General features: G+C 48.3%; 14 protein-coding genes across 44 annotated transcripts; 6 read left to right on the forward strand and 8 right to left on the reverse strand.

Annotated features, from left to right (window-relative positions):
* Nucleotides 1-17445: 17445 nt before the first annotated feature.
* Nucleotides 17446-31932, reverse strand: GNL1 (G protein nucleolar 1 (putative)). The gene is made up of 12 exons (XM_033219598.1): nt 30451-31932; nt 29870-30035; nt 29374-29510; nt 29083-29234; nt 28894-28965; nt 27677-27884; nt 27411-27506; nt 26471-26665; nt 20429-20607; nt 20189-20351; nt 19773-19913; nt 17446-19387 (listed from the first exon to the last, which is right to left on the reverse strand). Exons 1-12 carry the CDS (start codon nt 30521-30523, stop codon nt 19146-19148), a joined length of 1824 nt encoding a protein of 607 aa, XP_033075489.1. The 5' UTR covers nt 30524-31932; the 3' UTR covers nt 17446-19145.
* PRR3 (proline rich 3) lies at nt 31031-38067 on the forward strand. 4 transcript variants are annotated; one of them, XR_004439199.1, is made up of 5 exons: nt 31635-31788; nt 32517-32579; nt 35662-35842; nt 36185-36475; nt 36736-38067. XR_004439199.1 is itself a non-coding variant. In XM_033219677.1 (4 exons), exons 1-4 carry the CDS (start codon nt 31683-31685, stop codon nt 36840-36842), a joined length of 567 nt encoding a protein of 188 aa, XP_033075568.1. In that variant the 5' UTR covers nt 31323-31682; the 3' UTR covers nt 36843-38067. The 4 variants fall into 4 exon arrangements, 2 of the variants coding, with proteins under 2 accessions (XP_033075569.1, XP_033075568.1); XR_004439200.1 differs by having other exon boundaries at nt 31685-31788; nt 32517-33315; XM_033219677.1 differs by lacking the exon at nt 35662-35842 and having other exon boundaries at nt 31323-31788.
* A 7277-nt stretch (nt 38068-45344) lies between these two features.
* LOC117088358 (ATP-binding cassette sub-family F member 1) lies at nt 45345-65478 on the forward strand. Of its 3 annotated transcripts, none has more exons than XM_033219568.1 (25): nt 45345-45528; nt 52166-52212; nt 52574-52687; nt 52802-52934; nt 53080-53117; nt 53202-53309; nt 54366-54440; nt 54520-54633; nt 56497-56607; nt 57153-57275; nt 57694-57794; nt 58205-58290; nt 58905-59044; nt 59131-59279; nt 59970-60053; nt 60266-60390; nt 60587-60699; nt 60842-61013; nt 61182-61256; nt 61349-61419; nt 63741-63773; nt 63859-64027; nt 64203-64267; nt 64359-64431; nt 64588-65478. In XM_033219568.1, the coding sequence occupies exons 1-25, from the start codon at nt 45456-45458 to the stop codon at nt 64752-64754; spliced, it is 2559 nt and encodes an 852-aa protein (XP_033075459.1). In that variant the 5' UTR covers nt 45345-45455; the 3' UTR covers nt 64755-65478. The 3 variants fall into 3 exon arrangements, with proteins under 3 accessions (XP_033075459.1, XP_033075460.1, XP_033075461.1); XM_033219569.1 differs by having other exon boundaries at nt 45346-45528; nt 52574-52672; nt 52805-52934; XM_033219570.1 differs by having other exon boundaries at nt 45346-45528; nt 52574-52672; nt 52808-52934.
* Nucleotides 65479-75430: 9952 nt separating this feature from the next.
* PPP1R10 (protein phosphatase 1 regulatory subunit 10) lies at nt 75431-94452 on the reverse strand. Of its 3 annotated transcripts, none has more exons than XM_033219571.1 (20): nt 94361-94452; nt 92283-92802; nt 85697-85814; nt 84935-85021; nt 84638-84773; nt 83707-83758; nt 81795-81872; nt 81488-81661; nt 81174-81279; nt 80959-81071; nt 80025-80125; nt 79621-79768; nt 79386-79544; nt 79041-79287; nt 78809-78872; nt 78502-78696; nt 78241-78316; nt 77877-77990; nt 76965-77720; nt 75431-76691 (listed from the first exon to the last, which is right to left on the reverse strand). In XM_033219571.1, the coding sequence occupies exons 3-20, from the start codon at nt 85801-85803 to the stop codon at nt 76582-76584; spliced, it is 2823 nt and encodes a 940-aa protein (XP_033075462.1). In that variant the 5' UTR covers nt 85804-85814; nt 92283-92802; nt 94361-94452; the 3' UTR covers nt 75431-76581. The 3 variants fall into 3 exon arrangements, with proteins under 3 accessions (XP_033075462.1, XP_033075463.1, XP_033075464.1); XM_033219572.1 differs by lacking the exon at nt 94361-94452 and adding an exon at nt 93026-93164 and having other exon boundaries at nt 75436-76691; XM_033219573.1 differs by lacking the exon at nt 94361-94452 and adding an exon at nt 92896-92917 and having other exon boundaries at nt 75436-76691.
* On the forward strand, nt 93531-102292 carry MRPS18B (mitochondrial ribosomal protein S18B). The gene is made up of 7 exons (XM_033219664.1): nt 93531-93745; nt 95281-95389; nt 95497-95594; nt 95710-95778; nt 98432-98498; nt 100520-100579; nt 101474-102292. Exons 1-7 carry the CDS (start codon nt 93668-93670, stop codon nt 101767-101769), a joined length of 777 nt encoding a protein of 258 aa, XP_033075555.1. The 5' UTR covers nt 93531-93667; the 3' UTR covers nt 101770-102292.
* A 71-nt stretch (nt 102293-102363) lies between these two features.
* On the forward strand, nt 102364-125738 carry ATAT1 (alpha tubulin acetyltransferase 1). Of its 10 annotated transcripts, none has more exons than XM_033219624.1 (13): nt 102364-102908; nt 103372-103432; nt 103548-103639; nt 103763-103823; nt 103944-104057; nt 104241-104342; nt 119313-119358; nt 119473-119541; nt 121106-121177; nt 121690-121933; nt 124807-124886; nt 124979-125021; nt 125382-125736. In XM_033219624.1, the coding sequence occupies exons 1-13, from the start codon at nt 102802-102804 to the stop codon at nt 125560-125562; spliced, it is 1272 nt and encodes a 423-aa protein (XP_033075515.1). In that variant the 5' UTR covers nt 102364-102801; the 3' UTR covers nt 125563-125736. The 10 variants fall into 10 exon arrangements, 8 of the variants coding, with proteins under 8 accessions (XP_033075515.1, XP_033075511.1, XP_033075514.1 ...); XM_033219625.1 differs by having other exon boundaries at nt 102790-103185; XR_004439181.1 differs by lacking the exon at nt 121690-121933.
* Nucleotides 125739-125986: 248 nt separating this feature from the next.
* CUNH6orf136 (chromosome unknown C6orf136 homolog) lies at nt 125987-131452 on the forward strand. Its single transcript, XM_033219606.1, is given in 8 exon segments — nt 125987-126217; nt 126220-126403; nt 126406-126758; nt 128062-128463; nt 129370-129458; nt 129646-129846; nt 131001-131070; nt 131155-131452. Coding segments are annotated over 8 exon segments (1488 nt in total). The 5' UTR covers nt 125987-126142; the 3' UTR covers nt 131269-131452.
* A 24-nt stretch (nt 131453-131476) lies between these two features.
* On the reverse strand, nt 131477-152218 carry DHX16 (DEAH-box helicase 16). Of its 2 annotated transcripts, XM_033219567.1 has the most exons (21): nt 151764-151905; nt 151589-151644; nt 150120-150367; nt 149874-150036; nt 149478-149534; nt 143926-144180; nt 143519-143722; nt 143249-143440; nt 141353-141463; nt 141068-141183; nt 138746-138956; nt 138450-138548; nt 138186-138338; nt 135357-135497; nt 135001-135163; nt 134795-134913; nt 134602-134669; nt 133839-134001; nt 133579-133740; nt 133110-133283; nt 131477-131722 (listed from the first exon to the last, which is right to left on the reverse strand). In XM_033219567.1, the coding sequence occupies exons 5-21, from the start codon at nt 149502-149504 to the stop codon at nt 131594-131596; spliced, it is 2487 nt and encodes an 828-aa protein (XP_033075458.1). In that variant the 5' UTR covers nt 149505-149534; nt 149874-150036; nt 150120-150367; nt 151589-151644; nt 151764-151905; the 3' UTR covers nt 131477-131593. The 2 variants fall into 2 exon arrangements, with proteins under 2 accessions (XP_033075458.1, XP_033075457.1); XM_033219566.1 differs by lacking the exon at nt 151589-151644 and having other exon boundaries at nt 151764-152218.
* A 3617-nt stretch (nt 152219-155835) lies between these two features.
* Nucleotides 155836-166611, reverse strand: PPP1R18 (protein phosphatase 1 regulatory subunit 18). Its single transcript, XM_033219597.1, has 4 exons — nt 166473-166611; nt 163798-165418; nt 158640-158850; nt 155836-156731 (listed from the first exon to the last, which is right to left on the reverse strand). Exons 2-4 carry the CDS (start codon nt 165388-165390, stop codon nt 156712-156714), a joined length of 1824 nt encoding a protein of 607 aa, XP_033075488.1. The 5' UTR covers nt 165391-165418; nt 166473-166611; the 3' UTR covers nt 155836-156711.
* Nucleotides 166612-167407: 796 nt separating this feature from the next.
* NRM (nurim) lies at nt 167408-171153 on the reverse strand. Of its 5 annotated transcripts, none has more exons than XR_004439191.1 (4): nt 170172-170347; nt 169361-169579; nt 168627-168803; nt 167408-168305 (listed from the first exon to the last, which is right to left on the reverse strand). XR_004439191.1 is itself a non-coding variant. In XM_033219659.1 (4 exons), the coding sequence occupies exons 1-4, from the start codon at nt 170302-170304 to the stop codon at nt 168024-168026; spliced, it is 789 nt and encodes a 262-aa protein (XP_033075550.1). In that variant the 5' UTR covers nt 170305-171153; the 3' UTR covers nt 167408-168023. The 5 variants fall into 5 exon arrangements, 4 of the variants coding, with proteins under 4 accessions (XP_033075550.1, XP_033075552.1, XP_033075551.1 ...); XM_033219659.1 differs by having other exon boundaries at nt 169383-169579; nt 170172-171153; XM_033219661.1 differs by lacking the exon at nt 168627-168803.
* Nucleotides 171154-178858: 7705 nt separating this feature from the next.
* On the reverse strand, nt 178859-198343 carry MDC1 (mediator of DNA damage checkpoint 1). Of its 9 annotated transcripts, none has more exons than XM_033219552.1 (16): nt 197692-197719; nt 197487-197530; nt 194136-194274; nt 192576-192956; nt 192414-192489; nt 190645-192122; nt 190115-190174; nt 189860-189949; nt 185819-186610; nt 185637-185707; nt 182180-184657; nt 181977-182096; nt 181663-181845; nt 181311-181436; nt 181112-181222; nt 178859-179665 (listed from the first exon to the last, which is right to left on the reverse strand). In XM_033219552.1, exons 2-16 carry the CDS (start codon nt 197526-197528, stop codon nt 179504-179506), a joined length of 6309 nt encoding a protein of 2102 aa, XP_033075443.1. In that variant the 5' UTR covers nt 197529-197530; nt 197692-197719; the 3' UTR covers nt 178859-179503. The 9 variants fall into 9 exon arrangements, with proteins under 9 accessions (XP_033075443.1, XP_033075448.1, XP_033075442.1 ...); XM_033219557.1 differs by having other exon boundaries at nt 186395-186610; nt 189860-189952; XM_033219551.1 differs by having other exon boundaries at nt 189860-189952.
* A 2583-nt stretch (nt 198344-200926) lies between these two features.
* On the forward strand, nt 200927-206136 carry TUBB (tubulin beta class I). The gene is made up of 4 exons (XM_033219633.1): nt 200927-201285; nt 203246-203354; nt 203627-203737; nt 204056-206136. The coding sequence occupies exons 1-4, from the start codon at nt 201229-201231 to the stop codon at nt 205111-205113; spliced, it is 1335 nt and encodes a 444-aa protein (XP_033075524.1). The 5' UTR covers nt 200927-201228; the 3' UTR covers nt 205114-206136.
* Nucleotides 206137-209111: 2975 nt separating this feature from the next.
* Nucleotides 209112-221129, reverse strand: FLOT1 (flotillin 1). Of its 2 annotated transcripts, XM_033219635.1 has the most exons (13): nt 220767-221129; nt 220380-220436; nt 220025-220100; nt 219846-219936; nt 219423-219566; nt 218921-219040; nt 218738-218833; nt 218401-218553; nt 212696-212877; nt 212480-212525; nt 212227-212364; nt 211821-211985; nt 209115-209435 (listed from the first exon to the last, which is right to left on the reverse strand). In XM_033219635.1, the coding sequence occupies exons 2-13, from the start codon at nt 220420-220422 to the stop codon at nt 209406-209408; spliced, it is 1284 nt and encodes a 427-aa protein (XP_033075526.1). In that variant the 5' UTR covers nt 220423-220436; nt 220767-221129; the 3' UTR covers nt 209115-209405. The 2 variants fall into 2 exon arrangements, with proteins under 2 accessions (XP_033075527.1, XP_033075526.1); XM_033219636.1 differs by lacking the exon at nt 219846-219936 and having other exon boundaries at nt 209112-209435; nt 220767-220987.
* A 297-nt stretch (nt 221130-221426) lies between these two features.
* IER3 (immediate early response 3) lies at nt 221427-222786 on the reverse strand. The gene is made up of 2 exons (XM_033219680.1): nt 222525-222786; nt 221427-222412 (listed from the first exon to the last, which is right to left on the reverse strand). The coding sequence occupies exons 1-2, from the start codon at nt 222732-222734 to the stop codon at nt 222152-222154; spliced, it is 471 nt and encodes a 156-aa protein (XP_033075571.1). The 5' UTR covers nt 222735-222786; the 3' UTR covers nt 221427-222151.
* Between the last annotated feature and the right edge of the window lie 55204 nt (nt 222787-277990).

The following is a 277990-nucleotide window of genomic DNA, read 5'->3' on the forward strand; positions in this document are numbered from 1 at the left end:
AATACAAAAAATTAGCCTGCCGTGGTGGTGGGCGCCTGTAGTCTCAGCTACTTGGGAGGCTGAGGCAGAAGTATGGCGTGAACCCAGGAGGCGGAGCTTGCAGTGAGCCGAGATTGTGTCACTGCACTCCAGCTTGCACGACAGAGCAAGACTCCATCTCAAAAAATAAATAAATAAAATAAAAATAAAAAAGAATTAAGATAAGCCAGGCATGGTTGGTGGTTCACACCTGTAATCCCAGAACTTTGGGAGACAGGCAGGATCACTTCAGCCCAGAAGTGTGAGACCAGTCTGGGCAACATAGTGAGACCCTATCTCTTAAAACAAAGAAAAGAATCAAAATAAAACAAGAAAACAAAAACACAGAACAACCACATCACCATAGTGGTGACAATTTTTAGGAAACTTTTTGTGTTTTTTCTGTGTGAACCTAACTGATCTAATAAGGGAGCTTAAAAGAGTAGTGTGTTAACATTTCCATGTTGGTACATTTTTTATGTGCCTAAATGGACAAAGTCACCCAGGACCTGGCTGCTGGACTCATCCTTGGGAAGAATAAAGAAAAAGAAAGTTTATCTCTAGCATCGTTCTCTTGCCCTTGTTTTCTTCCTGGTCACAGTCATGCCCTGGATTCCAGGGTCTCTGAACATCTAGCAGCCTCTCACCCAGCATAACCCCTGTTGAGGTCCAGGGCACTATGGTGGGAGTGGGTACAGAAGAGACAGACGGACCTCTGGTTTGAGTGTTTAGAGTTTGGGTCCTCAGGAAGAACTTCTTGGCCCAGCGCGGTGGCTCACGCCTGTAATCCAAACACTTGGGAGGCCGAGGCAGGTAGATCACCTGAAGTCAGGAGTTTGAGACCAGCCTGGCCAACATGGTGAAAAACGTCTCTACTAAAAGTACAAAAAATTAGCCAGGCATGGTGGTGGGCACCTGTAATCCCAGTTACTCAGGAGCCTGAGGCAGGAGAATTACTTGAACCCGTGCTGCAGAGGTTGCAGTGAGCCAAGATCACACCAGTGCACTCCAGCCTGGGCAACAAGAGTGAAACTCCATCTCAAAAAAAGAAGAAGAACTTCTTGACTTGACCCAGCAGGGCTTTTTCCATGGGTCTAGAGCCAGGCGTGAAGAGAGCGAGTTCATGGTGAGAGGAACTTGTTCATCAAGAGGAGTCCATGCCCAGTGGCAGAAGTGGAGAGGTGGGTATGGGACACGCAGGGAAGCTGCTCTCTTCTGTTGTCTGTGCCTTCTGTTGGAGGATGTGCTGTGGGAATGCAAGGAGGAGACGGAAAGAATGTGTCAAAATAGCTTTAACAAAGGAAAAAAAAATGAAAATACCGAAACCACCTTTGCAAAAACTGTAACAGTGAGAAAATTATGACATTGAAAGATATCCAATCTAACCAGCTCCTTCTTGTCTTTAACCTCCAAATTGCACTTGGTCATTCCTGGGCAAAGGTCAAGCTAACTTTGGGAGAAATTTCATTTACAGTTTAAATGATAATAGCCCTTCCCAAAACTAAAGTGTCTTTGTAAAAATGATGAAAAGCCACCAGGTTTGGGTGGATGAGAGGGGTCTGAATGCAGGGTTAGTTAAATGATTATCAGCCATTGTTTCAGAGGTCACAAGATTTGTAACTTCACCAATTATTCCTGTAAAATGATATCACTATGGCCTTTTGAGATGTCTTTTCAGTTGTTTTTTGTTTGCTTTGAGACATGGTCTTGCTCTGTCACCCAGGCTGGAGTGCAGTGATCATAGCTCACTGCAGCCTCTATCTCCTGGGCTCAAGTGAACCTTCCTCTTCGGCCTTCCAAGTAGCTGGGACCGCAGGTGCATGCCAACCATGCCTGGCCAGTTTTGTTGTTTCTTGGTTCTGAGGTGCTTTTTGTTATTGTTTGTTTTGTTTTTGTATTTTTGGTAGACATGACGTCTAGCTCTGTTGTTCAGGCTGGTCTCAAATTCCTGGACTCAAGCGATCCTCCTGCCTCAGCCTCCCAAACTGCTGGGGTTACAGGCACAAGCCACTGTGCCCAGCAAAGGCTTTTCCATTTTGGAAAACCAGATGACTCCACCCAGATCCAAGACTCAAGATTCAACCGGTCCTGTGGCCCCACCCAGAAGAACTCAGTGCACGAGGACCATTTTCCACATCCGTATGATTGCATCCCCAGTCAATCAGCAGCACCCATTCCCTAGCCACCTGCCCACCAAACTATCTTTTTTTGTCTTTTTTTTTTTTTTGAGACAGTATTTCACTCTGTCACTCAGGCTGTAGTGCAGTGGTGCAATCATGGCTCACTGCAGCTTCAACCTCCCTGGCCCAGTCTCCCAAGTCACGGGGACTACAGGTGTGCACCACCACACCTGGCTAAGTTTTAAATTTTTTGTAGAGATAGTGTCTTGCTATGTTGTCCAGGCTGATCTCAAACTCAAGGACTCAAGCAATCCTCCCACCTCAGACTCGAAAAGTATTGGGATTACAGGTGTAAGCTGCCATGCCCAACCCAAACTATTTTGAAAAAGCCGTAGCCTTCAAATTTGAGAGGAGGCTGATATAAGTAATAATAAGACTTCAGTCTCCTGTTTAACCAGCTCTATGTATAGAAAACTCTTTCTCTATTGCAATTCCCCTGTCTTCATAAATTGGCTCTGTCTGAGCAGCAGGTAAAATGAACCCATTGGGTGGTTACAACAGCATCAGCATATACAGCAGAGTTGTAATATCCATCATATAGCAACTGCAAATTAATTTTATTTTATTTTATTTTATTTTATTTTATTTTTTTTTTTTTTTTGAGACGGAGTCTTGCTCTGTCGCCCGGGCTGGACTGCAGTGGCCGGATCTCAGCTCACTGCAAGCTCCGCCTCCCGGGTTCACGCCATTCTCCTGCCTCAGCCTCCCGAGTAGCTGGGACTACAGGCGCCCCCCACCTCGCCCGGCTCGTTTTTTGTATTTTTTTAGTAGAGACGGGGTTTCACCATGTTAGCCAGGATGGTCTTGATCTCCTGACCTCGTGATCCGCCCGTCTCAGCCTCCCAAAGTGCTGGGATTACAGGCTTGAGCCACCGCGCCCGGCCTGCAAATTAATTTTAAAAGATATATTGTTAAAAGCATATAAATGATATAAGTAATTTACAGAAGAATAAATTCAATTGGACAATAAATATGAAATTATTTTCAACCCCTCCAGTCATATAGTAAAAGTAAATTAAAATAATTTTTATTTTAAATGAAGTCTCACTCTGTTGCCCAGGCTGGAGTGCAGTGGTGCAATCTCAGCCCACCACAACCTCTGCCTCCCAGGTTCAAGTGATTGTCATTCTCCTGCCTCAGCCTCCTAAGTAGCTGGGATTATAGATGCCCGCCACCACACCCAGCTAATTTTTGTATTTTTAGTAGAGATGAGGTTCCACCATGTTGGCCAGGCTGGTCTCAAACTCCTGACCTCAGGTGATCCATCAACCTTGGCCTCCCATAGTGCTGGGATTACAGGAATGAGCCACTGCACCCAGCCTAAAACAGTGTTTTAACCTCTTGTTGATAAAAGTATAAACTAATCACCTTTGGGGGAAGTAATTTAGTACCTATTAATATTAAACATTTTCATAACCTTTGATTCAGCATTTCCTCTTAAATTAGTGCCTTAGTTTGGGCTGCTGTAACAACACCACAGACTGGATGGCTTATAGACAACAGAGGTTTATTTCCCACAGTTCATGGGGCTGGGAAGTTCAGGTATCAAGACACTGGCAGTTAAGGTGTTTGGTGAAGGTCCTTTTCCTGTTCCTAGTTCACAGATGTCCCACCTTCATTTTCTTTATTTTCTTTCTCTTCCTTCCTTCCTTCTTTCCTTCCTTCCTTCCTTTTCTTTCTTTCTTTCTTTCTTTCTTTCTTTCTTTCTTCTTTCTTTCTTTCTTTCTTTCTTTCTTTCTTTCTTTCTTTCTTTCCTTCCTTCCTTCCTCCTTCCTTCTTTCTTTTTCTCTTTCTCTTTCTTCTTTTCTTTCTTTCTTCTTCTTCTTCTTTTTTTTTTTTTTTAACAGATGAGGGTCTTTCTCTGTCACCTAGGTGGCTGGAGTACAGTGGTGCAAGCTTGGCTCACTGCAGCCTCAACCTCCTGGGCTCAAGCGATCTTCCCACCTCAGGCTCCCAAGTAGCTGGGACTACAGGTTCATACCAACAGGCCCAGCTAGATTTTTGTAATTTTGTAGAGACGAGCTCTCGTTACGTTGCCCAGGCTGGTCTTAAACTCCTGGGCTGAAGCAGTCCTTCCACCTCGGCCTTCCAGATGCTGGGGTTATAGACATGAGCTACAACACCCAGTCCATCCTACCGTCTTGCTGTGGCCAGGAGACCAATAGTTTCCCTTCATCTCTTTTTAAGGGCACCAATCCCATTGTGCCCCCATGACTTTATCCAAACCTCAGTACGGCCAAAGGCCCCACATCCAAAGACTGTCATATTAGGAATTAGAGAGCTTCAACATACAGTTTGAGGGGAATACAAACATTCCATTTGTAGCAACTAGGAAATTATAGAAACACTCCCTCTAGTGTGCAAAAAAGTAAGTACAAGAATTTTTGGCGCTTTTTTGTTTTCTGTTTCGTTTTGTTTTGTTTTCTGAGACAGGGTCTCGCTGTCACCCAGGCTGGAGTACGGTAGCATGATCACAGCTCATGCAATCCTCCCACCTCAGCTTCCCAAATAGCTAGAACTATAAGCACACACCACCACACCCGGCTAATTTTTTTTTTTTTCTTTGAGACGGAGTCCCGCTCTGTCGCCCCGGCTGGAGTGCAGTGGCACCATCTCAACTCATGGCAACCTCCACCTCCCAGATTCAAGCAATTCTCCTGCCTCAGCCTCCTGAGTAGCTGGGACTACAGGCGCACGCCACCACACCCAGCTAATTTTCACACTTTTTTAGAAGAGACGGGGTTTCACCATGTTGGCCAGGTTGGTCTCAAACTCCTGACCTCGTGATCCACCTGCCTCGGCCTCCCAAAGTGCTGGTATTATAGGCATGAGCCACCGCACCAGGCCTAATTTTTGTATTTTTTTGTAGAGATAGGGTTTCGCCATGTTGCCCAGGCTGGTTTCCAATATCTGGGCTCAAGCAATCTGCCCACCTCACCCTCCCAAAGTGCTGGGATTACAGGTGTGAGCCATGGCACCCATCCAAGAATGTTTTTTGAGACATTATGTCTACTAGTGAATAATGGGAGGGGCCATGGGGGGAGTACTAGAATAGTTAAAGTAGGCTGTGTATATACAAAGAAATATCAACATTATCATTTTGTAAAGATCTATATGTATTGACATGGGAAAATAAGCACATCATAAATAAATAATAAAAGTTGTAGAACAATATAAACTGGAAGAAACATTTTTTTTCAATCTTCTCCTCCATCCCTCTTTGCTGATATATAAACAGGAAAAAGTGGGGGGAGAGAATACAGGAATACGGAACAAACAGTTAACAATGGTTATCTCATGGATGTGATTGGGTGCACTTTTGGTTTTGGTTTTCTTTTTGAGACAGAGTTTCGCTCTTTCACCCAGGCTGGAGTGAAGTGTCATGTTTTTGGCTCCCTGCAACCTCCGCCCCCCAGGTTCAAACGATTCTCCTGCCTCAGCCTCCTGAGTAGCTGAGATTATAGGCACCTGCCACCACACCAGGCTAATTTTTTTTTTTTTTTTTTTTAGTAGAGATGGGGTTTCACTATGTTGGCCAGGCTGGTCTTGAACTCCTGACCTCAGGTGATCCGCCCGCCTCATCCTCCCAAAATGCTAGGATTACAGGCATGAGCCACTGCACCCTGCCATAGAGGGCATTTTTGCTGTCTGAGTTAGTCAGGGTTCTCCAGAGAAATAGAATGTACATACATACATACATACATACTTGCAGAGCGCGAAAGAGAGAGTATGATTTATCTTAAGGAATTGGCTCACAAAATTGTGGAGGCTTGATGAATCCAAAGTCTGATAGGAGAGCCCAGTAGGCTGGAGACAGGAAACAGTTGCAGTTCAAGTCCAAAGGTACTGTTCCAGAAAATTCTGATCAGAACAAAAGAGAGAGGACAGCCTTTTGTTCTAATCAGGCCTTCAACTGATTGGATGAAGCTCACCCTCATTACATTTAAAGTTCACCAATTTAAATGTAAATCTCATCCAAAAACACCCTCATAGAAACATCCAGAATAATGTTTGACTAAATATCTGGACACCATGGCCCAGACAACTTAACACATAAAATTAAACATCATAATGAGATCTGCTGCTATCTATGAATTCATGTTTCTAGTGTCTTTGTAAGGTACATGGATTGTTCATTTATTTCTCTCTACATGTATATATATACTTTTTTTTTTTTGAGACAGAGTCTTGCTCTGTCGCCCAGGCTGGGGTGCAGTGGCGAGATCTGGGCTCACTGCAAGCTCCGCCTCCTCGGTTCACGCCATTCTCCTGCCTCAGCCTCCCGAGTAGCTGGGACTACAGGCGCCTGCCAACACGCCCGCTAATTTTTTGTATTTTTAGTAGAGACGGGGTTTCACTGTGTTAACCAGGATGGTCTCAATCTCCTGACCTCGTGATCCACCCGCTTCAGCCTCCATATATACTTTTTTATAATCATGAAAATGTGTATGCATGCATATGTATATATAAGAAAATATATATACATATAGATATAAAATTATGCATTTGTGCTAGGTACTTGTGATGGTTAATTTTATGTGTCAACTTGGCTAAGCCATGGTATTCAGATATTTGGTCAAAAGTTATGGATGGTTTTGTGAGGATGTTTTGAATGATTCAAATTGGTGCATTTGGAGTGAAGCAGACTGCCCTCCACATTGTGGGTGGGCCTCATCCATTCATTCAAAGGCCTGAGACAAAAAGACTGAGGTCCCTGAAGAAGAGGGAATTCTGCCTCCACACCGCCTTTGGACCTGAGCTGCAACATCAACTCTTTGCTGCTGGCCTACCTGCTCTGCAGATTGTGGATTTGCCAGCCCCAGTGATAGCATGAAACAGTTCTTTCATCCTATCGGTTCTAACTCTCTGGAGCACCCTGACTAATACAACGCTGTTATAGGCACTGAGAATAGAGTGATCAACAGGGAAGAAAACATGCTGTCTCGGGGCCTTGCTGCTGGGTGGATGGTAGACACTCAATTGTATGAGGCTCATTGGCCATAGAGGAACTCATGCAGGAGAAACTTACCTTGTCTGGGTTGAAAAGAGGGGAATCAGGCACATATTCCCCTCTGAGGAATATGTCAGCAGAGACTGGATGTTGCAAGACTACAGGTGGCTGGTAGGTGGGATAGAGTATTCCAGACCAGGGAACAAAAAGGGATAAAAGTCTTTGGGTGGAAAGGACATGTTTGAGAAGCAGAAACAAGACCAGGTGCTGGGACCAGGAGTCCTACATTCATCACACTCAGTTACTCATGGGGTGACTTCAGAAGTCCTAGAATTTTTTGTTTCCCAATTTTTTTATTTTTATTTTCTGGTAGACAAGATCTCACTCTGCTGCCCAGGCTAGAGTGCAGTGGCACGATCATAGCTCACAGCAACCTCAATCTCTCGGGCTCAAGTGATGCACCCACCTCAGCCTCCCGAGTAGCTGGGACTATAGGTGCGTGCACCATGCCCGGATGATTTTTTGTTTGTTTATTTGTTTGAGACGGAGTCTCGCTCTGTTGCCCAGGCTGGAGTACAGTGGTGTAACCTTGGCTCACTGCAACCTCCACCTCCCAAGTTGAAGCTATTCTCCTGCCTCAACCTCCCTAGTAGCTGGAAATACAGATGCCCACCACCACACCCAGCTAATTTTTGTATTTTGAGTAGAGAAGGGGTTTCACCATGTTGGTCAGGCTGGTCTGGAACTACTGACCTCAAGTGATATGCCCGCCTCAGCCTCCCAAAGTGCTGGGATTACAGGCGTGAGCCACCGTGCCCGGCCCAATACAATTTTAAAATGATTTTATGTATATTGTAGGACAGACAAATAGGTAAATATATTAAGAGTATTAAGAGCCAAGGCTTTCGGTTGCCCTGATAAAAGATATACAAATACAAAATCAAAGAAGAGGGAAAAACCTATAATGTACAATTTGAATTGGAAATATCAATATGAATTCATGATTTTTTTAAACCCTAAATGTGACTTAAAGCAATGATACCTCTGTAGCAACGAGCTCTCCCAGCACTAAAAAGTAGTTACTGAAGACCATTCCTCACTAACACAAATCAATGTTCCTTAGAAAGATGGCTGATTTTGGCTGGGTGCGGTGGCTCACACCTGTAATCAGAGCACTTTGGGAGGCCGAGGCAGGCGATCACGAGGTCAGGAGATAGAGACCATCCTGGCAAATATGGTGAAACCTCATGTCTACTAAAAATACAAAAAAATTAGTGGGGCGTGTGGGCAGACACCTGTAGTCCCAGCTACTTGGGAGGCTGAGGCAGGAGAATGGCATGAACCCCGTGGGGCGGAGCTTGCAGTGAGCTGAGATCGTGCCACTGCACTCCAGCCTGGGTGACAGAGCGAGACTCCGCCTCCAGAAAAAAGAAAGAAAGAAAGGAAAGAAAGAGAGAGAGAGAAAGGAAGGAAGGAAGGAAGGAAGGAAGGAAGGAAGGAAGGAAGGAAGGAAGGAAAGAAAGAAAGAAAGAGGCCGGGCGCAGTGGCTCAAGCCTGTAATCCCAGCACTTTGGGAGGCCGAGACGGGCGGATCACGAGGTCAGGAGATCGAGACCATCCTGGCTAACACGGTGAAACCCCGTCTCTACTAAAAAATACAAAAAACTAGCCGGGCGAGGTGGCGGGCGCCTGTAGTCCCAGCTACTCGGGAGGCTGAGGCAGGAGAATGGCGTAAACCCGGGAGGCGGAGCTTGCAGTGAGCTGAGATCCGGCCACTGTACTCCAGCCTGGGCGACAAAGCGGGACTCCGTCTCAAAAAAAAAACAAAAAAAAAAAAAAAAAGAAAGAAAGAAAGAAAGAGAAAGTTGGCTGATTTTGGCCAGAAAGAAAGAGAGAGAGAGAGAAAGGAAGGAAGGAAGGAAGGAAGGAAGGAGGAAGGAAGGAAGGAAGGAAGGAAGGAAGAAAGAAAGAGAGAGAAAGTTGGCTGATTTTGGCCAGGAAAGAAAGAGAGAGAGAGAGGAAGGAAGGAAGGAGGAAGGAAGGAAGGAAGGAAGGAAGGAAGAAAGAAAGAGAAAGAAAGAAAGAAAGAAAGAAAGAAAGAAAGAAAGAAAGAAAGAAAAAGAAAAATGGCTGATTTTGGCTGGGTGCGGTGGCTCACACCTGTAATCAGAGCACTTTGGGAGGCCGAGACGGGCGGATCACGAGGTCAGGAGATAGAGACCATCCTGGCAAATATGGTGAAACCTCATGTCTACTAAAAATACAAAAAAATTAGTGGGGCGTGTGGGCAGACACCTGTAGTCCCAGCTACTCGGGAGGCTGAGGCAGGAGAATGGCATGAACCCCGTGGGGCGGAGCTTGCAGTGAGCTGAGATCGTGCCACTGCACTCCAGCCTGGGTGACAGAGTGAGACTCTGTCTCAAAAAAAAAAAAAGAAAGAAAGAAAAAGAAAAGAAAAAAGAAAGAAAAAGAAAAATGGCTGATTCCACATCTGAAGCTGGGAAAGTAAAAATTGTGCCTGGGACATCTGGTTGTGTCAAAAGCAAGCAAGTGCTCACAGAACTTTTGGGGTACATCAGAAAGGATGTAGGAGTTAGCTTAAAAGGGCTCCCACTGGGGCCCTCTCCCAATCCAGACCAACAAGGTGAAACCCCGTCTCTACTACAAATACAAAATTAGCTGGGCATGGTGGCGCACACCTGTAGTTCCAGCTACTCAGGAGGCTGAGACAGGAGAATCACTTGAACCCAGGAGGTGGAGGTTGCAATGAGCCGAGATCGCGCCACTGCACTCCAGCCTGGTGACAGAGCGAGACTCCATCTGAAAAAAAAAGGCTCCCACTGGACACATAAGGTACAGTTTGAGCACAAAAAGAATAATGACTGTAATAAATTGTGAAATATTAAATGGATACCTGGCACGGTGTAGTCCCAGCACTTTGGGAGGCCAAGGCAGGTGGATCGCTTGAGTTCAGGCAACATGGCAAAACCTCATCTCTACAAAAAATACAAAAATTATCTGGGTGTGATGGCATGCACCTGTGGTCCCAGCTACGCAGGAGATAGGAAGATCACTTGAGCCTGGCAGGTTGAGGTTGCAGTGAGTGGTAACTGCGCCACTGCACTCCAGCCTGGGCAACAGACCGTGATGTTGTCTCAAAAAATAAAAGAAATACTAAATTGATTTTAAAAACCCTAAATCTATAGTTTAAAAAAAAGAAAAAAATAAATTTGCTACCTTTGGAGATTAGTATCACACCAACACCTTATTCTGAAAACTGGTAAAGGGAAATAAGCATGTACCTTGCCTTTTAGAAGGACCCTACTTTGGCCGGGCATTGTGGCTCATGCCTGTAATCCAAGCACTTTGGGAGGCTGTGGTGGGCGGATCTCTTGAGGTCAGAAGTTTGAGAAGGACCCACTTTTTCCAGTTGGAGAGATAATCTCCTTCCTAGGTAATTATGCTCTTATAAATGTGGGAGTGGGAAAATTCGAAAAGCACCTTTTGTAATTTCTGATGAAATAACCAACTCAAGCAAGAATCACTGTAGATGGCAATAAGAGAAAGGTTTTTAGCATATACACACAGTGTCAAAGAACCATGCAGATGACTTGCTAATTACTAAGAGGGAAACATAACCTTTATAGAAAAGATCTGACCATGTCCACCTTAACCAAGCAATCACTTACCATCACTGCTTGTGGGATGACTTCATATTACATGCCTTCCGATGTGAGGCAATGTGACATAGACAGCATGTTTGAAGAATTAGTCCCAAGATTGGGTAACCTGAAACTGACCAAGAAATTGGGGGGAAAACCCCACAAAACTCAGGGAGACAGATGAACACATTAAGTGACATCAAAGAAACAGTAAGACATCTAGAATGTTGAACAGTCTAAAAGACAACTGCTCTAGTCTCCTCAAAGATCCAATTCCAAAAAGAAAAAAACTGGATGATTGTAGATTTAAAAGAAAGGGGCGGGAAAAGGACATTAAAAAAATGCAGTGTTGAAACTTTTTTTTTTTTTTTTTTTTGAGGCGGAGTCTCACTCTGTCGCCCGGACTGGAGTGCAGTGGCCGGATCTCAGCTCACTGCAAGCTCCGCCTCCCGGGTTTACGCCATTCTCCTGCCTCAGCCTCCCGAGTAGCTGGGACTACAGGCGCCCGCCACCTCACCCGGCTAGTTTTTTTTTGTATTTTTAGTAGAGACGGGGTTTCACCGTGTTAGCCAGGATGGTCTCGATCTCCTGACCTCGTGATCCGCCCGTCTCAGCCTCCCAAAGTGCTGGGATTACAGGCTTGAGCCACCGCGCCCGGCCAGTGTTGAAACTTGATTGGTTCCTGTTCTGGGAGTTTTTTAAAAGCTATATATTAAAACATCATGCTATACACCATAAATATATACAATTTTATTTGGTAATTATACTTAAATAAAGCTAGGAAAAATTAAATGCTTTAAAAGGCATTCAAATTGGAGAAGTTTAATGCTAGATGACATTAAAAATTATTAACTCATTAAACATAATTCCATTGTGACTGTGTAAGAGATGTATATGAAGTAGTTAGGGGTGAATGGTCATGATGTCTGCAACTTTCTTTTCTTTTCTTTTTTTTAAGACAGAGTATTGCTGTGTCACCTAGGCTACAGTGCAGTGGTGCTATCTTGGCTCACTGCAACCTCCGCCTCCCAGGTTCAAGCAATTCTCCCACCTCAGCCTCCTGAGTAGCTGGGATCATAGGCATGTACCACCATGCCCGACTAATTTTTTGTTATTTTTAGTAGAGACAGAGTTTCGCCATGTTGGCCAGGCTGGTCTCCAACTCCTGGCCTCAGGTGATCTGCCTACCTCGACCTACCAGAGTACTGGGATTGCAGGGATAAGCCACTGTGCCCGGCTGATGTCTCCAACTTTCAAATGGTTCAGGGCTGGGTGCAGTGGCTCACAACTGTAATGCCAGCACTTTGGGAGGCCGAGGCAGGCGGATCACCTGAGGTCAGGAGTTTGAGGCCACCTTGGCCAACATGGTGTAATCTTGTCTCTACTAAAAATACAAAAATTAGCCAGGCATGGTGGTGCACACCTGTAGTTCCAGCTACTGGGGAGGCTGAGGCAAGAGAATCACTTGAACTTAGGAGGCAGAGGTTGCAGTGAACCAAGATTGCACCACTGCACTCCAACCTGGGTGACAGAGCAAGACTCCATTTCAAAAAAGAAAGTTCAATAATGGTTGAGAAAAAACAAGCCTAGTATACTGTTGGTAGGAATGTAAATTAGCACAGCTATTATGGAAAATTGTATGGAGGTTCCTCAAAAAACTAAAAATAGAATTACCATATGGGGCTGGGTGCAGTGGCTCACACCTGTAATCCCAGTATTTTGGGAGGCCAAGGCGGGCAGATCACCTGAGGTCGGGAGTTCGAGACCAGCCTGGCGAATATGGTGAAACCCCATCTCTACTAAAAACACAAAAATTAGTTGGGCGTGGTGGTGGGAGGCTGAGGCAGCAGAACCACTTGAACCTGGGAGGCGAAGGTTGCAGTGAACTGAGACTGCGCCATTGCACTCCAGCCTGGGTGACAAGAGTGAAATTCCGTCTCAAAAAAAAATAAATAAAAGAATTACCATATGATCCAGCAATCTTACTTCTGGGTATTTACTAAAGAGATTTGAAATCAGTATGTCGAGGAGATACCTGCACTCCCATATTCACTGCAGCACTATTAACAACAGTTAAGTTACATAGTCAAACCGAGTGTTCATCAGCAGATGAATGAATAAAGAAAATATGGTATATAGGCCGGGCACAGTGGCTCATTCCTGTAATCCCAGCACTTTGGGAGGTTGAGGTGGGTGGATGATGATGTCAGGAGATTGAGACCATCCTGGCTAACATGGTGAAACCCTGTCTCTACTAAAAATACAAAAAAAATTAGCCAGGTATAGTAGTGGACACCTGTAGTCCCAGCTACTCAAGAAGCTGAGGCAGAACAGCATGAACCCGGGAGGCGGAGCTTGCAGTGAGCCGAGATTGCGCCACTGTACTCCAGCCTGGGTGACAGAGCAAGACTCCATCTCAAAAAAAAAAAAAAACAGAAAGAAAGAAAATATGGTATATATACTGTGGAATGCTATTCAGTCTTTAAAAAGAAATTTTGTCATTTGAGACAGCATTAATGGAATTGGAGAACATTATGCTAAGTGAAGTAAGCCAGGCACAGAAAGACAAATCTGTATGTTCTCATTTATAAGTGGAATCTAAAACAATTGAACTCAAAGGAAGCGAGAGTAGAATAGTGGTTACCAGAGACTGGGGGTCTGGGGGAAATGGGGATATGATGGTCAAAGGGTACAAAGCTTCATTGGATTGGAAAAATAAGCTTTTCTTTTTCTTTGAGATATATTGCAGAGCAAAGTTAATACAGTAAATAATTCTTGTACATTTCAAAAGTGTTGAGGGTAAATATCTTCTTTACATTTTTAACTTTTTTCCCTCCTCTATCTGAATGTAGAGAGTAAATTTCAAACATTCTCACCACAAAAAAGTAAGTATTTAAAAGTGATAGATGTTGGGCCAGGCGCAGTGGCTCACACCTGTAATCTTAGCACTTTGGGAGGCAGCGGTGGGTGTACCACCTGAGGTCAGGAGTTCAAGACCAGCCTTGCCAACATGGTGAAACCCCACCTCTACTAAAACACAAAAAATTAGCCAGGCGTGGTGGCGGATGCCTGTAATCCCAGCTACTTGGGAGGCTGAGGCAGAAGAATCACTTGAACCCAGGAGGTGGAAGTTGCAGTGAGCCGAGATTGCACCATTGCACTCCAGCCTGGGCAACAAGAGCTGAACTCTGTCTCAAAAAAAAAGAAAAGAAAAAAGTGATAGATGTTAATGAGATTGATTTAATCATCCCACAGTGTAATTCATGAATCATAACATCACTTTGTACTCCATAAATATATACAACTATAATTTGCCAATTTACAATTAAAGGTTAAAATTTTTAAAAATAAAAGGTAACGACAACAAAAAAATGGGTAAGTAGAAAAATCGATGAATACAGAAGCTGGTAAAAACTAGTAAGGCGAATATGGCAAAATGTAGAATGTGTTGAATCTTTCAGTATTTGGGTGTTTATTGTTCTTTTTCTACGTTAGAAATTTTTCAAAATAAGTTGCAAACAATTTCCATATTATTCTGATTTTTACACAGTAACAGAAAACATTCCAGGCTTCAGCTCATTAATATTTCTTCTTTGTTCTCCTGAGGAATCAAAAGATTCTCACTTATGATATTTCAAAAGGCACATAAAGAAACATATCCAAATTTTGTTATCTCTTCATTCAAGTTTGGCTTTAATATTTTATTAAAAATTTTTGTATTTGTAAATATTAAAACACTGAAATTTGCTACTGACACAAGAACGACAATGCACTAACAATAAAATCAAACTATTCAGAAGCAGTAGCAACTCCACGATTCCAAGGTAATTTAAACAGGCAATTTCAGAGTGCTTCAAGATGAAGGCGCAAAGCAGCCTCTCAGCCTGCAGTTATGCACGACACCGGCAGATAGCGCTGCAAAGCTTCACAAATGCAGCGGCAAGTCCATTTACCAATGGTTGTGGCGATCTCCTAATTAGCTTGAACTGAGTTTGTATTAGCATTTATAATTTTTACTGCTTATTGCAGTTACTCGTATATTACTGACACTGGAACAGACATGTTTTAACAACTGGTTGAGCCGTACCAGTGCGAACCAGCTGAATGTCAGCGCTGTTCCCTCCTGTGACAGAAGCCACGGGCGCCTGCCTGAGGGCACTCCCCTCACTGGGACTCTCAGTACCACGCCCACCTGTTCCCAAGGCTTGTTCCATCACTAAGCCCCACCTTCCCGCATTTTCACCTTTCTCCTCCACTTGATCCTTCTTCCTAACATCATGTTAACACACTCCAAACTAAAAAACTTCAACTGCATATACTCTACTCCCTCCATTTTTTTCTTTCATTGCAGTCACTGCCATTTTGAAAATTCTCTCCTCACCTCCACTGCCTTTACTCTTTTCCTCCAAATTATTCCTTAACCCTCTGACATCTGGGGCCTCTGATTCCACCTCTCCAAAGAAATGCTCCCACCAAGACCATGGAGGCCCCTCTCGTTGCTGGTGGATATTCTTCATTCTCCGTGCCACCACCCATCACACCCATCAGCAGCATTCCACACCACCCTTCCTTCCTTCCTCCTCTAGCTTCATCACACCATGTTACTAGCTTTTTCCTGTCTCACTGGATCTTTTCCCTGCTCTCTTTTTATACGTTTCCTGCTTTCTTCCTCAGCCTTCTCTGCTCCCCACACCTATATGTCGATGATGCCCAAATCTGTTTCCAGCCACCTCTCTTTCCCCAAGCTCCATTTGCATAAACTGTCTCAGATGAGATCCAGGGCGCTCACGGTGGTATGGCTGTAGACAACTGTCTCAGGAAACAGACCCATGACACACCCAGTTGCCAAATCAGAAACAGGATGTATACGCTTGACGTGTCTCTCTCCCCTACATGGCAAAACAATCCCAAGACATGTCATTTCTATCTCCTAAGCAACCCATGAAACCATTTCTCTTCTTTCCATCTTCCATTACCCTAAAGCTAGTGTTCATTCTCTCCCCCTGGGATGGCTGTAAAAGCCTCTGATTTCTCCCCTTTCCAAATCAGTCTCCACACTGCAATTATAGTGCTCTTTCTAAGGCACAATTCTCACCTTTTCAGTCTTAGGCTTGAAGTTCAATGTTTCTCTGGATAAAGTCTGAATTTTTAACATGGCTAAAAAGGCCCAGCAAGAGCTGGACCAAGCCCACCTCTCCAGCTTCACCTTTTCTCATTTCTCCTTTGTACCCTCTGCCTCTGAACAAGTTACAGTCTTCCAAAGTTCTCATGTTCCTTGCCTTTGCTGCCTCCTCTGCCCAGAATGCTATTTCCCTCTGTCTGGCTAACTCCTGCCCAGCATTTGGCCTCAGCACAGACATCTGTTCCTCTAGGAGGCTTCCCCTGATTCACCAACACCAGTTTAAACCCCCTACTGGCTGTTCCTACAGCAATTCTTTACCATGGACTACTGATTTTTAGTGTTTGTTTTGTTTTGGCAGTCTGACATAACTTGATATACTAATGCAGCTTCTAGTCCTGTCCCCCCACTCCTTCATGATCACTATCCCAAGGTCCCTCCTATATGGAGCCACCACTACCCCACTGGATCCTGTACCACCACCCTTCTCCCAGAACTTATCACATTTTTTTTGTAATTGTCCGTTTCCATTCTCCCAATAAATTGTGAGCTCCACAAAGAACCATTTCTATCTCACTTACCACTTGGAATTGACAGGCAGATAGTAATTGCTCAACAAATGTTCTGAGTGAATGAATCCTTGGGGTAATTATGGTACTAACCACCTTATCCAGTTATGACAGTTCAATAGATACATGTTAACATAATGCTTTTATAGTTTACATACTGCTATAGAGCTACTGTATTATTATTATTATTCTATTCCTACTTTCTATTCCTTGAGGGTAGAATACTGCCTTATTCAATTTTGGTTATTGTCCCAGAACTCAGGGACAAATGTTTGGCATATATTGCTTTCAACCAATTTTTGTTGACTGTATCAATGATTATAATAAGTGAACAAAGGCCCATATAATTGAACTATCCTGGACCACACACAGCTACCCTGTTCCAGAACCAGGACTAGAATCCCATCTGGAAAAAGGGAAACTTGGAAGTTGACATCTAAGTGAGATTCCGGCATGGATGAGAGAAGCCCTGCTTTCTCTCCATCAAGAGACTAGCCAGCTATGGAAGCCACCAGAGCCCCAGACCTCCATAGTCAAGTATTCACGTAGTAGATGTGACCCAGACAAGAGGGTGCGAGGACAAGGGTATTTCAGCGTGGAGTGGAGACTGGGCCCTTGGTTTCCTGTGCCTTTGTAGTCAGTTCTAACCTCAGCCTCAGCACTGGTGTTGGGACCCTATTCATCCTGATCTGCAGGTCCCTCAGTTCTTTTCCTGTTGCTATTATCCTACAGAGTCAGCAAGTCACTGATAGAGGCCTGGTAAGATGTTTTACAGTCTAGCCCTGTGGGGGTGTCAGGAGTCGCCTCCTGCCAGGTCTTCAGCATAAAAAAACCCCCTCCCCAGCTCCCAATCAACTCTTCATCCCCACCCCTCGACTCTCCCAAATGCCCCTGATGAAACCCTTGAGGTGGAAAAAGACAAGCGAAGATAAACAGCACAAGCAGCAGAGGTACAAATAGAATTGATTTTTCTCCTTTCTCTCCACATTTTGAGGAAATGAATCCAATGTCCTCACCAGAGGACAGAGCAGAGAAGTCCCCTGAGCATCTCTGAACATCATGAACCCTCAAAGTAAGCTTAGCTTGGGCCCCTTTTCCTTTCCTATCAGTGAGGGTAAAGAGCCCCCGATGGGAGACAGGTGGATTTTTCTCTCAGCTGGGACCTTTTCTCTTGTCTAGCACATTTTGGGAAACCTTCAAGTACGTATCATGCTGGTAGTATTTAAACTTTGCACTGGAGTGAATTCCAGGGGTTATGTCCTCACTGAGACCAATGGAGATGAACAAAGGAATATGTGGCCAAACACCTCAGCCTCTTTAAATATACTTTCCTTTGCTCCTTGGTTAACAGGGTCTGTCTGCTCACATTGGAGAAACTGCCCAGTGACTCAGATCCTGAAAGGATCTGCTTTAGAGCAAAAACGAGTCTAGTACTTTTCACTCCTCCATCTGGTGGTCAACCTGTCAAACTACACTTTTTGCTATCATCCAATATAGACAACACTGGCAGTCAGTAAAACAAAGCTCATTCTTCCATTTCTAAAAGAATTAAATCTAGGAGTCTAGTTGCTGGCTTAACAAAGGGATATACAGCAAGGCCTAAGGTGCCCTGACTCATGAGAGAGTTGATCTCTGCTGCAATGCTGAGGTGAAACCCTGAAATGATTCTGGCCACCTGCTAGGTTCTAGCTCTGACCCTGCACTGGGTCATCTTTGTTCCACCTCCAAACCAGAGTAAATGGAATTCAGGAGGCTGGTTCTGTGCCCACCCCTATGTGCCTCATATACTCGCAGCTGCCAGGCTTTTAAATAATGAAACTTAACACTGTACTTAAAGGGCTATTCTGCTCAAATCATAAATGTGCACGCTAGTTGTTCGCAATTAAAACTCTACTCGTACACATTAAATCGACATTTTCACAAGCGTTTTGCCTTAACTAAAAATTTATATCAACATGAAGACCTAGAATTATACTGCATGAGCCCCCAGGATTTGCAGAATATCATTCACCCTTCTTAATCCAAAAACTTGGGTGCCTGAAGGTGGGGTTTTGATCATGGCCAGGCTTCAGTGGTACATCCTTATATGCTTGGTGCTCAGCACAGGTCAAGACACACAATAGACCCTCAATAAATATTTGCTGAATTTGAACAATTCCTGTAAAAATCTCATTTAGAGACATCAGCTTGGGACACTTCCTCTCTCACTGTTGCTTCTCCCAGAAGCTCCTGGAATGACCAGGTCTGGCAGCAGGGGGCGCACAGGGCTGCTGCTCAAATCGGAGAATGGCACAAACTCCAAAAGGGAGCTGGATTTAGAACTCCCCTCCCCATGATAATGGGATTCCTAAAGTGCAGAGTGGGAGAGTGGGTAGAGGAAGCAGGTTTCAGAGACTGAAAACCTACTAAACAAACTCCTAAGAGAACTTTCCCTTGCAAAGAGAATGCATGAAAAAAGAAGGGAGAAGAGGAGAGAAACCTCCCACAGCTGTTAGCCTGGAACAGCCGCTCTCACCTCAGTTCATCTGGGGAAGGGGCTACAAAGCAAACAATCTTTATTCACAATTGGGGTGGCAGAGGGGAGATACCCCCAGGTCAGTCCAAAAGGAAAGACATTGGGTGGGAAGATGGCACTGGGCGAGGAACTCAGCACTCATCCTCACCCAGCAGGGCATAAGGGTTTCGGCCAGCCAAACTGGACCCTGGAGCTGAGGTTGGGGTGTCCTCATCCCCTTCTCCCTCCTCATCCGCATCCCGGTCCTCCTCTCCCTCCTCCTCACAGGAGCTGCTCAGCTCTTCCTCTTCCTCCTCCTCCTCGTCACCTGCTGGCCCCACCCTGCCCTGCAAAACCACCAGCTCCGTGGTCTCTGGATGGGACTCCCAGGTGCCTGGGGAACCAAAACAAGAAAAAATGGAGGAGAGTTTTGAGCAAGGAACTAAAGCCAGAGAAAGATGGGGAAGAGGCAAAGACTAGGAATAACAATAATCTTTATAGCTGCTGGCATTCATTCATCCATCCATTCATTCAACTTCCTATGTGCAGATTGCTGAACAGAAGCTTTGTGCACATCAACTTCAATAGTTACAATCACCATGCTAAAGGTCAATTATTATCCCCAGTTTGCAGATCAGAAAACATCTCAGATGTTAAGTTACAGAGCTAGCCAACAGGTACAGAATCCAGGTTTGACCCTCTCGCTCTCTGGCCACAAAGCCCACACCCTTTTACCTATACTATAGCAGGGGGCTAGGGAAGAATATTTAGGCTCTGACCTTTCTGTTCACTGTAGCCTGGGGGATGAAAACACAGGCTGAGGCGGCCGTCCACTGCCAGCCGCAAGAGACTGTTGGCTGCTCTGTACACATCATTCCGAGCCGCCTTGGCTGTCTTGTAACCACGTTTCTCTGCCCAGGCTGGAGGGAGAAAAGAATAATGGAAAGAGAAGGCATTAACCAGATACCAGTTATATTCCCACTCCCGTAACACAGTCCTTCCAGTTTTCCCCAAAACATTCCAGGCCAGAGATCTTACTGGCTATGCAACAAAAATCTAGGGGTGAGTGGACAGCAGCTTCATCAATGGCAGAATCTCTGAGGAGAGGAAAGGAGACAGGGAAGGGTAAAAGGCGAGGCAGGTAAGGAAGAGCAGCTGAAACCAGGTGGGGTGAAGCCAGGCACATGGAACTCACCTTCACAGATGTCCCAGGCACACCAGGGGTGTTCCGCTGAGGGGTCCTCAGCCTCTGGGTGGCGCAAGTGGAGCAGGGCCTGCACGGGAATTCGGGAGGCCAGGTAGCCCACAGCGGTGTAGGGCTCCTGGATCTGGGCGATGGGGTAGATCCCTGCCAGAACCTAAGGGAAATGAGCACTCAGTACCTTCCTCAATGTCCCACCTTCTCTCTTTCCCTTACCCACCCTCCCCCTCATACCTGCAACTGCCTAGGCAGAAGAGATGGGAAGATGAGGCCCGGGCAGTCACAGAGCTTCACGGAGGGGGTAAGAAAGTAGGTCTGAAAGTATCGGGTATGGCCCGGAGTTCTGGAGACACTCACGACTTTCCGCCCCACCAGCCCATTGATCAGCGAGGACTTTCCCACATTAGGGAAACCTGAGGAAGGCAAGGAAATTTAATGTTTAACAGGTTTTTACTCTGTGGTGGGACTTGGTGCTATACCTATAGGTAAAAGGGGAACTAAGGCTCAGAAATTAAGGAAATGGTATTGTAGAATATAAATCATGCTCTGGGCTCCCAGGGTTAAATCCTGGCCCTTCCACTTACCAGCTTTGTGATGTCAGGGCAACTAACTTTCTGAGCCTCTGCTTCTTCATTTTAGAGCGCAGACACCTCCCTACCTTAGGGTGGTCAGGATTAAATGAGATAACCAATACAACTTGTGTGGGTCAGTGCCTGCAGTACAGTAAGTACCCAGTACCAGTGATCCACATCTCATAATTACCATGACTTGGCCTGGCACAGTGGCTCACGCTTGTAATCTCAGCACTCTGGGAAGCCAAGGTGGGTGGATCACCTGAGGTCAGGAGTTCAAGACCAGCCTGGCCAACATGGTGAAATCCCATCTCTACTAAAAATACAAAAATTAGCTGAGTGTGCTGGTGGGCACCTGTAATCGCAGCTACTTGGGAGGCTGAGGCAGGAGAACCACTTGAACCCAGGAGGCGGAGGTTGCAGTGAGCCGAGATTGCACCACTGCACTCCAGCCTGGGCGACAAGAGGGAAACTCTTATCTTGAAAAAAATAATAATAATTACGATGACTTGTCCAGGGAGAAAACTGGAAGCCTTGGGACTCACTGCCACTCTGCTCAAAACCACTACCAGTTTTTGTATTTCTGGCTGACTTCAGTGCCTTTATCTCCCTTCTACAGAGCATCTCCTTTACCCCACCTCAGATGCCCATTCCCGTGGTAATACCTGCATCTTGTCACTTCACAGCTCCAAAGCCTCAATTCCAAGCAACCCTCTCTGCCCTGACAACTCATCTTTCCAGCTCACTTACTTTGGTTCCTCCATTCCAGTAAGTCCTTGACCCCCGACCTTAGCACAGTAACACTATGCAATACCCAACTCGTGTCCTCAATTTTCTTCTTACTTGACTCAGATTTCATGATCCAGCTCCTCAGCCAGGCCCATTCAGAAACCTGGAACTCCCTGGTCCCACCTCTCCCCTCTATCTTACTCACCTGGCAAAAATCCCAACCCTATAAAATCCAGTTCTGCCCATTCAGCACTGCTCCTGGGGAGCTGACTGTGGCTAAGAAAAGATGTACCACTGTGCTCAATCTTTACAACACATGGAAGTATCTAGGAGGGAGAGAGGGAAGGAGGGAGAAAAAAGTTCTCCTTTGATGACCACCACCAGACCCATTTCTCTGTCCGCTTTGTAGGAAAACTCCTTAAAAGACTTAGCTACTTTTCACCACTTCTTCCTGCTATCTTCTTTGTAACTGTAAACTGTAACATACACAAAAATGCACAGAAGGCCGGGCGCGGTGGCTGAAGCCTGTAATCCCAGCACTTTGGGAGGCTGAGACGGGTGGATCACAAGGTCAGGAGATCGAGATCATCCTGGCTAACATGGTGAAACCCCTTCTCTACTAAAAAATACAAAAAAAAAACTAGCCGAGCGAGGTGGCAGTTGCCTGTAGTCCCAGCTACTTGGGAGGCTGAGGCAGGAGTATGGTGTAAACTCGGGAGGCGGAGCTTGCAGTGAGCTGAGATCCAGCCACTGCACTCCAGCCTGGGCGACAGAGCGGGACTCCATCTCAAAAAAAAAAAAAAAAAATGCACAGAACATATATGTGCAGCCTGATGAACCTGACACCACCCAGTGTGTGACCACACGTTCCATCTTTCCTTTTTTTGTTTTTACTTTTGTTTTTGAGACAGAGTCTCACTCCTTTGCCCAGGCTGGAGTGCAGTGGTACGATGTTGGCTTACGGTAACCTCATCCTCCCAGGTTCAAGCGATTCTCATGCCTCAACCTCCTGAGTAGCTGAGACCACAGGCGTACGGTTCCACGTCCGGCTAATTTTTTGTATTTTTAGTAGAGGTAGGGTTTTGCCATGTTGGCCAGGCTGGTCTCAAACTCCTGACCTCAAGCAATCCGCCTGCCTCAGCCTCCCAAAGTGCTGGGATTACAGGCATGAGCCACCGCACCTGGCCTCCATTCATCCTTCTTGATCATAATCCTCTCCCTCTACACATGTGAGCTTTATCCTTTTAAGAGAATCCACTCCTTACATTTCTCTCTAGTTTATGACCTGTGTATCTCTCAACAATGCAGCTTAATTTTGCAGCTTTCAAACTTGATACAACTGAAATTGTGCAGTATGGATGCTACTGTGTCAGGCTCCTTTCACATAACTTTAAGTGAAGTTGTTGCACCTTCTCTCATGGTCCTACTCCAATTTGGCTTCTCCGCCCCACTGAAACTATGGATCTTCACATTGCCAAGCCCGCTGAGCAGGTCTCTGTTCTCTCACTTGGCCTGTTAGCAACAGTTGACACAGCTGATCCCTCCTTTCCTCTTCAAACACCTTCTTCATTTGACTTCTGGGACACTCCCTTGGTTTTCCTCCTTCTCACTCTCCTTTGCCCAACTAAATGCTGGCTTGTCCTAAGGCTCAATCCTTGACCTCCTCTTCTCCACCTACTTCCTTTCTCTCCTACATCTCATCCAATTTCATGGCTTTTTTTTTTTCTTTTTTGAGACAAAGTCTCGCTCTGTTGCCCAAGCTGGAGTACAGTGGCATGATCTTGGCTCACTGTAACCTCCGCCTCCAGGATTCAAGCGATTATCCTGTCTCACCCCCCTGAGTAGCTGGGACTACAGGCATGCACCACCACACACGGTTAATTTTTTGTATTTTTTGGTAGAGACAGGGTTTCGCCATGTTGGCCAGGCTGGTCTCAAACGCCTGGCCTCAGGTGATTCACCTGCCTCCGCCTCCCAAAGGGCTGGGATTATAGGCGTGAGCCACTGTGCCCAGCCTAATCCCGTGGTTTTAAATACCACATATATCCATCAATGGCTCCCCAAATTTAAATCTTTCCCAAACTCAAATTTCTGTCCTCTTCTCTCCCCTAAGCTGCTGACTACTTGCCCACTGCCTATTCAACATCTCCACTAGGGACATTTAAAAAGAATCTGAAATTTAATTTCTGATTCCCCTCTCCTCCCCAAAGCCTTCAAATCTGCTTCTCCCCCAGTCTTCCCATCTCAGTATTTCCAGTTACTCAAGACAAAAACCTGGAAGTCCTTCTTTATCCTCACTTTCCTTCATGTGCCAACCGCAAACCATTAGCAATCTCATTTTCTCTGCCTTCAAAATATATCATGCTTCCGGCCCTGTCTCACCACCTCCAGCTCCAGCATCCTACTCTAAGCAACTCATTTCTCTCCTAGATTACTGAAATAGCCTCAACTGCTCTCTCTGCTCCCTTTCTTGCCCACCCCCCATCATTTATTCTCTACTCAGGAGGTATACTTTTAAGAAACAAAATCAGGCCGGGCGCGGTGGCTCAAGCCTGTAATCCCAGCACTTTGGGAGGCCGAGACGGGAGGATCACGAGGTCAAGAGATCGAGACCATCCTGGCTAACACAGTGAAACCCCGTCTCTACTAAAAATACAAAAACTAGCCGGGCGAGGTGGCGGGCGCCTGTAGTCCCAGCTACTTGGGAGGCTGAGGCAGGAGAATGGCGTAAACCCGGAGGCGGAGCTTGCAGTGAGCTGAGATCCGGCCACTACACTCCAGCCCGGGCGACAGAGCGAGACTCCGCCTCAAAAAAAAAAAAAAAAAAAAAGAAACAAAATCAAATCTATCATTTTGCTGTTCAAAAGCTACTCCCAGGCCGGGCGCGGTGGCTCAAGCCTGTAATCCCAGCACTTTGGGAGGCCGAAACGGGCGGATCACGAGGTGAGGAGATCGAGACCATCCTGGCTAGCACGGTGAAACCCCGTCTCCACCAAAAAATACAAAAATCTAGCCTAGCCGGGCGAGGTGGTGGGCGCCTGTAGTCCCAGCTACTCCGGAGGCTGAGGCAGGAGAATGGCGGGAACGCGGGAGGCGGAGCTTGCAGTGAGCTGAGATCTGGTCACTGCACTCCAGCCCCGGCGACAGAGCTAAACTCCGTCTCAAAAAAAAAAAAAAAAAAAATCAAAAGCTACCCCTGGCTTCTCATGAGACTTGGAATAAAATCCAAAATGGCTGTCACAGCCTCAGGGCTCTACATGATGTGGGCCCTGGTGATCTTGCTGACCTCATTCCCAATACTCTATCCTGGCTCCCATACTTCAATCCTCCAGGCACTCTTGCTGGTCCTAGAATCTCCAAGCCCATTCCTTCCTCAAGACCCTTTCCCCACAGTTCTGAATGGCTCACTTCATCTCATCAACCAGTTCTCTCCTCAGGGAGGTTTTCCCTGAGCACCTCTCCTCTCAGTCACTCTCTATCCCCTTTCATTGCTTTATTGCCTTCACTGCCCCTACATGATTTCGGATCACAAAACCTATTTACTCACAAGAAGATAAGCTCCATGAATGTACAGACCTTTCTGCCATTTTCACAGCAGTATGTCCCATCCCTAGAATATCTGGCACCTGGTAAGCGGTCAGTACATATTTGTTGAATGGGTAAACGAATGAGAGCTGGAAGGAAATCCAAACTCAGAGGTGCCTGTGCCACAGCAAACTCCCTCTCACACCACCTGGAATAGAGACCAGCTAGAGCAGAGCCTGCTAAGAGAGGGAACAGAGGCTCCTTGTGACGGGGAGCCTAGGATCAGAAGTCAGGGAAGGGACAGCCAGGTGAAATGACTGGAAAGAGGAGCAATGAGGCAGGTTCTTCCAAAGACAAAAAGGACACTAAGAGACAAGTCAGGGCACTTCCAAGGAGTCCAACTACGTACTCCACATTCCCTAATTTCTTCTGGGTTGGGCCCTTTTTGGTTCCAATATCACCTCAGATACCACAACTTGTCCGAGGTCTCTTCTTACCTCTCCTACCCTAAATGAAGACAGGCCCTGGGTCCTAATGATACATTCCTTTTTCCTCCACTGTGAGCTGAGACAAAGCCCTTAAGAGGAGATTCTCCTTGGCAACAAACTTAAAGGGTTAAAACCTAGACGAAAACTAATACTTGCTGAGCTCCTACTATGATTTGATGATCACTGTACTACAGACTAATTACTACAATTCAAACAGTTTATATAAACCACTTAAAACAGTGTCTGTTACATAGTAAACACCATATAAACACTAAGTTTTAACAATAATAATTGTTATTACTGTTATCACTATTTGTCAGATATTCTTAGGCTCGCTCAACACTATTCCCGTCATTCCTCACATCCATTCTTTTTAAAGACAGGGTCTCACTCTGTCAGCCAGGCTGGAGTGCAGTGGCACAATCACAGCTCACTGCAGCCTTGAACTTCTGGGCTAAGTGATCCTCCTGCCTCAGCCCCTAAAGTAACATGGACTACAGGCACACACCACCACATTTGGCTACTTTTTTTATCTTTTGTAAAGATGGGGTTTCACTATGTTGCCCAGACTGGTCTTGAGCTCCTGGTCTCAAGCAATCCTCCCACCTCAGCCTCCCAAAGCACTGGGACTATAGGCATGAGCTCTCACAAATGGCCCACATCCATTCTTTTAATCAGGTATCAATGGCCTTTTTTAAAAAAAAATCAAAGTAACTAAGACTCGGAGTAGCAAAATCACTTGCTCAAGACTTCACAGCTGAGAAGAGGTTGAATTTAACCCAGGCTGTCAATGATCCTTCCACTGCAGCAGATGCTTCTTCTGCCTTGCCCACCGCCATTGGCAGAGATCACCCCTCAGACACCCTGGGGCCTAATGAAACATGATCACCCTCTCTCTTTTCCAAATATGAAAACTCTGTACCTCCTTGGAGGCCACCACGCACAAGCTGCCACTTCCTTACCCACACAGCCGATGGTCACCACCCCATCCTTGTAGCGCTCTCGGGTTGGGCCAGTTGGCTCCATTGCTGAATCAGTCTGCTGCTCCACCAAGACTGCTGGGCCATCGTCCTCTTCCTCCTCCTCCCCGGAGCCATTACCCCAGGTGGCCCCTGCTACATCCCGAGCAATCTTCTCCCGCCAGCTGCTCAAGTCTACTGCTCAAAGAAGGAGAAGATTAAAGAGGTCCTCCCCAGGGCCGGGCGCGGTGGCTCAAAGGCCGGGCGCGGTGGCTCAAGCCTGTAATCCCAGCACTTTGGGAGGCCGAGGCGGGCGGATCACGAGGTCAGGAGATCAAGACCATCCTGGCTAACACGGTGAAACCCCATCTCTACTAAAAAATACAAAAAACTAGCCGGGCGAGGTGGCGGGCGCCTGTAGTCCCAGCTACTCGGAGGCTGAGGCGGGAGAATGGTGGTAAACCCGGGAGGCGGAGCTTGCAGTGAGCTGAGATCCGGCCACTGCACTCCAGCCTGCACAAAAAAAAAAAAAAAAAAAAGAGGTCCTCCCCAGGGCTGCTGTGTATGATGGCACATACTGTGCCTTGCAGCCTGCACAGATTATGTAACCGGCACCCTCTGAAGTTGTACAGTGCCAACCTGAACAAGAGCAGGTCAGAGAATCTCCCAAAAGTCACTTGACCCCACCCTCCCTGGAATCATGCACATTTCTCTGAGCTTCTGAAAAGTACTGGGAAGGCTAAAGGCAGGAAGCCACTGAGGCTCCTGACTACCTGCTGCCTCTCGTCCCACCAGGTCAGTCTGCTCCTTATTCTGTCCCTTCCCCTGGCCTCTTGCACATCTCCACCATACAGCGGGTGGCTTCAGGAAAGGTGAGCAAAATGATTCTGCGTCTTGGGTCTCCCCCATGTCCTCCTACAGCCCTCCTCTAAGGGCCACATACCTTTCCCCACAGTGATGGCTTCACAGGCTCTCAGCAACTGCTCTGGCCCCAGTGCCCGAGTCCATCCTCTCCCCCGCCTCCGACTCTTCTTCAAGACTGAGATCAGAAGGCACGAAAGGATTGGCACACGGGCTTAGGCCTCTCATCTCTCCCACCACCCTTAGGCCCAAGACCAGGTGCCCCCTTATCAACAAGCCTCTCTGTTCTCCCCTTTGTCCCCTGCCAACTCACCTCTCCCAAGCTGCCCTCTCTCATTGCCCACTCACCACTACTAGGGTCCTGTGGGGTGCGGGGGTCCCGAGGGAAAGAGGTGAAAAGGACGACATGGAGCTGGGGATAGTGTTGATGGAAATAATGCTTCCAGGCAACCACAAGAGCTGGCGGGGCCAGATCCACCTTGTTCAAAACCAGCACCAGGGCCAGCCCAAGTTCTCCAGTCACATACTCATAAAGTGCTGGCGGGAAATTCACAACCTAGGACAGGGTTGATAAGAAGATGGAGCAGTGAAAAGTCAACCCAGAGTTCTCTGCCTCCAGCTCCCCACTTAGCAGGCATAGCTCAGAGACAAGGCCCTGGTGGTAGCAGATTCTGGGCTAAAAACTATAAACCAGCCAAACTGAAAAAGGAAGACAAAACAGGGGTTAGTAATATTTCTGAGTCTCAGGGGGCTTCCTATAGGTCATGATTAGAGATGGAAATGAACCCAAAACAAGACAAGGAAACAGCATCACTTAGCACACTGAGGTAAAGGCTGGGATCGGAAATAGGGATGGGGGTTAGGGTAACAATTAGTCTGCTTTTGTGTGCGCACAACTATATAAGTGTGTACACATGCAAGTACATGCACATGTGTGCGTGTTCGTGTGTTAACAATGTGACTGTGAACATGTGTGCAAACATGCCTGTGTATATTGATGTGCACATGATGTGTCAGTACGTGTGTGTGTACACATTGTTAAGGACCTCCAACCTAAATGGTCCTCACAGACCTCCCTTTCTCCCACTGGAGGACAAGAGTGAAGTTGCAGAGCTAGGATTCATACAGGGCAGTCCAGCAGCAGTCTACAGCCTTAACTACTACTCTACGATTTCAGGTGGGTTCTGAAGCAACTGATGCGGCAGTACTAGAGAAATGAGATAAGGAAGAAAGGGCATCTTTGGGCTGGGCAGGAGGAAGCCCCCAATTGCATTCATAGAATCCCTGGAGCTCCACACTTGGATTTTCTGTTGGTCTAACTGTGATGAGTTAAAGGATAGGACATAGCTGTTTTGAAGAGGAGAGTGAGCTGGCCAAGGGAGGAGTGACAGGCTATAAGAGAGAATAAAAAACTGAGTTCCTAACTGCAGACATCAGCACTAGGTAGAGGTCAGAAAGACAGGAAGATAGATACCTCTCTGTCTCCCAACTCTTGCCTCTGACCTTTGCCCCTGAAAAACCTTTCTCCCTCCTCCTCCTTGCCGGCCCTTATTCCTCGTACTCACTGGATGTCGGATATCAGTGATAAGCAGGACGATGTCAGACATCTCTAACACCCGCCACAGCTGCCTCCATGTCTAAAAAGACAAGATCAGGAAGAGAACCTGAACACAGAGTCCCTCTCAAGCCTGATCCCAAGCCAATTTGACCATTGGTCACTATGCCCCACTCCTGTCCCTAGAGTACACTGTCACCTCCAGATTGTGCTCAAAGTAGCTGAGTTTCTCAGAGGAGTAAGCCCCATGAATCTTCCCAAGATACTCTTGGAAGCTCCGTTCCTCTTGGCTCATTAGTTGCTCCTTGGACATCTCATAGCTCCAAGGAGGACGTCGAGGAAAGTCCAGAACTGGGAAATCAGGAAAAAGTCCAAGTGTGAGGGAATTTTCAGGATTCAAGAGTACATCCCAGACCCCTCCATCCTCACACTCGGCTCTTACCTTTCCAAACTCCTTCCCCAGCCCAATACTTGTCTTGCTCTCACTCACCTGAGCCAGGCTGATAGACCTCCCGGATGTCCAGCTCCAACACCTCAGCACTGACCGGCTGTAGAACTTGCTCCCGGGCTGCTCTCTTTCTCCTCTCTACCTCCTCTCTGCTGTCTCTCTCAAAATGCAGTCGGTATCTAAGGGAACAGGGACCGAGACATCCAGCGCAATCCTGTGGCCACAAACTCCTATTTTCTCCCCTCTTGGACAATCAACTTCGCAAAGCATTCTCTCGTCGTTCAAGTCTCCTCTCTCAAGTCAGCCTTCCCCCAAGTCCTTCTTTCAGGCAATACTCAGCCTCCTCCTTCTAAAAGCCCAACTCTCTCCAGCCCCTCTGGAAAGCAAGATTGTGGCCCGCACTGGGGAGCCGAGTGGCTAGCGGAGAACTGTGGCATCCCAGGCCCACCGTCTTCACCAGTAGCAGCCCGCTTTCCCCCAAAGCTCTGACTTCCGGGTAGGCGGGAAAGCCGGGACCAGCGCCCCCTCCCACCCTCACCGATTTGGGTCGTAGCCTCGTGGACCCAGCCCCTGAGAAGGCTGCTGGTTAAGCCTGCGGATATGATGGGTCACAGACTCCCCGTCCGAGGTGTCGGTCTGTTCCTCTCGCCGCTCCCGGCTCCCGCTGCGGCTGTTGGAACTGGAGCGCAGCCCATCTTGAAGCCCTGAGGGGAGGGGCCGGTGACGCCAGTGCTGGCCAGCTCTCAGGGGCCATAAGACCCTCTCCCCTACCAGTCTGACTCTCCTTCATCCCACTCAACTTCTTCCGACGCTTCGTCCTCCCAGCCACCCTATTCGGGACCCTCCCGGATGTGCGTGGGGAGGAATCACTCCTCCAGGGAGCAGTGGGGACGGCGCCCCGTGCGAGCTGGAGGGATTCCCCTCCCCCAACTCTCCATCCTTCCCCACCCCTTCCAGATGTGAGGGGGTGGGGTGGGAGATCCCCTCCGCGATAGGCCTCCGGGGTTGGCGCGGTCCCACGACCCCCTCCCACGACCCCCAGAGGTGCAGCGGGCACACCCCTCCTTCCAGCTGTGCAGAAGCCCGAGCCCCGCCTCCTCCTCCAGCTCCCGCACTGACCTCTCTTCCGCTCCCGTTTGTCCTGCAACTGCTTCTTCTTCTGCTTCACGCTGAAGGGCTTCTTCCTCGGCATGGCCCGGACCAGTCACCTGGCCCGCCCTCCGCCGAGCTCCTGCCGCCTCAACTGACTGCCCCCCGGGGCAGTCCCCGCCGCAGGGGCCCGGGACCCTAGAGGAGGCGGAGCTAGCAGGTGACGTCAGCGGGCGGGCCCGACCGAATTGCCGCCGCGGCGGCGATGGAAGGCAGACAGGGGAGATACACAGTCACTTCCCTCCAGGAGCGAGGCGAGAGGATGATGCGGGGTGGGCTACTGGCACGTGAGAGCCAGTGGCACCGAGAGAGCACCCAGGCAGCGAGGAAGGAGGCGCGCGTGGGAGGACCAGGCTAACTCCGTCACGGACGCTACCAACTCGCGTTCGGAGGAGGGGGGAGCGCGTGTCATCACTACCTTGCGCTCCCGGGAGAAGCTACCACTCACCTGGAGGGGGCGGCGGAGCGGAGGGCGGGGCCTACTACCTAGGGAGAGGGGGAGGGGACACGCTGAGGCTACACTCCCAACCCCCGGGCTTGACCTTAGTGGAAAGCCGAGACTGTGCGTCCCGGGAATGAAGCCAAGTTGCTGGGCTACACCGGGGGCACGGTCAGAGGTCTTTAGGGGAGGGCGGCGGTCTGAAGAGTCCTGGCTGCCGACCTGCTGGGACCCAAATTCCTTGTGGGAACGATGGTAAGGAGCAGGTTTACAGATCAGAAGTGCAAAAGCTGGCGAGAAGGGAAACCCAGGCGGGACAAGGACTTTTGGAGGGAGGTCAAAGGGCACAAAGTTGTGCCTGCAGCTGTTACCATAGTAACCGAGGACCGGATGTGGCGATCTTACGGTGCGACAGTCTTCTTCTCAGGCCTTCTGGCCCGAGAGCCTGTTGACTCTGTGACACACTCTGAGGAGCTGGTTGTGGTGTTTTCCAGCGAGGGAAGAAGAGAGGAATTTTTTCAAAGCATTTATAGAAACGCAGCAAAGGGAAGGTGTGAGGTTGCTGCCATGCCTGGCAGAGACGGAGGGAGGCAGTTTACTCCAGAATGCGGCCGCCACAGATGTTCTCCGCAACCTTCCGGAAGTGGAATGGTGGGAGCCTCGGCATTGCTGCCCACCGACCCCCCGGAAGCGGAAATAGAATCCCCGCGTGCCCCTTCCTCACTGCCCTCCAAATCCTGCTGCAGCCATTGCAGCAGCCACGATGCCGAAACGAAAGAAGCAGAATCAGCACCAGCCACCGACACAGCAGCAACCCCCACTGCCCGAGCGGGAAGAGACTGGAGATGAGGAGGATGGGAGTCCCATCGGTGAGGGGTCAGGGAGGGATGTGCACATGCCTGTCAAGCCCGTCCGGGCGAAGGGCTAGGGGCTAATAAGGTGCGAAGGAGGGGGCTGTAACGGAAGGAGGAAGGGCGCACGCGCTGGGTAGGGATGGCAGCAGGGCTGTCCCAAATGGAGCCTTGAACCAGGAGTTCTCTTACTGGAACCGTCAACCTCAATACGGCCCCAAACCTTTCTGGAAAAGGCGGGGGTGGAGAGAGTAAAGAGCTCTTTTGCGCAGCCGCAGAACAGTAGGGGAAAGGGGCAGTAGAGATGTTGCAGATTGCGATGACTGGGTTGACAGTTTGTATCCGGATTTTGACTGAAAAGGTACAGGTGCTGCTTTCTCTAAATTAGTCCTCTGGCCGAGTGAAAGGAGAAGAGAACTGACTGGCCAGCAGTTAAGGTGAGGGATTGGTTTATGTCTGGAGACACTTAGGTTGTTTTGGATAGCGACGGTACGGTGAAGAAAAGAAAACGTCAGTATCTTTTCCTGCATTATCCCCTTTGATTGAATATCTACTTTTTGCAAACCCTGAAACAGCTTTGCAGAAAAAAGGGCAGATAGATGGGGTGAGAACTCCTAAGACTGCTGAAAATATACCTGACTTTACTGGTTGAATTAAGAAATGAGTAATACAAGAAAAACGCCTAAGAACAGAATCATCAGTCCTTTAATCCATTCTGATGACCATATTTTCATGTCTGCTCTTAGGACCACCCAGCCTTCTGGGCCCTCCCCCCATGGCCAATGGAAAACCTGGCGACCCTAAGTCAGGTGAGGAGGAAGGGGCCCTGATCCTTATATTAGGTCGCGGATAAGACAGCAAGGGAGGGGATAAAACCCAGGAAGGACTTAAAAATCAAAAGATCGGGGATTCCATCCCTAAATGAATGGAGAGAAGTTGTATATTTGCTGACTGAAAAACTCAATGTTGTAAAAATGTCACTTCTTCCCAAATCGATGTATAGACTTCATGCATTCCAAATCAGAACACCCATAATGTTTTTGTGGAAATACACACTATTATAGGGAAATGCAAAATATCAAGGTGAGAGATTGTCAAAACAATCTTGAAGTGGGAGGGCGTACTATGAATATCAAGATTTGTAAGCTGGGCATGGTAGCATATGGCTGTGGTCCCAGCTACTCAGGAGGCTGAGGTGGGAGGATCCTTTGAGCCCAGGAGTTTTTGAGGCCACCTGGGCAACATAGTGAGATCCTGTCTATAAAAACAACAAGAAGGAAAAAAGACTTACTATAAAGCTACAGTAGTTACAATGATGCGGTTTGGACACAATGATAGACATAAGTCAACAGGACTTATGTCCCGAAGAGTCCAATAACAGGCCGATACATGTGTGGACACTTCATTTATGATGAAGATGGAACTGGAAAGTTGGTCTTTTCAATAAATGATATTGGATCAATTGGATATTCATGTTAAAAAATGGAATTTTACCTTGTAGTCATAATCATATTGTATAATGGACTGTAGATCTAAGTATAAAAGGTAAGAGAATAATTATTCTAGAAAGTAAATGTATTTTCTAAGAGTAGCTAAGAGTTCTTAAACAGACAAGAAATGTAGGTATACACACTAACCATAAAGGAAAGATTGATAAATTGAACTCTGTTAGAAAATATAAATTTGCGGCCAGGTACAGTGGCTGACACCTGTAATCCCAGCACTTTGGGAGGCCGAGGTGGGCGAATCACGAGGTCAGAAGTTCAAGACTAGACTGACCAACATGGTGAAATCCCTATCTCTACTAAAAAATACAAAAATTAGCCGGATGTGGTGGTGTGCGCCTGTAATCCCAGCTACTTAGGAGGCTGAGGCAGGAGAATCGCTTGAACCTGGAGGCGGAGGTTGCAGTTAGCCGAGATCACACCACTGCACTCTAGCCTGAGTGATAGAGTGAGACTGTCTCAAAAAAAAAAAAAAGAAAAGAAAATATAAACTTGCCAAATAACACAATTGAGAAATTAACAGGAAGCCATACAATAGAAGATATTTGCAACAAATATAACCAATAAAGATCCTGTATCTATAATATATAAAGGACTCTTCCAGACAAGCCATTTGAAAAATTGACAAAAAAAAGGGACACCTTATTAAAATGGAGCTCTAAATGAACTAAAGGTCTAAATCAACAAGTACTCAATATCATTAATCGTCAAGTAAATGCAAGATAAAAATATACCACTTTGAAATTAGAACTCTTGTGTACTGCTGCTGGGATTATAAAATGGTGAAACTAATAGAACTACCATATGACAAAAAAATTAAAAATAGAACTACCCCAGAACTCCTGCTTTCAGGTATATAGCAAAAAAAAAAAATGGAAAGCAGGGTCTTGATATATTTGCAGACTCATGTTCATAGCAGCAGTATTCACAATAACAAAGAGGTGGACGCAACCCACATGTCCACTGATGGAAGGATAAACAAAATGTGGCGTGTACATACAATGGAATATTATTCAGCCTTAAAAGGAAGAAAATGCTGTCACATACTACAACATGGATGAACTTTGAGGACTTTATGTTAAGTAAAGACATAGTGTATGATTCTACTTATCTGAGGTGTCTAAAGTCAAATTCAGGGGCCAGGCGTGGTGCCTCACACCTGTAATCCCAGCACATTGGGAGGCCGAGGCAAGTGGATCACTTGAGGTCAGGAGTTCGAGAACAGCCTGGCCAAAATGGCGAAACCCCGTCTCTACTAAAAATAGAAAAACTAGCTGGGCATGGTGGTGCATACCTGTAATCCCAACTACTCAGGTAGCTCAGGCATGAGAATTGCTTAAACCTGGGAGGCAGAGGTTGCAATGAGTCGAGATTGCACCACTGCACTCCAGCCTGAATGACAGAGTGAGATTGTCAAAACAAAAAACAAAAATAAAGTCAAATTCAAAGAAACAGTAGAGTGGTTGTTACTAGATGCTGGGGGAAGGAAGACAGAGGAAGGGGAGTTTTGTTTAATGGGTACAGAGTTTCAGTTTTGCAAGATAAGAAACTTTTGGAGATCGGGCATGGTGGCTTACACCTGTAATCCCAGCACTTTGGGAGGCCAAGGCAGGCGGATCATGAGATCAGGAATTCGAAACCAGCCTGGCCAACATGGTGAAACCCTATCTCTACTAAAAATACAAAAATTAGCCAGGTGTGGTGGTGGGCACCTGTAATCCCAGCTACTCAGGAGGCTGAGACAGGAGAATCGCTTGAACCCAGGAGGCGGAGGTGGCAGTGAGCCGAGATCGCACCACTGCACTCCAGCCTGGGCAACAGAGCGAAACTCCATCTCAAAAAACAAACGAACAAAAACTTGGAGATCTGTTTCACAACAATATGACTATACATAACAGTACTGAACTGTACACTTAAAAATAGTTAAAATGGTAAATTTTATGTGTTTTTTACCACAATAAAAAGCAAACAAAACGAGGCATGATGACTCATGCCTGTAATCCCAGCACTTTAGGAGACCAAGGTGGGAGGATCACTTGAGCCCAAGAGTTCAAGACCAGCCTGGGCACTGTGGCAAGACCCACTCTCTCATTAAATAAATAATAATAACCAAACAAAATAACCACCACTTTTCACACTCACCAGAATGGCAAAATTTAAAAATCTAACAATTCCAAGTGTTGTCAAGGCTATAGGACAACTGCTGGTGAGAGTGCAAATTGGTATAACCACTTTGAAAAAAAAATTTGGCATTATGTGTGAAACTTGAGCATAACATATACTTTATAACCCAGCAATACCTCTACTATGTATATACTCAACAGAAATGCATACATATGTGTAACAACATGTATAAAAATGTTTATAGTGGCATTTCTCGTTATAGCCCCAAACTGGATACCACCCACATGTCCATCATCAGTAGAATGGATAAATAAGTTGTTGTGTATGCATGCAATGGGACTACACTGCAACGAAAATGAATGAACTACTGCTACAGGCAACCTGGATGAATCTCACAAACATGATGTTGAGCGAAAGGAGCCAGACATAAAAGAATGCAGACTGTATGATTCCATTTTTGTGAAGTTCAAAAACAGGCAAAAACTAACCTATGGTGTCAGGATAGTGGTTACCTTTGGGGAGGAGGGTGGGTAATGGGAAAAGGGGCACAAGGGGAGGATCTTTTGAGAGGTGCTAATAAGGCTTTATCTCTTCACCTGGTGGTGGAAACTCAAGTGTGTCTACTTTGTGATAATTGGGTTGTGCACTTAAAACTGGTGTGTCTTTATATATGCTGTCCTTCAATAAAATTTTTTTAAATCAGGGCTTATCAGGATTCAGCTGCCCATTGGTCACCTTTCTGTGTCTTTCTTTCTTTCTCTCTCTCTCTCTCTCTCTCTCTCCAGCTCTTCACAGAGGTCCTCCAGGATCAAGGGGACCACTGATTCCACCACTGCTGAGTCTCCCACCTCCTCCTTGGGGTAGAGGCCCAATTCGGAGAGGCCTTGGCCCCAGGTCTAGCCCATATGGTCGTGGTTGGTGGGGAGTCAATATTGAACCTCCTTTTCCGGGGCCAGGTCATGGGGGTCCCACCAGGGGAAGCTTTCACAAAGAACAGAGAAACCCTCGAAGGCTCAAAAGCTGGTCTCTTATCAAGAATACCTGCCCGCCCAAGGATGACCCCCAGGTTATGGAAGGTGAGGTCCATTTTGTTATGCCCATTACTCCCAGAGTGACCTAATTTTCAGAAGATCATTCATGATCTCTGGGCTTTTCTTTTTTGCTTTTGAGGCAGAAGTAGACTTGAATGTTATTTCTCCCAGGAGAAAGACTGCCATTCCAAAATACCTGGAAATGGTAGGGGGTAGAAAATCAGTTCTCCTTCTGTCTCTGCTTTTCATCATACTTGTTTTCTTTGTTGCTCAAATTTTTAACTTTAATTTTCACTTGTTTACAGACAAATCCGACCGCCCTGTCTGCCGACATTTTGCCAAAAAGGGTCACTGTCGATATGAGGACCTCTGTGCCTTCTACCATCCAGGCGTCAATGGACCTCCTCTGTGAGACTGTGCCTTCCCATCCAGGCTGGAAGGAGCTCTCTGTGACCTAGCAGCCATGTATTTCTCTGTAGCCCTGTAATGGCTACTGTGAGGCTCTTCCAACACCCTCAGTCAGTGACACACGCACCCCATCCACCACCTCCCCGGTTTGGGGTCCAGAGTTGTGTTGCGTCACTGGTGTGCGGTGTACGCGCTTTCTTCTGATCCAGCCTTTAGAGACTTGCCTTCGGGACCCATCTTTGCTCCCTTAAGTTGCCTCCTGGATCTTCTTTCCCATCATCAAATGACTGCTGAACAGGAAACCTCTTTGGTGCTGTTTCTTGTGCATCTGTCCACCTGTTCCCCAGTATTGCCCTCAATTCCTGAGAGCCCTGGAGCGGTTTCCTACCATTCCCTTCTTTTAGCTGCTTGTTTTAAGTCCTTTTTATGTGACATTCCCTACCCCCAATGTTGTCAGCTGCTTGTGAAACTCGGCCAGGTTGTCTAACCTGGGGTCAAGTTTGGGTGACTGGTGCAGAGTTACTTCCTAAAAGGCCACTCTCCCTGCTTTTGGATTTCGTAGTTTCTCTGTCAGTAGCATGATCCCCACCACTGTGGTCTATGATCACCGTGCTTTGTGAAACTGTGCATCCCCTTGTAGCCTCTTTCAGTGTCTGTGGCATTTTTGTGACTTCCCAGCACTAGAATAAGTTTTCCTGCCAAAACGAGTGAGGCGCTTGACGCCCTCTGGACTTTCCCACTTCCCAACATGGAAGAATTGTGAACTTTCCATCAGACTGCCTCCCTGGCCCTCCCCATTCTTCTCCTGTTGGTTACTCTGGGTCTGACACAGGCCCATGAGATGTCTTATAAAGCCTCCAATGGCTTTATCCTACCTAGATCCCTTCCAGCCCATTTTATTTAGACTGTGTCATTGTGAGGCCACCAGTCCTTTCATTTGAATTCTGTGAATCTCCACCTTGCCTATCTTTGGGTGGAACCTGGACAGTACTGTCGCCTTCTTCCAACCCTCTTCCCCTACATCCCTGGCACTGGTTGTTTTCTGTGAAAACAGCAGTGAACAGGTTCAGTTTTGAACTGGCCCTGAGGAAATAGGTCAGGAGTTGTACTGGCAAGAGGGAGAAATGAGAGTTGTTGTAGAACTGAGAATGAGGTGTTTTGTTTTTTTTTTCTTTTTAACATTTTTTTATATTAGTAATAAATACAGTAGAAACCAGCATTTTCTTTAATCCCTGTGTTCTAGTCATCTCTGGAGGTACAGATGAAGCTGTTCTCACCTGGTGGAGTCAGCTCATTCTTTAGTTCATACACACTAGTGATGGAGAATGACAAAGCTTAAGGTTCTTCCAGGCTGAAAAAACCAATGGAGGTTCCATTGGCCTGTAGGCATCAACCAGACCAAGCTGCCTTATGTTCAAGGGCAAAGTCTTGTAAGAAAAAGGAAAGGCCAGGTGTCCGCAGAGTTATTTTTAAATATTTTACTTGGCAGAATTTGTGTTTATGGAGTGGTAATGATAGAGTCTTTCAGCAGCAATTTGCAGAGTGCCTATGGGCCAGGCAATATACTAAGCACTAGAGATAACTGACAGCCAAAGCCAGTGGATTTAAAATGTACAAGGAAGACAGGTTTCTCATAACCACAAATAGCATGTAAAGTTAAACCTGCCAAAAGTGCTGGGAAGAAGACAGGGAAGAAGAAAGGGTGAAAGGGAGTTGTGTAATAAAGGGAGTCGGGGAAGGAGATGCAACTGAGACAAGCTCCGAAGGATAAACAGGAGGTGGGGTGGGAAAGGTGAGTCAAGGCAAAGGTCTTAGCTAAAAGACCTAGGGGAAAAGAAGCTAAGAAACCTAGGGACAGTGGGAGATGATGCAGAAGAAAGAGGAGTTAGACCACTCAGGGCCTTGGAGAACATGAGGATTTGGCTCTTTTCTTAGAACAGAAGCCTTTGAAGAATTTTAGACGGGAGTATCATGGCTTAGGCTGGCTTTTCAAAAAAATCAGCTTGTATGAAGAGGGCCCACCTTGGACCTGGAAGTTAGTTAGAAAGCTACTGGCTACTTCAGTAGTACAAGTGAGCCATGATGATGACATAGACTTGGGTAGTAGAGTTGGAGAAAAGTAGACATTTGAAAATTACAGGTCAAAACAAAAGTATCAGATTTCTCCAGGTAGTTCTGGCTTATGTAACTGCCATTTAAAAAGAAGTCTTAAGATAGAAGTTTATTTCTCTCACAGGTCAAGAGGTAAACAATCAACAATCCAAGATGTGTGACAATGCCACCATTACAAGGTCCCTGAGTATTCAGAACCTCAACCCCCAACTGTTAGATTCACAACCACAAACTTCTATTCACAGTCCAAAGTGAAGCTCTGGCTTCCTCATCCATGTTCAAAGCCTCAGGATGGAGGAAGAGCCAGGAACACCAGTTGTCTGGGAAGAAACTTCCTTTTTTTTTTTGAGACAGAGTCTCCTGTCACCCAGCCTGGAGTGCAGTGACACAATCTCGGCTCACTGCAAGCTCCGCCTCCCAGGTTCACGCTATTCTCCTGCCTCAGCCTCCCGAGTAGCTGGGACTACAGGTGCCCGCCACCACACTCGGCTAATTTTTTGTGATTTTAGTAGATACGGGGTTTCACCATGTTAGCCAGGATGATCTCTATCTCCTGACCTTGTGATCTGCCCACCTCAGCTTCCCAAAGTGCCGGGATTACAGGTGTGAGCCACTGCGCCCGGCCAGAAGAAACTTCTTAAAAGTTAACTTACAGCTCCTCAACTCATGGGCAAGCATTTAAGCTGAGTTTATTAATTCTACAGAGGTTATCTCCCTAAAAGAGGGCTAGGAATGACAAGGTTAGGGTTTGTGTTTGGTGATTTCAAAAGAAGCAGAAAATTGTTCTATAACTACTTCTTAATCTTATCTAGAAGGAGGGAGAAATGAAATACGAGTAAAGCTGTAAGGCAAAAAAAGCCAATACATTTTAGCTGACAGGGAACTGTTTGGTGTTTTTGTGCTTAGACAAGATTTTGAAGTTTGTCTAACTTCATCACAAACACAGAATGACCTTGTGTGACACTGATTTTCTGTGAGATAGTTTATGTTCAACAAGAGTACCAGGGCCTAACTATGGGCAACAGGCCAGCTCCCAGCAACACCAAAGCCTGCTAGTTATTGTCAGGCCAATTCCCAATTCTCAGGGACTGTTTTTCTTAAAAGTAAACAAACATATAATTGCAGGTTGAGATGAATCATATGAAGGAAATAAATGGGATACTGAATAGAAACAGTAGTTGGGGAGCTACTCAAGACATGGTGGCTGGGCATGGTGGCTTATGCCTGTAATCCCAGCACTCTGGGAGGCTGAGGCGGGTAGATCACCTGAGGTCAGGAGTTTGAGACCAGCCTGGCCAACATGGTGAAATCCTGTCTCTACTAAAATACAACAATTAGCTGGGCATGATGATGGTCTCCTATAATCCCAGCTACTTGGGAGGCTGAGGCAGGAGAATGACTTGAACGCAGGAAGCAGAGGTTGCAGTTAGCCGAGATCACACCAATGCACTCCACCCTGGGTGACAGAGGGAGACTCCATCTCCAAAAAAAAAAAAAAGACATGGTGGCTAGGATAGACCTCTCTGAGGAATCTGTAGATGAAGGGCCCAGAACTTAGCCTTGAGGAACTCGGACATTGAATGGCTAAGTGAAGAAGGACAAGGATAAGCCAGACAAGGAGACTAAGGAGGGATGACAGAGAGGCAGGGAGAGATCTTAGAGTATGACATCACCTGGCTGCTTGCTCAGTGCCAGGTACCCTGCTAAGCTCTTTATAGACATTGTCTTACTTAAGCTTCACATACTTTCTTTTTTTTTTGGCGGGGGCGGGTGGTTCAAGCGATTCTCCTGCCTCAGCCTCCCAAATAGCTGGAATTACAGTGCCCACCACCACACCCAGCTAATTTTTTGTATTTTAGTAGAGATGGGGTTTCACCATGTTGGCCAGGCCGGTCTTGAACTCCTGACCTCAGATGATCTACCTGCTTCGGCCTCCCAAAGTGCTGGGATTATAGGCATGAGCCACTGCACCTGGCCAAGCTTTGCATACTTTCAATGAACACTTTAGTGCCTAGTGTAGGGCAAGCACTGTTTTAGGAGCTGGAGATATACATCAATAAAAAGGACAAAATCTTTGCCCATATGGAGCTTACATATTGCTTTGAGGGTGATAGACAATATACATAGGTAATATAATTTTAAGTAATAGTAAGTGCTCCAAATGAAAATAAAGTGAAAAAAGAGGTTAGAGAGAGTGACGGGGAAGAGAACAGGGTGGATACAAAGAGAGAGCTGCTTTGAGGAGGTAACACAGAGAGAGAAAATTAAACGAGGGAACAAACCATATGAACACACGGAGACAGTGCATTCCAGACACAGGGAACAGCAAAGGCAAAGGCCTTGATGCAGGAATGACTTTGGGGTGTTTGAAGTAAAAACAGAAGGCCAGGCCAGGCATGGTGGCTCATGCCTGTAATCCCAGCACTTTGGGAGGCTGAGGCAGGAGCACTACTTGAGCCCAGAAGTTCGAGACCAGTCTGGGCAACATGGTGAGACCCTGTCTCTGCAAAAATGTTTAAAAAGTACCCAGGCCTGGTGGCATGTGCCTGTAGTCCCAGCTAGTTGGAGGCTGAGGTAGGAGGATCCTTTGAGGCTGCAGTGAGCTATGATTATACCACCACACTCCAGCTTGAATGACAGACCAAGATCCCGGCTCAAAAAAAAAAAAAAGCCCAGTATGGCTAGACTGTGGGAGATGGGATCAAGATGTTTAACAGAGGGCATATTGTACAGAGCCCCATAAGCTATGGTAAAGCATTTGGATTTTATTCTAGATTTTATGCTTTTTAAATACTTTTATACTTTTAATAAATGGAATTTTTTTTTTTTTTTTTTTTTTTTTTTTGAGACAGAGTCTCACCGTGTCACCCAGGCTGGAGTGCAGTGGTGTGATCTCAGCTCACTGCAACCTCCACCTCCCAGGTTCCAGTGATTCTTCTGCCTCAGCCTCCCAAGTAGCTGGGACTGCAGGCACCCACCACCATGCCTGGCTAATTTTTGTATTTTTAGTAGAGACAGGTTTCACCATGTTGACCAGCCTGGTCTCAAACTCCTGACCTTTTGATCTGCCCACCTCAGCCTCCCAAAGTGCTGGGATTACAGACGTGAGTCACTGTGATCGGCCCATGGATTTACATATTAAAACTACCTCCGACTGTAGATGTGAAGGATAGACTAAAGAATGAGAATGACAGCAGGCAGACCAGTTAGGAGGCCAGTGCAGTGGTCCAGGGAGAAGAGACAATGGCTTGGTCAGGGTAGAGGTGGAGAGAAGTGGTCAAATTTGGGTTATGTTTTAGTCTCAGTTGATGACAATTACATCTTTCTAGTTAACTCAGGCCAGAAACATTGGAGTTATCCTTAATTTTATTTGTCAAACATGACCTCCAATCCATTAACAAAACTTGTTGGCTCTTTTCCAGAATATATTCAGAAACCAGCCCTTTCACACCTCCACTGCTGTCACTCTAGTCTGAGTCACCATCACCTCCTAATAGATCTCCCTGCTTCTGTCATTTCTGCCCATTCTCTGCTGCTCGCCCCCTCCCGCCCCCCGCCCAGGTTATTCTCAGCACAGCCTCCAGAGTCATCCTTTTTATTTATTTATTTTTTAACAACTTAAAAAATTTTATAGGCCGGGCATGGTGGCTCACGCCTCTAATCCCAACACTTTGGGAGGCCAAGGCAGGCGGATCACGAGGTCAGGAGTCCGAGACCAGCCTGACAAACATGGTGAAACCCCGTCTCTACTAAAAATACAAAAATTAGCCAGGCGTGGTGGTGTACACTTGTAATCCCAGCTACTCAGGAGACTGAGGCAGGAGAATTGCTTGAACCCAGGAGGCAGAGGTTGCAGTGGGCCAAAATCACGCCACTGCACTCCAGCCAGGGCGACAGAGCAAGACTCCGTCTCAAAAAGTAAAATAAATATTTAAAAATTGTATTATATACAGACAAGGGGTCTCACTATGTTGCCTAGGTTGGTCACAAACCCCTGGGCTCAGGCAATTCTCCCGCCTCAGCCTCCCAAAGTACTGGCATTACAGGTGTGAGCCACTGCACCTGGCCAGGTCATCCTTTTATTTATTTTATTTATTTTTATTTTTTTTGAGATGGAGTCTCCCTCTGTCACCCAGGCTGGAGTGTAGTGGCGTGAACTCAGCTCACTGCAAGCTCTGCCTCCCGGGTTCACACCATTCTCCTGCCTCAGCCTCCCCAGTAGCTGGGACTACAGGCACCCGCCACCACGCCCGGCTAAATTTTTTGTATTTTTAGTAGAGACGGGGTTTCACCATGTTAGCCAGGATGGTCTCGATCTCCTGAACTCGTGATCCGCCTGCCTCAGCCTCCCAAAGTGCTGGGAGTACAGGCATGAGCTACCCCGCCCAGCCCAGGTCATCCTTTTAAAATGTAGGTTGGATCACATCACTGTGCTCAGAAGTCTGCAGTGACTTCCATTTAAATCAACAGAAGAAGCCAAAATCTTTAAGATAAGCTAAAAGACCTTTCCCAATCCAGACCCTGCTTCACTTCTCTTTTCACCTTTCCCACAACTCTGGCTCACTCATGCCACTCCAGCCCCACTTGCCTCCTTCCTGTTTGTTTCCCATGTATGTCCCAACACTCCTGCCATAGGGCTTTATTCCAGCTGTTTCTTATGCTAGATAAAGGCCTATCTCCTGGAAATCCATGTGGCCAAAACTAATCTTCTTCAATGATTTGCCTGAATTTCACTTTACTGAGGCCTCATTTAGTACTAAAATCTGTCCTTTTGATACTTTTAAACTTGATCTATATTTTCTTTTATCTATAGTATCATCTCCCTTGTAGAAATGTAATCAGAGATCTTTATTTTATTCAGTAGTATCCCAAGAGCATAGAAGAGTGCCTGGCACATACTATACACTCAATAAATATATTTGTTGAACAGATGAATGAAAAAATGAGGCAGACTTAGCTTGCTGATGGATTGATTGGGGAGGAGGAATGGAGAAAGAGGATGACCTTTCAGTTTTGGCCCAAATAACTGAATGACATGTGGTGCAATTTCTGGATGGGGAAGCCTGGAAGAGACAGGCTTTACGGGTAAGAACAAGAGCGCCATTTTGTACTAGAGAGATTTTTAAAGATTTTTGTATTAGAGAGATTTATTAAAGGTCTCAGAGAAGATGTCCCATAAGCAGTTGAATTCATGAGCCTGGAGCTCGGGGCAGAAGTTAGGGGCCAGCAAGAGAAGTTTGGGAATCTTCATTGGTTATAGATGGTATTTAAAGTCAGGAGGTAATAGGTGATAAGTCTAGATTAAGGAGAGAGTCAAAGATTGAGCCCTGAGGCACTTCAACATTTAAACTTCAGGAGAAGCCTATTAGATACAAAGGAAACCTGTAGAGAGTAGTGTCCCTGAAGAAAACAAAGGAAGGAGGGAGGGAGTGACCAAGTGTACCAGATGTTGTCGGGAGAGTGAGTAGGATGGCCCCAGATTTGTTGACTTTGGCAAGTGTGAATTCAGACAATGGTGGCAACAAAAGCATGATTGTAGTGATTTGAGAGCTGACAGAACTACAGGGGCACCTTACTCAAGCTCCCGTATTAAGTCGTAGAGTTAGAAGTGAACCAAAGTCTTGATTGTGGTGATAGTTTACTGGGTTTATGCATGTCAAAACTTATTTAAGTGTATACTTTGAAGTTTATTTTGGGTACCATTTTATTTTGTGTACAGTTTATTGTATGTCAATTATATCTCAGTAAAGCTGTTACCAGAAAAAAAAGAAAAAAAAAAAATGAACCGAAGCTTCACTGCACCATGACTTCTGCATGTTGGGCTCCAGTTCCCTGTTTACAATTGTACACTTCGGGATTTTGTGACACATTTCAACACTGGACCGATCAGACCTCTCCCTTAGTCATTGGACTGCGCTGTCTTTTCTGCCCGTGACCCAGTCTCACGCCCCATGACCCTCTCCTAAAACACGCGCAGTCTCCTCTCTCTTTCCCTTCCTCTCTTGTCTCTTCCTTGCCTACCAGCCTCACCTGATGGGCTCATGTTCTCTCCGTCCCCGATCCACTCGGGCTCCGGCGGCTGCTGCTTAGGCGCCTTCGGCATCGCGGTGGCAGTCAGAGCTAGAAACGAGAGTTACAGATAGAAACTAGAATATGCTTTTTAAAAAAAAAGTATGCCTCAACTCCTTCATACTAGTAGGAAATTATTATGGTCATTCCTTCAGTCTCGCTGCGTCGGGAGGTCACGGCGTCATGCTTCCCAGACCGTCGTAAACGCCATGTGGACGCGACTGGAGTAGGCGGACGCCGGCCCCGCCCCGTCATTGCAGGCCACGCCTCCACTGTACCAGGGCCACGCCCCCGAGATGACGGTGAAGCTCGCACGTGCGCAGCCCGGGGTGGGGTTGGCCGAGGCGGCTTGGAGAGCCAGCCCCATCTGGGTTCCCCGCCGCCGGAAGCGGAAATAGCACCGGGCGCCGCCACAGTAGCTGTAACTGCCACCGCGATGCCGAAGGCGCCCAAACAGCAGCCGCCGGAGCCCGAGTGGATCGGGGACGGAGAGAGCAAGAGCCCATCAGGTGAGGCTGGTAGGCAAGGAAGAAACAAGAGCAGAGGGGGAAGAGAGAGGAGACTGCGCGTGTTTTAGGAGAGGGTCATGGGGCGCGAGACTGACCGGGCCCCTGCGGGGGTTACTGCGCATGCGTGTCGTGGGCCCTGGAGGAGTTTGCCGGGCAGGAGTGGGTTTGGAATCGGGGTTAAAGGAAAGAGATCCAAATGTCGCACGTGACCTAAGTGAGACTGGACAAGAGAAAAGAAAGAGCATATGGCACCGAGGGAGAGTTGGGGAGAAATGGGAAAACCTTGCTTAAAGAATTTGGACATCCGCCCACCACACACTGTATTCCACCAGGAATATATGAGCTCTGCCTCGACCTCCTCTTCCCCCTGCGCGCGCACACACACACTTTGGGAGCCTGTGATCCCACTTGTTTCTCAAGAGAGGGTGACTCCTTCATGGTTTCTTTCTTAAGACACCTCTCTCACTCAAGTGAACCAAGAGTGTAGATTTTTGATGTTGGAATGAGGGTTAAGGTTTACTTAAAAGCAGCGAAAGTTTGTTAAGCGCCTGTTTTTAATTAAGCACTGTATATACTGTGCTTTGAGAGAGGAAGGAAAAAAACATTAAGATATCCTCCCAGGGTTGAAGTCACTTTTAAGGGGGAGATAAATGGACACAACTAACTACAGTAGGTACACAGTAACTAATTTTAGAAGCACTTATTGGATGCCTACTGTATAGCAGGTACTGTGTTGGAGGAATTGGGAATGTAGAGATAAAAGATAAGAATTTCCTTCAAGGGACAACCCAATATAGTGAAGGGTGAGAGCATTAACCAGACAGACAGTGGTTGTCAGAGTATGATGAACGTGCTTAAGAATGCTATGGGACTGTTGAAGAGAGGTGGAGCATCTACTCAGACAGGTAAGGGAGTGTCAGCAAAGCCTCCCAAGAATACGTAATAGCTGAGTACTTTTTTTTGAGGCACAGTCTAGATCCATCACCCAGGCTGGAGTTCAGTGGCATGAACATGGCTCACTGCAGCCACTACCTCCTGGGTTTAAGGGATCTTCCTGCCTCAGTCTCCCAGGTAGTTGAGACTACTGGCATGCACCCCCACACCTTATTTTTAAATTTTTTGTAAACACAAGGTCTGGCTATGTTGCCCAGGCTGGTCTCAAACTTCTGGGCTCAAGTGATTCTCCTGCCTCAGCCTCCAAAAGTGCTGGGATTACAGGCGTGAGCCACTGCACCTGCTCCCCAGAGTTTATTCATGAAAGATCGTCGTGAATTAGAAAGGGGAAGTGCATTCTTAGCCAAGGAAGTTTGTGGAAAGGTAGAGATGTAGGCAAGCCTGACTGGTCCCACTAGAGCCTGGTAACTAATGTGATGAAGTCATAAAGATGATCAGGAGACAGATAATGAAAGGCTTTAGATGCCATCCCGAGGAGTTTAATCCTAAAGACATTAAGAAGGAAGGCTCGCCGGGTGCGGTGGCTCAAGCCTGTAATCCCAGCACTTTGGGAGGCCGAGATGGGCGGATCACGAGGTCAGGAGATCGAGACCATCCTGGCTAACACGGTGAAACCCCGTCTCTACTAAAAAAAAATATAAAAAAAATTAGCCGGGCGAGGTGGCGGGTGCCTATAGTCCCAGCTACTCGGGAGGCTGAGGCAGGAGAATGGCGTGAACCCAGGAGGCGGAGCTTGCAGTGAGCTGAGATCCGGCCACAGCACTCCAGCCTGGGCGACAGAGCGAGACTCCGTCTCAAAAAAAAAAAAAAGAAGGAAGGCTCATTGAATTGCATAAGGAATGATTATGATCAGTTCACCCTATAGCACTGAGCAATGGAGAATGGCCTTGAATTGGTCAAGATGGAGGCAGGGAGACCATTTAGGGGGCTCTGGCCATGATCTGGGTGAGAAGTGGTAAGGGGATAAGCCAAGCTCTGAAGAGTAAAGAGTTACTAAGGAGGTGGCATTGATTGGAACTGAGAACTGATGAAATTAAGGGAGGAGAATTAAGGATGACACTTAAGTAACCCAGTGACTGGTAGACTATTAACTGAAAGCAATAATGGGCAGGAGAGTAAGAAGTGAAAAGAGATAAGATCAACTTTTGAATGCTGAGTTGGGTATTTCTGAGGAATTTCTAAGAGGAAATGGCAAGAAGAGAGTTTGTTTAGTCACTGTGGAGAGACAGCTAGACTAGGAGTAAAGACACAGGCAAGTATAGTTGAAGTGCTGGATGTGGAAGTCTCCTAGAGAGAGTTTGCAGATTGAACAGAAAAGAAGGTGAAAGGTGGGAACCCTAAAGAACTTCAGCAATTGCAAGAAGCAGGTAAGGAAGGAGGCTGAAGAGATGAGACTGAGAAAGGCAAACAGCCAGCGAAACTGGAGGCAAACCAGGAGTGGGCAAGATCCCAGAAGTTAAATAATGATAGAAGAGAATAAAAAAGGTGTAGAGGTAGGCAGCATGGAACACTGCAGAGAAGTCAGGCAAAATAAGAACCGAAAAATACTTTGCGGTTTGAGGAGCTAAGGGATCAGTGGCAAGTTTGGCAGAAGTAGTGTTCTTTCGGAGATGATACCAGATTGCAGTATGTTTCAAAAGGTATGGGAGGAGAGAAAGTGAAGTTCGTGTGAATTATAATTTTGAGACCCAATGAGGACAAGAATACAAAACAGTAATGGGAGAGAGGGGTATAAGGGTAAGGAAGGCTTTCTTTTTTGCTTTGAAGGAGCAGCTTAAACGATATACGAAAGGAAAGACACAGTATGTCTCTAGCCACACTTAACCTTTTTCAGTTCCTTGGGGATTATACTTTCTCACAGTGAACCTGTTCAGAGGCTTTTCCTGTCCCTATGATCAGTTGGATAAGAGTGATTAAAGTACAAAAGATTTTTTTGAGGCCAGGCGCGGTGGCTCAAGCCTGTAATCCCAGCACTTTGGGAGGCTGAGACGGGTGGATCACGAGGTCAGGAGATCGAGACCATCCTGGCTGACACAGTGAAACCCTGTCTTTACTAAAACATACAAAAAAAAAAAAAAAAAACTAGCCAGGCGAGGTGGCGGGCGCCTGTAGTCCCAGCTACTCGGGAGGCTGAGGCAGGAGAATGACATAAACCCAGGAGGCAGAGCTTGCAGTGAGCTGAGATCCGGCCACTGCAGTCCAGCCTGGGAGACAGAGTGAGACTCCATCTCAAAAAACAAAAAAAAAAAAAAGATTTTTTTGGTTTTGGTGGGTTGTTTTTTTGTGTGTGTGACGGAGCCTCACTCTGTCATCAGGCTGGAGTGCAGTGGTGCAATCTCAGCTCACTGCAGCCTCAATTGCAGGTTCAAACCGTCCTCCTACGTAGCTGAGACTACAGGCACACACTGCCGTGCCTGGCTAATTTTTTGTTTGTTTTTGTTTTTTGTTTTCTGTAGAGATGAGTTCTTGCTATGTTGCCCAGGCTAATCTTGAACCTCTGGCCTCAACCCCTCCTCCCACCTTGGTCCCCAAAATGTTGGGATTACAGGCATGAGCCACTGCACCTGGCCAGATTTAAAGGAAGGAGAGATGGTATGGCTGTGTTAGTCCTTGGGGAGAAATTCATGTCTGGGATGAGTCAGTCCTCTGTGTTGATAAGGTGAGCTGATCATGTTTTTCCTTCTTAGGTACTTCAGTAGATCCTTCCTCCTAATGTCTTTAGGATTAAACTCCTTGGAATAGCATATAAAGCCTTTTATTATTAATCCTGCACAACTTTTCAACTCTCACATTAGTCACCCAATACTGGGCTCAGATGTTTTTTTCTTTGATTTTTTTGTTTGTTTGTTTCTTTTTTGTGGTTTGTTTTTTGGGGAGGAGGAAGGTCCCAAATTTTGCAATGTGTTCTGGATGGAGGATGCAGATTAAGCAGACGGACGTAAGCATGCCTGGGACTTCATAAAGGATCAGAAAGAAGCCAGTATGGTAGGGTGTGGGTAGGGAAACAGAAAAGATAGGGTAGGGCCCTTTTAGTCTGGGAAGCCTTTAACTATTGGGATTGTCTCTCATTACCTCCAGTTTTTTGGAAAAGTAGATGCACCATAAAACTTTCCTGAATAAATGATTACTTTGGAATACATGGAATTCTGGTTTGAGAATATTTTAGTTTAGTAGATGGTGGATACCATTGACCTTTTTTTTTTTTTTTGTACTTTAAGTTCTAGGGTACATGTGCACAATGTGCAGGTTTGTTACATATGTATACATGTGCCATGTTGGTGTGCTGCTCCCATTAACTCGTCATTTATATTAGGTATATCTCATAATACTATCCCTCCCCCCTCCCCACAGACTTTTTTTTTTTTTTTGAGATGGAGTCTCGCTCTGTCACCCAGGCTGGAGTACAGTGATGCAATCTTGGCTCGCTGCAACTTCCACCTCCTGGGTTCAAGCGATTCTCCTGCCTCAGCCTCCCAAGTAGCTGGGACTACAGGTGTGCTCTACCACACCCAACTAATTTTTGTATTTTTAGTAGAGATGGGATTTCACCATGTTGGCCAAGCTGGTCTCAATCTCCTGACCTCATGATCCACCCGCCTTGGCCTCCCAATGTGCTGAGATTACAGGCATGAGCCACCACACCTGGCTGATTTTTTTTTTTTTTTTAATGTTAAGTACTGAAATGCTTATGGGTAGAATTATATGGCAGTGGACGGAAGGGATGTTTTGGAAGGGAAGATAATAAATAGGCCTAAGCCTGAAGGGAAATCATGAGGTTGCTGGCTGCTCCAGTAGGGGAGGGAGTTGGACATGGTCCTCTACCTTCAGGGAAACAAGGATGGACAGAGGGGTAGAGCTAGAATCTGTTGAATCAGTTTTGGCTTTCCTGGCAACACAGGCTAAACAGTCTCTCAGGTAACTCTCTAGAATGAAAGCACACAGGTAAATATGACACAATGTGATTTGTGCTATAATATTCAAGCAGAACAAGTAAGGCATAGACCCAGGTGTTCATTTGCTTACCAGATGACTCTATTTACATGGCCTGTAGGTTTTACAAACAACATGTCCCCCTAGCCAGGCACAGTGGCTCAGACCTGCAATTCCAACAGTTTGGGAGGCTGAGGCAGGAGGATTGCTTGATGCCAGAGGTTCGGGATTAGCCTGGGCAACATAGTGAGACCTCCTCTCTAAAATATATATATATTTTTTAATTAACCAGGCATAGTGATGCTTGCCTGTAGTCCTAGCTACTCAGGAGGCTAAAACGGGAGGATCACCTGAGCCTAGGAATTTAAAGTTACAGTGAGTTATGATCATGCCACTGCATTCCAGCCTGGGTGACAGAGCACGACCCTGTCTCTTAAAAAAAAAAAAAAAAAAAAGGAGGGTGTGGTGTGTGTGTTGTATACATGTGTATGTATACATACATATCTCCCAAATTGAATTTATAATATCTTCTTTCTTCCTATAAGATCTTCTCTTCCACTGCCTCCTTAATTAATAAATGGTACCACTTAGCCCAGCTAATTTTGCTGGCTAAAAACAAAGGAGTCATCTCTGAGTGCTTTTTTTTTTTTTTTGAAACGGAGTCTTGCTCTGTCACCCAGGCTGTAGTGCAATAGTGCCATCTCAGCTCACTGCAACCTCCGCCTCCTGGGTTCAAGCAATTCTGTCCCAGCCTCCCGAGTAGCTGGGATTATAGGCGCCCGCCACTATGCCCAGTTAATTTTTTGTGTTTTTAGTAAAGACTGGGTTTCACCATGTTCACCAGGCTAGTCTTGAACTCCTGACCTCAAGTGATCCGCCTGCCTTGGCCTCACAAAGCGCTGGGATTACAGGCGTGAGCCATCGTGCCCAGCTGGGTGCTCTTTATTCCCCACCTCTAGCCCCATCCTGTGAATCCTTCTTTCCCCTTGTTACCACCACCCAGACTGCTCTGACAGCGTCCCCAACAGATTTCCCACTATGCTTATTCCCTCCCATTCTTGCTCTACTCTGAAGCCAAAATGAAACTTTGAAAGTGTGAAAGCGATCATACCAATAAAGTCCCCAATCCTTAACCTTACTACAGGGCCCTCACTCCAGCCTTACCTTGCACCATTCTCCCCTCAGTCTGTAAGCTTAGCCATACCAAACCTTTTCCTGTCTCTCAGTGTGTGTGCTTTCTCACAGCTGGGCCTATGCACAGCACTGGAATTGCACCATGTCTCTGACTAACTTCTCATACTCCTCATTACTTCAGTTATTAGCTTAAATGTCATCTTTTTAGAGAGGCCGCCACCAGAGATGAAGCCAGCTTCTCCTCAACCACCAAGTAGGCTTTACCTTTTCTTTTGGAACCTTCAGTACACCTGGAATTACCCATTTAAAAATCTCTCTTCCTATAGCCTGTAAGCTCCAGAGGAGACCACGGTTGTCTTGTTCATTGTTATAATCCCCTGCGCTAGCACAGTATCTGACACGTGGTAGCTGTGTAGTAAATAAATACTTATTGGATGAATGAATAGAGATGGGAATGATTATTTCTGCAGGAGTTGTGAGACAGTACAAATATTTAGGGAGTGATAGTTAAGCTAGAAAAATAATAAAATAGGATGGAGGCTACAGAGATCTTGCAGGGGAGATCAGACTGCTTTGGAATTTGTAGATAAGCATTCACGATCTCCGCTTAACTTTCTAGACAAAGTGGTGAAGAAAGGGAAGAAGGACAAGAAGATCAAAAAAACGGTGAGAAAATGAGGGTTGAGGATAAGAAATGACTATGGGTGTTTCCAGGCTAAATAAATAGCCATGTGAAGGAGGTGGGAGGTCCAAGGGAGGAGAGAAGATCTTGTCAAGAGAGGAGATAGGCTGGGCATGGTGGCTTACGCCTATAATCCCAGCACTTAGGGAGGCAGAGGTGGGAGGATAGTTTAAGCCCAGGAGTTTGAGACCGGCACACTCCATTCTCCACTAAAAGAAAAAAAGAGAGAGACAGGAGGTAAGGTGAGGGTGGAGTGGAGGGCCAGTGGGCCTGTGTGTGGCAGAGCACAGCTTGATTGGATTGCTCTTGGAACCATGTTTACCTGTATCTTAACTCCCTTGACAGTTCTTTGAAGAGCTGGCAGTAGAAGATAAACAGGCTGGGGAAGAAGAGAAAGTACTCAAGGAGAAGGAGGAGGAGCAGCAGCAGCAACAGCAACAGCAGGTACAAGTGCCACAGGGCCCACCAATCCCTTTCCAGCCCATGTTGCTCCACTCAGCTGATGGGGAACCTTCTGTGAGGCAGAAATACAACAGGGGCCTGGGCTTCGTTTTCTCATTCTTCTTTTGCTCTCAGCAGCAAAAAAAGAAGCGAGATACCCGAAAAGGCAGGCGGAAGAAGGATGTGGATGATGATGGGGAGGAGAAAGAGCTCATGGAGCGTCTTAAGAAGCTCTCAGTGCCAGCCAGTGATGAGGAGGATGAGGGTAAATGACCTGAGGGGGAATGGGTGCCTGGAATCCATGAGTCATGGAGAGTGATGCCTCATACCTTGATCTTCAAGTTGGATTAAAGTGGGGGCCCAGACATTGTAATTGTTTCCTATCTCATGTTCTCCCCTTGTCATTTCAGTACCCACCCCAAAACCCCGCGGAGGGAAGAAAACCAAGGTAAGCCATCTGTGTGGTAAACAGAGACCCCAAGGATGCAATCTTGACCATCCTACTGACTTCTGTGGCCCTTTCATTCTCTAGGGTGGTAATGTTTTTGCAGCCCTGATTCAGGATCAGAGTGAGGAAGAGGATGAGGAAGAAAAACATCCTCCTAAGCCTGCCAAGCCAGAGAAGAATCGGATCAATAAGGTGACACTGGTGGCTCGATCAGTCATTCTCACTCCATTTAGCACCTTCTGGCCACGGTGGAGTAATTTCCTGCTTTTAAACTAGCTCTCCTCGATCTGTCTTACTTATATTGTTAAAATCATCTTTTTCAAATACACACCCAGGCCAGGCACAGTGGGTCACACCTGTAATCCCAGCACTTTGGGAGGCCGAGGCAGGCAAATCACGAGGTCAAGAGATCAAAACCAGCCTGACCAACATGGTGAAACCTCGTCTCTACTAAAAATACAAAAATTAGCCAGTCATGGTGGTGTGCGCCTGTAATCCTAGCTACTTGGAAGGCTGAGGCAGGAGAATCACTTGAACTTGGGAGGCGGAATTTGCAGTGAGCCGAGATTGAGGCACTGCACTCCAGCCTGGGCAACAGAGCAAGACTCCGTCTCAAAAAAAAAAAAAAAAAAAAATGCCCTTTTTATCACTCAGAAATCTTCAGTGATTCTGTTGCTTCAAGCACAGAACCTGAAACAAAGCCCCAGGTCCTTGCTCTTCTACTTGTGACTCTTCTGCGTGTGCATCTTAGTCCATGTCCATTTGCCCTCTCGAGAAAGCCTCCAGTGCTAGTGCCACCCACTCCGGTTGCGCACTTGCCTGACTTATAATCCTTAACCTTGCTGATGTTCCCTAGTTTTCTCTTCACTCTCTAGTCTCAAGCTGGAGGGTGGGGTTTTTCTGGGTCTCATTTTTCGTAAGCAGCACTCGGTACAGATGGTCTCCAACTTATACTTAGGCATACGGTTTTTCTACTTTATGATAGTGTGAAGGTCATACTCATTTAGGATACTCCTCAACTCATGATGGGGTTATGTCCAGAAAAACCTATAGTAAGTTGGAACTGTCATTTTTGATTTATGATACTTTCAGTTTCTGGTGGATTTATCGGATGGGATGCAACCTGATCATAAATGGAGGAGCATCTGTATGGGTAACACAGTAGACTCTCTAGAAATGCTTATTACACAGCAAAGTAGCACAATAATTTGTACGTATGTGTTTAATGTGTATGTGTGTCTCCTCCAGGCCGTATCTGAGGAACAGCAGCCTGTGCTCAAGGGCAAAAAGGGAAAGGAAGAGAAGTCAAAAGGAAAGGCTAAGGTGAGAGAGTAACTAGCAGGAGGAAGTATTGGGGCCCAGGAATTAAAGCATTTCATCACACCTGTCTTTTCCCTATTAGCCTCAAAATAAATTCGCTGCTCTGGACAATGAAGAGGAGGATGAAGAAGAAGAAATAATAAAGGAAAAGGAGCCTCCCAAACAAGGGAAGGAGAAGGCCAAGAAGGCAGAGCAGGTGTGTATTTGGTGTTGGGGGAAGGTAGAATGAGGGACTAGGGCTCCAGGGTTCTTATGGGAGAGTCACGATCTGGGGATATAGTTACTATCCCAGCAAACCTTTTTTCTTTTCTTTTTTTAGGGGGAATGGTGGGGTTGTTGTTGTTTTGGTTTTGTTTTTATTTACACAGGATCTTACTCTGTCACCCAGTCGGGAGTGCAGGGGTGTGAACACGGCTCACTGAAGCCTCAACCTCCTGGGCTCAACAGATTCTCCTGCCTCAGCCTCCTGAGTAGCTGGAACTAGAAGTGTGCACCACTACCCCTGGCTAATTTTTTAATTTTTAGTGTAGAGACGAGGTCTCATTCTGTTGCCCAGGCTGATCTTGAACTTCTGGGCTCAAGCAGTCCTCCTGCCTCAGCCTCCCAAAATGCTTACAGGTGTGAGCCAATGTGCCCAGTTAGCAAACTTTTTCTATAAAGGGCCATGTAGTAAATGTTTCTGGCTTTGCAGGCCACATACAATCTCTATTACATATTCTTTTTTTTTAACCAACTCTTTGAAAATACAAAACTATTTTTATAAAGTTCAGGAGCTATGTAAAATCAAGTGTCAGGTCAGCCTTGGCCCATGGGCTGTAGTTTGCAACACCTGATCCGGTGAGGAAAGGGCCTGGAATTTATCTCAGATGATCTGGGTCCTGGCTGTGCCTTCACTGGCTATGACCTTGAATACATCTTCCCATCCCTTTGGGTCTCACTTGTCTCCTTTGTGTGATAGAAGGAGGAATCTGGAGATCTCTAGGGTCCCCATGCCTCCGACACTTCCTGGTTCTGTGATTCTGCTTGATTCCTCTGACTGTACACTAGAGATTCCCGATGTTTTCTTTTCTTTTCTTTTCTTTTCTTTTTTTTTGAGATGGAGTCTTACTCCATTGCCCAGGCTGGAGTGCAGTGGTGTAATCTCAGCTCACTGCAACCTCTGCCTCCCGATATCAAGCAATTCTCCTGCCTCAGCCGCCTAAGTAGCTGGGACTACAGGCACGTGCCATCATGACCAGCTAATTTTTTGTGTTTTTAGTAGAGACAGGATTTCACCATGTTAGCCAGGATGGTCTCAGTCTCCCGACCTTGTGATCTGCTCGTGTTGGCCATTACAGACATGAGCCACCGCACCCAGCCGGCTACCTGATCTTTTCTTTGCATGTTAACAGGGAAACCACAGAAACTCATTTTATGCAAATGAAACTCTTGAAATCCATTTACTCCACCTTCAGTTACATTGTATTGGGAGTTACGTTTATAGGGACATATGCATTGTCACATTTCATACATATATATTCATACCATTTGTCTTGTACCATTCCTGGTAGCAGAAATTGGTAAAGGACTACAGGGAGACCAGGGGCTGGGTATGAGAATGAGAGAGGATCCCAAGATATTTTAGGACTCTGAGTAGTGAAGGAAAGAGCTGACTGTGGAACTGGGGCAGGGACAGGGGGCGGATGACATGAAATCTGAGTTCTAGAAGGAGTCCCTGGGTTTTTTTGTTTGTTTGTTTTTGATATGGAGTCTCGCTCTGTCACCCAGCCTGGAGTGCAGTGGTGCGATCTCGACTCACTGCAAGCTCCACCTCCCAGGTTCACACCATTCTCCTGCCTCAGCCTCCCAAGTAGCTGGGACTACAAGTGCCCACCACCACGTCCAGCTAATTTTTTGTAATTTTTAGTACAGATGGGGTTTCACTGTGTTAGCCAGGATGGTCTTGATCTCCTGACCTCAGGATCTGCCCGCCTTGGCCTCCCAAAGTGCTGGGATTACGGGCATGAGCCACCGCACCCAGCCGGGGTCCCTACTTTTGACCATCCCTGGGTTCTCACAGGGTTCAGAGGAAGAAGGAGAAGGGGAAGAAGAGGAGGAAGGAGGAGAGTCTAAGGCAGACGATCCCTATGCTCACCTTAGCAAAAAGGAGAAGAAAAAGCTGAAAAAACAGGTAAGACCTTGGTTCTTAGCGGTCAAAAGTAGGGGATTTTTAAATACTTCAACTAGGGGACATGCGATTGGGAATAGGAAGGACAGCTTTGGGGGCTACTCCAGGTAAAACAGTCGGAGTAGGAAAATAATTGTGTTCTGTGAGCCTTATCTCAATGTCTGATGACATGGGCTGTTTCAGTTTGGAGTTTTTTGTTTGTTTTTTGAGACAGGGTCTCACACTGTTCCTCAGGCTGGAGTGCAGTGATGTGATCTCTGCTCACTGCAGCCTCAACCTCCCAGGCCTAAGTGATCCTCCCACCTCAGCCTCCTGAATAGATGAGACTATGGGTGGCACCACCGTGCCCGGCTAAATTTTGTATTTTTTGTAGAGACGGGATTTTGCCATGTTGCCCAGGCTGGTCTCAGACTCCTGAGCTCAAGAGATCTACCTTCCTCAGCCTCCGAGAGTACTGGGATTACAGGTGTCAGCCAGCATGGGCTGTTTCATGGTGATGGGAAACTGGTAGACCGTGGCTTCAAATGTAGTTTTTCCTTCCTTCTCAGATGGAGTATGAGCGCCAAGTGGCTTCATTAAAAGCAGCCAGTGCAGCTGAAAATGACTTCTCCGTGTCCCAGGCAGAGATGTCCTCCCGCCAAGCCATGTTAGAAAATGCATCTGACATCAAGGCAAGGTCTCAGGGGCCCCCTTCCAGTCCACTTACCTAGGGAAGAGCCAGTTCTCTCATCTTCCCTGAGTGGCCATGGTGTGTGAATGGGTTAGTTCAGTGGGAAGAAAGATTGGAGGCATTTTCCACACCTTGGGTTCTGCAACTTGAGCAAGAAGATAGAAAAACCAGTAGAAGTAGGGTCCACCCTCGGCAGAAAATAGTGTGGGACAGACCAGACTAGCTGAGGACGCATGGGACTCCCATTCCAGGCAGTGGACAGGGCAGGGACCGGCTGTGGGGAGAAGAAGGGGATTATGCTGGAGGTATCGGTTTGTCAGAGGCTTCCCTGCAGGGAGAAAGTGACCACTCCTGTCCCAAAGGGAGAATTTTCATGTGATCATCCCTTCCCTCTGCCACCTCTTTCCTGATGGCTGCAGCTGGAGAAGTTCAGCATCTCCGCTCATGGCAAGGAGCTATTCGTCAATGCAGACCTGTACATTGTAGCCGGCCGCCGCTACGGGCTGGTGGGGCCCAATGGGTGAGAAGAGGATGGAGCTGGAGGCCAAAAAGGGGAGGAGCCTGGAGGGATAAGAAGAGATTTCTCGGCCGGGCACGGTGGCTCAAGCCTGTAATCCCAGCACTTTGGGAGGCCGAGACGGGCGGATCACGAGGTCAGGAGATCGAGACCATCCTGGCTAATATGGTGAAACCCCGACTCTACTAAAAATACAAAAAACTAGCCGGGCGAGGTGGCGGGCACCTGTAGTCCCAGCTACTCGGGAGGCTGAGGCAGGAGAATGGCGTGAACCCGGGAGGCGGAGCTTGCAGTGAGCTGAGATCCGGCCACTGCACTCCAGCCTGGGCGACAGAGCGAGACTCCATCTCAATTAAAAAAAAAAGAAGAGATTTTTCAGTGGTGGCCAGGTCCTAATAGCTTTTATTCCCCAGCAAGGGCAAGACCACACTCCTCAAGCACATTGCCAACCGAGCCCTGAGCATCCCTCCCAACATTGATGTGTTGCTGTGTGAGCAGGGTGAGGCCAGTGGGGAGAAAAGGGGCATGGTGGGGTGGGTAGTTGGGTAGAAAAGCCAGCCAAGAATACAAGAAATTGGCCGGGCGCGGTGGCTCAAGCCTGTAATCCCAGCACTTTGGGAGGCCGAGACGGGCGGATCACGAGGTCAGGAGATCGAGACCATCCTGGCTAACACGGTGAAACCCCGTCTCTACTAAAATATACAAAAAATTAGCCGGGCGAGATGGCGGGCGCCTGTAGTCCCAGCTACTCGGGAGGCTGAGGCGAGAGAATGGCGTAAACCCGGGAGGCGGAGCTTGCAGTGAGCTGAGATCCGGCCACGGCACTCCAGCCTGGGCGACAGAGCGAGACTCCGTCTCAAAAAAAAAAAAAAAAAAAAAAAAAAAGAATACAAGAAATTGTGGCTATGGAGTTGGAAGGGATGTGGAGGGAGACTGGGGACTGGGAAAGGGATGCTAACAAAAGGAGGGGAGAGTCAATGAGGAACTTGTTTTATTTGGAACAAGTACAAAAAGCTGGGCAGGGTCAGGCAAAACAGAAATGCAGTTGAAGAGAAAGAAGGATGAGACACTTGGCTCTTGAGGCTGCCTGACTGTTCTCCCTCTGCCTCCCAGAGGTGGTAGCAGATGAGACACCAGCAGTCCAGGCTGTTCTTCGAGCTGACACCAAGCGATTAAAGCTGCTGGAAGAGGAGCGGCGGCTTCAGGGACAGCTGGAACAAGGAGATGACGCAGCTGCTGAGAGGCTAGAGAAGGTAGAGGAGATGGCGCAGGGGACACGGGCTAAGACTCGGGGGTTCCTGGGACCCTCAGACATGTGTCCTCTTCTCCCTCCTCCCAGGTGTATGAGGAATTGCGGGCCACTGGAGCAGCAGCTGCAGAGGCCAAAGCACGGCGAATCCTGGCTGGCCTCGGCTTTGACCCTGAAATGCAGAATCGACCCACACAGAAGTTCTCAGGGGGCTGGCGCATGCGTGTCTCCCTGGCCAGGTGGGCCATTCACCTCACTGCCCTCCCTTCCAACCTCAGACCACCAGGGCCCTTTCCCTCTATCCCTTCTCATTCTTCCAAGGCAATAGGGAGGCCCAAGGCTTACCTCTCCCTCCTTACTATCTGTGTTGTGAGAGCTTAGGGTCTTTCTCTGTTTCTCTCTACCTGGTGGTGAGTTCTCAACATACCCTGCAGCTGGGCGCAATGGGTCATGCCTGTAATCCCAGCACTTTGGAAGGCAGAGGCAGGAGGATTATCTTGAACCCAAGAGTTTGAGAGCAGCCTGGGCAATATAGTGAGACCCTATCTTCACAGAAAGGGAAAAAAAAATATCCTAGCCTGGGCAACATAGGGAGACACTGTCTCTACAAAAAATTTAAAAATTAGCTGGACTTGGTGGTGCACGCTTGTGGTCACAGCTACTCTGGAGGCTGAAGTAGAAGTATCACTTGGACCTGGGAGATTGAGGCTATAGTGAGCCCTGACTGTGCCATTGCATGACAACCTGGGCAACAGGGCAAGGCCCTGTCTCAGAAAAACTTAAACCATATCCTCCCCAAGAACTTCTCTGAGGAGAGCTTGGGAAGGAGTGTTCATGGTCTCAGACTCTATCTCCCTGAATTTTCTCTGGGGTTGTCTGAGCAAGGATCTTTCTCTCCCTGACCCTGCCCTCTGCTACCCACCCTCTAGGGCACTGTTCATGGAGCCCACACTGCTGATGCTGGATGAGCCCACCAACCACCTGGACCTCAACGCTGTCATCTGGCTCAATAAGTGCGTTACGGCCTTTGCATCATTGGTTCCCATTCTGCAGTTTCTTTCCCTTCCCTCCCTGCCCTGTTTTCCTTTAGCCGTTCTCCACTGTGCCTGTGACAGCTCTATCCAGACCCCCCCTTTTCCTCCCAGCCCCCATTGTCTGCCTGCTTCCCCTGACTTCTCTCTCAATTGACCGCTGTGACACTTACACCCTGTTCTCTGAAACCCAGCTACCTCCAGGGCTGGCGGAAGACCTTGCTGATTGTCTCCCATGACCAGGGTTTCTTGGATGATGTCTGCACTGATATCATCCACCTCGATGCCCAGCGGCTCCACTACTATAGGGGCAATTACAGTGAGTAGGATTGTGTGTGGATGCAGGGAAGAGATAGAACCTTGAAAAGAGACCTGAATGGGAGGGCCTATTTAGATAAACTGAATCCTGTCAGAATTCCAGACAGTGATGCCTACCCCGTCACCACCAACCCCTGGTTGTCCCTTTGCTGGGGAGAGGAGCAACCACTGATGCCCATTCCCCTCTTCTGCCCCAGTGACCTTCAAAAAGATGTACCAGCAGAAGCAGAAAGAACTGCTGAAGCAGTATGAGAAGCAAGAGAAAAAGCTGAAGGAGCTGAAGGCAGGCGGGAAGTCCACCAAGCAGGCGGTGAGCACCTGAGGGATTTCTGGGCTGGGGACCACTGTTCTCTCCTGACAGTGGAGGAAGAAGAAGACTCTGGAACGCTGGCCTACATTTCGAGAACTGCTGTGCAGGACACAGATTTCTCTTTTTTCCTCTTCCTCTCCAGGAAAAACAAACGAAGGAAGCCCTGACTCGGAAGCAGCAGAAATGCCGACGGAAAAACCAGGATGAGGAATCCCAGGAGGCCCCTGAGCTCCTGAAGCGCCCTAAGGAGTACACTGTGCGCTTCACTTTTCCGGACCCCCCACCACTCAGCCCTCCTGTGCTGGGTCTGCATGGTGAGTGCCGCGGGCCTCTGCTGCTCCACAGGAAGCACCAGAAGCATGTATGTGCACCCCAAATTCTCCACCAAGGTTGACATTGCTCCTGTTCTCCAAGGCCAGCACATCAGAGGAACTTTACAGGGACTGAAAATAATATAAATTGCTGCTTTTCCTGGCTTTCAGGTGTGACATTCGGCTACGAGGGCCAGAAACCACTCTTTAAAAACCTGGATTTTGGCATCGACATGGATTCAAGGAGTGAGTTGGCGGGGTTGGCTCAGGGATGTGTAGCAGGAGCCACGGGGAGAGTCTCTGGGGACCTCTTTGACCACCTGTCTTCCATCTTGCAGTTTGCATTGTGGGCCCTAATGGTGTGGGGAAGAGTACGCTACTCCTGCTGCTGACTGGCAAGCTGACACCGGTGAGTCCTGGAGCCAAGAAGGGAGAGCATGAGAAATGTGAAGACACAGCTGCTTGCCAGAAGCTGGAATCAGGGAGCTTCTCGAGAATGTAGAGTTAAATACAGAACTCATCATAGATGATTCATTTCCCTAAGAGGAGCAGTAGAGGAGGAGAAGAGTTTAGATCAGTTCAGGGAGGAGAGCTAAGAGAACTGGGATCGAACTGGGGGCACACCCACGTGTTTTGGTTATACAAGAAATATATGTCTTTTATAGAACAATTAAAAATTGCATAAACGGGCTGGGCACAGTGGCTCACGCCTGTAATCCCAGCAGGGATCACCTGAGGTCAAGAGTTCCCGACCAGCCTGGCCAACATGGTGAACCCCGTCTCTACTAAAAATACAAAAGTTAGGCGGGTGTGATGGCACGCATCTACATCCCAGCTACTCAGGAGGCCGAGGCAGAATTGCTGGAACCTGGGAGGTGGAGGTTGCAGTAAGCTGAGATTGCACCATTGCACTGTAGTCTGGACAACAGAGCGAGACTCCATCTCCAAAAAAAAATGGCCTGGTGTGGTGGCTCACGCCTGTAATCCCAACTCTTTGGGGGAGGCTGAGGCGGCCTGGAGAGTCACGCCCACACCATCCAGATCTGCAAACTCTCTGGTACTTGAGCTCAGGAGTTAAAAACCAGCCCAAGCCTGATGCAGTGGCTCACACCTATAATCCCAACACTTTGGGAATCCGAGGCGGGTGGATCACCTGAGGTGGGGAGTTTGAGACCAACATGAAGAAACCCCATCTCTGCTGAAAATACAAAATTAGCCAGGTGTTGTTGCGCATGCCTGTAATCCCAGTTATTTGGGAGGCTGAGGCAGGAGAATCACTTGAACCCAGGAGGCAGAGGTTGCAGTGCACTGAGATTAGCCAGGATGGTCTCGATATCCTGACCTCATGATCTGCCTGCCTTGGCCTCCCAAAGTGCTGGGATTACAGGCGTGAGCCACCGCGCCTGGCCAAGTCTACCATTTTATTTGAACTTTTGTAATGTATTGCCATCTAGTGTGTTAGAAAGTTTGTAGCCATTTCTGCTCCCTCCAGCAAGGTGTTGAGAGGCCATTTTCTCACATCCAGAGATTAGATCCTTTTTTTTTTTTTTTTTTTTTTGAGACAGAGTCTGGCTCTGTCGCCCAGGCTGGGGTGCAGTGGCACGATCTCTTCTCACTGCAAGCTCCGCCTCCCGGGTTCACACCATTCTCCTGTCTCAGCTTCCTGAGTAGCTGGGACTACAGGCGCCCACCACCACGCCCGGCTAATTTTTTGTATTTTTAGTAGAGACGGGGTTTCACTGTGGTCTCGATCTCCTGACCTTGTGATCCGCCCACCTCGGCCTCCCAAAGTGCTGGGATTAGAGGCGTGAGCCACCGTGCCCAGCCGAGATTAGATCTTTAGAAAGGTATTAGATCTTCCCCAAAACACTAAACTTGTCACCTGAGGCCCTTGGGATGTACCATTCGTGAGTCTCGCTGTATGGAGAGCAGATGTTCTTTGGCTGTGGTTAGTCCCTCCTGCTTGTCCCTGTCGTCCTCCCTCTATTTTGCTTAACTCCCCTTTTGCCCCTTACTCTTTTACTTTGCTCACCATGCCTTTGTCATATTAGGGGAACATCCCTTTTCCTTTTCTTTTTTGAGACAGAGTCTTGTCCTGTCCTCGAGACTGGAGTGCAGTGGTGCAATCTCAGCAACTTCAACCTCCTGGGTTAAAACGATTCTTGTGCCTCAACCTCCTGAGTAGCTGGGATTACAGGCATGTCCCACTATGCCCAGCTAATTATTGTATTTTCAGGAGAGACAGAGTTGGCCAGCCTGGTCTTGAACTCCTGACCTCAAATGCCTCCTGACCTGCCCTCCTCGGTCTCCCAAAGAGCTGGGATTACAGGCATGAGCCACCGCGCCCAGCCCTTATTCCTTTTCTTATGCATACTTGTCCCTGGCCCATTTCTGGTGTTTGTCTCCCCTTCAGAAAAGTTGGTGTATGGATGAGGTCAGGACATTGAGACCATCCTGGCTAACATGATGAAACTCCGTCTCTACTAAAAAAAAAAAAAAAATTAGCCAGGCGTGGTGGCAGGCGCCTGTAGTCCCAGCTACTCGGGAGGCTGAGGCAGGAGAATGGTGTGAACCCAGGAGGCGGAGGTTGCAGTGAGCCGAGATTGTGCCATTGCACTCCAGCCTGGGTGACAGAGCTAGATTCCGTGTCAAAACAAAAAAAGTTGGTATGTGGAGCTGCAGTGCCTTTTCCCCTTACCCTCCTCTTAACTACTTTCTCGTCCCTTGCAGACCCATGGGGAAATGAGAAAGAACCACCGGCTGGTAAGTTGGTATTGGGATTTAGGGAATGGTAATCTGATGGAGGAAGTGTGACTTCAACTGACCACCTCCCTCTCTTCTCGGGCAGAAAATTGGCTTCTTCAACCAGCAGTATGCAGAGCAGCTGCGCATGGAGGAGACACCCACTGAGTACCTGCAGCGGGGCTTCAACCTGCCCTACCAGGATGCCCGCAAGTGCCTGGGCCGCTTCGGCCTGGAGAGTCACGCCCACACCATCCAGATCTGCAAACTCTCTGGTACCACTGCAGGGGCCGGGGAGGGCACCCTTCACCGTATCATTCATGTCTACAAACTACCTAGAGGAACCGGGAATGAGGGAGCCTCAGTTCACAAACTGGCTTATCTTGAGGGTTTGCCTTCAGACCGTGAGGTGCTAGAAGGTGTGACAGCCCTCCCCTTCCTTTGCTACAGGTGGTCAGAAAGCGCGAGTTGTGTTTGCCGAGCTGGCCTGTCGGGAGCCTGATGTCCTCATCTTGGTGAGTGAGCTGGGCTGTAGGAGAAGGGATAAGGGTAACAGTATGGAAGATGGGAGTTGCAGTGCTCAGTCATGGAATTCCTCCTCTGTAGGATGAGCCAACCAATAACCTGGACATAGAGTCTATTGATGCTCTGGGGGAGGCCATCAATGAATACAAGGGTGGTAAGTCAGCTAAGAGTGTGCCCTCCTCCCTGCTCCATGGGGACCAAGCTGTAGTGTCCTTCACTGCAGCAGGGCCTAGGACTCCCTTATTTCATGTTCTGATTCCCCTCTTCCTCCTTTCTTCCTGCCCTCTGTTCTTTCTTTCTTTCTTCAAAGCTGTGATCGTTGTGAGCCATGATGCCCGACTCATCACAGAAACCAACTGCCAGCTGTGGGTGGTGGAGGAGCAGAGTGTCAGCCAAATCGATGGTGACTTCGAAGACTACAAGCGGGAGGTGTTGGAGGCCCTGGGTGAAGTCATGGTCAGCCGGCCCCGAGAGTGAGCTTTCCTTCCCAGAAGTCTCCTGAGAGGCATACTTGTGTGGCCTAGAAGTCCCCTGTGGTCTCCCCTTCTCATCTGAAGACTGCCTCTGGCCTGCAGCTGACCTGGCAACCACTCAGGCACATGAAAGTGGAGTGTGACCTTGATCCCACTCTGACTGCATCTATTTCTCTGAAAGACTTGTTTGTTCTGCTTTTCTTCATATAACTGAGCTGGCCTTATCCTTGGCATCCCCCTAAACAAACAAAAGGTGACCACCTTATTGTGAGGTTCCATCCAGCCAAGTTTATGTGGCCTATTGTCTCAAGACTGTCATCACTCAGAAGCCTGCCTCTGGTTTACCCTACAGCTTCAGGCCCAGCTGCTCCCTGGTCTTTGGGTGGTGCTGTTCTTTTCTGGTGGATTTAATGCTGAGTCACTGGTACAAACAGCTGTTGAAGCTCAGAGCTGGAGGTGAGCTTCTGAGGCCTTTGCCATTATCCAACCCAAGATTTGGTGCCTGCAGCCTCTTGTCTGGTTGAGGACTTGGGGCAGGAAAGGAATGCTGCTGAACTTGAATTTCCCTTTACAAGGGGAAGAAATAAAGGAAAGGAGTTGCTGCCGACCTGTCACTGTTTGGAGATTGATGGGAGTATTGGAACTGTTCTCAGTCTTGATTTGCTTTATTCCGTTTTCTAGCAGCTTTTAATAATCCCCTCATCCCCACTAAATGGATCTTGTTTGCAGTCTTGCTGACGGTGTTTGCTGTTTGAGGATCATGGGATTCCTTTCCCCCAACCCTTCACGTGAGGAAAAAGCAAAGTGATTCATACCTTCCGTCTTGGAACTTGGGTCTCTTTTTTTTGACAGAATCTTGTCCTTTCACTAAGGCTGGAGTGCAGTGGCACGATCTTGGTTCACTGCAGCCTCCACCTCCCAGGTTCAAGCAATTTTCCTGCCTCAGCCTCCCACGTAGCTGGGATTACAGACGCACAGCACCAGGCCCAGCTAATTTTTGTGTTTTATTAAAAACACAAAAGAGACAGGGTTTTACCATGTTGGTCAGGCTGGTCTCAAACTCTTGACCTCAAGTAATTCACCTGTCTTGACCTCTGGAAGTGCTGGGATCATAGGGGTGAGCCACTGCGCCCACTTTTTTTTTTTTTTTTTGAGACAGGATCTTGCTCTGTTACCCAGGCTAGAGTGCACTGTACCCTCAACCTCCTGGGCTCAAGCAATCCTTCCACCTCAGCCTCCTGAGTAGCTGGGACTACAGGCATGTGCCACCACACTCAACTAATTTTTTAAAAAAATTTTGGCCGGGCGCGGTGACTCAAGCCTGTAATCCCAGCACTTTGGGAGGCCGAGACGGGTGGATCACGAGGTCAGGAGTTTGAGACCATCCTGGCTAACACGGTGAAACCCCGTCACTACTGAAAAATACAAAAAAAGCTAGCCGGGCGAGGTGGCGGGCGCCTGTAGTCCCAGCTACTCGGGAGGCTGAGGCAGGAGAATGGCTTAAACCCGGGAGGCGGAGCTTGCAGTGAGCTGAGATCTGGCCACTGCACTCCAGCCCGGGCGACACAGCAAGACTCCGTCTCAAAAAAAAAAAAAAAAAAAAAATTTTTAGTAGAGACTGTCTTGCTATGTTTCTTAAGGCTGGTCCTGAACTCCTGACCTCAAGCAGTCTTCCTGCCTCAACCTCCCAAACTGCTGCGATTATAGGCATGAGCCACCACGCCTAACCAGAATTTGGGTCTCATTGTCCAAGCTAATCTCATGAATGAGGAAGTGCTGTGCCCTGTGGTCAGGGACCAGGGTATTGATCCTCTCAAAAATTGTTAAATCGGGCCGGGCGCGGTGGCTCAAGCCTGTAATCCCAGCACTTTGGGAGGCCGAGACGGGCGGATCACGAGGTCAGGAGTTTGAGACCATCCTGGCTAACACGGTGGAACCCCGTCTCTACTAAAAAATACAAAAAGCTAGCTGGGCGTGGTGGCTGGCGCCTGTAGTCCCAGTCACTCGGGAGGCTGAGGCAGGAGAATGGCGTAAACCCGGGAGGCGGAGCTTGCAGTGAGCTGAGATCCGGCCACTGCACTCCAGCCTGGGCGACAGAGCAAGACTCCGTCTCAAAAAAAAAAAAAAAAAATTATTAAATTGGCTGGGCGCGGTGGCTCACGCCTGTAATCCCAGCACTTTGGGAGGCCAAGGCAGGCGGATCACGAGGTCAGGAGTTCAAGACCAGCCTGGCCAACATAGTGAAACCCCGTCTCTACTAAAAATACAAAAATTAGCTGGGAGTGGTGGCTGGTGCCTGTAGTCCCAGGCGGGAGCCTGAGGCAGAGAATCACTTGAACCCAGGAGATGGAGGTTGCGGTGAGCCGAGATTGCACCACTGCATTCCAGCCTGGGCGACAGAGTGAGACTCCGTCTCAAAAAAAAAAAAAAAAATTAAATCATCCAGCCAACATGTAAAGTACTGTGGGATATATAAGAAGGGAAGGGATAAGATCTGCCTTCATTAATAGTCTGGTTAGAGAAGACTTAAAAGTAAGCATGAATAGGTAATGTAATTTGATCAATTGTCTAACATGTACTCTAGATTCTAAGTTGCCACATACTCAAAAGGAAACATTATCCACGGCTTGATTATTTGACAGGGTCACTTGAGGATAGACCTTGAAAAATAAGGGTTTTTTTTTTTTTTTTTTTTTTTTTTTTTTTTTTGAGACGGAGTCTCGCTCTGCCGCCCAGGCTGGAGTGCAGTGGCCGGATCTCAGCTCACTACAAGCTCCACCTCCCAGGTTTACGCCATTCTCCTGCCTCAGCCTCCCGAGTGACTGGGACTACAGGCGCCCGCCATGTCGCCCGGCTAGTTTTTTGTATTTTTTAGTAGAGACGGGGTTTCATCGTGTTAGCCAGGATGGTCTTGATCTCCTGACCTCGTGATCCGCCCGTCTCGGCCTCCCAAAGTGCTGGGATTACAGGCTTGAGCCACCGCGCCCGGCCGAAAAATAATGATTTGAATAATCAGGAAACAGGGAGCCATTTTTCAGAAGTAGGAAAAGAGCAGAGCTAAGGCTTGGGAGGAAGAACAAGCTAACCTGGGAGTTAATGGATGATAGCTGCTGTGGCCATTTTTCTTAAGAGTTAGACTGGGGAGATGGGTTTGGAAAGTAAAATACAGATGATGGGTAGTGGTATTAGGTGGTGATAGGCAAGGCGTGCTATAGAAACCTGAAGGGTGAAGCCCGTAACTTTTGTTACGGGAATGGGGTAACTGAATCCTGCACTAGCTAGGGGACATAGGGAGGGAAAAGGGCAGATGGAAAGAACAGATGTGGAGGTTGGGGAGAAGGGAGTGACAGGAGATGTATCCAGTTCCAGAGGGAATATGGAGAGCTGTGTGGCTAAGATTTAACTGTTTGGACATTTAATTTGGGGGAATTGTTTTCCAGCCAAGTGAATAAATAATACTGGACCTCAAGTACAAGCTTCATACAACAAGTGAAGGTTTGGTGTGGAGACAGCTGCATAGTCAGGGAACACTCTAAATTAGAAATAAGAAGGCCGGCCGTGGTGGCTGATGCCTGTAATCCCAGCACTTTGGGAGGCCGAGGCAGGCGGATCACGAGGTCAGGAGTTGAAGAACACCTTGACCAACGTGTTGAAACCTCATCTCCACTAAAAATACAAAAAAATTAACCGAGTGTGGTGGTGCACACCTGTAGTCCCAGCTACTCAGGAGGCTGAGGCAGGAGAATCGCTTGAACCCAGGAGGCGGAGGTTGCAGTGAGCCGAGATTGCGCCACTGCACTCCAGCCTGGGCAACAGAGCAAGACTCTGTCTCAAACAAAACAAAAAACAGACATAAAGAAACATGCCTCTTACGGAATTTGAGGGGGAGAAGTCAGGGTCTTGGCAGTGACCTTGGATAAGCCATCAGCCTCTTGATACCTCTTTTCTCATCTGTAAAATGAAGGTGGTAGTACCTACTTCACAGGGTTATTAGGGGATTCAATGTGTAATAATATGTAAAGTGCCTTAAACTCCATTGCTTTTGTTATATATATTTCATATTATAATTTTTTCTCCCTTTTTTTTTGAGATGGAGTCTTACTCTTGTCAGGCTGGAGTGCTGTGGAATGATCTTGGCTCACTGCAACCTCTGCCTCCCAGGTTCAAGTGTTTCTCCCGTGTCAGCCTCCCAAGTAGCTGGGATTACAGGCATGTGCCACCACGCCCGGCCAAGTTTTGTACTTTTAGTAGAGATCGGGTTTTGCCATGTTGGCCAGTCTGGTTTCAAACTCCTCACCTCAGGTGATCTGCCCACTTCAGCCTCCCAAAGTGCTGGGATTACAGGCATGAGCCGCCGCACCTGGCCTACACTTTTGCATTTTGAAGTTTTTAGTTCACTAGTCTAGATGAGATGATACATAAAATATATAGGAATGTTATTTATAAAGTGAATACCAGCTTGCATTTCAAGTATTTGATCACTAATTTCACTACTACAAACATAGTGAAAAAATACTCCAAAATAACTTCCCCTCACAGGCATAAATTTCATCTCTCTTTCTCTCTCTCTTTTTTTTTTTTTGTAAAGATGAGGTCTTGCTATATTGCCCAGGCTGGTCTCAAACTCCTGACCTCAAGCAGTCCTCTCTCCTAGGCCCCCCAAAGTGCTGGGATTACAGGAATGAGCCATAGCACCTGGCCACAAATTTTATCTCCTCCAGTGTATATGTTTTAACTTTTGTGATCCCTCTAGCCAATCCTACATGCTGTTAATGGAATTAATAATTCACCTAAATGTGGGCAGAAGTATGCCCTCCAAAAAGCAGCATAGAAATGGAACACGAAAGGGAAACATTTCCATGGTAGCGCATGGAAATTTCATTAACCACATTAAATTGTTTTATTTATAAACAACTTATTACCTACAAGTGATGCACATACGTGGTACACATAGTAAACCTTGTAGAAATGTGTTTTTTGGTTTGAGACGTGGTCTCCCTCTTTCCCAGGCTGGAGTGCAGAGGCTCCAGTGGCTCACTGCAGCCTCAATCCTCTGGGCTCAAGTGATCCTCCTACCTCACCTTCTCAAATAGCTGGGACTACAAGCGTTCACCAACATGCCCAGCTCATTTTTTAATTTTTTTGTAGCAAAGAGGTCTTGCTTTGTTACCTCGGCTGGGCTCAGACTCCTGGGCTCAAGTTATCCTCCCACCTCAGCCTCCTTAAAGCCAAAGCCTGAAGGTAGGAAAGGAGAGCCTTCAGGGAAGGGACCAAAATGTGCAGAGACCCTGAGGCTGCGAAGAGCTGGACATAGTCAAGGAATGGCTGGAGCTGAGAACTTGAGCATGCGCCAGTGCACACGAGGTCTTACATGCCTTGACCAGTGGGTTGGGATGTGATCAGGAGAGGCTGAGCAATGGGAGGCCACTGGTTCTGTTTAGCCAGGAGTGCAAACTGATCCAGTTTTCATTTTTACAAAATTGCTCTGGCTACTAGGTGCTAAATAGTGGGTGTGGGGAGACAGGGAAAAGAGATGCCAGGAGAACAACTCAATATTACTTTGGAAAGAAGATTCTCTTCATCTAAGAATGGAAGGGAGATAATGTAGACTCAGGTATTTCCATGGGAAGAGAAGGGGAAAAGTTGCTCCCAGTGGATGGGACTCACTCTTTTCCAAGCTTTGGTGCCAGAGAATCAAGAGAGTAGGCCAGGCACGGTGCCTCATGCTTGTCATCCCAGCACTTTGGGAGGCCAAGGCAGGCGGATCACTTGGCAAAACACCGTCTCTACTAAAAATGCAAAAATTAGCCAGGCGTGGTGGCACGCACCTGTAATCCCAGCTACTCAGGAAGCTGAGGCAGGAGAATCACTTGAACCCAGGAGGTGGACGTTGCAGTGAGCAGAGATCGCACCATTGGACTCCAGCCTGGGCAACAAGAGCAAAACTTCGTCTCAAAAAAAAAAAAAAAAAAAACGCCAAGCAGCAGTAAGTGTACCATCAATGCTAATATTAATGTGTACTGGGCTAGCTAGTAGGATTTTGTGATTTTTCAACATGAGGTCTACTGCCCAGGAGTAGGAATGAAAGAAATGAGATAATGATTCTGAATTGAAGATAGACCCGTTGCCCCTGGGAAAGGACTGACAGGAAGAGAACATTGAACGTCACAAGGGTCTTTTAGAGGGAAAAAATGGAAGCAGAAAGGAAAAACAGACTGAAACGGGAGAGAGAAAAGTGCCTACAGGGCTTGGTGAAGAAACATCATTGTAGTGAAATGAATGAAATGTTCAACCTCTCTCCCCCTGCAAAAAAACAAGGAAAATCTTCTCTTTATATAATCTAAAGTTTTTATGTAAGTAAAAAGGAACAGGTAGGCTGGGTGCCGTGGCTCACACCTGTAATCCCAGCACTTTGGGAGGCCAAGGCGGGTGGATCGCCTGAGGTCAGGAGTTCGAGACCAGCCTAGACAACATGGTGAAACCTCTTCTCTACTAAAAATACAAAAATTAGCCAGGCATGGTGACAAGCGCCTACAATCCCACCTACTCAGGAGGCTGAGGCAGGAGAATCACTTGAACCAGGGGGCAGAGGTTGCAGTGAGCCAAGATCGTGCCATTTCACTCTAGCCTAGGCAAAAGAGTGAAATTCTTGTCTAAAAAAAAAAAAAAGAACAGGTTCTTTTGTTTTGTTTTTGAGATGAAGTTTTGCTCTTGTCAGCCAGGCTGGAATGCAATGGCACGATCTTGGCTCACTGCAACCTCCGCCTCCTGGATTCAAGCGATTTTCCTGCCTCAGCCTCCAGAATAGCTGGGATTACAGGCAACAGTCACCACGCCCAGCTAATTTTTTTGCATTTTTAGTAGAGATAGGGTTTCACCATTTGGTCAGGTTGGTCTCAAACTCCTGACCTCAGGTGATCCACCCGCCTCAGCCACCCAAAGTGCTGGGATTACAGGCATGAGCCACCGCGCCTGGCCAAATTTTCATAAATGATTTGAAAGAAAATGAGCTTTCTTTTTTTGAGACGGAGTCTTGCTCTGTCGCCAGGTTGGCGTGCAGTAGCATGATCTCGGCTCACTGCAACCTCCACCTCCTGGTTCAAGCGATTCCCCTGCCTCAGCCTCCCGAGTAGCTGTGACTACAGGTGTGTGCCACCATGCCCAGCTAATTTTTGTTTGTTTGTTTGTTTGTTTGTTTGTTTTTGAGACTGAGTCTCGCTCTGTTGCCCAGGCTGGAGTGCAGTGGCGCAATTTCAGCTCACTGCAACCTCCGCCTCCCAGGTTCACGCCATTCTCCTTCCTCAGTCTCCTGAGTAGCTGGGACTACAGGTGCCTGCCACCTTGCCCGGCTAAGTTTTTGTATTTTTAGTAGAGACAGGGTTTCACTGTGTTAGCCAGGATGGTCTCGATCTCATGACCTCGTGATCCGCCTGTCTCGGCCTCTCAAAGTGCTGGGATTACAGGTGTGAGCCGCTGTGCCTGGCAATTTTTGTATTTTTAATAGAGACGGGGTTTCACCATGTTGGCTAGGATGCTCTCCATCTCCTGACCTCGTGATCTGCCCGCCTCGGCCTCCCAAAGTGCTGGGATTACAGGTGTGAGCCACCGCGTTTGGCCGAGCTCATTCTTAAAATATAGTAAAAACTTTAAACTCTCTTTAAAGGTTCTTGTGGCTTGTTGCAGAAGATAGAAGAGGGTGAGAAGCAGGCAGCAGATGGAACCAGAAAGAAAGAGAGACAAAGTTGTGACCACTAGGCTGTGACATGTTTGGGTTTTTTCACTTGAGCTGTATACTTCTTTGGTATTTCACGTCCTAGCCTGGTCCTTAGATTATGTCTTGTCAGGTCTTCTCCCAGTGCACAGAGCAACCACAGACTGACCTGAACACCCCACACACACACCAAGCCTGGGCAAGGGGAAGGTATAACTACCCACTTTGGGCCTAAATGCAGTGAGGCCTTTGAGAGACATTAATAAAACATCCTTGCCCCCTCATGTGGCCAATGCCGGAAATACAGCTGAGACACGTGTTCCAGGGCAGGGGAGCAGCATCAGCAACTGGGAATTTGTTAGAAATGCAAATCTCAGGATCCATCCTGACCTACTGAATCAGGATTTTGCTGGACCCTACCCCCAATTTGTCTCTCTTTTTTTTTTGAGACGGAGTCTCGCTCTGTCACCCAAGCTGAAGTGCAGTGGTGTGATCTCGGCTCACTACAAACTCCACTTCCCGGATTCAAGTGATTCTCCTGCTTCAGCCTCTCAAGTAACTGAGATTATGCGCGCAAGCCAACATGCTTAATTTTTGTATTTTTAGTAGAGATGGGATTTCAGCATGTTGGCCAGGCTGGTCACAAACTCCTCACCTCAGGTGATCTGCCCACCTTGGCCTCTCAAAGTGCTGGGATTACAGGATAAGCCACTGCATCCACCCCAAATTTGTTTTCTAATAAGCTCTTCAGCTGATTCTGATGAATGCTAACAGACTTGAAAACCGTTCTCAACCCACGTTAAACATGTTAGTTTCTTCAACTGCCCCATATCTGCCACACACACTCTCCCCCGAGTGATAGATCCTTTTTTTTTTTTTCTTTTTTTTTTAGATGGAGCTTCACTCTTGTTGTCCAGGCTGGAGTGCAGTGACACGATATTGGCTCACTGCAAGCTCCGCCTCCCGGGTTCATGCCATTCTCCTGCCTCAGCCTCCCGAGTAGCTGGGATAACAGGTGCCAATCACCACGCCTGGCTAATTTTTGTATTTTTAGTAGAGACGGGGTTTATTCATGTTGGCCAGGCTGGTTTCGAACTTCTGACCTCAGGTGATCCACCCGCCTCAGCCTCCCAAGGTGCTGGGATTACAAGCGTGAGCCACTGTGCCCAGCTTTAATTTCTGATTTTTTTTTTTTTTTTTTTTGAGACGGAGTCTTGCTCTGTCGCCTGGGCTGGAGTGCAGCGGCCAGATCTCAGCTCACTGCAAGCTCCGCCTCCCGGGTTCACGCCATTCTCCTGCCTCAGCCTCCGGAGTAGCTGGGACTACAGGCGCCCGCCACCTCGCCCGGCTAGTTTTTTGTATTTTTAGTAGAGATGGGGTTTCACCGTGTTAGCCAGGATGGTCTCGATCTCCTGACCTCGTGATCCACCCGTCTCAGCCTCCCAAAGTGCTGGGATTACAGGCTTGAGCCACCGCGCCCGGCCTAATTTCTGATTTTAAGAAGAGTGGGGGCCGGGCGTGGAAATGGGGAAATGGAGTTTCCCTATGTTGCTTAGGTTAGTTTTGAACTCCTGGGTTCAAGTGATCCTCCCACGTTGGCCTCCCAAAGTGCTGGGATTACTGGCATGAGCCACTGTGCCTGGCCAGAGCCACTTTGGGAATCGCAGTCTATACTTACCCTTTTTTTTTGTGACAGAATTTTGCTCTGTCACTCAGGCTGGAGTGCAGTGGCACGATCTTGGCTTACTGCAACCTGCACCTCCTGGGTTCAAGCGATTCTCCCGCCTCAGCCTCCCAAGTAGCTGGGTTACAGGCACCCAGCTAATGTTTATATTTTCAGTAGAGACGGGATTTTATCACGTTGGCCAGGCTGGTCTCAAAACTCCTGACCTCAGGTGATCCACCCACCTCACCTTCCTAAAGTGATGGGATTACAGGCATGAGCCACTGTGCCCAGCCTTTTTTTTTTTTTTTTTTTGAGACAGGGTCTTGCTCTGTTGCTCAGGCTGGATTGCAGTGGTACTATCATAGCTGTGGCCTTGAACTCCCAGGCTCAAGTGATCCTCTCACCTCAGCCTCCCAGGTAGCTGGAACTAAAGACATGTGCCACCATGCCTGGCTTTTTTTTTTTTTTTTGCATTTTTTTGTACAGACCCGGTCTCCCTATGTTGCCCAGGCTGGTCTGAAACTCAGGTAGTCTTCCCACCTTGACCTCCCTAAAGTGCTGGGATTACAGACATGATCCACTGAGACCCAACACTAACCTGGCTAAGGTCACCCAGACTGTAGAGAGGTAGAGCTGGGATAATGGCCTTTATCTGACTCCAGCATCCTCAGGTTTTCCTCCCTTATCTGTAGAACGTGGATAAGATGACCAAGAACACATCCTAGAGAGCATGATAGTCAGGATAGGACTCTTCCAGGAACACACACGAGGCATGTTAGGGAAGACTCAGAAAGATGAGAACCAGGAAAGACCCCTGTGGCTGAGATCTAGTCTGTATCCTAGAGTGTTTTATGTACTTTTTGAAGTATTTTTTCACCAGTACTTAATAGCAACTCTTAAATCAAGCATTAGCTCCAGAGGAGTAAAAATCAGATTCCACAGATTTATACTAATGTACCTAACACAGGTGGTAATGGCTTTTTTAAAAAAACAGTCCAGGCCAGGCGCGGTGGTTCACGCCTGTAATCCCAGCGCTTTGGGAGGCCGTGGTGGGTGGATCACGAGGTCAGGAGTTCGAGACCAGCCTGGCCAACATGGTGAAACCCTGTCTCTACTAAAAACACAAAATTAGCCAGGCATGGTGGCAGGTGCCTGTAATCCCAGCTACTCAAAGAAAACTGAGGCAGGAGAATCCCTTGAACCCAGGAGGCAGAGATTGCAGTGAGCTGAAACTGCACCACTGCACTCCAGCCCAGGCAACGGAGCGAGACTCCGTCTCAAAAAAGTCCAAACACACCAGGGGTTAAATAAGCTGCTTCTCTTTCCACTGTTTATTATTAATGTACAAAATATACAAAACCAAAAAAAAAAAAAATACTCATCCTCAAATCCATTTTGGCTCTAACCCAAGACCCTGCACAAAACCCAACCAATCCACTGTTTTCATAGAAAACAACTGATGCCAAGGTGAAGGAGAGAACTGGGAAAGGGCAAAATCATCTTGTCGAATCCACCCAGGAAGACACCTGGTGGGGATTCAGAGGTGGTTGACAGGGTGAAGTAGCTGGAAGCCTCCTTCACACTGGCAAGGTTCCAGGTGGGAGCAGGGAGTGAGCTAACTCCCAAAGGCAGTGCATGTAGTGTGACTTTCAGGCCCAGCACGCCAGGCCCAAGTTGATGAGAAGCTGGTCTCACTGAAGTATTTTATCAAGTCTCCAGACTGGCTGTAGTTGGCAAAGGCACACCAGCATCACTGGCCTCACCTTTGCCAGCTAAAACTTGTACCGGACGCAGATATGAGTTCACCGTCATCGAACCTAGCAGACCCAGGATGCAGACTGGGTGTTCACAGACAGTTCAAGGTCCCACTTGAGAAAGGACTCAGAATGCAGAGCCCACGCTGGGGGAGGAGTTGGGATGATGTGTGTTCCAGAACTCAAATCCAGCTGATTGAGCCCTCTCAGTGCAGTGGGATATACAATACCCCTTCACCATCTCCCCACCCCATGAGGAATAATGAACTGAGCTGGGATGATTTCTTAAGTGCAGCTGATCCTGTGTCAGAGTTCTGTGTGCATGTGGGGACCCGCAATAGAAGGGTAGGGGTGTTCTCCAGGATAACCAGCTTTAGGTTCTCAAGCATTAAGGGTAATACTGGAAAGGGGTTTGGGGTACAGGGCGAATCTTCTCAAAAAGTGAAGCCAACTGGGTCTCCTCTTCAGCAGTCCAGGAACGTTTCCAGTCTCTCTCCTCCCCAGACTGGAGGAAAATATGTACATCAATGCGCACCAGTGATCAGAAAACCCCCAGGAACCCAAGCAAGTGGGAACTGAGGGGGCCGGCTCCTCATCAGCTGGGGAAAAGGGAAAATGGGCCTCACAGAAGCCATAACAGGGTAGAAGGAGCGAGGCTGCAGTCCACAGGGGTTGTGTGAACGGGGCAGGCAAATGGTCCCTAGGGCAGTGGGGGCCCATTGACACCCGGGTGGTAGAAGGCACAGTTGTTCTCATAGCGGCAGTTGCCCTTCATCATGAAATGTCGGCAGACAGGGCGGTTTGACATGTCTGTGGGAATGATGGCAGAACAGTTAGACAGGAAATGGCTGAGGGCAATGCCACCTTCACCACCCCAGTCCATGGCATCCTAAGAACTTTCAGAGACACAGTCTTAGGAATTTGGGGGAAGGGCATAGAGTAGGAACTGCTATGCATACTAGGACATCAAAGAGACGGGAACCTCACGTTCTGCCTAGCTACCAACAGTAGTGACTCTCACCCACTCCCCAAAAGCTTGTATGGGACACCAAAGGGCATACGAGGGACAGGGAGCATCCTCACCTCCTCCATGGCTGTGGCCTCCATCGTGCCCTCGGTGGCCCCCTCCCCCGTGGCCAGGGCCATCATGGCCACGGTGCTCATGAGGTGGTCCTCGATGGTCATGGCCTCGGTGACCAGGGACATCATGAGGCCGGTGGCCATGGGGCCCCCCATGTCCAGGGCCTTCATGGGGACGATGTCCACCACTTCCACCCATGCTTCCGCCAGGGCCTTCGTGGGGGCGATGTCCACCACCAGCACCCATTCCTCCACCAGGGCCTTCGTGGGGACGATGGCCACTGCCACCACTGATGCCACCACCAGGGCCTTCGTGGGGACGATGTCCTCCACCCCCACCCATGCTACCGCCAGGGCCTTCATGGGGGCGATGACCACTGCCCATGCCACTGCCAGGGCCTTCGTGGGGACGATGTCCACTGCTGTTGCCCATGCCTCCACCAGGGCCTTCATGGGGACGATGCCCACCACCTCCAACCATGCCCCCACCAGGGCCCCCTCGTCCATTTGGGGGTCCTCCTCCAGAACGACCTCCTCTGGCGCCTCGGAATGGAGGAGGAGGAGGAGGAGGAGGTTCGTTTCCTCCTCGGCCACCTCGGCCTCTATGGTATGGTCCAGGACCTGGTCCTGGACCCCCCCGCATTGGGCCACCCCGCATAGGGTCGCCCGGGCCATCCCAGAAGGGATCACCCCCCCGGGGAGGGGGTGGAGGACCCAAAAGACGTGGACCCACTGGCCCACCAGGGCCTCCATGGGGACCTGTAAGGGGAGAAAAAAGAGACAACAGTATCAGCTACCAGGAACTGCCATCTCCCAACCTAAACCACCTCACCTCCCACCTTCCAGTCAATCCTATACTATTATCAGACTGAAATTAAGCAGATCGCCCATTCCAACCTTGTACTCACCACCTACCTGGCATAGGTCCCCCAGGTCCAGGGGGAAAGTGCTGCATGCCCTTGGGGCCCCCAGGACCCCCTGGTGGGAAACCATTGGCTATTGGGCCAGGGCCTAGGAGTCCATGTGGCACTGTTAATGAAAACAAGAGTAACACAGAATAAGCACTCTAGAAGACTGGCATGGTTTCCCATTTAGATGCACCCAACTGACCCTCTCAAACCGACCTGGCAGAGCAATGCTCTCTCTATCCAGTCTTTCCCTCCCATTTCTTGCCTACTGTCCACAGCCCTGTACTCTTCTGCATCTGTGAAACCCTGCTTCCCCCAACTCCACTGCAGGCTTCCTCCTCCAGTCCCCTGGGGCTGGCCCTGAGGATTACCCAGCATCTGCTTGATCTTGTCTGAATAGTCTGGTTGTTTCAGTAGTTCCTCTGAAGGATGACTATTTGGGCTACCCTGTGAGGATGTAAGAACGCAAAGTAAACAGACAGGGTAACAACCATGGCGAAAGGGAGAGCCAAAGATTAGGGTAAGTGGGTAGATGTGGAGAACTGGGGTAAGGCGAATGGGAGACAAAGAGTGAGGAGAGAGCACTTAAGGAGGCTCCACAGAAGGTGGAAAAGGGGAAGGAGGGCGCATACCATGATGGAAGTGAGGATCTCCTGGACGTTAATGCCTCCTCCTCCAGGGCCTTGGGGGCCCTTTCCAGCACCCATGCTTCCCATAAGATTGGCCAGAACTGGAGGCAACTTGGAGCCTCCTGCCCCATCAGGTGAGCCACCTGACCCCCCAGGTTCCAGGGTCTCAACATACGGAGTCTCATCCATGGAACACTCCTGAAAGAAGAACAAAAAAATCAGGACTGACAGAACAGAGACATTCTCACATGAAAGATGTACTGAATTCAATGACCATCACAAGTTCCATCATCACATAACATTGACTTACCTCATCTAGGGGGATGAGTTTAGGGGGTATGGGCTCGTAGGGCTCAGGATCAGGCTCATGAGGACTATCAGGAACAGCACATGTGAGGGAAAATAGTAGAATGATAGTCAAGTTATTAATTCAGGCCCTGAAAGTAATTTCTAACCTCCACCCCTTAATTCCGCCAGCTCATGTTCCCCTCAGGAGTGTCCAAGCACTCAACATCCCAGGGCAGGAATCCCACTCTGCTCACCTCTCCTTGTTCAGGAAGAGCTCCTGAAGGATTCCCTTCTCCCGCTCAGCCTGGATATATCGCTCCTGGCTATTGCTTCCAGGGGTGACAAGCGGTGACGGTAGAACCAGAGGCCGGGGGCACACCCAAGGCACCTTCTCCTCCATGTTATCATGGCTCAGACGCCGCGCTGTCTCAAATGCATGTCGGTCTGACAGTATCTCTCGCTTAGCTGCCTCACCAAAGTCCTTGATCTTATTCACATTTACTATCGGCAGAGGAAGAAAAGCAAGAGGGAAAGTAAGCACAACCAAGTTCTTTTAAAATCCCTTAAACACACCTATTACATAGGAAATGACCTCTTACCTCGTTCAGTTTCATCCAATTCAAAATAGAAATATTCTCTCAGTTTGCCTTCCTCAGGCCACGTCACACTTTTCCTCTTCCTGCCTTTCCGGGTCAGTTGGTTAGGATCTCCAGGACTCTCCACTGGCTTGGCATCCAGAGCTCCTGGCTCCAAAGAGGCTGGAAGCAGAAGAGGTTTCAGACCCAGATCCCTCCTTTCAGAAAACCCCCCAAACTGAACCAGTTTCTAGATTACCTGTATCCATGAGCTCTGGGACTTCAACAGGGGGAACCGGGGTGCCTGGACGGTCTATGTCCATTGCCTCAGAAGGTGGTGCTGGTTCTGGGGAAGAAGGTTTGGCTGTGCTTGGTTCTGTGCTCGTTTTCCCTTCAAAGGGGCTCGGCTATGGTGAAAGAAAAGGAAGTGAACTGACTGGAAAGCCAAGGGCAAGGCAATTAGTCCAGGGTCCCAGGCACAATCCCCCAACAGTTCCTATATAAAGGAAGACTCTTATCTCCACACTGGTCTCACCTGCACCAGTCTATATCCAAGGCAAAACGCTTCTTGTTGTCCTCCCGGACAACTCCTAGCTGCTGTGCCCTTTCTTCTACTTTACCTTTTATACTCTGTCACTGAAACCTACTTTTAGGAGCCCATACCTTGGCAGCTGTAGGTGACAGCACTTTTTTCTTCTTCTTAATTTTGATGCCTGGAACAGGGGCTGAATTGAGAGCATCCAGAAAGCCCAGGCCCTCCATAGCTACAAAAAGAAAGAGCATCAAATGGCATCATCAGACCTCCTTCACAATCCTACACCTGCAAACACAGTCCAGGCATAAAATGAGCCAATGAAGAGCCTGCCTCAACTTAGGACACGATAAGCTCAACAGGACCAGGAAGCACATGCAGGAGGATTCACACACGATATTCTTCTTGTTATTGTAGGTTTCTCGTGGCAGGCAAGCCATAGCTTTGGATGTGAATTATAGCTCAGGTAACTGATGAAGTGAGCCCCTGTGAACACGACAGATCACCTTGCCAGGCGCCCCTGACCAGTCACAAAATGGCACACCTCCCTATCTTATCTCTAAAATTACTCCTAAGTGACCCCGGAAATGGGAGTTCCAGAAGTACAAAAAGTAAAGGGGACCAAGAAATCAAAGGAAAATGGAAGGAAATAATAAAAGAGAAGGGAAAAAAACTTCTCGTTCCCAGGGACATTCGTTCCCATAAGAGTTTGCTCCTGGCCAGGCGCAGTGGCTCACGCCTGTAATCCCAGCACTTTGGGAGGCCAAGGCGGGTGGATCATGAGGGCAGGAGATTGAGACCATCCTGGCTAACATGGTGAAACCCCGTCTCTACTAAAAATACAAAAAATTAGCTGGGCATGGTGGCGGGTGCCTGTAGTCCCAGCTACTCGGGAGGCTGAGGAAGGAGAATGGCATGAACCCGGGAGGCGGAGCTTGCAGTGAGCCAAGATCGTGCCACTGCACTCCAGCCTGGGCAACAGAGCAAGACTATCTCAAAAAAAAAAAAAAAAAAAAAAAAGACTTTGCTCCTAATTCAAAGTACATCTCCCCACTTTAGACTCACGCTGCGGCGGAATGATCTTCACTTTGATCTCTTTGGTGGCATTAGGTGTTGTGTTGAGTGGCTTGTATTTCTTCTCTGCAGGGGGGGTAGCATCTCCTGGAGCAGCTATGTTGCTGTCAGAAGAGGAACTGTCATCAACATCTCTGACTCACCCCCTCTTGCTCCCTTGTGTCCACAGATCCACCCCATTCAGAACCTGAGAATATGGTCCATACCTCTGACGTTTTAGGGGGATGGGTTTAAGGTTGTACTTGTCAGAAACCACCACTGTGCTGGCGTTCTTCTTCACAGGCACCAAGGATGGTGTCTCCAGCTCTAGTCCTGGGGAAAGAAGCATGGTGTGGGCGGATGAACTCAAACCCCCAAACCCCTGAATTTTCCTCCCATTCTCACCCGCAAATGTTCTTCTAGCCTTGTAACCAAAGCTTCCTCCGCTAATCTTCCGTATTCCTTACAATTAACATTCCCCCATAAGGCTCTGAGTGTGCACATGCACACGAACCCTCCAGAGGCCAGCCGCCAGTCTTACCAGTGGAACGGAACTTGGCATGACTGGGTGCTGTGGTTCGAAGAGACTTGGGCTTCTCCCTCTTCTTCTCTGGGGCCTCCTCGGCCCGGGTCTCAGCCTTCACCTCTGTCAAAGGTCGCTCAGGAGGGGTAGTTCGACTTTTCCCCTCATCTTTACGTTTCTTCTTATCTTTCTCTGTTGTGAAAAAACAAAGCAGAAACGGATTTTATTTAAACACTGTCAGAAGTGAAGCAGACTGGGAGCACCTAAAGGCCACATCCCAGTAGGAAAGAAATAAATACAAAGGATAAAGGACTAAGGAGCTTACCAGTGGGCTGAGTACTGCTCTGAGAGCGGATGACAGCCATCCAGTCGCTGACAAGGACTGAGGCCAATTTCCGGAGCTCTGCAGGTGAGAGAAAGGGGAAATGCCTCATAATGTAAAACATTCTTCCAGGAAGAGAAAATGGGAGGTTTGAGAAAATATTGTGAAAATCTATGTAATGGAGAAAGTAATCCAAAGTTTTAAGAAGAACATGAGATATGCTTGAAAACCAAACTCTTAAAAAATGGAACAATGAATTAAGAGTTGTGTTCTACTCAAATAACTTTCAACTCTGATGTCATCACACCACTCTGGAGTAAAAAGACCTAGTATTTATTTCAGAATACATGGTTAAAATCTGCATTAGTAAAAGACTACACATTGGGTGCAGTGTACACTGCTCGGGTGATGAGTGTACCAAAATCTCAGAAATCACCATTAAAGAACTTATACATGTAACCAAAATCCACCAGTTCCTCAAAAACTACTGACTTTTTTAAAAAAAGCTACATTAGTTGCTTTATGTATAACATACCTAATTGTTACAACAATCTGAAGACTTTTTATTTTCCTTTATAGATGTAAAAACAAGAATAAAATTTGTTTCTAAACATATGAAAAAATACTTTTGTAACTCTTTCCTTTTGTACTTGGCAAATAACATCTCTGATCTATGGCACCTCTCTTCTGGCCAACATTTCCATTTATAGACTCATTTCATAATTTGTCACTTAATAGTAAGATTTTTCACAGAACACTAAAACATAACTTTTTGAAACAGTCATACAATTAGCAATTTCTGCACCTAAGCCAACATGAACCTCAAAGGAATATCCTAAAACCTTTCTGGAGCAACTGATAACTATGGTTCCGGTGAGACTTAACTACAGCCGACAGGGAATATACAAATTTCAATATCTAAAGGAATGATGGTAATTAAATACATATTTAAAGAGAGCAGCATAATTAAGCCAGCTGGAAATAGATTACTGCTCACTTGGTGGGAAACTAGTATCTTGTGTGCCTGGGTAGAGATAAAGGAAACTCTAAATTTCTAAAGGAGACAAGCTTTGTCTTCAAGACAGAACTGTATGGTCCTTGCCAGAAACTCCACAACTCTTTTAGAAAAGGAAAGAAATCAGAGCTTTGATATTTCTTTTTTTTTTTTTTTTTTGAGATGGAGTCTCACTCAGTCACCCAGGCCAGAGTGCAGTGGCGCAATCTCGGCCCACTGCAAGCTCCGCCTCCGGGTTCACGCTATTCTCCTGCCTCAGCCTCCCAAGTAGCTGGGACTACAGGCGCCCACCACCACGCCCAGCTAATTTTTTGCATTTTTAGTAGAGACAGGGTTTCACCTTGTTAGCCAGGATGGTCTCAATCTCCTGACCTCGTGATCCGCCCGCCTCGGCCTCCCAAAGTGCTGGGATTACAGGCGTGAGCCACCGCGCCCGGCGCTTTGATACATTTCAAGAGTCAAGATTTTGCCCGTGTCCTACAGGAATATATTTATTGGTAGAACTAGTATATCTATTGTTAGGAAAACATATATTAAAGTTCCCAGAATATGCTATAGTTAGAAAAACAGAAGTGAACGATGATGAGACACGCTAGGATGATACTATTTCCCACAGCGAATTTTAAGTGTATGTGTTTTATAACAAGCAATCTTAGGAATCAGCTTCCAGTTAAAGTATGGTGCCTTATATTCAGCAACAGAGAAATGAACAACTTTGGAATTGAGAACAGGAAAGAGGGTACAGGTTAGAGGAACTTTCTCTTTAAAAAAAGAAAAAAAAAGCAAGGTGACCCAGAAAGAGAAAAGTGAAGGGACAATCCAAGGATGGGAAAAGATATTAAGGTAATGAAGTGGAAATAATAGAGAAAAGCCCATGAGAGAGCAGGAGTGGCACCCTACCTTCATCCTCACTTGACTTGCTCAGCTGCTTCACCAGTTTAGCTGTGTTGTTCTATAAGAGATGGGAGCAACAGAAAGGTAAATGCCAGGAGACATATATAATTCCACTTAAGAGCTAAAAATGACAAAAGTTACAATGCTCCCCCCTCCCTTTTTTTTTTTTTTTTTTTGAGACGGAGTCTCGCTGTCTTGCCCAGGCTAGAGTGCATGGCGCAATCTTGGCTCACTGTAGCCTCAATCTCCCAGACTCAAATGATTCTCCCACCTGAGTCTCCTAAATAACTGAGTCTACAGGCATGCACCACCACCACCACATCTGGGTAAATTTTATTTTTTGTAGAGACAAGGTTTTTATCATTTTTGCCCAGGCTGGTCTTAAACTACTGGGCTCAAGCAATCCACCCACCTCAGCATCCCAAAGTGTTGGGATTACAGGTGTGAGCCACCACACCCGGCTGACACATTCTTTTCTTTGGGGGTGGGGGACAAGTCTTGCTTTGTCACCCAGGCTGGAGTGCAGTGGTGCGATCTCGCTCACTGTAACCTCCACCTCCTGGGTTCAAGCGATTCTCCAGCCTCAGCCTCCTGATTAGCTGGGACTACAGATGCATGCCACCATGCCTGGCTAATTTTTTGTATTTTTAGTGGAGACGGGGTTTCATCGTGTTAGCCAGCATGGTCTCAGTCTCCTGACCTCGTGATCTGCCCGCCTCGGCCTCCCAAAGTGCTGAGATTACAGGCGTGAGCCACCGCACCCAGGCACCACACACTTATTAAAGGAGATAAATTCAAACCAAGTCTTCTTATTCTAAATTATTTTTCTGCCATTCTACCTCACAGGCCCAAGATTACAGCCAACATCAGTCAGTGTGAGTTTTCATGTTAGATTAAACCAAAAAAAGAAGAATCAGGGTTTAAAGACTAAAGGTACCTGCTTGAGATGGTCTACAGTGAGTGGTAGGTGCTGCAGGGTCAGTAGTATTTGCTGGAGGAGGGGAACGTTGTTGGTTGTCTTTGAATACGTCAGCCAATTGTTAAGAAGTTTGTAGCCGCCAACATCAATAAACCTGCAGGCAGGCAGGAGAGTCTATCAGTAACGCCCTTTCTAGGTTTTGAAAGTACCACATCCCACGATGCCAGTCTCCCATCAATGACCCTGGAACCCCATGCCTCACCGCCCCATTTTTAGCTACATCTTCCCATTCCAACCATCTAGATCCCCACTTACTTGACCAGTATTTCTGGTGAACGGGTCTGCAGGAGAATGTTCAAGTAAGTGCATCGACTCACCATCTTTCGTGCTTCCTTCATCAAACTGCAGGATATGAGTGAGGGTTAGAAATGAAGCAGCCAGTATCTCTTCTCTTAGCAAAAGCGCCTCTCTAATCTGTGAACTGCCTAGAGATTCCTGATGATTTGGGACTTTGCTCCAGAGAACGGAGTCACATATACCTCTAGGAGGATGGGATGGAGCCAGTGCGACATGGAAACTTATGGGAGAACAGAGACACCGAAGTCCCTGACCTGGGGAGGAGAGCATCACTGCCTCCCTAACACACAGGATGAATGTCATTCTGCCCCCAGATGATACGGCTAGCCCTCAACAACTGTCCCTGATAGTCTGTTCAAGACTGGCTTATTTACTCTCCCCTGAAAAACCTGAGAATCCCTGAAGGAAAATAACATTATAGGTAGGTGGAACACGAACTAAAACAATCTAGAATTCTGTTACCAGGCTACCCTGCTCTCATTCCAACATATGACTCCCTTGGGACTGTGGACGTCCAAATCTCCAGCTTCCGCTATGGTCAGAAACCAAGTGATCATCTTTTCCTATCCCTTACCCTAAAATTGTTAGATTTTAATCCTATTGCACTGTCTGTCTTTCCCTTTCCTTTCCAGGATCATTCCAGTCTGCCTCAACTGCAGCCATATTTTAACACACAATATTCTCTACTCACAATGAATCCAAAAAAGGGTAAAGACTCACCTGAAGATCTTGGAAATCCCATCCACACTTTTGACTTCCCCATCTCGGTTAAGGAAGCTGTCCAGGCCCTTGAGAAGTTCTTTGGGGTCTATGGGACCAGAACCCATGATGGTGGTTTCTATGGTAAGAGGACAAAACAAACAAACACACAGAATAAATGGGTGGCAAGGACTACCCGAGTAGGCCCTCTAATAAACCACATCTCTACATCTGACAAAGTATAGTGACTATTCAACTATGCTATTTTTTAGATATGAAAAATCAACACAGACCACTTGCCACTACCGAGAAAATAGCCCCAAGTTAAACATGGGGAGCGTATGTGACTGAACAGGAAAGCAATTCGATTGGAGGACTAGGGCAGCACACCTGTCCCTCCCTCCCAGCAGCATCCTTCCTAGGATGGCTAACTTCACTCGATCGTACTAGAGCTAAGACTCAGTTCTCATAACAAGATGTTCAACTCTCCAGGGCATTTGTACCTATTGTTAAGTCCTGTCTTCCCTAGTTGCTGAAAAATCTGGCTTGAAAAACAGCCTATAACTTGACAGAAATTGAGCCAATCTTGGGTGTTTGAGCTAAATGTCTTGTAAGAGTTGATTCCTTTTTATCTTAGCCCACTAAGAGTCATAATCACGACATAAGGCAAGATATGTATCAGGTGAAGTGGTAGATGATAGAGAACAAAACAAAACTTGAAAACAGAATCCCTCCCTAAGGAGATCTGGAGGTAGGTGCCAGATATTGAGACAAACGGATGCAAGGAAATCAAGCAGGTCCTCCTAGGCCTTGAATAGACTGTCACTCATTAACCAAACACTGCACAAGTTTCTACTGTCTCCATGTTAAACGGAAGCTAGTGGTTTGTGCTTTCAAAAGCAAAGATGTGAATCTGGTCCTCTCCTCAAAAATCAAGCTGTGGATCCCCTAGGAAAGCCTAAAACTGAAAACCATGGAAACTAAAGAATGGAATAGATAAAGTCAAATGCTAGACAAATTCCCTTTTAAGCAGGTGTTTTAGACCAGGCTGGAAAAGGAATTAGTTAAAAGCTAAGCTCCTTTTATGGGACAAGGCAGAATTGAAGTTTCAGAAAAGTAATTTACGATCAATATTGTTCTGAATGGGATTTTTATCTACACTGCCTCTAAATACTTGCTTCTAAGAACCAAAAAAGAGGCCAGGTGCTGTGGTTCATGCCTGTAATCCCAGCACTTTGGGAGGCCAAGGTGGGCAGATTCCTTGAGCGTTTTGAAACCAGCCTCGGCAACATGGTGAAACCTCATCTCTACAAAACGTGAGCTGAGTATAATGGTGTGCACCTGTAGTCCCAGCTACCTGGGAGGCTGAGGTGGGAAAATGGGAGGACTGCTTGAGCCCAGGGACATTGAGGCTACAGTGAGCTGTGATTGTGCCACTGCACTCCAGCCTGAGCGACAGAGTAAGACCCTGTCTCAAAAACAAACAAAAGACCACCAGAAAAGAAAGCCATTTCAGCAATATCTGCCTTTGGGCAATAAGGCCAACACTGGGTAGCAAGGAAGAGGCAAGAACAAAACCCTCCTCATCCTACATCTAGCACAGAGGTAACAGACACAATCCCAGCAGAAGGGTACAAAAATCAGTATTTTACAAAGATGAGTATTTTTGTGCCGGAAAAAACACAGGTTTCTTGTAAGATAATGCAAATTAACTCTATTTGTTCTCAAACAAAAGAAAAAACATAAGCATAACAATCTCAGCCTTTTAGTCCTCCCAACAAAAAGGTCAATAAATTTCCAAATGTGTAGGTCCTAACAACCTAGGCGAGCAGCAGCAGAAGCAGGGAGGAGGCAGCCAGGAAGGGAAGAAGTATACTCTTGGCTCTGGAGATCACAACCTGTGGGCCGAACAGAGGGAGAGATGAGGCAAGAAATGTTGAGAAGTCGGTGCTGCCCTGGAACCTCTACAAGTACAAGCGGAACCTGAGGTCACAGAAAAAACATTCAAGGAGAATATTGGAAAAGATTAGACGTTCGTGGGCCAAATCCACTCAAGTATGATGATTCTTACACAGACACAGAAATAAAGGTATTCTTCCCATGTAGTGAGATACTATAAAGTGATCTACAGCATCTATAAAGAGATATGATAAACGGACATATATAACAGATATCACATCTGTTGGAGACTGGAAAAGCAATGTATGGGTTCCAATAATAACATATAAGCAATCAAGAAGACTAAGAAATTTTTAAAACTCTATATACATAGACACACATACCTACCATTAGATTCCCAAAGCAAAATATATGCAATTTGACAAAAGGCCTTGAATTAAACATCATTTCAAACCAGTTCCCCTTGACTTGACTGATTCAAACCCAGGGCTGAATATATATAACCCTGGAGAATTCCCTTTGACATATCCAACTGCAAGCTAAGCCAATAAATAGACCAGCTACCCCTATTTCCTTCAGACACTAAATAAACTGTCATCTGAGCTCAAGTGTTCCTTCAGAGGATGGGAGACAAGACAGAACAGCCAGTCTTAGAAAAATGGACCAATGAGTACAAAGCTAAATTCTGTCCAGAGCCCTCTGCTGGGAATGGGATCCAGGGACTTTATTCCCATTTGTATAAACAAGAATAAAAAACATTAATAGTCAAAGGGAAGCTAAGAGACAAAGCAAAATTAGTGTTAAATATCCATTTTCCACTACTTATATTTTGGAAATATAAGTGAAATTTTGTCTCAGCACCAATCTTGATAAAATGTAAGTGGGTTTTCTCATGATGGCCTTCCTTTAGGCAGATTCACTCTAATTTAAAATTAAGGACCCCAAGTGTCTTATAACCTAGTTTCCTTACTTGGAAGTCAGTATATTTCGGGAAAAAACCAAACAAGTTCCAAGGCACTGAAGTGGAAAGGAATGTCAAGTCCAACATTCCGGGCACAGGGCTACAGCTGAGAAGGCAAACCGAGTTGATGAAGGAAGGCAGGGGCTGTGACTAAGTGTTGTAACATTACCTACTCAGGATCTGGAGTCTAGAATGAAAGCTTGAGAAAGCTTTCTGGAACCACGAGTAATCCAGGGCATGATTATGTCTTCTTTTAATGAGCTGCTATTTCCTTGACTGCAGAACATACAGAAGGTGGGGAGTGAGGGAGCAACCCCCTGGCCTACCTCCATCTCATCCTAAGCTATGCTTTCCTTATGGAGATGTTTCAGGCAGAGCCATACTCTACTGGCACAAGGCACTGGGGAATTTTCTACCATTTTTACCAGAGATAAATGTCTGTGACACCAACTGCTGCCTTCAAAATGAATTTTACTTGAGGGCTATTCAATTAAATAGGGTGAAAAAATATCCAGCATAGCTAAAGTTATTCCACATCCATCACCAATGAACAGGACTGAATTGGTTCAGGATAAAAATTCTGTGCAAGTCAGAGCTCTTTAAAAAATAATTGTCTTCTAACAAAAGAAGAAAAAAGTCCCAAATTTACCTTAATTTAGAGGCACTTCTGGAAATGAAAATGATTTGTACCTAACTCATGTTCCCCTTCCTTTCTTCAGTGTTTTAGGCATTTCCTAGTTTGACTCAATAGTGGACTGAATTATGTCTCTCAGGTGATTCATCACAAGGTCATAACTTTCTTCCAAGTAGTAAGCCCCTACCCCTCAAAGTCATTTTGCAAACCTAATAATGAACTCCTCAAAGGCTTATCTGCCTTTCAATAAAGATGCAAAATGATACATCACCCCAACTCATAGAAAAAGACCCCAGACTAGAACTGTGGCCACAAACTACAAGGATCAGGTTTTCCAAGATTCTCTGAATGGATGTGGTTCCCCTAGTAGACCTTGCTTCCCATCTCCCATGTTAAGGAAGATCTTCTTTATTAATCCCCTGGCTCACTAGTTATCAGGAACCCCAGTGGGTAGAATGTTCAGCTCCCAAGGAAGATATGCTGCAGAGGCACATGGCAAACTGCTTAAAAGAAAAAAACAAAACAAAACAAAAAAAAAACTTGTGGTCAATAGACATGTGGAAGAGTCCCTCCCATCCAATCCAGAAGTTTAAGTAATAATTTGAGAATCTGTACCCAGTAGGAAATTAGCCCTAAGTCTCACCCACGTCACCACAGGGCAGTTGCGCTTTCCAATTCTGCCTAGAACCTCCATGCTTCAGTGTAGGACTTTTAAAAATTAAAATTATATGGAGAGTCTGATAAAGATTTGGCTTTGAAAAAGTTGGGGGAAAAAAGGAACTAGACACCCAATACCACCCTCAGATAGGGCATGGCTTCTGAACATGCACCAACTGCCACAGCACTGCATGAGTTGAAAAATGAAGAGGACATCATTTTTTCATTAATGCTTTCAAGGAATTTCTTTTAGAAGGGAAGAAAAAGAAATTCAAAAAAGGTGGCTCTTTGGGAAAAAAAAAAAAAATGAAAGTTGTGAAATGTAATACCAGAAAGGTTTTGCTTACCAGAAACCGTAGCTTGATTCCCCCTGCCTTGAGTTTACAACTGCCGCCTCCTTTCCTAAAGATTCACTTCTTATCCTAGTACCAATGTACAGGAACTAAGCAAGTGCAGAACGTGATACAGCACTGAATACAGTTTATCCCCAAACTGAGAGGTGGGAATGAGGGCGATTTAGAAGAAAGTCCTAAAAGTACCCACCTTCCCCCGATTCTCATTACACAAAGCGACCAAACGCAGGAGGCCCAAAGACTGATTCCTGAGCAGAAATGGCACATTTCAGTGTCATCAGGCCCGTTTATCTCGAAGGTACTCTCGCAAGCTCTTGTGTCTTTCCCATCTCCCTCTACACACATATATACATACACACACGCTCTCACACATCCTCAAAGTTTCCCAATCTTAGGTTTGCCTGTTTTTTCACCCCTGGCACCTGAAGTGGGGAAAAATTACAAGCAGTTGTGATGAGTGAAAGAAAGTGAAAATAAAAACTGGTTCTGTAAAAACTAGAACTACCCAAGGAGATGGACAGCCTTAATACTTAATTCCTATAAGCTCTCATCCCTTTAAGGTATTTTATATAATGAAAATAAGGAAAACGTCTTCTCCCTAGCAGCAACGAGCACAGGGAGTGCAAAGGCATCTGCTCAGGGGTGGAGCTTCAAGAGGGTGGAGAAAGGAGGAAGAAAGCTGATTACATCACCTTTCAAGGCTGCTCCTCCCCCTTGACCAAGTTTCTAGGGCGGCCCTAAGCTCAGGATGGCAAAAGGGGAAGAAAAACAACAAAGACGGAGGGACGCCATTTTGTAATGGAGAAAGAGGACTCGAACTTTAAAAAGCCACCCAGCTCTGCCGGTAGCTTCAGTTACATTATAAAAACACCTTTTTAGTAAAAAAAAGCCAAAAGCCAGTTCCCCATTGTGAATAATCTTTGACCTATTTGATCAGTAAGAGCGTAGTGAAAATTAAAGCAATCAAAATATTAGAACAATTTTCTGCAGGGAAGAACTGAATTTGCAACGGAGGTTCAACCGGCTACCATCGACCACCCCCATCCTCCCTATAGAGGGAAAGGGGGAGGAAGGACTTGGACCCCTCTCAACAAATAGGGTTGAGGTGGGAGGACAGGAAAAAAAATGGGTCAAGACACAACCTGCAACGCCGCTTGGAAGACAAAAGGACAAGGAAAGTCGCCATATTGAAGCAGGGAAGAAAAAAATTCCTTTTAACGACACAAATCTTTTAGAAAGCTAGCATTCAATTGCACTAAATGGCTTTTAAAATTATACTCCTAAATTCCACATTCCCCAACCTTTCCACCCTCTATTTAACTGTACCTCCCCCACCAAAAAAATCAAGTTAAAATGTTAATCACTCTTTTGCTTTTAAATACCTATGCAATCTGCAACAATTATAAGACATTCTTTACCTCCCCAACTATTATCTTGTATGTACTGGCACTAAGATTATATTTTGTCCTAAGTGTCTTGCAATCTTTATTCCTAGATTGCCACCTACTTTAACCACACAAATACACCCCAAACAAATTACATTAAAATTGAGAGGATTTAACATTTAAAAAGTTATAGCGAGCTATTACTTCTCTCTGCCCATCTCCTTACCCTGCAATCTTTATGTACAGATTGCTTATTAATCTGGCAAATTGAAAGGCACCCTGCTTGTCTCACACACAAAGAAGTGGTACTTCTGGGCCACAAGATCCACCATCTCTTGTATGTGAGCTCATTAACCCTTTCGAAGACTGCTGCTAACCAGAGGAAGGTAACCATTCCTCCTTATATAAACACGTATGGCTTTGGCAGTCTGGAAATTGGCTGGATTACCAAGGGTTAACCATCAAAATCCTTACTTGCTGGCCCTCCCTCCACCCTCTCTTTGCCTGCAGCAGGGCAGGGAAGAGATAGGTGGTAGGGGAGAGAGAACAAGACTGTTTAGACCCACAGGCCCTTTTTAATGGAGATTAAGTGACCAGATTGGTCCTTCTCCAGCTATTTGTTCTATGGTCTCATTTCTTCCTCTCATTATTTTTGGTTTCACAACGGGAAACGTTGACTTCTTGTTGCAAGGCTGGTTTTTGAAAATTCGACACTTACTATCCAATTTTTTTGCGACGTCAGCACCTCGGGCTCAGGGGGAAGGGGGTAAAATTTTGGAGGAAAAAAAATAAAACAACCAACCAGGACCCAAAACTCAATTATTTAGGGGGCCTCATTGGATCAAAAAGTCTTTTAAAAAATAAAGGCCAACTCAGTATTCATTTCCCCCCCCACCCAACTCCATTTAGGGAGGGGGGTCGCAGAAAAAAGTTCTGAGTGGATTCAAAAAAGTAAACGCTGGATGAGTGAATTTGGGTGGTATGGGAAGGGAGGGTGGTTGATTATTTTTCAAGTTATGTGGTGACGGTCCTTCGGCCACAGATTTCAAGTCCCAAGCAGCGTGGGCTGGTGGGGTGGGCAAGATAGGTGGGAAGGGGCAGAAGACACAAGTGGTTGGGCTGGTGGCTGCTGTTTTCCCTTTCCCCCCTCTCAGGATCCTTTCAAGGGCTTAGATGTTGCTGCGGCTTGTTTCTGTTTTCCTCGTGGTCGGCCTGTCTTTCTCCGAGAAAATTCAAACCTGGGATAAAAGGAACACAAGGAATAAAGATGTAATCAGTACGGGTTGCTTCAAAACACCCAGAAATGCCATCTTTGCTGTCCCCAAACCAACCTCTGTGTCCCATCTTGATCGCAGCCGCTTTAAGCCGTGGCTCTCAAATGAACCCATCCCTACCCCGCTTCCCAGATCCAACGCTCTCCGCAAAATTTTACCAACTAAACAACAAGGTATGCAAACTTACCTCTAAACGAACCCCAGAATGGCGGCCGCCCGCTCGGGTGGAGTCTTTTATACCCGGACGCCGCCCAACGCGCCCAAACGTGCTAGTGAAACGCCCTTGTCGCGAGACATTATACGCGAGGCGTGAACTCATTGGTCAACCTAAATGACAATTCGCCAGCTGATTGGCTAGCCTCACTACACCTTTGCTCCGCCCCTTCCCCGGCACTCTCTTCCGCCTCCTTTCTGCCTCCCTGTCGCGTGCGCGTGACCAGAGAGCCCAGCACCTCCCTTTCCTCTGCTTCCGCCACTTCCGCCCTGGAGAACATTTCTCACTCAGGGTTGGTAGAAACGTATCGGAGCATGCGCACTGAGAGGATCTCGATAAAAATCGCCTTCAAAATTGCTTAAAAGGCAAACTACAACAAAGAGATCTAAGAGTCGTAGTGACTGGCCAAGAAAAAACGCAATTTTGAGGTCTAATTCGATTGTGACGCAGTTGAAATTAGCTTCTCCCCCATGCCTTTCCTTTCACGCTTCCGTCCTGACGCAAACGTGCGGCCGCCTTCCGCACTGCGGGCTTGTCCTTGGCCCTGCCCTAGTCAGTTTCCTGAAGCATGCGCAGTTGCCTTTCCTTGCATTCCTGTGCGGGGCGTACGTCAAGATGGCGGCGTCTGTATTAAACACCCTGCTGAGGCGGCTTCCTATGCTTTCTCTCTTCCGAGGTTCCCACAGAGTTCAGGTAACTCCTGGAAGGACATTTTGCACAACCCCAAGTTGGTTATACCTTCTCTAGGTCGTCGCTCCGCTGTCAGGAATCCACGAGTGGAGACCTTCCCACGTGTTTGTGTCTTAGCTGTCTAGGCATTACTTCCAGCAACTCCCTCCCATACACCGCGCGTTTTCTAATCCCGAGCCGAGGACTAAGCCCCAGGGTTAGGTGTCATCCTTCTTCCAAAATGCCATCTCAGTAAAATAATTAAGTGATGGAATTGACCCCCGTTCACCCTTAGTTATGCGTAACCAGCTTTTTGAAAATTATTTGAATAATTAAGGGGCCATGCTAATCTTGTATCGTTGCAATTTTAGCATAACATATGTGCTCCCCAAGCGAGCGCCACAAGCAGCTCGTAACTATGCAGGCGGTGTCTAAATCTGTGTTGCTCAGGAATGTCCTTAGGGAAATTAGGGATCCTAATTTCTACCCACCTTGCTATTTCCCAGTAAGGTCACGATATATTCTTACGACCTGAGGACAGTTTCTCAGCTCTCTCTATTAAATCAGTTTCTTATCGGAGTTAGGAGAGCTTAACTCCGTCCTTTGAATTGAGGTTTCCCTCCAGTCTTGTGTACTCACCTCTCTGGAGGTTCTTGGTGGGGCACGGTGAGATAGGAAGGCTTGCCCAGCCGCCACTCCCTAAAGTGGGACTGAAGAGTGGTGACAGAGGTCAACACAGACTTAATAACAGCCTTGGTAGCTTTAAAACTAGCGTTAGGACTCAGGTTTGTTCTGCCCTGTAGATTGTTGACCTTCAGCGTTTATGAAAATGGGCAACTCAGTGACTTCATTGGATTGCTTTGGAGACTCACCTGTCTTCAGCATCCCCGCCGCACCGCACATCTTGGTTCCGAGAACCTAGATATCCTTCCTCTTTATTCTTCCACCAGAATCAAAAGCAGGACTACCTTTTATATACTAGATTTTTTTTTTTTTCTTCTTTAGATGCAGTCTCACTCTGTTGCCAGGCTGGAGTGCAGTGGTGCGATCTTGGCTCACTGCAGCCTCTGCCTCCCGGGTTCAAGCGATTCTCCTGCCTCAGCCTCCGGAGTAGCTGGGACTACAGGCACGTGCCACCACGCCCAGCTAATTTTTTGTATTTTTAGTAGAGATGAGGTTTCACCATGTTGGCCAGGATGATCTTGATCTCTTGACCTCATGATCCGCCCGCCTCGGCCTCTCAGAGTGCTGGGATTACAGACATGAGCCACTGCGCCCGGCCTTGTACTAGACATTTTAATTGTCTTCTGAAATAAGATTGTTTTTCAGCATATATCCGCTAACTTAGCTTTTCTTTCAGGATCCAGTTGTAGAAAAGGAGAGTGGTTGTTGATTTATGTCAGTTTAAACCCAACAAAAATACTTAACTTACATATGTATTCCTGTTATATTCCATTAATGCAATATGTATGCATTCCCCCTCTTTCCGAAGTGTGATAAGCAAACCATTGAGTTTTTTCCTTGAACTCATTCTTTTATTTTTTTCTGCTCCTTCATAGGTTCCCCTCCAGACTCTTTGCACTAAACCTCCCTCTGAGGAAGATTCTTTGTCCCCAATTCCCATTTCTCCTTATAAAGATGAACCCTGGAAATATCTGGAATCAGAAGGTACCTCTAAATGGGGAAAGGGAGGGTCAGATAGGATTTAAGATAAGTGGATAGAGCCACCCACTACACTCCCACCCAGGAATAACTTGTATGATCTTTCATTTCAGAATACCAGGAGCGATATGGTTCTCGCCCTGTCTGGGCTGACTACCGCCGCAACCACAAGGGTGGTGTACCCCCACAGCGGACTCGGAAAACATGTATTGTGAGTTTCTGAGAGTGGGATGTGGAGTAGGGGTAGAGGCCACAAGTAACAGTAACAGCAGCACTTTTTCTGATGGGTTTGAACATCTTTAACTGCTGGTTTTTTCTCTCTACAGCGTGGGAATAAAGTTGCTGGGAATCCCTGCCCCATCTGCCGAGATCACAAGTTGCATGTTGACTTTAGGGTAAGGAGAGTCTTTTCTTTTTATGGTAAGAAAAATAAAGATTAGGAGCCCCTTTGCAGTGCCAAAGAGATTACTGTAGGTGCCCCACACTTCGTGTATCCTGGAGGCCTTACAGTTTATTTTGTAGTGACTGTTTCTGGCATTATAAAAACATTCCTCTCTTCAGTCTTTTACCTTCTACTATGGATTGTACTGCAAGTTTTATCCTATGCCTATGAAATTTACAGTCTAAACTGGCAGGTAAGAGAAATGGCTATTTCTTTTGAGACTGAGTCTCACTCTGTTGCCAAGGCTGGAGTGCACTGGCGCGATGTCAGCTCACTGCAACCTCTGCCTTCCGGGTTCAAGCGATTCTCCCACCTCAGCCTCCCAAGTAGCTGTAACTACAGGCATGTGCCACCATGCCCGGCTACTTTTTGTATTTTTAGTAGAAACAGGGTTTCACCATATTGGCCAGGCTGGTCTCAAACTCCTGACCTCATGACCCGCCCGCCTCGGCCCTTTAAAATGCTGAGATTACAGGTGTGAGCCACCATGCCCAGCCAGCGAAATGGCTATTTCTAGTGGGAGAGCAATATCCAAAGATTCGTTTGTATTCTTTACAGTTATTACCAAGTATATTGGCCCACTTTCTTCCTGAGGTTTTTTATATTTTCTTGTCAATGTTCAGTGGCATGCTGGGATGTGAGGCCGGAGGGCAAGATAGAGTCTAGTGTTTTTCAGAAAGCCTTCAATATGTGAGAAGGACAAGATTTGCTCCTTGAAAGAATTTGGAAGCATATTGGCTGGGCGTGGTGGCCCATGCTTGTAATCCTAGCACTTTGGGAGGCTGAGGAGAGTGGTTCACCTGAGGTCAGGAGTTCGAGACCAGCCTGGCCAACATGGCGAAACACTGCCTCTACTAAGAATACAAAAATTAGCCAGGCATAGTGGCAGGCGCCTATGATCCCAGCTACTCGGGAGGCTGAGGCAGGAGAATTGCTTGAACCTGGGAGGTAGAGGTTGCAGTGAGCTGAGATTGCATCACTGCACTCCAGCCTGGGCAAAAGAGCGGAACTCCTCAAAAAAAAAACAAAAAAAAAACCAAGAATTTGAAAACATTACATTAATAAAATAGGTAATAGGAAAGTGTTCTTCTGAGTTTGCAGCAAAAGTATTAGAGCAGAAGCTGTATGGCTTGTCATCAGGGAAGTAGTAGAGCATTTGGATAACAGTCAGAAAATGGGGGTATTTGACTGCAATAAGAACCCTTCTGACACAGGTTATTCAGGAGTCCTATAGATAATTCCCCAGTTTCAACTGCATATGATTGGTTATAAAAAGATATTATGGCCGGGTGCGGTGGCTTATGCTTGTAATCCCTTGGGAGGCCAAAGTGGGTGGATCACTTGAGGTCAGGAGTTCGAGACCAGCCTGGCCAACATGGTGAAACCCCATCTCTACTAAAAATACAAAAAAAATTAGCCAGACGTGGTGGCGGGTGCCTGTAGTACCAGCTTCTTGGGAGGCTGAGGCAGGAGAATCACTAGAACCTGGGAGATGGAGGTTGCAGTGAACCAAGATTGTGCCATTGCACTCCAGCCTGAGCAACAGAGCAAGACTCTATCTCAAAAACAAAACAAAACAGAGATTATAGTTAATTATATAACTGAGAGAGAAATGTTACAAATTTAGTGGCATGGGTGATTCTGCTTGCATTCTGCTCTACAGTGTATCTGCTTTTTTCTCAAGAGTCTCATTTCCTACAGTTAATTTGCTGAGTGAGGGTTGTTCTATGTAAACTGTAAAATTATTCTTACTATATAAATTATATTCAGTATGCTATTAAATACATTAGTTGTTTATACATACACATTACAATATTTTTTTTTGGGTGATTTCTGGGATTTCCAGTGACCAGTCCCAGTTTTTCACCTAAAGGCTGACTTTAGAACTTAACTTCTGCAGGCCGGGCATGGTGGCTCACTCATGCCTGTAATCCCAGCACTTTGGGAGGCCAAGGTGGGTGTATCACCAGGTCAGGAGTTCAAGGCCAGCTTGGCCAAGATGGTGAAACCTTGTCTCTACTAAAAATACAAAATAATTAGCCAGGTGTGGTGGCGGGTGCCGGTAACCCCAGCTACTCAGGAGGAGTAGCAGAGAATTGCCTGAACCCAAGAGGCGGAGGTTGTAGTGAGCTGAGATCGCACCACTGCACTCCAGCCGGGGCGACACAGGGAGACTCCGTCTCAAAGAAAAAAAAAAAAACTTAACCTGTGCTTAAGAGATTTCTGTGGGAGCACAGTGACAGAATATGGGATGTGCAAGGATGGATTCAGTGAATTGATGAAGCCAAACTGGGACATGAAGGAAGATAGCATCTGGGGAGCTGTAGAGGGGTGAGAGGATAGCACCTGGAGAGCTGTAGAGGGGTGAGAGGATAGCACCTGGAGAGCTGTAGAGGGGTGAGAGGATAGCACCTGGAGAGCTGTAGAAGGGTGAGAGGATAGCACCTGGAGAGCTGTAGAGGGGTGAGAGGGATAGCATCTGGAGAGCTGTAGAGGGGTGAAGGTGGTGCATGTGGGTATGTAGGGATTGTGTACTTGCAGTGTCCAAAGATCTTGCTGCTCTCCCTTCCTCTTTCCTCATGTTTCTCTACCACTTCCCCCTACAGAACGTGAAGCTCTTGGAACAGTTTGTCTGCGCCCACACGGGTATCATCTTCCATTCTCTATACACAGGTTAGCCCATCATCCCTGCACCACCAGAGAGCTTTTCCTTGTGTCATGTTTTGTTTATGTAGTTGTTCAATAGTTACTCGTTCAGTGGCTCCTACTTATAGCTTAAAAGGTCTGGCTGAACCTTTTGGAAATCTTGGCTTACTGGGGGCTAAAGCAATTAAATGTGGACAAAAGAAAAGGACAAGTACAGCCGGGCGTGGTGGCTCACGCCTGTAATTGCAGCGCTTTGGGAGGCCGAGGCGGCCGGATCACTGAGGTCGGGAGTTCGAGACCAGCCTGACCAACGTAGAGAAACCCTGTCTCTACTAAAAATACAAAATTAGCTGGGTGTGGTGGTGCATGCCTGTAATGCCAGCTACTTGGAAGGCTGAGGCAAGAGAATCGCTTGAACCCAGGAGGCAGAGGTTGCAGTGAGCTGACATTACGCCATTGCACTCCAGCCTGGACATCAAGGTGAAACTACGTCTCAAAAAAAAAAAAAAAAAAAAAAGGAAAAAGAAAAAAGCAAGTGCTTCTGTAGGCAAACTATCTAAATGTAGTTTTTAATTGATGAACAGTGATTAATTTCTTTCTATAGGGTCTTTTCACTTTTACAAAAGATTTCTCGCAAATTATCACATAAGTTATTTTATATCATTGTCAATTGAATTAGATTTTCCAAACTTGGAGTTGTAAATTTAACAATTCAGGATTATATCTATTCCCTCACTGCAGTCACAGGGCAAATCTGGCCCACTGCCATGTCCATTTGTTTTCATATTGTCTACAATTGCTTCCATGCTACAATGGCAGAGTTGAGTAGCTAAGACAGAGACCACAGGACCTGCAGAGTTTAAAATATTTAGTATATGACTCTAGACAGAAAAATTTTGCTAACCCTGCTCTGAAGCAGGACAAATTTGCAGAGAATTTTTTTTGTTTTGTTTTTGAGACGAAGTTTCACTTTTGTTGCCCAGGCTGGAGTGCAATGGCAGGATCTTGCCTCACTGCAACCTCTGTCTCCCGAGTTCAAGTGATTCTCCTGCCTCGGCCCCCTGAGTAGCTGGAATGACAGGTGCATACCACCATGCTTGGTGAATTTTGTGTTTTTAGTAGAGATGGGGTTTCTCCATGTTGGTCAGGCTGGTCTCAAACTCCCGACCTCAGGTGATCCAGCCACCTCGGCCTTCCAAAGTGTTGGTATTACAGGCGTGAGCCACCGTGCCCGGTGGAGACTAATATATATATATATTTTTTTGCAACGAAATCTCATTTACTTTGTCACCCAAGGCTGGAGAGCAGTGGCATGATCTAAGCTCACTGCAGCCTCCACCTCCTGGGTTCAAGCAGTTCCCCTGCCTCAGCCTCCCATGTAGCTGGGATTACAGGCACGTGCCATTGTGCCTGGCTAATTTTTTTTGTATTTTTAGTAGAGACAGCGTGTCACCATTTTGGCCACTCTGGTCTTGAACTTCTGACTCAAGTGATCTTCCTGCCTAAGCCTCCCAAAATGCTGGGACTATAGGCATGAGCCACCGTGCCCAGCCTTGCAGATAATAAATCTGAATTCACTATTATTGGGGGTGGCAGTACAATCAGTGTTCAGTTTGTCAAGAGTTTCTTGTAGTCAAGCTGTAAAGGCTGAAGGGACTGTTATTGTTACTCTCTCAGATTGCCTTCCCCAACTCTGAAATCTCTTCTCTCTTTATTGAATGTTTCTCTGTGGATTGTTCAAGTCAACCCTCTAATTAACCACACTTGCCCATTAAATTGTGTTCTGCTCCCTGTCTTGGAGGCTTTACCATTAAATAGCTTCTCTATAGTGGCTAGACCCTCCTAAATCTTTATCCCAGCTCTCCAAGAGATGGGGGAGATTCTTTCCATTGGGCAGATGGGGAAACTGAGGTCCTTGGAGAGGTCAGGGGAAAGGGGTCATTAGGTAAAGCCAGTCCTTCCCAATCTACTCCTCTGTCACCATATGGAAGCAGTTGTGTTCTATTATTTACTGTGCCTTAAATAACAAGTTATTTTTCTCCCCACAGGAGTCTGTGTGAAGCAGCACAAGAGGTTGACCCAGGCCATCCAGAAAGCCAGGGATCATGGTGAGCATGAGACGGGGCACACGGCAGTTTTGTTTAGGTATAAGGAAGGTGACTTAGGGCTAGATTATGGATATAAATGCTCACACCTGTTCAAGATGGTAGCAACCAGCATGTTCTTCCTGAGTCTCTTCTGACATTCCATTGTCCCCTGTCCCTTCTCCTGGGTGTCTTACTTTATCATTACCCTGTCTCCTTGGTCTTTGTCTTTCCATCCCTTTCCCTCCTATTTTACAACTGCTGGTCTCAATGCCATAGCAAGATCATAGGAAGATCTTTTTATAAATGTCTGGCCCTGAACTACATGGCACTGCTGCCTAAATTAGTAAAAGGTATAGATGCAGCTTCATAGTGCTTGTTCAGGGCTGCATAGCTTTGTAAGCAAGAGCCCCAGCAATATGTCAGCCCACACTTGCCTTCTGGGCCAGTCTCACCTGTTTGCAGTATACAACAGACATAAATGTACCCAGTGGCTCTGACTGGTCCCTCCCTTTATAATCCTTTTTCTTTTCCTTTTTCTTTTTTTTTTTTTTTTTTTGAGACGGAGTCTCGCTCTGTCGCCCCGGCTGGAGTGCAGTGGCCGGATCTCAGCTCACTGCAAGCTCCGCCTCCCGGGTTCACGCCATTCTCCTGCCTCAGCCTCCCGAGTAGCTGGGACTACAGGCGCCCGCCACCTCGCCCAGCTAATTTTTTGTATGTTTTAGTAGAGACGGGGTTTCACCATGTTAGCCAGGATGGTCTTGATCTCCTGACCTCGTGATCTGCCCGTCTCGGCCTCCCAAAGTGCTGGGATTACAGGCTTGAGCCACTGCGCCCGGCCTATAATCCTTTTTCTTACTTCATCTAAACCACCTTCCTCATTCCCTCTTAAATTTCTCTTCTTTTTTAATCCCTTAGGTCTCCTCATTTACCACATCCCCCAGGTTGAACCACGGGACCTTGACTTCAGTACCTCTCATGGGGCTGTGAGTGCTACTCCGCCAGCCCCCACCCTGATCTCAGGTGACCCCTGGTACCCATGGTACAACTGGAAACAGCCACCAGAGAGAGAACTGTCACGCCTTCGCCGGCTTTACCAGGGTCATCTCCAAGAAGAGAGTGGCCCCCCACCTGAGTCAATGCCCAAGATGCCCCCTACAGCACCAGCGGAAGCCTCCTTCACTGGGCAGACAGACCCTCAGAGTGCTCTGTAGGAGCCGTAGACTGGGAAGAGAGGCCAGGCATTGTGGCTTACAAAAAAATACAAAAGTTAGCTGGGTGCGGTGCTGCACGCCTGTAGTACCAGCTATTGGGGAGGCTAAGGTGGGAGGATCACTTGATCTCAAGAAGTGGAGGTTGTAGTGAGTTGCAGTCACACCCCTGCACTCCAGCCTGGGTGACAAAGCCAGACCCTATCTCAAAAAAAAAAAAAAAAAAAGGGAAGAGTGCCAGAGGGACTAGGAGATAATGTGTATGTAGGTTGTAGGTTTACGTAGGTTTATATGATGGGATATCACCTGAAGAGTTGTGTCTTCTGCGGCCAATGACAAATCCAGGAAATAAATGAATGTTGCTGATAGGGATGAATCTTGAGGCTGAGGGAGGGCAGGACAGATGTGTATGGGAAACCCCAACCCCTATATATTGTAAATAGATGGGCTGGGCTAAACATTGTTGCTGTTTCAGACTTACACCAACTCAGCTTTTACACAATAAACCTCTACTCTCCTGTCTCTAGTTTGCTTTGGGCTGTTTACCATGAATACCATTAGTGGGGGTGGGCTGAGTGATGTTCTTTTCATATAAGCAGTTGGGTGGTGCTGTGGGGAGATGAGTGGTCAGGCTTAAGCCATCCTTGCCAGTGACGCCTGGGACTAGAAGCTGGGGATGGGCAGTAGTGCCACTCTGTCAAGATGCCTTTGTGGGTCCCCATTCCACATTCACAGCATAGCCCACTTCACTGAGGGGCTAAAAGGTTAGACAGTGACACACTGGGCCTAGGAAGACTGCGTTGCCATGGCACTCACTGCCGTGGGATGCAGAGATGGGAATGAGTGGCACTGCTAGGGATACAGCTGGTTTGGCAAAAAAAAAAAAAAAAAAAAGGGTGCCCTAGCAGTTGCCAGGACGCTAGGGCATGGTCTACAGGCGGGGCTCCTGGAAATAAAGACTCGGAGAGGCAGTGCGGCGAAGGGAGGGGCGGAAGTGACGTCGTGTGGGGCGGGTCCAACCGCGCACAATGGGCCATGGAGTTCCCGTTCGATGTGGACGCGCTGTTCCCGGAGCGGATCACGGTGCTGGACCAGCACCTGAGGCCCCCAGCCCGCCGACCCGGAACCACAACGCCGGCCCGGTGACAGCTCAAACCCACCCCCTGTCCCTTTTCTCCCGGTTCCTCTCCAAACCTGGTCCAGGCACCACGCCCCCTTCTCACTGACTAGTGATCGCTCCTTTTGATGTCCTGGCCTTTTTGGTGACCTCTGACCCTGGGCCTAGTGGGATTGATCAGCGCTTGGATCTGTGACCTTTCACCCCGGCCCAAAATGTCCCAACCAAAGGATGTGGTTGACCCGGCCTTTCTGCTTCCTCACAATAACCTTAAGGGAGGAGGGAGTGTACCACCTTGAAAGGTGTGACAGAAGTTTGGGTTTCAGAAGCGTGGGGTGGGAAATCAGATTGGGAGACTTCCAGGCAAAGGCAGGGAACGTTCAGTGTTAAACCTTGGTTAGAATTGTGGCCCAGGTTCCCAGGACTGACTGCCCAGGACCCGTTAATTCAGTGAGTATCTGACTCTTTTATTTCTTCTCTTTCTCTAGTGTTGATCTACAGCAGCAAATTATGACCATTATAGATGAACTGGGCAAGGCTTCTGCCAAGGTACTGGAGAGTTTTTAGATGGAGTAAAGGGAGGACCTCTGTGGGGATGGTAGATAAGGGAGGCCTGGGTCCTTTGGAGGGACTTGCAGAAAGTCTGACTTAATCTTCCCTGCAGGCCCAGAATCTTTCCGCTCCCATCACTAGTGCATCAAGGATGCAGAGTAACCGCCATGTTGTTTATATTCTCAAAGACAGTTCCGGCCGACCGTGAGTGCCACATTCTCTTCCATCCCATACTTAATTCCTTCCTCCCTCAGCCCTTCCCCCATCTTTGACTATTTCTTACAGATAGTTACCACTAGCCTGTTCATTATTTTCCCCGTTCTACAGGGCTGGAAAAGGAGCCGTTATTGGTTTCATCAAAGTTGGATACAAGAAGCTCTTTGTACTGGTGAGTGTTATTGGAAGCCAGGAGTTCGTATACCTTGGTTCTTGAGAACAAAAGTGCTGGAGGTTAGGGGGCAGCAGAGATGCCGGGGGTCCTAAAACATTTTTATTGTTTCTCTCTTAGGATGATCGTGAGGCTCATAATGAGGTAGAACCACTTTGCATCCTGGACTTTTATATCCATGAGTCTGTGCAACGCCATGGCCATGGGCGAGAACTCTTCCAGTATATGTTGCAGGTATCACTTACCTCTTCACTGGTTCATCCAAACTAGGGACTCCTTTGCCATGAGCCCTTCCAGAAGCCCTGCCTCCCACCCCCCGCATTCCTATGTCCTCCTATTCCCTTCCCAGGCTTGTGGCTTCCTGTTGGCATGCTTTCCCCATACTTCCTCCTACCCTGAGTCTCCTGTTCCCTGCAGAAGGAGCGAGTGGAACCGCACCAACTCGCCATTGACCGACCCTCACAGAAGCTGCTGAAATTCCTGAATAAACACTACAATCTGGAGACCACAGTGCCACAGGTTAGAAGTTTCAGAGAATAGATCCCCACTGAGCATTCCCATTGAATTTATTATTTATGGCAAAGAAGTAGTGACTTATTTCCTATCACATAGGTTTCATTTTCTTTTTTTTTTTTTTTGAGACAGAGTCTCGCTCTGTCACCCAGGCTGGAGTGCAGTGACCAGATCTCAGCTCACTGCAAGCTCCGCCTCCTGGGTTTACGCCATTCTGCTGCCTCAGCCTCCTGAGTAGCTGGGACTACAGGCGCTCGCCACCTCGCCGGCTAGTTTTTTTGTATTTTTCAGTAGAGACGGGGTTTCACCGTGTTAGCCAGGATGGTCTCTATCTCCTGACCTCGTGATCCGCCCGCCTCGGCCTCCCAAAGTGCTGGGATTACAGGCGTGAGCCACCGCGCCCGGCCCATAGGTTTCATTTTCTACAACCAGGCTCTTTGTCTTGTTGTACCATCTTTCATCCTGTAGTGACTTCTTTCTCGTCTATTTTGAGACTTTTTTTTTTTTTTTTTTTGAGATGGAGCCTCACTGTGTCGCCCAGGCTGGAGTGCGGTGGCGCAATCTCAGCTAACTGCAACCTCCACCTCCTAGGTTCAAGCAATTCTGCCTCAGCCTCCCGAGTAGCTGGTACTACAGGCATCTGCCACCACACCCAGCTAATTTTTGTATTTTTAGTAGAGACGGGGTTTCACCATATTGGCCAGGCTGGTCACGGACTCCTAACCTTGTGATCTACCCGCCTTGGCCTCCCAAAATGCTGGGATTACAGGTGTGAGCCACTGTGTCTGGCTTTTTTTTTTTTTTTTCTTTGAGGCAGAGTCTCCTGCTGTTGCCCAGGCTGGAGTGCTGTGGCAGGATCTTGGCTCACTGCAGCCCAACTTCTGGCTCAAGCGATATTTCTGCCTCAGCCTCCTGAGTAGCTGAGACTACAGGCATGCACCACCATGCCTGACTAATATTTTATTTTTTGTAGAGATGAGGTCTCACTATGTTGCACTGGATGGTCTTGAATTCCTAGGCTCAAGAGATCCACCTGCCTCAGCCTCCCAAAGTACTGGGATTACAGGCATGAGCCACTGTACCCAGATTTATTTTGATTATTTACCACAAGTTGTTTCCTACACCGAATTTTTCTTTTTCTTTCCTTCTTCTTTTTTTTTTTTTTTTTTTTTTTTGTGTATCACCCAGGCTGGATTGCAGTGGCGCAATCACAGCTCACTGCAATCTCCACTTCTGGGGTTCAAGTGATTCTCATGCCTCAGCCTCCTCAGTAGTAGGGATTACAAGCATGCGCCACCATGCCCAGCTAATTTTTGTATTTTTAGTAGATATTGGGTTTCACCACGTTGGTCAGACTGGTCTTGAACTCATGGCCTCAAGTGATCTGCCCACCTCGGCCTCCCAAAGTGCTGGGATTACAGGCATGAGCCACTGCACCCGACCCTTACGACTTTTTTATTTTTTTTTTAAGATGGAGTCGCTCTGTCGCCCAGGCTGGAGCGCAGTGATGCGATCTCAACTCACTGCAAGCTCCGACTTCCGGGTTCACGCCATTCTCCTGCCTTAACTCCCCCTGTAGCTGGGACTACAGGTGCCCGCCACCACACCCAGCTAATTTTTTGTATTTTTAGTAGAGATTGGGTTTCAGCGTGTTAGCCAGGATGGTCTAGATCTCCTGACCTTATGATCTGCCCACCTCGGCCTCCCAAAGTGCTGGGATTACAGGTGTGAGCCACCGCGCCTGGCCCCTTATGACTAATTTTCAACCCAAATATAACCAGCTCATTTTGACTGCCTTGTTTTCACAGTCCATTACTCATCTGGTCAGTATTTATTAAGGGTCCAGAATAATATGCATTCCCTGTCCTCATGGAACTTTGGCCTAATATGGGGAAGGAGGTCTTGTTTATAACTAAGTGCAGCAAAATGTTACTAATGCTACCCATTCATCCAATAAACATTGAGTGCCTGGCAGCGTTCTGGGCACTAGGAATGCTTTACTCAATGAAACAGACAACAGCCTGGGCAACATGGCGAAACCCTGTCTCTACAAAAAATATAGAAAAAAAAATTTAGCCAGGCATAGTGGTACGTGCCTATAGTCCTAGCTACTTGGGAGGCTGAAATGGGAGAATCACTTAAGCCTGGGAGGCAGAGGTTGCAGTGAGCCACGATTGCGCCACTGCACTACAGCCTGGGCAACAGAGAGAGACCCTGTCTCCAAAAATAAAAACAAAAACAAAAGGCCAGGTATGGTGTGATGGCCCACGCCTGTAATCCCAGCACTTTGGGAGGCTGATATGGGCAAATACTTGAGGTCAGCAGTTTAAGACCAGCCGGGTCAACATGGTAAAACCCCGTCTGTATTAAAAATACAAAAATTAGCCGGATGCAGTGGCTCACGCCTGTAATCCCAGCACTTTGGGAGGTGGAGGCAGGCGGATCACCTGAGATCGGGAGTTCGAGACCAGCCTGACCAACACGGAGAAACCCTGTCTCTACTAAAAATACAAAATTGGCCGGGCGTGGTGGCACATGCCTATAATCCCAGCTACTAGGGAAGCTGAGGCAGGAGAATCGCTTGAACCTGGGAGGCGAAGGTTGCAGCGAGCCGTGATCATGCCATTGCACTCTAGCCTGGGCAAACAACAGTGAAACTCCGTCTAAAAAAAAAAAAAAAAACAAAAATTAGCGAGACATGGTGGCGGGTGCCTGTAATCCCAGCTACCCAAGAGGCTGAGGCAGGAGAATCACTTGAACCCAGGAGGCAGAGTTTGCAGTGAGCTGAGATTGCACCACTGCACTCCAGCCTGAGCAACAGAGTGAGACGCCATCTCAAAAAAAAAAAAAAAAAGAAAAAGGGCCAGGCATGGTGGCTCACACCTGTAATCCCAGCACTTTGGAAGGCCAAGGCAGGTGGATCACCTTATATCAGGAGTTCGAGATCAGCCTGTTCAACATAGTGAAACCCTGTCTCTACTAAAAATATAAAAATTAACCGGGCATGATGGCGTGTGCCTGTAATCCCAGCTACTCAGGAGGCTGAGGCAGGAGAATCGCTTGAACCCCAGAGGCGGAGGTTACAGTGAGCCGAGATCGTGCTGCAGCACTCCAGCCTGGGGGACAAAGCGAGACTCTGTCTTGGAACAAAAAAGAAAAAGAAAGAAACAGACAAAAGTCCCTGTCTTAGTGGTGGAGCTTACATTCTAGCTGGAGAGACAAACATAATAGACAAGAATATGGTTAATAAGTGCTCTGGAAAAATGAGAGCAAGTAAGGGTTTGGGAATACTCAAGTAAGGTGGGCATGGGAGTATGTGGGACTGCAGGTTGAAAGGGGATCATCACTGAGAAAGTGTCATTTGAGCAATAAATGAAGTAAGAATAAAAACCAAGGCTGGATGCAGGGGTTTACACCTGCAATCCTAGTACTTAGAGAGGCCGAGGTAGGTGGATCACTTGAGCCCAGGAGTTTGAGACTAGCCTAGGCAACATGGTGAAACCCCATCTCTACGAAAAAAAAAAAAAATTAGCCAGGTGTGGTGGCAAGCACCTGTGGTCCCAGCTACTTGAGGGTCTGAGGCAGGAGGATTGCTTAAGCCCGGGTGGCGGCTGCAGTGAGCCGAAATGGTACCACTGCACTCCAGCCTGGGTAACAAAGTGAGACTCTGTTTCAAAAAATAAAAAAAATTAAAAAAAAAATAAGAGCCAAGAAATATCTGGAGAGAGAGCATCCCAGACAGAAAGTACCACCAGTGTATGGCTGTGAGGTGGGAGTGTACCTGAAAGAGCAAATGGGCTGTGTCCAGAGCAGCATGAGTGAGTGGAGGAGTATGGTAGGAGATGAGATCAGAGAGGTAATGGGGAAGGAAGGGCCTTATAGGCTACTGCAAACACTGGCTTTTATTTTAAGTAAAAAATAAGATCAGGCCAGGGGTGGTGACTCACACCTGTATCCCAGCACTTTGGGAGGCCGAGGTGGGCAGATCACCTGAGGTCTCTACTGAAAATACAAAAATTAGCTGGGTGTGGTGGCAGGTGCCTGTAATCCCAGCTACTTGGGAGTCTGAGGCAGGATAATCACTTGAACCAGGAGGCAGAGGTTGCATTGAGCCGCTGAAATTGTACCACTGCACTCCAGCCTAGGCAACAGAGCAAGACTCCTAAAAAAAAAAAAAAAAAAAAGAGCCAGGCGTGGTGTCTTATGCCTGTAATCGCAGCACTTTGGGAGGCCAAGGCGGGCAGATCACAAGGTCAGGAGTTCGAGACCAGCCTAGCCAATATGGTAAAACCCCATCTCTACTAAAAATACAAAAATTAGCTGGGTGTGGTGGTGGGCTACCTGTAGTCCCAGCTACTTGGGAGGCTGAGGCAGGAGAATCGTTTGAACCCAGGAGGCAGAGGTTGCAGTGAGCTGAGATCACGCTATTGCACTCCAGTATGGATAACAGAGCGAGACTCCATCAAAGAAAAAAAAAGATCACTTTGGCTGTGATCTTGATTTTTTCTTTTTTAACAAGATCACTTTGGCTGTTAAGAACAGGCAATAGCCGGACGCAGTGGCTCACACCTGTAATCCTAGCACTTTGGGAGGCAGAGGCAGGTGGATTGCCTGAGGTCAGGACTTCAAGACCAGTCTGGCCAACATGGTGAAACCCTGTCTCTACTAAAAATACAAAAAAAATTAGCCGGGCATGGTGGTACGCACCTGTAATCCCAGCTACTCAGGAGACTGAGGCAGGGGAATTGCTTGAACCAAGGAGGTGGAGGTTGCAGTGAGCTGAGATCGCACCATTGCACTCCAGCCTGGCAACAGAGTAAGACCCTATCAAAAAAAGAAAGAAAAAGAAAGAAAGAAAAGGCAATAAGGGAGCAAGAGTAGAAGCAAGTAAACTAATTAGCCAGCAACAATCCTGGTGAAAAATGGTGGTGGCTCAGACCAAGGTGGTAGCAGTAGTGAGGGTAAAGAGTGGTCAAATTTTAAAAACTCTGAAGGTAAAGCAAGTAAGATTTTCTGACAGATTGTATGTGGAGAAAGAGGACTTTAGGACAACCCCAGAGTCTGAGCAGCTGGAAGAATGAAGTTGCTTTAACAGATGGTAGGTAGACCAGCTTTGGAGGAAAATATTAGGAGTACATTTTTAATATGTTAATTGGAGATGTCTGTGATATGTCCAGGTTTGAGTAGACAGTTGGATACTTCCCTGGAGATCAGGGAGGAGGTTTGGGGAGGAGCATTTTCAGCATACATCTGGTATTTAAAGCAAAGAGACAGGATGTAATCACCATAGAAAAATTATAGATAGAGAAGCTACCCTGGCCAGGCACGGTGGCTCACGCCTGTAATCCCAGCACTTTGTGAAGCCAAGGCGGGTGGATCATGAGGTCAGGAGATCAAGACCATCCTGGCTAACACAGTGAAACCCCATCTCTATTAAAAATACAAAAAAAATTAGCCAGGTGTGGTGGTGGGCGCCTGTCCAGCTACTCGGGAGGCTGAGGCAGGAGAATGGCATGAACCCGGGAGGCGGAGCTTGCAGTGAGCCAAGATCGGGCCACTGCACTCCAGCCTGGGCAACAGAGCGAGACTCTGTCTCGAAAAAAAAAAAAAAGAAGCTGCCCCTTGGAGCTTGCAGTGAGCTGAGATCCGGCTACTGCACTCCAGTCCGGGCGACAGAGCGAGACTCCGCCTCAAAAAAAAAAAAAAAGAAAAAAAAAAAAAAAGAAGCTGCCCCTTTGGGCCCTCCCCTTGGGCCCTCTTTAAGAAGTGAGGACCCCCAACTGGCTGCTCTGAAAAGCCATCTTTGCATTGTTCCTGGTTCGGTGTCCTGCTCATGGCAGCCACCTCCGCCATGCGCTTCCTCTGCTGTCTCACAGTCTGGCAGCTTAATCGACATAGTCCCCAAACTCTTGCTTTCTTCTTAATCCCTTGCATCGGATCACCGCTGTGCTCCACCATGTCAGACGCAGTTGTGGACACAAGCTCCGAGATCACCACCAAGGACTTCAAGAAGTTGTGGCCAGGTGCGGTGGCTCAAGCCTGTAATCCCAGCACTTTGGGAGGCCGAGACGGGCGGATCACAAGGTCAGGAGATCGAGACCATCCTGGCTAACCCAGTGAAACCCCGTCTCTACTAAAAAAAAAAAACTAGCCGGGTGAGGTGGTGGGCGCCTGTAGTCCCAGCTACTCGGGAGGCTGAGGCAGGAGAATGGCGTAAACCTGGGAGGTGGAGCTTGCAGTGAGCTGAGATCCGGCCACTGCACTCCAGCCTGGGCGACAGAGCGAGACTCCGTCTCAAAAAAAAAAAAAAAAAAAAAAAAAGGAAGTTTGTATTTTTTATTTACATTTTATATTTTTGTACATATTGTTAGGTTTTTTTTTTTATTATTTCTTTGAGATGGAGGCTAGCTCTGTCACCAGGCTGGAGTGCAGTGGTGCGATCTTGGCTCACCGCAAGCTCCGCCTCCCGGGTTCAAGCGATTCTCCTGCCTCAGCCTCTTGAGTAGCAGGGATTACAGGCACCCGCCACCACACCCAGCTAATTTTTGTATTTTTAGCAGAGACAGGGTTTCACCAGGTTGGCCAGGATGGTCTCGATCTGACCTTGTGATCCGCCCACCTCAGCCTCCCAAAGTGTTAGAATTACAGGCGTGAGCCACCACGCCAGGCCAGGTCAGTCATTTTTAATGATCTCAGATGACCAAGCCAGCCTTTGGAGGGTTCTCTGTCTTACTTCTGACTTTACTTGTGGTATGACCATGCTCATTATAATCTCAAAGGAGGAAAAAAACCTTGCTTAAAAAAGAACAAAAAAAGAGTCTTATTCTGAGCATTCCAGTAGCTTTTTTAGTGTATGTAGTTAGCTGTACCATACACAGTTGGTTTGTGTGAGATGGTTAAAAAGACCAAAGATAAAATGTTTCATTTATTTGCCTTTTTTGTCTATGAAATAGCTGCTTATTTATTTATTTAGGCCTATTTGATGTATGCGTGAAACAATATTGTCCAACAATAAACCCAAATTTTATTTTGCTGAGTTGTTCTAACAGCAACAAAAAGAAGTGAAGGAAGAGAAGACCAGCAAATGCAACCACAGAGTGACTAGTCAAGTAGATGAAAACTGAGGCCGGGTGTGGTGGCTCATACCTGTAATCCCAGCACTTTGAGAGGTCAAGTTGGGTGGATCACCTGAGGTCAGGAGTTCAAGACCAACATGGTGAAACCCCATCTCTACTAAAAATACAAAATTAGCCAGGTGAGGTGGCTCATGCCTGTAATCCCAGCTACTTGGGAGGCTGAGGCAGGAGAATCACTTGAACCTGGGAGGCAGAGGTTGCAGTGAGCCGAGATCATGCCATTGCACTCCAGCCTGGGCAACAAAAGTGAAACTCCATCTCAAAAAGAAAAGAAAATTGAAAAGTAAGGTGACCTGAAAGGCCACTGAACAAAGTGTTTCCAGGAGGAAGGAATAGTTTACTGGGTCAAATGCTGCTGATCAAGGAGCAAAGAGGTCTGAGAAGTTACTATTGGATTTATCTGCCTTAGGCCATTGGTGATCTTGATGAGCAGTTTTGGTGCAGTGGTGTGTGGAAGCCTGGATGCAGTGGGTCTTGTAGACTGAGAAGCTAGGAATGCAGCAAGAATAAGCCACTTTTTAAAATCCTGCTTTAAGAGGAATAGAAATAGAGCAAGAGCTGGAGGGTGAAGTGAATCAAAAGAGTTGATCCTTTTCAGATGGGAGAACAAATAGCATTAGAATGATTCTATAGAGAAAAAATATTATTACTATGTCAGAGAAAGTGGGGAGAACTGTTGAAGTGATGTCATTGAGTGGGCAGGAGGGGTTGGGATTTGGTTGACAAGTTAGCCTTGGATAGGAACATGGACATTGTACATGTAATGTACATTGCAACATTGTAACATGATTTGATAGATGTGATTACAGAGGAGGCATAAGGACATGGATTTGAGTGCTACCTTGGGCTGGGGGTTGGGTAAAGAAAGACGACATGTCTGATCTTGAAAGGCAAGTGTTTGTCAGGTGGACAAAAGGCTAAAGTGCCTTTTATGTAGAGAACTGGCATGAACAAAGGCAGAAAGGTATTAAACTACCTTTCAGGCCAGGCGCGGTGGCTCACGCCTGTAATCCCAGCACTTTGGGAGGCTGAGGCAGGTGGATCATGAGGTCAGGAGATTGAGACCATCCTGGCTAACACAGTGAAACCCTATCTCTACTAAAAATACAAAAAATATTAGCTGGGCGTGGTGGCGGGTGCTTGTAGTCCCAGGTACTCTGAAGCTGAGGCAGGAGAATGGGGTGAACTTGGGAGGCGGAGCTTGCAGTGAGCTGAGATCGCGCGACTGCACTCCAGCCTGGGCGACAAGAGTGAGATGCTGTCTCAAAATAAGTAAGTAAATAAATAAAAATAAACCACCTTTCAGGGTACTACAAGCAGTATGGTGTGGTTGGAGTGCTGAGCATGTGCTTGTTGGGGGAGGATGGGGATGGGTTGGTAGACATTACAGCAAGGTCAAGGCAAGGGATAGGCAGGGTCTTCCTACAGTATATTTTTCCATTAAGAGGCAGCAGAGAGCAGTGGAAGGAGCACACGATTTTTTTTTTTTTTTTTTTTTTTTTTGAGACAGAGTCTCACTCTGTTGCCCAAGCTGGAGTGCAGTGGCACAATCTCGCCTCACTGGAACCTCTGCCTCCTGGGTTCAGGCAATTTTCTTGCCTCAGCCTCCTGAGTAGCTGGGATTACAGGTGCCCACCACCACACCTGGCTAATTTTTGTGTTGATGAGGTTTCGCCATGTTGACCAGATGTCTCTAACTTCTGACCTGAAGTGATCCGCCCACCTCGGTCTCCCAAAATGCTACGATTACAGCCATGAGCCGCCACACCTGGCCCTGGAGCACAATATTTGATATGAAATACATTACCCAGTTAACATGTAAGGCCAGAGCAGTGTAGAGTGTAAATAACAACTCACATTTCATGGGCTCTATGTGATATCTATATGCATCATCTCAGTGGATTCTTGCACATCTTTTTGAGGTAGGTACTATTATTAAACCTATTTTGGGTTTATACAAATTAGTGACTTAACCAAATTCACACAGCCAGTAAATAGTAGAGTACACATTTGAACCCATAGCCATTTGCACCCAGTGAACTTTTTTTTTTTTCTTTTTGAGGCAAGGTCTTGCTTTGTTGCCTAGGCTGGAGTGCAGTGGCAACATCATGGCTCACTGCAGTCTCTACCTCCTAAGCTCAAGAGATCTTCCCTACCAGCCTGGCCAACATGGCGAAACCCCATCTCTATTAAAAATACAAAAATTAGCTGGGTGTGGTGGCACGTGACTATAATCCCAGCTACTCAGGAGGCTGAGACAGGAGAAGAGCTTGAACCTGGGAGGTGGAGGTTGCAGGGAGCCGAGATGACACCACTGCACTCCAGCTTGGGCGATTCTGTGTTTAAAAAAAAAAAAAAAAAAAAGGCCGTAGGCAGTGGCTCGCCCCTATAACCCCAGCACTTTGGAAGGTCAAGGCGGGCGGATCATGAGGTCAAGAGATCAAGACCATCCTGGCCAACATGGTGAAACCCTGTCTCTACTACAAATACAAAAATTAGCTGGATGTGGCGGCACATGCCTGTAGTCCCAGCTATTCAGGAAACTGAGGCAGAAGAATCGCTTGAACCCAGGAGGTGGAGGTTGCAGTGAGCTGAGATCTTGCCACTGCAGTCCAGCCTGGCAACAGAGCGAGACTCTGTCTCAAAAAAAAAGAGATCTTCCCACCTCAGCCTCCCAAGTAGCTGGGACTATAGGTGTGAGCCACCATGCCTGGCTAATTTGTTTTTTTTTTTTTTTTTGAGACGGAGTCTCACTCTGTCGCCCAGGCTGGGGTGCAGTGGCGCGATCTTGGCTCACTGCAAGCTCTGCCTCCCAGGTTCATGCCATTCTGCTGCCTCAGCCTCCCAAGTGGCTGGTACTCCAGGCACCCGCCACCACGCCTGGCTAATTTTTTGTATTTTTAGTAGAGATGGGGTTTCACTGTGTTAGCCAGGATGGTCTTGATCTCCTGACCTCGTGATCCGCCTGCCTTGGCCTCCCAAAGTGCTGGGATTATAGGCATGAGCCACTGCGCCCAGCTCATGCATGGCTAATTTTTAAAAATATTTTTCTAGAGATGAGGTCTTGCTATATTGCCCAGGCTGGTCTTGAACTCCTGGGCTCAAGCTATCCACATGAACTACCATGCCCAGCCCCCAGTAAACTCTTTTTTTTTTTTGAGATGGAGTCTCACCTGTCACCCAGGCTGAAGTGCAGTGGTACAATCTCAGCTCACTACAGCCTCTCCCTCCTGGGGTCAGTCGATTCTCCTGCCTCAGCCTCCTGAGTAGCTAAGATTACAGGCGCATGCCACCATGCCCAACTAATTTTTGTATTTTTAGTAGAGACAGGGTCTCGAACTCCTGACCTCAAGTGATCCACCCACCTTGGCCTCCCAAAGTGTTGGGATTACAGGCGTGATCCACTGCACCCGGCCCCGAGTAAACTCTTAATGACTACACTATTTTCCTGGCTGAAACACTGCAACTGGAATCAGAAGTCTGAAAGTTGAGGCCCAGCCCTGCCACTTGTACCTACTTAGCATTGGCCAAGCAAAGCCATGTCTCCAAGGCTGTATTTCCCCCCATCTTTCTTTTTTTTTTTTTTTTTGAGATGGAGTCTCGCTCTGTCGCCCATTCTGGAGTGCAGTGGCACAATCTCGGCTCACTGCAAGCTCCGTCTCTTGGGTTCACGCCATTCTCCTGCCTCAGCCTCCCAAGTAACTGGGACTACAGGTTCCTGCCACCACGCCCGGCTAATTTTTTTTTTTGTCTTTTTAGTAGAGACGGGGTTTTACCGTGTTAACCAGGATAGTCTCCATCTCCTGACCTCGTGATCCGCCCACCTCAGTCTCCCAAAGTGCTGGGATTACAGGCGTGAGCCACCGCGCCTGGCTTCCCCCCATCTTTCAAATAGTGACTTCCAGGATTGTTGTGAAGGCCAAATTAAATGTGAAAATATAATAAAGTAACTCTAAAATTAATAGTTGCTGGTTACCAAAGTAGCATCCTGGCCTCCAGCATGTCTTCCCCTGACTTTACCCACCCCTTGGAACCCTGCTGCATTTTTAATTTTATTTATTTATTTATTTATTTTGAGACGGAGTCTCACTCTGTTGCCCAGGCTGGAGTGCAGTGGCGCGATCTCTGCTCACTGCAAGCTCCGCCTCCTGGGTTCACAGCATTCTCCTGCCTTAGCCTCCCAAGTAGATGGGACTAGAGGCACTCGCCACCATGCCCAGCTAATTTTTTTTTTTTTCTTTTTTTTTTGTAGTTTTAGTAGAGATAGAGTTTCACCATGTTAGCCAGGATGGTCTCGATCTCCTGACCTCGTGATCCACCTGCCTCGGCCTCCCAAAGTGCTGGAATTACAGGCGTGAGCCACCACGCCTGGCCTGTCTTTTCACTTTCTTAGTGAAAAATGAAGCATTAGATTTTTATTTTATTTATTTATTTATTTTTACTTTTATTTTTTTTGAGACAGAGTCTCACTTTGTCTCCCAGGCTGGAGTACAGTGGCACGATCTCAGCTGACCGCAACCTCCACCTCCTGGGTTCAAGTGATTCTTCTGCCTCAGCCTCCTGAGTAGCTCGGACTACAGGTGTGCACCACCATACCCGGCTGATTTTTATATTTGTAGTAGAGACGGGGTTTCGCCATGTTGGCCAGGCTGGTCTTGAACTCCTGAAAGATTTTTATTTTGATGGAGTAGAGTTTATCTTTTTCTTTTGTTTCTTGTGCATTGGTGTCATATTTAAGAAACTTGCCAGCCAGGCGCAGTGGCTCACGCCTGTAATCCCAGCACTTTGGGAGGCCGAGACGGGCGGATCACGAGGTCAGGAGATCGAGACCATCCTGGCTAACACGGTGAAACCCTGTCTCTACTAAAAGTACAAAAAAATTAGCTGGGCGTAGTGGCCGGCGCCTGTAGCCCCAGCTACTTGGGAGGCTAAGGCAGGAGAATGGCGTGAACCCGGAGGCGGAGCTTGCAGTGAGCCAAGATCGTACCCCCGCACTCCAGCCTGGGTGACTGAGCAAGACGCCGTCTCAAAAAAAAAGAAAACCTGCCAACTGGGTGCAGTGGCTCATGCCTGTAATCCCAGCAGTTTAGGAGGCTGAGGTGGGCAGATCATGAGGTCAAGAGATCAAGACCATCCTGGCCAACATGCTAAAACTGCATCTCTACTAAAAGTACAAAAAATTAGCTGGGCTTCGTGGCGCATGCCTGTAGTTCCAGCTACTTAGGAGGCTGAGGCAGGAGAATCGCTTGAACCTGGGAGGCGGAGGTTGCAGTGAGCCAAGATTGTGCCACTGCACTCCAGCCTAGCAACATAACAAGACTCCATCTAAAACAAACAACAAAAAAAGAAACTTGCCTAACCCAAGGTCAAGAAGACTTCCCCCTGTTTCATTCTAATAATTCATAATTTTAGCTTTTATTTATTTTATTCATTAATTTATTTGAGACGGAGTCTCACTCTGTGGCCCAGGCTGGAGTGCAGTGACACATCTCAGGCTCACTGCAACCTCCGCCTCCCAGGCTCAAGCAATTCTCATGCCTGAGCCTCCTGAGTAGCTGGAATTACAGGCATGCGCCACCACACCCAGCTCATTTTTGTATTTTTAGTAGAGACGGGGTTTCACCATGTTGGCCAGACTGGTCTCAGACTTCTGACCTCATGATCCACCCGCCTCGGCCTCCCAAAGTGCTGGGATTACAGACATGCCACCGCACCTGGCCAGTTTTAGCTTTTACATTTAGGTCTTTGATCTCTTAAGTTAGTTTTTGCCTATGGTATGAGGTGTAGAGATCAAAATTAATAATCTTGCACGTGATATTCAGTTGTCCAACCACCACTCGTTGAAGAGGCTGTTCTTTTCCCATTGAATTGTCTTGGCACCCTTGTCAAAAGTCAATTGACCAGAGATATATGGGTTTATTTCTGGATTCTCAATCCATTCCTTTGATCAATATGTTGATCCTTAGGCCACTACCACAGTTTTGATTACCATAATTTTGTAGTAAGTTTTGAAATCAGGAAGTGTCAATTCTCCAGCTTTGGTTTCTCTTTTTTCTTTTTTGAGACGGGGTCTCACTCTGTCACCCAGGGTGGAGTGCAGTGCAGTGGAGCAATCTTGGTTCACTGCAACCTCCAGCAATCCTTCTACCCCAGCCCCCTGAGCAGCTGGAACCACAGGCATGCGCTACCAGTTCTGGCTAGTTTTTGTATTTTTGGTAGAGATGGGGCTTCACCATGTTTTGCGGGCTGGTCGCAAACTCCTGAACTCAAGCAATCTGCCTGCCTTGGCCTCCCAAAGTGCTGGGATTACAGGTGTGAGCCACCATGCCTGGTCTGTTCTTTTTCAAGATTGCTTTGGCTATTTGAGGTCCTTTGCAATTTCTTGTGAACTTTAGGATCAGCCTTTTGGGGTCTGAGTTTTTTATTGAGTCTATTATCAAAGACGAGAAGGTTGGCTTTTGTTCCTCCTCCTATGATTTTCCTAACACAGGTTTCTGTACCTAAGTATGTGCTGAGTGGCCAGCAGACAGCTATACAGTCATGTGCTTATCGTGACATTTCAGTCAGTAGCAGACCGCATATGTAACAATGGCCCCATAAGATGATAATACCATATTTTTACTGTACCTTTTTTTTTTTTTTTTTTTTGAGATGGAGTCTCGCTCTGTCGCCCAGGCTGGAGTGCAATGGCCGGATCTCAGCTCACTACAAGGTCCGCCTCCCGGGTTTACGCCATTCTCCTGCATCAGCCTCCCTAGTAGCTGGGACTACAGGCGCCTGCCACCTTGCCTGGCTAGTTTTTTGTATTTTTTAGTAGAGACGGGGTTTCGCCGTGTTAGCCAGGATGGTCTCGATCTCCTGACCTCATGATCCACCCATCTCAGCCTCCCAAAGTGCTGGGATTACAGGCTTGAGCCACCGTGCCCGGCCGCATTTTTTTTTTTTTTTTTTTTTTTTTGAGACGAAGTCTCGCTCAGTCGCCCGGGTTGTAGTGGCACGATCTCAGCTCACTGCAACCTCCGCCTCCAGGGTTCAAACGATTCTCCTGCCTCAGCCTCCCGAGTAGCTGGGATTACAGGCGGGCACCACTACACCCAGCTAATTTTTGTATTTTTAGTAGAGACGGGCTTTCACCATGTTGGTTGGCCAGGATGGTCTTGATCTCTTGACCTCATTATCCGCCCGCCTCAGCCTCCCAAAGTACTGGGATTATAGGCGTGAGCCACCGCGCCCGGCCTTTACTGTACCTTTTCTATGTTTAGGTAAGTATAGATACATCTGCTGAACCATTATGTTAGAATTGCCTACAGCTGGCTAAGCACAGTAGCTCATGTCTATAATCCCAGGACTTTGGGAGGCTGAGGCAGAAGGATCGCATGAGCCCAGGAGTTTGAGACCGGCCTGGGCAACATAGTGAGACCCCCATCTCTACAAGAAGTTAAAAAAAAAAAAAATAGTAGCCAGATGTGGTGGCACGCACCTGTGGTCCTAGCTACTCGGGAGGCTGAGGTGGGAGAATCATTTAAGCCCAGGTTGATGCTGCAGTGAGCTGTGATGGCGCCACCGCACTCCAGCCTAGGCAACACAGCGAGACCCTGCCTCTCAAAAAAAAAAAAAATTGCCTCCAGCATTCAGTACAGTAACATGCTGTACAGGTTTGTAGCCTAGGAGCAATAGGCTGTACAACATCGTCTGGGTGTGTTGTAGGCTGTAGTGTCTAGATTTATGTAAGTACACTCTGTGATGTTCACACAATGAAATCACCCAATGACGTATTTCTCAGAATGTATCTCCATCATTAAGTGATGCATGATTATATTTTGTTTGTTTCATCTTCTAGGTGAACAACTTTGTGATCTTTGAAGGCTTCTTTGCTCATCAGCATCGTAAGTTCTCTCACCTTTTGTTGGTCATGTAGTCGGGGTGAGGGAAAGGAAAGAGCTGGACTTTTGGTCCTGCCGGCCCCTCACTGAGGGATCCCGCCGCTTCCTTCCTCACAGGGCCCCCTGCTCCCTCTCTGAGGGCAACTCGACACTCTCGTGCTGCTGCAGTCGATCCCACGCCCACTGGTAAAGCCTGTATTGAAGGGGTGGAACTGTAGTGCAGTGATGGCTACTTAATCTAGACACCACGGGGTACAGTGCCATCTGTGGGCAATTTGGGAAAATTCTAAAGCAACCCAAGCCTCCAGCAGTCATGCCTGTTTGCCTTTGCCCTCATGGGAGCTCAGTGCATTTTATATTTGGCAAGACTTTTAACTAAGCAAGCTCACTGGGAGCCTGTTTGACAACTGATATCAATGGACCCTCTTGCTAGTTCAGATCCATCAACATAGGCCAGAGTCAGGCTCCTTTGTAAATCCCAGGCTTCTGTCAGCCAATGAGGGACACACTGGTGCAAACAGCCCTTCCATTTGCAGTCAAATAGTGATACAAATGGCCCAAAATTTAAATGTTAGTTTTAGAAGATAACACTCAGAATTTATAACATTTCCAACCAGATAATGAAATTGATATGGGGAAACCAAACCTCAGAGGCACTAAAATGCTGTCCAGATTCCCCATCCCATACACACACACACACACACACATATTTACTGACAGTCAGAGCCCCACTCCTTCCTCTTCCTCACCACCTCCACCTTACCAACTTCTGACGGCTGTACAGTGCTTGCTTGCACAGAAGAGCCCCCTTCCTGAGCTGGCTCTGTGGCCAGGAATGGGAGTAACCACCATCCAAAGAGCAGTCTGTAACCAGCTATGAGCATCACAGTGTCAGGCACTGAGAGGCACCTCAACTCGCTTTGGTTTCCAAGGCTTCTCCCATTTAGCTCATGCAGAACCACAGGCTGTGAAACAGAGTGAGGGCCAACAAGGATGGTGAGGACTCAGGCCTGCAGGGGAGGGTGCTGTGGATACAGCTTAAGTGAATTTGCTGAGAAGTCGTTCATTTGCCACACATACATGGTAGAGAATCTCTTGAGAGGGAAAGCCGGGAGCAAGGAGAAAAGTGAGGAAGGGGAGGCTGAACTTTGGACATAACGTCAGCCTGTTTACTCTGATAGCTCCTTTTCAGATGCCCATATTTATTTTCTCCTCATCCTTTTTTTTTTTTTTTAACCTAATAAAACTTCAGTCTCTTCCCATTTTCGTATAGGAAGGAGAGATTCTGGCCTCCTTCCAAACCTCCCCTGACCTCTCCAGAGCAATTCCTGATTAACCAAGGGCTTTGTCTATCTCATCCAGAGGAACCCAGGGTCCTTGTTGGCCCGGCTGGGACCATTCCACTGCCCCAGAATCCCAGGGGGCCGTGACAGCACCCACTGACAGTAAGAGCTCGCTCCCCTTTGCTGCCCTTCTCCTGCATCTCCCAGGCCCCCAGAGTCTCCCCTTAGATCTTTCTCCCTAGCTCTGTGTTTGGCCTACTCCTTCTGGCTCTCCTCAAAAGTGTTCCACATTCCACTCAAATTCCCTTTTGGTGTGCTGGCATTGCCACGGTGCTGCTCCTGCAAGTTCCCAGGAGGAACTGTGGTGTCAGGGAGCAGAGGTTTGGGGTTGTGGGCTAGTGGCTGGGAGAAGGGGTGCAAAGTATGTCTTCTTACACTTACCCTGCCTGTGTCCCCTCCACTACCAGCTCCAGCAAGGAAGCTGCCACCCAAGAGAGCAGAGGGAGACATCAAGCCATACTCCTCTAGTGACCGAGAATGTAAGAGGGCCAAGGGTTGGGTGTCTGGGCCTGGGGGACCCAACAAGGGAAGAGAATGTTCAGGGGACCCAGGGGAAGGATTCATTCTTTCTAAAGACTCAGATTTCTTGGGCCAGGTGTGGTGGCTCATGCCTGTAATCCCAGCACTTTGAGAGGCCAAGACGGGCAGATCGCCTGAGTCTAGGAGTTCAAGAACAGCCTGGCCAACATGGTGAAACCCTGTCTCTACTAAAAATACAAAAATTAGCTGGGCGCAGTGGCACGTGCCTGTAATCCCAGCTACTTGGGAGGCTGAGGCAGGAGAATGGCTTGAATCTGGGAGGCAGAAGTTGCAGTGAGCCAAGATTGTGCCACTGCACTCCAGCTTGGGTGACAGAGCGAGACTCCGTCTCAAAAAAGAAAAAAAAAAAAAGACTCAGATTTCTCTTTTTTTCTACCCAAACCTTTACTGTCATGACTGTCTTCCCTCTTTTTTCTTCTTCTGTCTTGCTCTTCATTCTCCCTGTCCCCAGTTTTGAAGGTAGCTGTGGAGCCTCCTTGGCCCCTAAACAGGGCCCCTCGCCGTGCCACACCTCCAGCCCACCCACCCCCCCGATCCAGCAGCCTGGGAAACTCACCAGAACGAGGTCCCCTCCGCCCCTTTGTGCCAGAGCAGGAGCTGCTGCGTTCCTTGCGCCTCTGCCCCCCACACCCTACCGCCCGCCTTCTGCTGGCTGCTGACCCTGGGGGCAGCCCAGCCCAACGTCGTCGCACCAGGTAATAGGAGTTGAAGGGGTAAGGAGCCTCACAGCTATCAAAGAGGATGTTAGAAATAACAAAGGTTAATTTGAATCCATCAGAGAGATGGATCAGTAAGATGGGTGGATTGGGGAGGTCCTGAAACCTTTCACGAAAAATATTTGTGCAAGTGATCTGGGAAAAAAAATACAGTGAAGGAGCAGAATAGGACCTTATATGGAGCCTGGGGACCCTGGCTTTAATGTGAGAGTTGTGTGGAACAGTAGCAAGGACACCAAGATCCATCGAGTTAGGGGAATGGAGCCTTCTAAGATTGGGGAAATCTTTGCTTAATACTTGCTGGGGAAGGGGCAGTGTCTGACACAGAGTGGGGAGCCACTGGCTTGTGTGCCAAGAGTCCATCGCAGCAGGCAGGGAGTGGGCATTTCCTTTATTTCTCTCCCTAGCTTTCTCTTCACCTCTGACTTCTCTGTTTTTCTCTCTCCCCCTCCCCCGCCCATTTCTCCACTCCCTTCCTCCCATCCATAACATCCTTCCACAGCTCCCTTCCCCGCTCTGAGGAGAGTCGATACTGACAGCTACCCTCTCCCTTCCCTGGGAGACCTGGGGTGGGCAGAGACCCCCTCCCTGAGAACCTCAGACCCACTCTTCCATTGCATCCTGTAGGACCCAGTGGAACCTGACAGAGCCCATAGGATTCCCTCTTCTACTTTCTTAGACAATAGGGATGTCAGGGTCTCAAATTGCCTAACACTTTGTAGCTTTTCTTACCACAAAAGCACCCCTTCTGTCCTAACTTGGGCTCTGAATACTTTCCCCACAGACAGCCTGATCTGTTGCCAAACCTCTTGGTTGGATGGCTCATACATTTATCTAGAGAAGCACACTCTTGCTTGCTGTCAAACTTTAGAACACCATGGAAGGTCTAAGGGCGTCCTGTGTCAGGGAAACTTTTTAAGGAATTTTATCCATGGGATAAACCCCATATTCCCTCTAGTGTCTACAGGTGGCTCTAATACTGCTTTGTGCTGCCTGCCACACTTGCCCTTTGAGCCTGCAAATGGCCGCCAGTGAGCAAGCTCTGCTTCAGAGCAGTCTAGTTAGGTAGAACAGGGACTTACCAGCTTCCCAAAGGGATCTACTCAACATTGCCAAACTCTTCATTTCCACACTTTGTGTAGGTGTCAGGGAACCCCAAACTGGTGTTGCTTTGGGGTCTCTAAAGGAGACTGGCTGACACCACCATTTCCCCCAGATCCAGATTCTCTGAGGGAGGTTGTTTCTTGAGAGTAGATCCAGAGTCTCGAGGATCTGTTAGATCCTGGAATCCCCTCTTGCATCCATCCCTCCCTGGTAGCTAGATGCTGATATACTCCTGTCTTGTGAGACTGTCGAGATAAGATGGGGGACCACTCTTCCTCTGTCCTTCCTCTCTCCTTTTCTCCATAGCAAGGATGACCTTCCCTGCTCCATGCCCAGAGTATAGCTAGATCCCTTCCCCTCCCTACCCTTTGAATGTGTGCTAGATCAGGTACCCCACTGTGTTTCCTGAAATCCTTGGGAGCCGGATCTCCCCCTCTCCCCTACTCACTCTTCCCTTTTCTTCTCCCTCTCAGTGTTGTCTGAATAAAGTGTGAATTCTTTTGTGTTTTCTAAATTGACATTTTCAATGAAAAAAAGAATCACAAAAAAAAAAAAAGTTTCAGCCTCATTTGTGCGTCACCCCTTATTTTCCTGGGACCTCAGGACCTCCGTCCATTTCTAGATCTGCACATCTTTTACCCAGGAGCCTCAGAGTTCCCGGGTCTGGTGTCTGCCTATCCCCATCTGCACTGTTAGTCCTCCTGCAGATTCTGTGTCTCCTTTCATGTAGGTGCTGGATCCCTGTGTGTGGGCTTCTGTATCTACTCCCTCATTCCCTCCAGGAACCTCCAGCTCTCCCTAGTGACTTCTACCCTTTACTCTGGGCCAGCCTTTGCCGAGATGTCAACATCTCTGGATCCACTAATTACCTCCTGCCTGCTGTATTCCTCTTCCCTCTCTGATTACCTGACGTCTGCTCCACTAAACCGCTGGATCTCTCTCAAGACAAACCCTTACCTCCATTGAGAGTGTAACACAATCTGTCACCCTATTTACAGGGGCCCCCTTCCTTTTCCTCCTAAATTCAAAATTCAGCTTGTCACTTCCTATTTCCCTCTGGTCTAAGGAATCTTTTTTTTTTTTTTTTTTTTGAGATGGAGTCTTGCTCTATTGCCAGACTGGAGTGCAGTGGCACAATCTTGGCTCACTGCAACCTCCACCTCCTGGGTTCAAGCGATTCTCCTGCCTCAGCCTCCCGAGTAGCTGGGATTACAGGAGTGCACCACTGTGCCCAGCTAGTTTTTGTATTTTCAGTAGAGACGGGGTTTCGCCATGTTGGCCAGGATGGTCTTGATCTGATCGCGTGATCCGCCTGTCTTGACCTCCCAAAGTGCTGGGATTACAGGCATAAGCCACCGCACCTAGCCTGGTCTAAGGTATCTTATACTTAAGGTAACCCTGTTTTCCAAACCAAACACCAGAGTACCTGATCCAACACATTTTTGACCACATGTGAGTCTGTTCTTATGACATGATGTGGATCACACCTAGCCATATATTTAACACATTACCTCAACTAGAAAGAATAGAGCAATAAATCAGAAGCGCTCCAGAAAATCTTGGGTATAAAATCAACTTCCCCTGCCCTTTTCTGGGACACAGCTTTGATTAAAACCCATTAGGAATGATAATTACCCCCTTCTCTTTGTTCCTGTGCTATTCCTTTTACTCCTCTCCTCTGATTCTTACATACCCACCCATCTTTCATCCAGTAGCCTCCTCCCCATCATCTCCCATTTCTTCTACAGGGGGACTCCCCCAGGTCTGGTAGCCCAAAGCTGCTGCTACAGCCACCATGGGGGGGTGAATTCCTCATCCCCCAATACAGGTAAGTATTCACTCCTCCCTACCCTCAAATCAAGTAGGCCACATTCACTATCTACTCCTGCTTTCCCATTCACATGCCTGGTATTTCCACAGGCAACCAAGACTCCAAGCAGGGAGAACAGGAAACAAAGAATAGGTGAGGTCTAAACCCCTCCCCTAACAGCCTCCCACCACCATCTGACTCCCTAACATCACTCTTAGCCACTTCATTGCCTACTCCTAAATCTTACTGTATGAACTGGACACCAGCTCCTCCCACAATTCCTTCCACCTTACATCCTGCAAGCCCCTTTCCCCCACAGGTTCAACTCTGGTACTTCCCTTTGGAATACAGGTTCTCTGGGAGGTTTTAAATTTGGACATAGCACTAATGGTTCCAGCCTCATACCCATCATGTGTCCTACATTAAAACCTGGCCCGAGACCTTGAAGAGTCTGTAATCTTAATTTTCTCTTTAGTATTCCTATAACCCAGTCTCCATCTCCCCACCTACCAGGTCTGCCAGTGAGGAGCAGGCCTTGTCACAGGATGGGTCTGGGGAGAAACCCGTGCACACAGCTCCTCCACAGGCCCCGGCCCCGGCTCCACCAGCCCAGTCCTGGACAGTGGGTGGGGACATACTCAACGCCAGGTTCATTCGAAACCTGCAGGAACGTCGCAGCACCAGGCCTTGGTGACCGCAGCCCCGTCTCACATCTTCAAAGTGTTATTTCTCCCTCACTACAGGAAAGAGCCAAAGCCCAACCCTCATAACAGATGGATTCATTCATTCATTCATTCAGCAGGCTTATCAGATTCAAGTCATTTGTATCTTTTAACCAGACCAATAAAAGTATTTATTTTTATCACAAGAGCGCTTGGAAAACTTGACTCATTATTTCAGCCACCTCACCCCTCACTGTCGTTGCACCCGGTTCAGGCTTCAGCCGTTTTTGCTCAGCTTTTTGCTCAAAGGCCTCAGCTGTGGATACAGCGCGGGGGGGGGGGGGGCGCTGCTAACTTGCGCAAGCGCACTCAGGCAGCCTCCGAGCCCGCGGGCGCAGGCGCGCTTTCTGCCGACAGAGCGCTTCAGCCGCTTCCCTCGAGCCCGCAGTGCGCAAGCGCGCGACATCTCCGTTTCCCTCCCTCAGCCCCTTCCCCCCCTCCCCCCCCCGTCCCGGCCTCCTTTCCCCTTCACGAAGCGGCTCCGGGCGCGCTCACCCCTGTGAGGAGGCCGGAGGCCGGACTCAGAGGCTCCCTCTCCACTCCCGGAAGATCATGTACCAGCCCAGCCGGGGTGCGGCCCGGCGTCTCGGCCCTTGCCTCCGCGCCTACCAGGCTCGACCCCAGGTGAGAGCTAAGCAGAAGCTGGAGGGAGGAGAGGGGGCGGGGAGAGACCCTCCTCAGAGCCGGTGCGTGGGGCGGAGCGCGCGCTGGGTTCCGCGCAGGCGCAGAGACACCCACCGCCCCTTCCCACCTGTGCCCTGCAGCGCGTGGACGGGCTAGGGGTCGCGGGAGCGGGAGGGATTCACTGCCGGCCTGGGGCGTAAGGACTTCGGTCCTCCCAGGTTTGAGGGCGGACAGACGGGGTCAAGGCCAGGCAGCGGGGCGCGTCTGCGTTGCGCCCGACTCTCCGCGGTTACCTGTGCCTAGAGGTGATTTGAAGGGCAGGGGCGGAGAGATTCGCAGCCCGGCCTCGGCGCCGTTCCGGAGTTCCTCGGCCCAGACCAGACCCGCGGGGCGCCTTCAGCAGCCCGCGCGTCTTGCACTCGGAGAGCGGTCCGGGCAGGAAGGCCGGCCAGTGTGCACCCGCTTCGGGCCCCTGCGCCGGGGCTGGCAAGATGGCCACGCCCCCAGCAGAGACGGCGCCTCTGGGACACCGTTGGGGACCGAGGTACCCGAGCGGGCCGCCCGCCTTCCCTGGAGTGAGACGGTCCCCTGGGTGGTTCCTTGGGAGCGGAGGGACTCGGGTGAGGCCTGACTTTGGGTGACCTCCCCTTGCAGTTTCAACGTCGGTAAACCCAGGAGAATGAAGGCCAGCCTTTAACTGTCTCCTGAGGTTGTGTCTGTCATTAAAGGGGCCCAAAATGATAATAGCTTCCATTTATGTACTGCTTTCTAGGTCGCTACGTTTTGTTTACATTCATTATTTCATATAGGCCTCATAACTCAGTGAGGTTTTATTGTCCTGGTTTATAGGACATTTGTAGGAAGCGGAGGCATAGGGAATGAGAATGCCTGAAGTTACATGATAGAACTAGAATTCAGATTCCTAGCTTCAGCTGGATATTCTTTTTTCTCTGTACATTTGCCTCGCACACTTAATCATGGAGACGTACAGGCCACAGCATTTAATCCACAGTACAATAAAACCTGTTATTCGTTCACTCATCAAGTATGTATTACATGATTCTTGAGATAAGAGAGGTGAAACTGCCCCCAGTTTTGGAATCTTTTTTTTTTTTTTTGAAACGGAGTCTCGCTCTGTCAACCAGGCTGAAGTGCAGTGGCACCATCTCGGCTCACTGAAACCTCCGCGTCCTGCGTTCAAGCGATTCTTCTGCCTCAGCCTCCCGAGTAGCTGGGACTACAGGCACGAGCCACCACATCCGCTCATTTTTTTGTATTTTTAGTAGAGACGGGGTGTCACCATATTGGCCAGGCTGGTCTCGAACTCCTAGACCTCGTGTTCTGCCCGCCTCGGCCTCCCAAAGTGCTGGGATTACAGGTGTGAGCCACCACGCCCAGTCCAGTGTTGGAATCTTAAGGAATTCTGGCCGGTCGCGGTGGATCACGAGGTCAAGAGATGAAAACCATCCTGGCCAACATGGTGAAACCCCATTTCTACTAAAAATACAAAAACTAGCTGGGGGTGGTGGCGCTCGCCTGTAGTCCCAGCTACTCGGGAGGCTGATGCAGGAGAATCACTTGAACCCGGGAGACAGAGTTTGCAGTGAGCTGAGATTGCACCACTGCACTCCAGCCTGGCGACAGAGCGAGATGCCATCTCAAAATAATAAAATGGTTTCCTCCTGTTTTCAGTAGAGATGGAGATGAATCCATCCCTTTTTTCCTATAGTAATTCCATCCATTCTGTCAGGAGGAATAGGTATTGGAAGCCTGTTGAGCATCCAAGGGATGAAGGGGTGTTAGGCAAGTGGATTCTTATCTTTTTCCCTTTTGTTCTGTCTCCTTAGGACCAGCTTTATCCAGGGACTCTACCATTCCCACCCCTTTGGCCCCACTCCACGACAACCACTTCCCCATCTTCTCCTCTACTCTGGTCTCCCCTGCCTCCGCGCCTTCCCACCCAGCGTCCTCCCCAGGTTCCCCCACTACCTCTCCCTCAGATCCAGGCCCTCAGCTCAGCATGGGTGGTTCTCCCTCCAGGAAAGGGGGAGGAGGGACCAGGACCTGAGTTGCATAGCGGCTGCCTGGACGGGCTTAGAAGCCTTTTTGAGGGACCTCCCTGCCCCTATCCTGGGGCTTGGATACCTTTCCAAGTCCCTGGAACTGCCCACCCTTCCCCTGCCACCCCATCAGGAGATCCTAGTATGGAGGAACATCTGTCTGTCATGTATGAGAGACTGAGACTAGAGGTAAGTCAGTGCAAAAGTGGCCTTCATCTACAGTGGGAAGGGATGTCAGTAATCCTTGGAGGTAGGGGGTTAGTCAACTGGATTCTTTTTTGGAACCATGAGGCAGGCATAGAAATGTATTATAAACGTTTTCCTGAGAAAATGATGTTCCAGCCAGGCACAGTAACTCGAAGTGCTGTAATCCCAGCACTTTTGGAGGCTGAGGCAGGTGGATCATCTGAGGTCAGGAGTTCAAGACCAGCCTGGCCAACATGGTGAAACCCCATCTCAACTAAAAATACAAAAAAATCAGCCAGGCATGGTGGCAGACACCTGTAATCCCAACTACTCAGGAGGCTGAGGCAGGAGAATCACTTGAACCCAGGAGATGCAGTGAGCTGAGATAGCGCCATTGTACTCCAGCCTGGGCAACAGAGTGAGACTGTGTCTCAAAAAAAAAAAAAAAAGAGAAAATGTTCTTCATTTTGGGTTAAGGGAGGTTAATCATGGGATGAGATCTTTCATTCCAAGACGGGAGTAAGGAGGCCTTAAAAATAGAAAACTGGGCATGGCACAGTGGCTCACGCTTATAATCCTAGCACTTTGGGAGGCCGAGGCAGGCAGATCACGAGGTCAGGAGTTCAAGACCAGCCTGGCCAACACAGCGAAACCCCATCTCTACTAAAAATACAAAAATTAGTAGCTGGGCACAGCAGGTGCCTGTAATCCCAGCTACTCGGGAGGCTAAGGGAGGAGAATCGTTTAAACCTGGGAGGCAGAGGTTGCAGTGAGCCAGGATCACACCACTGCACTCCAGCCTGGGTGACAGAGCTACACTCTGTCTCAAAAAAAAAAAAAAAATAGAAAACTGAAAAATAGGATTATCTTTTCTTTCCCACTGGGTTGATGCCATCTTCTTCCACCTAGCTTCCCAAGCTCTTCCTTCAGTCCCACGACTACAGTCTGTATTCCTTGGATGTGGAATTCATCAATGAGATCCTCAACATACATACCAAGTGAGAATTGGGGAACAGGTAGGGCCTTGGGGAGGAAAAGCACCCAAAGCTATACACATGACCCTTTCCACTTCCCAGAGAAGTTCCTAGATTGCTTCTCACAGCTCTTCCCCATTTCTTAGACAGAAGCCAGTTTGTTTTTCTAATTCTGCCATCATGAGCTTTCTTTCCCATCCCTTCTTCACAGGGGCCGGACGTGGTACATTCTTTCACTGACCCTCTGCCGTTTCCTGGCCTGGAATTATTTTGCACACCTTCGTTTGGAGGTTCTACAACTGACCCGCCACCCTGAGAATTGGACCCTGCAAGCACGGTGGCGGCTCGTAGGGCTGCCTGTCCACTTGCTCTTTCTGCGGTTCTACAAGCGTGAAAAAGACGAACTTTACCGGTAAGAGAGAAATGAAAAAGGACCCAAACTATAATCAGTTCCCTCTTTTTTTTTTTTTCTTTTGAGACGGAGTCTCACTCTGTCACCCAGGATGGAGTGCAGTGGCGTGATCTCAGCTCACTGCAGCCTCTACCTCCCGGGTTCCAGCGATTCTCCGGCCTCAGGCTCCTGGGTAGCTGGGATTACAGGCGCCCCACCACACCTGGCTAATTTTTGTATTTTTAGTAGATACGGGGTTTCACCATGTTGGCTGGCTGGTCTCGAACTGACCTCAGGTGATCTGCCTGCCTTAGCCTCCCAAAGTGCTGAGATTACAGATGATCTAGTCTCCCAGACAACCCTTGACCTATCCTGACTTGACTGTATAAGGACAGGGATCTTGTTTAGTTTATGTTAATGTTAAAAAAAAAAAAATGAGAGGCTGAGTATATTAGAAAAACCTCTGAGCTTCAGTTTCTTCCTATACAGTGCCTAGCATATGGTAGGTACTCAAATACTTACTGAACAGGCTGGGTGTGGTGGCTCACACCTGTAATGCCAGCACTTTGGGAGGCTGAGGCAGGCAGATCACTTGAGGTAAGGAGTTGGAGACCTGCCTGGCCAACACGGTAAAACCCAAAAAATACAAAAATTAGCCAGGTGTGGTGGTGTGCACCTGTAGTTCCAGGTACTTGGGAGGCTGAGATGGGAGAATTACTTGAACCCAGGAGGCAGAAGTTGCAGTGAGCCGTGATCACATTACTGCACTCCAGCCTGGGTGAGAGTGAAACCCTGTCTCACACACACACACAAAAAAAGTACTGAACAAATGAAAAGTCCTGTCTCTTACGTTGAGTCTTACAACCTGGTAAATTTCTGCCTGGGAGTATAATCGCAATAAAATGTTAGGCTCAGCCACAAACATTGGATATAAGTTTTTAAACCAGCAGTTCCCAAACTGCTGCACGGTAGAAATGCCCAAGGATCGTTAAAAAATATTGATGCCAAACACTGATTTAATTGAGACGGCACAACCTAAGCACTGAGATGTTTGTAAGTTGCCCAGGTGATCTAATATGTAGCAGAATTTAGAGACTACTCGTTTAAACAAATGCTTGAATTCAGCTTTGGGACCAGTCACCTTCTCCCTCAGTAAGCCTCCCTGTATTCCCCAGGACCTATGATGCCTACTCCACTTTCTACCTGAATTCCAGTGGCCTCATTTGTCGCCATCGTCTAGATAAAGTGAGTCCTAGGTAGGGCTGGGTGGGGTGAAGGGTAGAACATCTGTGTGCCTCCCCCAACTGGCATTAACCTTTCTCCTTGCAGCTGATGCCTTCACACTCACCTCCAACGCCTGTGAAGAAGCTGCTAGTGGGAGCCCTGGTGGCCCTGGGGCTGTCAGAGCCAGAACCTGATTTAAACCTGTGTTCCAAGCCCTGATCCTTGACCTTTGAGTGGGGGCAGCACTGAGGACTGCTAAGCCCAAGAGAAGGAGGTGGAGGCAGCCAAGAATCTCAGGAGCCAGCTTCCTCTCTTTTCTCTCCTTCCTTCCTTTCCATCTCATGCTGTGTAAAGCTGCTCTGTAATTTAACTTGTAAATAATAAAGTTTAACTGACTATATGAGATAGAATTTCATATATCACTTTCTCTAGATCCCAAATATTCCCACAAGCTTTATTCCAAAAATAATTTTATTTAATAGGTATTAAATAATGTATAGAAGGAAAAGGAGCTGGTGTCACAGGTTCTGTTTACGTCCTTCTCTTACCCTAGCTCTTCTCGTGTTTTGCCTATTTTTTTGGGCATTTTCTTAGCATGGGGATCTTCTAGCTCCTTGGCCTTATAATAATGGGGAGCCACCTCCAGAAGCCAACTGCTCTCAATCTCCAGTACCTAGGAGGAGAGAGAAAAGATCAATGGAGTTCCCTTCTTTCCAACATAGATCTTTTGTTGTTATTATTTTTTTCTTAAATTGAAACAGGGTCTTGCTCTGTTGCCCGGGCATGGCTCACTGCAGCCTCGACCTCCCAGGCTCAAAGCAGTCCTTCTGCCTCAGCCTCCCAAGTAGCTGAGACTACAGGCACACATCACAGTGCTCCATTAATTTTTTGTATAGATGGGGTCTCAGTATGTTGCCTGGGCTGATCTTGGCCTCCCAAAGTGCTGGGATCCTGCCTTGGCCTCCTAAAGTGCTAGGATGGTTTACAAGAATGAGCCACTATGCCCAGTCCCAACCTAGATCCTTATGTGTGTGGTCAAAAGTTATCTTTCCTCTTTGACTGCAGGGCTAGGGGTAAAGGTGCCTGGCTCTATTATTATATATCCAAAGGGCAGATACACCTCTATATGTTATTCAAGATACCAAATAAGCTATTCCTAAGAAAAGTCTAGAACAACATGCCAGGCGTGGCGACTCGCCTGTAATCCCAACACTTTGGGAGACTGAGGCGGGCGGATCATGAGGTCAGGAGTTCGAGATCAACCCGGCCAACATGGTGAAACCCTGTCTCCATTAGAAATACAAAAATTAGCTGGGCGTGGTGGTGGGCACCTGTAATCCCAGCTACACTGGAGGCTGAGGCAGGGGAATCACTTGAAACTGGAAGGCAGAGGTTGCATGAGCTGAGACTGTGCCACTGCACTCCAGTGTAGGCTACTAGAGTGCGAAACTCTTGTCTCAAAAAAAAAAAGAAAAGCCTAGAACATAGACTAAGTACACTCTGTGAGACAAGAGACACTCTGCTTTGTTCATTATGGCCCCAGCACCTATATAGTAGCCATTCAAATATGTATTGAATAAATGTCTAGTTCTCAGATCTTGGAAGATGCTGACACCTGTTAGAAGGGATGTCTTTGGGCTGGGCACAGTGGCTTACAACTGTAATCCCTGCACTTTGGGAGGCCGAGGCACACATTTAAGACCAGCCTGGCCAACATGGTGCAACCTCATCTCTACTAAAAATAACAAAAATTAGCCAGGCGTTGAGGCTTGCGCCTGTAATCTCAGCTACTTGGAAGGCTGAGGCATGAGAATATCTTGAACCCGGGAGGCAGAGGTTGCAGTGAGGCTAGATTGCGCCACTGCACTCCAGCCTGGGCAACAGAGCGAGACTCAGCCTCAAAAACAAAAACAAAAACAAAACAAAGGATGTCTTTCTATTTTACCCTACCTTCCTCTTTCTGTACCAGTCCCAGCAACTTGAACCTGGGTTCTTAGCTTGTCAGGATACCATCTCTCTACATAGTCTCCACGTGTGTGGGCACAGGATGTTCTCCTCACCTGTCTCATGAACTCTTTGGTGGTCAAGACAAGTTCGTGGTAGAGCAGCCAGCGTGGCTGTTGCTCAAAGAGGGAGGAGTTGGGATGAATGAAGACCGTCTGCTGCTGTTTTACTGTGCGGTAGCCGCTCCGAGTCAACCGTGCTGTGTGGTAAAAGTACCCAGCAGTGATGGCCTAAGGAGCAGGCAGGAAAGAAAATCAATGGAAAAGCAGACATCTAGGGACCCTAAGAGCTCACTACCTTTTTAATTCAAGCTTCAGGAAAACTAGAGAGGTAAGGAATGCATGAAGAACTTCCCAGGAATGAACCTTCAGCGGTCTGGGGAAGAAAGGGCCCTGGGAGGACACCATCATACACCAGGGGAAGAAGGCATGCTCTCAGGCTGGAGGAACTGCTGCATGCCCCCAGAGAAGCTTGCTCCTGGGAAGGTACTGGGGGTGGAGAGCAGGAGGCTGAAGAAATGCTGACCTTGCGTACACGGATATAGTCCCCCTGGCAGGAACTAAGACCAACTTCCACACGTTCCAAGAGCCCTTCCAGCTGTTCCCGCACATCCCGGGCTCGGCGCATTGATCTGAACTGTACAAAGTTCTCATAGCACCACTGGGAAGAGTAACCACTCTCAGCCCACTGGGAAAAGGGTTAAAAAGAAAGGAGAGATAGTTAAGTATATAGCAGGACTAAAGTCCCCCGGTGTCTCTCATTCCCACTCACCCAAGCCCAGTGACCTGTGTGTAAACGTTTAGCAGAACCAGGTGGTCACCACCAGGGAGAAAGAAGTTGACACGGGCATTGTCAGCATGGACGACCTTGTCCTTTGGTCGGTAGAAGATGGAGTTGTTGACAGAGAGCATGGCAGCCACTGTCAGGATCTCCTCTGAACAGCTGTACCTGGGACAGGAAGGGGAAAGCATGAGTTCAAAGCAAGACACACAGGAACGGATATGGGGGAGTGGGGAGTGATCACTGTGTGATGGATGTTTCCTCATGTGGAAAAGGCTGGTTGGCCTAATGGCTACAAAGCAGCCAGCAGACAGATTCTGGCAGCAGCCTGGGGGTCAAGGAGGTAGGGGCCATAGATGAAACACAGTCACAAAGGAGGGACATCCATGGAGGCAGGAGCAGGAAACACTGGGGACCTCTGAGGCTTCTGCAGAAAGTGTGCATTCACTCTGTGCATTTGGAAAAGATCTCTGACAGCAGAGGAATGGCATTTAAAGGTCGTCCCTCCACAGCTACATTAAATGTTTTCGTTTGAAACCTTAGGAACGAGTAAGTTCCTCAAGGGGCCAGGCACAGTGGAATCAAGGATAGGATCAAGTGTCTTACCCTTGTTGGCCTCAAAAGAGGGCAATCAGAGGTATCTACTACTTTACTATGTGTTAAAGGATAATATGATGAAGAGAAAAAGACAGACAAAGAGGACACCAGAGACAAGAGGAGGCCTGGCCAGTGTGTGTGCTGGGGGACCAGGTGGAGGGGAGGGCTTACTTCTCAGAGGCTAAGATCATTTTGGACAGCATGGGGTCCACCGGCAGCTCTGCCATCTTTCGACCAGACTAAGGAGAGGAGAGAGAGAGTTGAGCCCAGTCCTCCCTCAGGTTTCCCACTACTACTACAGGGGTCCCTGGAGCCATCCTGACCCATATCATCCTGCCCCAAGCCATGCTGCCCCCCAACTCACCGTAGTGAGCTCCCCAAGGTGGTTGAGGGCTCCCAGAGCATACAGCTGCTCCAAAGCCAGCAGCAGTGTCTCATATGGTGGAGCATCCAGGAAATCAAAGTGCATTAGGTCATGGATCCCTAGAGAGAGGTGTGACAGATGGAACACAGTCCCTTCAAAGGACAGTGACTCCAGCCCCTCCCTCCTCTCTCAGGTAGCCCAATCACCTAAGCTCTTGAGCAGCAACACGACATTGCCCAAGCTGGTCCTCTGGATCTCAGGCACTGTGGTTTCCTCAAGCTCGTGCTGATAGGCCCAGGCGGTATACAGGCGGAAGCACTTCCCTGCAGCCACTCGGCCTGCCCTGCCAGCTCGCTGATTGGCTGAGGCCTGGAAAGAAAGGAGAGCAGGCTGGCTGACAATTTGGTCAGGGAAAAGAGAAAAGGCAGTATTTACACAAGAAATCTGGAAGGATGCAAACTGCTCATCCCCGTTCCCTAGGAAGCCCCCACTCTGCTTCTGAGTTGGACCTTCTCTGTGGGCCAACTCCACCTCCCCCACCCCCATGCATTCCCAGGCTGACCTTGCTGCAGGGTGTGACAGTGAGCGATTCCATGCCTGTGCGGGGGTTGTAGCTCTTCTGCTTACAGAACCCTGGATCCAGCACATAAATGATGCCCTCGATGGTGAGTGATGTCTCAGCAATGTTTGTTGCCACAACCACCTGAGTGAGAGGATATGGGGTCATCCAGTGACCCCACCTACCTAGTTACCCAGAAAAAGTAATCTTGGAAAGTTAGGAGTAGTGAAGCAATTGCAGTAAGGGGCAGGAGCTAAAGGAATTAGTATTCAAGGTCAGGAGCAGGAGACAAGTCCAAAAGACAGGGGAGAGGGAAGTGGGGGCTGGGAGACAGCAGGGCCATAGGAGGAAAGGAAATGGAGAAGAGGATTTAGGGGTTTTTTTGGGGGGGGTTGGGAAATGGGGGTGTTCAAGTTCCTGCCCCATCTTCCCCAACACTGCTTTCATCTTCACACAACACTTCCTGTAAGAGCCTCCTAACACGTCTCCCTGCTTCTGCTCCTACCCTCTGTCACATGGCATCCAGGACAGTCCTTTTAAAATACAAACCTATCACATCACTCCCCATCCTTTAGTGGCTTCCTATCCTACTCTAGAATTTAATCCAAGCCCCTTAAAAGCCTGGATCACCTACCCCGGCTGCCTTTCTGACCTCATCTGCTAGCACTCCACCACCTCCCTCACTCCTCTCGCACACTGCTTTGCTCTGCCCACATAAGTGCACTCCTCACTGGATTATTTGCATCAGCTGTTCCCTCTGTCTGGCATGCTCTTCTCACAGGTATCAGCCTGGCTCCCTCCCTCACCTGGTTTGGGTCTCTGTTCCACTTTCCCCTTACTGAAGAGGCCCTCACTACACCTCAAGAAAAATACCTTCATGCCAGTCCTCACTCCCACCCCTCAGAGTCAAGTTCTATCCTGCTATGCTACCTTGTATCTCTTCATAGCACTGGCCACAAATTGATATTATGTATTTATGCATCCCCTGTTTCCCCAATAGACCACAAGTGCAAGTTTGTTAGGCTAGGGACTTTTGTTTTGTTCATCACTGTATCATCAACCCCTGTGTACCTGACACACAGAAGGAACTCATTAAATATTTGTTGAATGAAAGTTAAATCTCTGCTCAAAATCCTTTGATTGCTACTCAGCTGTCTAAAGTCCAAACTTCGCTGGGCACAGTGGCTCATGCCTGTAACCCAGCACTTTGGGAGGCCAAGATAGGTGGATCACTCGAAGCCAGGAGTTCAAGACCAGCCTGGCTAACATGGCAAAACCCCGTCTCTACTAAAAATTAGCTGGGTGTTGGCCGGGCACGGTGGCTCATGCCTATAATCCCAGCACTTTGGGAGGCCAAGGTGGGTGGATCACCGGAGGTCAGACGTTCAAGACCAACCTGGCCAAAATAGCGAAACCTCATCTCTACTAAAAATACAAAAAATTAGCTGAGCGTGGTGGAGGACGCCCATAATCCCAGCTGCTAGGGGGGCTGAGGCAGGAGAATCGCTTGAACCTGAGAGGCAGAGGTTGCAGTGAGCAGAGTTGGTGCCACTGCACTCCAGCCTGGGCAAGAGTGAGACTCCATCTCAAAAAAAAAAAAAAAAAAAAAAAAAATTTAGCTTGGTGTGGTGGTACACACCTGTAATCCCAGCTACTTGGGAAGCTGAGGCACAAGAATCACTTGAGCCTGGGAGGCGGAGGCTGCAGTGAGCTGAGATCTTGCCACTGCACTTCAGCCTAGGTGACAGAGCGAGACTCTGTCTCAAAAAAGAAAAATAAATAAAGTCCAAACTCTCCTGTCATCAAAGGCTCTCTCTAATCTTAGCCTCAAATTGTTTTTAGCCTTGTCTCCTACTCCTTCACCATATGAACCTCCCACTAAGCCTACTAGCTCACACTGACCTCAAACACACTTTGGGCCTTCCTCTGATAACTTCTCAGCCATTTCTCTTTTTTGAGATGGAATCTTGCACAGTCACCAGGCTGGAGTGCAGTAGGGCAATCTCAGCTCACTGCCACCTCCTCCTCCCGGGTTCAAGCGATTCTCATGACTCAGTCTCCTGAACAATTGGGATTATAGGCGCACGCCACCACGCCCGGCTGATTTTTGTATTTTCAGTAGAGGCAGGGTTTCACCATGTTAGCAAGCCCAGTTTTGAACTACTGACCTCAAGTGATCCGTCCACCTCGGCCTCCGAAAGTCCTGGGACTACAGGCGTGAGCCACCGTGCCTGACCTCAGCCTTTTCTCTTTTTTTTGAGATGGAGTCTCACTCTGTCGCCCAGGCTGGAGTGCAGTGACGCGATCTCAGCTCACTGCAAGCTCCACCTCCTGGGTTCATGCCATTCTCCTGCCTCAGCTTCCCGAGTAACTGAGACTACAGGCGACCGCCACAATGCCCAGCTAATTTTTTATTTTATTTTTTTAGTAGAGACAGGGTTTCACCGTGTTAGCCAGGATGGTCTTGATCTCCTGACCTTGTGATCCGCCCGCCTCGCCTCCCAAAGTGCTGGGATTATAGTCGTGAGCCACCGCGCCTGGCCGACCTCAGCCATTTCTCTTAAAGGTCCATATCAAATCCCACCTCCTGGCACATCAAGGACTTCCCTTCTCCACTGAATCTACTGTGCTTACTTTCCAGATCACATATTTGGCTCTCTCTTGGTTCACACCATATTTCTCCTCCCTTCAGTCCCAGGGACAAAGGACTGACTGCTCCTCAGCTGTGTGCAGCAGTGCCCAGAGCTCACCTTGCATGGGGCAGGCACACAGCTTTTTCACTACTAGTTGTGGGAAGCATACGGGTGAAGAGTGTGGGTTTCTCCAACTGACCTTTCGTGCCCCAGGTGGCGTGGGCTGGAAGATACGGGCCTGCATGTCAGAGGGCAGGTTGGCATAAATGGGCAGCACCAGGAGCTCCCGGATTTTGGAGCCCAGGCGGCGGCAACGATCCTGGAGCATCTCACAGGCAGCCTCAATCTCCTCCTGGATAGAGGGTGGGGAGAGCAGCAGGGATCCCAGAGTTACAGAAGGCCAACATGCCGGCCCCGTCTACCCCTGGGATACATCATCCCCTCTCCCAACCATGTCAGGCACCTGTCCTGTCAGGAACACCAGGATATCCCCAGGGGGCTGGGTCACGTGGATCTGCAACACAGATACAACACAAGCTTCCAAGTAGTCGGCCTCTGGAGCCTGGAGAGCAGAAAGAGATGGGGTCACAGGAGGACCATCTGCTTAGGCAAACCTTTCCTCTCCTCCCAGTTCAACATATACTTTATCCTAGTTCCCCTTTGGACCTTCCACTCCATCTTTCCCTCCTTGGGATAACCTTCTCCAAAGGCCTCAGCTTTTCTGCCACAGACTTAAGCCCACCCTCCCTGAGGTAGCACCTTGGTGTAGAAGATGTCCACAGGAAACCTGCGTCCGGGGATTCGAAACACTGGGGCGTCATCAAAGAAGGTGGAGAAACGGGCAGTGTCCAGTGTGGCTGAAGCCACCAGGACCTTGAGCTCAGGTCGGAAGCGAGCAACATCCTTGATCAATCCAAAGAGAATGTCTGTGTGTAGGGTCCGTTCATGTGCCTCATCCACCATCACCACACTGGGGAGGGAAGAGGCAGCAATGAGGGAGGAGCGCTGGGCAATGCAGTATCAGATACCAGGGTTCCCTGGATGAGAGGGGAGTAACGGACACAAAGAGCTCAAGAATGACTGTTGACGGAGGGGGCTCTAAGGAGAACTCAGCCATCCCAGTTATGTAAGACCAACAGAAAAGTCAGAGGCGGCCAGGGACCCATGATCTGCAACCTATCCCAGCCTCAGCAGACAATAGAAGCCAAGATGTAGAGGCTGCACTGAGGCCAGGACAAGTTAGACATACTCTCTAGTTCAGTCAAGAGTCTGCTTAGACTCAGCAGCTGCTCTTACTAGAAAAAGCTGAAGGATATGCTTTAGGCTGGGCACGGTGGCTCACACCTGTAATCCCAGCACTTTGGGAGGCCAAGACAGGCAGATCACGAGGTCAGGAGTTTGAAACCAGCCTGGCCAATATGGCGAAACCCTGTCTCTTCTAAAAATGCAAAAAAAAAATGAGTCAGGTGTGGTGGCGCGCACCTGTAGTCCCAGCTACTCGGGAGGCTGAGGCAGGAGATCGCTTGAACCCGGGAGGCAGAGGTTGCAGTGAGCCAAGATTGAGCCACTGCACTCCAGCCTGGGTGACAGAGAGAGACTCCGTCTAAAAAAGAGGCCAGGTGCGGTGGTTCACGCCTGTATTCCCAGCACTTTGGGAGGCCGAGAAGGGTGGATCACGAGGTCAGGATATTGAGACCATCCTGGCCAACATGGTGAAACCCTGTCTCTACTTAAAAAAAAAAAAAAAAAAAATTAGCCGGGCGTGGTGGCGGGCGCCTATAGTCCCAGCTACTTGGGAGGCTGAGGCAGGAGAATGGCATGAACCTGGGAGGCGGAGCTTGCAGTGAGCCGAGATTGCACCACTGCACTCCAGTCTGGGTGACAGAGCGAGACCTGCCAAGAAGGATTCTTCTTTTGCAGAGAGGAGCAAGTTAAGCCTTTCTACTCCAACTCTCAGAGGACTCTGCATGCTCCCTGGTTTCCTCCTAACTCAGTTATGTGCATGACACCTTCTTTCTCTTTGCTTTATTTTTTGGCTTTTCTGGGTGGCAGCCAATTCCCAGGAACTCATCCTCATCTTCCCCTACCCACCTCTCTGACCTCAACTCTTTGTCCCTAACCCTAACTGTGATGGTGAAGTCCCCAGTTATTCCACAAAGCAGGCTGGCTCAATGGGCAAAAATATCTGCATCAGGCCCTCTTGCACTGGCTGGCTCTCCATAGGTACTCAGAGATTTTTTGCAAGTGATAGGAAGGATAAAATCCTATCTGTCCAATTGCTCCACTGTGATCTTCCAGGGCCAGAAATTCACAGCCTCTGAAGAGTCAAAAGGGTACATATTGTTCAGCTGGCCTGACCCCAACCCCATCACATTCATGAATCCCTTTCCCCTCAACACATGTTCAAGCAACCTCTGCTTGGCCATTTCCAGCACTAAGAGCTCATTATTCACAGACCAAGCTACCCAAGACTTGTGTGGAGGGCCAAGATCCAGAGTCCAACAACTCTGACAGGCCCTGAAATCTCCAACACTCTGAGGGTTACTCAGCCATCGGTATGAGTTGGAATCTGTCTCCCTGTAACCTCCCCATGGCTCCTAGCTATATCCTGTAGGGTTACATAAACCAAGTCTCATCCTTCTTTCCATGTAACAGCCTTCACATATTTAGAGGGAACCAGGATGCCTCTCCTGTTTCTCCCTCTGAGCTGAGCATTCCAAGTGTTTTCAAATGGTCTTCACATGGCATTTCAAGCCTCCACAGCAATGCTATGCTATCCTGGTTGTTTTCTAAACCCTGGAGATGAATGGGGAAAGAAGAGGAGGCTTTCTCTACAATCTCTTCTATCCTCCAGCCCCATCTCCGTGGTACCTGGAGGTCAGTTCAAGGACCGTTTGAATCATAACAATTTAAGAACTGGTGGATTAATCAGAAGACAATGGTTGAATTGGCTGGGTGGCAAGAAATGAGAGAAAAGCCAGAGATTAGAGATCCAGGAAAGAACTGAGTGGGAGGGAGGCGGCAGCACACGGGGAAGAGTGTGGGCAGCTCTCTCATGGGAGATGAGGGCCCTGTATGTACCTGTAACTCGCAAGGTCAGGCTCAGAGAGGAACTCCCGGAGAAGCATCCCATCCGTCATGTAGCGGAGGACAGTTCGCTCAGATGTGCAGTCCTCAAAGCGGATGCTGTAGCCAACCTGGTCAAGGGGAACCATTAGCAACCAAGTGTTGGATGGTGTGCCCTGAAAGGAACTTGGGGAAAGGTGAAGTGGGGCAGCACCAAGACTTCTGCTGTAGGGACCTGAGGGCAGTGTAGACTGAGTCATAGACCCCAGTCTCTACCCCCCAGTTCCCTAGAAATCTCACCTCATTCCCAAGCTTCACACCCATCTCCCGGGCCACTCGGGCGGCTACACTCATGGCGGCCACTCTCCGGGGTTGGGTGCAGGCAATCTTCATACCCTTCTTTGTATAACCCTGAACGACAAGGAAGAAAGAAGAGGTTTACCCTTTGCTAAATATGCCCCCTGGGACTAGGTACAATTCAGAGAAAGAAGTTGTAAAAGCCAGACAGGAGAAAAGGAGGAAAAGACAGATGCTGAAAACCAGAAAAGAAGGGCAAATAGATAGGATGACAGACCTAGGGCCCTCAAAGGGGGTCCTCACCTAGCTCTGGGTAATTAAGTTCATGGCTCTGCTAGACTTGAGCTGGAAAAGAACAGATTAGCTGAGGCAGTCAGCTAAGGTAAAAAGCAGGAAGGCTGGACACAGTGGCTCACGCCTATAATCCTAGAACTTTGGGAGGCTGAGGTGGGAGGATTGCTTGAGCTCTGGAGTTCGAGACCAGCCTGAGTAACATAGTGTGACTTAAAAATTAAAAATTTTGGCCAGGCACAGTGGCTCACGCCTGCGATCCCAGCACTTTGGGAGGCCGAGCCAGGCAGATCTCCCGAGGTTGGGAGTTTGAGACAAGCCTGGCCAAAATGGTGAAACCCTGTCTTTACTAAAAATACAAAAAAATAGCCGGGCATGGTGGTGCATGGCTGTAATTCCAGCTACTTGGGAGGCTGAGGCAGGAGAATCGCTTGAACCTGGGAGGCAGAAGTTGCAGTAAGCCAAGATCATGCCACCGCACTCCAGCCTAGACAAAAGGGCAAGAGTCTGTCTCAAAAAAAAAAAAAAAAAAAAAATTTCAGGCCAGGTGCAGTGGCTAACACCTGTAATTCTAGCATTTTGGGAGGCCAAGGTGGGCAGATCACGAGGTCAGGAGATTGAGACCATCCTGGCCAACATGGTGAAACACCCTCCCTACTAAAAATTAACTGGGTGTACAAAAATTAATACAAAAATTAGCTGGGTATAGTGGTATGCACCTGTAGTCCCAGCTACTCGGGAGACTGAGGCAGGAGAATCACTTGAACCTAGGAAGCGGAGGTTGCAGTGAGTCAAGATCACACCACTGCACTCCAGCCTGGCGACAGAGCGAGACTCCACCTCAAAAAAACAACAAATTTTTAATATGGGCATGGTGGTGTGCACCTCCCAGATAGGAGGCTGAGGTGGGAGGATCTCTTGAGCCCAGGAGTTCCAGCTTGCAGTGAGTCATGATGGTGCCACATCACTCCAGCTTGGGCATCAGAGCAAGAGCCTCCAAAATAGGGCAGGGGCCAGGCACAGTGGCTCATGCCTGTAATCCCAGCACTTTGGGAGGTTGAGGCGACTGGATCACTTGAGGTCAGGAGTTCGAGACCAGCCTGGCCAACATGGTGAAATCCCATCTCTACTAAAAAATAAGCCAGATGTGGTGGCACATGCCTGTAATTCCAGCTGCTCTGAAGACTGAGGCAGGAGAATTGCTTGAACCCAGGAGTAAGAGGTTGCAGTGAGCCGAGATTGCGCCACTGCACTCCAGCCTGGGTGACACAGCAAGACTCCCATCTCCAAAAAAAAAACTATCAAAAAGACAAGAAAATAGTCCTTTAACTTCTTGTTTTTTGGCCAGGTTGGAGTACAGGGAGGTCCACATTTACACACGTCCCACTCCACCTATCCACCTACCCATCCTTCTAACCTGAATGAAATGAATGCAGGAAGTGAGAACAGAAATGTGAAAAGGGTATGGTCTTTATTCTCAAGAATTTCACAATTTAGTGGAGAAGATGGGTAAGTGACTACTAAAAATGCAATGTAAAAGGAGCTCTGACAGGAATGAGGACATTAATGCCAGGTGCCCTGGCAAGCTGAAGGGTGAGATGACTGTACCTCCTCAAACAGATACTGCGGGATCTGGGTGGTCTTCCCTGAGCCTGTCTCGCCTTCAATGATGAGGACTTGGTGATTTGCAATAGCAGCCAGGAGCTCCTCTCGAAATGGGAACACTGGGAGGCTGCGGCGGACGGCCTGGATGGACTCTTTCTGCTGGGCCTGAGTTGAGGTGGGTGGAGCTGATGGCTCCTAAGGAAAGAGGAGAAGATGTGAGCTAAATAGCCCACTTCGGGTCCTCCTCAGAATATCTCCCAGCTCTCCTCTTACCTCATCACCCTGGAGCTGAGTGGCCCGGACAAACTCAATGGTCTCCTCCTCCTCCAGCACCAGTTGATACTTGGGCTCCTGAGAGGCAGCATCTCGGGCCCCAAACTTCAGGGATGCTGCCCCAAGCCGCGCCTCCTCCCAGCGCCGCTGCTCCTCCCCAGGGGCTCCTGATTCCTCCTCCACTAGATCCACAGCTCGGGCTGGCTACAGAGAGCGGGAATATGTGAAGACTCGAAAACAGAGGATGTCCTCTCTGCCCACCCCCCCCCCATAACTACCCCCGCCCACTGCCCACTGGGAAAGGCAAGGCAAGAAAGGGGCTGACCCAGGGGTTGCCCAATCCCCTGAAGCCTTCCCCACAATTTGTCTTGGGGACCAAGGCTGAAGCAGATGCCGCTTCGCCTCACCTGTCCTCGGGTTTCCTTGGGCATGTGGTAGCGATTGGTGGCCTCTAGCTTCTCCTGCTCCCCAGCTGCTCGGTACTCCCGGGCGAGATCCCGCACTCGCCGCTTATATTTGAGCTCCTGCCGCTCATGCCGGCTCAGCTGGACGTCCCCAAAAAGGAACTCCTCATCAGCCAGCTCCGCCTCCAGGTCCTCAAGCTTCTCTCGCTCCCGCTTAGCCAGGTACTCTCGGCGAGATTTCTTCCGCAGCTCAGGGACCTGAGTTGGGAAAGGACAGTCGAATCCTCATCTTGCTGGAGCAGCAACCCCTTTCTCTACCAATCCCTAAAAAGGAAAAATTCCCTGACAGGTGGGCATGAGAACCTAAGGATGTACCCTCTGCCTTCCCTCTGCAATGCACAACCAGAACAACGACATACTCAAATCTGGGCCCCTTTGGATGCTACATACTGATGCCACACCCTACGCTCCTGCAGCAGAATCCAGCTGGAAAGTCCTCTTGGGCAGCATTATCATCTTTGTTAAAATAGATACATTAGGGAGATGTCTGCATAGCTTTATTTTACTCTTGCCATTTTATTCGAATTAGTGGAAAGGGGGAAAATAAAAGGCTAATCCAGTATTTAGAAGCACAAGACTCAAACCGAAAACAATTCAGACAAAGATAGAAACCAGTGGGGGTGCCAACAGGAGGCAATCTTCAGCCCCAGTTAGATGTTCCTTGGTCTTAAACTGTACGACTGTAGTTTGAGGAAGAGAGAAAAAGTGATTATAAAAAGGTAGGACTACAGCATCAGAGTGTTTCTGTAAGGCAAATGTAATCAGGGATGTTTGGCTCTCTGGTACTAACCTCTCCTCACCATGCTATGTGTCACTTAGTTTCTACACATTTACCTTTGATACAAACTTTTCAGGACACATTATGGATGACAGCAGAAAACTGGCAATATCTGTAAGGCCCTTTCCTGCCAGGAGTCCTCCCACTATGACATCATCATCTTCCCTGTGATCACAACTTCCTCTAATGCAAGGTCAAAGCCCCTCTGGCAGGCGCAGTGGCTCACACCTGCAATCCCAGCACTTTGAAAGGCTGAGGCGGGTGGATCCCCTGAAGTCAGGAGTTCGAGACCAGCATGGCCAACATGGTGAAACCCCGTCTCTACTAAAAATACAAAAATTAGCCGGGCACGGTGGTGGGCACCTGTAATCCCAGCTACTTGGGAGGCAGAGGCAGGAGAATCGCTTGAACCTGGAAGGCGGAAGTTGCAGTGAGCTTACATCATGCCACTGCGCTCCAGCCTGAGCAACAAGAACAAAACTCCATGTTAAAAAAAAGAAGTCCCTCTAATGCTTTATCCTTAAGGGGCCTCGTTCTACTTAGTTGCTTGGCTTTTCTTGTTTGTTCTGTAAAGACTTAAAATGCAGTTTATGATCACGACCTAATTTAAGTACCACAGTCAAATATTCCTTCAATGGAAGAGGCAGATAGATTTTTTTTTTTTTTTTTTTTTTTTTGAGACGGAGTCTCGCTCTGTTGCCCGGGCTTGGAGTGCAGTGGACGGATCTCAGCTCACTGCAAGCTCCGCCTCCCGGGTTTACACCATTTTCCTGCCTCAGCCTCCCAAGTAGCTGGGACTACAGGCACCTGCCATCTCGCCTGGCTAGATTTTTGTATTTTTTAGTAGAGATGGGGTTTCACCGTGTTAGCCAGGATGGTCTCGATCTCCTGACCTCGTGATCCGCCCGTCTCGGCCTCCCAAAGTGCTGGGATTACAGGCTTGAGCCACCGCGCCCGGCCGATTTTTTTTTTAATATGGGTAAAAAATCAGAGCAATTTGAGCATTAAAAAGAATAATGATGTGAGATTATAAAATACTGAAAAATAAAAATTCTTGAATCCAACATGACACACACAAACAAAAAACAAGGGAAAAAAATCTGTCTCCAGTGAAATGACTGTTACACCAAACTCCTTACTCTAAAAGTTGGTATTTAAAAGGAAACAAACATTTACCCTGGTTTTTAAGAAGGAACTGTAGCTTGTTCCTAGTTGTTAAGGAAAAGCTCTTCTTTATAGACAAATTCTAGCCAATACATGTAACAGGAGTGACAGAATCAAAAAATCACCATTTTGCAATCCCCAATAAAATAACATGTTCAGGAAAGGATTACCAGTGGCTGCTAAAAGCATTTGATAAAAGGCTGTTGGTAGAAAGGATATCAATACTAATAGATACACAATTGGACAGTATGTCCCCATGATGTGACATAATATGAAGTGCACATCACCGCCCAAGAAGTGTTCCTGCCACAGCTGTTTAATCTGAATGCAGACAAGCTTTAGACCCGATTCCCGCTTTAAAGAAAGCACAGGGCAGAGAAGTGCTTAACACCATAAGATAAGGATCAGACAAATCCAGAATGTAGGACACTGCAAGGTGAGACAGAGAGAGAGAGAAACAAACTTAAAATCTAATAACCAAATGCAATGCATGAACCTTGACTGCATTGTTAGGAAAAAGCAGTTATTAAAGTTATTTTGGGGGTAATGAGGGAATCTTTGATTGTACAGAGATCTTAGTCAATACATAAGAATTGCTGTTCAGGCCGGGCGTGGTGGCTCAAGCCTGTAATCCCAGCACTTTGGGAGGCCGAGACGGGCGGATCACGAGGTCAGGAGATCGAGACCATCCTGGCTAACACGGTGAAACCCCGTCTCTACTAAAAATACAAAAACTAGCCGGGCGAGATGGCAGGCGCCTGTAGTCCCAGCTACTGGGGAGGCTGAGGCAGGAGAATGGCGTAAACCCGGGAGGCGGAGCTTGCAGTGAGCTGAGATCCGGCCACTGCACTCCGGCCTGGGCGACAGAGCGAGACTCCGCCTCAAAAAAAAAAAAAGAATTGCTGTTCAACTTCCTGACTGTGACAAGAGCATTCTGATTTTAGAGGACAATGTCTTTATCCTTAGCAGGTACATACTGATGTACTTAGAGATAAAATGCTATGATGTCTAAGACTCTTTTAAATGATCTGAAAAGAACATACCACATTTACAAAGACAATGTAAATACTGCCCACAGTATTAACCATTTTTCAAACTGAATAGTGTATATGAGTGTTCTTTGTTCTATTCTTTCAACTTCCCTATGTGCTTAAATATTTTTGTAATTGAAAAAGAAAACTTACGGCTGGGCACAGTGGCTCACGCCTGTAATCCTAACACTTTGGGAGGCCGAGGGGGGTGGATCACCTAAGGTCAGGAGTTTGAGATCAGACTGGCCAACATGGCGAAACCGCGTCTCTACTAAACATACAAAAATAAGCAGGGCATGCTGGTGCATGTCTGTAGTCCCAGTTACTCAGGAGGTTGAGGCAGGAGAATCACTTGAACCCGGGAGGCAGAGGTTGCAGTGAGCCAAGATCATGCCACTGCACTCCAGCCTGGGCAACAGAATGAGACTCCGTCTCAAAAAAAAAAAAAAAGAAAGAAAGAAAAAGAAAGAAAAATTAAATTCAGGCCAAAACAGTAACACCACCACCACTACAACTGCACTGAGATGTCTCAGAAGCCTAACCACAGTCAATTTCAGGAAGAGATATGAGATAAATTGGTCAGGAGAGACCTGGGAACCAGTAGGCCACTCTCAGAACTCCAAGAGTAGGCCAGGCACGCGGTGGCTCACGCCTGTAATCCTAGCACTTTGGGAAGCCAAGGCAGGTGGATCACCTGAGGTCAGGAGTTCAAGACCAGCCTGACCAACATGGAGAAACCCTGTCTCTACAGAATTATCCAGGCAAGATAGCTCATGCCTGTAATCCCAGCTATGCTGGAAGCTAAGGCAGGAGAATCACTTGAACCTGGGAGGCAGAGGTTGCAGTGAGCCAAGACCACGCCATTGCACTCCAGCCTAGGCAACAAGTGCAAAACTCCGTCTCAAAAAAATAAATAAATAAAAGGCCAGGCACGGTGGCTCACGCCTGTAATCCCAGCACTTTGGGAGGCCGAGGCGGTCGGATCACGAGGTCAGGAGATCAAGACCATCCTGGCTAACATGGTGAAACCCTGTCTCTACTAAAAAAACACAAAAAACATTAGCCGGGCATGGTGGCGGGCGCCTGTAGTCCTAGCTACTCAGGAGGCTGAGGCAGGAGAATGGCATGAATCCAGGAGGCAGGGCTTGTAGCAAGCCAAGATCACACTACTGCACTCCAGCCTTGGGGACAGAGAGAGACTCCATCTCAAAAAAATAAAAATAAATAAATAAAATTTAAAAAGTAAAAAGGGCCTGGCGTGGTGGCTCAGGCCTGTAATCCCAACACTTTGGAAGGCCAAGGCGGGCAGATCACAAGGTCAAGAGATCAAGACCATCCTGGCCAACATGATGAAACCCCCTCTCTACTAAAAATACAAAAAACTAGCCGAGTGTGGTGGTGCGGGTCTGTAGTCCCAGCTACTTGGGAGGCTGAGGCAGGAGAATCGCTTGATTCCTCCACCAGGGAGGCAGAGGTTACAGTGAGCTGAGATCACGCCACCACACTCCAGCCTGGCAACAGAGACTCCACCTCAAACATAAATAAATAAATAAAAATAAAAAATAAAACAAAACAAATAAATAAAAAGAAGGCAGGGCACGGTGGCTCACGCTTGTAATTCCAGCTCTTTGGGAGGCCAAGGTGGGTGGATCACAAGGTCAGGGGTTCGAGATCACCCCGGCCAACATGGTGAAACCTCGTCTCTACTAAAGATAAAAAAAATTAGCCAGGTGTGGTGGTGTGCTCCTATAATCCCAGCTACCCGGGAGGCAGAGGATGCAGTGAGCTGAGATTGTGTCATTGCACTCCAGCCTGGGTGACAGGACAACGTGTGCCCCTCTCCATTTCAAAAAAAAAGAAAAAAGGTAAGAAAAAAAAAGAGGAGCTCCAAGTGTCTCAAAATTCTATTGGGGAATCTAAGTGTGACTTTACTTGACAAGACCAAGCCTTTGGAAAACAGCTTACCCTACCTAGTTTCATACCACAAAAAGTCCAGTTTATGAATTATGAGCGCTCTGCCCCTGTCCAGTGAGAAGACACAGGGAGATCACAAAGCCACATAAGGGGTGCAGGAATTAGGTGGTGGGAAGGTATTCGGAGATGGTGTGCCTAAGCTGAATGGTTAGCACATTCCTGTACAGTGGGACTGCTGCCCTGCCCTTGTCCTCCAGCAACCTTCTTGACAACATTCCAGCTGCCTCACATCTCATTAGGACTCGGGAATAGGGAAAGCTCACGATTTCATTCACTAATAAGAGTATATTTGATCCTAAAGTTAACAGTCAAGGAGGACTTATGGGTAGCCTCCTTCCCCCTACAACTTAAGAGGGTTCCTTCCCTCGACAATATAAGTCTGTCCTCAGCTGGCTCCTGACAACCAAGCCCCTCCTCTAGAGACCTGACCACTCCATCAGCATCCACACCGTGCTTCCTCTGTATTCTCTCTCCCTATACATAACCACTCTATCAGAAGGTCTTCCCTTTTGTCTTCTGATCTTGGCTCCCTGGGCCCTGGGACTCACCATGGCCTTCCGGTCTTCCTCGGCCATCTTGAGGCGCTTCTGAGCCTCTTCATAAGCCTAGAAAAAAAAAAAAACAAGAATGGAGGGGTGTGAGGCCAAAGAGCCCCCACACTGACAGCTGCTCCTCTCCAGAATCACAAGGATCATTCAGATGTACCCTAACACAAAAAATGTCCCCTCTCAGTGAGGAATCTGTATGATTGCAGGTACAGTAGAGAGTTGCCTTAGCCACAGGATGCACAGGGCTTCTCTCACCACATCTCTCACCAGAGAGGTGAACATCTCACTAGAGAAAGCCCCTTGTCTTCCCAGAGATCACCATCTCTGCAATCACAGCCAACCTCAGATTTCACCCTGGGATCTTGGGGATTTACAGAACGTGCTGCTCCTATTCACCTTCTTGTCTGACCGCTCCAGGACATTTCGAGTCCGATCCTTGTCCCGCTGTCGAACCCTCTCAGCAAAGGCATCACGCTCCTCCAGGTCCTGAAGGCGCTCACGCTCTGTCCGTTCCCACTCATCTTCTGACTCTGGCTTCTCTGTCTGCTGTTTACTCCCCCTGCAGCCCATTCAGGGGATTAAATAAGGGCATCGAGAACACTTCAGCCTGCCCCATCCTCTCTCGCCCTGCTTCTGACTTACCCTGTTTTCTTCTTCCCTTTCTCAGAAGCCTCTTCCTCCTCTTCTTCCTCCTCTTCCTCACGCTTCTTCCTGAGGTGTTTCCGCTTTTTACGTTTCTTCTGGAGGCTGCTTCCAGCCCTATTCACAGTCTCCTCACTGCTCTCTTCACTGTCTTCCAACAACCTATAAGATTGGTTCTTCTCCAGCAGGGCTCGGGCCTCTCGCTCTGCTGCCCGCGCTGGTTTTTCTACCACTGCCTTTCGTGGTACCTGTCAGTAGAGGAGAAGATAAGGAGGTCTGAGCAACTCCTGATCTCTGCTCTCCCACTTAGCTCTAGCTCTGTTCCTAACTTAAGCAATTACTTAGTCTCCCCCTGCCCACCGAGATGGAGTCTTGGTCTGTCACCCAGAGCTGGAGTGCAATGGCATGATCTCAGCTCACTTCAACCTCCACCTCCTAGGTTCAAGCAATTCTCCTGCCTCAGCCTCCCAAGTAGCTGGGATTACAGGCACCTGCCACCATGCCCGACTAATTTCTGTATTTTTAGTAGAGATGAGGTTTCACCATGTTGGCCAGGCTGGTCTCGAACTCCTGACCTCATGATCCAGTTGCCTGGGCCTCCCGAAGTGCTGGGATTACAGGCGTGAGCCACTGCACCCGGGCAAAATTACTTAGTTTTAAACCAGCTAACCAACCTTCATTCTTTCTTCCTCATGGCTTCACCCCATGTTTATCATCCTGAATGGGGCCCACAGCTTTTTGGTTTTTTTTTTACAGACAGGGTTTCACTCTGTCCCTCTTGGGCTCAAGTGATCCTCCCACCTCAGGCTCCTAAGTAGCTGGAAACACAGGTGCACACTACAACGCCCAATTAATGTTTAATTTTTTTGTAGGGAGGTTTCACCATGTTGCCCAGGCTGGTCTTGAACTCCTGGGCTCAAGTGATCCTCCTGCCTCAGCCTTCTGGGGTGCTGGGATTACAGGTGTCAGCCACTGCACCCGACCCCCTCTGTTAATTAAACGGCTGAAAGGAAGTTCAGAAGCTGAGGGGGGCCGGGCAAGGTGGCTCACGCCTGTAATCCCAGCACTTTGGGGTGCTGAGAGAGGACTGCTTGAGCTGAGGAGTTAAGAGACCAGCCTGCGCAACACACCAAGGCCTCGTCTCTAAAAAAAAATAAAAATAAAAGATATTAGCCGGGGGTGGTGGCGCACGCCCGTAGTCCCAGCTACTGGGGAAGATGAGGTGGGAGGGTCGCTTCAGCCAGGGAGGTCGACGCTGTAGTGAGCCGTGATCTTACGACCGCACTCCAGCCTGGGCGACAGGGAAAGCGAGGCTATGTCTCTCAAAAAAAAAAAAAAAGAAAGAAAGAAAAAGAAAGAAATGCAGAAACTAAGATCCCTACTGAATCGCAATCTGCATTTTAACGAGGGCCCTGGATGCATGTTAAGAGTTAGAGAAACACCGTTCTATTGCGCTTAACCCGACACACCTAAGCCCTCCTCAATCTTCTCCACTGAGCTGGGCGTCCAGCAGCTAGCACAGTACCTAGGCGATAACAGACAAAGAATAAGTGCTTGTGAACTGAGCTTTCTTAATTCCTCGATGGACCGTTAGGCCAGCCTCACCCGGACAAATCACAGGACCCCTCCCCACCCTGCCGACACCTTGTTCCAGAGTCTCAGGGCGAAGTCCCGGGCCGGCCCACTGAGATCCAAGGTATCAGTGTCTCGTAGGCGCTGCACGAACTCCTCGGCCGACGTGCAGCGCTGTGCAGTACCGATCAGGAACTGGGCGACGTGCCGCTCGCTCAGCCCCAACACCGAGTGCAGCTCGTCCTGAACCCAGCGCTCCAGCCCCGCCGGCGTCGCCATGGCGACCCACGCTCCCTGCTCCCGGCCCTGAAGCGTCGAGCAGCCGCGCTCACTTCTGGGCCGGTCGGAGGCCTGGAGCCCTCGGCTGGAGCCTCAGCTTCGCAAGACAGCTTCTTTGGGACCTCTAGGATCAATTTCCGACATCCCAAAGCCGTCGTCCGGTACCGCAGAGCCCGGAAGGGGCTGCACTTTTTCGGCCTCTAAGCACTACGGTGGCCGAGCGAGTTCAAACTTGGCGGAACCATACCTGAAAGTTCGGAGTAATCCTTTTTTCTTCATTTCCGCCTCTATCCAGTTTCTCTGACGCCCCCTGATGGTCAGTCCGTGAGTGCTTCGCTAACGCATTCATTCAACAAGTGAAATCAATTTAATGGACTCCTAATGTGTGCTCATTGCTTTCCGTCGCTGGAATCTAGCAGAGGACAAATCAAAAGTTCCTTACGGAATTTACATTTTGCGGTGGGGGAGGGACATAATAAATAGGATATATAAAATAAATAAATAAAAAGGATACATAATAAATAAAGTATGAAAGTTTTGGCCGGGCGCGGTGGCTCAAGCCTGTAATCCCAGCACTTTGGGAGGCCGAGACGGGCGGATCACGAGGTCAGGAGATCGAGACCATCCTGGCTAACACGGTGAAACCCCGTCTCTACTAAAAATACAAAAAACTAGCCGGGCGAGGTGGCGGCGCCTGTAGTCCCAGCTACTCGGGAGGCTGAGGCAGGAGAATGGTGTAAACCCGGGAGGCGGAGCTTGCAGTGAGCTGAGATCCGGCCACTGCACTCCAGCCTGTGTGACAGAGCGAGACTCTGTCTCAAAAAAAAAAAAAAAGAAAGTTTTATAGAGCCCAAAACTATACAAAGTAAGGGACGACCGAAATTCTATTTCAGATTGGAAGATCGGGTCCATGCTCATAAAACACATTAGCCGTGTTGGCCAGGCGCGGTGGCTCACGCCTGTAATCCCAGCACTTTGGGAGGCCAAAGCGGGCAGATCGCCTGAGGTCAGGAGTTCGAGACCAACCTGGCCAAGATGGTTAAACCCTGTCTCTACTAAAAATATAAAAATTAGTCGGGTGTGGTGGCTGCGCCTGTAGTCGCAGGTACTCGGGAGGCTGAGGCAGGAGAATCGTTTGTACCTGGGAAGCGGAGTTTGCAGTGAACCGAGATCCCAACACTGCACTTTCAAACAAACAAAAAAGTGACCTTTGCTAGGACTGGTTTGCCTGCAGCAGGAGTGAAGACAGGTCAGGCATAAGGGAAGACCTCTAGGCAGGAAGAAACTGGGGAACTGGGGAAAGTTGTTAAAGACAAAATCTCCAAACTAAGGAACAGGCAAACTGTTTTCTGCATTTTTGCTAACATCTTGAGAAAATCACTGGTGGCTGCTTATTTAAAAGTAAGCAAGGCAGTTGCAGTGGCTCTTCCTATAATCCCAGCACTTTGGGAGGCTGAGGCAGGAGGATCTCTTGAGACCAGGGGTTTGAGACCAGCCTGGGCAACATGGTGAGACCCCGCCATCTCTACAAAAAATTAGCCAGATGTGGAGGTGTGCATCTGTAGTCCCAGCTACTCTGGAGGCTGAGACAAGAGAATATTTTATTTTTTATTTTTATTTTTTTGGAGATGGAGTCTCGCTCTATTGCCCAGACTGGAGTGCAGAGGCACGATCTTGGCTCACTGCAACCTCTGCCTCCTGGGTTCAAATGATTCTCCTGCCTCAGCCTCTGGAGTAGCTGGGATTACAGGCGCAATAGGCACGTGCCATCATGCCCTGCTTACTTTTGTATTTTTAGTAGAGATGGGATTTTACCATGTTGGTCAGGCTGGTCTCGAACTCCTGACCTCATGATCTGCCTGCCTCAGCCTCCCAAAGTGCTGGGATTACAGGTGTGAGCCACTGCACCGGGCCTGAGACAGGAGAATCTCTTGAGCCCAGGAGCCAGAGGTCGCAGTGAGCCGAGATCAGGCTGTCCAATCTAGGCGACAGACCAAGACTATGCCTCAAAAAAAAAAAAAAAAGCTGAATTTGTCACTTGATGCTCTGCTGTCTGATTTGTTTGACCCTGCATCATACTTTTATGATTAATTGCAGTTACCAGGCACTACTGTTAGGAATGAAACATTGTTCTTATTAATAGTCACAAGTGGATCTACATCACTGAGTGTTTTTTTTTTTTTTTTTTTTTTTTGGAGAGGGAGTCTCAGAGTCTCACTCTGTCGCCCAGGCTGGAGTACAGTGGTGTGATCTTGGCCCCACTGCAACCTCCACCTCTCAGGTTCAAGCGATTCTCCTGCCTCAGCTTCCTGAGTACCTGGGACTACAGGTGCATGCCACCACATCCAGCTAATTTTTTGTATTTTAGTAGAGACGGGGTTTCACCGTGTTGCCCGGGCTGGTCTCAAACTCCTCAACTCAGGCAATCCACCCGCCTTGGCCTCCCAAAGTGTTAGGATTACAGGCGTGAGCCACCACACCCGGCCTGACTTCTTGAATGCATTGTTTTCTGTTTCTGAGATGGACTGTGGGCACTCCTGGCATCTCAGAGCTTCCTAACTCTGTTTTCCTGGGTCACAACTGGAAACTTATTAAGACTTTTACCTAACAGGCTACTAATATAATCATTCTGTTTCCTTCCCTACCCAGACTTTCTCCGAACTGGCTGTCTTTTGACACTTGGCTCGTTCTCTTGATAGTAAATTGAAAACCTTTGGCATATGCTTAAGATCAATTTGTCTGATACATTTTGTTTTATAGTAAAGGCGTGGGGCCTCCTCTGACCAGTCTGAGAGTAGCAACTTGTAGTGGTAGGAGGACTCTAACTATTCAATGATATCTTTCTTAGCCTGGAGAGCTAACAACTAACAAACAAAAATACCTGATGAATAAAATATTGATGTTCCACATTTGTATAAGATATTCTTTGAAATGGGAAAATCCCGATTATCAACTATATGGGCACCAAAGCCATGCATTATCAAGGTTTTTTAAACCTTTTTTTTTGAGACGGAGTCTCGCTCTGTTGCCCAGGCTGGAGTGCAGTAGCACGATCTCGGCTCACTGCAAGCTCCACCTCCCGGGTTCACACCATTCTCTCGCCTCAGCTTCCTGAGTAACTGGGACTACAGGTGCCTGCCACCACGCCCCACTAACTTTTTGTATTTTTTTTTTTTGTATTTTTAGTAGAGATGGGGGGTTTCACCGTGTTAGCCAGGATGGTCTCGATCTCCTGACTTCATGATCCACCAGCCTCAGCCTCCCAAAGTGCTGGGATTACAGGGGTAAGACACTGCGCCCAGTGATATAAAATCCATTGTCTATCAGAGAACCTTTTCCAGGAAACTGACTCTGGTACATACTTACTTCATTTTGCAGCAATTTCAGATTTACTATTCATAGCCCCAACCCTTGAAGTACATATCCCTGGATTAGCCACATGGATTGTGTGTCATATACTACCTAGCTGCCTGCATAGCACAGGCTTCTAAATCCTAGAACCCTTCAACTTGAAGTGTCCTCTGCAGTATTTTAACTCTTTTCTTCTATTCATTCTTTGTCATTCATTCTAGAAATAATTTCGTGTCTGCTAGTTGACAGGTACAGGATGTTGCAGTGAACCCAGCTGATGTAGTCAGCCTTCATGGCACTTCCAGTCTAGTGGACACTTCAACTGCCCTTTCTCATGTCACCTGCTTGTCCTGCGTGAAACCCATGCGCAGCTTCCCAGACCCCTTTTGACATGTCAGTGCCGAGTTCCTGGTTCATCCCCCATCATTTTCCTCTCCCCCAGCCACCAGAGCCTCCCCTCACATACCTGTTTTTGTTTTTTTGTTTTTTTCCTAAAGAAGGAGAAGCAGATGAGTTGGAGAGAACTCCATTTTATTATGGAAAGTTAAAAAACAAAACAAAACAAGACAGGCAATTGATAAAGGTGGCACAATGGGGGAGGAGAGGTGAGGGGTCTCCTTAGCCACCCGACACCATCTCAATTCAGTTCAGTCGTGAACCACTAGGAGAAACAGAATTAAATAACTACAACGGGTACAGAGTTAAGATTTCCAGCCTTCCCTCTTGGGGAAAACTAAGGCAAAGTAATACTGAGAAAAAGTGGAGGAAGCCACACCTTCAGGTCACTCCAATGAGAAGACTGGAGGGGAACAGAGGAAAGAATTCCACGCAGACACAGCAAGTAAGCGTGGCTTGTAAACCTGGGACTTTGGCAGGTGGGGCTGGGAGCTGGTGAAATTTGTAAACCAGGCTGTGGTCAAGGAGGAGGCAGGAGCTGTAAACAAAGGGGCAGTGACCTAGGAAATGAAGGAGATGTGCCTATAAATGGAGTGGGGTCTGGGCCTCCCAGAGAGATGAGTGCTTAAATCCCAAGAGTCCCCACAGGATGGTGGGGAGGAAGGCTGTGGGGAGACTATACCCTGCCATGGGGTGCTCCATCTCCACCCTCCAGGGAGTTCTGTGCTCCTTCTCAGTACTTGGCGCTCACTCTTGGATCACCCAGGATGTACCAGCACGTTTAACCCCACCCACACCAGGGACTTTGGATTAGGGTAGAAATTGGGCAATTGGCTCTGCCCCCAGAAACAGGGTGGGGAAAGCAAGTTACAAGATGTTGGTTGTTGCCCTTCCCTGCCAGGCTCATTATCAGGGTCTGCCTGCCCTGAATCTTCCAGGATCCAGGATCTTCAGTTATAAGAAGGAAGGAGGTATATCCCTATGTTGAAGATGGTCACCGCCGGCAGGACTCATCTGTGGGAGAAGGGGCAATAATGATAGAGAATGAGTGAGAGCCTCTGCCTTCTGCCCACCCTTCCCCCACACACAAATTGAAGGGCAGTTGGCATACAGGAAGTCCTATAATATTTTCCATACCTAAAGCACGTTACCATCAGTAACCACATCCATCACTTATTTAGCTCAGATTCTGTGCCAAGCATCCTCATAATTGTTTAATGTCACCATAACTCCAGGAGAGATTAAGTAATTTGATATCCAGCTGTGGCTCTTGGTGCTTCACAAAAACTACTTAATCTTGGCCTGGAGCCCCTGTAATCTGAGCAATTTAGGAGGCTGAGGCGGGAGGATCACTTGAGGTCAGGACTTCAAGACCAGCCTGGCCAACATGGGGAAACCCTGTCTCTACTAAAAATATAAAAACTAGCCAGGTGTGATGGTACACATCTGTAATCCCAGCTACTTGAGAGGCTGAGGCATAAGAATCGCTTGAACTTGGGAGGCAGAGGTTGCAGTGAGCCGAGGTTGTGCCACTGCACTCCAGTCTGGGCGACAGAGGGGGACGCTGTCTCAAAATAAATAAATTAATTAATTAAATAAATAAAATAAATTACTTAATCTTTTCTACAACTCTAGGAGATAGTTTTTGGTTTCTGTTTTTTTTGAGACGGAATTTCACTCTGTAGTCCAGGCTGGAGTGCAGTGGCATCATCTTGGCTCACTGCAACCTCTGCTTCCCAGCTTCAAGTGATTCTCCTGCCTCAGACTCCTGAGTAGCAGGGATTGCAGGTGTTTACCTCCATGCCTAGCTAATTTTTGTATTTTTAGTAGAGATGGGTTTTCACTATGTTGGCCAGGCCGGTCTTGAACTTCTGACCTTGAGTGATCCACCTGCCTCAGCCTCCCAAAGTGCTGGAATTACAGGCGTGAGCCACCGTGCCTGGCCTGTTTGTTTCTTTTGAGACAGGGTCTTCCTCTATTGCCCAGGCTGGAGTGCAGTGGGTGGTGCAGTATCGGCTCACTGCAGCCTCCAACTTCTGAGGTCAAACGATCCGCCCACCTCAGCCTCCCAAGTAGCTGGAACCACAGCTGTGCACTGCCACACCTGGCTAATTCTTTTATTTTTATTTATTTATTTTTTTGAGACAGAGTCTCGCTCTGTTGTCCAGGCTGGAGTGCAGTGGGGTGATCTCGGCTCACTGCAAGCTCCGCCTCCCAGGTTCACACCATTCTCCTGCCTCAGCCTCCCAAGTAGCTGGGTCTACAGGTGCCCGCCACCACACCTGGCTAATTTTTTTTTATTTTTAGTAGAGATGGAGTTTCACTGTGTTAGCCAGGATGGTCTCAGTCTCCTGACTTCATGATCCGCCCGCCTCGGCGTTTCAAAGTGCTGGGATTACAGGTGTGAGCCACCGTGCCTGGCCCACACCTGGATAATTTTCGTATTTTTTTGTAGAGACAGGATTTTGCCATGTTGCGCAGGGTGGTCTTGAACTCCTGGGCTCAAGCAATCCACCCGTCTTGGCTTCCCAAAGTGCTGGGATTACAGGCATGAGCCACAGGAGGTAGTTATTATTAACTTCATTTCATAAATAATCAACTAAAGCCAGAGATCAGATGGTTTCCCTGAGATCACACAATTAAGAGACAAGCTGGAATTCCAACTCAGGCCTGTCGACCCACCCTGTGGTTTTGACCAGATTACAGTACTCAGGAAGAGTTCTCGTTTTGAAACCTGAAGACTCAGTGTGTACTTCACTGCCCGGGACCTCAGTTTGCCCATCTATTGAAGGAGTAGGTTGGACCACAGGACCACCAAGCCCCTTCCAAGCGCCTACATGCAATCCTCCCTCTTCTCTCCTGGACCGCAGCGCCCGCTCTGACAGCAGGGGGCGCCCTCGAGCCGGCGGAGCCTCCGCTTACCCACAATCAGGGCCTTGGTGCGCAGGCCGCCCTGGAGTTCTGGCTGCAGCAGCAGCAGCTCTTCCTCATCCTCTTCGTCGTCGGGTTGGGCTGCTGGGGGGTTGGGGGCACTGGGGACCTCAGGCTCCGGGCCCAGCTCCTCCAGTACCGAACTCTCGGAGGGGTATTGGTACGTGGTCTCCAGGGCTGTCTCGCTGAAGGAGATCTTAAGCTAAGGAGAGAGAAAAAGGGGGCAGGAGGCAAGGTCAGCAGGGGTGAGGCCCGCGGGGGGGTTGAGGGGGAGAAACCGGGGGCGGGGGGCGGGAAGTCTGCAAGGGAGCGGGTGAGGCGGGCGAAAGGTGGGGGTGGGGGTTGGACTTAGGCGCCCCCCTCACTCTCTCCCATCCACTCTGGGATCCAGTTTTCCTTTACACACTGGCTTTCCAATCCTAGAGTTTCCCTCTTCGATCATATCATTTCAAAACATCAGACTTTGCCCTGTACGTTGGCAGGGGCTTGGGAGGCAGAAGTGAATAACATAAGACCAAGGTCCCTGCTCTTTCGAGTGTGGGAGGCAGAGGGGTAAAAAGAAATTAAAATACATGGCGATTAGTCTTGTGAGCAGAACCCAGTCTTTGGGCACCTTGGAGGCAATAGAGTAAACTTCGTAGAGGAGCCCAGCAGACTGGCCAGTGGGGAAAGAACTGGCTGGGGAGCCAGTCTCAACCAAAACCATGGTTTTCATACCCACAACCCCTTGCTGTCCTATGAGAAACCCAGGACCCTGGGCACCTGTTCCCTCCCACTCCCCTCATTCCTCTCCTATCCATAGCAAAGGGGGTCTAGGGCCTGGGAAGAGATGGGAGATGAACAGAAAGGCCCAGAGGAACCAAGAGACTCCCACAACACACAGGGGAAAGATTAGCCGCTGACACCTTGAAAGGTTGGGGGAGATGACAAGGGCAGAAAGGAAAGTCCACACAAACCTGGGGTGGGGGTCCACAGTGTGCTCAAAGGGACAGGCACAGAGACAAAAGACCAGACAGGGCACAGAAAAATCACACTGTGCCAAAAGCAGGCGAGTCCCAGCTGTTCTCACTGCCTTTCTACCCTTCCCCTTTGCCCTCTTAAGAAGCTCAGGGGGAAGGGGCAGGGTGGGATTAAGTCTAGGAGCCAAAGGGATTAGGCAGACAGCAGGAGGATTCCATGTGAACTACTTGGAAAGGTCCAAATGATCTACTCAGGCCTTCCCTGGCATCTGTTTGGGAAGACTTGGGGCCAAACATCCCTGAGTCCCCTAACGGACTGAGGTATGAAAAGGGAGAAGCCAGAAGGGTGACTGGGCAGGTGGTTGCTAAGAGCTGCATCAGATATGACACCAGTCAGGCACGGTGGCTCACGCCTGTAATCCCAGCACTTTGGGAGGCTGAGGCAGGATTATTTCTCGAGCCCAGGAGTTGGAGACAAGCCTGGGCAATAGAGTGACACTGTCTCTAAAAAAGAAAAAAAAATCAGATATGACACCTGGGTCCCCATGGGAAGGTGGAACTCAGGAACTGTATATGTTACTCCTTGTTGGCTCCGAACCCTGCATTGTCTCCCCATCTCACTTGGAGCAAAAAGTCTACTCGAGGCTGGGTGCGGTGGTTCATGGCTATAATCCCAGCATTTTGGGAGGCCAAGGTGGGCGGATCACAAGGTCAAGAGATTGAGACCATCCTGGTCAACATGGTGAAATCCGTCTCTACTAAAAATACAAAAAAATTAGCTGGGCATGATGGCGTACACCTGTTGTCCCAGCTACTCGGGAGGACGAGGCAGGAGAATCACTTGAACCCGGGAGGCGGAGGTTGCAGTGAGCCGAGATCACGCCACTGCACTACAGCTTGGGCAACAGAGTGAGACTCGACCTCAAAAAAAAAAGTCTACTCGATTGCTCCCAAGGTGCCCAGAGCCTGACCAAAGCCTACAGGGTGCTCCCAATGTGCCACCCTCCCCTTGCCTCTCTGGCCTCTTCCTCCACTCCAGCCACACTGGCCTTGGTCCCTCCACACACTCCCACCTCAGGACCAGAACAGTACTAGCTATTCCCTCTGCCTAGAACACTCCCCCGAAATATCCCCATGGCTCTGACCCTCCTGATCACCCCATTTTGAAGTCTCCAGATTCACTCCCCCTACTTCCTGACCCTCTAAGTGCCACTGTTCTATTTTTTTTTTTACATAATCACTTACCACCTTCTAACTTCCTAGATAATTTACTAATTTGTTATACTCGTGTCTGGTGTTGAAAGGAGCTTGGGGCCAGGTGATCACACCTGTAATCCCCGCACTTTGGGAGGCCAAGACAGGTGGATTATTTGAGGTCAGGAGTTTGAGACCAGCCTGGCCAACATGGTGAAACCCCATCTCTACTAAAAATACTAAAATTAGCTGGGCTTGGTGGTGTGCGCCTGTAGTTCCAGATATTCAGGAGGCTGAAGATGGAGAATCACTTGAAGCCGGAAGGTGGAGGTTGCAGTGGGCCGAAATCTCACCATTGAACTTCAGGCTGAGAGACAGCAAGACTGTCTCAGAAAAAAAAAAGAAAAAAGAAAAAAGGAGCTTGGAAGTTGCTACAATGCAAGAGGTTAGAGTTTGTTCAAACCTCAGATGAGGTGCCATCAGGGGACCAATGCTGGAGAAACAATCTGGGGGTGGTCCAGCCTGTACATATTTGACCCCCTAGTTCATGTCTGTGGAACTGCTGGTAGAATCTAGTTACAGCAGCCAGACTGCTTATATCCCAAGTTCTCAGAAGCGACCACTTAGTTTCTGTTACTGACAGATTTACCCACATTTCTGGGAACCCATTTTTGTTTTCTTCTCATATCCTCTTTTGGAATAATAACCTCTGTAGTTTATTATCTACTCTGAAAAAGGACTTATTTTATTTGCTCTCGGTCTATGTTTATATCTCCCTCCTACCCTGCCTCTCTCCTCACCCCCCAACCAGCTTCTGACTGGGCTTCTCAGGAATGCACAGCCTGCATGGGAGTGGGGAGGAGAGAGAGACGGTGACTCACTTGCTCCTCTCCCATCAGCTATATAAGGTCACAATGGGGCCGGTCTCTCAGCCCAAGAGGCCTCTGGGTTAGGGCACCAGCCACAGCCATCCCCTGGGCTCCAGTGGCAGGGCTGGGATTTCTCTCCTGATGGCAGGGATAAGTTTGATGGACTTAGCGTGCAAATGAGTTATTTAGGGAAGGTGAAGCGGGGGTTGGTGGCAGGGTCCTCCTGTCTCCTATTCCTGAGCCAGTGTGTTGCAGCAGAGCTGGGACAAGGCACCCAGTCCCTGAAGAGCAGGGTGCTGAGAGTGGGGAGAGGGTGGAGGGTGAGGCATCTGGGTCAGAAGAACTCTGTGCTGCCTCTTCCCCACCCCCACCCAAGCAGCGGCTGCTTCCTTATTCTCTCACCACATCCTGAGCACAGCTCTGGCAGGCCCAGGGCCCAGGGTTCCCCACTCAGCCCCACCAGCCTTCCGGCCCCCACCCCAGGCTTCCTGTTTGGGCGATCTGCTTCCGGCTCCCCTGCTCTCTGGCCTAGGTATGGTCACCAGCATGGGTCCTGCCCTGCACTTGCTTCCTGGCTCCCCTGAGATGCTCCCTGGGCTTTGGGCCCCAAAGCTTCATGCTTCCCTCTGCTCATTCTTCCCCAGAGGCACAAGCCTCTCTCAGTAGGAAGTGACTTTTCTGAACACCTCACCCGGGTAGCATTTCCGGACTTCTGTTTTTTTCATCTGCCCAGCCCTGAGGGGAACAGGATGGTAGCAGTCAGAGGGCTGAGGGTAGGTTCCCAAGCACCATGGCTCAGGGGTGTGAACTTACGCTTCATGTGAAGATGAATTGGGCAATCAAATGAACCCCCCTCTACCCCAGGCTTAACCCGTATCTTTAGTCCCTGTGGTTCCCCACTGATACTGAGGACATTCACACATGGGATGAGAATGAGACTGGGCTTCCCAGGCTCTGGAGAGGTGTGTGTGCCTGGAGGGACTTCCTAAGTCTGAGATGTCTGAGTGTGGGACCTCTCTCTCCCCAGAGATTTTCAAGCTGGAAACAGGTGGGTGTGCACAGGGAAGAAATGAGGCCAGGGCCAGGGGGAGTCAGCCTAGCTGCCCCCACTTTCCTGCAGGTCTTTGTTGCAAGTCTAACCTCTGACCCTCTGCTGGCCTGAGCCCCGACCCCTGTCCAGAACTCCCACTGTGCTCCCTGGCCAGTGTCTGCTCTCAAAACTGTCTCCAAATTCACTTCTCTCTTTCGCTACCCTAAGGGGAGGGAGAGTCCAGGATGGCAGGAAGAGAGGGGAAAACCGATCCCTAAGCCAGTTCTTGGGAGGGAGGGGAAACCCAGGGAGGAAGGACGGGGGAGTGAGGGGCAGGGGTATTTTGGAAGAGGAGAAAGCTTTTCTTGTCCCAAGAGAAAAGGGAGCACTGTCTGAAGCAGTGGCCCAGCTGGGGGTGTGCAACCCCGAGGTCACCCACTTCAAATGGCCTCTCTGTGTCTCTCCCATGGGGCAGACTCGGGGTTCAAAAGCCTTCTCTCTGCTCTTTGGCCGGCCCAGTTCCATCTCCCCTCTCCCCTGCATCCTAAGATGTCCCTATTCAGCTCTGCCCTCTTTCCCATGGGGCAGTTGGACCTTCCTCCATTCACTTCTCCCTACAGTTTCTCCCTAGAACACAAACGCACCCCCTCCGCCACCCCAGGCTCCCTAGCCCTTCTCCGCAGCAAAACTGCAAGTGCTTTCACCCTTGTGACTCTGCCCTCACTGATTCAAGCTTGTCAGTTTGGGCTCTCCCACTGGATGGGCTGGGGCGGGTCACACTCAGGAAAGGAAGGAAAGAAAAGGGGGTTGGAAATTTAGAACCCAAGGGAAGGGAGAATGAGCAGCCGGGCACACCCTGAAAGAGACACACCCAGAGACGGCCTTTGCTGGGGGAGGATCTTTTGGGCTCAAAATGGAAAAGGAGGGCTCTGAGAAGGAAGGGTGTATGTGCAGAGCGAGGAAGGGTGGTGGCAGGAATTAACAAGAAAGAAGAGAGGAAGACAAGAAAACAGGGGTATAAAAAAGAAATAAAGACCAGAGTCCAAAGAGAATTGACAAGTTGGCTTCTAAGAAGTCTGGCTTGGCTGCTTCCCTACCTGTTTGTGGTGTCTTTCGGGGGACCCCTTGGCAAGGCAGCTGCGGCTGAGACGGAGGTAGCCCCCCAGAACCAAGATCTCCTCGGCAGTTGGGTACCGCTTCTTCCCAGCTCCCGGGACTGCAGCATCAGCTGTGGCTGGAGAGGTTGGGGTGGCTGGGGTCGCAGGGGGCACAGACCGCCGGGGGTTGACGGTGAAGGTGTGTCCACTGCGGCGGGGGGCCCCCACCCCTGGCCCTGCCTTCACCCCATAGAACAGGCGGCTCATGAGGGGATCCCCAGGAGGTTGGGGGGCAGCTGGGGCTGGGGGTGGGGGAGATAGAGGGGCTGGTGGTGGGGGCTGGAGTTCCACTGCTTCCTCTTCCTGCTGTCTCAGGCCTCCAGTCCCAGCGTCCTCTGGTGGGAGGGGGGAGGGCACAGAGCAGCAGTTCTGCAGGGCTCTCAGAGGCCTGCCCTGAGCTCCCGCCTCCCCTTCTCCAGCCTCCACACCAGGAGATTCCAGACGCTTCTCTGCTGACTCTGAAGGTTCTGGTTTCTGAGTTTGAGCCTCTATGTCCCTGGGTGTCCATTCTCGAGCCTTCCCGGAGCTCAGGGTCCATTTCCACCCTTCTGCTGGCTTCATGCCCCTCTCGCCATCTTCCACAGGCCTCTGCTCTGCTGCCTCCATTCCTGTGGAACTGCCGCCTTGGGCCTCCCTTGTCAGGGTCTCGGACAGCTCTGTAGTCTCTTCCGGGGCCACCCCTGGAACTGGCCACTCTTCTTTCCTCCCACATTTTTCCGAGTAGCCTTGTCTTTCTTCTCCTGACCTCAGCCTCCACTCTGTTGCCTCCAGTTGTACCAAACTCTGTTCCTGAGACTCTCTGGAGTCAGGTCTCCATTTATGGGCCTCTGTCAGGCCCAACTTCTGGTAGGCAGATTCCCCTGGGCTCAGTCTACTTTCCACCTCTTTTCTCCTGGGGCTTTGCTCTCGAGACTCTGCTAGTCTCAGACTCCGCTCTGGAGTTTCTCCAGGACTCAGCCTCCATTTCCATGGTTCTGACAGTCGGGAGCTCCTGTCTCCCACCTCTCCTGGGCTTTGCCTCCAGTCCCGAGCCTCCAGAGGCCTCAGGCTGGACTCTTGGGCTCCCCCTATCCCCAGTCTCCTCTCTCTGGTCTCCCTGGGACTTAGTCTCTCTTCTCTTGACTCTCTTCCCTTGGGGCTCTGATCCCGCATCTCCCCAGGGCTGGGTCTCCGCTCCCGGGCCTCCAGAGGCACAGGCTTTCTCTCTGCTAGCAGCTCTTCACTCCTTTGTTGCTGCTGCTGCTGCTGCCGCTCCTGCCGGATGAATCGGTTCTGGTGCACTGGCCCAATAGCCTCCAGAAGGACCGCAGACTCATCTGGGTCTGGAGGTCCAGCCTCTGCAGTCCCTGGCACAGGGCTAGGCTCCCCAGGGGACAGCCCAAGCTTGGCCCGGCGGCGCTCCAGGAGCCCTCGCTTCCAGGCTGGCATCTGGGACAGGCGCTCCCGTTCTGCTTTCTCCCGGCCTCGAACGGACGCCTCCTCCTGCCGGCGCCTGGCTAGCAGCTGTAGCTTCCAGTCTGGGATGGTGGCCATGGTCGCCTTGAGGTGAGGGTAGGGAGCACTGGGGGCAGAGAACAGGAAGGAGAGGCTCCAGAGAGGCCCAGGGGGAGACTGAGGGTGGGAGGAGAGGAAGTGGAGGGGGAGAGGTGGGACACAAAGCAGGGCAGAGGGGCTAAGGATGAGGACAGAGGGAAAGAGGGAAGGCAGAGAACTGGGGAAATGGAAAAAGTGAAGAGAAGTTGTGAGCCCAAGTTGGGGGTGGTGGGGGTGATGTGAGAGGAAGAGTCCTGATTGGAGGCAATGAGGGCAGGAGCCAGATATGGCAGTCAGGGTTAATGCGTATTAAAGACAGTCTCTAGGATGTGAGACCGAGAGAGAAGGGTGAAAAGGAAAGTTGGTGTGAGGGAGAAGAGAGAAATGGGGCTGGGGTGAGGGGAATCTGGGTGCAGGCCAGACTGCCTCAGCGATATCCCAGGGAGACTAGTGTGGGAAGGAAGGACCAGGAATCCCTGGAAGGACCAGGAGGCAACGGGACCTGGGGGGGTGCTGGGGAGGCAAGGAGGAGCGGAGAGCGAAGAGGTCTAGGGGAGAAGGGAAACCAGGGAAGAGGGGAAAGGGGCGCGGCGGCAGCAACCCGGCGCGTCTCAGCGCGGGCCCCAAAGGTCCCGGCTCCCCTTCCAGCACAGCTCGGGCCACGCCTCTCCCCAGCCCCCACCCCTCTGCCCCGCACTCCGCCCCCGAGGCGGGTCGGGGGAAATACCCCCGGGACTTTCGGAACCCGGGCGTCAGGGCTGCCAGCGCGTTCCCAGAACCCTGGCGTCCACCCCCACCCTATCCCGTCACCACCGCCTGCCTCCCCCACCGGCTGCGCCACGCGACCCCAGAGTGCCGGGGGCCGGCTCCATGTCTCTTGTCCCCGGCGCCTGCAAGTCCTGTGCCCCGTCCCCGCTCTCATGGAGCCGTGACAGAGCCGGCAGTCTCCACCCCGCTCTGGCCGCACAGACTGACAATCTCGGCACAAAGAGGAGACAGCCAAGATCCGGGCCAGGGATGGGAGCAAGGACCGGAGCGAGGAGACACCCACTCCCCAAGTCTGAGCCCCTCAGTCAACTCACACGCCGCGGGACCCCCGCGGGAGGGGGTGCCGAGGAGCCGGGCGTCCGGAGAGAGGAAGAGGAGGAGAGAGGGACCGAGAGAGATCCGGAGACTAGAGGGAGGGGAGGAGGGAAGGAGAGGAGGAGGGAAAGAGGCAGCAAAGGAGGTGGGACGGAGACAGAGACCAGGGGGCCGGGCGGGGGCGGCGACCGCTTTGTCTAAGGACAATGAGGAGAGGGATGGGGGCGCAGGGCGGAGCCGAGGAGAGGGCGGGGCCTAGCTCCCTCCTACCCCGCGTGGGACTCGCTCCGGGACTGCCCTGTTCTCGTCCCAACCCCTGGTCCTCCGCTGTGTCCCTAGGGGCCCTCACCAGCTTCCCGCCCGGACACCCCAGGTGTCCAGATCCCTTCCCCCAGCTCGCCGACCAGGGCGGTGGCCCGTGACTCAGGCCCCTCGTGGGACTTTGGGAGGAAGCGGCAGCTGCTCGGGGCCGGGCCCGCCCTTCCCATCTCCTGCAGCTCCTCCCTACGCTTTTGCCTTCTCATCTGGGTCTGGAGGTCCAGCCTCTGCAGGCCTTTGTTTTTGCGGGGTCGAGGGCAGCCGCCAGGCTGTGGGGGGCCTTGTGGAGTGGGCGGCAGGAGAGGAGCTCAGAAACCAGAGGTTTTGGAAGCTCGCTCCCCTACCAGAGCTGCTGCCCGACTCTTTCTAGCTTCAACCTGTCTCCCTTGGGTCTGCAGGTCGGCTGCCGGGAAAAAGGGGATTTGAAGGAATGGGAATGGGGACCCGGCCGCTCTGGCAAAGTGGGGGCGGGTCTGCGGGGGATGGCCGAAGCCCAGCGGTTGCCAGAGGGCGTGGTGGCTGCCCAGACTCCAGTTCGGCGCTCCCAGCTCCCTCTGGCTTTCCTTTCCAAACTCAGCCCTGCAGCTTGGGAGACACTGACAGACTGCATGCCATCTGTAGAAAAATCAGGCTGACTTTTATTTTCCTGCAGAGCATCTTCCTCGGGAGAGCAGGGAGTCCCAAGTCATCGAGTTAAGAGCAGGAGAATACCCTTGACTAGGTTGGGGTGTAAGCACAGAGGCAGGGCCTAAGGAGGTGCAGAGACTAGGGCCGGGAGTGGTGAGGCAAGGTGTGGGGCCTGGAGGGACAGCTATGACCGTTGAACTTGCAGACCCTGGTCCAGCTTCTTGGAGTGGAAGCCAGAGGTGGAGAAGGGGACCCCTGAGGCACAGAGGCAAGTAACAGTGCCAAGGGAATGGTCAGGGCAGATCCTTTCCTTCTCAGGAGGCTGTTGAGGGCGAAAGTGTCATGCCCTAAACAGTGAGGGGACAGATGAGTTCCATACCCCGCTCTTCCTTGCTAGTGAGAAGTGGACCTTGGAGTTCAGTGGCTGAAACTCAGAATTTAGGGTGTGGAGCTGGACCCAGAGAATAAAGTCTCAAGTAGTGGAAGGGGCAACTCCTTCAGTCCATGAATTTGGGCCTCTGGCGTGAAGCAGCCATGGCCTGGACGTTAAGGATTTAGAATTCAGGGGGAGAGGAAGAACAGAGCTTGTACCCAGAGTGAGCTCCTCACTCTGCCTCCCCATCCTGGGGCCGAGAGAGCAGGTGGAGTTTTCTTTGTAGTTGGGCCCGGAGGTAGCGGAGGTCTTGCTGATCAAGCCCATGAGCCAGGCCCAGGTAGAGGGTAAGGAGGAGAGCAAGGAGGATACGGTCCATGCCCAGGGTAGGCACCACCCACAGCACTGTCAGCAGCTCCACACACACTGGGTGGCGCAGGTGAGAGAAGAGTCTGAGAGCCCGGGGAGACTTCAGGGCCAGAGGCTCGCCCAGCCCCAGCACATGGTAGTATACCTAAGAGAGGGAGAAGAGTTTAGAAATTGAGTCAAGCCCTTTTCTCAGCTTAGGCGCTTCTTTCCTCCTCTTCCAGGCACCACCCTTCTAGAACTCAGATCCAGGAACCCCTCTTCTGAGACTTGGATCCCTGATCCTGACTGACGATCCATGTACCTTCCCCAGGCCCAGGAGGCCCATGGTTGCTGTCCTTCTGAGGGAAGGGTCATGAGGGAGAAGCAAGGAGACAGCAGAAGAGCATGGGAGGAAGGAAACCCTTGAAAGGGAAAGAGTAGTTCTAAAACGGGTCAGAGATCATAGGTAGGGATCTCAGAGCCTCACCTGTTTGAGGCCCATGAGCTCAGCATAGTCAAAGACGAGAAGGATGCTGAAGATGAGAAGCCAGGAGATGACATGGAGCACAAAGCACAGGAGGGGCACCCAGGTGGCCCATGGCTCAGCCTGAGCCTCCCACAACACGGGGCCTCGGGGTACGGGCTCCCAGTACCGCATCACCAGCTGTGGAAGGATAAGGGGCTTCATATCCCAGTGGCCTACCCTGCCCGACCTTGGGAGACCCGGACCCAGAGCTGCCCCCACCACAGGCTAGCCTGCAACTCTCCCCAACCTCTCTCCTAAGCATCACCACTAAATATTCACCATGTGGAGGGTGCATGCTGGGTGAGGTCCCAAAGATGTAAGGATGGCCTGTCTCCACCCTGAGAATTTACAGAACAGATGGGGTGACCTGATAGCTACACAAAGTAGTAGCCTATGCCAACCACCCAATGAGAAGACAGACAAGGCCTCTTCAGACCTAGGGAAGTGGTTTTGAAGAAAGGGTAGGACTGAAGAGAAGGAAGGGATCTCAAGCAGGACATGAACAAAGTTGCAAAGGTGAGAATGCACGTATTGTGCTTGGGCAAGGACAAGTACACCCTTCTTGATAAACACTAGGGTATGTGCTGTGGAGGAATGGAAGCTGAGATTAGTTCCTCAGTTCTCCTCCTGAACCCATATTTTGCCCCTCCAAGTGGCACCCCTCCCACACTTGGTCTCCCTTAGGGACTTCATACCTGCAAGGCCAGGGCCTCATACCTGCAAGGCCAGGGCAGTGCAGGCCACATACAGTGACCTCTGAAGGACCCCAAAGTACCGGGATGTCCATGCCTTCACTCTTTCAGCTGCCATGAGGCTGTGCTGCCCAACAAATAGAAGCAGGAGTCCCAGATCCCATGCCAGGGGGGCAAGGATGCTGCGGTCCTGCAGGGCAGCCAGCCATCCCTGGCGGGCATCTACAGGAAGTTGACGGAGAAAGAGACAAAAGATCGAAAAGGTGGCAAATGTTTCCCCCATCCTCATCTCCTTTTGGAGCCCCAGGCCATGTCCCTACTGCTTTCAAGAGCCTTAATGCTTCCTCTCTAGGCTGTGCCCATCTCACTTTTCCATTCCTAGTTTCTGCCCTCTTCCCTAGGCCTCCTGCAAACCTAGGGGAGAGGATTTATAGAACAATGCATGTTAGGCAGTTGCAACAAGCATGGCTGGAGAGGCCACCGCTGGATTGCCCCTCTTATTTCGGTTCTCCAAATGCTCCTTCTTTTTAACACTCTCAACAGTCCTCTCTACAAAACATTTTACTTAGAATACTCTGGTTATCGCCCTTTTCGGCTCCCTCGGTCCTCACTCTCCCGCCTCTCCAAAACTGTAATCCTTGAGTTCCTAATTTAGAACTCAGGTCTCCCTCCCCTGTAGCTTCTCAGCCGCTTTCAAGATTCGAGTTCCCTCTCTTGGACTTCCCCTGTCATTTGTTTCCAAGCCCCGCCCTCGATCCTTCTCCTACGGCTCCACCTTCCTACTCCCAGTTCATCCTCGATCCCTCCCGCTCACCCGGACCACCAGACTCCGGGATCCCTCCAAGAAGTGGCCGAAGGGAGGTAAAGCGCACGAACTCCACTCCGGTGCCAAAGGCCAGGATGAAAGAGGCGAGGGCAGCAGGGACCAGGAGCAGTGCAGGGGCCATGGCGAGAAATGGAGGGGTGGGGAAAGGGGCGGGGTCGGGATTCCCGCTGCCTTAGGCCCCGCCCCTTCACCGCCCCCGCCCCGCCCCTGCCCAAATCCAGCCCGGGAAGGCGGGGCTCCTGCACGCCACCGCCCGGCTTCCGGCCCGCCGGGCGCGGCCTTCTGCACCCAGCTGTGGATCCGTCCCGGGATGCGTGTCCCAGCCTGCGGTCTCTCCGTCACAGAAGGGAATGTTAGAATCCCGAGAGAGAGCTGTTAAGGGTAGCGGCTCTGCAGCCGCTTACGTGGGTTGAATCTCAGCTCTTCTAGTTTAACCATCCAAAGTTAAAAGTTACTATTTTACCACAAAATACATTAATGTATGGAATACATTGTACAGAATACAGTGTACAGAATAAATTCTGTAACTTACTATAAAGTTGAGTTGTTGATTGGCCAGTTGCTAAGAAGGGCAAATAACTGCTCTGTAAATACTGAAAGGTTTGTTGTAATAGTGCCAGAGATTGTTGATTTGTAACCACGAGAGTAAAAATGTTAAAATATTTGTGATAGTAACCTTTGTCAGAATTAAAGATCATGCAGCTAAGGACCTTGTCACAGTAGCTGTGCACATAGTAGGGACCTTAGATATCATTAGACTAATTCCATCAACTTATAGATAGAAGAAAGAGGTCCAGAGAGATAATTGCCTGTTAGGAAGCTGCTAATCCTGTAGGCTAAGGGACCAGAAAATTGCTGAGCAGCCTCTCGCAGGCTTTACATTCCTTCTCCCTCTCCTGGACTCAGTACTCCCACCCTCCTCTGAATCAATGCTGTTGTATGCTGCACCAGACATCTTATATTTTCCCTTGAATTCAGTCTCCACCCTGCTTTCTGCTTCAGGAAGTTGTCCCAAATGGACGGTATCAATGAAAGTCATAGTTTTTATTGAGAAAGTCCTCTTTACACGACTGCTCCGTCCTCATCTTTTTGAGCTTGGAGGTGATCACAACAGAGCTGTGGGTACTAAGGCACTGCACTATGCTTTCTGATTTCCCTACACCCTGCCTACTTCTTTGTAATTATCATTTTATTAAACTCTTCCCCAAATTATCCTAATTTGACTGTGCTATTCATTTCCTGCTAGGACCACGAATAGAGACACTTACCACACAAAGCAATGTGCTACAAGCTGTGGGGTTCATTGGAAGTGTAAGAGGCCAGACGCGGTGGCTCACGCCTGTAATCCCAGCACTTTGGAATCGCTTGAACCCGGGAGATGGGAGTTGCGATAAGCTGAGATCTCGCCACTGGACTCCAGCCTGGGTGACAGAGTAAGACTGTCTCAAAAAAAAAAAAAAAAAAAGGAGGCTGGGCTCAGTGGCTCACGCCTGTAATTCCAGCACTATGGGAGGCCTAGGCGGGTGGATTACAAGGTCAGGGGTTTGAGACCAGCCTGACAAACATGGTGAAACCCTGTCTCTACTAAAAATACAAAAATTAACTGGCTGTAGTGCCACACGCCTGTAGTCCCAGCTACTTGGGAGGCTGAAGCAGGAGAATCGCTTGAACCTGGGAGACAGAGATTGGAGTAAGCCGAGATCACGCCACTGCACTCCAGCCTGGGCAACAGAGCAAGACTCCATCTCAACAACAACGAAAAAAAAAGAAGCCAGGCGTGGTGGCTCATGCCTGTAATCCCAGCACTGTGGGAAGCCAAGGCGGGTGGATCACCTGAGGTCGGGAGTTCGAGACCAGCCTGATCAACATGGAGAAACCCCGTCTCTACTAAAAATACAAAATTAGCCTGGCGTGGTGGTGCATGCCTGTAATCCCAGCTACTCAGGAGGCTGAGGCAGGAGAATCGCTTGAACCCGAGAGGCGGAGGCTGCGGTGAGCCGAGATCACGTCATTGCAACCCAGCCTGGGCAACAAGAGCGAAACGCTGTCTCAAAAAAAAAAAAAAACAAAAACAAAAAACGGAAAGAAAGAAATCGGGGCCTCAGGGACATGGACAATTTCAGAGTATGAAAGCTTTGAGTTGTGCAAGGGGACTAATATTTATTTGGGTCATACTGTCTGCTACCCCCACAATGGCTGTGCTTAATGTATATTATGAGATTAGATATGTTTAATAGCCAGCACAATGCTTGGCAAATCTCATGCTCTTTCTACTACAGCAAAGTTTTCCAAACTTAAGTATTACTTACGTGCAGAAAAGTGTACACAAGTAATCAATTATTTTTTTTTCTTTTCTTTTTTTTTTTCTTTTTGAGACGGAGTCTCGCTCTGTCGCCCAGGCTGGAGTGCAGTGGCCAGATCTCAGCTCACTGCAAGCTCCGCCTCCCAGGTTTACGCCAGTCTCCTGCCTCAGCCTCCCCAGTAGCTGGGACTACAGGCGCTGCCACCTCACCCGGCTAGTTTTTTGTATTTTTCAGTAGAGACGGGGTTTCACCGGATTAGCCAGGATGGTCTTGATCTCCTGACCTCGTGATGCGCCCGTCTCGGCCTCCCCAATTATTTTTAAAGAATTGAAATTCATACAACATAAAATTCACCTTTTTTTTTGAGTTGCGGTCCAGGCTGGAGTGCAGTGGTATGATCACGGCTCACTGCAACCTTGAACTTTTGGGCTCAAATGGTCATCTTGTCTCAGCCTCCTGAGTAATTGGGACTACAGGCATGTACCACCACATTCAGCTAACTTTTTATTTTTTGAAGTGATGGGGTCTCCCTATGATGCCCAGGTTGGTCTCAAACTCCTTGGCTCAAGTGATCCTGCTGCCTTAGCCTCCCAGGGTGCCACCATACCCTGCCTAACCACTTTATTTTATTTATTTATTTATTTATTTATTTATTTTTGAGACAGAGTTTCGCTCTTATTGCCCAGGCTGGAGTGCAATGGCGCGATCTTGGCTCACTGTAACCTCCGCCTCCTGGGTTCAAGTGATTCTTCTGCCTCAGCCTCCCGAGTAGCTGGGATTACAGGTGCCCACTACCACACCTGGCTAATTTTTGTATTTTTAATAGAGATAGGGTTTCACCATGTTGGCCAGGCTGGTCTTGAACTCCTGACCTCAGGTGATCCACCTGCCCCAGCCTCCCAAAGTGCTGGGATTACAGGCGTGAGCCACTGTGCTGGGCCTTCAAAACTTTATTACCCCAAAATAAAACTCCATACCCATGACGTTACTCCCCATTTCCCCATTTTCTCATTCCCGCCCCCCCACCCCCCGCCAACAGCCACTGGCAACCACAAATCTGCTCTTGTTCTTTGTGGGTTTACCTATTCTGAATATTCCACACATGTGTAATCATATAATATGTGTTCTGTTTCTGGCTTTCCTTCACTTAGCAAAACATTTTGATGTTCATCCTCAAAATATTGTAGCATATATCAGTGTTTCATCCTTTTTTATGGTCGAATAATATTTGATTATATGGGTATATCACAATTGTTTATCGAATAATATTTGATTATATGGGTATATCACAATTGTTTACCACGCGTTTGCTGATGAACATTTGTGTTGTTTCCATCTTTTTGGCTATTGTAAAAAGTGCTGATATGAACACTCGTGTACAAGAATTTGGACAACTGTTTTCTTTTCCTTTTTTTTTTTTTTTGGAAACAGGGTCTTGCTCTGTTACCCAGGCTGGAATGTAGTTGCACAATCATGGCTCATTGCAGCCTCAACCTCCTCCCACCTCAGCATTCCAAGTAGCTGGGATTACAGGCGTGTGCCACCACACCCGGCTAATTTTTTTTTTTTTTTTTTTTTTGAGACAGAGTCTCGCTCTGTCACCCAGGCTAGAGTGCAGTGGCATGATCTTGACTCACTGCGACCTCTTCTTCCTGGGTTCAAGTGATTCTTCTGCCTCAGCCTCATGGGTAGCTGGGACTACAGGCACATGCCACCATGCCTAGCTAATTTTTGTATTTTTAGTAGAGAGGGGGTTTCACCATGTTGGCTAGGATGGTCTTGATCTCCTGACCTCATGATCCACCCGCCTCAGTCTCCCAAAGTGCTGGGATTACGGGCATGAGCCACCATGCACAGTTAATCTTTTTTTTTTTTTTTTTGAGAGAGTTTTGCTCTTGTTGCCCAGGCTGGAGTGCAATGGCATGATCTTGGCTCGCCACAACCTCCACTTCCTGGGTTGAAGCGATTTTCCTGCCTCAGCCTCCCGAGTAGCTGGGATTACCGGCATGTACCACCAAGCCCAGCTAATTTTCTATTTTCAGTAGAGACAGGGTTTCTCCCTGTTGGTCAGGCTGGTCTCAAACTCCTGACCTCAGGTGATTCACCCACTTTGGCCTCCCAAAATGCTGGGATTATAGGCATGAGCCACCACACCCAGCTAAGTTTTGTAGTTTTTAGTAGAGATGGGGTTTCACCTTGTTGGCCAGGTTGGTCTTGAACTCTTGACCTCAGGTGATCTACCCGCCTCGGCTCCCAAAGTGCTAGGATTACAGGCGTGAGCCACCGCACCTAGCCCATTTTTGTATTTTTTGTAGTCACAGGGTTTTACCATGTTGCCCAGACTGGTTGCCCATGAACTCCTGGGCTCATGCAATCCTCCCACCTAGGCTTCCCAAAATGCTGGGATTACAGGCATGAGCCACCCCACCCAGGCTGGACACCTGATTTAAATTCTTTTGGGTGTATCCCTAGCAGCAGAATTGCTGGATCATTTGGTAATTCCATGTTTAACTTTCTTTTTTTCTCTCCAATTCGAGAGCAGGTACTGTTTAAGTGCTTAGATTAGAAAAACAATCATGGTAGACACCTTAGTTCATTCTTCTAAGAAGTCTGTTGATCTGGTCCTCCCTGTTGCCAGCACGTCCACTTTCTACAAAATGGGTAGTCTTTTTCTTTATTCCACCATGTGGAGAGGATAATCTCGAGGGCCACAGGAAGTTATTTGTTTATTTGAAGCATTTTCCAACAGTATAGATCTCAAGAATCAGATCCTCCATGCAGGTGATGCCATATTTACCCAGAGATCAAGCAATCACAGTATCATCTGTCAAAGTAATTCGCTTCTGGCCGGGCGCAGTGGCTCAAGCCTGTAATCCCAGCACTTTGGGAGGCTGAGACGGGCGGATCACGAGGTCAGGAGATCGAGATCATCCTGGCTAACACGGTGAAACCCCGTCTCTACTAAAAATACAAAAAACTAGCCGGGCGAGGTGGCGGCACCTGTAGTCCCAGCTACTCGGGAGGCTGAGGCAGGAGAATGGCATGAACCCGGGAGGCGGAGCTTGCAGTGAGCTGAGATCTGGCCACTGCACTCCAGCCTGGGTGACAGAGCGAGACTCCGTCCCAAAAAAAAAAAAAAAAAAAAAAAAGTAATTCGCTTCTTACTGATTTTGCCATAACCACGCTGATAGATTAGTTCATTTACTGACTTCAGATTTGGGTATCCCCATGCCATATATGGTTCTATAATCCTCAGCATGTTCATTGAAGCCTTGTTGAGCTTCACAAAGGTTCCATTGAAGATTTGACAAAGGCGAAGAAGCTTCAACACCTTTTGGACCTTTGGGCTCACACCATTGATATCTCTGATCCTGATGACAAATGTCAATTTGGGTTTTGCAGATACATAGAAGTTGCCAGCTTTTCTGGCCGTCCTAGCCGTTTGAATTTCAGTTCTGTATACCTGCCTATATTCCTTGTGGTAGTGTTTCACTTTTTCTTTTTTTTTTTTTTTTTTTTGAGACGGAGTCTCACTCTGTCGCCCAGGCTGGAGTGCAGTGGCGTGATTTCGGCTCACTGCAAGCTCCGCCTCCGGGGTTTACGCCATTCTCCTGCCTCAGCTTCCCGAGTAGCTAGCTGGGACTACAGGCGCCCGCCACTACGCCCGGCTAATTTTTTTTTGTGTTTTTAGTAGAGACGGGGTTTCACCGTGTTAGCCAGGATGGTCTCGATCTCCTGACCTCATGATCCACCCGTCTCAGCCTCCCAAAGTGCTGGGATTACAGGCGTGAGCCACCGCGCCTGGCTCACTTTTTCATAGATAAGTTTCCTCCTTGCCTTTTGAAGCATCTTTTGGGCAAACTTCTTTCTCAGGCCTTTGATCTTCAACTCTGGGAAATTCCTTGGCTTTTTAAGGGTTTCTGGCATAGCAGGAACCTCCTTCTTTTTTTCCTTTTTTTTTTTTGAGACGGGGTCTCACTCTGTCTTCCATGCTGGAGTGCAATGGCGTGATCTCGTCTCAATGCAACCTCCCCCTCCTGCGTTCAAGCAATTCTCCTGCCTCAGCCTCCTGAGTAGCTGGGATCACAGGCACCTGGCACCACGCCCGGCTAATTTGTTTTGTATTTTTAGTAGAGACGAGGTTTCGTCATATTGGTCAGGCTGGTCTGGAACTCCTGACCTCAGGTGACTTGCCCACCTCGGCCTCCCAAAGTGTTGGGATTACAGGTGTGAGCCACCGCACCCTGGCCCTCTCCTTTTTCTCTATGACACCCTACATGGTTCCAGCCAGAAAATAAGTTACTTTTTTTTTTTTTTTTGAGACAGAGTCTCACTCTGTTGCCCAGGCTAGAGTGCAGTGGCGCGATCTCGGCTCACTGCAAGCTCTGCCTCCCGGGTTCTTGCCATTCTCCTGCCTCAGCCTCCTGAGTAGCTGGAACTATAGGTGCCCGCCACCACGCCTGGCTAATTTTTTTTTGATACGGAGTCTCGCTCTGTTGCCCGGGCTGGAGTGCAGTGGCCGCATCTCAGCTCACTGCAAGCTCCGCCTCCCGGGTTTACGCCATTCTCCTGCCTGAGCCTCCCGAGCAGCTGGGACTACAGGCACCCAGCTAGTTTTTTGTATATTTTTAGTAGAGTCAGGGTTTCTCTGTGTTTGCCAGGATGGTCTCTATCTCCTGACCTCATGATCCAGCCGCCTCAGCCTCCCAAAGTGCTAGGATGACAGGCGTGAGCCACTGCACCCGGCCTTTTTTTTTTTTTTTTTTTTAGGTGGAGTCTTGCTCTATCACCCAGGTTAGAGTGCAGTGGCGCGATCTCAACTCACTGCAACCTCCACTTCCCGGGTTCTAGCAATTCTTCTGCCTCAACCTCCCAAATAGCTGGGATTGCAGATGCCTGCCACCATGACCAGCTAATTTTTGTATTTTTAGTAGAGATGGGGTTTCACCATGTTGGCCAGGCTGGTCTTGAACTCCTGACCTCAGGTCATCCACCTGTCTTGACTTCCCAAAGTGCTGGGATTACAGGCATGAGCCACCATGACTGGCCTTTTATTTTTCTGAGACAAGGTCTCACTCTGTTGCCCAGGCTGAAGTGCAGTGGCTTGATGTCAGCTCACTGCAGCCTTGACCTCCTGGGCTCAAACGATTTTCCTCTCAGCCTCCCAAGTAGCTGGGACCATAGGTGTGTGCCACCATGCCTGGTGAATTTTTGTATTTTTGGTAGAGACAAGGTTTTGTCATGTTGCCCAGGCTGGTTGTGAACTGCTGAGCTCAAGTGATCTGCCCGCCTTGGCCTCCAAAGTGCTGGGATTACATGTGTGAGCCACTGTGCCCATCCATGTTTAACTTTTTGAGGAACCATCAAACTGCTTACCACAGAGGCTGAACCATCTAATATTCCTACCAGCAATGTATAAGGATTCTAATTTCTCCACATCCTTGTAATCAACTTTTAAATTTTAAATTTGGCTGGGCACGGTGACTCAAGCCTGTAATCCCAGCACTTTTGGAGGCTGAGGTGGATCACTTGAGGTCAGGAGTTAGAGACCAGCCTGGGCAACATGACAAAACCTTGTCTATACCAAAAATACAAAAATTCACCAGGCATGGTGGCACACACTTATGGTCCCAGCTACTTGGGAGGCTGACAGGAAAATCGTTTGAGCCCAGGAGGTCAAGGCTGCAGTGAGCCGACATCAAGCCACTAGACTTCAGCCTAGACAACAGAGTGAGACCTTGTCTCAAAAAAATAAAAGGCCAGTCATGGTAACTCATGCCTGTAATCCCAGCACTTTGGGAAGTCAAGACAGGTGGATGACCTGAGGTCAGGAGTTCAAGACCAGCCTGGCCAACATGGTGAAACCCCATCTCTACTGAAAATACAAAAATTAGCTGGGCATGGTGGCATGTGCCTGCAATCCCAGCTACTCAGGAGGCTGAGGTGGGTGGGTCACTTGAGGTCAGGAGTTAGAGACCAGCCTGGGCAACATGACAAAACCTCGTCTCTACCAAAAATACAAAAATTTAATAGAGCCCCATCTCTACTAAACAACAACAACAAAAAAAATTAGCCAGGCATGGTGGTGTGTGCCTGCAGTCCTAGCTACTCAGGAGGCTGAGGTGGGAGTACTGCTTGAACTGGGAGGTGGAGGTTGCAGTGAGCTGAGATGGTGCCACTGCACTCCAGCCTGGGTGACAGAGATGAAACCCTGTCTCAAGAAAAAAAAAAAAAAAAAAAAACCCTTAAGAAATGTTATATAATTTGCCCTAAATAGAAGATAATGATGAATTAAATACAAGTCCGTGACTTTTTTTTTTAAAGTTTGTGTCTTGAGACCTAGACATTTTAAAAAACTACACTACACCATAAGGCACAGAGTGAATATTTATTTATCACAGAGGTGAAGCCTAAGCTCTAATTTTATAAATCCTGGAAAAGCAGGCCAGAAAAGTACAGAGACTTGCCCAAAGTCAAAGCTAAAGATGCTTCCAGAGGCCAGGAGAGAAGAAAATGTTTTAGTAGCACTCCATAACTGAACTCTCAAATCTACTCACTCCAAGCATCCCTTCAAGTTCTTGACTCCAAAGAATCTCAGTAAGAAAACAATAGAGATGGTTTCCAAATAGGAGGTAGGACACCATGAGTGGTATTGAGCAATAACTACAACACTCTAGCTAAAGATACCTGCCACTTATGACATCTGAGCATGAAACTAATTTTAAAATGGCCATTTAGTATATACATGTAAGAAATCTTGTATCCCCTAAATCTATACAAATAAAAACTACAAATACAAAATAAAATGGCCATAAAAACGAAACAACAAAACAAAAACAACCACCACCTGTGGCTTCCAAATGCCTTATCTTTTCATTTATTCATAAAGATTTCTGGTCCCACACATGTTCCAGGACAAGTTGTATCAATATACCCCAATCCTTTCTAACGCCCTGAGTTCTTTCTTCCAAATATCTTCTAATTCGTGGTCTGGGAGGGAAAAGGGTAGCGGAGTTCTCAGGTAGATGACAAAGGGGAAAGGACAAAGGCCTCTGGCTTGGCTTCCTGCTTCAGCACTCCAGTCAGCAGGAACTCAGGTGAGAGGAGGGGCAGCCCAACACGCAGTGGAACAGAGCAACGAGGGAAGTCCTGAGGGCATGTGATCACAACTCTCTGAGGCTAGGGAAGACAGAGCAAACACAAAATCAGGGGTGAAAAAGAATCCTAGAAATGGGTTCAGGACCCACTAACCAGTCTTAGCATCACTAAAATAATACCTCCTAATATGAAGCCAAGTGAAGCACACCGCATACTGTCTATGAAATACTCTTGCTAGGCCGGGCGCGGTGGCTCACGCCTGTAATCCCACCACTTTGGGAGGCCAAGGCGGGCAGATCACGAGGTCAGGAGATTGAGACCATCCTGGCTAACACAGTGAAACCCTGTCTCTATTAAAAACACAAAAAAATTAGCCGGGCGTGGTGGCGGGCGCCTGTAGTCCCAGTTACTCAGGAGGCTGAGGCAGGAGAATGGTGTGAACCCGGGAGGTGGAGCTTGCAGTGAGCTGAGATTGCGCCACTGTACTCTAGCTTGGGCGACAGAGCAAGACTCCATCTCAAAAAAAAAAAAAAAATTAGCTGGGTGTGGTGGCGTGCGCCTGTAGTCCCAGCTATTCGGGAGGCTGAGGCAGGAGAACGGTGTGAACCTGGGAGGCAGAGACTGTAGTGAGCCAAGATTACTCCACTGTACTCCAGCCTGGCGACAGAGCAAGACTCTGTCTCAAAAAAAAAAAAAAGAAAAAAAAAAAAAAAGAAAGATGCTAGAAAGATGAACCTGAATTTATTCAAGCTTTTACAATTATCTGCAGTTTCCAGGAAATATGGAATACAGAGGAACAAGATAAATGATGCAACAAGGAGGCAAACCCAAAATTCCAGACTGAGGAACATTCTAAAGGACAAGTGACCTAGTTTCTGCAGGAAATTGATGGCATAAAAATAGCTGGGTGGGTTAAGGGATGCTGTAAAGAGAATTAAGAGGATAATAGGTGTGGCAGTATGTGGACCTTATTTGAATCCTGATTTGAACAACTGTATAGAGAGATTTTTCAGTCAATGGGAGAAATTTTATTAATGGAGTGTGAGCAAATGACCAATAAACTACTGTTAATTTTGTTTAGGATCAATAATGGCATTGTGATTATGAAACAAAATGCACGTATTTCTTAGAGATGTATATTTAAGCATGTAGGAAGAAATAATATAATATTGGCAGTTTGCTTTAAAATACTTCAGCAAAGAGAAAGGAAAAAAGGAAAGAATAAAGAAAAATAAAAAGAAATAAAATACTTCAGCAAAGAAAATCAAAGGAAAAAAGGGATAGATGGAGCAAAAGTAGCATAATCTAAATTAAGCTGCTGAATCTCGGTGATTGTTATACGGGGGTATGAGCAGATCTGTCCCCTCATTCCTATCCCTTTCTATACCATAGGTCTTTCCCCACCCTCTCACTACTCTATATTCCTTTCTGTACCTCCATTTCTTTTCCCCTCCAACCTTTGCCATTCCAGCCACCTCTTTAACTGCCACTGCCACCTCACCCAGGCCCAGAACATCCTAAGCATACCTTATAGGACCGAGGCATGCTGGGTAGGTATGTGCCTCCACAGCAGGTAATGATCTCTCCCATCTGAGGTGGTGGTGGCTGGACTCCAGGGGTCACATAGATCTCATAGCCCTAAGAGAAAGAAATGGTGGAGACGGTATTGTAGGTTGGGAAGCACTGGAGGGAGGGCTGAAGCACGGGTCAAAAGATAGCCTCTCACCTCCAGCAGCCTTCGCTCCCGAGCCCGACTCAGTGCGTCTTGAAGGCTAAAGCCAAAGTTCTTCTCTTGCTCAGGGTCAGTCACCACATATTCATCCGGGGGTAAGAAGCAACCGGCCTTGCGGGACTAAGGACAGCAGCAGTCAGCATGAAAGCTCAGCCCAGCCCCTCACCCAGCTCTGCTGCCTAGCATTTAGAGAGAGCTCAGAAAATGTCTTTTAAATCAATTCAGGCTTCTGGCTCACTAATGCCCCTGTCTTCCTGTAACGCCTCTTCCCTTCCACAACTTTCTAGGGTACTACGTGAGCAGTCTTGCTACTATATCGGTCTGTCATCATCCCTTGGCCTCTCACCTGATGCAGCCAGTCCAGGGAGAGAATGGGGATTCCCCGCCCCAGGGCACACAGGAACTTGACTGTTCGGCGGATGCGATCAGTGACCAGGTGGGAAGCCTCTGCCGCTGAACCAGCCAGACTTCCCCCCAGTGCCAGCACGGCCCGCTCTCCCCGAGCATCCACCACTCCTGTGAAGAGCACCTGTGGAAGGGTTGACCTGAGGTGGTCACAGCAACCCACACCATCAGCACCCATCTCTACAATCCTCTAGGTCTGCTTGCATCCTCCCCTCATCTCTGTCTCCCACAAAGTCCCATGCCCTTGTCTCTTACTTTGGGGGCTGTTGATTCTTGGTTAAGTTTGGTCCGTCGGAGGCTGCGATTCGGTATTCTGTTGGGCTCCTCCTCTGCCTGGTCTCTCTTTCTCTTGCCTGGTTTTGGAGTCATGACATCCTGAGATTGAGAAAAATCTTGGTGGGAGTTTCAGAGCCCCGAAGCCATTTTTCCCAGCTTTGTGGTCCTAGCCCTCTCCTCACCTCTTCCTTCCCTGGCTTCTCTGCAGTATCTTCTTCCTCTTCCTTGATAATCACTGTCTTCTGGGAGACTTCCCCTCTTTGGGGCTGTTTTTGATGTGGTGGTGAATCCATGATAGCTAAAGACCTCTTGCGGCTTTGAGAGGCCTTAGGCTGGAGCTCTGGGGTGAACCTAGATCTACCTGTTGGTTCCACCTTTTGGATCTGGGAGGCATGAGTTGGTGTATCAAGAAGCTGGGGAGAGGCAGGCTCAGGAATGGCTGTAAGGGATTCACCTGCTCTCACTGCTCCCCATCTTTGGTTCCTTGAGGGCCGGGATTTAGGTTCCAGGGGTGCAGAGCAAGGCTTACGGTCAATGGGAGCTGTGAGGGAGCCAGGATTCCCAGTGGCTCTCTGCCTCTTGATGCAACTGGCTTGAGGAATAGGCTCAGGGGAAATAGGCTGGTCTGTGGTGACAGGAGATTGGAATTCAGGGGTAGTAGGAATTAGCATAGCACTTACTGTGGAAGACCTCAGTGTTTTGCTCTGACCACCCTGAGGTATGGCCTCAGGGGTGACAGGCTGGTCTGTGGGGGTAAAAGGCTCAAGATCAGAGGCTGCTGGTTCAACTGATTCAGGAGTCTTGACAGAGGACCTATTTGTCCTTCCCCTAGTGGCCCTAGATGTGGGCTTGGGGGTGACAGGCTGGTCTGTGGAGGTGGTAGGATGGGGCTCAGGGGCTGTGGGGACAGCTGGCTCAGGTGTCTTGACAGAGGACCTATTTGTCCTGCCCCTAGTGGCCCGAGATGTGGGCTCAGGGGTGACAAGCTGGCTTCTGGAGGTGGAAGGGTGAAGCTCAGGGGCTATAGGGGCAATTAATTCAGGAGTCTTGACAGATGACCTATTTGTCCTGCCCCTAGTGGCCCGAGATGTGGGCTTGGGGGTGACAGGCTGGTCTGTGGAGGTGGTAGGATGGGGCTCAGGCGCTGTGGGCACAACTGTTTCAGGGGTCTTGACAGAAGACCTATTTTTTCTTCCCCTAGTGGTCCGAGATGTGGGCTCAGAGGTGACAGGATGGTCTGTGGAGGTGGAAGCCTGGAGCTCAGGGGCTGTGGGCACAACTGTTTCAAGAGTCTTGACAGAGGATCTATCTGTTCTTCCCCTAGTAGCCTGAGATGTAGGCTCGGGGGTAATAGGCTGGTCTGTGGAGGTGGAAGGCTGGAGCTCAGGGGCTGTGGAGACAACTGGTTCAGGGGTCTTGACGGAGGACCTATTTGTCCTGCCCCTGGTGGCCTGAGATGTGCACTTGGGAGTGACTGGCTGGTGTGTGGAGGTGGAAGGCTGGAACTCAGGGGCTCTGGGGAGAACTGTTTCAGGGCTCTTGACAGAGGACCTATTTGTCCTACCCCTGGTGGCCTGCGATGTGGGCTCAGGAGTGATAGGTTGGTCTGTGGAGGTGGAAGGCTGGAGCTTAGGGGCTGTGGCCACAACTGTTTCAGGGGTCTTGACAGAGGATCTATTTTTTCTTCCCCTAGTAGCCCGATATGTGGGCTCAGAGGTGACAGGCTGCTCTGTGGAGGTGGAAGGTGGGAGCTCAGGGGCTATAGGGACAGTTGATTCAGGGGTCTTGACAGAGGACATATCTGTCCTGCTCCTAGTGGTCCGAGATATGGGCTTGGGGGTGACAGGTTGGTCTGTGGAGGTGGAAGGCTGGAGCTCAAGGGCTGTGGGCACAACTGTTTCAGGGGTCTTGACAGAGGATCTATTTTTTCTTCTCCTAGTAGCCTGAGATGTGGGCTCAGAGGCGACAGGCTGGTCTGTGGAGGTGGAAGGCTGGAGCTCAGGGACTGTGGGGACAACTGGTTTAGGAGTCTTGACAGAGGACCTATTTGTCCTGCTCCTAGTGGCCTGAGATGTGGGCTTGGGGGTGACAGGTTGGTCTGTGGAGGTGGAAGGCTGGAGCTCAAGGGCTGTGGGCACAACTGTTTCAGGGGTCTTGACAGAGGATCTATTTTTTCTTCTCCTAGTAGCCTGAGATGTGGGCTCAGAGGCGACAGGCTGGTCTGTGGAGGTGGAAGGCTGGAGCTCAGGGACTGTGGGCACAACTGGTTCAGGGGTCTTGACAGAGGACCTATTTGTCCTGCTCCTAGTGGCCTGAGATGTGGGCTTGGGGGTGACTGGCTGGGCTGTGGAGGTGGAAGGGTGGGGCTCAGGGGCAGCAGAGGTAGCTGGAAAGGGTGTCATCCTAGAGGACTTCCGAGTTATGATTTTAGGCTTTGGGTGGAAAGGCTCCAGCTCTGAGGACAAGGGAGTCTCTGGAGCTTCCTGACTCCTATCCTGCCCGGTCTTACGAATGGTTGGCTCAATAGAAGGTGAAAGGGGAGGAAGAAGGGGCTGAGGTGCAAGATGTTTCTGGCTCTGAGAGTTAAGGGGCTTTTGGGGTGGGGCTGAGGCTTCAGGCACTGTAGGAGGCAGACAAGCATCTGGAGATTCCTGATCGCCCTAGGGAGAAACAGAAGCAAGTGAGGGGGAGGAGGTGGAGAAAAGAGATAGAACTTGGATACTGTTCTTGATACTTGTTTATGGTTAGATAGGTTTACTGGATTTCGCCCAGGCGTGGTGGCTCACAGCTATAATCCCAGCACCTTGGGAGGCCAAGGCGGGTGGATCACGAGGTCAGGAGTTCAAGACCAGCCTGGCCAACATAGTGAAACCCCGTCTCTACTAAAAATACAAAAAAAATTAGCCGGGTGTGTTGGCAGGTGCCTGTAGTCCCAGCTACTTGGGAGGCGGAGGCAGGAGAATCACTTGAACCTGGGAGGCAGAGGTTGTAGTGAGCCAAGATCGCGCCACTGCACTCCAGCCTGGGTGACAGAGTGAGCCTCTATCTCAAAAAAACACACAAAAATTAGCTGGGCGTGGTGACACGCACATGCAGTCCCAGCTACTTGGGAGGCTGCAGCAGGAGAATCGCTTGAACCCGGGAGACGGAGGTTGCAGTGAGCCAAGATCACGCCACTGCACACTCCAGTCAGGGTGACAGAGAGAGACTCTGTCTCAAAAAAGAACAAAAACAAAACAAAAAATATGCTCACTGGATTTCCCTTTTTGTCTATGATCTCTCCTCCATTAGACTGGGATATACCTGGGAAGCTACCTTTTCCCCATGGACCTGTCTCTATAATGCTACTATAGTGTTCTCCACACATGGATGATGGTAATGAAAAGAATGGCTGGGGCAAAGAAAGAAGAAACACGAAGGGTCTTTCTTTTGAGTCAGGTAGGAGGTATAACTTGGGAAACAGATATGGAAAACAATGGGTGCCGAGGATAAGGGAATAGAAGCCAATCAAGGAGTGATAAAAATGGAAGAAAACTGAATAATGAGAAAGGAATAGATTAAAGTGAGGCTAGGTGAAGGAGCGTTGGAGAGGATATAGAGATGACTTGTGGAGTAGGAGGTAGAAAAAGCAGCTCTCACCCTGGAAGCCTTCTCAGCTGCTCTGATCCTGGAAGCCTTCTCAGTGGGTGGCATCTTACAATTCAGGAGGCCTAGACAGAAAATAAACACAAAGGTGGCCGAGTTCCAAGCAGCTGGTTGCCCAGGGGTTGATTATTATGAGGCCTGTGCATCACCTTGAGTTCCCCTCTGCCTTCACTTACCTTTCTGATGCCTCCTGGGGTTCACTGGGGATCCCCTTCCACCTGACTGGCTCCCAGAAGGTACAGGGGCTGAGGTAGGTCCCGGAAGGTCCCCCGCCCCCACCCCAGGCTCTGGTGTTGGGCTGGAGGCCTGCCCTTTCTGGTCCTGGCTTCCTCCCTCTGGCTCCCCTCTCTGTGTGTCTCTCTCCAGGATCACTTTGGGCACCTTCTCTTCTAACTCAGCGGGCTCACACTCTCTGTCTGCTACTGGTCTCTCTGCTTCTCTCTCGAATGCTTTGCTTGGAAGGGTCTGCTTCTGTACTTGTTTCTCTTGTATTTCCTCGGGTGTCTCAATTTCTACCTTCAAACTCTCCCTATCTCTTTCAGGACTTGCACTTTCCCCATTTTTGTCAGATTCTTGTCTCTGGGTGTCTCTAGCTAACAATTGTTTTTGTTCTCTGTCCTGTATCCCCCTGGTTAATTGTTCCTCTCCTGTCACATCTGTCTGTCTTTCCGGTAGCAGTTTCTCAGTTTCTCTCTCCAGTGGCCCTCTCTCAGGGCCCACCCTCTCTGCTGTTTCTTTTGGTATAACCATGCCTTTATCCACAGTCTGCCTCCCTCTGCCTTGAATCCCCATTGGCTCTGTGTGAACTGGGCTCTCTGGATGTTGGTCTCCTGGTATTGCCCTAGGTGGAGACAGGCAAGGTCCATAGGCCTCAAGGTGGGTGTCAAAAGGCTGGGTCTCAGAGTCCTCAGACTCTCTCAGACAGAATGGCTGTGTAGCCAGGACCTCCCATGGTTCATCTAGGGTACCTGGAAGGGAGGAAGGAAGAGAGAGAGAGGGGGAGAGAGAGAGAAGAAGGAGAGGAGGAGGGAAAGGGAAGTACAGGTTGACATAATAAATATGATGAGAAAGGATTTAGATAAACTCATAAATAATAAATCTGAACAGGTTATTAAAGGAAAGCTGGGAATAAGAGTGGTAGTTATAACATTTAACGTTTGTCTCAAAAAGGTCATAGCCTTGGGTGGGCATGGCGGCTCAGACATGTAATCCCAGCACTTTGGGAGGCCAAGACATGAGGATTGCTTGAGGTCAGGAGTTTGAGACTAGCCTGGACAACATGGCAAAACCCCATCTCTACAAAAAATACAAAAAAAATTAGCCAGGTGTGGGGGCAGGGACCTGTAGTCCTGTAGTCTCAGCTACCCAGGGGGTTGAGGTAGAAGAACTATTTGAACCCCAGAAGTCAAGACTGTAGTGAGCTGCGATCATACCACTGCACTTCAGCCTGAGTGACAGAGACCCTGTCTCAAAAAAATTAAAAAAAATAAAAAAACAAAAAATCATAGCCTAATAAGAGAGTTCCCTGAATAGTCTCTCTCTTTTTCTTTTTGAGACACAGTCTCAGTCTGTCACCCAGGCTGGAGTGCAGTGGCATGATGTTGGCTCACTGTAACTTCCAACTGCTGGGCTCAGGAGATCCTCTCACCTCAGCCTCCTCAGTAGCTGGGACTATAGCATGTACCAATGCGCCCGGCTAATTTTTTGTATTTGTTGTAGATATGGGGTTTGGTCTTGAACTCTTGGACTCAAGTGATCCGCCCATCCTAGCCTCCCAAAGTGCTGGGATTACCGGTGTGAGCCACCATGCTTGGCTGGAATTTCCTACTTTTTAAAGGCTGAATAGTATTCCACTGTGTATATATACCATATTTTCTTTTTCATCGACACATAATAATGGTACATATTTATGGGGTACCTGTGCTATTTTGACTCATGCATACAGTGTACAATGATAAAACCAAGATAATTGGGATATCCACTATCTCAAACATTTACCATTTTTTTGTATTGGAAACATATCAAATCTCTTCTAGCTATTTTGAAATATACAATAAATTATTAACTATAGTAACCCTACTGTGGAACTGAATACTAGAACTTATTCATTCAATCTTGACTGTATTTTTGTATCCATTAACCAACCTCTTTATGCGTCCTGTCCCTCTACCCTTCCCAGCCTTTGGTAACCATCATTCTACTCTCTACTTCCATGAGATCCATGTTTTTAGCTGCCACATGAGTGAGCGTGCAATATTTGTCTTTCTGTGCCGACTTATTTCACTTAACATAATGTCCTCAGGGTTCATCCATGTTGCTGCGGATGACAGGATTTCATTCTCTTTTGTGGCTGAATACTGTTCCATTGTGTATATACACACATTTTCTTTTTTAGATTGAGTCTTGCTCTGTTGCCCAGTTTGGAGTGCAGTGGTGTGATCTCAGCTCACTGCAATCTCTGTGTCTTAGGCTCCAGCAATCCTCCCATCTCAGCTTCCCAAGTAGCTAAGACTACAAGTGCATGCCACCATGCCCAGCTAATTTTTGTATTTTGAGCCACCGCACCCAGCCTATATACACATTTTCTTTTTTTTATTTGAGACGAAGTCTCACTCTGTCACCCACATTGGAGTGCAGTGGCGTGATCTTGGCTCACTGCAACCTCTGCCTCCGGGGTTCAAATGAATCTCGTGCTTCAGCCTCCTGAGTAGCTGAGACTACAGGCACCCGCCACCATGCCCAGCTAATTTTTGTATTTTTAGTAGAGACAGGGTTTCACCATGTTGGCCAGGCTGGTCTCAAACTCCTGACCTCATGTGATCCACCCACTTCGGCCTCCCGAAGTGCTGAGATCACAGGCATTAGGCACTGTGCCCGGCCTACATTTTCTTTTTTTTTTTTTTTTTTTTTTTTTGAGGCGGAGTCTCGCTCTGTCTCCCGGACTGGAGTGCAGTGGCCGGATCTCAGCTCACTGCAAGCTCCGCCTCCCGGGTTTACGCCATTCTCCTGCCTCAGCCTCCCGAGTAGCTGGGACTACAGGCGCCCGCCGCCTCGCCCGGCTAGTTTTTTTGTATTTTTAGTAGAAACGGGGTTTCACCGTGTTCGCCAGGATGGTCTCGATCTCCTGACCTCGTGATCCGCCCGTCTCGGCCTCCCAAAGTGCTGGGATTACAGGCTTGAGCCACCGCGCCCGGCCATTTTCTTTTCTTTCTATTGTTTTTGAGACAGAGTTTCACTCTTGTTGCCCAGGCTGGAGTGTGATGGCACAATCTCAGCTCACCACAACCTCTGCCTCCCAGGTTCAAGGGATTCTCCTGACTCAGCCCCCTGAGTAGCTGGGATTACAGGCATGTGCCACCACACCCAGCTAATTTTGTATTTTTAGTAGAGACGGGGTTTCTCCATGTTGGTCAGGCTGTTCTCGAACTCCCAACCTCAGGTGATCTGCCTGCCTTGGCCTCCCAAAGTGCTGGGATTAGAGGCGTGAGCCACTGTGCCCGACCCCAGCCTACATTTTCTTTATCCATTCATCTGTTGATGAACATTTAGTTTGGTTGCATATCTTGCCTATTGTGAATAGTGATGCAATGATGTGTTTTTTTTAAGAGACATTGGGGGTGGGGGTTGAGGGAAAGGCTATTGCCCAGGCTGGGCTCAAGTGAACTTCCCATCCTGGCCTCCCATGTAGCTGGGACTACAGGTGCTCACTACTATGCTGGGCTAATTTTTTCATTTTTGTGGAGACCAGGTCTCTCTCTGTTGCCCAGGCCAGTCCCTAAATATTTTCAGTCTGCAGCTGGTTGAATTCACGGACGCAAACTCGCATATACAGAGGGTTGATTGTGATCAGAGTATGAAAGAAACATGTAGGAAGGCAAATCAAGAAAGAATGCAGGCCGGGCGCAGTGGCTCATGCCTGCAATCCTAGCATTTTGGGAGGCTGAGGCAGGCGGATCACTTGAGGTCAGGAGTTCGAGACCAGCCTGGCCAACATGGTGAAACCCTGTCTCTACTAACAATACAAAAACATTAGCCAAGCATGGTGACAGGCGGCTGTAATCCCAGCTACTTGGGAAGCTGAAGGAAGAGAAACCGCCTGGGAGGTGGAGGTTACAGTGAGCCGAGACGGTGCCACTGCACTCCAGCCTGAGCGACAAAGGAAAAAAAAAAAGAGAATGCAAAATTGGGGGCACAGAGGAGGTAAGAGTTTCTTGTACCTGTTGTCTGGAAGCTGCAATGGGAAGGGCCAAGTTCTTGGGGTGGAGTCAACATGAAGGCCTGGGTAGGTTCATCCTCCATGCTCTGGACTGCTGTATAGGAAAAGATGACCTAAGTACATCTCCTCCATACTACTGCAGGGTCTGATTCCTGGTCTCCTACCCTACCCACACTAGCGTTTACCCTTCAAGGACCACCAGTCTAATCTCCCAGTTCCCACTGGTACAGGATTCAAATAACACAGAAGTCCTCACCTTCCAGGCCCTGATTCTCCAGAAAGCATTGGGTAGCTTGTAGGTCCGGATCTTCAGAATCTGGTAGGGGAGGAATATTAGATAATTAAAAAAAAAAAAAAAAAAATCATACCTGACACTACACTCCTTTTTTTTTTTTTTTTTTTTTTTTGAGACGGAGTCTCGCTCTGCCGCCCAGGCTGGAGTGCAGTGGCCGGATCTCAGCTCACTGCAAGCTTCCGCCTCCCGGATTTACGCCATTCTCCTGCCTCAGCCTCCGGAGTAGCTGGGACTACAGGCGCCCGCCACCTCGCCCGGCTAGTTTTTTGTATTTTTTAGTAGAGATGGGGTTTCACCATATTAGCCAGGATGGTCTCGATCTCCTGACCTCGTGATCCGCCCGTCTCAGCCTCCCAAAGTGCTGGGATTACAGGCTTGAGCCACCGTACCCGGCCTAAACTCCTTAAATAATCTCTACCTTTCTCTCCCCAACCCCAGCTGTTAGAACCCTGGTTTATTTCAGAGGTCAAGGAAGGAAGGCCAGCACTTACCATCACAGTTGTCTTCAGAGTCCTTGGTCCTACCCACATGTTGTTCTCTCTCCCTTCCTCTGGGGACCTGGGCTCCCTCTCTCTGTGGCTGGGTGGATTCCCCTGGAATGTCTGTGTCCACCACATCTGTGAGGTTCTCTCTTGAGGTAGGGAGGTCCTGCTCCACTTGTGCCACAGGTGACCCACCCTGGGCCCCCACCTCATAAGCTCTCTCCTGCTTAAGACAAGCTGCAGTCCACTCTGCCCCAGCATCCCCTTCTGCTGGAAGCTGGCTCCTTCTTACATCTGCAACTGCTGAGGCTGCTAAGGAGGTGCCCTCCTCCGCATCTGTTTCACAGTCCCCATGCGGAAGCCAGGCTTCCTCTAGAGATACCACAGGCAGCTTTGCTGGTCCCCCGTCTGCTTTCACATCTGTTTGATTTGTCCCCTCCATAGACACCTGATGCTTCTTCATATGTACGATGGCTGACCCTGGCGGGACTTCCTCCTCTACTTTTGTGTTGATGTCCACTGTGATGGAGGCTTGGCTTCTTTCCAGGTGGATCCCAGGTGAGCTCTTATCTGCTTCCACACTGTCATCACTGTCCCCAAAAGGAGGTTGGTCCTTTTCTGAATGTGCTCTAACAAGGGCTCTAATCTTTGTGTGAGCCTTGGGGACAGTTTCTGTATTTTCCACTGGGAGCTCTTCCTCCTCCACATCTGTGTCACTGTCTCTCCCAGTGGTGGTTTGGCTTCGCTGGAGAAGGACCACACGGTGGGCCATGTCCTCTTCTGCATCTCTGTTCCATACAGCAGGCTGGCTCTCTTTCAGACGTGCCAAAGTCAGCGCTGCTGAGACTTCTTCCTCATCATCTGTATCGCTGTTGATAACCATGGAAGCTTGGCTTTTCTCCAGAGGGACAGCCTGTGGGGCCTTGCCTTCCTCCACATCTGTATCACTATCAGCCTGGCTCTCCTGCAGATGGGACAGGCCTGGTGCTCCAGGACCCCTTGTACCAACTCCATGAAAGATCTTCCTCTTCTTCATAGGAACGACAACTGGGGTTGCTGAAATCCCCTCTTCTTCCGCATCGGTGTCGCTGTCAATGAAGCCAAAAGGCTGAGCCTTTTCCAAATGGACCTCAGCTGGCCTTCCAGGAGGCCTGCTGTCATCATCCACATCTGTGTCACTATCCTCTCCAGGAGGTTGGCTCCTCTCCAGAATTATCCCAGCTAGAACCACCCCATTCCCTGCACCCCTCTTGACTTTTGTGTCATTGTCCCTCTCCTTCACTGAAGGCTGATCCTTTTCAAGCTGGATTTCAGTTACAACTTCAGCTTCAGACTGCTCTGCCTCTATAGTGGCACCTCTTCTGGCAGCTGAGGAGGTCTCCTCTGTGGCTGATTGCTGACCTTCTTCCGCATCTGTGTCACTGTTCAAATTGAAGGCAAAAGGTGGCCCAGGGCCACCCAGGACAGGGGAATGCCCCTCTTCATCACTGTGAAGGGAAGAAAAGAGAGTCGATAGAATTTACTTCCCTGGAAGGGATACCCCAACTCAACTGTGAGCTCCTTGAGGGGAGACACAAGGTAGTATTTCTTCTTCTGTTTCCAATTTGTTTTCCACTTGGCACATCAGAGGTGCTCCATAAACATTCAGCTGAGTGAATGAATATGTATGGTTCCCCAGCCCCAACTCTCAGGATAATCATCTCTTTTAGAGATTGATCCTCCAGCCCCTGGTTCTTCCTCGTTTTGAAGACTCAGGTGTCTGACTCTTTGGCACTCACCTCTCTGGAACTATCATTGCCACGGGGGAAGATGTGGTCCTTGATTTTTTTACCACACGCCTTTCAGAAAGAAAATCTGTCAAGAACAGAAAAAGAATAAGTTGACAATTGTACACTCATTATTCCTGTCTCCTTGTTCGCCCTGCCAACATACAAACTTACCTACTTCCTCCTCTGAGTCCTCAGCTAACAGAAGCCTCTGGGGTTGAGTTCCTCCCTGTACCCTGGGTGTCTCTTCTACAGTCAGAGGGCCCCGGGAGACAAAGGGCAGAGAGACATCCAGGCGATGGTACTGGCAGAGCAAGTCAGCAAAGAGAATCAATTCCTGGTCCCTCAGACGGTGACTCACCCCAGGGCTCAAAACCTTAGGAGGTCTCAGGATTTGAGTACCATTAAGGCTCCCACAGTCTCGGAGGATAGGTGCCTTGTCCCAGGCTAAGATTTCAATCTCTGCATGTTGTTTGGAGATAGATGGAAAGGGCAGGGCCACAGAGCAGTCAGGCATTCGGCCTACCACATTCTTCCCGAGGTGGAGTGGGAAATCTAAGAATTAGAGAGGCAGGTAAGTTCCAGGGTCAGAGTCCTGGCCTGTCATTAGGAAAAAGTGCCTATTAGGTACTCTACTACTCACTCAAGGCCTCCGTATGCATTAGAAAAATAGAAGGCCCTAGGACATCTAGGCACTGAAAAAGTATATGTGATACCCCATCCATCCACAATGGATTTTTTTTTACTGTTATAAAATATACATAACATAAAATGTATCACCTTAATAATTTTAAGTGTACAGTTCAGTGGCATTAAGTGCATTCACATTGTTGTGCAATCATCACTACCATCTATCTCCAGAGCACACAATTGGATTTTATTTGATTTATTATTTTTTTTGAGACAGGGTCTCATTCTGTCACCCAGGCTGGAATACAGTGGCATGATCATAGATCAGTGCAATCTTGAACTCCTGGGTTCAAGTGATCATCCTGGCTCAGCCTCCCAAGTAGGTGGGACTACAGATGTGCAATGAACCACCACACCTGGCTAATTTTAAAATTTTTTTGTAGAGGCCGGGCGCGGTGGCTCAAGCCTGTAATCCCAGCACTTTGGGAGGCCGAGACGGGCGGATCACGAGGTCAGGAGATCGAGACCATCCTGGCGAACACGGTGAAACCCCGTCTCTACTAAAAAAATACAAAAAATTAGCCGGGCGAGATGGCGGGCGCCTGTAGTCCCAGCTACTCGGGAGGCTGAGGCGAGAGAATGGCGTAAACCCGGGAGGCGGAGCTTGCAGTGAGCTGAGATCCGGCCACTGCACTCCAGCCTGGGCGACAGAGCGAGACCCCGTCTCAAAAAAAAAAAAAAAAAAAAAAAAAATTTTTTTGTAGAGACACGGTCTTGCTATGCTACCCAGGCTGGTCTCTAACTCCTAGTCTCAAGTGATCGTTCCGCCTTAGCCTCTCAAAGCACTGGAAATACAGGTGTGAGTCACTGCACCAAACTTCATTTCAATCTCTTAATCTTCTCTTATCAAAGTAAAATCACTTCTAGTGAGTCCAGGGCAGTAGCCTACAACAATCAACTCAATCGGCCCCATCTCTTCCATTCATAAAAAAAGAAAAATTCACATCTTGTTGAAACATACATAAGCTTCTTGCAACCCTCCAAATACCTTCCCACAAAAATAAAAGACCTATATCAATACTTGAGCATCCAATACCCTCTGACCTTTTTCTGGTCCATGGGCACCACTAAAGATATGTAGCCGCCCTACTGGCTCCACATTACACCTCAAGGATTCACTGGATTGCTCTGTCTCCTCCTCTTCTTCAATATCCCAGTCAATAGCCTGGGTGTCCTCCATGATCTGGGAAGGATACACATTATCAATTATCCTCATTATTGGTTCACACAAACAACATCAGAGTTATCAGACTGAAAACTGGGGGTAAACAGGATCATTATGAATGTTGATGCTTCTCTTTCCACCAATCTTTCTGTTGTTAACCTTCTGAAGCACTTAAAACTTTTTTTTTTTTTTTTTTTGAGGCGGAGTCTCGCTCTGTCGCCTGGACTGGAGTGCAGTGGCCAGATCTCAGCTCACTGCAAGCTCCGCCTCCCGGGTTTACGCCATTCTCCTGCCTCAGCCTCCCGAGTAGCTGGGACTACAGGCGCCCGCCACCTCGCCCGGCTAGTTTTTGTATTTTTAGTAGAGATGGGGTTTCACTGTGTTAGCCAGGATGGTCTCGATCTCCTGACCTCGTGATCCGCCCATCTCGGCCTCCCAAAGTGCTGGGATTACAGGCTTGAGCCACCGTGCCCGGCCTTTTTTTTTTTTTTTTTGAGAGAGAGTCTCGTTCTGTTCCCAGGCTGGAGTGCAGTGGTAAGATCTTGGGCCCACTGCAACCTCTGCCTCCCGGGTTCAAGCAATTCTCTCACTTCAGCCTCCTGAATAGCTGGGATTACAGGCACCTGCCACCACGCCTGGCTAATTTTTGTATTTTTAGTAGAGATGGAGTTTCACCATGTTGGCTAGGTTTCATCTTGAACTCCTGACCGCAAGTGATTCGCCTGCCTTGGTCCACCAAAGTGATGGGATTACAGGTGTGAGCCACTGGGTCTGGCCCTTAAAACACAGTTTGACCATGATGCAGAGCAAGAAATATTGTAGGCCAGGTGTGGTGACTCACGCCTGTAATCCCAACACTTTGCTAGGCTGAGAAAGGCAGATCACTTGAGGTCAGGAGTTTGAGACCAGCGTGACCAACATGGAGAAACTCCGTCTCTACTAAAAATACAAAAATTAGCTGGGCATGGTGGCTCATGCCTGTAATCCCAGTTACTTGGGAGGCTGAGGCAGAAGAATCGCTTGAACCCAGGATGTGGAGGTTGCAGTGAGCCGAGATCATACCATTGCACTCCAGCCTGGGCAACAAGAGTGAAACTCCATCTCAGAGAAAAAAAAAAAAGTAATATTGTAATGTCCCAAGTACACAAATAGGTAAAACATGTGCTTGTTTATAGAAACAAGTTTTGAGAAAGAGACAATGTTTATCCTTACTATGTACAATATACTGATATTTTTCATTCTATTTTTTTCTGTTCTACATATTTTAAATGCTGATTTGTAACCTACTAAATTGATTTCACTATCCACTACTGGATTGCAACCCACAATTTGAAAAATGCTATTTTGCTAACACATGCCAAGCATGTGTTGGGCATTGTCTTATGGTCAGGCATAGTAAACATATGAGGCAGGCATTTAGGAAACTAATACTAAACATATATTCAATAGTTTGCTCAGGATATCCCAGCAGGTTAAGTGAACAAGAATAAATGTGCTTCTGGCTGCAAAAACCCATGCTTCTTTTTGTCTTTCTCCTTTTTTTTTTTTTTTTGAGACGGAGTCTTGCTCTGTCGCCCAGGCTGAAGTGCAGTAGCACGATCTTGGCTCTCTGCAACCTCTGTCTCCTGGGTTCAAGCCATTCTCCTGCCTCAGCCTCCCAAGTAGCTGGGACTACAGGCATGAGCTGCCACGCCCAGCCAATTTTTATATTTTTAGAAGAGACGGGGTTTTGCCATATTGGCCAGGGTGGACTCGAACCCTTGACCTCAGGTGATCCGCCCACCTTGGCCTCCCAAAGTGCTGGGATTACAAGCGTGAGCCACTGTTCCCGGTTGTTTTTCTTTCTTTTTTAGCCCACGCTTTTTATACTTTACCAGACCACCTCAATATGATCAGATGCAACTGCAAAAAATGATAACAAAAGATGACATATATAGAGGCTTCCTATGTGTCAAGCACTGTTCTAATTACTTTATATTGACTCTAACTCATTTAATCTTCACAAGAACCGTGTAAAGTAGGTATTATTATTTTCCATTTCCTCCGATAAAGAAACTGCAACATAGCTGGGTTAAGATTTTCAGATCTCCTTGAAACATATATAAGCGTATATAACGTTAAGATTTGCCCCAAATCACCCAGATAATGTCTCTCCTCTAAAATCTTCTGATGGTTTTTCGTGCACACAGAATAAAATCTAAACTCCTTAGCAAGACTCTCCATGATCTGAAATTCACATCTTGTAATGCCTGCCCCTCACCTGCAAAAGCCTATGGTTCAGCCAGACTTTTTCCCCAGTCTTCGAACATACTGTTCTTGTCCCCTCAAATCTTCATGCCTTAGACCAATTCCTTGGCTTTTTCCCACCTAGTTTTCTGGTCCAACTTCTACCTATCCTTTAAGATTCAGTTCAAATGTCACTTTTTTTTTTTTGAGACGGAATCTCGCTCTGTCATCCAGGCTGGAGTGCAGTGGTGCTATCTTGGCTCACTGTAACCTCTGCCTCCCGGGTTCAAGCGATTCTCCTGCCTCAGCCTCCGGAGCAGCTGGGATTACAGGCGCCCACCACCACGCCTGGCTAATTTTTGTATTTTTAGTAGAGACGGGGTTTCACCATGGTCTTGAGCTCTGACCTCAGGTGATCCGCCCACCTTGGCCTCCCAAAGTGTTGGGATTACAGGCGGGATCCACCGCGCCCGGCCTCAAATGTCACTTTCTCAGCAAACCTTTTCCTGGTGTCTTCCCTGCTTTCTGGTGTTCCTGGTGTATCCTGCCTGTTCCACAGTGGTCAATGGACTTGTGCTTACCCTAAGATATCTCGGTACACTGTAACCATTACTTTCCATTTCTGCCTTCACACCCACTTCCAGGACTGGATTAGGGGAACTGTGTCTTTCCCCTGGGGTCCATCATATTCATTCAATGGTTATGGTATACCTAGTGCTGTTTGAAGTATTCGGCATACATCTGTGAACCAAACAGGAAATCAACCCTGCCCTCGGGAAGGCTCATCACCGAGCCTACTGATGAAGGAACAAATGAGATGAAAAGAAAATAGCATAAATGGAATTCACCTGAAAATATGCCACTCTAAAGGGAAACTGTTGACAGGTAGGGAAAGTAGGATGCCCCATGGACAAAGAGTCAACTCTGTCTTTATGACAGGCCATCTCAGCGGGTGCCCACCACGCTTGGCTCCAATTCAAAGAGCCACCATCTTTGGTCCCCACCTCAGTGGGTTCCCTTGTGGCCCAACGTCTCCGTGTCTTCATACCTAAACTCGGAGCGGGGCGCCAGGTAAGGATGAGTATTATGGTCCGAGAAGCGAACTTCCAAGTCACCTCCGCCCAGTCGCACCCAAGACATGCCCCTCCCACCTTCTGGGGGAACCAAGATGGCTCCCGGGGAGCCGTGGGCGAGGCCCCTAGAACTCACCTACTTTGAGTCTCCGCGCGCGCCACCAGTAACGGTCGCGACCCGGGTGGAGCGAGTGCGTGTGCTGAAAAAGACCCGATTTGCTGATTGGCTGCTGCCGCTGTCTTTCACAGCTGCAGCCAGTCGAGCAGAGGCACACCCAAATCCCCGCCCCCCCCCGCCCCTTACAGCTCAAATGGGAGGTGTCTCCAGGCTGCTGAGATCAGTTAATAAGACGGTAATTGAAGGCCGCCGTGCGCCAACAAAATAATGCACGTCGATTGGGCAGCTCCAAGGGACAACCCACTACCGCTTGCCCGCCCACCACCCACTTCCCGCGCAGATTTCCAAACCGCGACCAGAGAGTCTGGCGCCAGCTGCCGGCGATGGATAGAGGGGCTCTGCCATAGACGTCCGACGTGTCCGGTACGGCCAGAGCGCCTTTCCTCAGTCCTCCCAGACATGGTGTCCGCTGACTCATGAGAAATGAAAGTGGGTTGGAGGTTGCAGTCGTGGCTGGGGGCTGCAGTTTGGAGAACAGCCTGTAGGCGTGGCATTTCACTCCTTGTTGCAGTGGAATTTCATTTCCTTTTGATTTGGTTTGTAGTAGAAGTCATATCATTTCTTCCCGGGAATGTATCTCTGACGGACATTTTGAGGTCATTTTCATAAATCCAAGATCCTAAAGATCTGTAGTCGAACAGAGAAAACTGGCTTGCACTCTGTCTTAAAGGCTGTCCCCACCTTTCGAGGGGCGAGGGAAGGATGATAAAATCATTTATTTTTATTTTTTAATTAATTAATTAATTTTGAAATGGAGTTTCGCTCTTGTTGCCTAGGCTGGAGTGCAGTAGCGCGATCTCGACTCACAGCAACCTCTGCCTCCCGGGTTCAAGCGATTCTCCCTGTCTCAGCCTCTCAAGTAGCTGGGATTACAGGCATGCCCCACCACACCCAGCTAATTTATATTTTTAGTAGAGACCGGGTTTCTCCATTTGGTCCGGCTGGTCTCGAACTCCTGACCTCAGGTAATCTGCCCGCCTCGGCCTCTCAAAGTGGTGGGATTACAGGCGAAAGCCACCGCGACCGGCCATTTATTTGTTCTTTTTTTTTTTTTTTTTTTTTTTTTTTTTTTGAGACGGAGTCTTGCTCTGCCACCCAGGCTGGAGTGCAGTGGCCGGATCTCAGCTCACTGCAAGCTCCGCCTCCCGGGTTTATGCCATTCTCCTGCCTCAGCCTCCCGAGTAGCTGGGACTACAGGCGCCCGCCTCGTCGCCCGGCTAGTTTTTTGTATTTTTAAGTAGAGACAGGGTTTCACCGTGTTAGCCAGGATGGTCTCGATCTCCTGACCTCGTGATCCGCCCGTCTCGGCCTCCCAAAGTGCTGGGATTACAGGCTTGAGCCACCGCGCCCGGCCTATTTGTTCTTTTTTGAGACGGAGTTTCGCTCTTGTTGCCCAGGCTGGAGTGCAATGGCGCGATCTCGGCTCACCGCAACCTCCACCTTCTGGGTTCAAGGAATTCTCCTGTTTCAGCCTCCCTTAGTAGCTGGTATTACAGGCATGCGCTACCACGACCGGCTAATTTTGTATTTTTAGTAGAGACAGGGTTTCTCCATGTTGGTCAGGCTGGTCTAGAACTCCCGACCTCAGGTGATCCTCCCACCTGGGCCTCCCAATGTGCTGGGATTACAGACGTGAGCCACCGCACCCGGTCTATTTTATTATCTCACAGTAAGACATGAAGAAAATGGTAACTATAACACTTGCATAATTCATCAAGTCCGTTCTGTTGGTTATCTCAATTCTGTCCACAACAGTCAAATAAGCAGATTTTACAAACAAGGAGTTGAAGCCCTGCAAAGTTAAAGGACTTTCCTAGGATCCTACAGCTAATATAGAGACAAATTGAAACAAGTTATCCGATTGTGTATTTTGAGTTATTTCTACTCCCACAAAATGACTGTTTTCATTTCCCTAAAACATAGAGCATTATATTTTAAGTGGGTAGAGAGGGCTTACACAAGTTGATGTTCCCTTATTTAGAAGGCAACTTAGAAATACATTGATCTGCCCGCCGCGGTGGCTCACGCCTGTAATTCCAGCACTTTGGGAGGCTAAGGCGGGCGAATCACGAGGTTAGAGGATCAAGGCCATCCTGGCTAACATGGCGAAACCCTGTCTCTACTAAAAATACAAAAAAAAAAAAAATGATCTGTGTGTAATCGAATGTGAATTAACAATGATGTTGACTTGATACTACATTTCTGAGTGGCCAGACTGCAACATCCTGGAGGACAGGGAACTAATTTTTTATCATTTTGTAACCATAGTTCCTAATTTGGTGGATACATAGTAACTATCAAATAAGTGAATAAATCTCTGGGAAGAAGCAGATGGACTCTGTCTAGAGCCCATCCAATTTTCCGCCATCAATTACCCCCTCTCCTTTTTCAATACTGGGTATCTTGCAGAGTTGCAATGGCGGCCACCTGGTCAGTGAAATAAGCGAACCACTGACTTCATTAACATGTCTAAAAAGGTAGGCTGAAAAAACTGAAAATCTATCAGGCATCTCATTCCATAGTTCCCTGTTTGACAAGAAGATCAAGGTGTCTTCAAAGTCTGCCCTAAGGCCCAGATCTCCTACGTGGATGGAGACTTCTAGTTTCACAAATCCCCGATGTCGGTTTCTCTAAACTATTTTATTCTTTGAACATACTCTCCAGACAACATCTCTATCCTGAAAAGCCCTTGCTGCAATTTTGTTTCTCTTTCAAAACAATGACTCGAAAATTCCCAAGGAAATAGCAAGAGGGCGATTCCCTTCTTGAAGTATTTGAGGGAGCAGAAGCTTACTGAAGTTCATGACTTGTGTCACCAAAGGCCAGAGGTAGCAGAGCACGGTGCCACACTACTCCCCATTTTCCGCTGAGCTAAGCAATTCTGTCTTCCCTAGAGGTACTGCAGCTGGGAGCTTTCAGGGCGTGCCTCACCACCCAACTTCTGGAACTCCAGACTTCTCAATTTCTGTATCCCCGAGAACTGCTCACTTTTTGTGCAAAAACCTCAGGCACAGAGGAAAGGAATCTTGCGCAAGGTCGTTTTTCATTTACAAAACAAAAACCCAACAAAAACCAAACCGGTACCCACCCATTCGTCACTTCATTTTGCACCGTGAACAACAATAGGGGACTACAACTCCCAAAGAGGACTGCGCTCGTCCACTGGCTCAGAGGCCAATGGACGCCTGGTACATGACCGGCATCGACTAATCAGGGCCAGGCTCGATGAGGCTTTGTCTCCCGACCGCGCGCGGGGCCGATTCTCCCGCCTCCCAGCGCCGGCGCACGCGCGCCCCGCCCAGCCTGCCTTCCCTCCGCGCCCTCCCCTCTCCTTTCTGCCTCTCAGAACCTTCCTGCCGCCGCGTTCGCACCTCGCTGCTCCAGCGTCTGGGGCGCATTCCAACCTTCCAGCCTGCGACCTGCAGAGAAAAAAAATTACTTATTTTCTTGCCCCATACATACCTTGAGGCGAGCAAAAAAAAATAAATTTTAACCATGAGGGAAATCGTGCACATCCAGGCCGGTCAGTGTGGCAACCAGATCGGTGCCAAGGTAAGAATTTTACACCTCTTTTATTTCTTTTTAGAAGGAAAAATCCAGGTAAGTTATGAAAAAATGGTTGTGGGGCATTTGCGCTGTCCATCCTTAATCAAGCTTTGCCCCTCCCAAGTTTGTTACATTTATATATATAATAAGTAGCATGTGCTTTTGGGAAGCTGGGAATCATTTTTCTTGGCAGGCACATTTTGGAGAAACTAGTAAAAGGGCTCTTCGGGTTTCGGGGGCGGGAAGACCAAAGACATATGTTACTTAAAAGGGCTTCTAACGGTCCGAGAACCGGGCAGGGAGAGAGATGCGGAAACAGTCGGAGACAAAGCGGGGCGAGGTTTTGCCCATGTGCATCCCGCCCAGCCCCCCCTGCGGGGTTCGTAGGGCCAAACGGGAGCGGGAAGGGGTGAGGCTGTCGGGCGACTGCAGAGAGCTCCAGTGCAAAGGTCGGGGGGCGATGCGCCAGGGTAGGCTGCGCTGGGCGCTACCGTTCACAAAAGATCAGGGACCCCAGCGCGCCCGCGACCCCGGAGGGCCCGTCCTGTAGTTCCTGGGTGGAAGGAGAATAAGAACGGGATTAATTTTTCTTGCTTTCATGGCCCCTAAGCAAGACCTTTTTAGGGCGTGAACTGATATGTCGAGAAAATGGGGGTGTGTGGTTTTCTTTAACGAGTCCCTCAGGACTTAATGAGAGAGAAAGAATGCTTTAAATCAGGGGGAGAAATCTAGCAAAGGAATAAAATTCCGAGGCCAAGGGTTTTTTTTTTTTTTTTTTTGCGCGCGGTTACAGTGTAGCGGGGGAGGGGCGGGAGGAAGTGCGGGTGCTACGTTGTAGCAGAAGGGCGGGGCCCTGCGGGGCGGGGCCAGGGCGCCGCTGGCGCGGGGGGACAATGCGGCGTTGCCCGCCAGCAGGGGCGCGCTATCCTGGGCCCCGCCCCTCGCGCGGAATTTTTGCCCCTGGCCCCGCCCACGTGCGAAGGCCTTTGTCGGCGGCTCGACCTGCGCGTGCGCCGCAGTCACGTGGAGGGCGGGGGGGTGGTCGACTGCGGCAGCAGCTCTTTTCTAGTACCCCGAGCCTTTTGTGCGCCGCGCGGTGGGGCGGTGCCCAGCTCGGGGGAAGGACAGCGGCGCTTATCCAAGTATGGTCAACCTCCATCCGCCCACCGAGCACTTGGGACCCGCTGCACATAATCCCGAGCAGGGAAAGCTGTGGCTTTCCCGGGGGAGCGAGTGTCTAGGGGAAGGGTGTGGCAGGCACACGGGATGCCAGGCCCTAGAACAACGGTCTGAGCGCGTGTGGAATTAAAATGGGAGATGTGGGGCTGAGGCGGGCTAATTGGGATCGCTCCAGCTCAGGGGTTTGAGACCATCCTGGGCAACAAAGCGAGACCCCTACCCCCCGCCACATCTCTACAAAAAAATAAAAAATTAACTGGGTGTGGTGGCGCGCGTCTGTGGTCCCAGCTATTCGAGAGGCTGAGATGGGAGGATCGGTTGAGCCTGGGAGTTCCAGCCTGTAGTGATCCGTGATTGCACCACTGCACTGCAGGCTGGGCAACAGAGGAAGGCCCTGTCTTAAAAATTAAAAGAAGCTAGGCGCGGTGGCTCACGCCTGTAATCCCAGCACTTTGGGAGGCCGAGGTGGGCGGATCAAGATATCTAGACCATTCTGGTCAACATGGTGAAACCCGTCTCTACTAAAAATACAAAAATTAGCTGGGCGTGGTGGCGCGCGCCTGTAGTCCCAGCTACTCCGGAGGCTGAGGCAGGAGAATCGCTTGAACCCGGGAAGCAGAGGTTGCAGTGAGCCGAGATAGCGCCATTGCACTCCAGCCTGGCGACAGAGCGAGACTCCGTCTCAAAAAAAAAAAAAAAGTTAAGAAAAAGATGAAAAAAAATGGTAGTTGGGGACGTAGTTGACTGGGACTTGACTTGTTGTGGTCTCGTTGCTTCTGCCCGGCAGTTCTGGGAGGTGATCAGTGATGAACATGGCATCGACCCCACTGGCACCTACCACGGGGACAGCGACCTGCAGCTGGACCGCATCTCCGTGTACTACAATGAAGCCACAGGTAAGGGCAGGAGCCTGGGCAGCTCAGGTTCCCTTCCCTGTCTCCCACTTCTCTGGGGTCTTTTTCCATTCTTGGGCACGCCTTATCCCCTTTGGGTGAATCTGTCATTTTCTCCCTTTTGTGAACCACCGTCGGGGCCAAAGACGTCTTCTGCCACCTGGTGGCAGGACCTGGAACAACAAGTCTTGGGTCCCTGCTGTCTCCCATTCCCAGTATATCTATACACCTTCCCCTCTGCCAGATCTCACAGCTCTTAACTTTATTCTTTGTAGGTGGCAAATATGTTCCTCGTGCCATCCTGGTGGATCTAGAACCTGGGACCATGGACTCTGTTCGCTCAGGTCCTTTTGGCCAGATCTTTAGACCAGACAACTTTGTATTTGGTAAGTTATACAGATGATATTAGCAGATGATATACTATCGTGTTCAACTTATTTGAGTGCAAGGACACAGCAAAAGTTAGGAGATGATTGTTGTACTGGAGTGCTAAGAACTGTGTTCTGAAATCTAATGGAGGGTAGAGGTAGGGTAGAGGTACTGCCTGCTGTTGCTGGTACATTATGGGGTAGTAGGGGGAGAGTACATCACAGTGAAGGAGAAAGAAGATACATCCAAGGGAATTATTTCTAAAGTTAAAAGATGGAAACATCATGTATCTTCCATACCCTGTTAATTGAGCTTTTCTCCTGACTGCATTCCAGGTCAGTCTGGGGCAGGTAACAACTGGGCCAAAGGCCACTACACAGAGGGGGCTGAGCTGGTTGATTCTGTCCTGGATGTGGTACGGAAGGAAGCAGAGAGCTGTGACTGCCTGCAGGGCTTCCAGCTGACCCACTCACTGGGCGGAGGCACAGGCTCTGGAATGGGCACTCTCCTTATCAGCAAGATCCGAGAAGAGTACCCTGATCGCATCATGAACACCTTCAGTGTGGTTCCTTCACCCAAAGTATCTGACACCGTGGTCGAGCCCTACAATGCCACCCTCTCTGTCCATCAGTTGGTAGAGAACACTGATGAGACCTATTGCATTGACAACGAGGCCCTCTATGATATCTGCTTCCGTACTCTGAAGCTGACCACACCAACCTACGGGGATCTGAACCACCTCGTCTCAGCCACCATGAGCGGTGTCACCACCTGCCTCCGCTTCCCTGGCCAGCTCAATGCTGACCTCCGCAAGTTGGCAGTCAACATGGTCCCCTTCCCACGCCTCCATTTCTTTATGCCTGGCTTTGCCCCTCTCACCAGCCGTGGAAGCCAGCAATATCGAGCTCTTACAGTGCCAGAACTCACCCAGCAGGTCTTCGATGCCAAGAACATGATGGCTGCCTGTGACCCCCGCCACGGCCGATACCTCACCGTGGCTGCTGTCTTCCGTGGTCGGATGTCCATGAAGGAGGTCGATGAGCAGATGCTTAACGTGCAGAACAAAAACAGCAGCTACTTTGTGGAATGGATCCCCAACAACGTCAAGACAGCTGTCTGTGACATCCCACCTCGTGGCCTCAAGATGGCAGTCACTTTCATTGGCAACAGCACGGCCATCCAGGAGCTCTTCAAGCGCATCTCGGAGCAGTTCACTGCCATGTTCCGCCGGAAGGCCTTCCTCCACTGGTACACAGGCGAGGGCATGGACGAGATGGAGTTCACTGAGGCTGAGAGCAACATGAACGACCTCGTCTCTGAGTATCAGCAGTACCAGGATGCCACCGCAGAAGAGGAGGAGGATTTCGGTGAGGAGGCTGAAGAGGAGGCCTAAGGCAGAGCACCCATCACCTCAGGCTTCTCAGTTCCCTTAGCCGTCTTACTCAACTGCCCCTTTCCTCTCCCTCAGAATTTGTGTTTGCTGCCTCTATCTTGTTTTTTATTTTTTCTTCTGGGGGGGTCTAGAACAGTGCCTGGCACATAGTAGGCGCTCAATAAATACTTGTTTGTTGAATGTCTCCTCTCTCTTTCCACTCTGGGAAACCTAGGTTTCTGCCATTCTGGTGACCCTGTATTTCCTTCTGGTGCCCATTCCTTCCATCTGTCCAGTTAATATTTCCCTCTTAAAAATCTCCAAGACGCTGGGTCTCATCCAGATCCCATTTAGAACCAACCAGGTGCTGAAAACCCATGTAGATAACGGCCACCATCCTAAGCCCAAAGTAGAAAGTGGTAGAACGTAGTGGGTAGAAGTCACTATATAAGGAAGGGGATGGGATTTTCCATTCTAAAAAGTTTTGGAGAGGGAAATCCAGGCTATTAAAGTCACTGATTTCCAAGTATGTCCATTTCCCATCTCAGCTTCAAGGGAGGTGTCAGCCGTATTATCTCCACTTTCAATCTCCCTCCAAGCTCTACTCTTTGGAGGGGTCTGGCCCACTCTGTCAAGTGGAATCCTTCCCTTTCCAACTCTACCTCCCTCATTCGAACTCCTTTCCCCTGATCAGAGAAAGGGATCAAGGGGGCGGGGGGAAGAGACCAGCCTTGGTCCCTAAGCCTCCAGAAACGTCCTCTGAATCCCCACCTTTTCTTAACCCCAAAAAAGAACAAGCATCCCTGACTGTGGAATGGTGTATACTGCCACATCAGTGTTTGAGTCAATCCCCAGAGGAGAGGGGAACCCTCCATCTTTTTTTGCAACATCTCATTTCTTCATTTTGCTGTTGCTTCCCCCCGCACACACTTGGTTTTGTTCTTTCCTACATTTGAGATTTCTATTTTGTGTTGAACTTGCTTTTTTTCATATTGAAAAGATGACATCGCCCCAAGAGCCAAAAATAAATGGGAATTGAAAAAAGCTATGAGATGTGTGCTTATTTAGGGAAACACTGCTGATGGAGGCCTGGGGCCTGAGTTCAGGTGCACTGCTCTCAAATTGACACTTCACAATATTAAGTCCCTGTCCCATCTATGGGTTCTGCATCCATGGATTCAACCAACTGGATATTGGGAAAATAGTTGTACTGGACATGTATAGACTTCTCATTCCCTAAACAATAGTGTAAACTATTTACATAAGATTTGCATTTGATTAGGTATTACAAGTAATGTAGAGATGATTTAAAGTACACAGGTTATAAGCAAGTACTACATTTTATATGAGGGACTTGGGCATCTGCTGATTTGGTATTTCAGGGAGGTACTGGTAAGGACACTGACTACTGAATAGACCCTCACATCGTTATCTCTGGTACCCAAACTGTTCCCAGCACCAGTCTTTTTAATGGAGTCTCTGATGGCTCACTGCAGCCTTGATCTCCTGGGCTCAAGCAATCCTTCTCATTCTCCCAAGCAGCTGGGACTGTAGGCATGAGCCAGGTGAGCCAATGCACCAGGTCCACCAATGAGTCTTAACTGGGGAAGGCATAGGTTTAGATACAGGATCCAGGGCTGGAAAGTGGAAGCTGAGAAGAATGGCAAGTCATGCATAACTGGTTTCCAGACCAGCATCCACATCCTCTGGAAACCTGCAGAAATAAATGGAAGTTTTTTGTCTTACCCAGATGTACTGAGCCAGAAATGGTTGAACTGGCCTTGGCCACCCAGCCCAGGATTCCTTTGGGTTAAGTGTATCCATGGCCATTTCCTGTGATCCTATGGGCTTGGTCAACCTGTGACACCAAGATAACTAGTGAAGCCCTGGTATGGTGGCTCCCACCTATAATCCCAGCAATGGGCGGCCGAGGCAGGAGAATGGCTTGAGCCCAGGAGTTCCGCACCAGCTTGGGCAACAGTGAACCATCTAACCAAAAAAAAAAAAAAAAAGCTGGGCATGGTGGCGCATGTGTGTAGTCCCAGCTACCGGGGTAGGGGGTGGTGGTTGTTGGCCAGGGTGGGGGTTGGGTGGGAGGGCGAGGCTGCAATGAGCCCTGACCGTACCCCTGCACCCCAGCCTGGGTGACAGCAAGACCTTGTCTTTTTTTTTTTTTGAGATGGAATCTTGCCTTGTCGCCCAGGGCGCAGCGCATTGGTGCGATCTTGGCTCACTACAACTTCTGCCTCCGGGGTTCCAGGAATTCTCCTGCTTCAGCTTCCCAAGTAGCTGGGATTACAGGCGCCCGCCATCACGCCAGGCTAATTTTTGTATTTTTAGTAGAGATGGGGTTTCACCACGTTGGCCAGGGCTGGTCAAACTCTTGACTTCAAGTGATCCACCCGTCTCAGCCTCCCAAAGTACTGGGATTACAAGCATGAGCCACTGTGCCGGGCCCAAAGTGCTGGGATTACAAGCATGAGCCACCACGCCCGGCCCAAGACCTGTCTTTAAAAAAAAGACAGAAGCCTGTAATCCTAGCACTTTGGGAGGCCGAGACGGGTGGATCACGAGGTCAAGAGATCGAGACCATCCTGGCTAACACTGTGAAACCCCGTCTCTACTAAAAAAAAAAAAAAAAACTAGCCGGGCGAGGTGGCGGGCGCCTGTAGTCCCAGCTACTCGGGAGGCTGAGGCGGGAGAATGGCGTGAACCCGGGAGGCGGAGCTTGTAGTGAGCTGAGATCCGGCCACTGCCCTCCAGCCCCGGGACAGAGTGAGACTCCGTCTCAAAAAAAAAAAAAAAAAAAAGACAGTCGGGAATGCTACCTTACAGTCCCATTCTAAGACAATCTGTACCATCTGCTACCTCATGCTTTTAAGTTCTCAATGCAAGTCTCAAAGCTACCCTGAAAACAATAATTCCTTTTGTCATATTTTCAGGAATTCTGGGAACTAATACTATTCTCAACAGTCCTTCTATTTTAGCATGCTTTTCTGACCATAATACACTGTTGGGGGGAAAAATTAACTCTAAAACTCTTGACAGTATATAAGTAACTTGCTTTTCTCCCATTCTAGAAAGCCTATTTTATGCAAGGGAGGAAGCTACATTCTAGCGTTCATTTTCTTTCTAATAGAGCCAGGATCTTGCTTTGTCACCCAGGCTGGAGTGCAGTGGTACGATCATGGCTCACTACAGCCTCAGACTCCTGAGATCAAGTGATCCTCCCACCTCAGCCTCCCAAGTAGCTAGGACTACAGGCAAGAGTCACCACACCTGACTCTAGCATTCATTTTTTTTTTCTTTTCAAACAGTCTCACTCTGTCACTTAGGCTAGAGTGCAGTGGTGTAATCTTGGCTCACTGCAACCTCCACTTCTCAGGTTCAAGTGGTTCTCCTGTCTCAGCCTCCCAAGTAGCTGGGACTACAGGCACGTGCCACCCTACCTGGCTAATTTTTGTATTTTTGGTAGAGACAAGGTTTCGCCATGTTGGCCAGGCTGGTCTCGAACTCCTGACCTCAGATGATCTGTCTGCCTTGGACTCCCAAAGTCCTGGGATTACAGGTGTGAGCCACCATGCCCGGCCAAGCATTCATTTCCAGTTGCTTCTGTTTTATTAACTGTTGATAACTATTAGTACTTACTTTTTTTTTTGGAGACGGAGTCTTGCTCTGCCACCCAGGCTGGAGTGCAGTGGCCGGATCTCAGCTCACTGCAAGCTCCGCCTCCCGGGTTTACGCCATTCTCCTGCCTCAGCCTCCCGAGTAGCTGGGACTACAGGCGCCCGCCTCGTTTTTTGTATTTTTAAGTAGAGACAGGGTTTCACCATATTAGCCAGGATGGTCTCGATCTCCTGACCTCGTGATCCGCCCGCCTCGGCCTCCCAAAGTGCTGGGATTACAGGCTTGAGCCACCGCGCCCGGCCCTATTAGTATTTACTTACAGCAATTTATTTGGGTAGCAAAGTTGAAAACCTCCAGCCCATCCTTCAGTCTTGGTCAGGAAAGTATTCTAGACAACAGGCTCCAACAGTCTGATTTAATTAGGAATTAAATAAGTTGAGATGGGGTGGAGTGGGATCATCAGAAGGCTGACATGGGACCGCTGGAGTTGGCAATCATAGCAGTGTGAGGTTGGCAAGGGGAGCAACCCCCTTCGAGACAAGGCACAAACTATTTGGCAAGGAGAGATGAGGGGTGGGACCTCATTGTCAATGGACATGCTCAGGGAGGCCAGTGGATTACATGCAACAGGAGGATCATTCAGGCAACTTCAGCTATGAGGCTGGGCATCTGTGAGGGCCGAAGGCTCAGGCTGTTCGCAAAGGCTTGTGATTCACCTGGCAAAAAGACAACAGCAGGTGACACTTGGGAACATTTGGGAGGTTGAGGCCCCTGCTCTCCTGGGTCCCCATTTAGACGAATGGGCTATAGGGAGAACACACAAGGCCAGGAGTCTTCATTCTGGTGCCTTACCTCATCCTGTTTCCCTAAGCAAAGACATCAAGATCCGCATACAATAAATCACTCAAGAGAAGAGAAGGGGCAGAGCCTTGTTTGCACTCTCCTTAGCTATGAATATTCCACTGCAGGCCTCCAGGAGGCTCCAAGGAACCCAGTTTGAAGGTCATCGGTATGATCCAGGGCTTTTATTTACATATGCTTTTTTTTTTTTTTTTTAAGAAGGAATCTCATTCTGTTACCCAGGCTGGAGAGCAGTCGTGCGATCTTGGCTTACTGCAACCTCCGCCTCCTGAGTTCAAGTGATTCTCTTTCCTCAGCCTCCCGAGTAGCTGGAATTACAGGTATGCGCCACCATACCCGCCTAATTTTTGTATTTTTGATAGAGATGGGGTTTCACCATGTTGGCCAGACTGATCTCAAACTTCTGACCTCAGCGGATCCATCCACCTTGGCCTCCCAAGGTTCTGGGATTATAAGCATGAGCCACAGCGCCCAGTCCAAATATGCATTTCTTTCTCTTTTTTTTTTTTTTCAGACGGAGTCTCGCTCTGTCGCCCAGGCTGGAGTGCAGTGGCGCAATCTTGGCTCACTGCAAGCTCTGCCTCCCGGGTTCTCACCATTCTCCTGCCTCAGCCTCCCCAGCAGCTGGGACTACAGGCGCACGACGCCATGCCTGGCTAATTGTTTTGTATTTTTAGTACAGACAGGGTTTCGCCATGTTAGCCAGGATGGTCTCGATCTCCTGACCTCATGATCCGCCCGCCTCAGCCTCCCAAAGTGCTGGGATTACAGGCATGAGCCACCGTGCCTGGCTTTTTTTTTTTTTTTTCTTTTGAGATAGAGTCTTGCTCTGTCACCCAGGCTGGAGTGCAGTGGTGCAATCTCAGCTCACTGCAACCTCCACCTCCTGGGTTCCAGCAATTCTCCTGCCTCAGCCTCCCGAGTAGCTGGGATTACAGGCAGACACCACCAAGCCTGGCAAATTTTTTTTTTTGCATTTTTCGTAAAGATGGGGTTTCATTCACCATGTTGGCCAGGCTGGTCTCGAACTCCTGACCTCAGGTGATCTGCCTGCCTTGGCCTCCCAAGCTCTGCCTCCCGGGTTCACACCATTCTCCCGCCTCAGCCTCCTGAGTAGCTGGGACTACAGGCGCCCGCCACCTCGCCCGGCTAATTTTTTGTATTTTTTTAGTAGAGACGGGGTTTCACCGTGCTAGCCAGGATGGTCTCGATCTCCTGACCTCGTGATCCTCCCGTCTCGGCCTCCCAAAGTGCTGGGATTACAGGCTTGAGCCACCGTGCCCGGCCCCATTTCTTTACCATACACATAATGTTTACTATACACCAGGCACTATTCTAAACACTGCAAATATTTGCTGGAGCCCCTCAACAATTCAACAGGGTAGTTTCTTTTTTTTTTTTTTTTTTGGAAACGGAGTCTCGCTCTGTTGCCCAGGCTGGAGTGCAGTGGCCGGATCTCAGCTCACTGCAAGCTCCGCCTCCCGGGTTTACGCCATTCTCCTGCCTCAGGCTCCGGAGTAGCTGGGACTACAGGCGCCCGCCACCTCGCCCGGCTAGTTTTTTTGTATTTTTTAGAGACAGGGTTTCACCGTGTTAGCCAGGATGGTCTCGATCTCCTGACCTTGTGATCCGCCTGTCTCGGCCTCCCAAAGTGCTGGGATTACAGGCTTGAGCCACCACGCCCGGCCTCAACAGGGTAGTTTCTAATTATTAACCCAATTTTAAGGTGAGGAAACAGGTATAGAGAAGTTGATTACTTGTCCAAGATCACAGCTAGCAGGCATTGTAGCTAGGATTAACAAAACAGTGGTTCCAGAGCCTGTTTGCTGACCTCGACCATGATCTACAGGTGAATTAACTGGGGAACCAAGAAAAGCAGTGATATGCCCTGGAATTAATTAACTGTCAATAGGCTGCAACTAGTTCCCTATACTAGTGGGGTGACCACAAGCACAGGTTGCAGAGACAGTTGACCTGGATTTCACTCCAGCTGCACCAGCAGAATGAGTAGGAACATGCTGGAAGTTCAGTTTCTTGACTTTGTAAAACCCTATATACCCTAAGGGTAGTTTAAAACAACTCATTTATGTAGAAGCTTAGCACCGTATCTGGCACACAGAAAGTGATTAATAAACATCAATGACTCTCAGGCCTGGATGCTGGTTAAATGCTATGCCTGCTGCGTTACACAACACAGGAACCTAGCAATTCTGCTCCTCAGCTCCAACCTGAGACCTCACCTGGGAGATGCTGACACCTGTGAGTTTTTCCACACTCTCTGGCAGGCGGGTTAGAATGTCCAGTACTTCCCCAGTCACTTTGGCTGCCCCCATGGTCCCACTGCCGCTGGACACCAGTGTGATCTTATTGGCTGAAGTCAAGGGACCACTGATCTCCTCTGCCACCTGGCAGGAGAGAGATGCCCACTCAGTGCCCATGATCTGACCACACTCCTCATAAAACAACTTACCCTGGGTTTTAAGGTCCTCATTCCATTGGTCATCCTTCCTTACTTTGGTCACTAGTAATTCCCACCCCTAATTTAGGGTCCCCCTAGCCTGGTTCTCCCTAAGCCCCCCATTTCACCCCACCCCTTAGTCCCTGGTTCTATTTCCTCCTTTCTTGGTGCCCACACAATCTCCAGACCTGGGGCAGCTTCTCTAGCAGCATGTCCAGCTGAGCAGCCTCTTGGTACAGCTGGAAGGCTTCTGCCTTCTTGGCCATCTGCTCAGCCTCCGCTCGGGCTCGGGCCCCTATGGCAAAGGCCTCAGCTTCCCCACGCATCTGAGGGTTAAGGATGCTTGTGAGATTGACGGAAATCATTAAGAACAAGAAATCCCAGCTCAAGCAGCAACCCCCACTTTCTCTACAAGCCAGCAGGAGCTGCATCTTAACTCACCCGCACAGACTCAGCTTCTGCCTCCGCCTGCATAATTAGTTGGGACCTGTGGACAGAAGGGAAGTGGAGGGTGGAGCCCAGGGACCCAGTGTTGCAAAGGCAGAGGTTCCTGAAACCTAAAATCCATAGAAGTCCAGGTGGTGAAGGCTTCAGCCCTCCATCTTGGGGTGCCTAGGTGGCAAGTGAGCTAGGAAGGGTCAGGAAGGGGACATTTACTTCTCTGCCTCGGCTAGCCGCTCCAGCTTGTAGCGCTCAGCTTCTGCTGGCTTCCGCACACGGGCCTCCAGCTCCTTCTCCCGCCGGGCGATCTCCTGCTCCTGCACTGCCACCTGCTGGGCCCGCTCCACCACCTGCACCTGCACCCGCTGCTCCTCAATCTGCTGCTTAGTCTTGGCCACCTAGGTAGGAGGGGCGCTCTGAGTCAGAAGTGAAGAGGAAGTGCCCCGGAACCAGAGCTCCAGAGTGGGATATAAAAATAGGAGGTGGTGGCCGGGCGCGGTGGCTCAAGCCTGTAATCCTAACACTTTGAGAGGCCAAGGAGGGTGGATTGCCTGAGTTCAGGAGCTCAAGACCAGCCTGGTCAACATGGTGAAACCCTGTCTCTACTAAAATACAAAAAATTAGCCAGGTGTGGTGGCGCACGCCTGTAGTCCCAGCTACCCGGGAGGCTGAGGCAGGAGAGTTGCTTGAACCTGGGAGGTGAAGGTTGTAGTGAGCCAGGATTACGCCACTGCACTTCACCCCGGGCAACAGAGTAAGACTCCATCTCCAAAAAAAAAAAAAAAATAGGAGCAGGTACATGAAGGTGGGTCCCCTCCTGCTTGGCCAGCCCAGTGGAGTCCAGTGTTCCTCTGATGAGCCCCCGTTTAATCTATTTTTCCCACCTGTGCCCCCTTCTAGAGTATAAATACCTTGAGGGCACTGAGCACATGGTGGCCTTCTGTTATCTCCAGTCTTGCTCAAATCCCCCCACTGTTGCTAGAATAACCTTAGTGCTAGCCTAGGCTACTGCAATAGCGGACTTATTTTTTGTGGGGGTGGGGATAGGTGATCTTTTTTGTCTTTTGCATATGGTGGAGATTTAACAGAAAAAAAAGTAAACCACAAGAAAGCTTCTTCCTACATTCTCCAAGTGGGTCCCTTTCCCAGAAGTAACCACCGAGACCAGCTTCTTGTGTATCCTTCCAGGGATACTCTGAACATCTACAAGAATGTGTGTATTCATATAATTCCTCTTATTTAAGCAGATTTATTTATTTTCTTTTTTTTTTTTTCTTTTAGGCAGAGTTTCGCTCAATTGCCCAGGCTGGAGTGCAGTGGCATGATCTTGGCTCAGTGCAACCTCCACCTCCCAGGTTCAACCTATTCTTTTGCCTCAGCCTCCCAAGCAGCTGGGACCACAGGCATATGCTACCACGTCTGGCTAATTTTTTCTATTTTTTTTTTAGTAGAGGCAGGGTTTCACTATGTTGGCTAGGCTGGTCTCGAACTCCTGATCTCAAGTGATCCATCCACCTCAGTTTCTCAAAATGCTGGGATTTTGGGAGGCTTAAGTGGGAAGGATCCTTTGAGCCCAGGAATTTGAGACCAGCCTGGGCAACATGGCGAAATTCCATCTCTACAAAACATACAAAAATTAGCCAGGTGTGGTGGCATATGCTTGTAGACCCAGCTACTCGGGAAGCTGAGGTGGGAGTATTGCTTGAGCCTCGTAGTTGAAGCTATAGTGAGCTGAGATTGTATCGCTGCACTCTATCTAGCCTGGTGGACAGAGTAAGACTCAGTCTCAAAGAGGAAGAGGGGAGAGAAGAGAAGGAAAGAAAGGAAGACTAGTCAAGTGCAGTAGTGAGAAGTAGGTAAAGAGCAGAACAAGGAGTTCTATCTGTAACTGACTGAACAATCAATTGAGATAACTCACTACCTTTGGACTAGCCTCTGTCTTTATCTTAAAAAAAAAATCATTTTGGCTTTAGTGAGGTTTCAGGAGAGAGTAAAATTAGCTACAATCGTTTAGAAAAAGAGCCCTACTCATCTCTTACTTCCTTTTTTTTTTTTTTTTGAGACAGAGTCTTGCTCTGTCACCCAGGCTGGAGTGCAGTGGTGTTATCTTGGCTCACTGCAAGCTCTGCCTCCTGGATTTATGCCATTCTCTTGCCTCAGCCTCCCGAGTAGGTGGGACTACAGGCGCCCGCCACCACACCTCGCTAATTTTTTGTATTTTTAGTAGAGATGGGGTTTCACCGTGTTAGCCAGGATGGTCTCGATCTCCTGATCTCGTGATCCGCCCGCCTCGGCCTCCCAAAGTGTTGGGATTACAGGTGTGAGCCACTGCGCCTGGCCTTGCTTCCTCTCTTCAGACAGTCCATTCTCCACAAGGCAACCAGACTGATCCCTATACAAATATAAATAAGACCATGGCACCTTTCTGCTTGAGGTTCTCCAATAGCTTTCCATTGTGCTTTCAATTCTCTTCTATGTCTCCATCATGACCACACAAACCCTTTGTAATCTGGCCCTGTCAGCCTTTCCTCCTCATTCACAGCACACCAGCCTCCCCAGATCAGAAACCTCCTTTCTGTCTCCACCTCCTGGCCTTTGCACTTACTGGTCCCCCTGCCTAGCCACTAGCCCTATCTATCTATCTATCTTAGATGGAGTCTCAATCGATTTATCTATCTATCTTAGAAGGAGTCTCGCTCTGTCACCCAGGCTGGAGTGCAGTGGCGCTATCTCAGCTCACTGCAACTCCTGCCTTCTGGGTTCAAGTGATTCTCATTCCTCAGCCTCCCCAGTGTCTGGAATTACAAGCTCACACCACCACACCTGGCTAATATTTTTTGTATTTTTGGTAGAGGTAGGGTTTTACCATGTTGGCCAGGCTGGTCTCAAACTCCTGGCCTCAAGTGATCTTCCTGTCTCGGCCTCTCCAAGTGTTGGGATTACAGGCATGAACCACCGCGCCCAGCCACATATGACTACTTAAAAAGTACAGGCTAGAATGTTCTTGGCCCAGAACTCTATATTGTTCCTTCTTATCTCCAGGTCTGATCTCAAACACCACTTCCTCACAGAAACTTTCTCTGACCACCCGCTAACCTAATAACTCCCCTCCCAGAGTTTTTCACATCACCCTGTTTATTTCCTTCACAGCACGTAAACAAGAATTATAGCCTGGGAAGGTCATTTACTTGCTTACTAGCTGCTTCCTGTGTCATAATGTAAGCTGCATAAGGCCAGGAATCTTTTCTGTCTCATTCATATTTACAGCCTCACCTCCAAAATGATGTCTGGCACGCAGGAGGCACTTAACAGATATTTGTTGAATAAATCCTTTCCTGAACACCTAGCACATTGCCTGGTGCGTAAGAAGAAACTGATAAAAGTTGAAAAGAATCCAACCAGCCCAATCCCTTAATCTGCAGACAAGTAAGGTCATGTTTAGAAGGTTAAGAACTTTATCCACAGCTTTACTGCAAGCTAGCAGTTTCCATTATGGTAATCCTTTTCAAACTCAAACTCCAATGTGCATACAAATCACCTAGGAATTCACCTCAAGATTTTGTTAAAATGCAGGTTCTGATTCAGTTGATGAGGGCCAGGGCCTGCAATTTTGTATTTCTTTTTTTTTTTTTTTTTGAGATGGAGTCTGGCTCTGTCACCCAGGTTGGAATGCAGTGGCCGGATCTCAGCTCACTGCAAGCTCCGCCTCCCGGGGTCATGCCATTCTCCTGCCTCAGCCTCCTGAGTAGCTGGGATTACAGGCGCCCGCCACCTCGCCTGGCTAGTTTTTTGTATTTTTTTTAGTAGAGACAGGGTTTCACCGTGTTAGCCAGGATGGTCTCGATCTCCTGACCTCGTGATCCGCCCGTCTCAGCCTCCCAAAGTGCTGAGATTACAGGCTTGAGCCACCGAGCCCGGCCGCAATTTTGTATTTCTAACAAGCTTCGCAGTGATGCTATAGCTGCTGCTAGGTAGAACAGTTTGAGTTGCAAAGTTCTATGCCATGCTCAACCTGTCAAGTCACCCAGGAATTTAACATAGTAACAAAAGATGTTTTGTACCTTCATTATGCTTTCAGCCTGTACCAACTCTTGGCAAAAACAAAATGCATAATATTGCTATCCTTTGGGTAAAGGTCTCAAAGTACAGTTGACTTTCATTGTTCTTGGTAGTTCTGTTCTATAAAGTAGCCATGAATGCTGAATTAGTTAATATCTAATTTGTTCCTAGAAGAAATACAGGGCTAGGTTTCTGTGAGCCTCTGGTCACAACATTTTCATCAACTGATCAATATAAAGCCTTGCATTATATATGCTTCTGTTTAAAGACACCTTATGTAAACTATATTGTTGATTCACTAACACTGAACTCACAGCTAACAGCACTACAACTCATGCATGAATGAAGCTTACCTAACACATGTATTTCTCCCATAAGGCACATCATAGCCTGCTTGCACTAAAGGACACCAGACAGCACTCCAGTACTGATGCTTGGGGGCCATTTTAAAGAGGGAAATCACCAAGAAAAAGCATAAAAACGCAAAAACCACGGCAGTAAATATACTGTGAAAATAACATGGCTTATGATACGAGAGCTGAACAAAGCGGCAGAGCATCTCCTTGCTCACCCTCACCTGGGCACTGCACATCAGGTGGCTCAGGTATCTCACCACTCTGTGCGTGTCTGCAAATGATTCTGAAAGTGCAGCGACTTTATTGGTAACCTTTTGAGGTTACCAACACATTTTAGTGAATAGGCAAATTCTCAGATACGAATAATGAAGAATGAAGATCAACTATACCTCCTGGCAATAACAAGGGCTGCCCATATCTCACTTTGCAGGATTCAATGTCCAAGTCCATGTTTTCCTTCTTCATACCCTTTTTTGATTAACCAGGGCTGCTGTTAGCCCACAGCATGCCTCTGTGCAAATTAGAAATTCCTCTGTGTAGATGCAGACCCATGTCAGCACTGCTTAATTACAGGGGCATGGGCTGGATCTGAGCTCGGATCCACTTTCTCGGTCAGATACCCTTGCACAGGCACAGTCTGCTCCAAACATATGACCAGCCTTATCGATCATATCCCTTCTTGATTTTTTTTTTTTTTTTTTGAGATGGAGTCTCACTCTGTCACCAGGCTGGAGTGCAATGGCATGGTCTCAGCTCACTGCAACCTCCGTCTCCTGGGTTTAAGCAATTCTCTGGCCTCAGCCTCCCGAGCTGCTGGGACTACAGGTACGTGCCACCACACCTGGCTAATTTTTGTATTTTTAGTAGAAATGGGGCTTCACTACATTGGCCAGGTTGGTGTTGAACTCTTGACCTTGTGATCCACCTTCCTTGGCCTCCCAAAGTGCTGGGATTACAGGCATGAGCCACCGCTCCTGGTCTTTTTTTTCTTTTCTCTCTTTTTTTTTTGAGACAGGATCTCATTGTCACCCAGGCTGGAGTGCAGTGGTGTGATCTCCACTCACTGCAACCTGCACATCCTGGCTCAAGCGATCCTCCTGCCTCAAGTGATCCTCCTGCCTCATCCCCCAAGTAGCTGTGACTACAGGCCTGAGCCGCCATGTCTGACTAATGTTTGTATTTTTTGTAGAGACAGGGTTTCACCATGTTGCCCAGGCTGGCCTTGAACTCCTGAGGTCAAGCAATCAGCCTGCCTCGACCTCCCAAAGTGCTGGGATTACAGGCATGAGTCACCACACCCAGCTGGCCTTTTCTTTAAAGCTTTTCAGCTGTAACATCTGAGTCTTAAATCTCTCCTCATATGGGGGAGCTGGTCCAGAGATGGAGAGCCAGAATAAGATCAAAGTTAGAGTACGAAAAATAGTGGTTCCTGAGACAGACAGCCTGAGAGGAATGGGGAAGGGGCAGAGAGCGGCCTGGCCATCTGCCCAGTGCGGTGGCTCTGACCTGAAGCTGATAGGCCAGGTCAGCCTGTGCTCGGCGGGTGTTGACCTCGATGTCATAGGCGGCCTTCTTCAGCTCGTAATCTCTCTGTGCCTTAGCCATCTCGATCTCACTCAGGTACTGAGCGGACACCTTTTCCTGCTTGGCTTTAGCTTCCTGTCCAAGCAGAGATCAGGTAGGAAATGTCAGGGCAGAAAGGCCACAGTGAGAGCCTGCTTCCCACCAAGGTTCTCTGTCTGCCTCATGTATTTTCCCTGCTCACCCAGCACCCCTGCTTCTCTTCTTCTCAGTTGTGCCACTTCTATCCCCTTTCCCACTAAGCAACCCCCATCTCTCTCACCCGGATCCCAGCATCTCTCTTGGCCTCTGCTTCTCCAATCCGTGCATCTTTCTGGACTTGAGCTGTTCGAGCCTTTCCCAAAGAGTGCAAATAGTCCTGTGGGAGAGATGTAGAATTTAGTCCTTTGGAGGGCTTAAGAGATGGGAGCAAGGAAGTGGGGACGGATCAATTGCCTAGTTTTACCTGGTCATCGTGAATGTCCTTCAGAGTGTAGCTAACCACACTGATGCCCATGTTGACCAGGTCTGAGGAGGCCACTTTGAAAACCTGCTCTGAGAATTTCTGCCTGTCCTTATAGATCTCCTGTGATAACAGGATGGTGGGGAGAGGGGATGTAAGTTTTTTTTTTTTGGCTCACTGCAACCTCTACCTCCTGGGTTCAAGCGATTCTCCTGCTTCAGCCTCCCAAGTAGCTGGGATTACAGGCACCCACCACCATGCCCAGCTAATTTTTGTATTTTTAGTAGAGATAGGGTTTCACCAGGTTGGCTAGGCTGGTCTTGAACTCCTGATCTCAAGTGATCCACCCGCCTTGGTGTCCCAAAGTGCTGGGATTACAGGTATGAACCACCCTGCCCAGCCGGGATGTAAGCTCTTAGATCCACTGTCTCTCACAGACTAGTGTGGTCCTTGGGTCCCCCTCATTCTGGCATCATTCCAGATGGTTCCCTGCCCCTAGGCCAACCTCCACAGTCATGTGGGCCATTATGGCCCTCTGGTGGCCCTCTAACGTCTCCAGGGCAATGTGGGCAATCTCAGCCTCCGTCTTCCCCAGGAACATCTGACAGGCGGCCGCCAACATCTCCTTGTTCTGCCCCTGGATTTTTACCTGTAGCCAGAGTAGGGGTAGGAAAGGTGTGGTGGGGGTCTCATGAAGTCAGAGAAGAAGCAGAGAGAAGGGAGAGCCCTCAAAGAAATGCTTCTTCCATTTCAGGGAAAGAAAGGAGGAGGCGGCAAGTGCCTTGGGGGTGCCTGGAAAAGATGAGACTAGCAGAGGAACTTCTCTGCAGGCAAGGATTGAGAAGGCTGTGGCCAGAAGATGTCTTAATGTCTGGGTGAGAGGGTGATGGGGAAGTAGACTTTGGGGAAAAGGCTCTGAAAGCCTCACCTGGGCAATGCCAGTGACTGAGATGGGGACCCCATGGCGAGTGTAAACCTTTTCACTCTTGACATTAAGGGTCAGTGTGTTGAGAGAGATCCTAGGGGAAAAAGAAGGGACAGACAGTAAGAAAAGGAGGAAAAAGAGAAAATGGGAGGTTCCCCTTCCCTGGTTCCCTTCTTGCCTACCTCTGGATCTGCTGGATGCAGGGCAGGACAAAGACTCGTCCTCCAGCCACCATGACTGGGGGGCTTCGGCAGAACCCTGCAAAGTAAGGAGCAGTGAGGAACTGTGGCAGAGTTTGAATGTGGAAGACTGAGGAACTGGCGGGGGCGAGGGGACAGCAACACACAGGAGAGAATCTGGGAGCTGGAGGGGAAGCAATCTGGGCCTTGGAATGGTGGGAATCAAACTGGGCAGTTCGTGGTCATCAAGGGGCAGAAGTCTGGGGCTGGGAAGCTGGTAGGGAGAGGGAGAAGGGGCAGAGGCCAGACTCACAGGGGTTCTGGTGTCACTGGCTGGGAAGGGTACAACAGTACTTACCGGAGACCACCATGGCCTCATTTGGGCCACAGGTGAAAAACATGGTTCAGGCTGGAGCTGGAGGAGAGGGAGGGAAAGCCGTTGCGGATGGGGAAGGGGCGCTGTGGCGTCCACAGGGGCCCATCCTTTCCCTTTCCCGTCAGGCCCTCTCAGTCTGCATCCGCCACAGCCTGTCCCTTCCGCACCCATGGGTCCGCTAAAGCTTTTCCCTGCAAAATCCTGAAGATCCCTGCAAAATCCTGAAGTCTTCCCCGCCTGCGTACGGTCCCTCCCTTCCCCTCGCCGCTCCCTTTGATAAAGGTCCCCTGCGCCAAGAGGCCTGAAGACCTTTCCCCTCCCTCCCTGCTTCTCGGCAGCGCCAGGCTCCATCTCCCCTCCCCCACTCACCTTCCTGGACACCGGCGGCGGCCCGGCTGGGGTCTTGGGAAGGGCGGGGGCGCGCAGGGACCTGGAAGCCGAGCAGGGGCCGCTCGCGGACCAGCCTTCCTGGGTCCGCTCCCGCGTTCCCCACCCGGCCGCACCCTGTTGCTGCTGCAGACACGACCCCGCCCCCCGCAGCGGACTAAGTACCCCACCTCGCCCCGCCTCGGCCCTGTGCGCTCGGCCCGCCCCTTTCCCGGCAGGCCCCGCTCGAGTCCGCAGCCCGCCCACCCGTTGGCTCCCGGGCCCAGCCCGGCTGCCTGGTCAGCCCAGGGGCGGCCACATCCCTGCCGCCCCAATCACCGCCCTTCTTGGGCCGGGCCACGCAGCTTCACGCTCCGCCCCCGGGCGTGGGACTTGACCTCCGCGGCCCAGCACCCTGGCGTAAGGGTGATTGCCACATCTCGGATTCGCCGCGGGGCAGCTACCTGGGAAAACCGCAGACTGGGCAATGAAAGACTGCATCGGGCAACCGGATGCTGGGTTCTGTTGACTCCAGGAAAAAGAGCTCCGGGGCCCAGTGAAGTGCGCGGGCTGGGGACTGGGCCACGAGGCCTCCCGCCGGTCCTTGCCATCTGAAGGCGGGGAGGAGGGGGGAGTCGGCGCTTGCAAAGATACACTCAAGACTGCAGACAGTAAATCAAGTTTATTTGTGTTCACAGAACATACCGGGCAATCTCGACAGTCGCCCCGTGACAGCCCACCAACCCCCAACCCTCTACCCCGCAGCCTCTCCCTAAAGGCGACTTCAAGAAGATCAAAAGATCTCACGGATCTCATTCCCAATGGTCCGCCGAAGTCTCACACAGTAGACAGACGGAGCTGAGATGCTGGAGGATGCAGTGTCACCTCCTAAACTTACGACCCACCACCAGACTTCATCCCAGCCGGAACGTCCTCCCCCACCCGAGTCCTCCCCACTTCTTCTCCTAGTCTGCCGCAGTTCCAGGTGTCCGGCCTCCACCAGTCCCACAAAGCTCAATAAATACCAAGAGACCTGCGTTTACAGCAGGGGGAACATCTCACACCCTTGCATAAGTTAAAATAAATATTACGTACACCCCTTCATCACCTAGGAGGACGTACATAAATACATATAAATATTAATTAGGAGCAATAAGAAATAAATTAACGACGCTCTAATTCCCACCGGGCCTAGCCCCAGCTTGGCTGTGCTTCGGTCTATGTGCGCCTCGGTCCCGCCTCAAGCACTGGGTGTCGTCTCCGCTGTAGTGTTCTGAGTTCAAGTTGCCTCGGAAGTCCCAGTTTGGGATACGCTTTCGCGCACCAGGTACGCCTGGTGTTTCTTTGTGGTTTTTCGAATTCTTTTTGGGGAGTGCGGGGAGTCAAAGTCAGAAGGCGGCTGGGTGTTGCTGGAGGAAAGTGCTGAGGTCCAACGCATAGTCCGAGGGCTCCGAAGTCAGATTAAAGGGCTCGAGGACCGGGGGTACAGGGGTGGGCGCCGGGGATGCGGTGCTGGGGGCGTCCTCCGGAGGCAGGGGCGCTGGCACACCCTCTTCAGCTATCAGGATCTGGCAGAAGACGATGGTGAGCAGCAGAAAGAGAAGCCTTTTGGCTGGGTTCGGTTCCTCGACTGGCAGCTGGCGCCGAACCTAAGGGATGACAAAAAAGGAGACAGATCAGGTCGAGGCCTCTGGAGTCGAGCGGTTCCCCAGTGACTCCAGGGCAGCGCACCCCGCGAATGCCCACTTCGGCGATACTCACCACTCGAGGGTAGAGAACCCTGCGGCTGCGCTTTCGGTGCCCGCGAGAGGCGCTGGGGCGCCCGGCGGGGACCGCTGCGGGCTCCGGGAGAGGGTCGAAGGTGAAGATCTCAGGACCGGAGCCCCGCCGGGGTCCCGGGTTGGTGGAGGGGGCCGGGGTCGGGGCCTGCAGGATGGTCATGGTCGGGTGGCAGCTGCGAGAGTGACACATGGTGCCCTGAGCGGAGTGTAAGGCCAAGTGCAGGCCGGCTGCCGGCAGAGTTAATTTATGGGCTCCTGGGAATTGGGCGGGTCGTTCTAACTCCTCCTCCCGCAGCTGGGGAGCGGTTGGCAGCAGCGGGCTGGAAATTCCGACGATTAAACAAAGGGAGTGGGTGGAGACTTGGCGTGCGCAATCCTAGGCGCCCAACTGTACGTTGAGTGTGTGAGTCGTGAGAGGGGGTGGGTGAGATCCCTGGCTGTAGGCACATGTCGGGGCATGTGGCTTCTGGAGAGGAGTTCGCGACAGCGTAGCAGATGGTTTAGCCACAGGGTCCCTCACAGGCCCCAGCACTAGGGACCCAAGAGGTTTTTTGTTTTTTTTTTTTTTTTTTTTTGGAGACGGGGTCTCGTTCTGTCGCCAGGCTGGAATGCAGAGGCACGATCTCGGCTCACTGCAATCTCTTACTCCCTGGTTCAAGCGATTTCCTGCGTCAGCCTCCCCAGTAGCTGGGAATACAGGCACGCACCACCATGCCCAGCTAATTTTTGTATTTTTAGTAGAGACGGGGTTTCACCATGTTGGCACGGATGGTCTCGATCTCCTGACCTCGTGATCTGCCTCGCTCCCTCCGTCCTTCTTCCAGTAGCCTCAAGTTGCTATTGTTGCCATCTTTATGTCCATGAGTTCCCAATGTTTGGTTCCCACTTATAAGTGAGAATGTGTGGTATTTGGTTTGCCCACCTCAGCCTCCCAAAGTGCTGGGATTACAGTCGTGAGCCGCCGCGCCCTGCCAATAGGGCTTTTTATTGGAGATCAGGCTGTCCTGCTACAATACTGACCTGGTTACACGCGCACATTCATGCACTTGTAGGTATCCTTAGAAAATACACTCCCCAAGAAGGAAATCGTTACAGAAATAGTCAAGATTAAGAGAGAAATGAACACAGTAGCACACACAGACACAAACCTGCCTGCCTGAGCACATATGAAGACACACACCACATACCCATAAAACAGAATGAAATTATGTGCTTTGCAGCCACATGGATGCGGCTGGAGGCCATTATCCTAAGCGGATTAACTCAGGAACAGAAAACCAAATACCACACATTCTCGCTTGTAAGTGGGAACCAAACATTGAGAACTCATGGATATAAAGATGGCAACACTAGCAACTTGAGGCCACTAGAAGAAGGATGGAGGGAGCGAGGCAAACGTTGAAAAACTAACTATTGGGTACTATGCTCAGTACCTGGGTGATAGGATCATTTGTCCCCCAAACCTCAGCATCATGCCGTATACCTAGGCAACAAACCTGCACATATACCCCAAAATCTCAAATAAAAGTTGGGGGAGAAAAAAGGATAGAAAGATTACAAAAGTAATATACAATGGTGGGGCATGGTGGCTTTTGCCTGTAATCCTAGCATTTTGGGGGGCTGAGGTGGGAGGATCACTTGAGCTCAGGAGCCTGGGCAACATCGTGAGACCTTGTCACTATAAAATAATAACAACAATAATAATAATACACAATTAAATATTATTCAGCCATAAAAAAGAATGACATCCTGGAAAAAAGGAAAACACATACCACATGCACATACCAACACATGTACACAGCAAAGGTGCAAAGACTGTATAGGGGCAGTTCAGCAAAACTACTCTCTTAGGAGTGTGCAGAAATATTCACACAAAGGCTGGTGCAGAGGGCCACAAATACAAAGGCAATAGGTTAGCAGCCACCTAGATTTGCCCCTTGCTGTGAGTCAAACAACCAAATTTATGGGAAGAACATTCTAAATCGTGAGACATACAAAGGTTACAGTAATGGTAATTACTCAACTTAAAGCAGATTCACATTTCCATAACTTCCTTACAGACAGCTGCTCAGGACACAGAAGTTAACTTTTTTTTTTGAGATAGGGTCTGGCTTTGTTGCCCAGGTTAGAGTGCAGTGGCATGATCTCGGCTGACTGAAACCTCTGCCTCTTGGGCTCAAGCTATCCTCCTACCTCAGCCTCCTGATTATATATATAATTTTTTTGTAGAGCCAGGGTTTTGCCATGTTGCCCAGGCTGGTCTTGAACTCCTGAGCTCAACCAATCTGCCTGCCTCGGCCTCCCAAAGTGCTGGGAGCCACCGTGCAGAATTTAACATCTTTTGAGCATTCACCTGTTTCAGGCGCCCTCTGTTGAGGGTACTGCTGTTGAGAATCCTGAGGCTAGTTTCAGTATAAGTGCTGTGCCATGCAGCTGCCCCAGGAAAGCCAGATAAAGCTGATACTCCAGCTGTGAGGGCCTTACCCTCCAGCATGAAGAGGGAAACATGACCAGGAGAGCTCTCTATCTCTCAGTCTCTCTGTTGGTCTCTCTCTCTCTCTGTTTTTTTGTTACATTGAGTTTCTGCCTGAAGGAAAGGCAAGCTTTCTTGAAGATCCTAAGAAAGGCCGGGCGTGGTGGCTCACACCTGTAATCCCAACACTTTGGGAGGCCAAAGCGAGTGGATCATTTGAGGTCAGGAGCTCGAGACCAGCCCTGTCAACATAGTGAAACCCTGTCTCTACTAAGAATACAAAAATTAGCCAAGCATGGTGGCGCATGTATGTAATCCCAGCTACTCGGAGGCTGAGGCAGGAGAATCGCTTGAACTCAGGAGGCAGAGGTTTCAGTGAGCTGAGATCGTGCCACTGCACTCCAGCCTGGGTGACAGAGTGAGACCCTGTCTCAAAAAACAAAAAACAAACAAAAACTAAGAAAACTGAAGACTAAGTGTTAAGGGGGACCCAAAAGAGCTAGTGTTCACATCTGTCCAATCAATCAGGGAAGGCTTCATGGAAGAGTGACACTGGAGGTGACCTTGAACAGTGGGTGGAATATGACAAATTCAGATGTGGACGATGACTGTAAGAATGGAATTAGCAAAGACCTTGAACTGGAAAAGTACAGGATGTGTCTGGGGAATCACAAGAAAAACAATCTCAGAGTAAGTTTCCTGTAAGGGAGTAGTGGGATGTAATAATGGCTGGAAAGGAGTGGAATTGGGCAGGGTGGAGAGAGCAGAGCTGCTAGGTCTGGAGCCTGGGTTTCACTCTAGACTGTAGAGCTTGTGGGTTGCTGGATGAGATAAAGGGAAGAAAATTCAAGCAGGAAACTGATTGGGATGAGGAGTGATGCTCTGGATGGGGAGAGACTAAGGCAGGAGACAGGAGGCTATTGGAAGGGCTCAGGTAGATGGTAACAAGAGCCTGAGAAGGTGGCCCTAAGAGACATTCCTAGCATAAGATAATCAGAATTGGGCAATGAGGTGGATATCATTAGGGGAAGGGAGCATGGGGGAGGGAGGGTTGCCGACAGCAAGAGGATGAAAAGATCTGAGATTACTCCAGAGATTTGAAATACATCTGGCTCAGATCTTTCCACCATCATTTTAAGCCTGCTGCACAAAGTGAATACACATATGATCTCTTCCATTGGAGGCTGTGTCATACACATCTTTGTGTCCTCCAGAGAACCCAGCATGGTATCTTGTAGGCAGCAGTTGCTCAATAATCTTGTTAAACACCAGGTGAAATGTACAACTGTAGGTATGCATATAGTATTCCCACCTTGGCTGGGTCACACCAAGCTTCTGAGATGTGGTTACACTCCTCCAAACCACTCACACAAATGTACAACGTCTTTAGAAAAGCTGGGACAATTCTTACACAGACACCAAACAGGAAACACTTTTCCCATTTAGGAAACACTTACAGGGATTTTTCAATCAAGAACATGTAGGAACACAAATAAGAGGACAGGCCACAACCGGCTAGAAATAGATACACTACTGCTGTGTGTACAATTCCTGGGCCTACAAGTCACTTTATTTTATACTCACTACTCTTATCTAAATACACAAGATCCCTTCCACATTACACACTTCTTCCTGGCCTGCATAAAACACACCTCCTCTGTAAACAAAGGCGCATTGCTTTCCCATGCCTGCCTTCACACCTGCCATCATTCTTACATTTACACCCAAGCACAGGGAGCCCACCCCCACCCCCAACATCCTTATACCAAGGCAACTCGCACGCTACACAATGACCAACATAAACCCATGACTACTTACAAATGTGCACAGACCCTCACACTCACGCAGACATAAATTGGGAGTAGGGAGAGCTAGTGATGATGGAAGAAAACTAGTGGGTGGGAGAGAGAACAAAGCACCAAAGGTTAGGAATGCATTACTTGTTTATGATGGAAAATTTCTCTAGGGCATTAGGCAGAGGAGGGGAAATGAAGGGGATGCCAGGATCTTGTTTTGCCACTACCTCCCACATCTGGAATCTGGGCCTGCAGTTGGGTCTAGTTATCCTCACTGTCCTCCTGGCACAGAGAGACCTTTATTTGCAGCAAGACCAGAACGGGACAAAGAGAAGACCTGAGAACTCGGACTGCTCACCATTCCCAACCAATCCCATCCCCATTCCTGCTACCCTCAGAGCCCCAGGGCTCTGCTCCTGCCCCTTCCTGCCACACAGGAAGCTAGAAAAGGTTGGGGGTGAATCATTAAGCCAATAAACGGGTGGGGGAGTGCAGGCTGGGGAATGAGTTAAGGCCAGAAAGTGCCGGGGGCTGAGACGAGCAACTGGACTGGCTCCCACTGCCCTGATCCTGGAGAAACAGGGCCTTAACCTCTTCCATTTCCAGCTCTCCTCCTCATTTGCTTCCCATCTTCCCCTAGATCACCATGTTCCTTCATTTCCCTCGTTTGACCTTTACCTTGATCCATCCCCACCGCTAACCTCCTTCTCAGCCCCTTGCTTTTCTTCATGACACATACCACGTTGGGGAATCATTTTATGTATTTACTTTTTGCTGTCGTTTGTCCCACCTACTGGAATATAATCTCCATGAGTGTACAGTGCCACATCTGACCTTTTTCTCATTAGATCTCTGTAGTATCTCCAGTACTTGGCTGTCACCTAGTAGGAGCTTAATAAATATTCTTAAATCTATCTCCTCTGAGGAGTTAAACCTCATTTCCAGAGAGGTCTGTTTATCTAGCCATGTTCCTTTAGAGGCCCCCATGTTTGCTCTTCAAAGAGGAGGTTGGTGGTACTCAGGTGTGGCTCAGGTGATCTGCCGCTGAATCAGGAACAATTGTGCAGTGACGACACAGCGACAGCAAAGCCTTGGCCCGCGCCCTTTACAGTCCCTGACACAGGAGTGAGTCAGGCCTGCTGCCCCACCTGGGTACTGCTGTACTGCTGACCACAGGCCCAGAATGGGGGATGGCAGGAATGGGCATTGGCGGAGGCAGAATGGGCAGGGGAAAGGGAGGCAGAGATTTGGAAATAGGAGCATCTGAGAGAGGAAAGCAGGGTGAAGGGACTGTGCCAGGGTCCTGGGGTCAGGGAATGACAAGTGAAAGCTTTTAGCTGCACCTGGTATTCAGTAGCTCCTCAATAACTACTTGTTGGCTTGAGATGGGTTTGAGATAGAAAGAAAACATGGAATAGCAGAAAGAACATATTGTAACCTAGTGGTGTTAGAGGAAATTGGGTTTAAGTGCCAGCTCTGCTACTTATTAACTAGGCAATATTGGACCAGTTACTTAATGTTGCTGAAAATCTGTTTCCTCAATTGATAAATGGGCAAATTGACCTCTAGGTAACTGCGAAGATTAAGAATATAAACGTACTCCTTCTGGGCACATAGTAGGTGCTTCTTGCATGGAGCAGGGGCATTATTATAATTATGAGAAGAGGGACTGTTTTGGAACAGGGATGGGCAGCAGTGAGCCAACCCAGGAGTAGAGGACTGGAATGAGAAAATAACCTCCAACTGCTAACATCACCAGGAGATACAAGTTCTCTTTCTCTTTTTATTCCGCCCTCCCTCCCTCTCCATATCAGGCAGATTTTGTGGCTCTTTATTTTCCCCAGAGAAGCAAAGACTTCTGCATTTCTAGTTCCTGTTCAACTAATGCGAGTGATTTTATTTTTTTATGTATGTCTTTATTTAATTTTTAAGATAAGGTCTCACTCTCTTACCCAGGCTGGAGTGCAGTGGCATGAACATGGCTCACTGCAACCTCAACCTCCTGGGCTCAAGTGATCCTCCCACCTCAGCCTCTTGAGTAGCTGGGACTCCAGGCACGTGCCACTATGCCCAGCTAATTTTTATTTATTTTGGTAGAGACAGGCTCTTGCCATGTTGCCCAGGCAGGTCTCAAAATCCTGGGCTTGAGTGATCCTCCCACCTCAACCTCCCAAAGTGATGGTTTTACAGGCACGAGCCACAGAGTCTGGCCTTTATTTATTTAAAAAATGTAGTTTAGCTGGGCACGGTGGCTCACACCCATAATCCCAGCACTTCGGGAGGCTGAGGTGGGCGGATCACGAGGTCAGGAGTTCGACAGCAGCCTGGCCAACATAGTGAAACCCCGTCTCTACCAAAAATACAAAAATTAGCCGGGCATGGTGGCGTGTGCCTATAATCCCAGCTATTTGGGAGGCTGAAGCAGGAAAATTGCCCGAACCAGGGAGGCAGAGGTTGCAGTGAGCTGAGATTGCACCATTGCACTGCAGCCTGGGTGACAACAGTGAAACCCCGTCTCCAAAAAAAAAAAAAAAGTCTTGCTCTGTTGTTCAGACTGGAGTACGTGGCACAGTCTTGGCTCACTGCAACCTCTGCCTCCCGGGTTAGGCAATGCTCCTGCTTCAGCCTCCCGAGTAGCTAGGGTTACAGGCACACACCACCACGCCTGGCTAATTTTTGTATTTTTGGTAGAGATAGGGTTTCATCATGTTGGCCAGGCTGGTCTCAAAAACTCCTGACCTCAGGTGATCCGCCACCCTCCGCCTCCCAAAGTTCTGGGATTACGGGCGTGAGCCACCGCACCCAGCCAAAAAAAAAAAAAAATTTGTTTTTACTCACCACTATACTGACAAGGAACAGGTGATTTTAAACACCCCCTCCCACCTACATTTTAGCTGGAACAATTCTTTAGAGGCATGGGGGTAGAGTGGGGTGGTGAGTTCTAGGCAGCAAGTTAATAAATGACCCCTAAAGATGTTCATCTAAGCTCTAGGAGGCCCCAAATCAGGCCCTGGCAGTTCCCCTGACACAAAACCATGGCAAGAGTTCCGGGAGCACCAAGGCAAGGTCACAAAAGTGGCACAATGACCCTACCCTGGGATGCAGCTCAGCCTGACCCAGCCCAACTCAGCCCAGCTACCCCGGAGGCTGCTACAAGCTGAGCTTTTGTCCTCCTGCCAAAGCTGGCTTCCGAGGACTCCAGTGTTGTGGCGCCTCCTTTGGTCTTGGTTTCTTTCCCACCAGATTATAACTCCATCAGAGTAGGACTTTATCTATCTTGTGTACTGCTTGATGTTCAGTGCCCAGAACTGTGCCTGTCAATCAATACAGGCTGCTCAAAAGGCTAGAAATACAGGATCGTTGATGTTATTACTGTTACAGTGTTGTTCCCGTGGGAAGCAGCCTGCATCTCTCTGTAGACAGCTCCAATGTCAGCCATTGGAGAATTTGAGATTTAAGTCAAAACATAATCATAGGGGAAAACTGCACAACAAACAAAATATTTCCCCTTTTGTCCGGGCTTTTCAGACACCCTGTATTTACTGGATGAGTTGATCTACAAAGTGAAAGGCATAAATTAAAGGCTCTCTAATGTTTTTCCTCCTCTGAAACCCCATGATTCAGCAGCGTCTCCCATGTGTGCTCAAAAGTTGGACGTGCCTCCGGCCTACCCTCCAAAGCAGCTGCCATAGTCTCTTTTCTTCCAAGGTTGGGAGGGACAGTTCATTCCCCAAGAGGCCTCTCCAGGGGCGGAGGCAGGTGCTGGGGCTGGCCTGTCTGCAGCTCCCTGGCCCTACCCAGTGGGGATCGCGTGTCAGTACTGGGGCTTGGTGGGCTGCCAAGGGGTGAGCCCTGAGGCGGTTTTCTGGGAAGGATAGATGCCATGTGTGACTCAGAACCAAGTTAGGGAAAAAACAAGCTCACTCAATCGCCAGCACCCTCTGCCTGGCCTGGCTTTGACCATGAGCTCATAAAAGAGGAAGCTGGGCCGGGCAGACAGTAGCTCTGCTTTCCCTCATGTTTTCTCTCCATGCCTCATGGATTCCCTAGAGTGTCTGGGCCTCAGGCCACCGTCATCCTAGCTCCTGGGCCCTGGCTCTTTTATGACACTTTCCCTTCCCAGACACTTGGTCATTTCTTTCCCCAGGTTGGGAATCCCACCCACCACAGTAGGGGAATTGCACACAAGGGGAGGTTGCAAATGGTACTGTGTTCCTTGGCCCTGCTGAGGCCTCCACTGTCAGCCATGACCATATGGGTTTGCGTGTGTGACTGCTGTGTCTCTGACACAGATCAAGTGTTGCTGACCCTGGGAACCTGAATTAATAGATTTCTTGAGAGCTGAGATTCCCTGGTTCAGGAAAGAAAAAGGGGGTACCAAATGACTGGGCAGCCGAGCCACCCTCAGGGCTGCAATATTCCAGGTGGAACCAACTTACCTGGTACTTTTGGCATTCAGAACAGTTCACTACCAAAAAGGCACATTTTATTTTAGTGAAAATGGGACAATCATGGGCCACAAAGAACCTTCCTAACTATTGTCCCTCCAGTTCATCTTCTATACCCCCTAGGGCTTTCTTGTTCAAAGACAGCCTTGACCATGTCCATGCCTGCTTTAGTAACTTTAGTGGCTCCAAACTCTCTGAGCTCCCAACCCAAATCCAAGCACCTTGCAGGCATTCTCTTTCAACACCCCCATTGCTTCTTGATGTTGTGCATCTCTAATTTTGTCCTTTTTCTCACACATGCCAAACTCTTGTCCCTTGGACCGTATAACCATTCTGTTTCTTTTCCATTTTCCTCCCTATTCTCCTGGGAAAAAACTACCCCTGACTCTGCCATCCAGAATTAGTTCATCTACATTGTATACAAATCTCTCAAAGCATCACACACACGATATTATAGTCATTTGTCTATTTATCTTTCTGATTGCCAGGAGAGGCATGTGCTGTTGAGATGCAGCCATCTTAACACTGGTAACCTCTCGACAAGGCCTAAAATTATTATTAAATTGTCACCATTAAAAAAAAATCAGTGGCCAGGCATGGTGTCTCATTCCTGTAATCCCAGCACTTTGGGAGGCCGAGGCAGGCAAATCACCTGAGGTCAGGAGTTTGAGACCAGCCTGGCCAACATGGTGAAACCCCGTCTCTACTAAAAATACAAAAATTAGCCTGGTGTGGTGGCAGGCGCCTGTAAACCCAGCTACTTGGGAGGCTAAGGCAGGAGACTCGCTTGAACGTGGAAGGCGGAGGTTGCAGTGAGCCGAGATCACGCCATTGCACTCCAGTCTGGGGAAGAAGACAAGACTTCTCAAAAAAAAAAAAAAAATCAGTAAGAAATGTATAAACCAGATATTCTCAACCTATCCCTGTGGGTTGAACTCATCCTGTCTCTGACCCTGAGCCTTTCACATAAAATTTGGTAGTATTTGGTGATACTGCATTTTGTTTTAAAAAGTCAGGTAGATTGAAGTATAATTTAAATACAGTAAAATTCATCCTTCTTAGGAGTAGTTTTTGATGAGTTTTGATAAATGCATATAGTTTGTGTAAAGGCCTCCACCATCATGATTTTGTTTTCCATCACCCCAAAAGTTCCCCACATCCCTTTGTAGTCAGTTTTGTCCCTATCCTCTATAGCAACCACTGATCAGACTTCTAAGCTTACAGTTTTGCTTGTTCTAGAATGTCATACAGATGAAACTACAGGCAGGGCACGGTGGCTCATGCCTGTAATCCCAGCACTTTGGGAGGCCGAGGCAGGAGGATCATCTAAGTCTGGGGGTTCAAGACCAGCCTGACCAACGTGATGAAATCCCGTCTCTACTAAAAATTAGCCAGGTGTGGTGGCGGGTGCCTGTAATCCCAGCTACTTGGGAGGCTGAGGCAGGAGAATCACTTGACCCCAGGAGGCAGAGGTTGCAGTGAGCTGAGATCACGCCATTGCACTTAAGCCTGGGCAACAAGAGCAAAACTCCGTCTCAGAAAAAAAGAAAGAAAGAAAGAAAGAAACTACAGTAGACACTCTTTTGTGTCCAGATTCTTTTGCTCAGTATAATATTTTTGTGATTCATCCATGTCATGGCATGATTCAGTAGTTCTTTCCTTTTGACTTCTGGATAGCATTCCATTGTATAAATATATGACAGTTGGCTTATTAATTCACCATTGATGGACATTGTGGTTTTTTCTTATTTTTGGAAATGATGAATAAAGCTACTATGAACATTCATAGACAACTCTTTTTGAAGACATGTATCTAGGAGTAGTATAACTAGGTGCATATTTAGCTTAGTAAGAAATCGCTGCTGGGCCCAGTGGCTCACACCTGTGATCCCAGCACTTTGGGAGGGAAAGGCGGGAGGATTTTTTTTTTTTTTTTTTTTTTTATCGGGGGAGATGGAATCTCCCTCCGTCACCCAGGCTGGAGTGCAGTGGCACTTCCTGAGTTCCAGCGATTCTCCTGTCTCAGCCTCCCGAGTAGCTAGGATTACAGGCATGCACCACCACGCCCAGCTAATTTTTGTATTTTTAGTAGAGATGGGTTGATCAGGCTGGTCTGGAACTCCTGACCTCAAGTGATCAGCCTGCCTTGGCCTCCTAAAGTGCTGGGATTACAGGTGTGTGCCACCGTGCCCAACCTAAAGGCAGAAGGATTTCTTGAGTCCGGGAGTTTGAGATCAGCCTGGGCAGAATGGAGTGTTGTGAGAAGTCAGGGACCCCGAACGGAGGGACCGGCTGAAGCCGCGACAGAAGAACATAAATTGTGAAGATTTCATGGACATTTATTAGTTCCCCAAATTAATACTTTTATAACTTCTTACACCTGTCTTTACTGTAATCTCTGAACATAAATTGTGAAGATTTCATGGACACTTATCACTTCCCCAATGAATATCCTTGTGTTTTCCTATGCCTGATTTTACTTTAATCTCTTAATCCTGTCATCTTCTTTGTAAACTGAGGAGGATGAATGTCGCCTCAGGACCCTGTGATTGTGTCACTGGCACACATTGTTTGTAGAGCATGTGTGTTTGAATATGAAATCTGGGCATCTTTAAAAAAGAACAGGATAACAGCGATGTTCAGGGAACAAGAGAGGTAACTTTGAACTGGCCTCTGGTGAGCTGGAGGGAACAGAGCTATATTCCTCCTCTTTCATAAGCAAATGGGAGAAATATTGCTGAATTCTTTTTCTCAGCAAGGAACATCCCTGAGAAAGAGAATGGGCCCTGAAGGTAGGCCTATAGACGGCCCCTTTTTAAGGTGTCCTGTCTTTTATGGTCGAAGCCGATGAGATGAAATAAGCCCTGGTCTCCTATAGTGCTCCCAGGCTTATTAGGATGGGAAAATTCCCACCTAATAAATTGTGGTCAGGCAGGTTACCTGCTCTCAAATCCTGTTTCCTGATAAGATGTTATCAATGACAATGCGTGCCCGAAACTTCATTAGCAATTTTAATTTCTCATCTGGTAGTCCTGTGATCTCGTCCTGCCTCCATTTGCTTTGTGATATTTTATTACCTTGTGAATTATGCGATCTCTGTGACCCACACCCTATTCGTGCACTCCCTCCCCTTTTGAAAATCGCTAATAAAAACTTGCTGGTTTTACGGCTCAGGGAACTCATGGATCCTGCCGACATGTGATGTCTCCCCTGGACACCCAGCTTTAAATTTCTCTCTCTTGTGCTCTTTCCCTTTATTTCTCAACCCAGCCGAGACACTTGGGAAATAGAAAATAACGGGTTCTCCTGAGAATGGAGAAACCTCGTCTCTACAAAATTAAAAAATTAGCCAGGCATGGTGGTGTGCGCCTGTGGTCCCAGTTACTCTGGGAGGCTCAGGTGGAAGGATCACTTGAATCCAGGGGTCGAGGCTGTGGTGAGTCACGTTCACACCACTGCACTCCAGCCTGGGAGACAGAGCGAGACCCCATTCTAAAAAAAAGAAAAATTAAGGACTGGGCTCGGTGGCTCATGCCTGTAATCCCAGCACTTTGGGAGGCTGAGGTGGGCAGATCATGAGGTCATAAGATCGAGACCAGCCTGGCTAACATGGTGAAACCCCATTTCTACTAAAAATACAAAAATTAGCTGAGCGTGGTGGTGCGTGTCTGTAATCCCAGCTACTCAGGAGGCTGAGGCAGGAGAATCGCTTGAACCAGGGAGTTGGAGGTTGCACAGTGAGCCGAGATTGCACCACTGCACTCCAGCTTAGCAAGACTCTGTCTCAAAAAAAAAAAGAAAAGAAAAGAAGTTGCTATGCTGTTTTTCCAAAGTGGTTTACCATTTCATACTGACAGAACTGTTTCAAGGAAGCTGCATCAAAATGTTCCTCTTGTAAATTCTTGCTTCAAATATGCCAAAACTAAGTGTTATGTTTGTTACAGAACAGGTTGCCACTCAGATTACCTCAAGGGACAGAGATGGGTTGGAATGCAGCCATCTCAGTGGCCAGTAACCTGCCCCCTGAAGAACCAGCAGGTCTTCTGGAAGGCACAGTGGCTTCCAGTGCCCAGTGGCAGCCCCAGGAGCACACCCTGCCTCCCTGCCCAGACCCTTTGTGGCTCAGCATCTCTGTGTGTAGTGACTGGCTGGCTCTGCCCAGGTCTTGTGGTACAGGTGAAGTGACACTGGCCCACACACCTGAGCATGTATGATGCCTCATAGGCACTGTTTTTTTTTTTTGAAATGGAGTCTCACTCTGTCAGCCAGGCTGGAGTGCAGTGGCGCGATCTGGGCTCACTGCAAGCTCTGCCTCCCAGGTTCACGCCATTCTCCTACCTCAGCCTCCCGAGTAGCTGGGTAGATAGGACTACAGGTACCCACCACCACACCTGGCTAATTTTTTTGTATTTTTAGTAGAGACGGGGTTTCACCTTGTTAGCCAGGATGGTCTCGATCTCCTGACCTCATGATCCGCCTGCCTTGGCCTCCCAAAGTGCTGGGATTACAGGCGTGAGCCACCATGCCTGGCATAGGCACTGTGTTAAGAGCTATACTCAAATCAATTCATTAAGCCTTCATAACCCCAACTGTTATTTTATCTATACACCCATTTTACAGATGAGAAAAATGAGGTTCAATGAGGCAATTCACTTTCTTAAGATTGTGTAACCGGCCAGGCGCGGTGGCTCAAGCCTGTAATCCCAGCACTGTGGGAGGCCGAGACGGGCGGATCACGAGGTCAGGAGATCGAGACCATCCTGGCTAACCCGGTGAAACTCCGTCTCTACTAAAAAAAATACAAAAAAACTAGCCGGGCGAGGTGGCAGGCATCTGTAGTCCCAGCTACTTGGGAGGCTGAGGCAGGAGAATGGCGTAAACCCAGGAGGCAGAACTTGCAGTGAGCTGAGATCCGGCCACTGCACTCCAGCCTGGGCGACAGAGCAAGACTCCATCTCAAAAAAAAAAAAAAAAAAAAGATTTTGTAACCAAGAAGTAATGGGAGTTAGATGTGAACCCAGGTCTATCTCATTCCAAAGCCCAGCGGCATACCTATTTGTCAGAGCATATATGCTAGAGCCCGTCTACCTGGGTTCAACTCCATGTTTGCTTGTTTGTTTTTTGTTTTTGTTTTTGAGATGGAGTCTCACTGTGTTGCCCAGGCTGGAGTGCAATGGTATGCTCTTGGCTCACTGCAACCTCTGCCTCCCAGGTTCAAACAATTCTCCTGCCTCAGCTTCCCAATTAGCTGGGATTACAGGCATGTGCCACCATACCCGGCTAATTTTTGTATTTTTAGTAGAGATGGGGTTTCGCTATGTTGGCCAGATTGGTCTTGAACTCCTGACCTTGTGATCTGCCTGCCTGGGCCTCCCAAAGTGCTGGGATTACAGGCATGAGCCACCATGCCTGGCTTGTTCGTTTGTTTTTAGAGTCAAGATCTCCCACTGTCGCCCAGGCTGGAGTGCAGTGGCGCCATCATAGCTCACTATGGCCCCAAATTCCTGGGCTCAAGCAAGCCTGCCACTTCAGCCTCCTGGGTTTCTAGGACTACAGGTATGTGCCACCATGCCCAGCTAATTAATTTTTTTTTTTTTTTTGTAGAGATAGGGTCTCACTTTGTTGCCCAGGCTGGTCTCAAACTCTTGGCTTCAAATGATCTTCCTGCCTCAGCCTCCCAAAATGGTGGGATTACAGGTGTGAAACATCATGCCCAGATAACTGTATGTTTTAATTCACTTAATTTTTATGGTACACCTCTGAAAGAAGGGCATGGTAACACCCATTATATAGGTGCAGTGACAGCACAGAACTCTGTGAAGTAGGGGAATGACAGTTGGGTTTGGCATCCAGGAAGTTTGTCTCCAGAGACAAAGCTATTGACCTCCACACCTTCCTGCCTCTCAACAATCCTCATTATTAATGTTATTATTCAACCCACTGACCTAGCTCTTTTTGTCTTTGGGGTTTTACACTACTCTGACATTCATGTCCTTGCTTATGTCTTACATTGAGACTCTGAATGGGTTGTGTACACATTCCCCAGGATACAGTAACCTTTTTGGGTATTCTCACCTCTGGCTGTATCACTGGCCTCTTGCCAGCCCTTGAGAACTGCCCCTAGCTCAAGCAAGGATCCTGATTTAGCAGATGAGGTCAGGGCCAGAAGATTATCTCCAGGGTGACCCATGCCCAAGGACTCGCTCCCAGCTACTTTTCTTAAGAGCAGGTGGTGTAACCAGAATGCACTTTAAGGTCTTGAGGCCATCCCCAAAGATCCTTTGTTTCCTCAAACAGATTCTGGGCTTTTTCAAGTGAGAGACTAATCACTGACCCCACTGTCAGCATTCAGCAGCGTGCCTGATTGATATATACCAGATACTCAAGGCTTTTGGTTGAATGATGAATAAGTAAATGAATGAATAAAGAAACCCATATTCTCTTAATTTAGGTCTGTGCTGTGTAATACAGTAGCATGTGGCTACTTATTTTATTTTATTTTATTTTATTTTATTTGAGATGGAGTCTCACTCTGTCACCCAGGCTGGAATGCAGTGGCACGATCTCGTCTCACTGCAACCTCCTTCTCTTGGGTTCAAGCGGTTCTCTGCCTCAGCCTCCCAGGTTGCTAGGATTACAGGCTCGTGTCACTATGCCCAGCTAATTTTTGTATTTTTAATAGAGTTGGGGTTTCACCATGTTGGCTGGGCTGGTCTCGAACTCCCGACATCAGGTCATCTACCCACCTTGGCCTCCCAAAGTGCTAGGATTACAGGCGTGAGCCACTGTGCCCGGCTGCATGTGGCTATTTGAATGTAAATTCTAATTAGTCAAAATTTAAAATTCAGTTTCTCAGTTTCATTAGCCACATTTCAAGAGTACAATAATCCCATATGGTCAGTGATTACCATATTGGAACATTTCCATCATTACAGAAAGATCTGTTGGACAGCACTAGGCTAGATGACAGATAGGGTAGGGGAAGAGAAAATGCTGCATTGGGAAAATGCTTGGTATAGGCTGATGGCTTTAATTTACTTTTGACACTTTTAAAAAAGTCAAGATCAGTCATCTCTCAGTAGATTGTATCGTACACTGCCCAATCAGAGGTCCAGAAACCACTTCTTCAGAAAGCTTGTATAGAGAAATGAAAGCACATTTCTGATCACGTACATGACCCATACTTCTTCAGAAAGGAAGGCATGAAGTTGAAGGGGGAACTAAGGCTGCTGAGTTCTTCTGTCTTCAGCCACAGGAAACTAACTGATCCACGGCGTTTTGTACCCATGAGCTCATCTAGTTCTCCCAGGGCACAGGAGAGTGGTGAAAATAAGTGGCCATAGTTCACAGATTTTTCAACTGGCGAAGGCTAATTCCTACACTCAAAACATCAGTAAATTGTCAGATGTGTTCCAACTAAGAGCAGTGGAAGGCAGAAAGATGTATAAAATGTGGGCCTTAAGAAGTTTATAACCAAGTTAAGGGAAATTAAGAGATCAGCACATAAATATAAGTATATAAAACTGTGACTGTATCTGTAGCATATATGTGTGTGCATCTATTTATTATCCATCTACCTACTTATCTAATAACATAATTAATTAACATTTATTTGATATGTTTTTTTTTTTTTTTTTTGAGGCGGAGTCTTGCTCTGTCGCCCAGGCTGGAGTGCATTGGCTGGATCTCAGCTCACTGCAAGCTCCGTCTCCAGGGTTCCCGCCATTCTCCTGCCTCAGCCTCCCAAGTAGCTGGGACTACAGGCGCCCGCTACCTTGCCCGGCTAGTTTTTTGTATATTTAGTAGAGACGGGGTTTCACTGTGTTCGCCAGGATGGTCTCGATCTCCTGACCTTGTGATCCGCCCGTCTCGGCCTCCCAAAGTGCTGGGATTACAGGCTTGAGCCACCGCGCCCGGCCTATTTGATATGTTAGAGCTTAACAAGTACTTTTCCTCATATGAAGACTCAGCAGATCCCCATGATGAATGTCAAACAAATGGAATGTTGGCGCAGAGAGCAAGCATTCTAGGCATTCGCAGTGGGGTGAGATCACTGTAGGATGGAGTGATGGGGGAAAGCTTTTGTTGAGGCAGAACCAGCAGGAATGTGGGGCAGTCACACAAACATGGATACAACTCCTGGTTTCCCTACTAGACACTTCCCAGGCTCTCCATTGCTTGTAGTTTTTGTTTGCTTTTTTTTTTTTTTTTTTTTTTTTGAGACGGAGTCTGGCTCTGTCTCCCAGGCTGGAGTGCAGTGGCCGGATCTCAGCTCACTGCAAGCTCCGCCTCCCGGGTTTACACCATTCTCCTGCCTCAGCCTCCGGAGTAGCTGGGACTATAGGCACCCGCCACCTCGCCCGGCTAGTTTTTTGTATTTTTTAGTAGAGACGGGGTTTCACCGTGTTAGCCAGGATGGTCTCGATCTCCTGACCTCATGATCCGCCCGTCTCGGCCTCCCAAAGTGCTGGGATTACAGGCTTGAGCCACCGCGCCCGGCCTGCTTTTTTTTTTTTAAAGATGTGGTCTCACTCTGTGGCCCAGGCTGGAGTGCAGTGCAGCAGTGTGATCATGGCTCAGTGCAGTGGTGCAATCATGGCTCAGTGCAGTGGTGCGATCATGGTTCAGTGCACTGGTGTGATCATGGCTCAGTGCAGTGGTGTGATCATGGCTCAGTGCAGTGGTGTGATCAGGGCTCAGTGCAGTGGTGCAATCCTGGCTCAGTGCAGCCTCAACTGCCAGGGCTCAAGCAGTTCTCCCTCTTCAGCCTCCTGATTCGTTGGGACCATGGGTGCGTGCCATCACATCCGGCTAATTTTTTGACTATTTGTAGACACGGGGCCTTGCTATGTTGTTCAGGCCGATCTCAAACTTCTGGGCTCAAGTAATCCTCCTCGGCCTCCCAAAGTGCTGGGATTATAGGCGGGAGCCACTGTGCCGGACCCACTGCTTGTAGTTTTTTAAATCAGGTAATTGTAAATTCATTTTACTTTCTAAAAGATAAAATGTTGACGAAGAGTTCTTAGTGATCTATGTTTTCTCTCCAGTCCTCCACCAAAATAATCAACACATTTAAAAAAAACAAACTCCCCCATATTTTATAGTGAATCTAGAAATACAGAATAATTTGGATACTCTAAATACAAAATGGCTTGAGTTACCTTTATTTAATAATCCTGTGATGAGCATACAATGACATACGTTAAATAACTTACAACTCAGGCTTATATAACATCAGCTCTGCCCCAAATTCCTGCCATGTAGAACACATAAAAATCTAACCCTGCAGTCTGACCAGTCTTGCCTAGGTTCTCCTTACATAATCATAACCACGTCCCTGCCAGGAGCAATTTTAAAATGTTCTTCTAAAGCCCTGTGCACTTTGCCTTGGCTTCCTTTAACTTTTCTTTTTTTTTTTTTGAGAGGGAGTTTCGCTCTTGTTGCCCAGGCTGGAGTGCAATGGCTCAATTTCGGCTCACCACAACCTCCACCTCCCAGGTTCAAGAGAGTCTCCTGCCTCAGCCTCCCAAGTAGCTGGGATTACAGCGTGTGCCACCATGCCCAGCTAATTTCGTATTTTTATTAGAGATGGGGTTTCTCCATGTTGATTAGGCTGGTCTCGAACTCCCGACCTCAGTGCCACCATGCCCAGCTAATTTTGTATTTTTATTAGAGACAGGGTTTCTCCATATTGATTAGGCTGGTCTCGAACTCCCAACCTCAGGTGATCTGCCCGCCTTGGCCTCCCGAAGTGCTGGGATTACAGCCTTGAGCCAACATGCCTGGCCGGCTTCCTTTAACTTTTCTAAGGAGCTTCTACTTTTCTTCCTTGGTATTTGCATTTCTTTGGCTTCAAGCCACAAAATTGATTGTCCTTAACTTGAACAGAATAGTTGAGTCTTGGGAGGATATTAAATAGCTCACAAAATCAAAGGAAGGCCAGAGAACCAGACTCAGGAAACAGAGAACCAGGGTAGCTCCAGCAGATGAGGTAGCAGGAATTGACGGTGTTGTCCTGGCTACCTGCTGAAATGAATAAGTGACAAAGGGTTTTTTCCATCTTTTCCATTTTTGTTCATCATTCAAAGCCCTAGCAGAGAGAATCTGATCAGCCTAGTCCAGGTGAGGGCTAGGGGAAAAAGCACACCTTGTCCATAGCTCATTAGGAATGCACACAGGGAATTCTCCAAGGAATCCAATGACTGTTCTCAGAGGAGAAGAGAATGTACACAGGATGGTCAAACCTCAGAAAATATCCACCACATTCGCATTTTCTCTTACCTCCATTTTCTACTTTTTCTAATTATCCACAACAGGGGTGACTAACGTATCTTCCAAGGTTGTGAAAAAGATATAGAAAAATAAATCTACCTGTAGTGGAATTTTTCCCAGAAAGGATTAATGGTCGGGAAAGTTTGGCCCTACTTACCCCTCAGTGTTAAATATAAGGATTAAAGAAAATATATGCAAAACGCCTATTAACTTACCTGGCATGTAGCAAGGTTCATTAAATGTCAGTCCCATTCCACCCCTTCCCATTCACCCACTGTTGTGCTGAAGCCAGCTCACACCAGTTCATGAGAAGAATGATTATATTTTCCGGAACTTTATGAGCCAACTGGTATATGAGCCAACATTGGTAGGTTGAAGTTACCTTTTGTAGAGACAGAAAGATGTGATTGCTTTCTGCACCCATCCTGAGTCATGACCAACACTCCCATAACAAAAGACAGGTGAACAAAACAAAAGCATAACAAATTTATTTTTATTTATTTATTTATTTATTTATTATTATTATTTATTTTTTTTTGAGGCGGAGTCTCGCTCTGTCGCCCGGACTGGAGTGCAGTGGCCAGATCTCAGCTCACTGCAAGCTCCGCCTCCCGGGTTCACGCCATTCTCCTGCCTCAGCCTCCCGGGTAGCTGGGACTACAGGCACCCGCCACCTCGCCCGGCTAGTTTTTGTATTTTTTTAGTAGAGACGGGGTTTCACCGTGTTAGCCAGGATGGTCTCGATCTCCTGACCTCGTGATCCGCCCGTCTTGGCCTCCCAAAGTGCTGGGATTACAGGCTTGAGCCACCGCGCCCGGCCTATTTATTTATTTATTTAATTTATTTTTATTTTTATTTTTTTTGAGACGGAGTCTTGCTCTGTCACCTGGGCTGGAGTGCAGTGGCCGGATCTCAGCTCACTGCAAGCTCCGCCTCCCGGGTTTACGCCATTCTCCTGCCTCAGCCTCCGGAGTAGCTGGGACTACAGGCGCCCGCCACCTCGCCCGGCTAGTTTTTGTATTTTTTAGTAGAGACGGGGTTTCACCGTGTTAGCCAGGATGGTCTCGATCTCCTGACCTCATGATCCGCCCGTCTCGGCCTCCCAAAGTGCTGGGATTACAGGCTTGAGCCACCGCGCCCGGCCTATTTATTTATTTATTTATTTATTTAATTTATTTTTATTTTTATTTTTTTTGAGACGGAGTCTTGCTCTGTCACCTGGGCTGGAGTGCAGTGGCCGGATCTCAGCTCACTGCAAGCTCCGCCTCCCGGTTTACGCCATTCTCCTGCCTCAGCCTCCAGAGTAGCTGGGACTACAGGCGCCCGCCACCTCGCCCGCTAGTTTTTGTATTTTTTAGTAGAGACGGGGTTTCACCGTGTTAGCCAGGATGGTCTCGATCTCCTGACCTCATGATCCGCCCGTCTCGGCCTCCCAAAGTGCTGGGATTACAGGCTTGAGCCACCGCGCCCGACCTTATTTATTTTTTTTTTGAAACAGAGTTTCACTCTTGCCCAGGCTGTAGTGAAGTGGCATGATCATGGCTCACTATATCCTTAACCTCCTGGGCTCAAGCAATCCTCCTGCCTCAGCCTACAGAGTAACAGGAACTACAGGTGCAGACCACCACACACAGGTAATTTTTTGTAGAGATGGGGTTTCACCATGTTACTCAGGCTGGCCTTGAACTCCTGGGCTCAGGCCATCTGCTTGTCTTGGCTTCCCAAAGTGCTGGGATTGCAGGTGTGAGACACTGTGCCTGGCCAACAAATTTGTTTCGTCAAAGTTTTACATGACATGGGAGCCTTCAGAAATGAAGACCCCAGAAATGGTCAGAGAAAACAATTTTTTTTGATTAATTTCAATGAAGAATGGACAGCCAAGACTGCAATGGCTCACGCCAGTAATCCCAGCACTTTGGGAGGCTGAGGTGGGAGGATCACATGAGGCCAGGAGTTTGAGACCAGCCTGGCCAATATAACAAACCCCGTCTGTACTAAAAATACAAAAATTAGCTGGGCGTGGTGGTGTGTGCCTGTAATCCTAGCTACTCAGGAGGCTGAGGCAGGAGAATCACTTGAACCTGGGAGACAGAAGTTATAGTGAGCCGAGATTGTGCCACTGCACTCCAGCCTAGTGTCTCACACACAAAAAAAAAAAAAAAAAGAAAGAAAGAACGGACAGTCATGTAGAAATGTGATTGAACACAGGCTGGGCGCAGTGGCTTATGCCTGTAATCCTAGTACTTACGGAGGCCGAGCGAGCAGATCACCTGAGGTCAGGAGTTCAAGACCAGCCTGACCAACATGGAGAAACCCCGTCTCTACTAAAAATACAAAATTAGCTGGGCGTGGTGGTGCATGCCTGTAATCCTAGCTACTCGGGAGGCTGAGGCAGGAGAATCACTTGAACCAGGGAGGAGGAGGTTGCAGTGAGCCAAGATAGCGCCATTGCACTCTAGCCTATGCAACAAGACCAAAACTCTGTCTCAAAAAAAAAAAAAAAAAAGAAATGTGATTGAACACAAAGTGAATGGTTGCATGGGAACAGGCTGAGGGAGAAAGTCAGCAGGGCCTGTCTGTTGGAATTCTGCCTGGTCTCTCTGCGCAACATTCCTTCCTTCTGGGTATAGGCAGGAACTCTCTGAAATGAGGGTTTTATGATCTACTATTAAAAAAGAAGGTAGGTCAGATTTTTTTTTTTTTTAATGAGCTGTGCTTATACAGAAAGGCAAAGGAAGGCTAGAGTAGTATTTCTAAGTTTTATGACTGGCTTTGGGGAAAAGACATTCTGGTTTCTTTGACCTGCCTTGGAGGAGAGAGGGGAGTAGGAGAAGGTCAGAGGCAGACTTTACTTCTCAGGTCCTTCCCATGTTCTTCGCAACTTGCCAAAACACCAAACTCTGGGGTATCATTTTCTGAGCCCCAACAGCTTGATGGAAGTATTTACACCACAGAAATTGGAAATGTTGCAAATCAGGACTTTCACCTACCCTCAGCCCTCCACTGCCTCCGAGAGTTAAACATTTACAGGCCACTGCCGCATCTGCTCCTTTCTTTCCTTCACAAGATGTGAGGAGAACCAAGTTAGGATTAGGTTGACCTGTGAGTGACAAAACCAAATAGAACAATGACTTCCTAGATGGAAGTCCATTTCTCTCTGACAGAAACAAAGTCCAGAGCCAGGCAGGCAGCTCGGGGCTGGGACAGTTCTGCCTCGTTGCCTCACTGTCTTTGATGCATGGCTCTTCGTGATTTAGGATGATTGCTCAGGCTCCATGTTCAGGCCAAGGGGAAAGAGAAGGACAAAGAAATATACACCCCATCCTAGTAAGTCCACAGACAGAAGTAACCTGTAATATTTCTGCTCATTTCAAATAGGTTGGAAGGAAGTTTCTCTGCCACATCTGGCTGCAGAAGAGGCTTAGAGCCCTGTAACTTCCTGCAGGCAGCCATGTGCCCTGCTGGGGGCTGAGAAGGGGAGGACAGGGGTTGGGGAGCAGCTGAGAAGCTGGGTGGGATTCGAGAACATGTAGGGGAGAGGAAGGACTGGTGTTGGTGTGATGGGAATGAGCATAGTTTGTGGAACTCTGTGGGAGCTGACTGGAATAGAAAATTAAAAATACTGACAAATGAGGTTAAATAAACAAGGTAGAAGCCAGAGCTCAGTGAGGGACCAGGAAAGCAGACAAAAGAATCTTTATCTCCTGCCACTAGACACCGGAGGCACTGAACTTTCCAGTAGGGGAGCTACATGATCAGAGGCATTTCAGAAATTTTAATCTCACACTTAAGTGCTAGACATATTGGAGGCAGGAGGAAAAACAGGAAGCAGCAGGAAGGGTGGAAAGGAGACTGATTTCATAAGCCAGGTGTGAGGTGATTGCATGGGGGGCAATGGGAATGAGGAGGAAGAATGAGAGGCATTTGCTAGAAAATGTATTCAAACTGATGGCTGGTCTGACAGGGAGTTTTGGGCTGGGGTGATGAGAGACAGGACTCATAGCTACAGGGTAAACAAAGTAAACTTGGCTTGGTTGGTGTTTTATTTATTATTATTATTATTTTTTGAGACGGAGTTTCGCTCTTTTTGTCCAGGCTGGAGTGCAGTGGTGCGATCTCGGCTCACTGCAACCTCTGCCTCCCAGATTCAAGTGATTCTCTTGCCTCAGCCTCCCGAGTAGCTGGGATTACAGGCATGCACCACGACGGCCAGCTAATTTATTTATTTTTAGTAGAGACGGGGGTTTCACCATGTTGGCCAGGCTGGTCTCGAACTCCTGACCTCAAGTGATCCACCCGCCTTGGCCTCCCAAAGTGCTGGGATTGCAGGCATGAGCCACGGCGCCCGGCCTATTATTATTTTATTTTGAGACAGAGTCTTGCTCTGTCACTCAGGCTGAAGTGCAGTGGTGCAGTCTTGGCTTCCCATAACCTCTGCCTCCTGGGCTCAAGCGATAGATCCTCCCATCTCAGCCTCCCAAGTAGCTGGGACTACAGGCGCATGTCACCAAGCTAGGCTAATTTTTTTTTTGTATTTTTTGAAAAGACAAGGTTTTGCTGTGTCCAGCCTGTCTCCAGGCTGGTTTTGAACTCATGAGCTCAAAGCAATCTGCCCACCTTGGCCTCCCAAAGTGCTGGGATTGCAGGTGTGAGCCAGTGTACTTGGCAGCTGGTGTTGCAGATTGGGCTACCTTGAAGCAGAACCTAGGGTGGGGACTTTTGTCCAAGAGATGCACTGGGGGAGGCTCTCAGGAGAAAGGCTGAAGAAAACAGGATACGGAAGGGAAAGAGGCTAAGCAAGGATGTGAGCTTCAACCTGAGCTCATGGGGAAGCTCAGGGCAGCAAATTGCACCAGTCAATTGCACTTGGAGGCATAGGGGCTGGCGCTTTGTACATCTGCTTCAAGGTCAGGCAGCCACTGGGAGGTCTGTCCAGAGTGTGTGCAAGGGAGGGCTTGGCTCCTGTTTGGCCCACGGCAGTTCTTCAGAAAAGGGGACAATTGTGTGTGATTATCAGCTGATATTCCCAAAAGCTGGAAGGTGAGTGGACCCACTGGGGAAAAGGACCTGAGCCCAAACAGCGCCCATGACAGTGAATCTATTTTGGTTGTGTTGGATTTGAGGTGGCAAAGAAATAAGGAACTTGCATGTGACTGTGGGAAATTAGAGCTACAAGACAGCAGTTCAGGTGAAAAGATAGGACTAGGTATGTAGCTATTGGAGTGGGGGACTTTGGCGCACAGATGACAGGGTTTTTTGCTTGTTTGTGAGGGTTTTTTTTTTTTTTTTGGTTTGTTTGGAGAGAGGGTCTTGCTCTGGAGTATAGTGGCATGATCATAGCTCTCTGCAGCCTTGACCTCCCAGGCTCAAGAGATCCTGTCACCTCAGCTTCCTAAGTAGCTGATACTACAGGTGTATGTCACCACTCCCAGCTAATTTTTAAAACATTTTTTGTAGAGATGGGGGGTCTCACTATGTTGCCCAGGCTGGTCTCAAATTCCTGGGCTCAAATAATCCTGCTGCTTCAGCCTCCCAAAGTTTTGGAATTACAGGTGTGAGCCGTGGCACAGGCCTAGATGATAGTTTAAACAAGAGGGAATTTGTATATTTGTCACTCTGGGGTGGCCTTTGAAGGAAGACTTTCACAGCAGGACAGAGTGTAAAACCATATGGTGAGGTGAGGTCTAGCAATGCTTTCCACAATTAATATCCTCCGTACTGACTAACTCTTAACACCTCTAGGGTACCTTATGCTTCGACTTATGTGCTGCTTATTCTGGCTTGTCCTCTGTGTTCTGGTTATTTTTTGCTGTCCAACAAATTGCCTCAAAATTTTATGGCATGACACAACCGTTTGTTATGTTCGCGGATTCTGTGGGTCAGGAGTTTGGATACACCGCTGTGGGGACGGCTTGTTTCTGCTCCATAGTATCTCAGGCTGCAGCTGGAAGACTCGAAAGCTGGGAGACCGCAATCATCTGCAGACACTTTGTATGTCTCACATAGCTGGCAGTGGATGCTGGCGGTTGGCTCAGGGACCTCAGGTTTTCTACCTGTGGTCTAGTTAGATTTTCTCTTGCTTGGTGGCTGGGTTGCTGTGAGGGAACCAGGCATGAGCTGCTTTTTTTTTTTTTTTTTGAGAAGGAGTTTCGCTCTTGTTGCCTGGGCTGGAGTGCAGTGGCACGATCTTGGCTCACCACAACCTCCGCCTCCCAGGTTCAAGTGATTCTCCTGCCTCAGCCTCCCGAGTAGCTGGGATTACAGGTGTATGCCACCACGCCTGGCTAATTTTGTATTTTTAGTAGAGGCGGGGTTTCTCCATGTTGGTCAGGCTGGTCTCAAACTCCTGATCTCAGGTGATCCACCTGCCTCAGCCTCCCAAAGTGCTGGGATTACAGGTGTGAGCCACCACGCCTGGCTTTTTTTTTTTTTTGAGACAGGGTTTCACTCTGTCACCTGTGCTGGTGTGCAGTGGTGCAATCATGGCTCACTGCAGCCTTGACTGCCCAGGCTTAAGTGATCCTCCTGCCTCAGTCTCCCTGGTAGCTGGGACTACTGCCAACGTGCTTGGCTGATTTTATTATTATTATTATTATTATTTTGTAGAGACAGGGTCTCACTATGTTGCCCAGGCTGGTCTCCAACTCCTGGGCTCAAGCAATCTGTCCATCTCAGCCTCCTAAAGTGTTGGGATTTCAGGTGTGAACCACTGTGCCCAGCTGCATTCTTTTTATAACCTCATCTTTTTCTGATCTGCATCACTTCCCTCATACCCTATTGGTCAGAGTAGTCACAGCCCTGCTCCGATTCAAAGAGAGGAAATATGGTCCTTACCTGGAGTGTCAGTCATGGGACAAGGAGAGCAAGTGGAAAGGGGCACCCAACTTTGGAAAATACTCGAAAGCTGTCACACTCTATTGGAGCCTCCATTTGCTTTTTATGAGTGGCTTTCATTTATTCAACTGTCATTGGATCATTTCCTCAGCAACTTGAGGAACTTCTTGAGGGCAGGGATCAGGCCTGTTACATTTGTTTACTTTATTTTTATACCCTGAGTCCAGGAATAAGTATTTGTGGAAGGACGGGATCCTTCTAAGTCTCTCATCTATTTTCACATACTCTGCATCATTTGATTCTAAATTAGCTGTCATTACCATTTCACAATTGAAGAAACTGAGGCTTAGAGGTGCAAACAGTCTCTATCAGATGACTCAGGTCTTCTGGGTTGATGTGGCTTTTATTAAGAACTTGTTGTCTCCAACAGCAAATAACATTCCTAGGAGCTAGGTCTGTTTCTTCAGGACCCCTGCCTCTGCACCCTCATAGCAGCACAGGCCTAGCTGTAGGGCTGTGGACAGCATGCCCTTGGCTGCTTACTGACTGGTTTGCATTTGATATACACGATGATTCAGTATGAAGATTTAGTGTGATTTTGCATCTCTTCACGGGAGCAGGGTCAGGACCAGGGTCCTAATGTGGAATTCAGCTTTGAGGCTGGGTGGAAGACTAGGATGAAGTTGCTCCTCATCTCTCTGCCCTGGCTATGAGCAGGCGGCACCTGGGTCAGGAGTGTGAGGTGAGTGGGTGATTCTAAGGAGGGTTCAGGTGGAGCAGTCAGACCATGCTGAGTAACTCCCCTGGAGGGGAAGGGGGAAGTGGTGGAGGCAGTTCCTGTAGGCCCAGCTCAGAGGGGAGAAGGGAGCCAATTACCACCTCCTCCCCAAGTCACATCCCAGCCCTGGAAATACTTCACAGGCTCCGGGGAAATCTTGGCCAAATCTGCCAAGTGGCAGAGTGGGTGGTGGGGTGCTTATCACTCATGATCAGGAGTGGGTGGGGGCGGATCTTAGAGCTTTAGAGGTTGCATCAGGCCTCAATTTTCCAACTCCTGCCTGCGATCCACCCCCACTCCCACTACACACCACCAACCAACCTTTGACTTTATCTCTTTAGTTGATTTCTCAGAGATTGCAGATCAGGAAGGGCCTTTGGAAACCACAGCTTCCACTTCCGCTGTGGGGGCAGAAAGCACGGGATAACCTAACCCCTTCGTGTCTGGAAAATAACATGGAGGACGCTGCCCTTACCAGGTTCCCAAGGTCCTGTACCAGCCCTACAGGGACTGCTGAGGGGGGCTTTTTCTCTCTGGTTCCTCAGCCTCTCCTCTGCTCAGGTGTATGCTGTCCCTGCCTAGTTGGTCTGACAGCATCTCCCTGCGACTTCTCATATCACCTCCGACTCCCCAGCCTGACCTCCACGGGCCTTGGTGCACTGGCTGCAGCTGTGTCTTTTGTGAGTCATCCTTGCTGCTTTGTTCCAGCCCCACCGATGGGCCTCCCACCCTCCCCCATACAGGACTTACTCACCAATCGTGTCATCAATCCCTCTGGAATGCACCCCCTCCTCCAGACACCCACCTCCCCACATCCTTTATTATTTTGTTTAAACTAACAATGCCCCCCCAACCCCCATGATTAAAATAGTACATATTTGTTGTGGGAAATCTGTAATATGCAAAATGCATACAAAAGAGAATAAAAAGCACCGATAATTCCATAATCCAAATTAGCTAACATTATATTCTAGTGGATTTCCTTCTGGCATTCTCCTCGCCAGAACTCCTTCCAGCTTCAGGCCTTCACGTACGCTTATTGCTTCTTCTACCTGAAGTGGTGCTCTCTGCCTCTCCCCTCCTTCAACCTGTGAGCAAATCTACTCATCTTTATTGTGGTAAAGGTCATTCTTTCAGAGAAACCTTCCCTCTACCCCCAAGCTAGTCTCTTTATTACACACTCATAATACCCAGTACTTTTCCTTGTAGCACTCACCACAACTAGAAATAAATCATCATTTTTGTCCTCTTGTGTTGAATGTCTGCCTAGCTACCTGACGTAAGGTCGGTGACTGGTCTTCTTGTTTACTCTGACGGCCCTAGCATCCATCACAGTGCCCTGTACTCAGAAAACACACATCATACCCAGATGCCTTCCCAGAATAACCATGTGCCTGTCTTCTCAGCACTTAGAGTAATGAATTTAACAAATATAATTAATCAATTACTATGTGCCTGGCTTGGTTTCAAGTACAGTATACCAAGCGAAATGACCCAGTTCTTACTCTCAAGGAGGTCTCAGTCTTTTGAGGAAGACAGATCAGTAACGGAAGCGTTCTAATGTACAGCTAAGTATACGGTGATCAATAGTGTTAGGTAAAGTGTGGAGGAGAGGTCCCTGAACAATCCTGGGGAGGTGACACCATTGTTTTATCTTGTCTTGTTAATGCATTTACTTCACAGAATCACAGGATAATGGAATTGGATGGCACTGTGAGATCAGCAGGCCCATCTCTTCCTGTACAGATGAGGAAACTAAAGTGGGGAAACTAAAGTGGCTAAGCAACTTAGCCAACTTAGCCAAAGCCATTGGTGACAGATCTGGGAATAGAACTTGGATCTTTAGATTCCCAGCCCAGGGCTCTTTCCACTGTACCTAGGGGCCTTTGGACTCCCCCTCTCCTCTCCTCCCATTCTGTTAATCCCCAAGTCCTTTGATTTTCCCCGTGAAGGTCTCTCCAATCTCTTCACTTTTCCTCACCTCCACATCCCCAGGCTCTAAGCCTCCAACATCATCTCCAGCCTGAGCACCTACCCTCATCCTCTACCTCGTCTCTCTGCTTCTAGTCTTGCCCTGCTCAGATCCCTTCTCCACTCTGCAGCCAGAATGAGCCTCACAGATGTACGCATGAGCATGTCTGTCCCTGGCTTAGAACTCCAGTGGCTTCCCACCATGCTTTTAGAAATATACTCAAAATTATTCTATGGTGTATTGGTCAGCTCAGGCTCCTATAATAAAATACCCTAGACTGGGTGGCTTAAACAACAGAAGTTTATTTCTCACAGTTCTGGAGGCTGAAAAGTCCAAGATCAAAGTGCTGGCAAGGTCAGCTTCATTCAGACATTCAAGAGTCCTCTTTCCTTTCTTTCTTTCTTTTTTTTGAGACAGAGAGAGTCTTGCTCTGTCACCCAGGCTAGAGTGCAATGGCATGATCTTGGCTCACTGCAACCTCTGCCTCCCAGGTTCAAGTGATTCTCCCACCTCAGCTTCCTGAGTAGCTGGAATTACAGGTGCCCACCACCATGCCAGGCTAATTTTTGATTTTTAGTAGAGATGGGGTTTCATCATGTTGGCCAGGTTGGCCTCAACCTCCTGACCTCAGGTGATCCACCCTCCTTAGCCTCCCGAAGTGCTGGGATTACAGGCATGAGCCACCGCACCTGGCCCAGAGTCCTCTTTGCTTGGCTTGTAGGTGGCTGCCATTTTGCTCTGTATTCACATGGCCTCTTTGTGCATGTGGGGAGAGAGAGCTCTCTTGTGCATCTTGTTCCTTTTATAAGAACAACAATCCCATCAGATTAGGGCCTCACCCTTAGGACCTCATGTAATCTGAATCACCTAAAAACCCTATCTCCAAATATAGTTGCATTGGGGGTTAGGGGTTCAACATATGAATTTGGGGGGACACAATTTATTCCATAGTATAGGGTCCACTGGGCCTTTTTTGGTCAAGCCCACTTTACCAGCCTCTTCTAAACCCAACTCACCTCTCTGCCTGTACGCCTTTATATCTTGGATTTTTTTTTGGTTCCTCCGACTTGTCTGGATTTCTTATAGCTCAGGTTCCCCCTCCCCCTGCTCTGATGTTTTTATATTTTCATCATTTTCATGTCTCAGTTTGAATGTTAGCTTCTAGGGGAGGCCTTCCCGATCTGCATCCTGTGTTAGGTCCTCTGGCTGTACATGCCTATGGTACCCTGAACTCCACCTTGTGTAAGAGTCACCACCTCAGTCCTGTGTGTTTTATATCTGTCCTTCTGAGCTCCACAAGGCAGGAAGATCTCTGTCTGGTTGGTTGCAGCATCCCCAGGGCTAGCACAGTGCCTGGTGCCTTCTAAGCAGTCAGTTAAGATTAGCTTTTATTGGTAGATGCTCAATACATTTCCATTGACCTGAGCTGTCCTCAGAGAGTATATGTATTTTGTTGTCTAATTTGGGTTGAAATCTCTCAGAAGGGTCCTATCTGTTCTTCCTTGAAATCTCCTGTCCCGTGCCCATCCTGAGCTCCTTCATTCAGGAAACATTCCCTTAAATGATTATTAATTGATCTCCCGACAACTTTCCCAACATGTATCACATTTGACGAAACAATCATATTTAAAAGAATATGTTACATAGCAGGACAGTTTATTATGAATGTCATGTAACAGCAATCTATTGAGAATTAAAGAGAAACGAAAGTGTTCCTCTCCTCTTCCACCTCTGGGCAACCAGGACTTTGTTTCTTTGAAGTTGTGGATTTCCTGACCCCTGAGGGGTTTGGCTTTTTGTGTATGTTTTAGAAGGAACAGAAAGAATCAGGCTGGGTGGGGCTGTAAAGGAAACCCACCCTAAGCAGGCCTTGTTTTGGAAGAGCTGGAAAGATATCTGTGGTGCCGGATGGTCTGAGAGTACAGGGTGTGAGGGCAGGAGCCTACTTCTTGGTTGACTCTTAGACCTCCATGGACTCAGGGAAAGGAGAGGGGGTGCAGGCTGGGCACGGTGGCTCACACCTGTAATCCCAGCACTTTGGGAGGCTGAGGTGAGCAGATCACTTGCGGTCAGGAGTCCGAGACTAGCCTAGCCAAGATGGTGAAACCCCATCTCTACTAAAAATACAAAAATTAGCTGGGTATGGTGGTGGGCGCCTGTAATCCCAGCTACTCAGGTGGTTGAGGCAAGAGACTCGCTTCAACCTGGGAGGCGGAGGTTGCAGTGAGCTGAACTCATGCCACTGCACTCCAGCCTGGGCAACAAGAGCAAGACTCTGTCTCCAAAAAAGAAAAAAAACACAAAAAGATTGTAGAATAACACTAAAAATATAGATATCATGCTGTCCCCCACCCCCAATGTAATTTTTTAAAAACCCAAGCAACCACATGAAAGCAAGAACAGCTTTAAGGGCAGGGCGCGGTGGCTCATGCCTGTAATCCCAGCACTTCGGGAGGCCGAGGCGGGCGGATCATGAGGTCAGGAGATCGAGACCATCCTGGCTAACATGGTGAAACCCCGTCTCTACTAAAAATACACAAAATTAGCTGGACGTTGTGGTGGGCATCTGTAGTCCGAGCTACTCAGGAGGCTGAAGCAGGAGAATGGCGTGAACCCAGGAGGTGGAGCTTGTGGTGAGTGGAGATTGCACCACTGCACTCCAGCCTGGTTGACAGAGCGAGACTCCAGCTCAAAAAAAAAAAAAAAAAACCAAAAACCAAAACAAAAACAGCTTTAAGGATGTTATGGACTTACGACTTTCCCTAGGAGCATGACTACCTTGATGCTCCCCTCCCTCCATTTTCTCCTCCTCCTCCCTTTCTTCTTCTTGAATATCAAATTGTTTTCAAGGTTTATTTGTTCGTTTTTCTCCTGGCTTTGCTGATGCCACGCTTGGGCAATTAGGAGCTGCCCAGGGCAGCTGAGCAGCCTGAATTCTATTATTATTATTTTTTGTTTAAAGACAGAGTCTTACTCTGTTGCCCAGGCTGGAGTGCAGTGGCGCAATCTCGGCTCACTGCAACTTCTGCCTCCTCGGTTCAAGTGATTCTCCTGCCTCAGCCTCCTGAGTAGCTGGAATTACAGGTCCGTGCCACCACACCTGGCTAATTTTTTGTCTTTTTAGTAGAGATGGGGTTTCATCATGTTGGCTAGACTGGTCTCAAACTCCTGTCCTCAGGTGATCCACTCGCCTTGGCCTCCCAAAGTGCTGGGATTACAGGCATGAGCCACCACACCCCACCAACAGCCTGACTTATAATGGTCCCCACAGGCCTGGGCAAGCAGCTGGCAAGTGCTGACCACATGGCCAGAGGAACAGACTCTTCGGTTTCATTAGAACTGCATAAATCTGGGCATCTTGTATGACCTGAGGGAGGGAACCTGAAAACTCCAGTCTCACGCTGGAGTTCCAGTCAATGGTGGGCAGGGCTGGACCCAGAGTCTATTTGAGTGAGTCCACAAAGAAACAAGACATTACTTGTAGCCCAGGAGCTGTGGGGCAATCATACCTGTTGCATATATGTTGACATACATGCCTCCCTTCACATAAATGTTTCTAGATAGATAGAGAAGAATCTAGTAACAGTTCTGAATCTGGGAAGTGGGACTGGATCTACCTTTTTTTTTTAACTTTTTTTTTAAATTGAACAGATGTTATTTGTATAATAAAAATGTATTTCACAATTAGAATGACAGCAATAATAAACTCAGATTGCTAAATTCTTCACATGATAAAACAGCTGGTAACCCTGCCTCATAGGCGGGGTGAGCTTGTGACCCACACCTCAACAGTGATGTCTCCCAGCTGTGGTGCGTCCTCTGGGCAGCTGGAGAGGAGGCTAAACATAGACTAGCCTGTGGAGCATGCCAAGATGGATCAGGCCTGGTGCTAGAATATTCCTTCACTCTGTCAATGAGCAACTACCTCGTACCTGTGTCCTAGGGACCGGGGACATAGGAGTGAGCAAAGCACACTGGCTTCCTAGACCCCGAGACTTAGATGCTAAAGGAGGGGATGTGTGGGTCACTCTGGCCCAGCAGGAGGACAAGGAAGGAGAGTGTGAACCACAGAGGGCGCAGGAAGATCCCCAGGCCTGGTATGGGGCAGGGTGGGGAAGGTGGTATGCCTTTTCCAGGGCAGCCAGTTGCTTAGCGCCTCCTTTCAGAAACTCCTCTGTGCTACTGAGGGGCTGGAAGGTTTCTTTTTAATTCAAAATGATTTTATTTAAAAAATTAACATAAAGTAAAATTGATTTTTTCAGTGGACAGTCCTATGAGTTTAACATGTGTAAAGATTCATGTAATCACCACAATGGGTCATGTAATCACCACCACTGAAACAGAAAAGCTCCACTGCCTAAAACACTCCCTCTGGCTACCCCTTTGTAGTCCTATCCTCTTTCCTGCCATTTTGCTATTTTGATCTAGTCTCTGTTGCTGTTGTTTTATGTTTTCAAAAGTGTCACATAAATGGAATCATACAGTCTGTAACTTTTGAGAACAACTTTTTTCACTCAGCATAATGCCTTTGAGATTCATCCAAATCATTTCATGTGTCAGTAATTCGTTTCGTTTTTCCATTTAAAAAATGTATGCAGTTTGATGTTTTTTGCCTTTTTCCTTTCTTTTCTTTTTTTAAGCAAGGTCTCATTGTGTTGCCTAGGCTGGAATGCAGTGAAATGATAACGGTTCGCTGCAGCCTCAACCTCCTGGGCTCAAGTGATCCTTTCTGCCTCAGCCTGTGATTACAGGCGTGCACCACTATGCCCAGATAATTTTTGTATTTTTTGCAGAGACGGGGTTTCACCGTATTGCCCAGACTGGTCTTGAACATCTGGGCTCAAGCGATCCTCCCGCCTCAGTCTCCTAAAGTGCTGAGATTATAGGCATTAGCCACTGTACCTGGCCCAATTAGTTTTTAAAAATTAAATCAATTAATTAATTAACTAACTGGCTATCAGCAGGAAACAAATCCAATGAGCTTTTACATTTATATTTACCCATTTAACCACCATCTAGACAAGATAGCTTCAAACCAGGCATCTCCCTTGTTTCCCTTCTAGTCAATATGTAGCACCCTCTTTCCTGCCCACTTCACTCCAAACTAACCACTATTCTGACATTTTTTTTCTTTTTTTTGAGACAGAGTCTTGCTCTGTTGCCCAGGCTGGAGTGCAGTGGTACTATCTCAGCTCACTGCAACCTCTGCCTCCCGAGTTCAAGCAATTCTCCTGCCTCAGCCTCCCAAGTAGCTGGGATTACAGGTGCGTGCCACCATGCTGGGCTAATGTTTGCGTTTTTGGTAGAGATGGGATTTCACCATGTTGGTCAGGCTGGTCTTGAACTCCTGACCTAAGGTGATCTGCCCTCCTTGGCCTCCCAAAGTGTTGGGATTACAGGTGTGAGCCACTGCACCTGGCCTATTCTGACTTCTGTTACCATACATTGGTTTTGTCTGGAAGGTTTCTAACAATTGTGGTGCAAGTTATATGACCCACCTGGTTTTGTCTTGGGACTTGGAAGTCTCTCAATGTTTTGGAGAGAGATTCTGATGCCCCTCACCAGAAGTCATGCTCTGGGGCCAGTGAGCAAAGATGGGCTTCTTATCCTTTTCCTTACTGGGTTCCAGCAAGCCAAGCCTCACAGCAGCATCCAAAAAGTTGGTAGAAAAGGCCTAACCTTGTATTTTATTTTTATTTTTTTTGAGACAGAGTCTTGCTCTGTCGCCAAGGCTGGAGTGCAGTGGCACAATCTCGGCTCACTGCAACCTCTGCCTCCTAGGTTCAAGTGATTCTCCTGCCTCAGTCTCCCAAGTAGCTGGGATTACAGGCATCACCTTGCTCAGCTAATTTTTTGTAGTTTTAGTAGAAATAGGGTTTAGCCATGTTGGCCAGGCTGGTCTCAAACTCCTGGCCCACAGCCTCCTGCCTCAGCCTCCCAAAGTGCTGGGATTACAGGCATGAGCCACCGTGCCCAGCCAGGCCTTGTATCTTAAAAACCCAGTGAAGGGGAAGGTCACAGTCCTAGGAATCAAAAGGCATGGGTTCAGTTCCTGTCTCTGACATTTGCTGCATGTTCTTGAACAAACTATGTAAACTTCTTGAGCCTCAGCTATTTCATCAGTAAAGTGAGAACCATATATCCACTGTGATTATCAGACCTATTCGCAAATAGTTGAGGTCCTCTTTCCTTCCAGGGATATAAGAACACTGAGCTTTGCCACTCCATTTAACTCCTACCCACTAATTCAGGCATGGCTACGAGACTTACTTAGGCCAATTAAAATGATCCCTTCTAGGTGGAAGTTTTAAAAGCTAGTGTATGCTTTTCTACATTTTTTTCTCCTTCAACTGTAGTAATTGGTGATATTCCACATAGTGGCTGCTCTGTCAACCTGGTTCCTGGAGTTATGACAGTGACAGCTCAGAGCACAGCCTCGGCCAACCCACCATGGATATGTGGCAGGAGAGTCAATGAAGCTTTGCTGCATAAAAGCCATTGAGATTTGGGGGTTGTTTGTTACTGAAGCATATCCTAGTCTGTATGGTTGATATACCATATTACACATTTATTACCAAGACTATGTGAAGTAAAATGTTTGGAACTTCTTGGTACATAATAAAGCTGATTTTCTTCCTTTCAAACTCTCCTTTTTTCTTTCTAAGAGTCATGAACCCAAGGATACTCTTTTTTTTTTTTTGAGACAGAATCTTGCTCTGTTACCCAGGCTGGCGTGCAGTGGTGTGATCATAGCTCACTGCAGGCTTCCTCTCCTGATCTTAAGTAATCCTCCTGCCTCAGCCTTCCGAGTAGCTGGGATTGCAGACATACCCTGCCATACCCAGCTAATTGTTTTATTTTTTATAGAGACAGGGTCTCACTATGTTGCCCAGGCTGGTCTTGAACTAGTGGACTCAAGTGATCCCTCTGCCTTGGCCTGCCAGAGTGCTGGATTACAGGCGTGAGCCACTGCACCTGGCCCCCAGGAATGTTCTTACCAGCTTCTAACCCTGGCTAAAGGGCAATAGAACAGACAGTCACTCAACCACAAAAGAAAAAGGAAGAAGAAAGGATGTAAAGCAACAAAGGTACAGAAATGTAATACAGAGGAAAGGAAAAGAAACAAAGTGATAAAGAAGGTGAAACAAAGTATAAAAACAGGGAAGAAAGAGGTACAGAGGGGCCAGGCAGGGTGGCTCAGGCCTATAATCCCAGCACTGTGGGAGGCCCAGTCAGATGGATCACCTGAGGTCAGGAGTGCAAGACCAGCCTGGCCAATATGCTGAAACCCCGTCTCTACTAAAAATATAAAAATAAGTTGGACTTGGTGGTACAGGCTTGTAATCGTAGCTACTTGGGTGGCTGAGGCATGAGGATCACTTGGAACTGGGAAGCAGAGGTTGCAGTGAGCTGAGATTGAGCCACTGCACTCCGGCCTAGGCCACAGAGTGAGATTCTGTCTCAAAACAAAAACAAAAACAAAAACAGATATAGAGGATGTCTGAGGCATGGACAGAGGTGATTCTCAGAAAGACAAAAGAAAACAAAAGGAAAAACCACTGAGGCAAAGGGAAACTGTATTTCTTGGAATTGTTGGCCCCAACCCCAGGCAAACAACATTTTCCCTTAAGACAAATGAACAAACAAACTTTGGCAAATAGAGCTTCTGGGTGTGCATTTATCAGTCTTTCCACCCAGTTTACTGAGCGCCTACTCTGTGCCTGACATTGTGCTTTGGCTGGGTTTATAGAAGCAAGCAAGACCTAGTGCTGCCATCTGCCTTCAAGGAGCCCCTAGACTGGTGTGAAACAGATACATGAACAGTTGGGATTCAATCTGGCTTGTGCAATGTTGGAAGTACCAGGAGGAATTAAGGGAGGAGAAGGGGAAGCAGGCCCTGCAAAGGGGCTTTCTGGAAAATTTGAGCCTGAGTGTCTTGAAGGCTAACTAGGAGTTAGCAATGGCAGGGTTTGTGAGGAGAAAGAGGGACCACATTGGGCAAAGGGGCAAAAGGAGCCAGGTAGCAGAGGTGAGAAGCTGCAGGTAGTTTGGGGTTGCTAGAGTCTTGATGAGAGGCTGTGGGCAGCAGGAGATGAGGCTGGAGAGGGATTCAGGGGCCTATCACAGAGACTCAGATGTTAAGATGTTGGTCTTTCGGTGGATGGGCTAGGGGATATTTGGGCTGTTAAGCGGGGAAGTGACATGGTCAGATTTTTAGCTAAATTGCTCTGCCTGCGGTGTGGACAGTGCGTTGGGGCAGCATTTCTTTGCATGAGGTCTCTGGGGATTTGGCTGACCACCCACCCAGCCCAGGGCCTGCAAGTGGACAGGATGGCCTCTGGAAGAATCATCCTAGCCGCTGCTTCATGAGTGTCTCGGGGGAGTGATGGCTATCTGCGCTGGTGGCGTCGGGGTAAAAGAATTTACCAGCCAGGCGCGGTGGCTCACACCCGTAATCCCAGCACTTTGGGAGGCCGAGGCGGGCAGATCACCTAAGGTCAGGAGTTTGAGACCAGCCTGGCCAACATGGTAAAACTCTGTCTCTACTAAAAATACAAAAGTTAGCTGGGTGCGGTGGCGGGTGCCTGTAATCTAATCTCAGCTACTCAGGAGGCTGAGGCAGGAGAATTGCTTGAACGTGGGAGGTGGAGGTTGCAGTAAGCTGAGATCGCGCCACTACCCTCCAGCCTGGGCAACAGAGGAGACTCTGTCTCAAAAAAAAAAAAATTTTTTACCAAGGCAGTTGTAGGTAGAGAAAGGCAGATTTATGACAGTAATTAGGAAAACATGTAGTCAGGGAGGCCTGTAAGAAAGGAGCTCACTGCAAGGAAACAACGGCTTTTTGGGGATTTTATAGGATGGCTCTTAGGCTGCAGACTGTTATGTACAGCACTAGTAGCGCCAGGGTAGCAGGGAGGTAACTTGCATTTTTTTTGTCAGCTGGCATGTCTGGAAAGTTGACATGTTCCTGGTAAGCAGGAAGTTTGTGAGTTCTGTTATCTGAGTAGGAGCTGGGCTTGTAAAGCAGCCAACAGTTGAGCCTGCCTTTTGTCTCCGTGTTTGTTTTTTTCTTAGTCTTATCCTCCTTATTTTGTTCTTGGTTGTAATGACTGAGGAGGCTAATTTGATAATTTTCTGCATAGGGGCCATGCTGTATTATACAAGAAAGTTACATGTTTGTTTTTGAGAGTTTGGGGGTAGAATTTGTCCCAATTCTTTACAGCCTAGAGGTGAGTTTGCAGGAATGGATGGGGTTTGTTCCATGGTGGGACTGGAAAGCACTCCGCTCAGGGGCAATGTCAATCAGGGACATGAACTGCACGTTTCTGGGGGAGCATCTCACTGAGAGGAACAGAGCGTTCCACTTACATCCACAGAGGGACTTGGGTGCACTTTCCAAAGTGGGCATCCCACCTATTAGAAAAGACCTCCTGGCCGCTCAGGGGCCTCATGCTGGATGGCCAGTCCAGGCACTTACCTATGCTGGGTGATCAGCCCAGGTAGGAGGAAAAAGAAGGGTAAAGGAAGATCTCTACCTGGTGTTGGCCCAGGAGATGGGATGGGTAAGAGAAGACTCACCGTTCTGAGGCTGTCTGACATCACCTGATTTAGCAAGACCCAGAACAGGATGGCTGGCTGACTCCATAGGTGAATTTAGAGTGAGAAAAAGAGGGTTTGTGTTACCTAAAACGTGGTGAGTTTGCCCCAAACCAGCTCCTGCTGTCAATTGCGTCACATGTAGGGATGAGGGACTTGCAATCAGAGAAGACAGGAAACAGCTTTTCTCCCTTCTGGGCAGGGCAGCTAGCCCTGTTCACTCTGGGCCTTCAGGGAACACTGGAGAGTGGCCCTGGCCAGTTACCTTCGATTGCCAGAGAGATACTAGAAGCTGATTGTGAAAGACTGAAAAAAATCAAAAAACCTCAGGTCACTCACCCAAACTGGGCGATAGTGATCAGATGCTTCCACATGGACAGACACCTTTCAGTCTCACTGGAGTGTAGCTCTGGCCAGAGACCTGCAATTGTCTTTGTGCTTAGATGCTGTCCTTTGAGGGTCCTGAGTTGGGAAAGGGAAAGGAGAGAGAGTCGCTGTATGGAGAGGGAGAGCTCCCTGTATGGGCCACCAAAATGTTTCAGGGGGCAACAGCTATCTGGGCTGGCGGCTCAGGGGTAAGATAATTTACCAAGACAGTTGTAGGTAGAGAAAGGCAGATGTATTAGAGAAAGTAGAAAAACAGGAGAGCAATGGGCAGGAGAGCAACGGGCAGGCCAGCAGAAGAGAAGCTGACTACAAGGAAACAAAGGCTTGTTGGGGATTTTGCAGGATGGCTCTTAGGCTGTAGAGTGTTATGTGCAGTACTGATTATGCCAGGGTAGCAGGGAGGTAACTTGCATTTTTTTTTTTTTGTCAGCCAGGATGTTTGATAAATTGAAGTGTTTGATGGCAAGCAGAAGTTTGTGAGTTATGTACATTATCTGAGCAAGAGGGCCATATGTCTTGGGCCATTTGCCTCATTTCTTTGCTTTCCCCTGGTCCCACCAGCCTGATTCTTTTTTTTTACATTATTACTCTACAGTGAGTGCTGTCACATGCTGGGCATTGTACTATGTGCTCTATGTGGAGTAACTCACTCACTGCCCCTCTATACCCCAAGACCACCCTGTGACATGAGCATTCTTTTTTTTTTTTTTGAGACGGAGTCTTGCTCTGTCGCCAGGCTGGAGTGCAGAGGCGCGATCTTGGCTCACTGCAACCTCCGCCTTATGGGTTCAAGCAATTCTTCTGCCTCAGCCTCCTGAGTAGCTGGTACTACAGGCATGTGCCACCACACCCAACTCATTTTTGTATTTTTAGTAGAGGCAGGTTTTCACCATGTTGGCCTGGATGGTCTCGATCTCTTGACCTCGTGATCCACCTGCCTCGGCCTCCTAAAGTCCTGGGATTACAGGCGTGAGCCACCACACCCGGTCAGGCATGGGCATTCTTATCCTTATTTTGACTGAGTAACTGGGCACAGAGAGGCTATGTTATGCGTCCCAGTTGCAGAGCTAGGCAGCGGCAAGCCCACTTTCACACAGTGCCAGCTGCCTGGCTCTGGGAACAGCCTGTAATCACTCTCCATTCTGCCCCCCGGGATCCGCTTCTCCCAGGAAACCTCTCACAGAGGCAGAATTTTGCATTGGCATCCTGCTTCAAGCTTATGAAATCTTTTATACAGATGACCTCATTCCAGCCTTGCAATAATAGCTTCTGTAAAGTATTATTATTCATAGCTTTTAAAAACCCAGTTGAAGGAAATCCAGTGACTTGTCAAAGGTCAGAAGTTAGGTAGCTGTGCTCCTACTCAGACTTACGTTTTCTGACTTGGAGTCCAGGGCTCTGCTCTCACGTTATTTGTCAGCTGACACGTGGCCAGCCTCATACCCAACACATCACATGGTTCGAAGGCCAGGCCACTTTCCACTACTACTCAGCTGCCTCCTAAGAAAATGCTTTTCTGGATTGAGGGAGACAGCCATAGAGAAATGTGTTGTTGGCATCGATTTCTTATGGTTGGGCAATGGCTTCCGCCATCTGGACCAGGTGACGTCAGCTATCTGGATTTCGGCCAGCATTCCCCGGCCCAGGAAACAGACTTCCGGCTGTCTGGGCTCTGAGCCATCTCCAGCCTCCTGGGTGAGTAGGTCTCGCAATTTTGCAAAGTGAGGAACTGAAAAGTCAGCTCTCAGGGAAGATTTCACTGTATAAAGTCAGGTAAAAATGGGGAAGAGGCATTCAGGGGACACTGGGTCAGAGACAGGGAGCCCTTCTATCTGAGGCTGGGGCCTTTCTCAGATGAGAGGGGAGGATCTAGTGATCAGACAGGGAGGTTGAAGATCTTTGTGACTAAGACTCTAGTCAATTGGAGGTGGATGAGGAGTAAGGTAAGCAAAGCTAAAGAAATCTGGGGAAAGATACACATAAAGATACAAACACAGAAGGTCAAATACTGGCCAAGGATAGAATATGGATCCCAAAACTCATGCACTTTTCTGTGGACACTGATACTTGAACAAATCAATAACTTGAGAATATAAGCAGCCCCCTGCCATGTCTATACCTTGTTGAGTTATATAACAGTTGGGGGAAAACCTAAACAATAGCTAAATGAGTTAAGGTAGAAAGTTAAATTGTCCCTCCACCACTCCCTGTCTCATTTCCAACCCCACTCTCCAGGCCAGGCTCATTAAAGTTGTTACTTATTTTAGCCATTCCTTCAGCCAATATTCATCTTCTTCATCCTCACAATCACCCCATGAGGTAAGAGCTATTATTATGCCTTTATTTTGAAAATTGTCGTAAAATAGACATAAATTTAGCATTTTAATCATTTTAAAACATACAGTTCAGTGGCATTAAGTACATCCACATTATTATGCAACCATCACCATCAGCCACATTCAGAACTTTTTCATCTTCCCCCACTGAAACTCCACCCAGTAAACAATACCTTCCCATTCCCCGCTTTCCTTAGCCCTGGCAACCACCATTCTACTTTCTTTAGAATGTAACCACTTTAGATGCCTTTTATTTTATTTTTTATTTATTTACTTTTTTGAGATGGAGTCTCACTCTGTCGCCAACCTGGAGTGCTGTGGCATGATCCCGGTTCACTGCAACCTCCGCCTCCTGGCTTCTAGAGATTCTCTTGCCCCAGCCTCCCAAGTAGCTGGGATTGTAGGCACATGCCACCATGCCCAGCTAATTTTAGTATTTTTAGTAGAGATGGGGTTTCACCATGTTGACTAGGATGTAGGTGCCTTTTATAAATGGAATAATAGGCTGGGCATGGTGGCTCATGCCTGTAATCCCAGGACTTTGGGAGACCAAGTCTGGTGGACCACTCGAGGTCAGGAGTTTGAGACCAGCCTGTCCAACATGGCAAAACCCTGTCTCTACTAAAAATTCAAAAATTAGCTGGGCATGGTGCCATGTGCCTGTTATTCCAGCTACTCAAGAGGCTGAGGCACAAAAATCGCTTGAACTCGGGAGACAGAAGTTGCAGTGAGCCGAGCTCACGCCACTGCACTCCAGCAAGACTCTGTCTTAAAAAAAGTAGAATCGGCTGGGCATGGTGGCTCACGACTGTAATCCCAGCACTCTGGGAGGCTGAGGCGGGCGGATCACCTGAGGTCAGAATTCAAGACTAGCCTGGCCAACATTGCAAAACACCATCTCTACTTAAAATACAAAAATTAGCCGGGCATGGTCGTGGGCACCTGTAATCCCAGCTACTTGAGAAGCTGAGGCAGGAGATCACTTGAACCCAGGAGGCGAGGTTGCAGTGAGCTGGGATCACTCCAGCCTGGGTGACAGAGCAAAACTCTGTCTCAAAAAAAAAAAAAAAAAAGTGGAATCATAAAATATTTTTCCTCTTGTGATTGGCAAATTTTTTTTTTTTTTTTTGAGATGGAGTTTTGTTCCTGTTGCCCAGGCTGGAGTGCAATGATGCGATCTTGGCTCACCACAACCTCCACCTCCCAGGTTCAAGTTCAAGCGATTCTCCTGCCTCAGCCTCCTGAGTAGCTGGGATTACAGGTATGCACCACCACACCCGGCGAATTTTTTGTATTTTTGGTAGAGATGGGATTTCTCCATGTTGGTCAGGCTGGTCTCGAACTTCTGACCTCAGGTAATCACCCGCCTTGGGCTCCCAAAGTGCTGGGATTACATGCATGAGGCACCACGCCCTGCCGTGATTGACTTTTATTTCACTTAGCATGATGTCTTCAAGGTTTATCCACATTGTAGCACATATCAGAATTTTCTTTTTAAAAAAGTACTCCATTATATGTATATAGGTATATACCACTTTTTTTTTTTTTTTTTTTTTTGGGTGGAGACAGAGTTTCCCTCTGTTGCCCAGGCTGGAATGCAGTGGTGCGATCTCAGCCCACTGCAGCCTCAGTCTCCCTGGCTCAAGCTATCCTCTCACCACCTTAGCCCCCTGAGTAGCTGGGACTACAGGTATGCACCACCATACCTGGCTAATTTTTGTATTTTTGGTAGAGATGAGGTCTCACCAGGTTGCTGAGGCTTGTCTTGAACTCCTAAGCTCAAGCAGTCCTCCCAGCTCAGCCTCCCAAAGTGCTGGGAATTCAGGTGTGAGATACCACGCCTGGCCACATTTTGCTTACTCATTCATCTATTGATGAACACTTGGATGGCTTCCACCTTTTGACTATTGTGAATGATGCTGCTGTGAATGTGGGTATACAAATATCTGCTTGAGTTATGCTGTTATTTTTAATACCAGTTATATTGAGACATAATTCACATACTATATAATTCACCTTTTAAGAGGTGGAGGTTGCAGTGCAGTGAGCCGAGATCGTGCCACTGCACTCCAGCCTGGGGTACAGAGTGAGATGCCATCTCAAAAAAAAAAAAAAAAAAAAAAATTCACCCTTTAAAAATGTATAATGAAATGGTTTTTGTTTGTTTGTTTGTTTTGAGACAGAGTCTCACTCTGTTGCCCAGGTTGGAGTGCAGTGGCTCGATCTCGGCTCGATGCTACCTCTGCCGCCCTGGTTCAAGTGATACTCCCGCTCAGCCTCCTGAGTAGCTGGGATTATAGGCTTCTGCCACCGTGCCCAGCTGATTTTCGCATTTTTAGTAGAGATGGGGTTTCACCATCTTGGCCAGGCTGGTCTTGAACTCCTGACCTCGTGATTCACCCACATCGGTCTCCCAAAGTGCTGGAATTACAGGCGTGAGCCACTGCGCCTGGCCGAAATGGTTTTTAGTACATTCACAGAGTTGTGCAACCATCACCACAATTTTAGAACATTTTCATCACTCAAAAGACATCCCATGCTCATTAGCAGTCATTTCCGGTTTTACCCCCAATCTCTCCCCTTCCCGGCCTTAGGCAACCACCAATCTACTTTTTGTCTCTATAGATTTGCCTATTCTGGACATTTCATATAAACAATTGGCCGGGCGCGGTGGCTCAAGCCTGTAATCCCAGCACTTTGGGAGGCCGAGACGGGCGGATCACGAGGTCAGGAGATCGAGACCATCCTGGCTAACACGGTGAAACCCCGTCTCTACTAAAAATTAAAAAACTAGCCGGGCGAGGTGGCGGCGCCTGTAGTCCCAGCTACTCGGGAGGCTGAGGCAGGAGAATGGCATGAACCCGGGAGGCGGAGCTTGCAGTGAGCTGAGATCTGGCCACTGCACTCCAGCCTGGGTGACAGAGCGAGACTCCGTCTCAAAAAAAAAAAAAAAAAAATCATACAATATGTGGCATTTTATGTCTTGCTTCTTTCACTTAGCATAGTGTTTTCAATGTTGTAGCATGAATCAGTACTTTCTTTTTATTGTTGAATACTATTTCATTGTGTGGATATACCATATTTTACTTATACATTCATCAGTTGATAGACATTTATACTGTTTCCAAATTTTAGCTATTATGAATAATGCTAGTGTGAACATTCCTGTATAAGATTTTGTATGGACATCCGTTTTCTCTTTGGTATACACTTAGGAGTGGAATTTCAAGGTCATATGGTAACTTTATGTTCCACTTTTGAGAACTGCTTTCCAATATTGCTGAGCCATTTGACATTCTCACCAGCAGTGTATGAAGGTTCCAGTTTCTCCAGTCTGTCTTTTTGATTCTAGTCGTCTTAGTGGGTATAAAGTGGTATTTCATGGTGGTTTAGATTTATCATTTTCTTTTTTTTTTTTTTTTTTTTTTTTTTTTTTGAGACGGAGTCTTGCTCTTTCGCCCGGGCTGGAGTGCAGTGGCCGGATCTCAGCTCACTGCAAGCTCCGCCTCCCGGGTTTTACGCCATTCTCCTGCCTCAGCCTCCGGAGTAGCTGGGACTACAGGCGCCCGCCACCTCGCCCGGCTAGTTTTTTGTATTTTTAGTAGAGACGGGGTTTCACCCTGTTAGCCAGGATGGTCTCGATCTCCTGACCTCGTGATCCGCCGTCTCGGCCTCCCAAAGTGCTGGGATTACAGGCTTGAGCCACCGCGCCGGGCAGATTTATCATTTTCTTGGTGGTTAATGATGTTGAATATCTTTTTTTTTTTTTTTTTTTTGAGACAGAGTCTCACTCTGTTGCCCAGGCTGGAATGCAATGGCATGATCTCAGCTCACTGCAACCTCTGCCTCCTGGGTTCAACCGATTCTCTTGCCTCAGCCTCCTGAGTAGCTGGGATTACAGGTGTGCACCACCACTCCTGGCTAATTTTTTATATTTTTAGTAGAGACGGAGTTTCAGCACGTTGGCCAGGATGGTCTCAAATTCGTGACCTCAACTGATCCGCCCACCTCAGCCTCCCAAAGTACTGGGATTACAGGCGTGAGTCACCGGGCCCTGCCTGAACATCTTCTCATGTGCTTATTGGTCATTTGTATACCTTTGGAGAAATGTTTATTCAGATCCTTTGCCTATTTTTAAATTGGGTTGTCTTTTTATTATTGAGTTGTAAGAGTTTGTTATAAATTCTAAATATATGTCTCTTAACTGATTCATAATTTACAAATATTTTATTCCATTCTATGGGTCTTCTTTACTTTCCTTCTTTCTTTCTTTCCCTTGCTTTCTTTCTCCTTCCTTCCTTCCTTCCTTCCTTCCTTCCTTCCTTCCTTTCTTTCTTTCTTTCTTTTCTTTTCTTTTCTTTTCTTTCCTTCCTTCCTTCCTTCCTTCCTTCCTTCCTTCCTTCCTTCCTTCCTTCCTTCCTTCTTTCTCTCTCTCTCTCTCTCTTCCTTTCTTTTAAATAGCGACGGGGTCTCGCTTTGTTGCCTAGGCTGATCTCGAACTCCTGGGCTCAAGCAATCCTTCTGGCTTGGCCTCCCAAAGTGCTAGGGCTACAGGCATGGGCCACCATGCTCAACCTATTTTCTTAATGTCCTTTGAAGCACAGAAGTTTAAATTTTTGAAGTCCAATTTATCTATTTTTTTTTTTTTCTGCTTGTGCACTGTGTCATAGCTAAGAAACCTCTGCCTAATCTATGGTCACAAAGATTTACATCTGTGTTTTCTTCTAAGAATTTAATAGTTTTATCTCTTACATGTAGGTCTTTGATCCATTTTGATTAAATTTTTGTCTATGATATGAGATGGGGTCCAACTTCATTCTTTTGCATGTGCATATCCAGTGGTCTTAGCATTAGTATGCTTTGTCACAATGAATAAATTTTCAGCTTCGTAAGAAAAGGACTGTGGGCCTGGCAAGGCTGCTTATGCCTGTAATTCCAGTACTTTGGGAGGCCAAGGTGGGAGGATCACTTGAGCCCTGGAATTCGAGACCAGCCTGGGCATTAGAGTGAGACCCCGTCTCTACCAATAAAAGAAAAGGAAAGAAAAGAAAAAGGACTGTGCCTGGTTTTGTTCACCATCATCTTCCCAGGATTTTCTTAGCCCCATGCAAGACACATGCAAGATGCTCAATAAATATAGCCTGAGTGAATGAACACGAGTGACCGAGACTCAGCGTGGTTAAATAACTTGCATAGGTCAGTCAGTTGGAAAGTGGCCAGATATGGTTCAAACCCAGATCTTCTCATCTAATTCTTTTTTTTTTTTTTGAGATGGAGGCTCGTCGCCAGTCTGGAGTGCAGTGGCACGATCTTGGCTCACTGCAACCTCCACCTCCCGGGTTCAAGCAATTCTCCTGCCTCAGCCTCCTGAGTAGCTGGGACTACAGGCACGCACCACCATGCCCAGCTAACTTTTGTACTTCTAGTAGAGACAGGGTTTCACCACGTTGGCCAGGATGGTCTTGATCTCTTGACCTCATGATCCGCCTGCCTCGGCCTCTCAAAGCATTGGGATTATAGGCATGAGCTACTGTCCCCGCCTTCTCATCTAATTCTAATTAAGAGTTTTTGTATAATACTTCAAAGTTTCTGAAACTTTCCTGAGTTACCAAAAGCTCTTTGCCACAAGAAAACATATTTCTCAGGCCGGGGGTGGTGGCTCATGCCTGTAATCCCAGCACTTTGGGAGGCTGAGGTGGGTGGATCACCTGAGGGCGGGAGTTCAAGACCAGCCTGGCCACATGGTGAAACCCTGTCTCTACTAAAAATACAAAAATTAGCTGGGCATGGTGGCAAGCACCTGTAATCCCAGCTACTTGGGAGACTGAGGCAGGGAATCGCTTGAACCCGGGGGCAGAGGTTGCAGTGAGCCGAGATCATGCCACTTCACTCCAGCCTGGGCAAAAGAGTTAGATTCCATCTAAATAATAATAATAATAATAAATAAATAAAATAAAATAAAAATATAAAAATAAAAAGAAACCATATGTCTCCAAAGTTTTATTTGCTGTCTCTGTTATATGATCCCAATCATTTCATTGTTTGTGAGCAGCAAAACTCAAATCTAGGGAGCCTCGTGTCCCTTCTGCTTCTGACTCCTCCCCCACTCCAGCCACGGAGTCAAAGATTCCACTTCCTTCTAGGGTGGTTTTATAGTCGGAAAGTTCTTCTAAATCTCTGACCACAACCTCCTGCTGCAAAATTGTACCATAAATCCCCATGAGTGTTCTGTGTAACCATTGATTATGGGACCTGGTTTGATGTGGGAGGCATTTGGGGCATGCGGAAAGCTTTATGTGCTCTGCCCTGTACAAAGGGCAGCCTTGGGGCAGCCAATGTGCTTGCTGTGGTCCTGACATGCTGCTCCCTTTTTGGAGTGTGGTTTCTGGTTCTGGGTGCAGCTTGCCATATCAGAGGAGAATTGAAGCCAGATGTCATGAACCCCAGAAAATTTTGATGAACTCACTTCTTGGAATGAGGACAAAGGAGAGTCTTGAAGCAGAAAAGACCTTGTAGGGGTCCAAAGTTAAAGCTCACACTGGGTGGATTGGGTAGACTTACCTGTCCCCTCTTTGACAGTGTTGCATTTGGGCTTCTCCTACTGGGTCCTTTGAAAAAGAATTCTTTGAACTACAAGAAAATTAGGAGAGGGTGGGGGCAAAAGAAAATGTATATTGAGAGCTTGCTCCATGTATTTGTTAGGCATTTAATCTAGGTATCTAATTTTATCTTCAAAGTAATCCTGTGGGTTGGTTTTATCAATCCTATTTTGCAGAGTTGGATGCTGAAACTCGCAGTCCTACAAGGACTTGAATCTAGAGCTTTTTAAAAGTCCTTGCTCTTTCCAGTACCCTGAGCCAGGGGAGCCAGCAGGCAGAAATGACGTGTGAGGTACCGTTTCCCTTCACTTCCATGTGATCTGTTACTCATTTTATCGAGACATCCTGGGTCCCAGGGAAGCTCCAGTGATTCCCCTGAACCAGTGGAGTGCTGGAGCCAGCTCAGACCTGCTAGCGAGAGTGTTAAATATTCAGGAAATTTGCAAGCTGGTTGTTAAACTGTTAGTGGTTGGAAATTGGTCATGAGAGGAAGTGTCTACACCATGGAAACTGATAACTGCTACAACCAGGGATCCCTATCTCCCCCACAAGCTGGTTTACTAGCACATCACTGTCTTTTGGTTTTTTTTGAGATAGAGTCTCACTTTGTCACCCAGACTGGAGTGTAGTGGTGCCATCTTGGCTCACTGCAACCTTTGCTGCTCAGGTTCAAGTGATTCTCCTGCCTCAGCCTCCTGAGTAGCTGGGATTACAGACATCTGCCACTGAGCCCGGTTAATTTTTGTATTTTTAGTGGAGACGGGGTTTCACCATATTGGCCAGGCTGGTCTCGAACTCCTGGCCTCAGGTAATCCACCCCCCTTGGCCTCCCAAAGTGTTGGGATTACAGGTGTAAGCCACTACACCCAGGATTTTTTTTTTTTTTTTGAGACAGAGTCTTGCTCTGTTGCCCAGGCTGGATGGAGTGCAGTGGCATGATCTTGGCTCACTGCAACCTCTGCCTCCCAGGTTTAAGCAATTCTTCTGCCCGAGTAGCTGGGATTACAGGCATGTGCCACCTTGCCTGGCAATTTTCGTATTTTTAGTAGAGACAGGGTTTCACAATGTTGGCCAGGCTGGTCTCGAACTCCTGGCCTCAAGTGATCCACCAGACTCAGCCTCCCAGAGTGCTGGGATTACAGGTGTGAGCCACAGCGCCCGCCCCAGAGCACTAATCTTGGGGCCCAGAGTGAGAGCCGAAGAGAACAGGGCCTGCCCCCAGCGGTCACAGAGTTTCAGCTGCAGACTGAGGGAAGATAGATGTTATCTATCGGAAAGTGAGAAAGTGTGTGCACAAAGGAGACAGAAAAGAGGCTGGAGAATATTGATTATTCACACATGAACAAAGTAAGTACCAATGTTCTTAATCCCAGAGATTTTGCTGGGAGGAGTTATAGCTTGTTATTAGGGTCCTTTTCTTTCAGATCAGAAAAAGGGAGATCTAATTCACGGAGAAACTAGAAAAGTGCCCTGGATTAGTGGCAGAGTGGTGGGGGTGGTGCTGCACAACACAGAAGAGGGGAACTTCGACGTTGAGCCTGAGGTCTTGGGATGAAAAGCAGTTTGTGGACCAGATTCCTGACCTTGGGGTTATGGTAGGAATCCCTTTGCCTGCCAGGTGGTGATCTTCCTCTGGCAAGGTCCCCAGACTCCCAAGACAGAAGCAATCCTCCCACCTTAGCCTCCCAAGTAGTTGGGACTACAGGTGCTCACCAACACACCTGGTTAATTTTTGTATTTTTTTGTAGAGATGGGGTTATGCCATCTGGCCCAGGCTGGGGTCTGTGAAGAGCGGAACAGCTCTAAGCCCCAGGGAAAAAGTCTGCAGAGCTGAGTCTCATGCCACTTTGGTGCACTCCATCTGAGGCCTAGAATCTGAGGCCTTCCGCAGCTTGTGTAGATGCTGCCGAAAGGCTGAGCTCGGTGGCCCATGCCTGTAATCCCAGCACTGTGGGAGGCTGAGGCAGGCAGATTACTTGAGCCTAGGAGTTTGAGACCAGCCTGGGCCACATGGTGTACCCCCATCTCTACAAAAAATACAAAAATTAGCCAGGTGTGTTGGCGAGCACCTGTAGTCCCAGTTACTTGGGAGGCTGAGGTGGGAGGACTGCCCCAGGGTTTTGAGGCTGCAGTGAGCCATGATCATGCCACTGTACTCCAGCCTGGGCAACAGAATGAGACCCCATCTCAAAAACAACCAAAAAGGTGCTGCAAAGAAAGAGCAGCCTCCTGTAACAAAATAAGGGGTACATCTTTTGCGATGGGAGCATCAGCATCTCCCTGGGGAGCAGAAGCTAGACGTTGCAGCCCTGCCATGTCCCCAGAGGATTTTCTGTCCCTTTTTGTCTATGAACAAGTACAGCTGAGGCCATCAGCACTGCAGACACCTGGAACAGTCTTGTTAAAACAGGACTTCCCTAAAGGCCAAGAACTAAGAAAAGAGAAAGTGAAGGATTGAGCAGCAGGTAACCAGAATCTGAGTCATGGAAGGCAACTGCAGGAGTTACCCCTTCCTGGTTCCCTCCCATGGCGACTCTCTGAGTCTGAATAGAGAAGGTTAGAGATGCATGGAGGTTCCCACCCCTCCTGTGAAAGGCTCTCTTCTGAGTTCCAGGTCCCTATCTGATGACCCACCTCACCTATGCCTGCCTAATACCTGAATGACCATCTCTTTCAGAGACCACTCTTATTCCCAGGTGTGTGACCTCCTCCTACAGAGTACAGTGGGAAAGCCACTGTCTCCAGGTAACCCCAACACAGTGAGGGGTGGAGTGGGGATGTGGTCATTCGTTCCAGGTATTGGTGGCCCTCTCGAGGTTCAATCCGGGGCTAGAGATTGTGACTAAAGAGATACCCAGATTGGGTGTGCGTGCAAAGGGCAAGAGCTATGAGACCAATGTGACATTTAGGATTAATTAGTCCTTTCCCTTCCACAGGGCAGGCTGCCTCTCGCTGGTACAGCTCCTGGGCTGAGCCTGGCAGAGCTCATTAGCAAGGCAGACACTGGAATGTGTGTGCAATGGAGGGAGGCTTAAACTCAGAGGCTGCTGGTTCCTATCAAGCAGAGGTTAGAACTTTGTGGCACAGAAACTGATATCAGCTAAATATGGGTTAGTCACCAATCCTGCACCATCTTCCCTAACCTTTGAGAAAGTCTGTTCCTGCTGCTTGTTCACATCCATTCATTCAACAAACATTTATTAATTTTCTCTTAGGTGCCAGGCGCTTCACAAGACACTGGCTATAGCAGCAAACAAGACAGCCTGTCTCATCCCCATGGAGGTCACAGGACAATGAGAAGACTTTTTTTTTTCTTTTTTGAGACGGAGTTTTGCTCTTGTTGCCCAGGCTGGAGTGCAGTGGCGTGATCTCGACTCACTGCGACCTCTATCTCCCAAGTTCAAGCAATTATCTTGCCTCAGGCCTCTTGAGTAGCTGGGATTACAGGAGCCTGCCACTACTCCTGGCTAATTTTTTGTATTTTTAGTAGAGACGGGGATTTCACCATGTTGGCCAGGCTGGTGTCGAACTCGTGACCTCAGGTGATCCACCCACCTCAGCCTCCCAAAGTGCAGGGATTATAGGCATGAGCCATCGAGCCCGGCCCAAGAAGAAAGACATTGAACAAGTAATTACAGGGTGTTGGGTGTTATGAAAGAAAAGCATGGTGGTGTATAATGAGGTCAGTTAATTTAGTCTGCGGTGACAAGGAATGCCTACTAAAGAAGGTATCGTTTAAGACATACCTGGGGATTAGCAGGAGTGAAAATAGAAGCTCCAGAAAATCAGAGACCGTGGCTGACATGTTTACCATGCCAGTGTCTGGCATGGAAGAGGCACCAATTCCTTTGGTTGGAAGGATGAAGTAATCTAGCTGAATAAAGGGTGTATGGGGTGTATGTGTGTGTGTGCACACATGTGTGTTTGTAGTTAACCTTCCTTTAGCTCAGCCTAGGGAACAGCTTTTGTAAAACTGCCTAACTGGTAGTAGGTGAGAAAGGAATATGAATGAGATACACACCATTAGAGACAACTTACTAACAGAATGAGTCTGACATAGATTCCTTCCTACTTGGGTTTGAACCCTGAGTCCACCAGTTACTAGCTGTGAGAAGGTGAATGAGTTGCCTCCCTTTGCTGTGCCTCTGTTTCTTGTAAATTCTATTTCCAAGCATTGTGAAGATAAAAGACAATGTATATACATTGTTTGGTATATTACAGTCAATACTTGGTAACCACTATTGTTATTTATGTACACCAAACTTATATCCAAAGGGACTTTGATAGTTACAAGAAAAGATATATAAGTCTGGATATCATTAAACAAGAGTAAAATAATAAATCAAGTAGGAATGGAGGGGAGGATATGCATGCAGCACTAGATAACATCTATATAGAGAGAAGATGAGGTCTTGGAAGATGAGTCTGAAGACTTCTCTGTTGGAGAGGGGCTCTATGCTTGGCATGCTGACTGCTTTTACCAACCCCACCCCCACATCTCATCTTACCCGCAAGACAACCTTGTTCTGGGGAGTTCAGAGCCGTTATTTATTTATTTATTTATTTATTTATTTATTTATTATTTATTGAGATGGAGTCTCGCTCTGTCACCCAGGCTGAAGTACAATGGCGTGATCTCAGCTGACTATAACCTTTGCCTCCCAGATTCAAGCGATTCTCCTGCCTCAGCCTCCTGAGCAGCTGGGATTACAGGCAACTGCCACCATGCCCAACTAATTTTTGTATTTTTAGTAGAGATGGGGTTTCACCATGTTGGCCAGGCTGGTCTCGAACTCCTGACATCATGAACTACCCACCTTGGCCTCCCAAAGTGTTGGGATTTCAGGCGTGAGCCACTGTGCCCGGCTCCAGAGTTTTTATTTATTTTTTAGAGAGGGTCTCACTCTGTCACCCAAGCTGGAGTGTAGTGGTGCAATCTTGGCTTACTGCAGCCTTAACCTCCCAGGTTCAAGCAATCCTCCCACCTCAGCCTCCTGAGTAATTGGGGCCACAGGCTCACATCACCATGCCTGGCTAATTTTTAAAAACATTTTTATAGAGACAAGGTCTTGCCATGTTGCCCAGGCTGATCTTGAACTCCTTGGCTCAAGTAATCCTCCTGCCTCAGCCTCCTAAAGTGCTGGACTTACAGACATCAGCCACCGTGCCCGACCCAGAATCTTTCAACCCCTAAAATCCACTGGTGTGGGGTTAGATGAGGGACCCTGAAAGGAGAGGGAGGCTGCTGTGCAGTGATCCCACTGGCCTGCTTGCAGGAAGGAGAGCCGACCCTTTCTTGACCTCTACCAAAGACACCAGAGAGCTTTGTAAATCTTCCAATTAGATGATACGTAAATACTTCCCCAGGTCTTCTAGGCTTGACTCAGTAATATTTACTTCGAGAGGCTGCTGCTTCCTGTTTGTATTCTCTTACCACAAGTTATCTGCCATTCCTACTTTCACTTAAGTTTTATATCTTACTCTGTGAGAAATGTTTGAGCTGGCTGGAAACATTTCCTGAAATCATATCTCTAGTCTTTTAAGAAATGTCTGCATTTATGCTGGATTCATAAAGATGAACTATCATTGAGATAAAAATTCCAGTCTTTACCCCAATTTACAATTTCTCACTTTCTTAGATCTCTTCACATTTTCATGACTTCTTTTTTTTTTTTTTTTTTTTGAGACTGAATTTTGCTCTTGTTGACCAGGCTGGAGTGCAATGGCGTAATCTTGGCTCACTGCAACCTCTGCCTCCCAGGTTCAAGCGATTCTCCTGCCTCAGCCTCCTGAGTAGCTGGGATTATAGGCGCCCGCCACCATGCCCAGCTAATTTTTGTATTTTTAGTAGAGACAGAGTTTCACCATGTTGGGCAGGCTGGTCTCAAACTCCTGACCTAGTGATCCACCCACCTCAGCCTCCCAAAGTACTGGGATTACAGGTGTGAGCCAACACACTTGGGCAGACATTTTCATTACTTCTATTACCTGTGTAAGCAAGTGGCTTTTTTGGGAGGTGATTTTCACAAAGAAACAAGGTTTTTTAAAAAAGGTGTTTCCCACAGGTTTCTGCCTATGAGGCCACCTGCCGAGAAACAGAGCTGCTTTGATAAGCTGGGTGGTCAGCTCTCATCCATACTCACTCAACCATGCCCAGCCGGGCAGTGCTACTTGTGTCTGAGCCTCAGCAAAACTGCATGTCCCTACATGTTAGGGGTCTTCACACACAAGTGAAGCAACCAGAAATATTGAATTTTCAGATGCACATATTTATCGTACTTAATATCCATAGCAAGGAGGCACAGACAACTAATAAAGCCATGTGCCCCATTATTGCTTCATTGATTCACTGAAATAATGCTAGATATGATTGTGGTTACAGAGTTAAGCCCCATTGTTAATTATATGGTTTGGTGAGGGAAATAGTTTTTTTTTTTTGGCTAGATTAGTGTAAACACAGTTCAAATGTTGCTCCTTCACTGGGGACAGAAAAATCCACATGTGGCTCACGCCTGTAATCCTAGCACTTTGGAAGGCCAAGGCAAGCAGATTGCTTAAGTCCAGGAGTTTGAGACCGGCCTGGGCAAGATGACAAAACTCTGTCTCTACTAAAAATAAAATTTTAAAAAATTAATTTAATTTAAAAAATTGAGGTGAGAGGATCACCTGAGCTTGGGGATGTCAAGGCTGCCATGAGCCATGTTCGTGCCATTGCACCCCACCGTGGATGACAGAGTAAAACCCCATCTCATAAAAAAAAAAATCCACATAATGTAGTTCGTATCTTTGCTTCCCATATAAATTCCACTTTTTAATGTGTCACTATCAGTATGTAATTATTGAAACTTCAAGGTATGACTCTTGTTAGGAAATGATAGAGAAAAAATAATTGCTTTATAATTACCCATTACACTGTGACTTCTTGCAAATAAATACAACCCATTTTCAGCCTCACTCATTTATTATAAACTTGTAAGAGGTGGAACAAGCCTTTGTTTAGAGATGTGATTCAGGTGTTGCTTGCTGGAGTTTCTGAAAACAAACAAACAAACAAACAAACAAAAAACCCACCATAGTAAATGGCCAGATGAGCCACTGGGAAGGTAGCAATGGCTGGTCATGGCTCCTGTCAAACACAAAGCTCTGACTGCAGAAGCTTGGAGTCTTCTGGATGTCTTTTGCAAAGATGACAAATACTTTTAGATAGGCTGCTGCTTGAAGGTAAGATGGAAGAACCTTTGTTCATTGTATTATGGAGGTCTTTGACCCCCCAACCCCTCCCAACCCATGAACTCAGACCTTCCACATTAGACCTGGGCTGTCCCTCAGCATCTTTGCTGCAGACATTGCATGAAACTTCAGTTATTACATGTAACTTCCAGGTGTTTGAAATAGGAAACACGTAAGAGACATGTTCCTGAGATGTCACAATGAGGTTTCCTTTGAGAGAAGGAAGTGAGGGTTGTTACCTATAGATTGTTGAGGGTAACAATGGGATGAGGCATACAAAGGACCTAGCCTAGCAGCAGGCATGTAGTAAGAGCTCAGTAAGTATTACATTTGTTTAATTAGTATCTGCCTACCAGGTTCAGCCCTTGGCTTCATGTGTCCAGTGACACTTCCTAACTTGCCCATTCTTGCCCTTCCTTGGGTCCTGCTGTTTATTCTGTTCTCTGAAATAAGGAGTTCCTCTCTGTATTGTATCTGATAAGGTTAGAGCTCAAAGCAGTTAGGGACCTCAAGAGGTATCCTAGTCTGGTTCCTGGTCTAGATAAAATATTATCCCTTATTGCAGAAGTAGCAACTGAATCTAGGAAACGTTGAGTGATTTGAGAGACTATAGTAGGCATAGGTGGGGATATTGGCTAATTCTTAGGTCTTCTGACTTAGGAGCATCTAGGTCGTGGACACAGAGTTTTTTCAAAGTGGAGTCCCACAGTGCATCATTTACAGT

The sequence above is a fragment of the Trachypithecus francoisi genome, unplaced genomic scaffold (genome assembly GCF_009764315.1).
Source record: "Trachypithecus francoisi isolate TF-2019V2 unplaced genomic scaffold, Tfra_2.0 Lachesis_group10, whole genome shotgun sequence".
In the NCBI taxonomy this organism is placed as follows: domain Eukaryota; kingdom Metazoa; phylum Chordata; class Mammalia; order Primates; family Cercopithecidae; genus Trachypithecus; species Trachypithecus francoisi.

Excerpts from the sequence above, each read along its gene's own strand:
- GNL1 (XM_033219598.1), bottom strand. The coding sequence starts at position 30,523 with ATGCCGAGGAAGAAGCCCTTCAGCGTGAAGCAGAAGAAGAAGCAGTTG. Across the intron at positions 30,036-30,450 it reads CAAACGGGAGCGGAAGAGAG|GGCTTCAAGATGGGCTGCGC; the intron begins GTCAGTGCGGGA and ends CCCTCCCCTCAG. Across the intron at positions 19,388-19,772 it reads AGGCTACAGTGAACAGAAAG|GCACCTGGGAGTCCCATCCA; the intron begins GTCAGAGCCTAA and ends TTGGTTCCCCAG.
- PRR3 (XM_033219677.1), top strand. The coding sequence starts at position 31,683 with ATGCCGAAACGAAAGAAGCAGAATCAGCACCAGCCACCGACACAGCAG. Across the intron at positions 32,580-36,184 it reads ACCTGGCGACCCTAAGTCAG|CTCTTCACAGAGGTCCTCCA; the intron begins GTGAGGAGGAAG and ends CTCTCTCTCCAG. Across the intron at positions 36,476-36,735 it reads TGACCCCCAGGTTATGGAAG|ACAAATCCGACCGCCCTGTC; the intron begins GTGAGGTCCATT and ends ACTTGTTTACAG.
- LOC117088358 (XM_033219568.1), top strand. The coding sequence starts at position 45,456 with ATGCCGAAGGCGCCCAAACAGCAGCCGCCGGAGCCCGAGTGGATCGGG. Across the intron at positions 53,118-53,201 it reads GCGGAGGGAAGAAAACCAAG|GGTGGTAATGTTTTTGCAGC; the intron begins GTAAGCCATCTG and ends TTCATTCTCTAG. Across the intron at positions 64,432-64,587 it reads CATCAATGAATACAAGGGTG|CTGTGATCGTTGTGAGCCAT; the intron begins GTAAGTCAGCTA and ends CTTTCTTCAAAG.
- PPP1R10 (XM_033219571.1), bottom strand. The coding sequence starts at position 85,803 with ATGGGTTCTGGTCCCATAGACCCCAAAGAACTTCTCAAGGGCCTGGAC. Across the intron at positions 81,873-83,706 it reads CAAGTCAAGTGAGGATGAAG|AGCTCCGGAAATTGGCCTCA; the intron begins GTAGGGTGCCAC and ends TCTCACCTGCAG. Across the intron at positions 77,991-78,240 it reads CAAGATCAAGCAGATGCTGG|TGCCACATGGACTCCTAGGC; the intron begins GTAATCCTCAGG and ends TTTCATTAACAG.
- MRPS18B (XM_033219664.1), top strand. The coding sequence starts at position 93,668 with ATGGCGGCGTCTGTATTAAACACCCTGCTGAGGCGGCTTCCTATGCTT. Across the intron at positions 93,746-95,280 it reads GAGGTTCCCACAGAGTTCAG|GTTCCCCTCCAGACTCTTTG; the intron begins GTAACTCCTGGA and ends GCTCCTTCATAG. Across the intron at positions 95,779-98,431 it reads AGTTGCATGTTGACTTTAGG|AACGTGAAGCTCTTGGAACA; the intron begins GTAAGGAGAGTC and ends TTCCCCCTACAG.
- ATAT1 (XM_033219620.1), top strand. The coding sequence starts at position 102,802 with ATGGAGTTCCCGTTCGATGTGGACGCGCTGTTCCCGGAGCGGATCACG. Across the intron at positions 119,542-121,105 it reads AGTCGATCCCACGCCCACTG|CTCCAGCAAGGAAGCTGCCA; the intron begins GTAAAGCCTGTA and ends CTCCACTACCAG. Across the intron at positions 121,934-124,806 it reads GCCCAACGTCGTCGCACCAG|GGGGACTCCCCCAGGTCTGG; the intron begins GTAATAGGAGTT and ends TTTCTTCTACAG.
- DHX16 (XM_033219566.1), bottom strand. The coding sequence starts at position 151,970 with ATGGCGACGCCGGCGGGGCTGGAGCGCTGGGTTCAGGACGAGCTGCAC. Across the intron at positions 149,535-149,873 it reads TGGAGCGGTCAGACAAGAAG|GCTTATGAAGAGGCTCAGAA; the intron begins GTGAATAGGAGC and ends TTTTTTTTCTAG. Across the intron at positions 135,164-135,356 it reads CTGTCACACCCTGCAGCAAG|GCCTCAGCCAATCAGCGAGC; the intron begins GTCAGCCTGGGA and ends CTTTCTTTCCAG.
- PPP1R18 (XM_033219597.1), bottom strand. The coding sequence starts at position 165,390 with ATGGCCACCATCCCAGACTGGAAGCTACAGCTGCTAGCCAGGCGCCGG. Across the intron at positions 158,851-163,797 it reads CCGAAAGACACCACAAACAG|CTTAAGATCTCCTTCAGCGA; the intron begins GTAGGGAAGCAG and ends CTCTCTCCTTAG. Across the intron at positions 156,732-158,639 it reads CACCAAGGCCCTGATTGTGG|ATGAGTCCTGCCGGCGGTGA; the intron begins GTAAGCGGAGGC and ends CTTCTCCCACAG.
- NRM (XM_033219659.1), bottom strand. The coding sequence starts at position 170,304 with ATGGCCCCTGCACTGCTCCTGGTCCCTGCTGCCCTCGCCTCTTTCATC. Across the intron at positions 169,580-170,171 it reads CCCGGAGTCTGGTGGTCCGG|ATGCCCGCCAGGGATGGCTG; the intron begins GTGAGCGGGAGG and ends AACTTCCTGTAG. Across the intron at positions 168,804-169,382 it reads GCACTGCCCTGGCCTTGCAG|CTGGTGATGCGGTACTGGGA; the intron begins GTATGAGGCCCT and ends ATCCTTCCACAG.
- MDC1 (XM_033219551.1), bottom strand. The coding sequence starts at position 197,528 with ATGAAGACACGGAGACGTTGGGCCACAAGGGAACCCACTGAG. Across the intron at positions 192,957-194,135 it reads TGCCCATGGACCAGAAAAAG|ATTTCCCACTCCACCTCGGG; the intron begins GTCAGAGGGTAT and ends TCTAATTCTTAG. Across the intron at positions 192,490-192,575 it reads GGACTCAGAGGAGGAAGTAG|ATTTTCTTTCTGAAAGGCGT; the intron begins GTAAGTTTGTAT and ends TGTTCTTGACAG.
- TUBB (XM_033219633.1), top strand. The coding sequence starts at position 201,229 with ATGAGGGAAATCGTGCACATCCAGGCCGGTCAGTGTGGCAACCAGATC. Across the intron at positions 201,286-203,245 it reads GCAACCAGATCGGTGCCAAG|TTCTGGGAGGTGATCAGTGA; the intron begins GTAAGAATTTTA and ends TCTGCCCGGCAG. Across the intron at positions 203,738-204,055 it reads ACCAGACAACTTTGTATTTG|GTCAGTCTGGGGCAGGTAAC; the intron begins GTAAGTTATACA and ends ACTGCATTCCAG.
- FLOT1 (XM_033219635.1), bottom strand. The coding sequence starts at position 220,422 with ATGTTTTTCACCTGTGGCCCAAATGAGGCCATGGTGGTCTCCG. Across the intron at positions 212,526-212,695 it reads CGGCTAGCCGAGGCAGAGAA|GTCCCAACTAATTATGCAGG; the intron begins GTAAATGTCCCC and ends TTCTGTCCACAG. Across the intron at positions 212,365-212,479 it reads CAGAAGCTGAGTCTGTGCGG|ATGCGTGGGGAAGCTGAGGC; the intron begins GTGAGTTAAGAT and ends CTTAACCCTCAG.
- IER3 (XM_033219680.1), bottom strand. The coding sequence starts at position 222,734 with ATGTGTCACTCTCGCAGCTGCCACCCGACCATGACCATCCTGCAGGCC. Across the intron at positions 222,413-222,524 it reads GGGTTCTCTACCCTCGAGTG|GTTCGGCGCCAGCTGCCAGT; the intron begins GTGAGTATCGCC and ends GTCATCCCTTAG.